Source organism: Tiliqua scincoides, chromosome 1 (assembly GCF_035046505.1).
Source record: "Tiliqua scincoides isolate rTilSci1 chromosome 1, rTilSci1.hap2, whole genome shotgun sequence".
Taxonomy (NCBI): Eukaryota; Metazoa; Chordata; class Lepidosauria; order Squamata; family Scincidae; genus Tiliqua; species Tiliqua scincoides.
This window is the reverse complement of record NC_089821.1, coordinates 101,478,178-101,766,535: the sequence shown is the minus strand read 5'-3', so window position 1 is coordinate 101,766,535 and position 288,358 is coordinate 101,478,178. Positions and strand designations below refer to the sequence as shown.

At 42.6% G+C, this 288,358-nt stretch overlaps 1 protein-coding gene and 1 pseudogene across 2 annotated transcripts; both read left to right on the top strand.

Moving 5' to 3' along the window:
• Positions 1-146,522: 146,522 nt before the first annotated feature.
• FIGN (fidgetin, microtubule severing factor) lies at positions 146,523-283,222 on the top strand. Of its 2 annotated transcripts, none has more exons than XM_066609477.1 (2): positions 146,523-146,590; positions 280,974-283,222. In XM_066609477.1, exons 1-2 carry the CDS (start codon positions 146,566-146,568, stop codon positions 283,220-283,222), a joined length of 2,274 nt encoding a protein of 757 aa, XP_066465574.1. In that variant the 5' UTR covers positions 146,523-146,565. The 2 variants fall into 2 exon arrangements, with proteins under 2 accessions (XP_066465574.1, XP_066465583.1); XM_066609486.1 differs by lacking the exon at positions 146,523-146,590 and adding an exon at positions 208,940-208,996.
• LOC136637827 (5S ribosomal RNA) lies at positions 188,409-188,525 on the top strand (annotated as a pseudogene).
• Positions 283,223-288,358: the final 5,136 nt, after the last annotated feature.

The window sequence follows — 288,358 nt, the reverse complement described above, 5'->3', positions numbered from 1 at the left end:
TTCCCCGGTGTCTAAAAGTATGTGTAAGCGCACAGGCAAGAGAAAATCCACACCTCTGCTGCCATAGACCCCTCCACAGGTATTCAGAGGCATATGACTGCTGAATTTGGAGGGTAGTGCATGACCACCACGACTAGTAGTCACATAAAGTCCTGTCCTCCATGAAAATGGGAAAGCTCAAATGTGAAAGCTAGCTGAGATCATTCTTCAGCGCATTCAAGACTTCTCTGGATAGTTCACAGAGGTAAAAAGATCTGTGAAAGGTTTCTCTCAAGAACAGTTTTGAATGGTCTTTTGTCTCTGGGAAGAATTGGGATTCGGTGGTAAGTCTGTTAGTAAACAGAACCTCAATTCAAAGGTTAAAGCTGTGCTGGTGGAGTAGGTGAGGAAAATTGATACATTGTATGGGCCCATGACTGTACTGACAGCTGGAGCGAGAAGGCAGAGAGGTTTATCAGTCATAATAATGTGCACCTGCTACTCAACCCTGACAACTGTGGAGTTTTGAGTGTGCTAGGACTACCTAGGTCAGAGGTGGGGAATGTAAGGCCTTAGGGGCCTGAGCAGGCCTGTGAGTGCCTCCAATCCAACCCACTTATTTCTTCCGGTTCTTAGCTAATCATAAGGTCCTTGAACTCTCCTCTCATGCAAAGCATACTGATGCTGCCCACCCAAATGTAGCACTCCCAGATACACCATTGGTGTGCATACATGTAAGGACCAAGGAACATGCCAACCAACCGAGTATGAGCAAGCGTGTCTCCTATCCAGGGACATGCGATGGCAAAATGGCCCCACTGGAGTCTTCCAAAAAGCACCGCCACCTTGTGAGTGTGCACCATGTGACTTGAAACACAAGTACTCCAAGTGGGTTATGAGTGGTTACACACTCACAGGGCGGCAGTTCTTTTCAGAGGACTCTGGTGGGGCAGTTTTGCCTCACCTACTGTTCCCACACTGCATACCCCTGCACCTTTCTGGGAGCAATGTTGCTGCTAAAGAACTAACCATAAATACGAAACAGAGCAAGAAAGGAAAACTTCTGTGAATGTTAGGTGTTCAAAAAAGAATGGGATACAACTTTTTTTTTTTTAACAGAGCAAAAATCAAAATTATAATGGTCATTATAACAAGTATGCATTATGGCCCACAATACAATTTCAGTATTCTCATGTGTCCCTAATCCAAACCGCTTGCCCGCACCTGATCTAGATATTCCATAATGCACTGTATATCTGTGGTTCTGAACAGTCAACAGGTGACCATTTCCAATTGAGTATTCAGAATTCCCTCCAATGATTAGCGTGTAGCTAGGGAACAGTGTTCAGTAGGTTTGGGAGAGTGTGTGACAGAAGGTGTCACAGATGCTGAGAGGGACAAAATCAAAGGAGTCGCAGAGCCAGGGACAGTAGAGAGCTTTGATATCGGGATTCAAAAGGCAGTGAGTGTCCCCAGGAAGAAAATTCAGAGGAGACAAAAGGCCAGAAAAGAAACTCATGGAGGAAAAACCACTGAAGAGAGAGCTGAACAAGGGCTTCCGCGAAGGCACTTCTGAATGAAAAACCAGGACCGAACAACTTGGTGGGACCTTTAGGTGATGATTCAACAGGAGCATGAGTGTCATGAGACCTTTGGTGAGAGGACCTGAGGGAAGACTTCAAGAAAGAACTTCCTGAATCTGCCTGAATTATGGCACCAGCCAGCTTTCCAGGTAAGTCCTTCAGTGTGTGAATGTGACTGTGGTGGAAACATGAAAGGGTAATCTAAATTACTTAGAAAATTGCTTACTTAGAGAAGACGGTCACAAGGTCTGGTCATTCCTGAGACCTGATATTAGAGTAACCTCTCTAAGTAATGGAGCATCTAATCAAATAAAGCAACCTGCTTATTATTTTTATGTATAACTTTTTTTTAGTTCAGTTTCTTATTGGATTACATGATCTATGCTTTACCAGGTTACCAGCAGAAAAGTTTTAGTATATGGTGGCAATGAGTGGTTAGTAAAGGAGGCCATAATGAAGAAGAAAGGGGGAGGGTTTCTGTAGGAGTCTCTTCCCCATTTCCATTAAAAAGGTATTTCCTTATTTGTGATTAAAGTGAGTGGGATTTTTTAATCCCTTCATAATGATAATTTAAAGAACCATGAGAGGGAGTTGACAGGCAGGGGAGGTGGGGGATTTTATGGTGAATCATTAGGAAAAGGGATTGAGAATAAGATTGCCAATACTGTAATGTCTCTATATGGTGTGGCCCCATTGGGAATACTGTGTATAGTTCTGGTCACCACAACACAAGGAGGATATTGTAGAGCTGGAAAGAAGCAAAACAGAGCTTTCAAAGAGTTCCGAGGGCTGGAGCATGTGAAAAGGTGGCTGTGCTTGGGGGTTTCTGGCTTGGAAATAAGGCTATGGGGGGACAATTGAGGTATAAAATTATGCATGCTCTGGACAGAGTTGATAGATGTTTGTCTCCCTCTTTCACAATACTAGAACCAGGAACCATCTAACAAAACTGAATGGTAGAAGAGTTAGGACAGATAAAAGGAAATGTTCCTTGTTGCCATAAGATATGGTGATAAGCTACCAGGATAGGGTGAATAGCTGTAAAAATGGATTGGACACATCCATAGAGAACAGGTCTATCCCCAAATACCAGTTTTGCTTTCTATATATACCCTCCAGCCTCTGAATAGCAGTTGGAGAGGAGCAAGGGTGGCAGAGAAGTCTGCCTTTCTCACCTGCCTGTGGGCTTCCCACAGTCAGCTGTTCAACCACTGTGTGAAACAGGATGCTGGGCGAGATGCACCATTGGCCTGATGCAGCAGGACATTTTTTCTGTGAGTTCAGTCTGACCTGGCTGTTTAGCTCAGCCTCACATACTCCACACATTACAATGACCCTCAAGCTTTTTCCACAAAACTTTTTAAGAACATAAGAAGTTCATACCCTCATTAAAACCTCCAGTACTAGCTGGTGGACAAAGGACCAATGGAGCAGGATAAAGAGGTCGACTGAAAGTGTGTGCTTATGGGAAATCAAGTTTGTTGTTTTTTAGTGAATGTTAATGAATTTCCAATATCTGATAAAGACTGTCTTTAGATGGCTGATTGATGGGGGTCACATAACAGTCAGCCTAGGCCTGGCTGGATTATTCATTTGGCTCAGTGGGTGTGGAGGGTCAATTTTGGGGGCCCTTCTGAATCAAGACTTAAAAATCCTCAGGCGTGAAGAGCCTTATTAACATGTTCACTAAGGAGAAGACTCTGACAGAAGCAGCAGGAAATGGCTCATCAATCCAGACACATTTTCTTCAGCAGAACCGAATTACTCTTCTGGGTGTGCAAAACTGGAATCTGTGACCTTCCGTAGATCTCTCCAAGTAAACAACCCTTCATCTGTAAAAAGTGTAGCATGAAAACAGCTGTTTTGCTGATTAGTTGCCATTTCTGAGCAACACACAGACACATATACCAACAAATATCACATTAGGAGTACACTGTGTTGCTCAAAATGAAGACCATCTCAGTAACGGTCAAACTCAGGCAGCATATAGCGAATGACTAACTAGCAGCAATCTGAGGAAAACTTCCATGTCAGAGGTACACATTCAACGGCAGAATTTATTTTGACGAATGTTCAAAAAAACACAATGAATTTAGTGTGCTTGCTGCTTGGGGGAAAAATCATTTCACAAGCAATTACCAGAGACCTCTCAAAGATGTTGGAATATAATAATAATGTTCTTTTTTAATTGACGGATGTAAGTCTATTTGTGCTGGAATTCTTCATGACTAAGGAAATGAAAAAGCACCAAATAATGGCTTCTAAATATATTTATAACATGGCTTCATAATGACATGCCAGCTATAGTTTTACATATACAACAATATGCTTCTTGCTGCTCCACATGTTTTGGCCATGACTGAGTAGAGTGAAATGCCCTTAGCTGTGCCTCAGGCCCTTAGTGCCTCCAGCTGCTATAAAATTAGCTGATTTACTGGGGAAAATAAAGAGGCAAAATACATAGCTGGACATCTCTGTTGCTTCCCAATCAGTAGCAAAGAGATCAGCGTCTCTCTCCAAAGCTGCGGATACTCTCTTTATAAATATGAAACACATTGTTGGCAGTGGCTGACTGACCTGCCGTGCACAGGAGCCCAAATCTTGTCAGAGTTATGTTTAAAGTAAGATCGTAATGTAATTATTATCAAAATAAATGTATGGCTCAAATGACCCCAAATTTAATTTAATGTCTTGCAGTGGAAATGATTTAACTGAATTCAGCGCAGGTGCTTCTCCTGTTAGGCTTTTAATTGCAGCAAATTGGAGCGACATCTAGGATGTGGTTTAAAAAAAGGAAAAGATTAAAGGGCCCCTCTGACGTTCCTTGGAATCGAAATGTTTTGCCAATCATTTTACTTAAATAGTAACAATTTATTTTTTCAAGCACTTAGTTTCTTGATCAGAATCCATATTCATGCAGGCCCTGCTGTAATCCACTTTACCATTTAATGTTGCAATTCAAATGTTCGGTAAGAAGCAAAGCCCTCCAGAATAAAGCATGAATATTACCGTGTGGGGCTGTAAAGAGAAGACTATTAGAATATATCACCAACACACTAGGGGACCATTTAGTGCTCTGCTCTAAATACATCATTTAATTACAATGGAGACATTACTTCATGTTTCTACTGATGTAAGTATTATTAGAATTCATGATATTCGCAGGCTACTGTGGGCCATTACATTGGCCATAAGCTATTCCATAAGATTTACTACTAAAGGCCCGCAAGGGTATTTGAGCATTCATGGATTCTGAAGCAGTAAGCTTTTATCTAAGACACATAAGTGAGGGACAACCGAGTTATTATCTCTAAGAAACATAGCTTAATATTTTGGATTCTAAAGGTTAAGGTACCATAAATCCTGAATTACTCTGAGATATCACATAAAAAGACATTTTTATTTTATTTTACTCCACTCTGCCTCTTAAAATATTTTATGGTGGCAGTTTTCTAGAGTTGTGCCACTCTGTTTACATGCAATCCCCAGATGGATCAAGAACGCTGACACAGCATTTATTTCCAGGGGTGGTAATGCACATTTCCACCCCCTGCCCCCACAATGGCTTTCCTCTGATCGGGGCTGAAGTTGAGCGTACAAGTGAACATACCTAAGGAGGGGGAGTAGGCATTTTGTTCAAAGGGACTGTCTCATGACCAGGAATCACACTTCTTCATGTGAATACAAATGATTGGACGGAACCCAGGATATTGGCGACCCTTCCTCTAATGTACAGTTAATAGTTTGCTTAGTCACATTTAGTTAGATTTGTCAGTCCCAGACAGATATCACTCCTGACATTATTCACTTTTTGGAATAAGCAATGTAAAATCAGCACTCAATCTCAGAGGTCAATAATTGATAAAGAAAGAACTGGTATGTTGTTTCAAGCATGCCAAACATCTTCCAGTTCCTTATAAGTTCATGTTGTACTGTCACTCTGATCTACCTTTCAAAAGCTCAGAGTGTCTAACAGTGGCATCACTGGAATATGTGTCAGCCAGTGTGGGAGGCCAGCTCGTCACCCCCATGATGGACCTCCTACCATGCAGTGGGTGGGACAATGCCTCTGACAGTGGGCGTAGTGATGCAACAGTGCCCTGCCCCACTGGTTTTTTTGGTTATAACATTTGATATAATCGAGATATTTCAATGCAGTTTAATTCATTGCATTTTGCATGAAATTCTGCATCAAATGATATATAACATGATGGTATTATTCAAAAATACCAAGATTTTAAACACTTTGACCAGTAGTGGTGTCACCCCCCCCCTGTGCGCATCATCCAGTGTGGCCCGCAACCCTTTAGTGACACCACTGGTGCCTAACATGTGGGGCTCTCAAAGTTCTCCCATCCAGGAACTGATCAGGTCCACGCCCATTTAAGCACCGAGAATCCAACAGCTTCTTCGGTGCTCCCCGATTTAAAAATGTAATCATCAGGCAGGTCAAGGTTTCCTCACCAGTAGATTCCGGGTATGATCCTGCAGTTTCTCATGTCATTGAATAGTTCAAGTATGCACTGCCTATGAGAGCAAAATACAACAAACTCAGGTTGAATGTAGCATAAGGAATGATGAATCCCGCATGATTGAGGTCATGTAGTTCAGGGCCAGTCTTTGAGTTTTGTTTTTTTAAATAATAAATGGGTTTGCCCAGTTTTTGAAGCCCAACTTTTTATGTGTTGTAAAGTCCATCAACAAATCAAAGTGTTTCCCACTAAAATGCATGCACAAACATAAGTGGGATAAGCAAGAAAATGTGGTTTTTCTTTGGAGGGGAGGGAGGGATTGCTTTTACTTCTGCTATGGGAAGGTCACGGTTACCCTTTCTCTATGTCCCCACCCCAGTCATCACTTCTTTCATTTAGAGGCACCTGGTCTTTTTCTGATTGTGTGATAAGAAAACAATAGCAACAGAGCATGCAGGGTGCTTTCAAAGGAGCTTATTCCCAGGGAAGTGTACATAGGATACTAAGGGCACAATCCTAACCAACTTTCCAGTACCTAAGTAAGGGCAATGTAGCTCCAAGGTCAGGAAGCAAACATTGCCTTACCTTGAGGATGCCTCTGTGACTGCCCCTCTTCAACTGCAAGATACAGCCCATGCTGCACTGGCACAGCTATGTCCCAGTTCGTTAGGATTGTACTGTAAGAGCCCAATCCTGAAGGTTGAGACATGCGTAGCGTTGTGCTATAAGTTCTTTTTCCTTTCTTTCTTAGACTGATTGGAAATCAAAAGGTTTTTTTCCCCCTGTACTTGAATACTTAATCCCTGCATGCAAGGGAACATGCTCTGGAAGGGCACCCATGTGCTTGATCAAAGCTGCAGTCCAGGTCATTGCATTACTGAATGGGGAATAGTAAATGAAGAGAACTGAACATATGGGAGGGGCTGAAATCTAGTGCTAGAGCCTATAGTATGTAGGCTGAAGATCCCGTAATGCCTGGTACACTGAGCCAGTCAGAGGCACTGTGGGAAAGAAGAGCTCTGACACTTTATACTTTAAACTGTCCTATCCTATCCTCCTTCTTCCTCCATAGCATGCTGGCACACTAAAATGCAGCACTGAGAGGGAGGCAGCACTGAGAGGGAGGGCCACTCAGGAGGCTTGGAAGAGGCAAGAGAAAATATTTTTCCTTACCCATCCATAAGCCCCTCAACTGTCTATAGGTCTTTTCAAACCTGTACCAGCTACGTAGCTGGCACAAGTCCGAGGAGAGAAAGGGGGCATGCTGGGAGATTCCAAGTGAATAGCATCCTGGCACAAGTTGCCTCCTTTCCTCCCCTGTAATGCCCGCCTTTCAATGGAATGGAAAGCCCCTCCCCCACCATCATTGTTATCTTGATGGGTCTGGGTGACCCATCAGCAAATGTTGGGAGCTGCAGGCAGCTTCCATCACCAATGGTTCGTTTTGGTTCATTTTGTAACCCACAGGCATTCATTTTGTGATAGATTAAAATTGGGCCAAATGGACCAGATTACATTGAATTTTTCATTCTTCACCAAATGTATGTACACCCATAATTTCCAGGGGAGCAGCCCTGCCTGTACCCTATACAATTCAATTCAATCTCTAGCATTTCTTTCTTGACTTCTGCTCCCCAAAGCCTGCTCCATTGCACCTCACAGCTTCTCCCTGTCACAGTAAGAAAAAAGTTAATAGCGGGCACTAGTTTATGCCAGATTCCCTGGAAGCCATATTTTCAAGCCACACCTTCACAGTGTTGTCCATTAATTGCAGATCTCAAGGCCTAACTGCATAAGCTGAATACCGTTCTTCAGTTTATTATAAACCTGCTGAAGCTTGGTGGCTGAAAGCAAGCATTGTTACGTCAGAAGGGTCAGAAGTGATAGAATCCTAAACAGATGAAGAACTACAAAGAGTGACTTGATGGAGGGGTGGGACCTTAAAACAGAATATGGGGAGGGGAAAATGGAAGGCCTGAAACTGCAAGGGATATCGAAGCTCCAAATCCAGAATTTGACCTAGACATGGAGGATTTGCAGAGAAGGATATTGCATGTGAACATTGTAATGAGAGGTACAGAAGAAGTGCTGAAAATAAAATTATTTTTTTACTTGGTTGGAAGGGGGAGAGAAATAAGCAAAATACTGTGTATAGACATTCACCAAACACAACATACCCTGTCTGTAGTAACAGAACATTGGAGGATCCAACCCAGTTGTTACCTATGTGCAATCACACTATCAGGAAGTCAGAGGGGAAAAGCAAACTCAACCCTGGCACCAACCCCTAGTCAAATATGAAATGCAAGCTAGAGACGGTGGTTGTAGGCAATCTTGCAGCAGCACCACTACTGGGTAGCAAGGCTGCTCAAGCTATGAATCTGATCAAGGTACAATATCAGAACATACTGAAGGTGGATTGCAAAGTCTCAACAGAGGATGGGACTTGGAATCAAGAGAGGATTGAAAGGGAATTTTCCGATGTTTTTAAGGGAGCTGCACAATTGGAAGGATTTTATAAGATCAAGATTGATAATAGTGTGAAGCCAGTTAAGCTACCTAAGAGGAAAATACCAGTGGCTCTGCTGCAGCTTCTGAAAGAAAAGTTTACACAGGCAGAGAATCATGCGATCAGCAGAGAAAACTACAGATTGCATAAGGAGAGTGCTAGTGATTACAAAGCCATCAGGGAAACTGAGGATATGTATAGATCCCAGCAGCGGACCTACCATTAAGCAAACTGAGCAAATGCCCTGGGCGCGTACCTCTAGGACCATGCGGGAAGCCTTCTGTACTGGAAGTGCCTCAGAAGCTTTGCCCGTTTGGTTCTGGAGCTGCGCGAGTTTCCGTTGCACTGCAGGTGAGTGTCCATCTCAGACCTTTGTCCTGGGGCACCTTGAGCACCGGTCCGCTACTGATAGATCCAAAGCTTTTAAACAAAGTATTGAAAAGAAGCCATTTTCTTCTACCCACTCTTGATGATATCCTGCCTCATTTGTTCATAGCAAGTCTTTTTGTTCAGTCTGCGATGTTAAAAATGGATACTGGTATGTTCCAGTGGATGAAGAATCCAGCCCTTTGACAACATTTGCCACACATTTTTTAGATGATTTCACCAGATGAGAGCGCCAACAGGTATCAGTCCTGCACCAGAAGTCTTTCAAAACAGATTGACGCAGGCCTGGGAAGAACTGAAAGGAACTTAAGTAATAGCAGTTGAAATGCTGATAGTGGGAGAAGGGGATAACTTACAAGCACAGGAAGATCATGGTCCAAAACTAATAGCACTTTCATTTTAAGAGTCTTCTTGAAAATGAAGAGGCAGTTTCGCAGTCTGAGGGCAGCTACAGATAAGGCCCTGTTTCAAGTTCCTACTGGCCTATTTTTAACTGGTCAATGAACCCCATAATCTATTATAGTTACAGTTCACTCCATGCCATTTGAAATGCATGATTGTTCCCCTTTGCAGCCCATCATGACTGACAAAACCCAGATGTACATTTTTCCTTCTGCTTATTTACATGCAGTGGTGTGTGGACAGGTTAAACAATAAACAAGGTCTTTGCGTGCACACCCATCTAGCCCTTCTTGCTTTGCTGAGTTAAGTTAGTCATACTATGGAGCTCTTGATCAAGCAGACAGGGAGATGGAAGGAAGGACAGCCCTCCCAGCTCCGCTGGTTTTAGAAGGAGGTTATCTCTGAATGCTAAATCCAAGGCAGTAGAAACAGGATACAGGTATCTTGTTGTCTTGTGTACTCCCTGAGGCATCTGGTGGGCCACTGTGGGATAAGGAAACTGGTTTAAATGGATCCTTGCCCTGATCCAACAAGAGTCTTCTTATGTTCTCCAATACCCCCACGACTACTATGCCACACTTCCTGCACACTTGCCTCTGTGTGTCACACATACACACCCCAAGGGAAAAACCGGGCTCTGTTGTGCTCTATCAGAATCCTTCCACAGGCAGGTTTTATTTTTGCAAGGAAAGGAATTGTGCCCATAATGTTAAAGACCTCTATCATTTTCCTCTTAGCTTTTAAAAACAGATTACAAAACCCAAATGCTTTAGCCTGAACTCATAGGGAGGCTGCTCCAGCCCTTTGACCCATTCTCATTGCTCTTTTATCTCTTTCTTCCAGATCTGCAATATCTTTTTTGAGATGGGATGACCAGAGGTGTATGTAGAATTCTAAACATGCTCCCATCATAGATTTATAGAATAGAAATTCTTGGTGGTTTATTTTCAATCCCTTTTCTAATACTTCCTATCATGATTTTGCCTTGTACAATGTCAGCACATTGAGTTTGACTACCTATCACATCAGTGAACTACCTACCATGAGCCTCAGTTCTCTTTCCTGGCTGACCCCCCCCCCCCCAACCAATTCAAAACACAGCAACTTATATGTGAAGTTAGGATATGGGGATCCAATGCCACTTTGCACTTATTTACAATAAATAACTAATAAAGGTTTTAGGTCTTGAATCCCAAAGGTTTTCAATTTACATGTCATGAGTGCATTCTTGGGATTCCCTATGGTATGACTAATCTGTGTTAAGAGATCCTTAATCCTTAACAAACCCACAGGAGCACCTGAAGGACAAAGAGACATGACAACCCACTGAATTAGCCATGAACCTTGACTCGGCAAGCAAAGAGTCAAAATGTAACTCATTTCTTAAAATCCAAAAGGAACAGAATTAAACAAAATGGGAGGGGATGGATAGGAAAATACAAACAGGCTGCTGAAAAACATATGAACTTGGCTGGGATGTACAAGCCCAATCAAATGGCTGCAGTAATCATTAATGCCCAGTGACGGAACTGGGATGCTACTCAGGAACAAAGCCCACCACCACCCCACATTACAGAGTTAACAGGTGAAGTTTGCAAGCTGGCTGGGAGTGGTAAAAGTAAACAAATGAAAAGTTTGGTTCTCTGAATGTCTCTAACTACAAAACACAGTCCCTGTCACTAGTTTCTTACATTGTCCAAAGAATCCTCAGTACTTGCACTTACTAGAGAGTATAAGTGGGTGTTTCCCAGCACTAGGGTTTTCATAGCTGACCAGGGAAACTTAGCTTCCCTGAGTTTGGTTTGATGAGGCCATTAAGTTACCCAGTTGGAGGACTGGAACTCGTCCAGTTCTGACTTCTCCATTTCACCCCTTTTACCTAGACAGACAGGTTTGCTGTCCAAGAGGCAAAGCAAACTTATCAGTAGGTGAATTAGCTATCCAAGACAGGAAAAAGGATCCCAATCGATATCCAGCACATGGCTGGTGAATAATGGAGTTTCTAAACAAGAATGTTGCAGGAGGGTTTTCCAGCAACTCTAAGACTGCTGAACCTGAACATAAACTTTTGGGGCATTAAAAGTGTCCAAAAAAATAAGGAAAGTTTGGCAAAAAAATAGGGGAGAACTGGTTCTTTAGTATCACCTGCACTACAAAATAAAGACATTCACAGAGCAATCCAATCATGCGCTGGAACAGGTAAACCAGTAGGCTTGTGCTGTATCCTATGCAAGATAGGGCTGCAAAATGACTCAGCTGAAGGCAAGGGGAAACTCTTCCCCTTACCTCCAGGTAAGCCACTGCAGCCCTAATGCGTCTCCTTGGACTTGTGCCAACTCCAGAGGTAGCACAAGTCCGAGGAGAGTGGAGCCACTCCGCACTGCTCAGGTGTGGGGGCTAGGACCTGCCATAATAGCAGGATCCCAGCTCCACCTCCCACTCCCTACCTGCCCACCCCTGGGACCACCCTCCACTCACCATGGAACGCCTCCCTCCTACCTCCTCCCCGTCCTCCACAGAGCCCTGCATCGGCTGAGCTCGGCCAACACAAAGCTCACTCCCTCCATTGGTGCGGAGGCTGAACTCAGTCTCCGCGCACTGGCCCAGCCAACTCTCGAAGAGGTGCAAACATGTCTTAGGGACTTGTGTCGGTCCAAGGGTGAGTCAGGATTGCACCCTTACCAATGCTGCAATGCTTTACACTGGTCATCACTTTTCTTTTGAATTCGCACAAACTCCCATTATCTAAGCACATCATATATGTTGTTGCCATATGAAAGCTACTGGCAACCCTATTGTACAGTGCTTGAAAGATGTTAAAATGATGGTAAATAAGACATACTGATCCCTCTCTAAAGTTATGTAAAACCCCTTATTCCTCTTGCTTAGTTGCTCTCTCCACTGCAGAGATGTCTTCTTACATCACCCCCTCTGGCACATCATGAGATGGCATACTTGGGCTGGGGGGGGCAGTTAAAAAATGTCCTCTTTGAATAACTCCTTCAGAAGCTCCTATACTGTTCACCTTTGTCATGAGAATATAGCATTTGCTCCAAAAAAAAAATTGCTGATAGGCAAAAGAAAACCTAACAAGCCCAGCTGGATCAGGCCAAAGGTCCATCTAGTCCAGCTTCCTGTATCTCACTGTAGCCCACCAGATGCCTCAGGAAGCACACAAGACAACAAGATACCTGTGTCATGTTGTCACTCCCTTGCATCTGGCATTCTGACATGGTCTACTTCTAAAACCTGGAGGTTGTACATGTCCATCACAGCCACGACAGGTCTTTCCTCCATAAATCTGTCCAATCCTATTTTAAAGGTATCAAGGGCCAGGTGCCATCACCACATTAATCTTACTGAAGTAACGAAAGAGTGATGGTACCGAAGCATAGATGGGCTCATGCCACAAAATATGCTTTGCTATGAGAACTGGTGAAGGCAATACCATTTGGCTGAGTGCATGACCGTGAATAAGTTCACAATCTCAAATGGAAAAAGCAAAAATGTGGTCATTGCAATACAGGCACATTTTTCCTCAGACACACAAAGCAAAACACAGATAGGCCCTTTGTCTGGGTCTAAACTAGATTACACAGAGACTAGGAAGAAGAAGAAGAAGAAGTTAATTTCCCAGTGCAGTATCAGGGCCTTGACAATGGCAGGCATGGTGCTACCATAAGACTATGTTCTTTTCAAGCCATAGCAGTGGCTCTCTCATCCTCAGATATTAGTCCCATTGCACACAGCCAGGAAAGAGGCCAAGGGGCAAACTCTGGCTCCTGATGTGCTAGCAGAAGGGAAATCAATGTTAATCCTCAAAGGACGGCTCCACTGGAACAGGTATCCCACAGAGTTGCTCTGAGGCACTCCGTGTGCTCCAGCGTTCATCCAAAAAGACACCTTGCGCCAGTGCTCTCTCCAGTTTGGCGCAACCCAGGTAGAAAAGTACATTTCCATTAAGTGCACGACAATCATTGTTAAAAGAATCCCATGCACTGTGCAGACAGGTTTGAAGCTGGAGGGCAAAGCGAAAGCACCCTGCGCCTTCTGAAGTCTGATTCCGAGGGCAGATCTTACTTAGTGCTCATTCCCTTTTATACATTCACAAGGGCACAGCAAAGCAAAGTGGAATTTATTCAACTTTTAACTAAATCCAAGGGGAATTCTCTAAAAGTGCAAACATTATATTTACAGAAGAAATGAAGGAGCCATGTAAGTCTGTGGGGGGGGGGGGAGCATTAAATCAATGGGTGAAAGCAGACCTTGCTTTACAAGACTGCTTGGTTTCTCTGAATTGCAAGCAAAGTCTCACTTCTCCCTGACCAAATTCTCTATATTTATGTGATAGATTCGAATCTCTCAGGACTGGCTCATTTACTACTTCGTACATGTGAATTCAGGATGAAAAGGGGAAAAAAAAATCAGACATTGAATGTAGTGCATGAGCAGTTAGATTAATAAATGTATGTTTCCGAAACGTGACAGATCTGGGGAAGGCCTTTTACCTGCAAACCAACAAAAGAGAGAAAAAACAGGACAGCAGTATTCACATTATGGGAGAATAGGTAAGGGAGTCCTTAATGAAATTCACAAGCCCCATCCTCTGGTGGGGTTTAGTCATATCATACTCCCAGTTTAGTCATATCATACTCTCCCTGAAGCCTTTTAAAAAAAACTGTAGGTAAATGGGCTGGCACAAAAGCTCCAGGAAGCCCCCTCTGCAATCTGAGCATATAGGAAGGTCAGAGAGGGGCAACAATTCAACATAAATGGCATGGCTGAAAAAAGAACCCCCAGTAAATTATAGTAATAATAATGTCCATCTTAATATTTCACAAATAGATATGTTTCTGTCTGTTTATACTGAAAGTGGTGTACACAATATATTGAGGAATAATAATCAATTAAAACAATTAAAAAGTAAAACATGGCAAAAGCACAATTAACAATCAGAGTTCAATTAATGCTATAAACAGCAGCATAAGACTTACCTTGAACCAACTTTTTAAAAGTAGACTAGTAGATACTAAAAATGTGTTTCCAACCCCTGTCTGAACGCAGGAAGAGAGAGGAATTCCAAAGATTCCACGTCATCACTGAAAAGGCCCTCTTCCTTGCCCTTCCCTGTTGTAACCCCTTTGGTGATGGGACCGAAAGCAAGGTTGCAACATGGAAGAGGCTCAGAGGAGTCCAGGTGGGGGATGTTTCAAGTAGCAGTGCTTGAGTTCAGTAATCAAGCGTCAGAAGGTTCACAACAAGCTTTATTCCAGATTTACTTAAACAGACACCTTCCATTCTGGCCTCCAGGTCTGCATTAAGCCATTTCTGCCCAACATTGCATCTACGCAACAGGGACAAAATGTGTACACATGTGGGCTGGGCAGAAATGGGTTAACTGGCAAAATGCTACAGGTATGACCTGAACATGGCTCCAGGGAATCTGGTATAAATCAGCTCTCTCTGATGACCATTTGTATATTGCTATATCCTTTCTCTTTTAAGAAAAGAAGCAGTGCTTTGCATGTAGTCTTAAAGGTAAGCAGGTCTATTAACAGTTCTCCAACTTAGGGTGTTCAGGAATATCCCCCGTCTTTTGACCCTTGAGCTCAATTCCTCCTTCTGGTACTGTCTTGAAGAAGTCTTTTTCTCCATGTCTCTATTTTCAACTGATTCACCATTGTATCTTACCTTGTATCTACAGGTTGCACGGGATCTATCCTGTTTTGTACATGCTGGACTCTCTGGGCCCAATCCTATCCAACTTTCCAGCATCGGTGCAGCCGCAATGCAGTCCCAACTGCATTGGAAACAAATGTTCCCTTACCTTGAGGAAGCTTCTGTGATTGCCTCCCCACCACAGGATGCAGCACACGCCCCATTGTCACAGCAGCACTGAAAAATTGGATAGGATTTGGCCCTCTGTTGGCTTCTCTTTTGTCCACGGTTGACATTGGCCACTCTCTGTTTCTGCAGATTTTCTTAAATCTCATCAATCACATCTCGTATTCTTCCATTCTCTGTTTTTATCTGATAAGATCATCAACTCCCTTCTTGTAGTGCAGTGCCCTTTTGCCAGACCTTATCCTGCTTTATTAAAGTTGGAACTTTCACAATATCTCTGGGGTTTCAATCAGGAAGATCCCAGGCTGAACTATTATAGTACAGGTAGTGTCCCTATTGCTGCTGTCTCTTTAAGAGCCCAATCCAGAACTCTTGAGCTCCTGTGGTAGAAGCGTACCGCCAGTGCTGGGTGCTGTAAATGTTCCATAAAGCACATTTATGGCACCCTCCATGCCAGCCCAGCACCAGTCAGTGTTGAGCTCAGAGCCAGACAGATGCCACCTGGAGCAAGTGAAGAGCTCCAAGTGGCAGTAAGGTTTGCCAGAGTGGGAGGGAAGGCTTTCTGGGGTGGGAAAGAACCTGATATGGAGCTCTTCCAGTCCACGTCAGCAAAATAGCTGGCGCAGACTGGAAGAGACCCATTGCGGGACCTGCGCCCTTACCCGGAGTAAGGGGACAAATATCACCTTCCCCCAAGGAGACTCTGGTGGCTGCCATGGCTCCAATAGGATGCAGCTGTAGCCATTTTGGTGCTGCTGATCCTTTGAGTGCTGGGCAGCTTAGGGTTGGGTTGTAATTGTCCACAGGATGTCCCAACATATCCTGGTTCTAACACTTTAATGCTAGTGGTTAAAAATTCTCTGACTCATCAGTCTTTCAGCTGTACTTGACCTTACGACTTGAGATAATTTCAATGATCTAACGATGCCAATATGGATCTGCACCTGCAGCTTTTGCTTTTTGCAAGAATTTCTTTGCTGTTTTTACAACTGTCTCTACCTTGCTTTGAGGATATCCCAGTGACAATGTAATATAATCAAAGTCTCAATCTTTACTGAATCTAATTCTCCTGCTATAAATTGGGGTCTGTTATCTGAATACACATTGTCTGGTATTCCATAATGTTTAAAATGTACTTTCATGTATAAGAGACTTGGCTGAAATATCTGACAGATAACTCATTTCCCCAAGATGAAAGAAGTAGTCTGCAATAATCACATACTTCTCATCTGCCCAATGAAACAAATTCATGCCAACTTTTGCCCATGGTCTTTCACGCATCTCATGCTGTAAAAGTGTTTCCTTAGGCTGGCAGTCTTCCCCAGATTTACAAATGTCACACTTCTCCATAAGAAACAATTTAATTGGTCATTCATTCCAGGCCAATGAACTGCCTTCCTGGTCCCTTATAAACAGAGTTTAATTCCCAGATGAGATTAGTGTGATTTTGATGTAATTGTTGTTTGAAGTGTCTGGTATCATTGCCTATTCCCTCTCCTCCCCTTCCCAAAAAAATAATTCCATTCTGTTCATACTGCTCATCTTGTACTGGAAAATATGATACTATATCTTTAAGAACTTAACCTTTTGTATCCAACTAGCCTTGCAATTTCATAAGTTTCCATCACTGGAGTGTGTCATCTTTCTCCATGTGGGCACAATCCTACCCTGCGTTGGAACAGGCAAGCCAAGAGGTTTGCACTGTATCCAGTGCAGAATAGGGGCCCAAGGTGGCTCAGCCAGAGGCAAGGGGAAGGGTAAAGTTCCCTTGCCTCTATGGGTCTCCTCGAACTTGCGCCACCTCCTGAGTGCCTCCTTGCGTCACTTCCTTGTGCCTCCTGGGTGCCAACTGCCCGCCCCTAGGGCCGCCCACTGCCTGCTCTCCACCTGCCCTCTCCCCACCCAGGAACACCTCCCTTCCGCTTCCCTTCAGCTGGGCTGATGCAGGGCTCACAGAGTAAGCCACCATGGAGACTGGATTCAGCCTCTGTGTGTCAGCGCACCTCTGTGTGCTGTCGCGGCTTCCTCCTAAGGAGGAACAAGCATGCCTCTATGACTCATTATCAGAATTGTGCCCTGTGTTGCTCAATGTTTCCTCTGAAATGGGTAATGTACCATATTGTACCATACTGATGGTTTCAACCTCCCCTTCTACTGATCCTTCCATGACTCCTTCTGGGAAGGTCCAACTCAAGGTGTCTGCCTGGACAATAGTTAATCCGTAGATCATACTTCTTTAATCATGTCATCATGCACAGTGATTGCTTTGCTGCACTGAGTAAGGGCGTATTTCCAGGGATTCATGATCAGTATGATCAGTATGAAGATCTCCTTTACACTCATAGGTATACTGATGAAACTTCTCCATTCCAAATAATATAGCAAGTAATTTTTTTTTCAATGTGAGCGTAGCCCCTTTCTGTTTCAGATAAGGCTCTATTTGTAAATGGAAACGTTTGTCCACCCTGCAACATAGACATCCCCATAGACATCTGATGCATTACATTCTAACAGTAGTGGTTCATCTGAGTTATAATCAAAGTCTTCCCGGGAGGGAGTGGGATCAGCAGTACTGGTGTGTGCTATATTACAAAACCCCCTTCCCAGTTCTGATCCATCTGCACTGATCAACGCGGACTTGCAGCAGCGATAACGCTAGCACAGGTCTGAGTTGACCTGTTGCAGCTGCTGGGGCTTACTTCAGGGCAAGGGGACAAATGTTCCCTTACCTTGAGGAGACCTCCAGTAGCCAAAAAAATCCCATGGGATCCAGTGGAAGCCACGTCAGTGCCACTGCATCACCACGTGGGAATTTAGGTAGGATTGGGCTGTTAAATGGGGAGGGTGTAATGAGTTTAGCATAATTGGAACATTTTTCTTTTCTTTTTTTCCCAAAACAGCAGCCTGATTTTTCAAGGATTATCACATGCACATTGAAGCAGACAATTTCATGGAAATGAGAATAAATTCCTACTTTTCCTGAGCACATAGCTGAAGTACAAAAATTGCAAAGCTAAAAGCCAATAGCACAGCCTGCTTTAATCAAAGTAGTCTAGCAAGAAACAATCAATTAAAGAACAGTCTGATTCTCTGTGACATCAATGTATGAAAATCTGTTAGACGCCAGATTGTGTCTCAAGACACATATGATGAACTGAACAAAATGACCTGCTAATAGCTTTTACGGGTAATAAATGCATCATGTTATTGGTAATTCTGCAGATGGTAAATCAAGCTAATATCTGAGCTGAAACAAGCTACTTGGTAAATATCCTTCAAAAGTGTTCTTGTAATACCCTAATTGTATCACACGGAAAACAATAAAATGATTATTATTTGCAACTTAGCCACATTCAAGTATCTGCTTCATGTGAACATCTATTTTAATTTTCAGAACTATTTACTAAATAATATCTTGAACCTTTAGCTTTGGAACCTGATTTGCATTCTGATCTCATTTGTGGGTGTGTGTGGGTGTGTTCTTTCTATATAATACAATCAGTTGTGGATTCCAATATGCATTTTTAAAATGCTTTACCAAGATGAGATGGTTAGTTAGGATCAAAAATTATAAATACTATGAATCAGGGGAAATGTACAGTTTATAAATCATACCGTTTTACAGCAACAGAACTGAAACTTCCCACCACATTTTAGGTTCTATGGAGTATACACCAATAAGCTGAGGATGATGTCGCCATAACATGGAAAATCTTTGTGGTACAATTTTTACATGGTAAAAAGTAAATAATATTACAGCCTCTTATTTTCTTTTCCTGGGAAAAAAAAACATGGTCAGAATTTCCAAAGTATATTGAGCTTCATGCTATTTAGCAACTTCTGAAACCCATTCCTAGATTTTTTCACAATCCTCTGTGACCTTGATTTATGCTGGGACAACGTAACAGTAAAGGACAAGTTCCTAATAAATAGTGATAGTTACAAAATGCTGCACCCACAACCCATCTTCCATACGTTTTCTTCTGTTTCTACTTTTTACAAATCTGAAAAAAAGTAAATTCATGTTCGCTCATTTCCAGGGGGAACAGTTAATTGCATCTGAAAAGAACCAACTGGTAGTAATCCAAACCATGAGTTATCCAGTAAAGGAGGGAGCGAAGGGGGGGGGGAAGAGAGAGAGAGAGAGAGAGAGAGAGAGAGAGAGAGAGAGAGAACAGATGTTCATTGCCCAATTATTAAACTATCTGCTAAAAAGTGTTTTTGACAGGCTCATTCATCAGGAAACAAGCAAATGATTGGAATACATTAATAAAACTTGAGAGCAACAACCTAATGTGTTAAAATCGTAGATACTGTAAAAAGCTGTCAGGCATCTCCAGGAGGTAGAGGTGAGGCTCAGCAAATGTGATGAGGCAATCCAAAGCACAGGGAGGGAGAGAGAAAAAGGTAGTGCTGGAGAATCTTTTGAACAAGCTGTCTTTCCCAGAGTCTTCTGAAACTCAGATGGCCTTGACCCTCCATTTCCCCACCACCTCTTCCTTTTCCATCCTGTTTCAGCTGCATTCACTTGCTGTTTTCCTTCAGCAAAGATCTCCTTTTAACTGCAAGCATTAAGAGGCCTTGTGTGGTGATGTCGTCTGTGCATTGTGGACAAGCACCAACCAAACAGCATCAGGTGGCAAGAAGAAGAGAACAAAAAGATGCTTTCTCGAAATGCATCGTTTTTATTGAAAGCAACACTCTGCCCATGCATTTTCATGTGTGCTGTATGGGATCCACAGCATTCTGTGACTGCCGTATGCACTCTAGTTTACTCTTCAGTCTAGACTAGAGCTCCACAGGTAGCACCCATGTGGAGCACCTTACTTCTCTGCCTTCGTAAAAGGAAAAGCTTCGCTTTTGAAAAAGAAAGTGTTCGTGAACCTCCTTCTTCACAAAAGTGAATTGTTGAAGAGGAGAAGCTACACACACACTTTCTTTTTCAAATGTGAAATCGCCCCTTCTATTGAAGTTAATTGGGCAATTGGCAGCACAATCCTACCCCTGCGTTGACTCAGAGTGTTGCAAAAGCATGTTTGTGACTACTCATGAATTGGCAGCGCCGGCCCAATGGCTTACACCAACTAGTCAGTGTTGCGTCCAGGAGCAGCGCCAGGCAGCACAGGTAAGATTGTGCTGACAGGTGCAGGGGAGTGGGAGGGTGGTGAGAATTGGGCATTTCTGGGCGGGGGTGGGGGTGGGACGGGGTGGATCTGGCCCAGGAGGGGATGGGATCAGCAGAGGAAGCCTCTGCCGTATCCTAACCCAACTCCTGGCCCGCCCAGCATTACTTCGAGACATCCAGATGCCTCCAAACCTGCACTAGATACAGACCATGCAGCCTGACTGGGCCAGCACAGGTTAGGATTGGGCTGTGAGTGGTAGAAAATTCCATAAGGAAGCTATGAGTGTGGGTAGCTCCATGTGTTCACCAAATTGATTGTCTGTGCAAATGGCCATGGATTAGATTGAATATTTGAAGCAAATGCTATTATCCAGTTTTAAACATCAAATAATCACTCTGTGGATTATTTGGATAATAATGTGGATAGAGACTCCTCTGTGGATAGGGATTCCTCATGCTTTGCTTCACTTCTCATCAGTGGTGTAGCTAACCCAGGTGCTGCCCAGCGCAAAGAAGATTCTGTAGCTCCCCTGCAATGACATCAAATTTATTAATTAAATTAGGTCTTTTTATTTGTTAAAGTGAGTGAGAAGTGTTAATATTTTGAAATAGCAAGTACTTGTTGAAAGTACTTGTTGCATTTGGACAGCCCAATCCTATTCATGTCCACTCAGAAATAAGTCCTGACTACTCAGAAGTAAGTCCCATTTGTGGTCAGTTAGGCTTATTTCCAGGGAAGTGTGTATAGTTTGCGAGGTGCACACAAATAGGGGATCACATTATCTCTCTGCTGCAAGTAAGGTGATGACCACTGGAAAATAAGTTATGGAAGAATCACTCTGTTTCCCTGCATAGTGCCTCTCCCTGGAGCCAAGCAGCCATTTGCTGCAGGAACAAATGGAAAGTTCAGCCACAACTTTAATTTCCAAGACACACTGAATCTCTTGATTCATAGTGAGAACTGACCTTACCTTGGGATTATGCAAGAAGCAAAGTAGTAGTCTAAAAAGGAGACAGTTTTCTCTTTGGGATGGCAGGTTGCTGCTGGCTCAGGAGGAGGGGGGAACATACATTAAGCTGCTGGACGAGGTGAGTGAAGGCATCCCCACACACCCCCCACCGTGTGTGTGTGTGTGTGTGTGTGCGCGCGCGTGCGTGCGTGCGTGCGCGCATGCGAGCGAGAGAGAGTGGGGGGAAGAAGAAAGTATGTGTTTGTGTGTGAGAAAGGGGGACAGCATGTGTGTGTAACTGTGTCTGAGTGAGGAGTGAGTGTTTGTGTCTGGCTGTGTGTGAGAGAGAGTCGGGGGGAAGAGGGCATGTATGTGTATGTGAGAGAGAAAGGGACAGAGTGTGTGTGCTGATACATGTGTGTGAGAAAGAGCATGCTGTACAGCATCCTGGAGAGCCAAAGCTTTGCTCCCATCAGCCACCCGCTACTGCAGGAGCTCTGGTACAAGGTGCGAGGGAGAGAGGGTGAGGGAGAGAGAGAGGGATGGGAACCTGCTGGGCTGCAGCATGAGGGGCCATAGATGAGCCCACCAGACTTCCCAGAGGCTGCACCCTGGCGGCGCGTCTCTGGGCAGTGAGAGATGCGGGGCGGGAGGCCCGGCTGAGCTAGCTGGGTTAGGCAGGTAAGTGAAGAGAGGCTCCCAGCTGGCTGGCTGGTGGGTCTCTGAGCTTTGTCATGATGGTGGCACCACCCTGATGAGGAGGGTGTCCCACTTTTCTGGGACAGGCTCGCTTGGCTGGGCAAGCGAGAGGCTTTGTGAGGGCGTCTGTTGCCTTAGCCTCCTGTGTGCCAGCAGGGCTGGAGCAGCCTGATGGAAGTTGTGCGGGGGCATTGTTGCCCCCCCAAGCCTGTTGCCCAGTGTTTTTGCTACCCTCCGCACCCCTTAGCTATGCCACTGCTTCTCATATCTGATCCACTTAAAATGCTTTGCTCCTTTTTTAGCAGTTCTCAGGAGCCATCCCTTGATTTCCAAAAAAGCAAGCCACCTAAATTTTCTAGACTCCTTTTTCTACAGCAGACATTTTGAATCTTTCTCTATAATTTGAGCAGAGTTGATGCCTATGAATAGTACCAGAAGTAAATAACACCTTTGTAAAACTTGATCCTGGTTCCGTATTTTCTTTGTGAAGATTAAAAAGATCAAATTAGTATGTCGGTTGAATTAGGACTCATGTTTAAGACCCCCCCCCCCCCCAAAAAAAAAGAGGGTTTCTCCCTCCAGCTTCTCAGTAAATATAAATATAAATTCTCCTTTGAAACCTTAGATCAGTGGTTCCCAAACTCCTACAGGGAAGTTGCATTGGTGGGGACAGGGAGGGGGAGGTCATCGACAGTTCTACAGAGATTGCAGTGCTGCTGCTGCCAAGGTGCTTTTTCACTTACCTGGGGGCAGTGGCGTCACTAGGATTCAAGTCACCCGGTGTGGGAGGCCTGTGCATCACCCCATGTAGTGGGTGGGGTAACGCCCCAGGTGGGCGTGGTGATGTACCCTTGCCCTGCCCCCACCGGTTTTTTGGCTGTACCTTTTGTTATAACACAGATATTTCAATGTGGTTTGTTTCACTGCATTCTGCATGAAATTACGCATTGATTGATATATAACACGATGGTCTTATTCCTCCAAACTCTGATTTTAGTGATTATGAAAACTTGTAGAGTCTCACATACACCCTCCCGTGTCAACTTACTAACACCTTATTGCAGCAGTTCTCCAACTTTTAGCACTGGGACCCACGTTTTAGAATGACAATCTGTCCGGGACCCATTGGAAGTGATTATAAATAATTAAATTAAATTAAAATAATTACATAAGGGGGAGCCAGTCCTTTTCCACCAAGTGAATCTACTCTGAAGTAAGTCCTATTGTGGTCAATGGGGCTTACTCTCAGGAAAGTGTGGGTAGGGTTGCAGCCTGTGAGCCCAATCCTATGCATGTCTACTCTGAAGTAAGTCCCATAGTGGTCAATGGAGCTTACTCTGTAGTCTACCTGCAATAACAATCCCCCAAAAAGAATCAGTGAGATTTCCAGCCCTCCCCAGTGCCCAGTTTAAAGTTCTTCTATTTTAGGTACATCAGAATAAAGACCCACCTGGCTTTGCAAGTGCAAAATAGAAAACTTCCCCTTACCAGTTCAAGCCACTTTTTTGTCCTTTTTAGTAGGGGGGGAGGCTGCCTTCTGGAGCATTTGTTGCTTTCCAGCTCCATAGATCAGGACCATTCCATTATCTTCACATTCCCCTTTGCCTGGCAAGACCACCAGCCAAGGCACGTCTGCCTACTCACGAGTAAACACGACATGAGGCTGCTTCACTTTCCATAGAGCTCCATAGACTCGCAGCTGGGAGGGGGGACCTCCTTCTCTGTGTTTTGGGGGGCTGCATTCATTGGATCAGGACCATTGTGGTGTTATTGGATTCCTCTCAGCCTGCCCTTGACGGGCTATGGCAAGTAAGCCTACTCGCGAGTAAACACGTGCTACGGCTCACTTTCACTTTCCATAGGGCTCCATGCATTTTTTCTTTCCGGTTTTTTGGCTATAACTTTTGAATGAAAGGACCTATTTCAATTCTGTTTTTTGCTTTGCACTCCACCAGCCATTTTGCATCCAATGGTGTATGGCACGACATGGTAGCTCCTAACGCCACGAAGTTAGCGCGTCCTCCCTCCAGGGTGCGTCACCCGGTGCGGCCTGCACCCCTCCGCACCCCCTAGCGACACCAGTGCCTGGGGGGCAGCGCTGTTTTCCTGCAGGATCCTGGAGGCTCATAGCCCCGTCTGATCTCCTCCACAGCTTGTTTAAAAAGTATTTATCTCCTAACTAAAGCTACTACCTGTTTTCCCTGAAAATCAGAAATAGCTTTAGATTAGAGTTAAGGGCTTTGTAAACAACTGCGGAGGAGATCAGAGGGGGCTATGAGCCTCCAGGACCCTGCAGGAGGCCAGTGCCACCCCCAAGTAAGTGAAAAAGGCAGTGGCAGCACTGCAATCTCTGCAGCACTGTCACTGCCATTAGAGTAGGGCCACTCCCCTTAAGGGGGAATGCCCTTCTTCCTGTTACCCTGGTGGGCCACGACCCACCAGTTTGGGAACCACTGCCTTAGATGGTTGAAAGGCAGCACATGTACCTTCAAATATCTGCAGGCAAGCCAGCACAGCAGAATTACATTACATGGAATATGTATTTAGAATAGTCTAGCAGAGGTGGTAGAATCTCCTTGGGACTGCTTCTGTCCACCTCCTTCCTGCTCACCATCTGTCTGATTTAAATAGGCCAGAGTGTTGCTCTACATTTCTATGGAATCTATTCAATATTTTAAAACAGTAATTAAGCTAAAAATTGTACAAATGGAGCCAAGAGCTGATGGGGTTGGCAATGTTCCTAAACCAAAAGTGCCATTTGGAAGCTTCGGCTCACTATCATTTGAGACATTCCTGGCTTGGAACTTAACTTACTTATGGCATAGGTGTGTTAGAGTGACTGTGGCACTAATGATATACATGCATGCAGGAAATGAGAATTGTACTTCCTGTATTTGCACCTGTCATGGGCATCTGAACTGAGAATTGTGCTTCCACCCAGCAAAGAAAAGTGCTTGCTTCCTGTTGTAGGAGTTTCCACACAGGATTCTATGTGCAGATGTAAGAACCATGATTTACCTAAACACCCAGAGCAGCTCTTGTTTGTCACTCAGTTCTATGCTGGAAGTGGTAATAGGATACCATGGAAGTAGATTTTGGTACTGAGTGTAGTGAACTGTTTATGTGCAATATTGTATAAATGTTATCACTCAGCAAATCTTGTATCAGCTACATCAGTGTTTCTCAAACTGTGAGTCAGGACCCACTAGGTGGTCATGAGTCAATTTCAGGTGGGTCCCCATTCATTTCAATATTTTATTTTTAATCTATTAAATGATGCTACCATGGTATCTGACTACATTTGGGAAAATGTTACAGACCGGTACTTTTAAGAAGCTACTATGTATATTCTTTTAACAATGATAGTAAATGGGACTTACTCCTGGGTAAGTGTGGGTAGGATTTCCGCCTAGGATTGTAAAAATTTTTCCTGCTTGATGATGTCACTTCCGGTCATGACATCACTTCTGGTAGGTCCTGACAGATTCTCATTCTAAAAAGTGGGTTCCGGTGCTAAATGTGTGAGAAACACTGAGCTACATAATTTCATCTGTGGTATGTTGGATGGAACATTTTTTATTTTCAAATGGGGTCAGGGAGTTGAAAATTTGAACCAGGAATCTGATGACTGGGAGCTCACTTGGGGCCCAATCCTATTCAATGTCCCAGCACTGATACAGCTGTGAAGCAGTCCCGAGGTAAGGAAACAAATATTCCCTAACCTTGAGGAGGCCTCTGTGACTGCTCCCCCCACCACAGGATGCAGCGTATGTCCCCATTGGCACAGCTGCATCAGCTCTGAACAGTTGGATGGCATTGGGCTCCCATGTGTGCTACGCCAGACTGTATGTGCCTTGGATCTCCCTTTTCTTTGCACATTCCAAAGCTAATAGGTATGTGCATTATTGACCCTATGATTTGTAAGCAGTTTGAGGCCTTCATTGTAGCCAGGTCACCTCAGGTTTCAATATAATGATCTTCTTTCCTTGCCTTGATTCACAGGAAGAAAGGTCTCTCAATGACTTGTAGCCATAATAGCCAAATAGGACCTCCAGAAGCAAGATACCTCTAAATACAAGGTGCTGGGAACAAACAGGGGAAGAGACTGTTTGATTTCAGGCCCTGCTTGTCAGCTTCCCAGCAGCATCTAACTTGCTAGGGTTGGAAATAGAATGCTGATCTAGGTGGACCTTTTTGTGTACTCTGGCTCCCCTCAATTGGAAATCATAAGATTGCAACCCTCATTTATACAGACGACATTGTTTTATTATCTTTGAATAGGAAAGGGCTTAAGAGAATCCTAAATAAGCTGCAAGATTTCAGTGATTCGGAGCAATTGAAGGTGAATTACGCCAAATCCAAAATAGTGGTTTTTGGCAAGCATTCTCCAAAATTTAGTTGGACTTTGGGTGATCGCAAGATTGAACAAGTTCCTGCCTTTAAATATTTGGGTGTATTCTTCGACGAAAGAAACAGCTGGAAATTCCAACTTCAGAATGTTAAAACATTAGCACAAAAATCAAGTTATGCCTTATTAAAATTTTTCCATTCTAGAGGAGGCAACTTGGTAATTCCAGCTTTAAAGGTTTTCTCGGGGAGAGTAATTTCCCAAATGTTATATGGTATAGAGATCTGGGGTATTAAACAGAACAACATATATATTCCCGAAGTTGCTCAAAATAAATTTTTGAGGCACATTTTAGCTGTTCCACCATCTACTCCGGCAGCTTTTCTTAGAATGGAGACAGGTATGGTATCTATTAAGGCCAGGGCTGCCGTAGCTATAATTTCTTATTACAAGAGAGTCCTGGACATGTCGGAAAATCGTCTTCCTAAACTCTGTTTGGCTGAGCAGTGGAGAAGAGGAGGCTGGGCCACTCAGGTGCAAATGCTCCTAAAATCTAAAGCCCTTTCTACTGACATTTTTGTCTTTTCTGAAATAAAACAAATGCTAAGGGAATGGATGTTTAAACTGGATAATGATCAGGATTTAGATATAGTAAGATCTTCAAATTTCTCCCAGTTGTACTGTTTCTTGAAACCAAGTCACTCAAGAGTGCAATATTTATATTCACTTACCTTTGCCTCTTTGAGAAAGGCGTTCACTGAACTGTGTTTTCAAACCATGCCAACTGCAGTTCTAGATGGCAGATATATGTCCATTCCCAGGCATTTGAGGCTTTGTATTTGCGGAGCAGGACAGATTGAAGATATTGTACATTACCTGCTTCATTGTCAGCTTTATCAAAATCCTAGGATAAGATTTTTGGAGCCTATTTTGGCTACCCTTCAAGGGGAGAACACACTTACGAAATTGTATTGGTTACTTTCCGATTATGACCCATCGGTCACCTATAGCGTGGCGCTGTTTGCCAAAGCTGCCAGAACTATTCGTGCCAACTACCTGGGGGAAATAGCGGTAGATTGTAAAGGAGATTCCTTAATATGATGGGTGTAGGTGCCTTTTGTGCTTGATTTTGACCTCATTTTATCATTTTATCATTGTTTGTATCTTTGATGTATTTTTGGATTTACATGTTTTATCTTATTGTGATGGCTATTAGCTAATACAATAAACATTCTTTGACTTTGATTAATCTTTGTGTACTCTGGCGAGGTTCCTCCTATGTCAACAGAGCAGTAGTGGCTCCTGCACTCCAGATTCTAGTGGCTTAAGAAGAAGCTGAATCACAGCACTGAATAACACTGAAGCTGAATAACACCAGAAACAACAACAAGATGCAGCCATGCTTTAACAACCATGTCCATGGACATTTCCTTATAAATGACGAAGCGCAAGCATCCTTAAATGTCTGGACTGACTTTGACAATTCAGGGCTTGGGGTAGTTGTCTAAAGGTTTAAGGCACGAGACAGTAGATTCAGTGGCGACCTGTCACATCAAGGGGGGTGTCATTCTTTTTCAGTGATCCTTGCCGATTTGAAGAAGAGTGAAAGTCTTCATAAACGCCTGCGAGCACAGAGGGTTTCCCCCGACCATCATCTCTCCCACTAGATTTGAGTACTGCCTGGCTTTTTCTTGCAGCTCAAAGGAGAACCCTTAGAAAATCTTGTGAAGGTTCATTTTAAAGCTCACCTGCCTTCCATATGAAACTAATCTTACAAGTGCTGCAGCCATTATTCTTATTTATTTAAAACAGATAAAAGGACCCTGCAGCTATCTCCCCAGGTTCCAGCTAAAGATGGTATTCTGTGGTCATCATTTTGTAAAAGTTCTTTCTCCCATAAAGGAGCAGCAACTTAGAATACTTTCAAAACTGTCCCTTTGCTTCTCTTGGTGATTCCAAGAATGAAACGGCCAGACATTCTGGGAAATTCTTTAACTTAAATATTATTTAAAACTGTGTGTGTGCATGTGCACTTAATGGTTTGAATCATTTTTAAACTTTTTTAAAAATGTTTTGAATAAGAGCCAAAAGTAAAAGAACTATATAAATTAACAAAGGGATCACATCCAGTTTTAAGACATATATAGCACATAAGAACATAAGAACAGCCCCACTGGATCAGGCCATAGGCCCATCTAGTCCAGCTTTCTGTATCTCACAGAGGCCCACCAAATGCCCCAGGGAGCACACCAGATCCCTGCATCCTGGTGCCCTCCCTTGCATTGGCATTCTGACATAGGCTGGTTCTAAAATCAGGAGATTGCGCATACACATCATGGCTTGTACCCCATAATGGATTTTTCCTCCAGAAACTTGTCCAATCCCCTTTTAAAGGCATCTAGGCTAGACGCCAGCACCACATCCTGTGGCAAGGAGTTCCACAGACCAACCACACGCTGAGTAAAGAAATATTTTCTTTTGTCTGTCCTAACCCGCCCAACACTCAATTTTAGTGGATGTCCCCTGGTTCTGGTACTATGTGAGAGTGTAAAGAGCATCTCCCTATCCACTCTGTCCATTCCCTGCATAATTTTGTATGTCTCAATCATGTCCCCCCTCAAGCGTCTCTTTTCTAGGCTGAAGAGGCCCAAACGCCGTAGCCTTTCCTCATAAGGAAGGTGCCCCAGCCCCGTTATCATCTTAGTCGCTCTCTTTTGCACCTTTTCCATTTCCACTATGTCTTTTTTGAGATGCGGCGACCAGAACTGGACACAATACTCCAGGTGTGGCCTTACTATAGATTTGTACAACGGCATTATAATACTAGCCGTTTTGTTCTCAATACCCTTCCTAATGATTCCAAGCATAGAATTGTCCTTCTTCACTGCCGCCGCACATTGGGTCGACACTTTCATCGACCTGTCCACCACCACCCCAAGATCTCTCTCCTGATCTGTCACAGACAGCTCAGAACCCATCAGCCTATATCTAAAGTTTTGATTTTTTGCCCCAATGTGCATGACTTTACACTTACTGACATTGAAGCGCATCTGCCATTTTGCTGCCCATTCTGCCAGTCTGGAGAGATCCTTCTGGAGCTCCTCACAATCACTTCTGGTCTTTACCACTCGGAAAAGTTTGGTGTCGTCTGCAAACCTAGCCACTTCACTGCTCAACCCTGTCTCCAGGTCATTTATGAAGAGGTTGAAAAGCACCGGTCCCAGGACAGATCCTTGGGGCACACCACTTTTCACCTCTCTCCATTGTGAAAATTTCCCATTGACACCCACTCTCTGCTTCCTGGCCTCCAACCAGTTCTCAATCCATTAGAGGACCTGTCCTCTAATTCCCTGATTGTGGAGCTTTTTCAGTAGCCTTTGGTGAGGGACCGTGTCAAACGCCTTCTGAAAGTCCAGATATATAATGTCCACAGGTTCTCCCGCATCCACATGCCTGTTGACCTTTTCAAAGAATTCTATAAGGTTTGTGAGGCAAGACTTACCCTTACAGAAGCCATGCTGACTCTCCCTCAGCAAGGCCTGTTCGTCTATGTGTTTTGAGATCCTATCTTTGATGAGGCATTCCACCATCTTACCCAGTATGGATGTTAGGCTGACCGGCCTATAGTTTCCCGGGTCCCCCCTCTTTCCCTTTTTAAAGATAAGCATGACATTTGCTATCTTCCAATCTTCTGGCACCGTGGCCATTTTGAGGGACAAGTTGCATACCTTAGTCAAGAGATCTGCAACTTCATTCTTCAGCACAACCATTGGAAGTGAAGGCTACCAGGTAAATTAAATTTTAACATATAAATATGCATATGAACATATGAATATTTAACATATGCATGCATTTAGGCCACAATCTTATATACCAGTGCTTCTCAACCAGTGGTATATGAGGTGGTGTCTGGTGGTACATGTGAGATCCCCAGACTCCTGCCATGTGGCATTGAGACCAGCAATACCACAAGCAGTGGCAGGAGGCTCGGTGGGCAGAGCTCCAGAGTGTGCTTTTCACACTCTCGGAAAAATCCTCCCAACCTCCCCGAGCCTCCAACTGGTGTCCCTTGCATCCAGAATGACCAGATACAATGGAGGACAGAGTGCCTATACCTTTAACCATTGTATAGAAGAGGGAATTTGGGCAGCTTTTAAAACCCTTCTGTGTTGAGCTGCACCTGACCAAATTCCCTCTTCTATACAATGGCTAAAGGTATAAGCACTCCATCCTCCTTTGTAACTGGTTACCCTGGCTGCATCTCATCTGGTCTTCCAATCCGGAAGTAACTGGTGATGACATCATTGCCAGTCACTTCTGGTGGTACTTCCAATAGGTGGACCATGCAAAGTGGTATGGTGGAGGACAAACATTGAGAAATGCTACTATACACACTTTCCTTTTGTTTTTTATTTATTTATTTTTAATTAACGCACACAGACATACAAACATACAACATACACTTAGGAGTGCTAAATACCATATACCATTATTCATTAATCATACTAGATCTCCTAATCTACTACTCATCTACTTCTGCCTCTTATTAGTTTATCCATTTATTTATATAATATATACTAAATTTTCCCTAATGCCCTGTACTATATTTTCTAAATTTTCACTTTCTATCAAACATAAACTTATTTTAATTACTCATTAATATTAAAACAAAATAATCTAATTACCAAAGTATAACAACATATAAAGCAATTCTTCCATCTACTTCTAACTCTTCTACTCATTTATATATTTCTTATATCAAATATAATAGATTTTTCCTTATAATATATTTTCTAAATATTCACTTTTTATCATGTCAACTAGTTCAATTACTCATTAATATAAAATAATAATAATCTAATTTCTAAATTGTAATAAAACCAACAATCTCTTATAATATGTTCTTTACCATTCTCCAATCTAATTCTCCAATCTGATTACATTTTTTTTCTTTAACATAATAACCACCTATAAAACAATTCATCCACACGCTAACATTTCCAGCTATTTTTTCTAATTCATTCTAATTCATATATATCAATTTTGTATATATTTATTTTTTAAGTAAATTTAAACCAGTTATTAACTACATAAAATCCTCCAATTTTCTTTAACCCTTAGGTTTCTTTTTCTTTCTTTCCATTTAATAATATCTTTAATAATTTATCTCCATAACAGAATCCAATAAGCCCACACTTACTTGTATAAGGTATGTTCATTCTTCCAATTAACTGGGATATGTTTTCTTCTTCTTTTTCCAACAAATTTTGTATTTTGTGCACCCATGTTACTCTGTCCATCTTCTCTATTTCTATCTCCACCAGCGTCCCCTCTAGATCCTGTTGATTTTCCACTATTCTAATTTCTGTATCCAGTCTTCTGATGATGATTTCATCCCTCACCATCATCTTTTCCGCTTTCTCCTTCTGTTTATCTTCTGTTTTCTTCACACTTTCCAGTTGTTCCTTGCACACATCTATCTGAGAGAGAGTCTTTAAACTGACTTGAATCTGCAAGGACCAACTCAACGGCTGTCTTCTCATTGTGAGCACTTTTTCCAAATTTTTGAGGATCATTTGAGTCCAAATATCTGGAACAGGCTCCATCTTGCAATTTCTCTCTAATCCACAAGATGTCAACAGTGTATTGTTCTCCTTACTTCCACCACATGTTTTTTCAGTCAGGCATTTTTTGAATTTTTCTTAAAACTAACAGTGTGATTAATGGAGAAAAACAAAACAAAAGAAACAGTCTCAAGGAGACAAAACTCTTTCAAGTCTAATAAAAATTATGTCCACAAGTAATTCTGGATTTTAGTCCATACACCAAATTATATTTATAATTATAATCCCCAACCAATTTATTCCACTACAAAGATAAAGAGTACTTTCAACATCCTTAAAAAGTTTTTCATTAACACCTTCAGTGTATCCAGGGCTTTTAGCCAAATCAGTCAATGAAAGCCGGGGACAATATTAACACATACTTATCTTAAATTTCCAACTTAAACTTTACGCTTCATGCTTTTTCTTCCATATTGTATCTTAGCACTGAGCCAGCAGCTTGATTGCAGACACTGCACATCCCCCAATACCGTCCCTGACGATTAGGTTTCCGAGAAGCCCCCCCCCCCGGGGTCGGGCTTTCAAAATCTCTGGTACCTGCACTGTAGAAAGACCTTATCTCTCCTGATAAAGATCTTCAGATCCTCTTCAGACCTGAAGTTTTTTGGGGGAAAACAGACTGTCTCTCAGGAGTCCCTGGAGATATGTCTGTTCATCCACTGTTGGCTCCTCTTCCCGCCCTCTATGCACACTTCCCTGAGAGTAAACCCAACTACGCTTGCACTGTTACAAAATGTTGATGTCCAAAGTGACTGATGAGCTAAGGGGGGCTCAGAAGAGACTTCAAAGCATTATGTAGACATCAGAGAGTGTTATCATTTATATTTTGAAAGGTCTGTTCAGATATTAACGCTGTGTTTGGAAGATGAAAAATGATAACAGTGTTCCAGGATCAGGGTGACCAGATACAATGGAGGATAGCATGCCTTTACCTTTAACCTTTGTATAGAAGAGGGAATTTGGGCAGATGCAGCTTTTTAAACCCTTTCATGTTGAGCTGCACCTGCCCAAATTTCTTCTATACAATGGTTAAAGGTATAGGCACTCTGTTCACCATTTTATCTGGTCATCCTGTCCAGGATGCTCCCTTTCTTCACTGGAACCAATGCTGCAATCCTATACACACTTTCCTGGAAGCAAGCCCCACTGAACACAATGGGACCTACTTCTGAGAAGACCTACAAAGGATTGTGCTGTAAGGCCTCAATCATATATACATTTTCCTGGGAGAAAACACTATGGCTTACAATGGGACTTATATCTACTGGACATGCATAAGATTGCACTGTAAGCGTCAGTCCATGAAACAGAGACAATTGCATATTCTTTCCCTGCTTACTCTTGTCTCCATTTGTCTCCCATCCTCAGTTGTCATCTCCTCAGGGCAGGGTCCTGTCCTTCTGTGTAAGGTGCCATGTATATTGAGAGCACTATAATGCATGTGGATTTTGTTAAACTGGGAGTTGTGCAGCACAATCCTATCTACAGGAGGCTTGCGCTGTGTCCAGCACAAGATAGGTATCCAAAGTGGCTCAGCCGGAGGTAAAGGAAAACTCTTCCCCTTACCCCCAGATAAGCCACCATAGCCCCAATGGGACTTGCGCCACCTCGGGAGGTGGCATAAGTCAGAGGAGAGCAGAGCGGCTTGCAGTCACTCCATGTTGCTCAAGGAACGGGGTTGGGATCTGGCATATCTGCAGGGTCCCAGCTCCACCTCCCACTCCATGCCCACCCACTTTGGGACTGCCATCCGCCCGCCCTCCCCCTGCCCTGGAACGCCTCCCTCCTGCCTCCCCCTTGCCTCCTCCCTACCCTCCACAGATACTTGCATCGGCCAAGCTCGGATGACGCAAGCCTCCCCTTTCAATTGTTGCAGAGGCTGGATTCGGCCTCCGCGGACTGGTGCGTGTCCCCGCACTGGCCCAGCTGACTCTTGAGGAGGCGCAAACGTGCTTAAGACACGTTTGCAACCCTCCTGGTCCTGTGTTAGGGACTTGCTCCAACCCAAGGCGCAGTTTGGATTGCGCCCTTAAATACTTATTTTTAAGCGCTTAAGGAATCAATTATACTCTGGCAAAACTGATTTATTAGCCAGTGTCATCTTTCCATTTATTTATTTCACACACCTGGTGGATTGGCTATTTTCAGATACGCTGCAATTGATCTAAGCTTTTTGCAGGAAAACTAACTGAGATCTTGATGAAATAGCCTTAAATTTTAAGGCAAACAGATGTCACGGAGGTAAACTATCCCAGTGAAATTCTGTGGAGCAGAAGTTTAAGTGCCTGACTCCAGTGACTGTGTCAAGGGTAGCAGCAATAGCTAAAAATAATGTACAGTTGCCTTACACTGTGGAATAAGACATGATTTTAAATGATTCTATTACGGAGGAGTGATACTATGGAGCATTTTGCTCCTGGCGAGAGTTGTATGGAATGGCTTGTGTTTAATAAAATGTGGGCAGCAAACCAGATGGATTTAAAGAGAAATATAAAATTGGTAAGCTTTTCTCGATGAACTTTTCCCAGAATTCCTTTGTGTGTAAGGAAAAAGAAAAGAGACAAGAAAGAAGGTGTTTGAACCAGTATTCTTCAAAGTTATCTTTGCCAATCTGCACTAGAAGGTTATAAGATGGGTAATTTTTGTCCGTGAGTGCTGCCCATTGCACTCCTGCTGATGAAACGTTGCCCAAAATATTGGAGAAAAGCAGCAGAACAAAATCAAGCAGCTCCCAGATCTACTTAGGTTTCCCCCCTTCAAATCACACCATTTCAGCATTTCAATTCAGTTTGAAGGCTTTCTGTGAATCATCTATTTTGAAGACAGACAAAATAGCCTGCTTCAGCCCATTGATAAACATCCAGCAATGATGTGTTCTGCAGCAACAGTTCCAATCAGTTGAAATTGGTGGCCTTGCTATGCTTGTACGTAGAGCATCTTCAAGGTCCAGATCCTGCAGGAAGTTACTCCTCTATTTGACCCTGGGTGGGAAGGCTTACTATAATGTAAGGAATGTCGAGTATTTGAAGTAAAGGATCTTTCATTCATGACCTAGGTTTTAGACCTACTGTAAATGATACACTCACCTAATTGAGCTGATAAAATGGGTGTCCTTCTATTTTCTTAGCAGGGAAAAAGCAACTGTTCCACTTCACCCCATTATGGCATCTTTTCCAATGGCTGGTGTACCTTCTGCATCTTTTTTTTTAGATTATAAGCCCTTTGGAGACAAGGAACAATGAGGCTGACTGAGGTGATTGTCACCTCCACCTGCCCTCTTCAGTAGCAGACCTCCCCAGCCCCGCTCCCCAGAGCAAAGTTTCACAATGGAGCCCTCCACAGAATGCTACCACTCCCAGGGCGCAAATCCACCCCCTCACTTATCTGGAGCACACCAGAGCCCTGTGTGACTCCAGGACATGTTGGGGAAACCTGAAGTTTCCCTGAGACTTTAAACTGTGCTTCCGGCAAATCATAAGCGCAGTTTCTAACTGGGTCGGGAGCCTCAGAAAGGCTTCTGTGAGGTCCTAAACGTGTGCGAGGCTCTGCGCCCAGGGCATTTGCCCCAACAAGTGAATGGCAGGTCCACCACAGGCCCTCTTTTCCTGACTGCTCCCCGCTGCTTCCACTTCCTAGATCAGGGAAAGAAAAGAAGGAATGACCAGAAGTGAAGTTCTGAAGGAGAGGAGAGGGGTGGGCTAATGTGTGTATGAGCCCACGACTCCTCCACACTTCTGTCCCCCTCTTTTTTTTCTAATCCAGGGAGTGTGAAGAACAATGGCACATCACCAGGTAAGTGGGGGGGCAGCATTTGGCACACTGCCTCAGGTGCCAGGACAGGGTGTCAGTTATAAGGCTTGGGGTCCAGATGTGTCCCCTGGAAACTCTTTATCTAGTTCCCATTATAACTGAACTCTCCCAGAGCCGCCCTTTCAGCAACTCTGCTTCTGCCACGGCTCTGGGAGGAAGACATGGAAGGGGGAGAAGAAAGTGCTAATTTCTGGCTATCACCTGATTAATGACATCACTTCCTGCTTGATGACATCACTTCCAACCCTCAGCAGGTGCCCTGAATGCTGTTCAGCTCACTCTATGAAATGAGTTTGACATCCCTGTGCCAGGAAGTGTTGGGCTGGCCCTGGTTGAATTAGATGGACCTTTGCTCTGATCCAGCAGGGCTCTGATTAAATATAATAATTGTCATTGCACTCAAATGCGATGATCGCTTATTTGCGATCTGCAGAGGTATTGTAACTATAGATCTTGCATCAGCTCTTAATATCTCTGACAAGAGCAGAATATGACTGAAGGAGAAATTAGTGAACGTGAGCAAAAAAAACCTCCCATCAACAAACATCTTCAGCACCTCCATATTGACTGAGGTTTTGAAACCTTTCTTTAAAAATTCTTTTATCTCTCGTCACTTTAAGGTGTAAAATAGGGCCTTGGGTAGAGCTCTGCGTGGTTCCAATATTCAGAATTAACATAAAGGATTGAAATTATTTTGAGAAGAAAGTTGCATTAGCACTGCACCCTAATTAAGCTTACCTAAGCAGCGACACTATATTTTGGTGAATTTGGAGAACGGGAGTGCTTTGTTGTGTAATTAAGTACAGTAGGTCAATGTGCAATGTTGGCAGTGTTATTTTCCAGCATAAGAAGCAATGGGTGTTGTCATCGGGCTGCCTGAGCATTAATTGCTAGATGGGAAAGGAGATGAATATTTGGAATAGTTTAGTGGCTTTGCATAAATGCTAGCAACGAGGAAATGGTTTTATGTCGCACTGGTATGCATTTTTAATAATGCCAGGACTGTAGCCTGCCCATAAAGGGAAAACAGCAACAAAACCAAGAGTAATAGCTAAACCACACTGGTTGTTTGCAAACTGACCCTGTCAGTTTCCATTTGGGAATTTTGCAATTTATGGTTGCTGGTTGAAAACAGTCTACAGTGCTTACTTTTATTAACTCAACCATTTGCCTGCTTGCGAGTTGTGCTAAAGATGGAAAACAATAGCAAAGAGTAGGGGCTGGTTTTTATATTCCATCTTTCTTCCATGATGGAATTCATAGGAAGCCTACGGCCACTGAGCCTATTCAAACATTCTTAGCAATAGCAAGGGCATTGTACCCGTGTGCCTTCAGATCACATCCTGTGGCTGTAGATAATAAAGATCACACATTTTTGTGAACAACCACCTTCGCTCTGCCAGACCTTATCCCCATCCCCCTTTTTTGTATCCTAAGCTAGTTTTTTTTTCAGCTGAATCAGAGTGGGAGGGTCCTTGTGACCAGAGATGAATGAACACTTCTTTGTAGTGTTGTGAACATGGTATGAAAGAGACAATTGCCTGTGATTCCCATGCTCATCTTACTAAATAGATTTGGGAGGTTTTTATTTACCATGGCTTCCTCACGAAGAAATTTCTTGAACCATTCACTAAGGAGGCTATCCAGTATCTCCAAAACTAGATACGACAGGGCAGAACTGATGCAATTTTTGGAATCAGCACCCCAAGTATTCCAGGAATTGTTCTAATGTTTCAGACAGCAAAATGTGTTATTTTTCTTCCCTATATAGTGCACTCTTTCAGTTCTCATGTTAAAAACGAGCTATGTTGGGTTGGCTATAACAGGTAGATATGAAAAGGAAGTGCTAGCCTCTGTGTACAGCCTTAGAGGTCAAGAAACAATTGGAATAATTTAACTAACTCTTTGTCTGCACAGAAATATTCCTTTGAAGACTGATGAGGATGTTCTTCTGATGAATGAATCCTAATCTTGATGTTAGATACATGACTGCAATAGGATTTGAGTGTATCCTAATCTGAAACCAGAATTTAGCTTAACTCCTACTAAAAATAAAGCCATGAAAGATTTTTTTTTCCTTTTTACCTGCATTTAAAAAGTTCTTTCTCTGTAGCACCAATTAGTAAGTCTTCTGAATTGAACTATAATCCTGCCAACTTAACTTTCTTGTTGCTCCATTTTTTGAAGAAATAAAGGATCCATGTCTAAGTTGATTAGCTAGGTCCATTTAGCTGAGTATGGAAGATCTGATAAAATCAACAGAATGCTTTAATAGTTTTAGTCATGGCATTCATTTCCTATTGGTTAATTAAAATCTGTCTACTTATAAGTTTTTTGAACAAGATACAAGGCTTAATATGCTGTACTGTACATTCCATATAGTACAGCATTTCATGTAGTTTCTTGTAATTGAGGCTGCAATTCTATGCACACTTTCCTGGGAGTAAGCACCATTGAATGCAATAGGACTTACTTTTGAGTAGACAAGCATAGGTTTGTGCTGTTAATGCTGGCAAAACTGACCACTATTCTGAGTTAAATTTTAAAAAGAGTCCATGTAGCTGCCAGGGTCAGAGTGACCACAGGTCACAGAGTGACCCAGGTGCCAGTCGTCCGGACACAGTGGAAGTCTCTCTGAGGCTCCTGACGGGGGCAGAAACTGAGCTTCCAGTTTACCAGAAGCACAGTTTATAGCATCAGGGAACCTCAGAGAGGTTTCCTCAAAGCGGGAGAAGGTTGCGCGGGGCAGATTTCTGCGTGGGGGCGGCAATAGCCCATAGGGGGCGCCATTGCAGAGCTTTGCCCCAGGTGCAGGGCTGCAGAGGTCCGCAGCTGCTGGACTGACCCAATTGGACTCATCTGCATGATTTTGGAATTCATACTCAACCCACATGGAACAATTCCCACATGGCTTGAAGGCGGGCACAAGTATCTGAAACATGAATCAGAAATTGTGTTTAGGTCTGCGGTCCATATTTTACTTAATAGCACATTTGCAGATTTACCAAGATCACATATTTTCAGATTCGTTTTCACATTCTTTCTCACCAACTATTACAAGCAACCGTTTATTTTGTGTTTGCTGTGATCTATTGCATAAATTCCAGTGCTCCAAACCAATGTTATGCAACTTTGGACTGTGTTAAGATGTATCTTATCAGAAAAATTCCACCCTAAGAATTGGTTCTGTGCTCTGGCTTGAGAGAAATGGAGACCTTGTTTGTATAATTAAGTACAACAGTGCAATGTGGACAGTGTTATTTTCCAATGTAAGATCCAGTGCACATTGTCATCAGCTGCACAGTATTAATTATTAGATGGAAAAAAAAGATTAATATTGTCAGTTGTTTCAAACAGTTTTGCATCGATGCTCACAGTAAGGAAGTGGGTTGATGTTTTATCATTATGCATTTTTAATAAAGCCAGAACTGGCGCCTACTCACAAAGACAAGCTTTATGAAGATGACAATAGTATAGATACATTACAGAATGTACTGTATGTATATCTCCTTCTGTTGAATTTTTTTATTTATCTTTTCCTATCTAGCCTGCCTTTCACTCAATAGTCCCAAGATGGCCAACCAAGAATAAAAGAACAATACACACTAAAAAGAAGGTTCAACCATTTAAAATTCCAGAGACAGACAAAAATATAGTTCTCCAGCAGTAGCAGATACAGGACAGTTCATCTTCCCACTCCAAAAACCTGGTGAAATTAGTGCATCTTGAGCACCTTCTTAAAAACAAAGACAGGGGGCCTTCCATGCTCCTTGACAGTAGCGTAGCTAGAGGGGTGGAGAAACAGTACGTACTGCAGGCACTGTAATGTGTGGTATAATTGGCCCCTCCCACTTGCCATTGGAGACATTCTGGGCCCCAGTGGCAATGCACAGGCAATCACTGAACCAAACATAATCTTCTACACATTGCTGTCACGGCCTGAAATGTCTCTGATGGTGAGTGGGCGGGGCTGCTTAGACAGCATGTTGAGGCAACTGCAGTACTTACTGTTTTGTCGTCGTTGTCACTGCTACACTACTGCCTCTTGAAGCAGGAAGCTTCACATCTGGAGACTGTCACAGAGAAGACTGAGAAGATGAGTACCAATCAAGTCACCATCAAGGATGACACAAGGAGCAGAGTTAGTTATTAAGAGATATTTCAATAGATATTTACCAAATGACCTCTTGTTATGTCCCCTTTTGACCCTGCAAATGAAAATGTTTTGAGATATCCTTGGAGGAGTGAGCTGAAAAAACAAGCTCAAAGTATATTTTTTTAAAGATCAACAAGCCCACCACAAGTCAAACCAGAGTCGAATCCATCCCACTGGTGCTCTTTATCTTGTAATCTGGGCTCACTATACATTACAGAGCTCTGCAGGGAACCTTTCCCTTAGCCAGCAGATACAGACAAAATATACAAAATTACTGAAGTATTTAAATGCAAATTTATCTGACTTTTAATATATTTAGATTGCAGAATTTGAAGCACTCCTGATACAAAAATTGGATTACAGCCCAATCCTATCCTCCACCCAGCTGATGCAGGCACATCAAAACAGCTTGAGCTGCATCCTGTGGGGGCAGAAATATCAGGTGTCTCCACTGGGTAAGGGAACATTCATTCCTTTACATGGGGGTAAGCCTCCATGGTGCAAAGTGGTCTACTACTTTTTAGCAGTGGGACTCACTTTTTAAAATATCAGGACCCACCTAGCTTTATGCAACTGGAAAAAAGAAGTTTCACTTCCGGAAGGTGTAACAAACATCACCCCTGGGGTAGGGAAGGACCAAGGGAGACCCCCAAACCAGCCAGGACTCAACCCTCCTCCACCACCCTCAAGAGCAATGCTTATTTATTTTTGCTTACTCCAAGCCCCAGGTCCCATTATCATACATGCCCCTGGTCAATCACTGCACCCAATGTTTTAAATAAAAGATTTTTATTAAAGCTTTAAGGGAGCTTCAATTGCTCCATAAAAACATATCTACATGCAACACAATAGCTTTAAAAACAAGAAAGATCTTACCTAAAAAGAGGCTAAAACTACCATCTTACAAATCTCAGTATTGCTTCCAATATAATAGCTGTTAACACCCTTCCCCCTGCTCTCTCTTTTCAGGCACCCAAGCCCAGTTTTTATTCTTTAAGTTATTAATACCCTACACCTGGTTAACCAACACCCAGCCTAAACCATCTTAAAGGGAAAGGGACTTGCCCCACCCCGTGACAGAAGGTGTTACAGCCTTTTTGTCATTTTCCTGCTATGGGCTAACATTTCTTCTCCTGGAAATGTAGCCTCCAGGACTGAAGTACTTAAGTAAGCACTTCAATTCCCCCCCCCCCAAAAAAAACTGCTGCAACTCCAATATATAATCCTACTAGCTACAGATGTATTGCTTAGACAACAAAACGTTTTGTGTGATATAAACAACACAGTGAACATCCACTGAGCAATGTTTTGGTTTTCTGATTCTTGGTATCAGGGCTAAACTTTTTATAACCTCAGATTGCAGTCTAAATGAAATTAATTTGGGTTGGTCTTTTAAAGTAATGTAAACGGGTACTCAGTAGACAATTTAACAAGATCCATATGGTCACCATATGACACTCAAGCTTTCCTGACTCTGGTTCCATAAGCTGCAAAAATTTTTGCAGAGGAACTTTTCCCCTTGCAAAATGTGTGGGGTGAGGTGGGGGAAGATTGACCTCTGTCACTCTGAACTCCACATTTATATAAAAACACTATGTTGTCCAAATAAACCAGGCTAACATTTATGGGAAGACTTTGTTTATGCATGCTATAGATTTAGAGAATTGTGTTAGGGACGGAAATACTTTAAAGTATTCACATCTCATGAAACAAATATTAAACAAATATTGTTGAGGTTTAAAATTATATAGCATCAGAGCCTACACTGATTGGATGTTCCACCTAATCCAGCATTTTGTTTCCTACAATAATCAGGTGAGGCCCCCCAGAAGCTTGTGTGTGTGACAAGGGCATTACAATCCTACCTAAATTCCCCTGCACTGATGAGGTGGGGCCAGCAATTTTTGCTCTACATCCCACAAGGGAATTTAGCAAGTGTAAAAGTCTCCTTGGGTTAAGGGGACATTCATCCCCTTGCCCCAGGGAAAGCCCCAGCCGCTACTGTGGGTCTACCTGAACCCACACCAGTCCAAGTTGATCAATGTCAGTGAATCAGGCCTGGGAAGGGGGTTAGGACATAGACAGCATCGCTGATCCTGTCCCCTCCTGAGTCCAATCTGCCTACCGCCCCCCCCTCACTGCTTCCCCCTGCTCCGTAACATCCCCTGCTCACCCTTCACCTGCTGGACTCACCTGCTCCTGCAGGTGTCTTCTGTGTGGGAAAGCTTTGGCTTCCTGATTGCAGGCTGGGAGACTGCGCTGTCACAACATGCTTTACAACATGTTTTCCAACAGCTAGCACCGGTGCTGAAGGGGAACAGAATTGTGCCAAAACAGTCTTCCTTGTTATTCCTACCTACCACCTGATGTTCTCTGGTATAGTGCATCAGAACACAGACATTCCATTTAGCTGTCAAGGTAATAGACATCTTTAAAATGACAGTGTAATGTGCAATGGGTGGACACAGACAAATAAAATTTATAAAAGTGGATACGGATTCATACGTTTGGAATTAGTTCATACGTTTGGAATTAGTGGATGAATAACTGCATTAGAACTGACAGGCCTCAAACACCATTGGAGTTTCGTTGTATTAGCCAGAGATGAAAATATCCCCAAAAGAACAATCCCTCTGCAGCAAAAATCTAACCTAAGCAGGTGACTAATATGTAAAGGATGGGTGAAACTAATTGGAATATAATTGCACATTTTGGCAACCATGGCAGGCAGCCCTGCATGCAATAAAAGAACATAAATCAGGTATGCACGACACCCCTTAATTGTTGGGAGAACTATAAGCACTGTGGGCTTGACAAGGAGGTGTTGTACAGAGGGCTAGCTGGGGGTGGTGGTGTAGTAACTTAGGGCCCAATCCTATGGGCTAGTAGCACCAGCACTGGAGCTTAGTACTAGTGCTAGTTGTCACAAATGTGCCATAAAGCATGTTTATGGCACCCTTGGAGTAAGGAGTGCTGGTGCTGTGTACAGAGCCAGGAGGAGGATGCTGCACAGCTGCTGGAGGTAAGGAAGACCACCAGATGGCAGTGCAGCCTTTTGGGGTGAAGGAAGGGAGTCCAGGGCAGGGAAGGCAGGAACCAACCCAGTAGGGGATGTGGGACCGGTGGAGGCCTCCTCCACTGGATCCCATCCTCCATGTCAGGCTGAAAAGCCTGACACAGAGCTTCTCCAATCTGCACTGGCAAAGTAGCCAGCGCAGATTCAAGGAAGCCATTCATACTCAGGTGAAAGGGACAAAGGAGACCTCCAGCGGCCTCCACAGGGCTGCTGGATGCAGCGGTAGCCCTTTTGGCACCACTCTATCCAGAGGCACTGTGGTGCTTAGGAGTGGGCTGTTAGCTCTAGGCCACAAATGGGGCCATAAACCCAATCTGAGATTATCCCTTTCTTTTCTATGGGCACAGGTGCAGCCTGTATCATGACAGTGAAGTGGACAAACAGCATTCTATTACTATAAGTTCTGAAATTTCTGCTGGTTGTAAAATCTGAACCCTCTGCCTAAACTTCCTGAAATTTGGCAAGCTAAAAACCTGAACCTTGAGGATGCCCGTAATATCTGTGACTTTTTTGTTCCTTGAAGAGATCTCTATTTACTTTGAGTTTGTGTCCCTAAAATTGTTTGCCAAAATTCAAACCAATTTTTTTAGGACATTATTTTGTTAGTTGAGAGAAAATCCATCAAACACTTTTTAAATCATTAGCCTTGGAAGTCTCATTATTTTCAAAGACTGATTGTACTGGCATTTATCACAACACGTATCTGGGGGAGTAAGGGCAGTGAACATTTAGATATTTTCTTTAGCTTTGTTGATATGAACACTGTGTGAATGCTGTCCACACATTGGTAGGGAGGGGCCTGTGTAAAGCCCTGCTCCTTTGCTAACATTCCTACTAAGCCCTCCCTGCCACCCACACATATGCTGTTTCTCTGCATTGAAAATTGCTGCACCCAAAGAGCCTCTCTCCCGCAATCTGAAATGCTAGGCAATTAGAGTTGCAGATCATGCACAAAAAAGTTCTCCAGGTACAGAGCTTCTCAGTGCAGATTTGCTGCGCCTTTTAAGAACTCTGTGGCAAGTGGAAAGTCAACACGCAATGTTTTCTCCATCACTGCATTTGGTGTCAGGTGAAATTTTTTGCCAGCAAGGCTTTTGTAAGTATCATGAAGCCCCCCCCCCCCCAAGAACACTTCATGAATGTGTAACATAGCTTAACAGATCTGTGGGTGGCGGGGGGTATATGGTCTTTGGCAGGCCTATCTCACAAGGCTATTGTAACAATTGTGAAGATTATGAACACCCCACAAGAGTACTTCAGAGGGGTGGAAAAAATTGTAATCTAGTTACTTGGTGCCAAATTTCAAGAAGATGATGATGATGACTGATGATGATGATTAATTTATATCCCGCCTTTTTGCCCCATGGGCCCACAAGGCGGCTTACAACAATTGAAAATACAAAAATAGCAATTAAAAACAATAATCAAAACAGTTGCACATAATATTATAAGATAGAAAGGTCTGTTCAGTTTTTATGTCTAGAAGAGTATCAGGAGTTTATAATGGTGGACTGTTGTTTATCTGATTGCATCTTAGTTGTAATACAAGCCCCTGAAACATTGGAATACAAGCTTCAAACATTATCAACGCATGTAGAAAGGGCACATGAGAAGGCAGCGATAGTGTGGCAGCAAGTCCCATCCATCTATTGACACACTTCCCCAACACACCCTTGAAGTCCTTCATTCTGCTCTCTGCATGGATCCAATTTGCCCTGAATCCCAAAACTGGAAATCATCAAATTAGTACTTGTTTTGTTTTGTGTGAAAGAGAGAGACAAAAAAAAAAAAAGATTCATAAATATTAACTCAGTTTATTCTGTTCAGTGGCTAACATATAATACCAACTCATGGGCCACGAGAAGTAGCAGATTTGTTCTGCCTTATTTATAGTTGCAGTTGCTCAGTAACACACTTGTGTGAACTATTAAACAACCGTTTTATGAATGTACGTCGTATGCACACAGTCACAGAACACTAGTTCAGTATATTCAGGTTTTGTAGGACTAGTTCATATGTATGTACACTTGATGACCAAAGTGGTATCCTGCATCTCTAAATGACATGTCTAAATGACATCTAAGCTCAAATACCACAAAATTTTTCACCTCACCCTTGCAAGTGGTTCAGGTCATGTGTTCAGCTTTAAAAGAGCAAGTGTAGAGTGATGAAGTCATGAGAAACCAGGGGATGCAATGAGGATTGGCCCATAAATTGCTTATCTAGAATCAAGACCAGTGTAAGCCTTTTTTTTTTTTCCCCCCTGCTTTGGGCACAAAAGTCATCCCTGTCTTATCATTTGCTGTGCAGTATAGCCATCTCACATTAACTGATCAAAAGTTGACTGGGACGTTATGATTATTTTTAATTTCAATATCTTCATTAGCAACTCTTATGTTCCATATTAGTATATTCAAACCAATTACTCACCAGATCCTAGCACCATAAAAAACATTAGTATCCCTGTTTCACCTACAATCACCTACAATCACCTACAGCAGCACCTAAAGCAGACAAATGCAAACATGGAGATGGTATCGCGGCAGCAGCAACCTCTCTCCCACCTCCAAACAAAAAGTTTTCAAAATCCAGGAAGGTTTCCTAGCTGTTTCCTAGTTTCTCTATGTTTGGGCTGGCCCTGTCTAGAATTCTATGATAAGTATGGGCATTTTATCTTACAGTCTTAGACTTACTCACTAGGAAGGATGTTCTAAAGAACTTACAGCTCAATCATATTGGGCTTTTACAACTGTGGACCTTGCAATCCGCCATCATAAAAAACTGCAGCAGTGTGGTAAAAGAGGTGCTACTGTCTTGCACTCAGAGGCTACTGGCCCAGATACTGAGAGGCCCTGCAAATATGGCAGCGACTTCTGGATGCCCTGTTGGAGCAGGTAAGATAAGTGGAGGGGCGGTTTGGGGGAAGATTGGGGCATGGACTGGGCCAAAATGGTGGGTAGTTTGGAAGGGTGAGAGGAGGAAGATCTCAGCAACAGTTGCACACACTGTATCTTATCCCCCTTTTCTAGCTTGGACCCCCCCCTTCCTCTATTCAAGTGGTTCCCCACCTTTAGGAGCCCACACACCACTGAGGCAAACATTGGAGTTGTTGCGGACGACATGCAATCCCCTCCATCTTCACCACACAAAAAAATACAATTCAATTTTGGTAGCCCATGGAGGAGTGCTCAGCGAGACACTGGAAATGCCAACTTTGGGGGGGGGGTAGTCCATTGTCCACCATCTCTGGTGGTCCATGGGGAAGCATCTCACTGAGTGAGTGCTTCTCCACAGACTACAAGAAAGGGTGAAGTATGTACCCTCCCACAGCTGGCACAGCAGCAAGCACTGAACCGCCAGAGAGGGAGGAGAATGGACTACCTACAGCCACAGCTGACACTTCAGTGGTCCATGGGGGAGCACTCACTTGGAGAGACACTGGAAGTAATCAAAGGTGATCCTCCTTTTTTTCCTGAGATCTCGCAGACCATTTCTCAGGGTCTCATGGACCATGTGCACCAGCAAAATAGCTGGCATTGGTCTGAGGAGGCATATTGGCAAGCAAGGGTGTACCAGGAATTAAAGATTTTTACTTCCCTCGCACTGGCTGTCTGATCTCCCCCTGCACCATAGCATGTAGGGCATGCTCCATTAGTGCGGCTAGATGGCGGAAGATGGTGGGGCATAGGATTGGGCTCAAAATTCATGTTTTGGCTCTATGCTGACGATCACACTGCCCAGCTGTTAAAACTATGCGCTTGTTCTGAGGAGGTAGTCCAGTTGAACTCAGTAGATTTTATCTCTCAGTAAACATATATAGAATTGGGCAGCATGAAGACAGCTGCAGTTTTATCAGTGAATGAAACAATCTTTGGTCACATAAAATAATTCTTCATACAGGTAATGTAAGGCATGTTTACTCAGAATTACGTTCAGACTTGACATAGGGCCAAACTAGAAGCGATATGGAAGTTCCCTAGTTTGAACTCCTGATGTCTTTAAAAAAAAAAAAGAGCAGTAGGGATGGGGGCAATTGGGATCCAGGCTGCAATGCTGGGAGAGAGATTTGCTCCATTGCTCCTGAATTGTTTCCTTGGCTTCAGTTGCCTCCACAAAGCTGCTGCTAGTTGCAGATGGGGGGACGATGACATACATGCCCATGAATGTTCCCTTTTACATATAATAGGAGCTAATAGGAGCGGGGGAGGGGTGATTTAGTTCAGGGCCACAGTGTGGGGTCAGATGAATGGTTAGATCCCACTGTGTCACTATGGCCCCGATCCACACACCCTATGACCCTATGACAGCTTTTTGAAAAGGAAAAAAATACATTGGGGGCTTCAATTATGGAATGTTGACAACCTGTCTAATATGACCTTGAGTTCAGTGAGGTTTACTCCTTAAATGTAAATCTTGGTGCAACCTAAGCCTAGGCACACTTGCCCAGGACTAAATCCCCATATAGCATAGTTGGCTGACTTCTAAGTTAGTATGCTTAAGAGTGTGCTGTGTGTTCCTTTCATTCCAGTTCTCTTGGTAGGTAGCAATAGAAATAGTCTTATACCCTGATCACAAACACTTGCACCAGCATGGTCGGTCTTGGACCCCGGCATGACACTGTCCTTGGTTAGATGCAGTGCTGTGCCTCATTAGAAGCTCTTGTAGCCAACCTAGACAAGTGTGATGATGGGGCTGCTCAGGGAACGTGAGACAAGTATTAGCTGATTGTTATCACATTTAAATAGATTTAACTTTGAAGGCTTCCAAGCGACATTTTATGCAGAATCACAGTGAAATAATGGCAGGCTACTTAAGGGAAGTGAGAACTGCACACAATAAAGGAGTTCCCATACAGAAAGCAGAAACATTAAAATAAATGTGAACCACAGAAGAATGTAGAAGTGGGGAATGTGAAATGTATAGTTTTAAGTCCAGAGAGATCTGGATAAGCTATGCTTTCTTTTATACTGTGAAGTCTTTATGGCTGATGTTTATATATCATACTTGAATGGATCTCTTAAATGTCCCAAAATAAAAACTCTGTTTAACAGCAATTCCCTTCCCTTCTCCCTACTTTAGCATTCCAACAGTTGCATTCTAGGCAATATGGTCTCCTCCCAGCACACTTTACAAGCTGGCAAACATACCAGTAAGAAAGATGAGGGGTACAGGATCGCGCAAAGGTTGGAAGTATCTTTCCAAAGCTGTGGGCATTTGTGCCTAATAAAGGGAAATGAAATGAAATGAAAGCTGTGGGCCCTTGGCTGGTGACCAAACTGGCTACCCCTGAAGACCTTCTGTGTTGTGGTACCAAACTCAACAAAGTCCTAAAACATCAAAGTTTTGGAACTGTGCTTGATAGATAGGCGTTTGCTAAGGATTTGTGTATGGCGCTCTGTGCATAACATTTTAGTCATGCAATACCCTGCACATGCCCTATCTCGTCTGATCTCAGAAGCTAAGCAGGGTCAGGCCTGGTTAGTACTTGGATGGGAGACCACCTGGGAATACTGGGTGCTGTAGGCTTATACCATAGTCTTTCGACACTGAAGGTTGCCAACCATTACATTGTATGGTGAATGCTATGTTAGTCATTTTAGCCATACAAAACTTCATGGTGAATGCTATGTTAGTCTGCTTGAGAATTTGACTGAATTTATATTTTTTTTTGTAAGGTGCCCTGTCAGCTGACGCAGGGGGAGCAGGACTGTACCCACAACAACTGTATCCCACCCCGCAAGATCCATGGTCTCCATCGCCTGAAGGGTGTCTTGGGAAGAGCAGCTTTCCCCAGTGCTCCTGCCTCAGGTTCTCAGTCTGAGCCATGGGGAGGGGAATGGGCTTCACCCTACAGTCCTCCTCTGTCAGCTTCTCGGGTTCTTGGGCTTGCCTCCTGCTCGTCCCTGAACCTTACCCTCTTGCCCTCCCTCTGGAGACCTCATCATCATCTCCTTGACTGAAGATCTATTCCTGCCTGAGGACTAAAAGCCCCACCCTTCTGTGGCTGTCAGACCTATTAAGGCCTTTCCCTCACTCTCTCCCATTTCTTTTCCCCTGTTTTCCCTGGCATCCTTTCCCTGAAGACCAGGAGAATCTGCACCCTGCCCTTCTCTGCATGGCTGGTAGTACGCCTCCACCTGTAGGGCAGGCCTGCTGGTGGCAGCATCAGGTAGCATTTGGCTCCCACCCCCACCCCAGGAGTCTTTGCCATTGTGGCCGACCACCAGTCAGTCACTTGCAGGTAAACCGCATTCCCACTGAGGCTGCTGGGATGGTCTTTCACAGCACTGAGCTACCTTGAGCAGACGCCACTTGTTCTCCGGGTCCTCATAGTGCAGCTCTATCCTTCCTTTGGGCCACACATAGTTGCAGATAAGTGGCCTCCTGGCCACGCCCCTTATGATGTCAAAATACTAATACTAATAATACCTTTTTGTTAAATGCTAATAATTGCTTCTTTGATCCCAAGTCTTCTTTCACATGCCATGAAGTAAAAAGCATGGATGCATGCATTTCCCCAATTGTGACCCCAAGCAGCTTGCAATCTTTAAAGTAATCAAAACAAACTAGCAACAGAGAAAATGGCTTTGAGTTTGAAGACAGGATTTTATAATTTACAAACGTGATGGACATAAGAATCCAATAGGGAGTCTCATAAACTGCAGCTGATGGGTACATAAACAGCCCCCCACCCACCCAACGACGATTAAGAAATGCCACTGTCAAACAGGCCTGACTGTGTGAACAGTTCACAGGTTGAAATCTGCATTTTCTCCGGTGTATTCCCAAATATGTTGTGCCTGTCTGAAAAGAAAATAATTGCCTTTGACATTATTTGACTGGTTTTATTTGAGCAGGCTGTAATTATACAGTACTGCTCAGGTTTCCATAGGGGTTCCAAATTCAGGAATGAATAGCACAAACATGAGGGTTAATCACAAACATGTACAAACCAGATTTCCCCTCCAATTCTTAGTCCATGCTTTGGTAGAATTCTTTCTAATTGTAACAGCAAATACCAATGGAATAACTCGTGCATAAATATTGTTGAGTTGAAAATGGTTGTAATGTATATGAAATAGTATGGTTTGTTCCTGATTTTAATGCGCTTCCAACATCAAAGAGTCTCCAAAGCCTGTGCATCTCAAGATATGAGCTTCCAACCAGCCTGCTAAAAGTTTCATCGAACAGGGAAAAAAACATAAGCATATCAAATCCAGGGGCCCCGATTCACCCCTGACTCATGTGTCTGGCAAACCAGGGCGAAGACATGGAGACTTTATATAGTTGCCTGTGCTGGAAGGAGAGAATACTTTACAGCTGTCTAGTTTCACTGATATCGGGAAGGCAGCAGTGACAAACCTGTTGCTGGCGTTAAATAAATATTGCCAGTTTTATTTTATTTTGAACTAGCATTTTCATTTAGAGTTACAGATTTCTCAGTGTCTTCCTTTGTAGTTCATAGACCAGTGGTTCTCACACATTTAGCACCGGGACCCACTTCTTAGAATGAGAATCTGTCAGGACCCACTGGAAGTGATGTCATGACCGGAAGTGACATCATCAAGCAGGAACATTTTTCACAATCCTAGGCTGCAATCCTACCCACACTTACCCAGGAGTAAGTCCCATTGACTATCACTGTTAAAAGAATATACATAGTAGCTTGTTAAAAGTACAGGTCTGTAACATTTCCCCAAATGCAGTCACATACCGTGGTAGCATCAAGTCTAATATATTAAAAGTAAAATATTGAAATGAATGGGAACCCACTTGAAATTGGCTTGCGACCCACCTAGTGGGTCCCAATCCAGTTTGAGAAACACTGTCGTAGACAATGTGGCTGTTCGTTGAGATACACTTTCTACCTGCTCATGAGAGGGATATTGCAGAAGCCATTGCCAATACTGGGGAAATATGTAAATACAGGGGGAATATGTGCATGGAAACAGGTTTCAGTATGCACACCTGTGAGGCAATGGTTCCCAAATTTTTTCAGGGAGCAGCTCCCTTGATCTACTGGACAATTGGCTGCGGCTCCCCATTAGGGCTACAATCCTATACATTGTATAGGGCAGTGGGTTTTTCGCAAGGAGTCCGTGGGCCCCATAGCTGGTTTCCATGGATCCCCAATGATCCACAGCTCACAGTTTGGGAACCACTGCTGTAAGGTAAGATGAAGGGCAAAATAGGTGCAGCACCGAGCATTTAGCAGCCAGCACCCACCTCCCCCTATCCACTGAGTCAAAAGGGAATGAATTGGAGAATGGTAGGAAGTAGGCTGCCCTCACCAAAACTAGATGGCCCGGACAGGAGGAGGTTGGAGCAGGAAGGGAGAGAAGCAGGAGGCAGGGTTTATGGATTGCTGTGAAAAGGCTGTCCTACCTATCTTCCCATAATTCCTGCACAGGTGCATAGATTTGGATGACAACCCACATATAAATACAGTGGTGCCTCGCAAGACGAAATTAATTCGTTCCGCGAGTCATTTCGTATTGCGAATATTTTGTCTTGCGAAGCGCGGTTTCCCATAGGAATGCATTGAAATTTAATTAATGCGTTCCTATGGGCAAAAAAAGTCAGAACAAAGTCAAATTTGGTTTACAAAGTGTTTGTTAAGTGCTCTTTAAAGGCATACATACTGTACAGAGGATTTCAAAAATTTCAAGCACAAAACTTCAACTTTTTAATTTTAAAAATTCGTCTTGCGAAGCACGGCATAGAAAAATTCGTCTTGCGAGTCACCAGATAAAATTGCAAAAACGCTTTCGTCTTGCGAGTTTTTCAGTGTGCGAGGCATTTGTCTTGCGAGGCACCACTGTAGCTGGTTCTTATTTCTTAGAGGGCTATCTGTGGATGCTGCACCTAAATTTGTCTATGGGGTTTGGTGTTGAAAAATTAAACATAAAACCCACAAGATTTAAATTTGAGAAGGCCACTACCTATCAGAACTTAAATCTTGCTGGATCAGACCAAGCCAAGGACACATCTAGTCCAGCTTCCTGTATTTCACAAGTGACACATCAGATGTTTTTGGGAACGCATAAGACAACCTGTATCCTTTTGCCCCTCCCTTGCATCTGGCATTCAGAGATAGGCTACTCTAAAACCTGGAGGCTGCATATAGTCATCATGGCTTGTAACCAGTCATGGACATTATTTCCATAAATAGATTTTGGCAAATATGATTATCCCTCTCAAAGTGACTTTATTTGGATATGTTTCTGCATTGCACTGAATGTATGGATTTTGCTCAAAGTAAGAGCCTAAGAGACTCTCAAAGAAGGTTCCAAATATTTTTCTCATGACAAAATTATGTTAAGGGTTAGAATTATTCATGGCACCTTGCCTCGGTCTTCCTGGTGATGCCTTTTGGCCAGTGATACTAGATAGTAGCTCCCCTGAAACAAGGGATTGAAACTGAAGAGTTGGAACTTACTTTGCCTGTGACGGAGGTTGGTGAGGTCTTCCCTTGCTGGCCATGGGCTTCCTCTCACAGAACACCTCAGAGACAAGGGAGTGAGGCTGAGCAGGTGAAACTCTCGGTCCATGATGGAGGCTGGTCTTTGGGGCTATGCCAGATTCTGCAATTTAAAAGATTAGATTTCTGCGAAGTCTGCATCTCAATGTGCTGCCATTCTCTAATGAGGGATAAGTCATGTGTCAGAATATAAGCCGCTAATATGGACATCGTCATGAAAAATGATGAACGGTTGCTCCTAATCTGACTTACACATAATGGGTAGACAGCCCGGTCTTGTGTATACTGGGAAGTATACGTGCAAGTAATTCTCACTTAGTTCAATGGAGATGTGCTCCCAGGCACATAAGAGTGTAGTCAAGATGCTGTATGAATTTTCCATGCAGTGGTGGACCAAGGGGGCAGGGGGTGCAATTTGCCTGGGTGCTAGGAATTTAGGCACCGGGGAGGGGGCAGCATCACGACTATGAGGAATGGCACAGACAGTAGCTATGCTCTCGCAGCCACCGTTGCTGCAGTTCCATGCCAATCTGAGGGCCACCCCTCCCCTTTCTTTAAAGGGGAGGAGGAGGCGGCCCTCCAATCAGCTGGGAACCATGCAGAGAGTGACTGTGCTCCTGCAGCCGCTCTTGGCACAATTCCTGGTCACGTCTGAGGGTATCCCCATCTCCTCCCCTTTAAAGAAAGGGGAGGAGAGGAGGGCAGCCCTCAGAGCAGTGGGAAGTGGCATGCACCTCCTCCAGTTGTGGAGGAGGCACATGCCACTTCTGGCTCCAACTGATCCTTTTGCGCCGCTTCTAAGTGGTGCGAAAAGGCTCCATTGGAGCATTTTGATGCCAATTGAAGTGGCAGCCAGTACAGAGTAAGCACTGCTTCCAGGAGGCAGGCAGCGCATGCCTCCGGGGCACCACTTCAAGTGGTGCCAAAAGCTCAAAAGTGGTGCCAAAAGCTCCTTTTGTGGCACTTAAAAGCGACGCGGAAGACTCCATCTGAGCCTGGGCTGCCTCCTTTCTTCCTGCTTTTTTCAAAGGGGGAACGGAGGAGGCAAGTGTGCAGAAGTAATTGTGATGACGATTACACCACTGCAGTTACTTCCAGGTCAGGGGTGGGTGTGGCAAAGACAGATGTGGCCCCAGGCAGAGAAAACCCCAGTTCCACCTCTGCTCCCATGTACATGTCCTCAATCCTTTCATCTGAAGGCAACAAGGACAAAACAAACCCCCAACAGTTCTGCTGAATCACAGTTGCTTGCATGACGATTTGAGGGGGCACGGAAAAATAATAGCCACAAGGAAATCCTCAAACCTAGTTTCCCTTAAAACTCGAAGTCCTTAACACAGTGATTTTCAACCTTTTTCATCTCACAGCACTCTGGCAAGGCACTAAAATGGTCAAGGCACACCATCTGTTTTTTGACAACTGACACGGCACTCTGTGTTGCCAGTGGGGGGCTCACATCCCCCAATGGCCCTACTAATAAATGGCCTTCTCCCAAATCCCCGCGGCACACCTGGGGACCATTCACAGCACACCAGTGTGCCGAGGCACACTGGTTGAAAATGGCTGCCTTAACATAGCATTCCTTTCTCGAACCACACAAAAATATATTTCCTCTTCCGTGCCTGCATTCCTATATTCCCAGTTACTGTCTGCTGCAGGATATCATCCCTTTCTCCGCTCCCAGCAATATCATTGTAAATGTTGAAGTTTCAAAGTTTATTATGAAATTGGAAAGTAAGGCAGACAAAGCTGTAAAAAGAGCTAACTCTGCTCAGATTTATTTTATGTTTGATTGACTGGGGAAGTGACTTTCAGTTGACATCTGAGCCAACAAGTTAGCTGAAAGAAAATTTTGCTTAATACCTTTGCATCAATAATCTAGGCACAGCACCATTGATTGAAAATGTCTGATCAATAGAGTATTACTGACTGCCTAACTGTAACTTTGCCAGCCTTTTTTTTCCTGCTAATTCTGCTGATGACCTTTTTACCACTATGATTCAGGATCCCTTTTTTTTCTCTTTGAAATTCAGTTTATTCCTTTTGCTATTATTTAAGGAGTTTATACATCCAATTGATTTCTTACTTACCTGTTACGGTACGGCAGCCCAATCCTACGTAAAACCCGCACAGCGATGCAGTGGTGCTGGCGTGGCTTCCTGCAGGGGAGTTTTTGGCTGTTGGAGATCTCATGTTAAGAGGACATTTGTTCCCTTGCCCTGAGGAAAGCAAGGGCCAAGCAAGGGTGCCACCCCTCCATGTTGAGCCTTTTCCTCAGTGGTCTTTGGCCACTCAGAACCACTTCTTTGTGTTCTCACGAACATGTTCTCATCACTCACGAGAACACAAAGAAGTGGCTCAACAAGGTGATCCTTCCCTGTAGAAGATCAGCAAGTTGGAAGTAAATAGTGATGATGTGAAGACATCATCACATCATCGCCAATTGCTTCCATGTTTGCGCACTGGGTGACTGACACCCCAAGTGACCGCACTTCAAAGGTAAAATCAAGGGTAGCAATGCCACTGGTCGTTAAGGTGTGCCAACCACTATATGCCAAATACAGAGATAAATTTTGCACCTGTCTGAGGGTTTTTTGTTTGTTTTTGAAATCTGAAGACTTTAAATAGCTTTAATGCACTTGCTAAGAAAAACACACATAAATGTTATCAGTATTAAAATGCTTTCTCTTGAGTTCATGACTTGACAAAATGTGCTGGCAAATTACAGGCAGCCCTCATTATCCATGGGTTATATTCCATTCCAGGTTGGCCTGCATTGCGGGTTTGGGGATGAAGAAATCTGCAGGTATTGAACCCAAGGATAATGCAGGCCACCTGTACATCCTTCATGATTACTCAGCGTGTGGTTCTTCTTTACTCAGCTTGTGGTTGGTCTGTGGAACTCCTTGCCACATGATGTGGTGATGGTGTCTAGCCTGGACACCTTTAAAAGGGGATTGGACAAGTTTCTGGAGGAAAAATCCATTACGGGGTACAAGCCATGATGTGTATGCGCAACCTTCTGATTTTAGAAATGGGCTATGTCAGAATGCCAGATGCAAGGGAGGGCACCAGGATGAGGTCTCTTGTTATCTGGTGTGCTCCCTGGGGCATTTGGTGGGCCGCTGTGAGATACAGGAATCTGGACTAGATGGGCCTATGGCCTGATCCAGTGGGGCTGTTCTTATGTTCTTATGATAGGCAGAACTTTCTCTCCCCAAGCACTGTCCCTTTGAGCCTGTGTATTCTGCCATTATTTGCCTGATTTATTATCTGCAGGACTGGAAGTATTCCACGTAGCCCGTGGTACCGTATGAGATTACATAAATAGTATTGAAAGTCATTCTGATTATCACCGCTCTTTTAGAGGGAGGTGGAGAAATGCAGACATCACTGCAGTGGACTTTAATAAATAAATTTATTACAAGATAATTGGGCATTTAATAGTTACATGAAAAAAACTCATCCATATTTCACAACCCCATGTCAAAGTATGTCTGACTAGAATATCTGAAGCTCTCCAGAGCATCCACATTAAAAGACTGAATAGAAATCATAAACTGTAAAATTAATGAAACTGTTATATATTAATCCAGGAAGTGTGAAAAGCAACACAAAATTAGGGCTCTTGGGGGAACTTGTGGATATTATATGATCTGTGAAAGATTGGCTATATGTCTGATTTTTTTAAAGGAGTCTGATTATGTAAAATGAATATGTCTGTACCACTCTTATATTAAATGATATAATTTAGATCTAAGATACTGTTCCTTTGCTAATTGAAATAACTGGACATCATCGGTGTCAATCACTGGGCCTAGGGATGCTTCATGAATGGCAAAGCTGTCAAGTGTGTTGCAAATCCCTTACATGTCTTTATCAGGATTTCATTGATTTCACTGGGCCTTACGTCTAAATCCACAGTTGCATATGTTAAGAGTGCTTTTTGATGAAACTTGGTGACTGCCGAGACTGCCAACATTCACATCCAAATCTTGAGGCATCCCATATCGTATGAATGCCTGAAAATCAGTGAATTTGACAGTCATATAAATATGCCATCTTTCACTTAGATATGTCCCAAAGGTAATTGGGGGGGAGAGAGCCAACATTCACTTATGGACATCATCAAATTTGGGATCTTCAGTATAAAATAAATGAAGAGGAAACCCTATGTAGAACTTTGAACAGACCTGCAAAACTGAGGGTCAGAAAAAAATTTTTTCAAAATTTATGGTGTTTATCAGGGATGGGAAAACCCAGTATGGCTTGACTCAAGTCGAGTCAACAGGTCATTGTCCCCCCATGACTCCATTCAAAAACAAGTCATAACAGGGGCGTTTTCCAAGTTGCCAAGTCACCCTTTAGTAGCTCTAAAGGACTCAAGTCGAGACGCTCTCCCTTTTAAAAAGTCCGCCACAGAAAAAACTGGGGCTGCTGCCAAGGGGTGTGTGTGTGTCCGAGTTCTCTTTACTCACTCCCCTGCTGTCCCCGCCCATCTGTAAACAGGGTGGGAGGGTGTGGGATCGAGTGCAAGAGACTCGGGAGAGAAGAGGCAAGAGAGAGGAGGGTCACAAGCAGCAACTTGGAGGCTTACCAGGACAACCCAATCTTTTGCAGCCCTACTCAGAAGTAGTCCCACTGCAGCTGGTCATTCAATGAGGCTTCCTGCTCCCCACCAGCCATGGTGGAAAGCGTGATTACTATGAAATTCCTCACCATCCTTGCCTCCAACCCTTCCCTGGGCTTCTGCAGCTAATTATAAGGCAAGACTCCCCCTTGGTTCCTCCTCCTGCTCTCCCTCAGCCAATGAAAATATCAGAATGCCCATCCTTTGTCCAATCATCATCTGTTCCTTCCTTCCTATCAGAGATAGGAAAAGAGAGCCCAGTTCTGCTTCCCCCCATTCATTGCAAACATTAACCCTTTCCAGTCTCCCGGCTGGAACTTTCCTGCTGCTCGCCCGGTCGGAATTATGGCCCCACAAGGTTTCACACACTGTGAAAACTGTAAGCAAGCACACCCAGACACAGGCGGATTTGAGTCAGCATGTGTGGGGATGAGTGCAGAGTCGGGGGGGGAGCCTGTCAAGTCTTTTTCAGAGTCTTCCACACACACTACTCAAGAGTCGCCGAGTCACCCAAAATCACATATTTTTGCAACTCAAGTCTGAGTCATGGACTCGAGTTCCCAACCCTGGTGTTTTTATATGAATTTGGGGTGCAGTTTCCAAAAGTGGCCTCAGTTTTGCACTATCATGTCTAGTTTCGGAGATACAGCATAGTCTTAATGAATGATTCAAGCAGCTTACTCATGAGGAAGCCATGGGTTAGGTTTCCTCATGAGGAAGCTTCTTGAACTATTCACTAATGAGGCCCACTGTTTCTCCAAAACTAGATGTGACAGAGCAAAACTGATACCATTTTTGTAATCAGCAGCCCAAATACACTCAGGAATAGGTCTAACTTTTAAGATAGCAAAATATGTATTGGCCTGTGTTATTAACTACATTTCTATATTGTTGCAAGAGCCCTCACGACAACCTACCAGGTCTACTTACCCATGCATCATCAGAAACTAGACACAGGCGTGCCCCAGTATCAGCGGGGGTCGTTCCAGAACACGCCCCCACCGCAGTTAACTGAAACTGCAGATACCCAAGGATGCCTCCCTGCCTCCCTCTGGAAGCAAGGGGACCTGGCTCTCCTCACCTCCAGAGGCTTTCTGAGGCTTTCCACTACAGGCCTCAGAATGGCCAAAAAGGCCAAAAAAAGTGACTTCCAATTTTACAGTTGGAAATGTTGTTTTAAATGTCTTATAAGACATTGGGAGGCCTGGGCCTCAGAAGAGCCTCTGGAGATGAGGGGAGCCCACCTCCCCTCACCTCTGGAGAGGGCAAGTGGGTGTGTGTGCAAGGAACCCACAGATTCACAGATAAGTGAAACCTCAGATATGGGATCTGCACATACAGGGGTCGCCTGTACAGTAATGCGGAAAACTAAACACACTCCTAACTCTTTCTCAAATCTTTTAAATATGGAAAAACATTGCAGGGAATTAGCATCATTGTATTTAGGCTCACACTAGAATGGAAAGTGCCCTGTGTGTGCCAAAACTTACTGCTGCAGCAGCTGTAGTCTCGCAGCTGTGCCCCTGAGCTCCTAAACACTTCTTCATAGTAAGCGGATCCACAAGCCAAAGAGCTACGGTAGCAGGCCAATGTCCTCCAGGATTTGACACTGTGTTAAGGAGTATCATGGATGCATTCCTTGGCCCAGTACGTATGGCTTGTGGCAGCAGCAGCTGCTTGCCTACAGTACCACTCTCAGCATCCCACATGGGCAGGGAAATCAGAAAATGTAAGATCCCAGGAAATTTCTGGACCTCCTTCTTTGGCTCCTGGGCACCCTTTTTGATCCTGGGCCACTGAATTTGGGTACCTCAATCTCAGCCTATCTAGGACTGTGTTTCTACTACAGTATTAATCCACTTTCAATGTGTTTCTATTACCCCAATACATTTAGGAAGGCAGCTGGCAATCAGGCATCTTGCCCCAGGCCCAGTGCCGGCTCTCAGCCCTGAAAGTGAATAGGGAAGCTTTTCTCAGGAAGAAGTTCCATGTACATAGAAACACACACATAGGACTAGGGATATTGAATATGCTTGGAAGACTGAATGGCAATTCGCATCTAACTTACAGTGAAGCAGACACATTGCGTTCCATGGGGCTTCTACTGAGTAGAATTTTTTGTTTTATTTTTATGTAAATCCCACCTTGCTCCCTAGAGGGCACCCAAAGTGGCTTACAGTAATATTGAAATACCTATCATCATCACCATCATCATCACCACACAATATTAAACCCAACCAGCAGCAAAGGATCAGTGAATTCCTCTTTCGATATTGCAGATATAACCAATTTTGTCTCTTTTCATAGATATAGTACTGTTGTGTATAGTACCGTTGTAAGATGGACAACATTTGGGGAGAATTTGATTCATTCTGAAAAGCTATCAGACTCTTGTACTCCAGGACTGGTCCGAATTACAGAGCTGTCCATCCACAAAATAAATCTAAATTGTGCCAAGTCTTAAAAATGCAAATAATTGTTGGCTATATCCTATACTCGTGTCAATGACATGATCCCTATTGTACTATGCAAGCATGACTGATGTCTGCAATTAACACGGGGTCACATTTGCCTATTTCACATTAAGAGAGACATCTTTGGAATATTGTTTTATTGCCCATGTGTTTGTGCCAAAAATATGTATCTCAGATATATGACCAGAGACTCATGCTGGTGAGTTAGTAATCTACAAATGCCCTTCAGAGATATCTCTTACATCAAATTCTCTGCAGCATTTTATACAAACGTTTAAATAACATCGCATATAAGCAATTAGGTTATATTATCCATACTTGACCTGTATGTATCTCCCAACACAGGGAGTTTCACAGATTTTCCACCCTTCCCTCGCATCCGAAAGCACAGGGAGGAGATCCCTCAGTGGTATCCTATTCTCAGCACTAGGAAAGGAATGGATGCAAAACTGTTGATGTGCATAAAAATATGGGGATTTCTTCCCTTTCCACATGTGCAAGCTGGCACCTTGTACCCTTTGTAGCAGCCTCTGACACATGTGAAGAGAGCAATCTGTGCATGTAAACCAATTGTTGCACACCTAGTGCTCTTTGTGGGATGGAATGGGAAAGGAAGGAAGGAAGGAAGGAAGGAAGGAAGGAAGGAAGGAAGGAAGTGTGAGCCCATCTAGTTTGATGCAAAGAGATTGTGCTGCAAATCAGGCTTTTCCCAGTTCAAACCTCACCTCCCCCATGAACTCATGGTCCAATCCCATGAACTTGTGTTCTGGCGGTATAGTGTGCTTTATGGTGGTTGCAAAAGGTGACGCACCATTCAGCACAGCTTGGCTGCTGCCTCAAGCAGCAAGTGGCTGTGGCTGAACGCCAGAGCCCTGCTAAGGACATCCAGTGTTGGTAAGTCGGTGTGGGGGATGGCAGGGGGCTGGAGGGGCCACTGAGATACTACCCCTCCTTTTCCAGCCTCAGTCCACCTTCCAAGGTCCACTTGGATTTGTGCCAGCAGAATTGCTGGCACAGTTTGAACTAGACCCATTTGGGCAGCAAAGGTTTACCTTGGGGCAAGGGAGCAAATGTTTCCTTAACTGGAGGAGACCTGTGGGACTGCCCTCCTGCAGGATGCAGTACATGCTCCAGTGGCGTTACTGCACCAGCGGGGTATATTTGGGGTGCTGATTCCAAAAATGGCATCTGTTTTGCCCTATCACGTCTAGTTTTGGAGGCACGGCATAGCCTCTTTAGAGAATGGTTCAAGCAGCTTCCTCATGGGAAAGCCTACACCATGGCTTCCTCATGAGGAAGCTGCTTGAACCATTCACCAATGAGGTTATACCAGTGGTACTCAAACTTTTCCAGCCAGTGGCTCCCTTGACCCCCATGGCTGTTGGCCATGACTTCCCATCATGTTCCTGAGGGCTGGAAGTGACATCATTAAACAGGAAGTGGCCAGAAATATTAACTATATTAAATATAATATTATAACATTATATTTATTGTAATATATTAAATATTAAATACAAATTTATTAATATTATATCATTAATCAAAAGCAGATCTTAAAAATATATTATTAATACACAGTAATATACATGCTTAGAAATGATCAGCTGCTGATCACTGTTGAAGACAGGATGCTGGAGTGGGTAGATTTTGTCTGGTCCAGGAGGACTCATTGTTTAAAACTTTGTAAGCATACCAATAGAATTGTTTTATCAAATGAACTTTGTGAACAACCAGTCTGACCAACATTACCCACACTCACACCCCTGTGGACCCCAATCCAACTAGTCATTTCTCCCATTCTCCTTGGATAGGATTGAACCCTTTATTAATTTAATGAAATTAAATTTTTCCAGCAGCTGGTGGAGAAAACAAAAATAGACTATGAAAATATATCAGAGCTGATAAGGGTTTGGTTAGGAAGCTGATTTGTCTCCTATACTATACTTTGTCTCCTATACTTGCACAGCTCAAGCCTATGCATGTCTACTCAGAAGTAAGTCCCATTAGAGTCAATGGGGCTTACTCCCAGGAAAGTGTGAATAGGATTGGGCTGACAATCACTTCATCAATGGCTGATAAATATTCCCTTAAAATAGCAATATTCATCACTTTAAAAATACAGCCTTTCCTCTTCAGTCAAACAACAAGATTAATAAATCACTTTAAAAACAGTACCCTTTTTCTGCTCCTGGCCAAGTAAAGTGTGTGCTTCTCTCCCCCCCCCCTTTGGCAACTGCCTGGAAACAACTTTAAGGGGAGGGGGAGGAAAGCGGGAAGGTTTGGAGATCGAAAGGGGGGAGTGGAAGAGGGAAGGTGTTGAAAAGAGAAATTTCACTTTGATGAGAATCGATCCCAGGCTGGGAACTAGGAACCAACCACACAAGGATCAGTGAGGGTTAAGGACTGCAAGCTGAGCATGCTCAGTACTTGCCAGATGGGGGTTAGAGTCTAAGAGCTTTGGAAACAACATGCAGCGAACACAGAAGGTGGCAGCCTCAGAGTGGAGGGAGAAGAGGGAGGGGCAGCAGCAGCCACTCTCGCAGCTGAGCAACTCCCGTTTCTTCTGCTTTTTAAAAAAAAAAAAGCAGACGACGGGCAGAAGACAGGCTCATATTCTGCCCAGGGGTGTGACTGTATCGCTGTGAGAGGACATCCCGCGTCTCCCCTTTCAGTTCCTGGCGCCTCCCTAAAGAGCCGTACTGCACAATTTGAATAACACTGGGTTATACTATATCTCCATACTATATGGAGATATATATATAAGAGAGATATACTATATCTCTTCAAATGGGTGATACCATTTTTGGAATTGGCACCCCAAATTCACATCAAACCATCATAAAGTTTGGGAAAAACTTTTCTGACCCTCAATTTTGTAGGCCTGTGTAATTATTCTATAACAAGGGTGTATTTTCTAGCATATATTCATTGCATGGAATCCCATTTCTTTCTGCTACCGAGAGACAAAAGATTAGTTGAATTTGATGGAGCTTGTAATTCATCAAACCGGATACATTGGGGGTTCTTCGTGAGAAACCGATAGCTTTGAATGGATCATACTGGTCGGTTTCTCCAAATGAGGAATGCTTCTGTAATAGCTCAGCACTCTTCAGTATGAATACTGATATAGTTTCTTTTAAATGCTGAATTGCACTTTTGATGACATTTCTTTCCCTTTAGTGGTGTCGTTTAAAAAAATATATATATATTCCCAACCCTAAATGTTTTGAAAGCTTTGTGTAGAGCATTTTTACTTATTACCCTCCTGTGCACACTTGCAAACATTACAATATGTGTTTAGGCAGACAGAGAGGAAGTACGGCATTAGATGATGTTCTGGCCTCATGACTAGCTTGTCCCATCTCCTCTGACTGCGAGCTGGACCAAAGAGAGGGCATTCAGTGGCAAATGAACTGACTGGCTTAGGAAGTAAGGTGCAATATTCAAATTATTGGGGGAAAAGGTAGAAGGGTACTTAATGAAATCTATAAAACCCACTCTGACATCCTTTAACCAAATGCCTTCACCCCGTTCTTACCTTTCTAAGAACAGTAGCAAAGGTGTGATAAAGTTTTGAAGCAAGAGTTTCCTGGTTCACAAGTCAGATTCCCATTATTTGCAATTATGACAACAGAACTGGAGGGGAAGGGAACTGAAGTTGGTTTTTGTTTCTTATGTGTGGCAAAAGTGGCGGTGGAGGTATATATCATCTTAAGGGCTAGCATGACTTGGAACACTGCCCAATGCTGTCTCAGGTCCGTTGCCTTTGCATTACAACAGAAAAAAAACCCAACCCTTGCCATGTTTCTCACACTCTGTTGTCAAATCCAGAAGTGTGGGACTTCTGGTTTGATTGACAGGAACAGTGCAAATGCTCATGCTGACCCTGTAAATAAAACTGGAAGTCTAGCACTTCCAGGGCTGGCAACAGCACATGATGAAGATGGTGAGGAGGGAAATTATCTGCTTCTTTCTCTAGAGTGCAGTTCATGTGCAGTGTGCATCAGTGGTGGGTTGGAGAGTGGTTGACATTGGCAGACTCAGAGTGAAAGGCACCCCAAGTCTGCCACTCCTTTGAACCCCTTGCAACCTGAATTGGGTGGCCTCATGGATGGGCCAGCAGTGATCATGCTGGAGGAAGAGGGAATTGAAGAAATAGTCTGGTTTGAGGATAATGTGTGAAACCTGTCTGTTGTAGATGCAGTACCTTAGCTGCAGGAGAAGCGACACAGTAAGTACTGCTGTCGCCACAATGTGCCGTATAACCACATCCTCCCGCTCGTCATCTGAGCCATTCCAGGCAGTAATGGCAATGCGCAGGCATGCCTGCATGTTACCATCTCTGTCGGGAATGCTCTGATTGTGAATGGGAGGGACTGTGTAACTGCGCATTGCTGTACCTGCAGTACTTACTAGGCTGCCCCTCCTGTAGCTACACCACTGTGTGGATGTGCAACAGCAATGTTGCAACTCATAGGATCTCATGAGTGCATAAATCACAGGACTTTACAGACTATGCGCACTGTCAACAAGTGCAGCTTCTTCTACTCGGGTAACACTACGAAGCTGGACCTGCTAAATCTTTTCCTTCAACTCAACAGGTCTTGCAGTATTCTCCCTGGATAATTTCTTTCCTGGCAAATATCACATGCATTCACAGTTCCTGGGATACCAGCTCAATAAATACTGGGTACTATATTTCTTTGGGATGCGAAGGTGCTGGAATTTCTAGAGCAAGCTCTGGAGAGAACTCATTAAGCTATCTGCAAACCAACCACTATGTTTACATATTTTGAGCTCCATCTTTACTTTGAAAGGTAGTTGACATGCGCTAATCTGGAGTTGAATGACTATATTCTTGAACTACTTTTCCCTTTGCATCTTTCACCACACAATGTCCCATTTTCACGACTGTCTTTTATTTCCTTCACCATTCAGCTGCTGTTACAATGTGATGACAATCTGATTACCTATTATTCTATTAGCTCTTAGCGTGCTTGAATATATTTTACCTTTGTGCATCTTCTTTTCTCTTTCTTGCTTCAAATGCAGAAGAATGGACCACCTTTGGTCCTTTACAATACTATGGTAGCAATTTTGTCTGTCAGTCATTTATTCATACCTCCAGGATGTTGCGTGCTGTGGATGGACAACTGATCTCATTTTTCCTCCGCTACAAGCAACCCCAAGCATTCCATACCATGATTGTTCAGGATGAACTCTGTAAAACTGGAATAATGGGGAACCTACTGAAACACCCCCAAGATGATGATTGACAAAAGAAAGATCTATGTAAAAAAAAAAAAAGTCCAGAAACACATTTATTATCATTTGGGTTGATAGTTGTGACAAATGAGGAAGTAGGCAAGGGTTTTAGTCCTTTCCTGCTGCTTTAATACAGTGCAATCATGGTGGCAGAGTTGCATGCTGCATTTCAGGATTGTGTGACTTTCTGTACTATAATGCTGCTGACACTGGAATTGCTGCTAGCCCTAGCAAACAGTGGCAATAAAGAGGGCATCCCATACAATCTTGGCATTATAAAAGACTACATGAAAAATAGCAGAGTCAAATCTTAAGTATAGAATCCCCTACAGAACAGCCAGCAAAAATACACAGTTCCTGACTTGTTTTCCTTTTCCATTTTTGTTTTATGATGAATGAAAGTGATTGGGCCTGCTCTAACACACAGTTACACTAGGCTACAATAACATTAAATGCAAGTACTAATAAATCTTCCATCTCGTGATTCCGTTTCCACTTTTGTCCTGCTGCAAATGATACGGTTGTTTTTGCCCGTATGCAACAACATGAACTAAGCTGGTAGGATTATATCAGTCCTCCCACTGCCCATGGCAATCTTTTTGCTATCCCATTCAAAATTCAATTTAGTAAATACATTTCTACCTTGAACACTGTCATCAGTTGTGGCGCTGCCACTCACTCCATGGGCTTACTAGGGGAGGTCAGAGATGCTGAGGAGGCCCTTGGAAATGGAATGTGCTGTTTTACGAGGTACGTCTAATAGGGAGAGTATTTTTGGCCTCAGAGATGCAGCGTGCAGAGGAGATGCTGCTGGTGCAGCCATTGGGACACCTGTTCCCGTCTCTCTTGCTCTTGTCAAGCACGGATTTTGGGTAGAAGGTCATGTCCATGGTGATGATCACTCTGATTCTTGCTCCTTCCCTATGTTCATTCTCATGCTTTGCTTTAAAACCCATTTCTTGCATTTTGACTGTATTCATCTTTGCAAGCCAAATACTACGGGTTTTTTTATTTTTAAATGTTTCCATGGCGTTTGCTCAATACACTGCTGACACTTCTGTCTACAGTACCCTTTCCATTTTATTTTCCACCCTCCATCCCCATTCTGTTTGGACCCCCCCCCCCAAAAAAAATGTTGATTTCTTTTTAAAAGAATCTCTTTCTCTCTTCCCTCCCCCCCAACGTACACAAAAGGAAAAGTAAGGATAGTTAATAATTCATTCTCTGTACACTTTCCTGTCTGCATAAAGCAAACATTGCAAATAGATACAGAACATACTCCCACCCAAAGAGCTCTCGGACAGTATTGGGAGAGTGATCAATTGCTGGGATACAGCCACCATAATAATGAGTAAGGAGTAGGCTGCACAGTGCCCGTTCACCCAAGATAATGATCGAGTGGTGGTATAGTAAACACACTCTGCATTCGTCCAGGGAATGTCATGTACACTGTATAATAGAAGGGAAGTGATCAAGTGTGGAGATATACAAATACTGCCAGTGCCACCCAGCCTGGATATGGTATGAAATGAGTCTGATTAAGTACTCTATGATAAACACACTGTCCTGCGAGTCTGGATAATATTAATATTAAAAGAGTCACCTAATTCTCCACTGCAGAGAGTTTCTCTATCACAGACCAATGTGGTCTTTTCAAACTATAGGCATTCACAATTTTTCTTCTTGTATCACAAGGTTTAGGATGCCCTTGAAGGTCATCTAGTCCAGTCATCTGCTTAGAAGCAGGATCCTCAGTACTGGTGGGGAAGAACAAGTGGAAAGCAGTAGCACTGGTCTGGGTTTCTGGGCCTTAGTTTATGGAATCCAAACCCACTTGCCACATGGCAGAACAGACTGGCAGAGAAGTGAAGCCAACCCAATTCTGGACACAACCAACGCAACACTGCTGTGATCCGCAGCTGCATGGTATTGAACTACCCACCACTGCTCTAGACGGAAATGCAGCTCAATGTTCCGTTAGGGTCGACTCAGATTGGATTATGCCGCAGAGAAAGAACAAGAGATGTCGCGTGTGAAGAAGAATACCTAGCAAAGGGACTTGCAGCTAACGTAACTCCATGTACGCTGATGCAGCTGCACCAACGGGATGCATGCTGCATCCTGCAGGGGAGTTTGGGGCCACAAAATCCTCCTCAAGGTAAGGGAATATTTGTTCCCTTGCCTTAATTAGCCCTCATTGTCCCTATATAGCTGGCACAAGTCCAACTGGCCCTGAGAGGGTGGACTGAGTCCAAGAAGGGGGATTGGCACCATTGCAACCACTGATGCTGCCCCTTCCCAGCCTCGATCCATTCTCCTCCTTCCCCCAATTTCCACCTTGTTCCTCCTCCTTCCCACCCCTTTTTCCCACCTCCATGCCTTCTTCCTGCCCACCCCCTGCACTGACTTACTGGCATCAGGGCACTTTCTTCGTCTGCTGGGTGGCCAGAGCAACCCAGCAGCTTACTACTTGCAGCAGCAGCCAGCCGTAAAGAACTTTACACTGACAGAACACTAGTTCTGGCTAGTTGTTGGGATTGGGCTGTTAGGCTCCACTCCAATCCCCCACCATCAGCACTGATGCAGCCATGCCTGAAAGGTGCATGCTGCATCCTATACTGAAGCAAATGGAAGGTAAGTAAAAAGGTTTTTAACTTACTGTCACATAAGTCCTTGGGCTACCTATAAGTTTCCTCAGACTGTTGTTGGCATCCTTCAGTCTCAGAAGACTATGGTATCACTCTCTGAATGGTGGTTCTGGAACAGAGTGTCCTCTCCAGTGCACGAAGCCTGGGTAAAGCAGGTATGGAGGATAGGCAAATCCCATGCAGCAAATCCCCCCTCTCCACGTCGCTGAAATGGTCCAATGGAAAGGCAGAGGTCAATACGGTTGGTTCCAGCGGCGTCGCAGGAGTTGCCAGCACATGACTATGTTCAGCCATGAACTGCCTCAGGGACTCCGGCTCCAGATTTTGCCTCGAGGTTGACTCCGGAAGCCTTTTCCATAGCTGGATGTAGCCACAAGGCAGTGGAGGTTTGGGATCAGAGTTTTCCTTCTCTCAGATGAGCTGCCTTCCCAGGCTGATGAGTCCCATCTACCCGATGGCTGTTTAGTCGCCTCTTATGACATGTACAGCCAAAAAGAATGGGCCTATTCTTTTCCCCAGCCACTATTTTGGTGGCATATGTCCGAGGAGGAAAGACTGGGAGGTTTTTGAAAGAGGATGTAAAATCCAGTGTGAACCACTGCTGCTGGATCCAGCTGCTCCTGCCCCCACCCTACTCCTGGTTTCTCCCTTGGGACGCCCAGTTCCTCCCATTCTCTGTACACAATAGTTCTGTTGTAAGTCAAGTAGATTGCTGCTGAGATTCAACACTCATTGTACCTTCATATGCAATTTAAATAAATGAATGAATCCGTAAATCTCTTCTTTCCTATCCTTCATTATCACCATTTATTTTTTAACAGGCCCCTAATTATATCAAATGCTCCATAAATGCCCAGTCTTTATCAGTCTTTCCTTACTCCATTCTTTTCTTCCCAATTCCTTTGCATGCTGTTTTTACTTGCTTTTGAATTTGTGCCTATTAGATCAATGCACTAAACTTTGAAAGAAAGTACTTGGATTTTTGTGTAGGTTAGTCTAATGCCCTCAGTTCATTCAGTGTCCTGCTATATGGCCAGATCCATGACTCCCAAATTCTTGCCAACAGATAAAAAGGCTCACAATGGCTAGAGATACAAATTATACAGTAAAGTTTAAAGAGCTCCTTTCAGCCACCCTAGGGCTTGAGAATTTGGGCGAATTGGATTTTTGACGCAATTTTTCGTTGACAAATATTGCAAACAACTTTTGAAAGTCTCTTCAGTTTCAGAGAAGGCTTGCTATATGGCATAGACTCAATTTAACACAAGCTGAAAGCCTCTTCAGTGTGCACAACTAATTTCATAGTCTTTTGGTTCTTGACCCCGTGAACAAAATAAGGTTCCTAAATGCAAGAAGTGAATGTATGGTATGGAGCATATCGGAAAAATAACTTAAAAGATTCGAGCTGCGGACTGTGGGCTAGGTGACAGACAACAGAAGCTTCCCCAAGGACATCTGCTATTTTCAAAACCTTACCATCACCATCTGGGGAAGGGAGAACCAAAAGCTGAACGTGAGAGAGGACTCGAGAATACAGGAAAGAGAAAGGATAGTGATGTTCTATTACCAGCGAAAAAGATATTAGTTCAATGTAATTGAGATGGAGATTCTGCTATTTCTTCTACATTTGTTTCAGAAGCTGATGGGGGGGGGGGAGCCATGTTCCCTAAATTATTTCCAAATGTTGTTTCAATAGAAACATAAGACAAGCAGTATGATGTGTGTGCAGAATATATAGCAATCATCATGTAATGGATGTACTCTCCAAATAACTGAGTTCTACGCAACATGCAGCAACCTACACTTCTAATCTGTTAGCAACCAGTTCCTGGCCAGGCCAGACCTACTTATGAACCTCAGCAAAACTGTGGATATACAGTAGCGCATTATGAGGATGGTCGGGTGACAGCAGAAATCTCACCTACAACTCATTATTACCTCCTCCTAATCCTTCCCTCCTCCTTCCTCTCCTCCTTCTGGCTCCTTGTCTGCCATTTTAAAAGGCAAACAATGTGGGGAAGGTAGAGAGAAAGTGAGGAGAGGAGTTGCTGTAGGTCTCTGGTTCCCAGTGGCATAGTAAGCAGGGGGCAGAGCAGACCGCCCCAGGTGCAAGCCCAAAAGGGGGTGCTGCGTGAGATGGCAGGGCAGGAGAGCCGAGACGGTGGGGCAGGAAACCAGAAGCAGCAGCAGCGTCCTTGTGTTTTGGTGTAAAGCAAAAGAATAAAAAAATTAACTAAAAAAATTAGGCAGCAATCAAATAAGAACGCAACAGTTGTAATTTTGGGGATATCTTGTAAGGAGTCCATCTATACACCTTGAATTCTGGGGATCATGCATGCCATTTCATAATTTCCAAACCCATGAACCAAACGTATGGATTAGTTCAGTTGACACCGAACCTCTTTTGATCCAAAACAAAAGAGAAGACAGCACCAAATAATGGTAAGGAGAGCAAAGACAAAGCTAAATACAAGCTGGAGCCAAGTGAAGAATTAATTTATATGAATGAAAGAAAAAAAAAGCCCAAGGCGTTTCAATATATGTATTTATCAAGAGTAAGTCTAGTCCATCCATTAGGCCAACTAAAAGGGTTGCGTCAGGTAGCAGTTTGGTGGAGGACATCCATCTCTATCCATCTCTCCCACTGCTCCTCTTTCTCCTTCCACTCCTTGGACTGGAAAAGGAAGAGGGGCACAGAGAGGAAGAGAGCATGTGAGGGGGAGGAGGAGTGGTGGGCTAGAACACTAGAGAGTGGGATGGGGGGCAGAGCCTGTCATATCATTGGGTAAGGAGGGGGCAGCATTTAGCATACTGCCTCAGGCATCAGGAGGTCCCTGGAGGCTAAGCCTCCAAAGGAGAAGGAACAAGGCAGCAGCAAGACTGGAAAGCCCCCTCCTCTTCCTGTTTCAGTGGCTTTGCAATCTTCTTCTCTGGAGGCTCAATGAGAGCCTCTGGGAGAGGAGGGGCACTGCGGCCAGATTGAAAGGCTGCAGCCTCGTCCTCTTTGTGCTCAGTGCAGCAGCCTCTTGTGGAGGACACTGTGCCCTCTCCTCCTCCAGAAGCCCTATGAGAGCCTCCAGTGAGAAGGGACGTGTGGCAGCCAGACCAAGATGCTGCCACCACAACCTCTTCCACTTTGCGCTCACCAAGCTCAAAGAGGAAGAGGCCTTCTCCTTCAGAAATGACATCGTGACATCACACTACATCACAGTGTCACCACCCTGGGTATCACGGCAGTTGGTGACATTGCTGCCAGTCCCTACTATTTTTTCCCCATTTCCATCCTCCCTTTCCTGTTTTGAAGTAGTGAGAAGACCTTGGCTGTGGTCTTTTCCAGGAAAGAACTCAAGAACAACCCTAACCAGGCAGATAAGTTCTGATATTAATCTTTTCCTAGCAATACGTAAAAATGGGCTCTTTGTATGATGGCAGAAACTTCTGGATGCTTTTGAAAACCCTTTGAAATCAGAAGGTTTATGGTGATGGATGGCTTCATAGAAACAGAGTCGAGATGAGGTTTATCTTCATGTTTCATTTTCTGTAGATGTTGGCAAAGTCTGGGTAACTACATGCACATTAGAAAGCTGTTGCAAAGCCTCATTTTGAACAGAGAATGCCAGTGACCAACCCCACTTGAGCAGCTCTACAATAACTTGCCAGCAGGCAACATAGGTGAACTAGTTCCTTTGATATGGACATGAATTTCTCTTGCAAGCTTCTAAGAGAGGATCATAAACAAAGGAGAAAGAAAGGGCTATTTAAATATTTAACTATTATACTCACATATGGGCTTTAAAGCATTCTGGAGGAAATTCTAAACTAAATGTACATTTTTATGAACATTTAAATGAATATCTCTGTCTCATCTCAAGTGCATTTGATTTTTTTAATGGACAATTTTGATGTTCTGTGTTGAATTATTAAGCAAAAATATTCAGTTATCAGATAGTTAATTAAGTGGAACTGACTGTATTCATTAAAATATTTGTTCCAAACAAATGTATTTAACATTCAGATATTATGCAGAATAGGTGACAATTGCATATCTCCATGGAGATCAATAATGGTATTCAGATCATTGTGTAAAGAGTCTGCAAGTTTAATGCAGAGAGAATGTCATTATTATTTCCCTCTTAATGATGGTCATTATGCACAAACACTGATTGAATTCCATTTGTTACCTGCATTTGAGCTGAGAGGAATAATTACAATTTAAGTGTCTCCATTAAAATTCATAAAAGAATATGAATGCAAAAATTATACTTGAATCTGACAAAATATACTTTGAGGATATAAATTGTGTTTTCTGATAGGCCTCTTAAAAGTATTAAAAATAGCTTCATTTTAATAGGATAGCATATAAAGATCATGCATTATCACCTTTATGTTAATTCTCATAATACATGACTAATACTAAAAAGTAGAGAAATTAACTTTGAAAAGTAGAAATTAACAAAACAATAGGCCAGTTGAATGGATACATTTAGTTTTAGGCAAGAGTGTCCAAGGGCCATCATACCAACTAACTAGTTAAGGTCACGCTAACTAGTCATCTGCTCAGTATTGTGAATCTTCACCCACCCATCTTTCCTGTGGTCTGTTTCATTAGGGCTTTCTTCCATCAATTAAATAGAATATCATTAGCGGAGCCATTTAAATTCTTTCCCCCACCGAGTCTGCTTTGCTCTGTGGCACCAGCTGCTTCCAACCCAGTGAGTGCCATCCAAGTACTTCTTATTAAGACTGAAGGCCCTGATTCGCAAGTCAGGGAACCAGCCTCTTGTGACTTTCAGCTCCTCTTGGCATCCCACTGAGCGGCACAACACTTCATAGGACTGGGCCCTTAAGCCCTAATTAATAACTGTAGCCGTATTCCTGAGGGTCTGCTTAATGACCTATCTCTTGCTACAACAAACGAGATCTCTAGGCTCGCACTCCTCAGCCTCCCTTGCTACAACACAGACAGTGGAGAGACTGAGTAGCGGGAGGTGGGCCTTCCCTAGGAAGAGTGAAACAATACAGGCTTGTTTGCCAGGGTACAGATGTGCTGTCATTTGGAGGATGGCTTGGGACTGTTTCATTTGCCTGCAGCCGGTGTTGATTTATTGCATCCAGGAGCACGTTTGGTTTTTCAGCTTCTACTGGATTTACTTGGCAACATACTCTGTTTGGCTACATTATGGGGTCGCTGGTCTTTTCAGAAAGGAAAGTGTGCAGCATTGGTCAGGATTGGATGCCTCCCTGAGTAAGATCTTTTGCTGAGTAGATTCTCAGTCTTTCCTCCCACAAACACTATGGTATCCTTTAGCACTTAATATATCTACAGTGTTCTTGAGAGAATTATATGGGGAGAGAAACTTGTATGTGACCCTGACCTCATTGGAGGAAAATAGGAATAAGTATGTAATCTTAACAACAACAATGTACAAGTTGGGCATCCCTTATCTGAAGCGCTTGGGGCCAGAGCATTTTGGATTTTGGATTTTTCCATATTTCGGAATATTTGCATATATATAATGACAGATCTTGGGAATGGAGCTGAGGTCTAAAATCAGAATTCATTTATGTTTCATATACCCCTTATACACATAGCCTGAAGGTAATTTTATATAATATTATTACTAATTTGGTGCATGAAACAAGATTTGTGCATGAAACACATTTTGCAATTTTTTTTCTTTAGGCAAAAAAGTTTTTTAAAAAAGGCATGATGGCACTCAAAACAGTTCTATATTTTTGGAAAATTCCATATTTTGGAATTCTGGATAAGGAGTGCTTAACCTGTAACAGAAAAAGCAGCTGTTGCAACAATTTTCAATCTTTCTCATCTCATGCCACACTGACAAGGTGGTAAAATTGACAAAGCACACCACTGGTTTTTTGACAAGGCACACCACACTGCTGGTGGGGAGGCTCACATCCCCCAATGGCCCTACTAATAAATTATCCTTCCCCAAACTCCTATGGCACAGCTGCAAACCATTCATGGCACACCATTGGGCCCTGGCACACTGGTTGAAAATCGCTGAGCTGTTGGGTGTCATGAGCTGTCATGTAGTTATGAATAAGATGGAGTAAGGCCCCAAACCTCATCAAAATTAGGGAAAACACATTGGAAAATGCCTCCTTTCGAGTCAAACTACTGTTCCATCTAGTTCAGTATTGTCAACACTGATTGGTAGTGGCTTTCCAAGGGTCTTCCCCAGCCCAACCTGGAGATGCAAGTAACGCACCTTCTGCATGCAAAATCAGTGCTTCTTCCTCTGTTGACCCCTCCCCCCACTCGAAACAGGTGAAGTGGTAACTTTGGTTTTGAGTATGGTTCAGTACTTTTTTTGTTTTCAATTTTGGTTCTCTAAGATTGCCTTCCAGAAATTAGAAGCAATAGCCCATCAGATTGCGAGACTCGATTTCTCCACTTTTTTTTTTAAAGCATGAAAAGGTCTGCAGGCTGAAGCACACAACAATTACAATTTATTATTACAGTGATTTTTTTTTATGATGACAGTAGAAGCTTGTTAATTGGGTTATCAGTGGACAGTCTGTCATGCTGATTAAGTGGCTGCTCCAATTAAGAGAAGAGACCATTAAAAAAAGAAGACCAAAAAGCCTTAAAATGCCATTAAACTACCCTACCAAACAAAGAAGCACCAAATATGCTCTGTGCCTTGACTTGATTTTTTTTTTCTCCTTTTTTTTTTCTTTTTAATTTTTACTAGACAACTTTTATATTCAAATGAAAAGAATGGTGCTTAGAGTGGGTTTTGTTTTTTTAAACCACTTTAACAGTTGGTTAAGCACCACTTACGTTCCTGTCACCAGGCAAACACTTTCATATGAAACAGAATCTACGCTAACATGGTTCTTATTTAGTAGTGGTTGTTGTCATCATTGGCTCTCAAACCAGAATCTCTCTCTCTCTCTCTCTCTCTCTCTCTCTCTCTCTGAGATGGTCTCCCTAAAGTGGTTTTTCTGCTTAATTCTGCACATAACAGCAGCTAACAAAATTTGAGAGATTGATGTAAGGATGAGCCATCTCTGGGGTTGCAAGAATAAGCCTTCCTACACCAGTCTGGGCCTGATTCTTATTCTGGCTTTACCTTATACTCACTTAAAATGGTTGGCAACCTTCAGTTTCAAAAGACTATGGTATAAGCCTACAGCACCCGGTATTCCCAGGCAGTCTCCCATCCAAGTACTAACCAGGCCTGATCCTGCTTAGCTTCTGAGATCAGGCATCTGCAGGGTAACAGTTATACTCACTTAACATTTGAAAAAAATTAAGTATTGAGAGATCCCAGCTGCCACCCAGTTTTAAAGACAGATGCCAGCATTGGTGGGTAAAGATCAGATGTTAAGAAAGACAAGCTGTCTAGCTCAACACCAACAGTCTCCACCAACAGAGAACAACCATCCTGGAGGTCTCCTCAAAGTAAGGGAAATTTCAGGCAGGGGGTTGGACTAGATGACCAACTCCCTTCCAACTCTATCATTTATGATTCATTCTCTTACCCTGAGGAAAGTCTCCACTTCCCCATGGGTCTCCTCGGTTCTGGAGCAGAACCAGGGAGAGTAAAGGACTGGGAAAGGAAGGGCTGTTATCACTTATGGCAGAGAGGAGAACATGCTGCAAATACTCAAATACTAGGCAAATACTATGCTATCCATGTCAGGGATTCCAAGATGGAACCTTAAAATTTGAAACAAATTCTGGGGCCTTGCTCTGTAAAATCAAAGCTGTAGATTTTACCATAATACGTGCTTTGTGCATGTACCAAGTACATTTTACTACCTTAAATGGTGACATATATAAATTTGACACATGCTTGTAATATTCTTGGTACCTACTAACCAAGGCTCAAATGATCTTGTATTGAGTCATGAGTATAAATGCAGGACCCCCCAAAAACACAATTGCTAGTTAAATGTATCTTGTTTTTTATTGGTCTTATTTTCTGCTTAAAATCTTTTTGTACAGGAATGCAGATCTCTTCGACATATGGTTGTGGGCACATTGTTTTCTAAATGCTTGGTGGAGAGGGATTTTTCAAAGCGACACTCTCTTTTTCATGAAGTATTGCTTTTCTACCCTGTCATGGTCAAAGTCCAAAGCAACAATGGTACAATTCAATGCATGTGGTTCATGAGAATTGGGCACTTTCAAGAATGGAGGGGGGAAAAAATCAAAGCTCATTGCTCAAAAAGAGCAAAAGGGTCTAACATTGAAAAGGACTATTTTAGAATCAAGTCATATAGCCTTACTTGACCATGTGGTTCTTGTGTGGTGCTATTACATTACTTGAGAGTTCTTTGAGGTGGCCTATTCAAAGTGAGAGAAATATATCCTATGCTGATTATCGCCCAGTGAAGTAAAAAGCCATAAATAATCTTAAAGAAAGGGCATGAACTTCCTCACAAAGTCATGGTTACTTTTCACACAAGGTGAACTTGTAAAGGGGAAAAAAATGAATTTCCAGCTACTGTTCACTTTGCATAAGCACCAAAGTCTCTCTGTCGAAGGTTTTCTAACGGGTTTTTGGAGGAGGTGCATGAAGTGCATTTTAGTTTTATAAATATATCAAGCCAGACAGTTCTTCCCCCCCTCAGGATTTTCTTAGCAGAATTTCTTGGGAATAGGGAAATGAGATTGATCAATATATTTAAAACAACAAAAAGAATCCATCTGTTCTTGTGCTTCTATTGCTAGAAAAAGGCCCATGATTTAAATTTTCTTGTTGGCATCCTTCAGTCTCGAAAGACTATGGTATCGCACTCTGAATGGTGGTTCTGGAACAGAGTCTAGTGTGATTGAAAAGGCCAATTCGGGAGTGACAATCCCTTCCACACTGGGAGCAAGTGCAGTCTGCATATACAAAGGATGCTGGATGAGGCCTTCTTGTTTCAGGCAACTTAGCATATATAGCCCTTTGATCCTAGGCATTGTAACAATATTATAGGATTTATACAATGACAAGACTGACTACTGAGGGGGGAGGGGCTGAAAGGGACTCATCAGGTCAAAAATATCTCTTATCTTCTGTCTACAGCATGATCTTTTGGATATGCCCACTGTATATTTCACAGAAGAATTTGGTTACAAGACAAAAAATTTTCATGACATAGAAGGGGAAAGAAATAGTATCCACCTGATTTGAAAAGTACAAGACTTGTCTCAACATCAGTTACAAAATATAGCAGAGCACACTAATGGCCCAGTCTTATCCAGGCTTTGCACTGATGGAACTCATGCTCTATCAGCGCAAGGCTCCGGTCACTGGCATGGCAACTGCTGTGATGACATGTAGACTGGGGTTGCCAGGGTGGCGAGAGGGCGGGGGGAGGTGTGACGGGGAGGAGGGGGGCAGCTGGGAAGCATGCCGGGGGAGGGAGGCGGGTCCGTGGAGCTCCACTTCACCGGATCCAAGGCATTTGTGCAGAGCTCGGCACCCTACACAAACAACTTTACCGCCAACCTTTTGGTTGGCAGTAAAGTGAGTAGCCCTATTGCGGGGCTGCTTACCTTACCCAGGAGAAGGGGACGAAAGTGCCCTTCTCCTGAGGTGCTGCCTGTGGTAGCCCGGCAGCTGTTCTTGGTGCCGTCGAGGCTGGGTGCCCCGAGCAGCTCAGGATTGGGCTGCCCGATGGCCCAGTATCTTCAACTGGTCCTGTCTCTGCCACTTCTTCCTACTAGTACACATGTATTTTCCCTGTATGTCAGGCCACAGTGAAATTCTTCTCCCATCCAGATTGACATCTCACAGAATTTGCACTGTTTATCAGTATTCTGTCACTGACAACCTTCTGCTTCAGCAGGTAGCTTGTTTATGAACGGTCCATGATGTATCTAAGGCTCAGCCAAACTAGAAGCTAGGCTAGAGGCAGCAATTCCCAAGCAACAACAAGTGCTATCCAGTTTTCAGACATATTTAAGATGCTAATATATTTTCTCCTTAAACTCTGACCAGACTATGGACGAGTTAAATTATAACTAGAAACCAATATGAGTATAAATAAACCAACCTTTTTTTGGTCTTTTATCCACAGAGGTGCTTCCCTCTGACTGTGTCCCTGTGCTTAATTCATGCCGTGCCCAGTTCAGACAGAGAATGTGCCTCCGTGAGTCCTGAGAATGCAGTCCTGATGCGATTCGGAGCCCTCAGTATTCTTCCCTGCTCTTGGCCTCTTTACCCATACATAAAATACCTTGCGCTGATTGGAATTTCAAACCGCAGCCCGACTGAGAGCACGTGCCCATGTGCTCCATTGTTAAAATGTGTCGCCTTGTCAACAATTTATCAGCGGTGGCCATTTAACTCATACTCACTTGAGCAGAATTAAGAGTGTTTACTTTCCTCATAAGAGGGCAATCAGATATGTACCAATTTTGTTTTTAACTGCTGAGAGCCAGGGAGCTGCAGACTGAGTGGAGAAGGGATTCAGGAGGCCTAATCAATCACTGACAGATTACAGCTAAAGCCACTTCCATACCCATTAAAGCAGGACAAATGCAGAATTGCAACTGAACAACTTCTAGTTTTAAGCCAACAGTGGGACTTCCTAGTTATTTATCAAAGTCATTGCTGGTAAGCAGCATGCCTCACTGCTCAATTGTACTTCACAGCAGACAGAGCTGACTGAAGCCTCAGCCATGAAAGAAGTGTTTATGCCCTCAGCTGTGGTGCTGTCAGCCCTCTGGAATTTACTGTAAATCACACAGCTTTTATTGCAAGATTTAGTAGCTTATCCTCTGTGGGCTCTATTCACTGCAAGCTTGTTACTATTTGGATGTTAGCCTCAGTCCATAAAGGGACTTGCTACACATCATCAAACAGCAGCGAAAAACCAAAGGTTTCATTTTTCAATTTTCTAAACCCTAAACTCCTCAACAGTCATTGAATTTCATTGCGGAAAGTGGAAGTCTACTTTATTATGGTACTCAATTTCCCCAATGGAGTTATACACTTATAACATTACTTTTATTTCCAATGACAGGATCTGGCCATCTGTCCTGGCTGTAATTTCATAACACACTCGCTAGTTTTTATTTTAAGGGAATTTCCAGATATTACATTGAGCCTGTGACAAAATTGTAATGTAGATATAAAGGCCACAATAATGATAACTATATTAAGGGCTGCCTAACATTTTAACAAAGTTTTTTTTTTCCCCTTCCACTTGCTTGGAGTATGGAAGAGCTTGATAACCTTTTAAAACACTTGAATTGACAAATGGGGAAAGGGGTAGTTGAAAAATCCAGGCAATACAAACAGCTTTCAGGAGTGAGATTCTGGTGATGAGGGTAGGGTGGGGACACACCAGTGCAATTTCACTTGGAAGGCAGTGTTGTGTTATCATGAACCTGATTCGTATGTACTAAGGGGTAGGAAATTCTAGGATGCTGTCTCATCATAAGGGAACCCTTTTGTCAAAGTCCAGAAGTCTGGAACATGCTTTATTTTTTTCTCTCCATTATGCAGAGCTAATTCCCTTTCAGTTCCTCTCAGTTCCTTTTTCTTTAACGAGGAGTACAGCCCCTTCCCTATCCATACCCCCTCTTTTAAAGAGGTCACCCAAGGCTCTCTTCCACTTTGCAATAGCTCTCCTTCAATTCAGGAAGCCCAAGGTTATTGTCTCTTCCTTGAAATATTTCTTAGTCAAGAAGCAATAAAACAAAACCATCAACATTTGGCTGGAGAAAAAAAAAAATCAGTTAGCTTGTTTTGCCACCATTACTGAAATACCTCAAGCTCTGGAACTTTAGCCCTGGACTACACAGAAGGACATTTATCATCTCCAGATGATGAAATTTAGGAGTCCAATTTCATTTCATATGCAACTATTGTAAAGGAAACAGAGGCTTCTTTTGTTCTGTTGCACGTTGGGATTTTTGCGGCATGTGAGCCCAATCCTGAGCTCGGTGCTCCGGCTTTCCGCGAGAGCGCACTGTCGCAAACATGCCATAAGGCACATCTTTGATGCTTACCATTGGGCCAGAGCCCCTGCTAGCCAAGTGCTGGCCGGCGCTGGGCTAGTTCCGGGCAGGCGCCTATCCTCTGCTGCTCTGCGGTCTCATGGACCGCCGTGCCATGGCACGGTAAGCGAGGGCAGGGAGGGGAGCTGGGAGGAGGTGTTCTGGGGAAGGGGAAGGCAGGCGGAGGGTGTAGAGAGGGCGGGGAGGAGGCATGATGGGGGCAGGAGGTGGAGAAAGGGCAGGCCTGAGGCGTGCCAGGGGTGGGAGGGAGGCGGGTCCCGTGGAGCTCCGCTCCACCAGATTCAAGGCGTTCATGTGGGGCTTGGCGCTCTACACAAACATCTTTATTTTACCGCCAACTTTTTGGTCAGGGGTAAAGTGAGTAGCCCCATTGCAGGGCTGCTTCCCTTACCCGGGAGAAGGGGACAAAAGTGCCCTTCTCTCGAGGCGCCGCCCATGGCAGGCTGAAGCACGTAGGATGCAGCGGCAGCTGTTCTCTATGCCGCTGCAGCTGTGCACCCTGGGCAGCTCAGGATTGGACTGTGTATCTCCACAATGATGATTAGGATTAGGGCACAATCCTAACCAGGTCTACTCAGTAAGTCCTATTTTGGGGCTTACTCTCAGGAAAGTGTGATCATGATTGCAGCCTTGGTCAATCTTCCTTAAAATATTTCAAGAACCAGGGGACATCCACTAAAATTGAGTGTTGGGACAGTTAGAACAGACAAAAGAAAATATTTCTTTACTCAGCGTGTGGTTGGTCTGTGGAACTCCTTGCCACAGGATGTGGCTATGGCGTCTAGCCTGGACGCCTTTAAAAGGCAATTGGACAAGTTTCTGGAGGAAAAATCTATTACGGGGTACAAGCCATGATGTGTATGTGCAACCTCCTGATTTTAGAAATGGGTTATGTCAGAATGCCAGATGCAAGGGAGGGCACCAGGATGAGGTCTCTTGTTATCTGGTGTGCTCCCTGGGGCATTTGGTGGGCCGCTGTGAGATACAGGAAGCTGGACTAGATGGGCCTATGGCCTGATCGAGTGGGGCTGTTCTTATGTTCTTATGTTCTTAATTAGTGGCATGGTAATTATCGCCCCTTTCTTTCAAGGGTGGCACCAGCTCAATTTGTACGTCTGCTGCAGCAAGTTGTTTGAATATTTGGTGCCCTGTGTACCTCCTTTTGAGGTCCTCACACCAGTGGCACATGCTAGAGAGGGGTGCAACTGAGATCTCCCTCCAACAGCCCAGGACGCTGTGCGAACCCAAGAAGGGAGCAATTTCTTCCACTTGCTGTAGCCTCAGATATGGAAGGGGGGAATTAAGTCACTTGCCCTCCTCTTCATCCTTCTCCTTCTTGGCCACTGACTGAGAGGGAAGGAGCAGGCTCCTCACTGACTGATTCCCTTCTGATACCAGTGTGGCAGGATGCAAATACAGCCATGTGACTTCTAAATGTCACAGCAATGGAGACAGAGCCAGACATACAGCCCAATCCTAATGGAACTGCCTGTGCCGCGATAACGGGTGCCAAAATGGCCACCACTGTATCCTATGTGGGCAGGGACGCAACTGGAAGCTGCCTTAACAGAACACTTGTTTCCATGTCAAGCTCCATGTCAAGCTCCAGCAACCACTATGGGTCTACGCAGATCCACAAAATTAATTGCTGGTGCAGGACCGAGTCATCTTGTGTAGGACTTTCGGACCTGGGATGGGGAATGGGATCCGGTGCAGCCTGTGCCACCATCCCTGCCTCTCCTGGGCCTGAAATGCCCTCCTCCCCACCCTCTCCCTGCCCAGTTTCACCCCCTCTTCACCTTCCCCTGCCCTCCCTCAACCCTGGAACACCTCTGCACCGCTTGGCGCCAGACTTTCCACCAATGGCTCCAGGGCCCTCTCTGACCAGCTGGAGGCCCAGCACCTGCCCACACTGGCCTCTGCACCTCTGGTGTTATAGTAGCCATTGTCTTGATCCTCTTTCATTATCAGAATGCTTTTCTAATCTTAGCCATTTAGTGAGGATTAAATTCACCAATTCACTGCACTCATCCCAAAATAATTTCCAGTTAATTTCTTAGAGAGAGGGAGGACTAGGAAAAATTGTCTTCTGACTAAGCACAAAACTTGCAATGTTCCTATCCCACAATAACATCTCAAGTTACTGTACCTCACATTCATCGTCACATGTGATTGTGCACAACACACCAGATGTGTGTTTTAAAAAACACAGGCCAAGATCTTGCAGAGAAAGTTTGTATATATAGGAAACACTGACAATTATCACTGAGAAAACAAGTGACATGCTGAAGAAACTGAAAAAGTAGTAAGAAAGCTGACTTTGGGTGCAGTCCTAACCCCTTATGTCAGTGCTTTCCCGCACTGACAAGGGCAATGCAGCTCTGTGTTAAGGGAACAAACATTCCCTTACTTTGAGGAGGCCTCCATGAGTGACACCCAACTGCAGGATGTAGCACATGTCCCATTGGCACCGCTATGCTAGTGCTGGAAAGCACTGACATAAGGGGTTAGGATTGCACCCTTTGATATCTTTAAATGTGATACTGTCTCTCTTGATCATATGGCTGAAATTCAGACTGCTAGCATTTTAATTACCACTGATAATTTTTTTTCTCTTGTTTTATCCCAAAAGCATAAAACAAAACACAAATAGTTATAATAGACAATCGCTTTTTTCTGACAGGGTATTCTTACAGCACAATCTTATGTGCTTACTCACCACTCAGTTCAAAGGGACTTACTCCCAGGTAAGTGTGTGTTGGATTTCAGCCTCACCCACTTAAGCTATCAACCAGATATTATACAAAATAAGGCAGTTAAAGCCCCACGTGTTTCACTCCTGAGCAATTTCAGTCATATTGGCAAGGGAAAACTTTGCTAATTGCTAATTCTTAATAGCAAATTTGACAGAAATGTGTGCACATGTCCATCCACCAGCCTCCACTCACAGTATACCACTGAATTTTCTCTCTGAAGTGGCGTTGGGGAAATAAATATGGAGCTCAGTCCTGAATGCCGTATAGGACAATAGCAGGCGAAGTGAGGCCAACACGCCCTCTACAGTTGCATTCATAATGCTTCGTGCTGACCTCCCTTGCCTAAGTCTAACCCCGTTGTGAAATTAGAATCAAGCAAAGGACATTTGCCTACCAATAATACTTATTATAGATTCAATTTTGTCTTCCACGTCCTGTTAATTTTACTTCAGACCTACTTTTTGTATGACCTCCGTCTCCTGATCATCGATTCTCTTGTTTTAAAGCTGGACGGACCAGCTTTCTGTGCAATAACAATTACCTAATAGGTTTCTAAAAGTAATGACACAGTAGTTATTCCGAAATTGTCAGAGACACTAAGTAAATGAAAATTACTGTATTTGAATGATCAAGCCAGCATCCACAATAGAAGAATAATTTACCAATGTTGAAAGAATAGCCAATTTACTTTGACAATTTATTCTAAGTAATCGTAGGTGCGTAGGATACTAGTAAGTAAATTACTATGTATGAAATTTAGGGAAAGATAATCTCATCAACTTTTTTTTTTCCCCCTTCCACTTGACGGGGAAAAAAAATGTCTGGTCTTTTAAAGTGAGTTTATTCTTTAAAATTCCAGTTTGACAGTGCCTGAAACTTGCATTTCCATAGATTAGACAGACAGCTTTACCTCTCCTCAGTGTTTAGGAATTTTATGTGGGAGATCCCCCGAGACTCACCTCATGCTGTAAAGTATGTTGTGATCACATTTAGTGAGTTCTCTGTTCACAAAAGCCCCTCCAGGCAGTTCAGCGCTGTCGTCCTGAGGGATGTAAACTCAAAGGAGAGTCTTCAAATATAAAGGTATTTTTAGCTCTGAGGAGAAATATGAATCTACTGTGGAGGCTGCTGCAATAGCACTCTCATAAGTGGGGCCCACATTCATTTACTTCAGTCAGTTTAAGCTCCGTTCTGCCAGTGGTGGGTCTGTCTCTAGATGTGTAAATCAAACACATTACTGAAATTGCCTTTTAGAAAGGCAAAGCGATGTGAAATGTGAACTTCTCTTCGGGCTCTAACTCATTCACCAGCTATTTGCATGGAGCTGTGAAAAAAAATAATAATAATACCCAAAATTGTTTGTTTTAAGGGCAGCAAATCCTTTGCACCTAAACAGACATGGGGGTAACTTTTATGTTGCTCCAGATCTGCCACAGGCTAGCCCAGCACAGAGACTCTGTAGCTGATTTAGTGATGTATAAAACCATCTCTCTGGAGATGCCCCAATTCTCACAGCATTTAATAATCTTTGCTCTCCTCACCCAGCCCGAGACTCCTTCAAACTTTCCCATGCCACTTATCTCTCCCGACAATGCGGCTGTCAATTAGGGGATAGCTGAATGCTGTAGCTACTCTCCCAAATTGATTCCTCATCAGGGTGTTGGCTGCCACACATCCAACAGGGCCAGGCCCCTGAAAGGAGGATGCAGGGGGTAAACTGTATCCAGGCCCGGGGTCAAAAAGGGAGCCCAGAGCCAAAGGAGGGGGCTCAAAAATTTCCCGGAGATCTTATATTTTCTGATCTCACCAGGGCCCATGAGTGCAAGAGGTACACAGGGTCTAAAAGGCGGCCTCGGAGTCAAAGGAGGGGAGCCGGAAATTTCCTGGGATCTCAGAAAACATTTGCATATATTGTATGCAGACTAGCATTCACGTTTTGTGTAAGCTGACATAGTTATATATATATTATAATTTGTAGAAATTATGATCCCACAATCCTATAAAATGATGATTCAATGGAGACGGGAAGATGCCCAAAAGAAACTTTGTACCCCTTGATAAAATTCCTCTCGGAGGCCCTGAACAGGAGATGTGTGGTCCTCTGCGATTTGGAAGCAACTTTTCTTCCCCAATCCAGATCTCTTGCATGCATTGGGGCTGCTGTTCATTCCAACTAGGCATATCAATTAGCAAATGCACAAAGATATGCTTGGGAATCATCGCCTTCCATTGAATGGAAAAGTTCTAGTGGATGGGAGGGAAAGCTTTTTGTTTGCATAGAACTCAAGTTCAAAATACATTGCTGGATGAGAGCGGTACTAGAGATGTATCTGGAGATGTCCTTATCTTCTTGAAACTTGGACAAAGCTGAACCTGCAGGTGCTCCCTTCTGTGAACTGTCATGGTTTCCCGCCAAAGAATCCTTTTAACGGTGGTTTACGTTACAGACCCTTAGCTCATCCACACAGAAATACAACTCCCAAGACACCTGGGAAATAAAAAAAAAATAGTCTTTATTAAATCTGCAATACCTATGTACCCCCTCCCCTCTCTCTGAGGGATAAGAGAGGCTGGGGATAAGAATAGGCCCTCAGTTTGGCTGTACTTGTCGTAAGAGGTGACTAAACAGCCACCGGGTAGATGGGACTCGTCAGCCTGGGAAGGCAGCTCATCTGAGAGAAGGAAAATTCTGATCCCAAACCTCCACTGCCTTGTGGCTACATCCAGTTATGGAAAAGGCTTCAGGAGTCAACCTCGAGGCAAAATCCGGAGCCGGAGTCCCTGAGGCAGTTCGTGGCTGAACACAGTCACGTTCTGGCAACTCCTGCGACGCTGCTGGAACCAACCATATTGGCCTCTGCCTTTCCATTAGACCATTTCAGCAATGTGGAGAGGGGGGATTTGCTGCATGGGAAACAGTCTATCCTCCATATCTACTTTACCCAGGCTTCGCGCACTGGAGAGGGCACTCTGTTCCAGAACCACCATTCAGAGCGTGACACCATAGTCTTCCAAGACTGAAGGATGCCAACAACAATATGTACCCCCAGCAGGGATGGGCTCAGAAGGCATCAGCGGTCATTGTCATTCTTGCAAGACATCAACATTGGCCCTACCCCTGCATAGAGATGAGATAAGCCCAGAGAAGGGCAACAGTGGTGGCCTATTAAATTTATGGGTTTAGATGTCTTGCTATCACCAAAATACACTGTGCTAATGTAACTCCAAGACAACATAACTGATACTTTGATTTATCCAAACTACTAATTATTTGAACATTATGGGTATCCTCTTAGATATTCAGATAAATATCTGTGTGGTACATCGTTTAAAAGTGAGGTACATTGCAAGGGCCAACCCTCACAACACTGCACAAGGGGATGTTTTGCTGCTGACTGAGGGTCCAAGCCTATACAATGTGCACCGGCTTACCACCGACGTGCACTGTTGCAAAAGTGCTCTAAGGCACGTCTGTGGCCCTCAGCGTCGGTCCAGCACTGATGGTAGCTCAGTGCTGGCTGGCACTGGGCTAGTGCCTGTGGACCACCACTGCTCCACCACAGTGGAGGCACAGGTGGGGGCGTGGGAGGAGATGGGGAGGAGATGTTTTGAGATGGGAGGAGGCAGGGAGAGGACTGGGAGAGGCCGGGGATGAGGCATGCCAGGGGGAGGAAGTGGGGCAAGAGGGAGGCGGGACTGGTGGAGCTTTGCTGCACCTGATCCTGAGCCTCCATGTCAGGTCGCCAACCAGTCCCAAGGAGCCACCATCACTGCCCAGGTTGCGCTCTGGATGCAGCTGCAGCCATTTTTGGCACCACTGCACCAGGCAGCTCGGGACTGGTCTGTGAGTTCTTATCATGTCCTGCACACAGTAAGCAGGTTGTCAGAATCATCCACTATGCATATGTTCATGTGATTCCCACGAGTGAGGATTGTGATGCAATTTGAAGTGTATGATTTTTGCTTGAGTTTTGAATTGTACAAGACTCTAGATCTGGAGGGGGAGAAAAATAAAACCTACCTAACCATGTGCAGAGTGATGGTGTGAATCGATTCATATTTGCACGCAAAATAGGTACCTCTAAACTACTCATTATTACTATTTTACCATTTTACATTTTGAGAGTCTCTCACTTTTTAAGAAGAATGGATAATAGAAACCATGCTTTGTGATTCAGAGAACACAACACTTTAGAAAATTGTGCAAGAGAAGCCCTTAAACAACCCATAACCTACAAAATCATTTTCAGACTATTTGACGGATCTTATGAATAACAATTACATTCCCAGAAATCAAAGATCGTTTCCTGAATGGCTTGTGAATAGGAAAGGGGCTAATTTCTTCACAATGAATAACGTAACCAGTTCCACACTTCAGACACAGCAGACTTTCTGCTCTACTTTGGAGATTTAAAGCATGAAATAGGATCTCCATGTTAAATGCTGATTAGCGGTCCATGTGCTGCTACATAGCTAAACATGGTGTTCCCCTCCTGAATGAAGACATGTGGAGTGTAATTTTCCATTTGGGTAATTTGTCAGATTAGAGTATCCGGATTTAGCTGTGAAACTTTTAAAAGTCAAAGGGAGTCCAGCGGTCAAGCAGGTACCCCTCTGTGTTATAGTGATGAGGGCTGCTTTCCAAGGGCTTAATTTGCATTATTTCGTGAAGTTCGCATTATTGACTAGTACAGAAAGAAAAAGATCAAGTGGTTTGATGTGAGTTAAAATCTCGAGACTTGATTTTATGGATGTAGGATTACTTCGTGCACTAATATTTTTGTGGGTTCAATACACAACTGTGGCCCAAATCCTAACCAACTTTCCAGCACTGACATAGCTGTGCCAGTGGAGCATATGCTGCATCCTGTAGTTGGATGGCACTCACGGAGACCTCCTCAAAGTAATGGAATGTTTGTTCCTTTATCTCGGAGCTGCACTGCCCTTATGTCAGTGCTGGAAAGTGCTGGGTTAGGATTGCGCCCTGTAGTGAATAAGAGCCTAATGGTGGAAGGGTGCCTGCCCAGGAGAGGAGGTAAAGGTAAGCTGAGAATACTAAAAGCAGATGAATAATGATTAGGTTTTTGGAAGGATAGTAGGAAAGACATTTGGAAGGATGGTAGGAAGGACATATTATGGTGGTGGTTGCATTAATTATTGAGTCTAGTTCCTAACTGTAAGTAAGGTTGAAATCCAAAGCAATGCTGAGTGCCTTTGGGTCCAATCCTGTCCAATTTTCCAGCACCGGTGCAGCTGCAATGCAGCCCTGAAGTAAGGGTACAAATGTTCCCATACTGTGAGGAGGCTTCTGTGACTGCCTCCCTACCACAGGATGCAGTGCATGCCCCATTGGCATGGCTGCACCGGCACTGGAAAATTGGATAGGATTGGGCCCCTAGTAAAGCATCAGATCCACTTCAGGTCCATGTTCAGCACTCAGTGGGCCTTAAGTGGTGCACAGTTTGATATGAGTTCTTGGAAAAGCAGCAACTTTGATGAAGTGTAGCACAAGGAAAAAATGGCGGATCGCAGGGAATTATTGCAGCAGTGTATCTCTTGTAATGCAAAGAAAGATTTTGGGAACATTCAAAATGTGTACTCAGGATTTATTCTGAGAGCCTATATGCATTTTAAAATTGTTGGCATTGATTATGTTTTTAGATGCTGGAATCAAATATAGAGATAAACAGCTTCGGGTGCCTCCATCAGCCTGGTATACCATAGATCCCCCATGATATGACTTCAGGGAATTCCAACAATTCATTTTCCCATGATTAGCATTAGCTTTCATTGTTTCCAAGGACTGAAAGTCGGTAGTGCAGTAACAGAAGGGTCCCCCCTTTATTAAATGGTTAAAGCTCCTTTAGGTTGCTGCCGCTGGGCAGCTGCCATATTTTCTCCACATGCCCTAATGTAGCATGGTTTCAAAGCAACATGGGCAAAAGTGGTGTCCAATCAGAGGCCAAAAGCTTTCAATAGGCTCTGCTTGCATATTTGTAAATAAAACAGATGTTACAAAGATGGCATAGCTCTTCAGAAGGCTCTTTTTCTAAATGAAATGAGACCCATGGCCCAATCCTACCCCTGTTCCCCACCAGCACAACTAGCATTGCACTGGTAGAGGCTGTTATACTGCTGTAGCATAGTAGATTCGCCGATGCGCTCTGTAGGTCCATTGGCAGAGAGGCTGCAGCAGCTACCTGCATGTCTGCATGCCCACAGACACTTGCCAGAGCAGGTAAGCCTGCACAGGGGGTTGAAGGAAGGCAGAGATGGGGTTGAACAGGGTGGAGGGAGGGTAGAGCAGAGGAGGGAGTGGGCTGAACAGGGCAGTGACGAGAGTGGGGAGGAGGGCGAATAAGGTCCAGGAAGGGGGCACCCTCCAAATCCTAAGCCCCTCCCCATGTCTGATCCGCCTTCACAGAGCTAGTGCAGGTTCAGGTTGCAGCATAGCATCTGCTAAGGCTTACCCTGGGGCAAGGGGACAAATGTTCCCTTACCCTGAGGAGACCTCCAGCAGTGAAAAATCTCCCACAGAATGCAGTGGAAGCCACACTGGCATTGCTGCATGGAGGGAGAGGGTTGTTAGGATTGTGCTGCCCCATTTCCTTACCTGGTGCCTGGTGCCTTTTTTACAGGAAGAAAATACTTTTCTAATTAATTTGTCAAGGCCTCCCTGCATGTCATCTCACTGGTTTTAATCTACTGTCTTAATTTGCTGTTTTCTTAATTGGTTTCTATTTTTATGGGGTTTTTTTGTAGTAATATACACTTTTATTTGTTATTGTTTCACAATTATTGTGAATCATCATAGAAATATTGAAAATCGATACGGTTGTGGCACATACTTCTGCAGTCATCACTTTTGGTTCTTCTTTGGTGAGTTAATCAAGGATGGCTGCAGCTGCAAAACTTACACCTAGTTAGATGCCTCATTTCTGTGGATGGTAATAGTGCCACTAGATGTGGGGGCAATCTATATAAAACCCAACTCCCAGAGTAATATTTATTGTCCTGAATTCTATTGCAGGAATTAAATAATTGGGAAATCATCTATTGGCTTTAATAAGCCAGGATTGTAACCTAAATAAAAAGGCAGTTGGCTTCTTTATTCCAGATTGAAATGCAACATACAGAGTCATTAAAATGACAGGCAAACTAATTAAACTAATCCCCTTTTGTTATTGTACATAAGCAACGCCATTCCATGTTTATGGGTAGAGTACAAGACTTTGCCTCAGTCTAGCGAGGGCTTTCACATGCACAGCCAGTATTGATACAGGTTGACTGTAGCAAGGATGAAATAAATGGAGTATCACACGGGATGTATATATCCAGCAATAGCATGATGGTGAGTCTTTTTGGGGTTGGCATGTCAAACATTTGGAAAACACCTCACTTGACTCTGCTGGTGTGTCACCCCACCCCTCCTGAATAAAAGAAAAATTATCCTTTGCTGTACATATTCATTCATTTTATTTTTTAAAATACAGTCCAATGATGTGTAGTCGCCCATGCCTAGGGAGAGCATCCCCAAGGTCCAGGGGCACCTTCCAAATCCTAAGCCCCTCCCCAAGGCTTCCCCAAGCCCATTTTCCCTTTACTTACCCAAGCTCAGTACACAGCCTCTCTTCCTCTGTTGCACCATTTGTCTTCGAAATTAGCAGTGATCAGTGAACAGGAGCAGCACATGCTTCTCAGGGCAGAGAGAAGCATGTGCTGCTCCTGTTCACTTCAAACAGAAGCCTTAGGGAAGCTTCCATAAGTAGGTATAAGAACATAAGAACAGCCCCACTGGATCAGGCCATAGGCCCATCTAGTCCAGCTTCCTGTATCTCACAGCAGCCCACCAAATGCCCCAGGGAGCACACCAGATAACAAGAGACCTGCATCCTGGTGTCCTCCCCTGCATCTGGCATTCTGACATAATAGGTGGGCACCCTCCCCCTGTGACTCAGGAGGGGGAATAGCTTCCCCACTTCCCTTTCCCTTTACTTACCAGAGCATTGTGTACAGTTTGTCTCCCTTCTCTGCTCTACGTTTCTTTACTCAGCAGGACTGAACGGGGGTGGGAGAAGGTGGGAAACCTCTGGTGGTTTGGCACCAGTGGCATTTGCTGGCCAAATCTGCAGGCACATGCAGAGGAGAGGGTAGGAGGGCACAAAAGTAAAGGGGGGGGGAGACAATCACACATGTGCCTTGGACTTTAATACTCCCCTGGCAGACTTTCGAGTCTGCAATCTGCCATCACGGTGCTAATCTAAGCCCCACTGAAGTAGGTGGTTACTTATTTATCACATCTATGCCCCATATTTCTTCCAGGGATAAAATGCAAGGCACTAAACCTGATGTTCCCAGGTGCTGTCCTACCCCTCATGTCCTGACCAGGCCCAGATCTACTTACCTTCAGCAAGGTGACTGTATCACAAACCTACATATTATTTTGATGTAAACAGAAATACCCAACTCCATCTGAGGTCAGCCAGTTGTTACATGAAACTACCTGCTCACTTTTTCCCAAATTGCCAATGGGGGGGGGGGGGAGAAATCTTTTAAAACTGCTGAAAGAGCATCACCAATTCTAATGCCACAATAGTTACCATTTTCCTTCTATGGTACCACCTATTTTTATTTTGTTTTACCACAAACCATATGCATGCATGACACTTGAGAGGGGGGGGGAACAAGGGCTGTCCTGTATCAATCCCTTGAGGAATTCATTTACTGCCTAGGGGCATGCAAAGATAGGAGCCAAAGGAAATAGACCTAAGTGCATGATTTAGCTTTCCTTATTACAATTCATGCACTGAACTGTAAAACCATAGTCCATAATGAAATGAATGAAAAATTAATGAATGGCAGTAGAATGTGGAAGAATTCTGTGCTCACTCTCTTTCCAACCAGGCTTCCATGCTGGCTCTCACCAGCTTCTTGGCATAATATGCTGTGCTGCCTGGGAACAGGGTCAGAATATGTTATACACTTATGCTGGCCCTGCCTCCTGCCCCCAAGGAACGCCTACTGCCTACCCTCCTCCTGCCCCAAAACACCTCCTCCCCGCCCTCCCCATGCCCCCCTGACCCCTGCGTCAGCCAAACTCAGCCAATGCAAGCTTACCCTGCTAGGCCTGGAACAGGTGCGGGGAGGCCAATGCAGCTCCTTGCAGTGGACTCCCCAACTCCTAAGTCAGCACAAACGTGCCTAATGGCACATCTGCAACACCCCCAGGATGGCGCAAGTGACTTGCGCTGGCCTAACCTGGGGGTTAGGATTGTGCCCTTACAGCCCAGTCCTGAGCGACCAAGGCACACGGCTGTGCAAGCACCAAAAATGGCTGCTGCTGCATCCTATGCACCCAAGGCAGCTACCGGCGGCACCTCGGGAGAAGGGAACTTTTGTCCCCTTCCCCTGGGTAAGCGCAGTAGCCCTGCAAAGGTTGGCAGTGAATCAAGTGCCTCCATGTCGGGCGACGAGCCCAACACAGAGCCTCCCTCCCCACTATCTCCCCCCAGCACGCCTCCCCCCAGCCCTCTCCCTGCCTCCCACCTCTCCAAAAGCCTCCTCCCACGCCCCGCTTACCTCTCCACTGCTCGGCAGTCCGCGTGACCACTGAGCAGCGGAGGTCAGGTGCCTGCCTGGCAGTAGCCTGGCGCCAGCCAGCTCGCCAGTGGTAGTCAGTGCTCGCCTGGTGGTAGCGTCCGCGCCGAGCCCAGGATTGGGCTCTTAGTCATTTAATGTAAGGATGCAAACGTACACAAGGTGTCCGTTCACTGTGTACTTCAGTGCTTGGAAGTCAACCACTTTGCTTCCTCTAGTTTAGCCCATTATCTTTTCAGACGGAAAAAGCCTCCTATGTATAACCATGGAAAAGGACAAGAGGCAGCCCACTTCATTACAAACCTATCTAGGGCTTCTGATGACTTCATTCTTCAGTAGCAGAACACTATATGTAACCTGGAATGTCTTTAGACTGTCAGTTTTGAAACCTTTAAAATATATACACATCTGAACACCCACATTGTGAAATATTATCTGTGTTTTAGGGGCAATATATTTCAAAATATGTCCTTACCGCCAATAAACTGGATGTTTATTGTGCCTGTTTTACAGATGGAGATCTGAGCCTATAATAAAGTGACCTTTGAAAAAGTACAGCTTGAAATGGCAGGAGCAAAATTCTACCCAGTTTCTTCCAATCTCCTCTAAAGCAGAATGGGATCAGGGTTCAAACTGTAGCATGGACTAGCAGGTGAGAGATCTGAGCCTTCTCCCCTAACTTTCCCACTTGAAATGTCTTTTGGTTTGCTTTGCTGTTTTTCTCTTTCCAAGCAGTGGTGCACTTTCTTGTCATGGAGCATCACTAGGAGAAAAACGGCATTAACAAGTTTTGTAGGAGAAATGTGTGAACAGGGTTCCGCAGCTTCCCTTTCTGCCTTCGCATGCTGTGATTCAGATTGTCCCAACCCTGCCCCTCAATATCTAAAGCTATTTAGAAACACAGTTCTGCGCATAAGCCTGACACTGTCACATCTCCTTTGGTTCCAAGTCCACCCAGTGACCACATGGATGAATTTTCAGGTCCAAGTATAACAGTTTATCCACTCTGTGTCATTCAGTGAAGGTCATATTTTCTTTACCTAGTGCTACCCAGACAGAGGGCAGGGTCACGAGAGTAAAACTGTATAATGGACAACCAGTTAAGATTTCAGTGCTGGATAAGGGAAGCGATTCAGTAAAGGGGGATTCAGCAAGGTCCAAAGTGCCATTCATAGATATATTTGAAGACAAAGTACCCCCCTCCCCAAAGGCAATCCTGTCCTTCATTCTAACAAGGACCCTAAACTTAATCCTGCCCTTCTGAGCTCAGGATAATATAAATGGTTCTCTCTGCCCTGTTTCTCATCACAACCATCCTATGTAGTAAGTTGGGCTGAGAACATACAACTGGCCTGAGCTAATTTTGGGAGCTTTATCTGGATTGAGGACTTAAAACCAGGTCTCCCTGATTCTACTCCAACCATCATGATACTGGCTCCATATTAAGAGAATTTATTATTTTCTGCAGCACTTGTGACAACGCACAACAGAGAAGCATCATTTTGGCAAAGGGTTTTGGGTCTTTGGCCTGCATACTGAGTACAAAGGTACATTTCATGGTTTATAATAGAGAGCTGACAAGATACATAGTTGGCCCTAAGGAATAATCCATGGTTGGCACACACAGTACACAGGTATTTCCCTAACAAGTGTGTGTGTGTGTGTGCACTCTCTCTCTCACACACACACACCCACCAACTTCATTCCTAAATGGGGCAGGCACATACATAAATAAACATGACTGTCCTGTCATGTCTAGTTTGCCAACGAGTCTGAATGCAGAAGGATGGGCATGTAGTGGCTGTTTAATTCTTTCCCCTTCTGTTATTTTTCAGCTCAAAACTACCCACCCCAAACTACTTTTCTTTCACTGATGTGTGAGAGAAACATATGGAGAAGCTATGAGGATGCTGCATCTCTCCCTCACACACACACACACACACAGATGAAAAAGCAGTTTGGAAAGTTACTCTGAGGTAAAAAAAGACTGCAAGGAAAAGGACTGAGGAGCCTCTTACTGAATTTCCTTCTTCAGTTCAAACTTGATGCAGCCCAGATGACTTTGGGTTAAAAAGAAAACAGGAAAGAAAGATTAACAGAACTTCACAGAACATGTAGTTTGAGCCTTAGGTTCAACAGCAGGAATGAGAGAGAGAGAGAGAGAGAGAGAGAGAGAGAGAGAGTTCATGAGCTTTGAACAGGTGATATGGGAGACTCTATACTTGGACCTCCTTTCTTTCTGGAGCAGTCTGATAGCCACATCATTGCTTGCTCATTTTAATGTCCTTTTTTGACACCTTTTTTGTGCTAACCTCAGGTTTTTGTCATTTTAGTGGAGCTTTTCGTTTTGGCAAAATTGACAAAACTGACCAGTCGAGGAAGAGGGGATAGGATCCTGGCACAAGTTGCTGCCATCAGGATCAACTCCCTCCATCCCCTGATCCACCCCTGCCTTCCCCCTGATCTCTCCCGGGCATTCGCTTCTCCATCCACAACAGGCAGCCCCCCTCCCACAGCCTATTACTGAGAGCAGTGCAGCCCAAGTCTACCGCAGGGTGGGGGTCTGAACCCAGGTGTGCTGAGCTTCACTCTGATGCTTCATTTCTGTCTCTAAAGCTATAATGTGCCCTAAAGTGGTATCTGTGCACAAACCCTGCCTTGCAAATGGGGAGAAAGAGTAGCTCCTTTGAATCACTGGACTGCTTGTAAAATACAGCCCAGACCCTCATTTCTATAAAACATCAGGTTTGATGTAAAAATTATAATCAATTATTACACCACAGGAATAAAAAAGTCAAGCAATACTTAAATATGGCTTTGCCTCATTTTACTCAAGGGTAACATCTTGCCTGCTCTTATATGCACATCATTCACGACTGTTATGTAAATCTGCAAGTGAACTGGGAAATGTCTTGGCAGGGATATTATTAAGATATCAACAAAGGACCAGAATAAGGCCAGAGTCCGCACCAGCTCCCTTCAGCATAGGCTCAAATCCCTTAGCATTGGCAAGTCTGATTACAGGAATTACACCGCCACAAAGGCTGCAATACTCTCGCCTCTTTCTCTGGTGCAGCCCCTCTAAAGTCAGCCAGATTGTTTCAAAGTAAATGAGTCAAGGCTTTCAGCCAAAGTCTCAGGTGAGAGGACTATTAAATGTGACAGGAAAAGCAAAAGGTGTAGTGGCCATGAAACTATTTTAGGTAAAGTAACTAATAGTTACTTCTACTCCTCACTTAACTATTATATCAGGGGGTGCAGTTAGATCCAAGCCATACCTGATGAGTCCAAGGAGGGAAAAAGGGAGAGACCGATCAAGGAAGTGGGAAGTGGGATTCTGGCACAAGTTGCTGCCATCAGGATCTTCTCTCTCCATCCCCTGATACACCCCTGGCTTCCACCCCTGCCTTCCCCCAATCTCTCCCTGCCCTACACACTCTTAACTATGTTCAGGAGGCCATTCCAAGGATCTTGATGTAAGACTGTATTTTTACTCTTGGTCCTCCTACACATAAACATAGGAAAATTCAGTTATTGTATATCTGTGTATACTGATGCCTTATGGTTTTTGCTTTGCATGCTAGAATCCACATCAGGCACAAGCTTCCCAGTTATCTATATTCACAATATGGGCACAATCCAGCAAAAGTTAGATGCCCTTTAATTTCCATCTCATTTATTTCAGAACACTTTGAAAGAGACTGGTTGCATGTTGGCTTGAGAACTGCCTTAGTAAAGCTCCCCTCTCAATACACACACATTTCTTTGAACTTCTGAAAATTTTGGAATTCTCTTAGCCTATGCAGATTTAAAATAGGTTGTTTTGTAATTCAGAAAATAATGAGCAAATATCCTTAAAAAGTAATCAATTTGGGGGAACAATAAGGTTGAATGAATGTGTCAGTTATTCTGGAAGATAGAACAATGTACTTCGTGATTCATTCATGTCAAATGGTGAAAACAGTAAGATAATACCCCACATTGGCCACAAGGAGCAGACCTCCTTTTCAGGGAGGGCCTAGCTCAGTCATTTTCAACCCTTTTTATCTCAGAGCACACTGACAAGGTGCTAAAATTGTCAAGGCACACCATCAGCTTCTTGATAATTGACAAAGTATACCATGCTGCTGCTGGGGGGCTAATATCCCCCAATGGCTCTAATAAGAAATGACCCTCCCCCCAATTCTTGCAGCACACCTGCAGACCATTCATGGCATGCCAGTGTGCCATGGCACACTGGTTGAAAATTGCTGGCCTAGCTACAAGTCAGTCCTCTATTCCAATTGGCTCTCCTGTGCAAAGCTGCCTGCTCCATAGCTAATAGAATGGAGACAAAACCATTCCAGGACATAGAAGGCCTGCATATACTGTATACTGCAGCATATATCGGAATGCCACTGTCTCCTTTGGGCTTAACTAGGGGCACCCCTGCCAAAAAGGTTGACCACACTGTGTAAGGCAATCAGCGATCGTGTTGTCACCGCTCCCTGTGGCTCCTGGGAAATTTTTTTTTCTTTACATTTCTGTTCTGTAAAACTGTAACTATGTGACTTGCTCTGCTTCCAAATCTCAGCTGATTAATTTAAGAAGTTCTCAGTAGCCTGGAACACTTCATGCGTATGCCCATGGGTAAGTAAAGGCAGTGGGCATGCTGTGACTGAAAGAATGAACAAATTAATGGACAGCCTGGAGCAACAAGCAAATCAATCTGTTCTGACAATAAAAGAGAGGGAGAGAAGCAGGGGAAGAGGGGCAAAGAGGACTTTAAACTCAAATACTTATCTGTTTCCATGAGGTTGGAGTAGGATAATAAATTCATCAATTCTAGGTGGAAATCTTCGGAAAACAGATAAGGTGAACACACAGTTTACAAATCATTGAAAATCCCAGGAGGTGAGGAAGGTAAGGAGCAACCACAGATCCAACACTTTGCTACAGAGAATGGCTCACCATACACTAAGAGCTTATCATACAGTATTAGTGTGCGAGGGGCTCCATAGGAGACCAACAACTGCTCTCCTAAAGTTAATGGAGGGTCAAGGGGAGAGTATTCTTGTGTGCACAAAGCATGAAGGACATTAACGAGCAATTCCCCCCTCCTCAAAGCTCTATCTCCCCTTTTCAGGCATAACTACGCTCTTCAAAACTCAGAAAACAGGCTTTTCAAGAAAATGAATGTTCTCACTTTGTGTCACCTGGCCAAGTCACGTAACAGGCACTTATAGCTGAAACAAGGGTATGAGCGGGAGAGTGAGAATATAATGCATAGAACTTGGGCCATTTTTGTTCTGCCAGCCAAACTTTGTGGGATGTGACCTTGAATTCTCTAAGTCAAAAATGGCAGGGCAGACTTGGACTTTGAACAGTCTGCTCTTAATTGCTATTCTTCTCTCTTCTCCCATTTCATTTTAGACTTAAAAATCTAATTGCCCTTTTTAAACAAGAAGGATGAACACTGGAGTGATGGAAACGAATTTATTGAGTTTCATTTGCAATGGCAGATCTCACGATAGCATTCAGATGTTCAACTTTTCTGGAGTAAGGAATAATCCCTGCTGAAAGGAAGAGAGTGTATTGGCCTGTATTCTACACTTTTGTCAGGGTTTAGCTGAGAAAGTGACATCCCCAGCCCAGTCTTGAAAAGAAAACCAAGACTTCCCTTTGAACTGCAATGTGCATCGAGAGGGAACATACTGGATCCCCCCAAAGAAAGCCATTTCAGAGATGCTCCAGTCCACCATGTTTCTTAAAGTATATGGACCAATAAACTTTATCTCTTTATTTTTGCAGCCATAGATTACTGATGCTGGTGGGGAAAAAAAAGTAGCACACACACACACAAAACGGGAAGGGGCTCTGGTTAAATGCATACTGATAATGCAGTCAAAACAATCCATCATTGTTGTATACTAGCAAAATGCCCATCATAATGACAGGCAGGTTGTGTGAGGAGAACTGTATAATGAAAGGACCTCTGGTGTAGTGTATCTCTGTGCATTCTGCATGCCGGATGTTTCAATACTATAGCTCTCAGATCAATAGAAAATCTGGGTGAGCAATCTAAGGTACAGTCTATTGTCCAGCTCCTGCAGGGCAGGTCTTCAGGGCATCGTGCCCTTGTTCAGCACTAAAAGTGACACTGGTAATGCATCTTATGGTGAAATATTGTATATTTCCTCTGCGTATATAAGTTTAGCCCTTCAGTTTTCAAACTCTCCAGGAGTTTGGAAGCCACAGTAAGTCCTTGCAGAGGAGGGGAGCGAGGCAGTGGGGGTGGGGGGGAAGGCAGCGTCGTGATCCCCAGGATCGTGTCACTCAGGGGGGCTGCAGGGACTGGGATGCACTCACCAGTCCCTGCAGCAGCCTTCCCGGGGTACTGGGAGCCCTGCATGAGTGTCTGCTGGGCTCCCCAGGCTTCTAAAAGTGAAAGCAGATCAATCGCGCTCCAGTTCCGGTTTTGCAGAGGTGGAACGCGATCACTCCACTTTCACTTTTGGAAAGCTGGGGAGCCCTGCAGACACTCGCTCAGGGCTCCCCATACCCCAGGAAGGCTGCTGCAGGGACTGGTGAGTGCAGTCCCTGCAGCCCCCTGAGCTACGCAGTCCTGGGGATCACGTCTCTGTCTTCCCCCCTGCCTCCGCCCCTTACGGGGGTAGAGGCCAGGGCCTTCAGGCTAAGGAGTCCCGATGCCCCAGTTTGAATACCACTGAAAAATACTTGGGCTCATGATGAACTGGATCAGCTGCATGAGGAAGAGAATTATAAATAACGTTCAAGAAAGTTCTTTTTTCTCCTTCCTGGCTATCAGGAGTAACTTGCAATGAGAGAGATGAGGAAAAGAAGGATGGTTGTTTCACTGTACAAGAATTGAACATTTAAAATAATGATCTACACATGATCAGAAGTACACATGTTCAGAGTTTGGTCAGGAGGGGGAAGGATGGAAGAGGGTTCATCTGAGCCATGTAGCAATCCCCTCCCATAGGAGGTGCTGTGCCTGTGGGAGAATGGATTGTACTATTAATGCTTTTTTTAAATCATACATTTAGGTATGGAAGTGTGTGTGGTTTGCTTTTTAAAAAAATATAATCTGTGGCATTAAATATTTGAAGTGCATTCCCTGTATGCCATTAATTTAAGAAGGGTGGTGTTTCAAGTCATTGTAAATTAGGGGACGCAATCAAAATTAGAGGAAGATAGAAAGGATTGAACTGTTTGTTGATTTATGCCAGGTGGGATAATTTAGCCTGAAGGAAATATTTTATGAGGCTGCAGTGGATTACTTGATACCTGCCACAAGCAACCTCAGTTTCAGCTGTCTGGTAGCTGAAATTCAACAGGCAGCATCACACACCCATGCATGTGTGCAGAGAGAGAGAGAGAGAGAGAGAGAGAGAGAGAGAGAGAGAGAGAGAGAGACCAGGACACACACAGACACACACTTTCCCTTTTCACTCTAACCAGAGCAAAACATAGAATTTTGAATTGCCAACTGGGTCAAGGGCAAGTTGTCTTCTGTGTCCATTCAGGGACTGTATGCTCTCAGGCTCAGAGATCAGTGGGGGCACAACTGTCTCAGACACTGAGCAGAGAGCTCAATATGGTACGTGCATCGTAGTGTCAATTTAAATATTTTTACATTTATATTCAGCAGTAGCTATACCAAGAAAGATTCAAGTCTCTCCATCCCTTAGCAAGGGAGATGGAAAAGAAGAAAAAGCACATTCACCTAGAGGGCAATATTTAATTGTAATGGAACTGGGAATAATATCATTGAGTTAAATGGGTATGCACTTTCACTGGGGCTGGATATTTGTCCTACAAGTTTAGCAATGCTCTGCATGATCTGCATACAATGAATGAAAAGCATAGTTTGCAAGTTAGGTCATGACAAAATTAATAATATACTCATGGAATAAACAACCATTTATCAGAGGTGATTGATGTTAAGTAAGATGGACATGTACACGTTTTTGGATTGTGAACATTTTCTGCTGCTGGCATGCAGTCCCCACAGAATTGTGTATGGGATTATATATATACACACCTGGAAAATATGATAACTTGATATAACACTGACTAAAGCTAACCTCTTTGATCACACATGCCAATTGTCTTCATCACCAAATGCTAATTTATATATTAATGAGATCTAAGTAAACTGTGCAAGCAAGCAAGCATGAAAGCAACTGAAGAACTATAATTTCACAAACTGTATCACACATGAAGTACAACATGATCAGTCGTTTGTACCTAGCATGCTCCAGTGCAATGCAGAGCGATGGGGGCGGTTGACGCTTTAAAAGTAAGTTAATACAGTGATTTTCAAACTTTCTAGAGCCATGACCCACCTCGTCCTCTGCAGTGGGTTGCAATGCAATGCTTATTGCCGCACTACAAAGCCTAATTGGGAGCCTTTGGAGGCTCCTTCTGGGTTGTACCAGCCACATGACCTACTCCAGTGGCCTCCACAGGGCTCCGAATGCACTGACTCTTGGGTTCTCAGTTTAAAGGACCTTCCAGAGTGGCCTCCATTATCACGGAAGGAAGTGAAAGAACTTATTTGTGCATTAAAAATCGGGAAGGCCCCCCAGACCAGATATGATACCAGCAGAACTTCTAAAAGCTGACCCAAATGGGTGGGCACCTTTGTTGGCTGCTCTGTTCACTATGGTTAATAGAACAGGTATTATGCCAGAGTCATGGTCAAATGCAATCATGCAACTAACTAATAGAAGACAGCAATTTGAGTTAAGAAAAGGGGAGTGAGTGCTATGTACAGTTACTTGGAATTATGCTTTACTGGACTCACCTTGGCTTCTCTCTGGGCAAACATATATGGGATTGGATTGCAACATTACTATATACCAGTGATTTTCAACCTTTTTCATCTCGTGGCACACTGGCACGGCACTAAAATGACCAAGGCACACCATCAGCTTTTTGACAATTGACAAGGCACACTGTGCTATCAATGGGGGCTTACATCCCCTAATGGTCCTATTGATAAATGACTCTCTCCCAAATTCCCGCAGCACACTTGGGGACCATTCATGGCACACCAGTGTGCCACAGCACAGTGGTTGAAAATGGCTGCTAAATACTGTATGTCACATTCACTTTTTTTTTGCACCTTGCAAGGAGAAAAATATATTGGATTCCCAGTAAAGTCATTGGACCATCTTCACCCCCAGTAAGGACATTTGATCTGGTCTCTTTGTCCCCTCAGTGGCTTCTGACCCTCAATTCCACTCTGGGTTTTACGTTCCTGTGCCTTTAAATGATTACATTTCTCATATTAGTGCAAATCCTGTCCCCTACACGGGGTGATGTCATTAATCTTGTTTTACACCATGATATATTGCTAAGTGACACCATGCATTGTGCATGTATTGTTACCCAGCTCGCATGCTTGGTGAAGACATTGCCAGCATGAGGAATGCATACCTCAAGCCAGCTGTGAAAGATTTCTTTTTAAACTGCAGAGAAAGTGGAATCAACATGAGGACAAACTGCTCCCCCCCCCCACTAAAGAATGGAATAACAAAGTGACTATTAAGATTCTTACGGACTTTCACCAGGAGTTTAAAAGAAAGAGTCCATTCACATGTTTACCAGAGTCTTGGTTTCTGAGAGATTTTGATGCCATTGAGGATGCTTCAGATTGCAACACTGGACATTTTATAAGGGACACAAACCTTTCTAATTTGTTTGCTACACTTATATCCCACATTTCTGCCATCATGAAACTCAAGGCAGTGCACATGTGTTCTCAGGCAGTCACCCACTGACAAGCCCTAGACCTTCATATCTTCAGCATAGTGACTCAGCCATGGTCTAGGATCAATCAACTATATCTGTAATTAGAATGCAAACTCTAGAAGAATGAACAAGGTCTATAAAAATAGGTCTCTTCTACTTTCCTTCTTCCAGTGACAACTTTCAGAAGTGGACTAACAGGCATGTTAAAAATCACTTGTGGAAACTGCCTAGCAGGGCAACTCTATACATGTTCTACGCATAAGTGAGCTCCATTCAGTGCATTCGGGCTTTCTCCCAGGAAAGTGTATACAGGTCGTGCCTCGTTATCCACTGGGGGTTCCATTTCAGAAGTCCCAGTGGATAAAAAAATCAGTGGATACCAAATCAGTGGAAAAATAGCTTTAAGGACTCACTTCCAGGTTTCTTGCTCCTCCATGATTGCCCCAGAATGTATTGGTAAATACCCTATACTGCATTTAGCCACTAGATGGGGTGAATAATGGAATCTAATGGAATGAAATTATAATTATTTAACAGCACAAAGGTAGGAAATGGGATTTTGGTGCTTTTTTCCCTTGCTACAAGGTATTTAAAGGTGGACCTCTGAAACAGTGGTGAGTCAAACCAGTGGGTACCAAATCAGTGGATACTGAAGTTCCAGCTGTATAGGATTACCATCTAAGAATTCAGCCTCAGTTTGTGCAGTAGTAGGATTACCAGATACAAAGTGGGACAGAGTGCCTATACCTTTAAACTTTGCATAGAAGACCAAAAACCAAAACCATTGTATTTGGCAGGTGCTGCTTTTTAAACGCTTCCATGCTGGACTGCACCTGCCAAAATTGCCTCTTCTATACAACGGTTAAGTATAGGCACTCTGTTCCATTTTGTATCTGGTAACCCTATGCAGTAGTACTCAAGTATCCATAACTGGTTTATCCTTTTTTGCCTAAACCAGAAATTTTAATGAGTCATTAAAAGCAGAAATGGGAAACTTGTGAAGGCTTCTTAAAGGGACCTAATGGTGTCAAGTCAAATATTTGGAACTCAGACCAGGGACATAGCAGGGAAATTTGATGGCTTTGGCAGACTGAAAAAAATTAGTCCCCCTGCATCACAGCCACAATCTAATACAGGTGCATGTAGAGATCTTAACACAGGGCCCAATTCAATTCTATCTGATGCAGCCTTGCCAATAGGGTGTTCACTGCATCTTGCAATGGACATGCAGTCAAAGAGGCTTTTTCAAGGTAAGGGAACATTGGACATGCAATGGACATGCAGTCAAAGAGGCCTTCTCAAGGTAAGGGAACATTTGTTTGCTTACCTGAGTGCTGCATTGTGGTTGTATCAGCTCTGGAAAGTTGGATCAGGTTGGGCCCTCAGTGTTTGATCATGGCCCATGAGCAACAGGTAACTTTTTCTAAGTACTCCTCTCCAAAATAAAACACAGCCATAGTAAATATTACTATGTAATTACTCCTCAAGATCTCAGTCTTGTCCCTGATCTTTCATTAAGGCTGCAATCCTATCCACACTTTCCTGGGAGTAAGCTCCATTGACTGTAATGGGACTTACTTCTGAGTAGACAGGCATAGGATTGGACCCCAAGTCTGAGATTCGCTTTTGTCATGAAAACTGGACGTGCCCATTTTTTTCCTCTTTTTTTAGACTTACAAAGGCTTGGGGAGCCCTGCAGAAAGACTTTCCAGACCCTCCCCCCCCCAGGACAGCAGCACTGGCTGCAAATAAGTTGAACCCCCCATCCCTTCCCTGGCAGCAGCGTGATCCTGATGCTCATGGTGGGGATCAGGGAAGTGCTTCCCTGGCTAGTGGGTCGCAACCCACCAGTTTGGGAACCAGTGATGTAGAGGATTGGGCTGCTGGTTCAGCTTATGTCTGGTCTTGAATAAAGAAGCAATTGGTGCATTAAGGCATTGGATGATGAATAAGGATGAAAACTCCCTTGCTGTGAGGGCATTTGCTACCGTCAGTCAAGACAGGAAAGGAATTTCCTGCAGTTTTGCATTGTCTGTGCCACGGAGAATCACAGAACTGGCCTAAGTGACATGAATGTGATATGCTACAGTGGGTAATTTGAAATATTGGAATCCCCATGCCCATTATGCAAGACTTAACCACCTCTTAGGTCTTCCTGCTTAGTGCACAGACATTGGTAATGATGAATTCAGAACCTTGCCGTGCATAGTAGATGTGAACTCTTATATCGTTTGCCACCGCTATAGTTGCTGTATTTATCAGAGATGTTGCAAATTCCTGACACCTTTAGAAGAAATGCTGGCGGAAAGGCATTCCTTTCTTAGTGACTGTACTCCTAGCAGCAATCTCCTGCAGTCAGTCAAACTAAATAAACCATCAAGAATTCCAAGCTAGAAATGAGCTGTTGGTGGATCTCATTATCATGTTTTTTTTTCTGAGGTCAGATTATTGATAAATGCAATATTTTTACCACTGGTGGATTTGCAGCCAGTGCTGGAATTAGATTTCAGGGGGAGACAAGCACCTCACTATTGCTGATAGTGACAAAAAAAAATTACATTAGAATTTTTTTTTTTAATGATCACTACAAAACTTTGCCATTTTGTTTTCTTACCACAGTTCCACAGTTAGAGGAGACGGTATTTTCCCTTCTGGTTTGCTTCCTTGCCTCTCAGTAGCCACCACAATTTAGGAAATCTCTTGTTCTTATATCAGATCATGATTCCCAGTCTGTCTAGGAATCAAATGGAAGTATTTAATGTGTTGAGTGTCACTATGCCGCAGCTGAACAAACCATTGTGCAAGGGAAAGACCGTGTTGTGGACTGCAAACTATCGGTCACAGAGGAACAAACAATACTTTCATCCCATAATTTCATTCCAAAACAGCAGTGGAGTTTCACAAAAGATTTATATGATCTGAAGAGAAACCAGAGTTTCAAAGGTGACATATACACCTGATCCTGCATATAAGCAAAAGATGTTTCTCCCCATCTCTTTCATATGTTCTGGAAGAAAGGAAAACAAACACAAAATCTTGATAGAATGAATTGATCGCGTCATGGTTCAGCAACCCTGATCTTTCCTTTGCCAGTGCCCAAACCTGAGCATTGACTGAAAAGTTTGCAAGGCATTCCTATGGGCTTCTTAAGCAGGTAGAGGCTAGTGTGAGTTTTTATTTATTTATTTATTCATTTATTTATTTATTTTATTTAAGGCATGGGTACAGGGAAAATCACAAATACATATATTCAGGGTAATACAAAGGGAAAAACACTAGGGAATCTCAGAACTGCAGCTAATACTATTTTGTTTCTATCATTATCATCACTTCAATAGTTCATAATCGTTCATCCAACCATTCATATAACGGGTTCCACCATTTCTGTATTCTCTCCATCTCGCCATCCCTCAATCTCTCCGTCAACACATCCATTTCGACAATCTCGTACAGTTTCTCAATTCACATCTCTACACTGGGAGTTTCTGGATTCTTCCATATCCTGGCATAGACCAATCTTGCCGCAATGATTACATATAACAAAGTGTGTTTAAAATCATCGCTATAATTTTCAGGGAAAATGATCAGTAGAAACAGTTCAGGTTGGAAGGGTATTACACAACCAAAAATAGCTTGGATGTTTCCATGTATTTTTTTCCAAAATTCTTTTGCCTTAGGGCAAAGCCACCACATGTGATAAAAAGATCCTTTCACCTCTTTACATTTCCAACATTTGTTACATATACTGGGATACATTTTTGCCAACCTATCTGGAGATAGGTACCATCTATAAAAAAATTTGTATATGTTTTCTAGCAAGAAGAAAAGCTAGTGTGAGTTTATGTGTAGAACATCTATCTGCCCTGTGGGTTTCAGCAACTTCTGGTCTCAACGGTCACCTGTTCTGAAATCTTGGGATGGGATAAATGAGGAATGGAATTAAAGAAATACAGCCCCTTGCCTGCATCTGAAGACAAAAGCAGCAGTCACATCCAATTAACTCTTGAATTAGGTGCTTCTTGTCTCAAGTTGCTGCTGGATCTGTGTCATAATCCAGTTGTGCCAATTTCAGGGCATTGGGTATAATGGGAAAAATTCACCACTTTTGACCACACCATTATCCCTTCGTTCTATAGCAGACAGGTAAGAGAGCTGCAAAATGTATGAGGAATAAAAATTCCCTTAGAGACGGCTAAGCATTTCCTCTAATTGGGTGAGAGCAGAGCCACTAAGAGGATTTTTATCAGGGAGTACAAAGTCTCTTTTGGGCTCCTTCCCTTTTCCTTTAGAATATGAATTTGACTCCCAGATCTCCTTGGTTTTTGCTTCCTTGGCTGTTGGGGCCCCTTTTTAACCCTGGGCCCAGGTACAATGTACGCCTGCCTTGTCCTCTCAGACCCTGGTTGGGCATGGCTCTTCTTCACTAACCACACTCTGAAACATTGTAGAGGCAGGAGATGAAAACAGAACATCGGAAGGATAACAAAAATAAGTACTTTGGGTATCAGGTAAACTAGCTTTCCAAATTTCCTTTCTTGGCATACCCGGTAGAGGGGGAAAAGAGAGAGGCAAAAAAATGGGAAGGAAGAGTGCAAATGTGTTAACTTCTGAGTAAACATGAAGCCAGGGATTCAGTCTGGCACAAGTTCAGATAATTGACAGACTTTTTCTCTCTAGCTGATGGCACCAATCTTTGAAATTTCATCTTTGATGGCATCTTGGAATTCACCTTCTCTCAGTCATCCAAATACTTTGAGCTGGCTCTGCAGATACGAGATCTAACAGTTTTATAGTTTAATAGGACAGAATGCAAAAAACAAAATCATAAGCAATATACAGTACATTGATATGGCTGAATACATGGCTGATTTTAATGGGGGTCTTCTAGAGCAGTGGTTCTCACACATTTAGCACCGGGACCCACTTTTTAGAATAAGAATCTGTCAGGACCCACCAGAAATAATGTCATGACCAGAAGTGACATCATCAAGCAGGAAAATTTTTAACAGTCCTAGGCTGCAATTCTACCCACACTTACCCAGAATTAAGTTCCATTTACTATCATTGTTAAAAGAATATACATAGTAGCTTGTTAAAGGTACAGGTCTGTAACATTTCCCCAGATGCAGTCATATAACATGGTAGCATCAAGTCTAATAAATTAAAAATAAAATATTGAAATAAATGGGGATCCACCTGAAATTGGCTTGCGACCCACCTAGTGGGTCCCAACCCACAGTTTGAGAAACACTGTTCTAGAGTAAATGAGTTGTAGATTAAAGTTGCTATCAGAGCAATCTTATTCATGTCTACTGAGGAGTAAGATTCACTGTGCTCAATGGGGCTTACTCCCAGCAAAGTGTGCTTAGGATTGCAATTCTGTCCTGTGACTGCAATTCTGTATACAGAATTTTGTCTGTCTGTCTGTCTGTCTGTCTGTCTGTCTGTCTGTCTGTCTGCGCAATCCTAAGCTGTACATGGGCTGGCGCAAGTCCCTTGCACTGGCCCCAGACTCTTTAGGAGTCAGCAAGGCTGGCACGCAGAGGTGCGCCAGCCTGCAGAGGCTGGAACAAGCCTCTGTGCCGATGGAGGGAGGGAATCTTGCATCGGCCGAGCTTGGCTGACACAAGACTCTGGGGTGGGTGGGAAGGAACAGGAGGGAGATATTCCAGGGCGGGTGGGGTGGGTGGGTGGCCCTGGGGGCGGGTAGGCGGAGAGCAGGAGGCAGGGCTGCGACGCGGCAGTTATGCCAGATCCCAACCCCCATTCCTGGGGAGCTCAGAGCGGCTTGAAGCTGCTCTGCTGTCCTCTGACTTGTGTCACCTCAGAAGGTGGCGCAGGTCCAAGGAGACCCATAGGGGCCAGGGCACCTTACCCAGGGATATGGGAAAAAGTTTCCTCTTGCTTCTGGCTGAGTCAGTTCTGGTCCCTGTCCTGTGCAGGATGCAGCGCAAGCCAGGATTGTTTCCTGTGAGTGAGTGTGTGTGTGTGTGTGTGTGTGTGTGTGTGTATAAATTTTTTTCCCCACTACCATGGGCACCCAAGGCAGCTTACATAAAAGCATATATTAAAAACATTATAAAATTATATAAAAACAATGCAGCAAAAAAAAAAAAAACAGAAAGCAAGAGGCAACAGCACAAAAACCGTAAAAGCACCCACAGTAGATAAATTTAAAAATATGGAACAAAAATGGAGCAGCACAGAATAAAAACAGTAATAAATAAAATAAAGACTGTCATCAAAGGTGGCAGTAAAAGCAGACACAAAACATTAAGAAATATTTATTAAAAAATGAAGCACAGTATAAAACATCCCCACCCTAGCCCTACATAAATGCTACTCTCAACAGAAATGTCTTTAGCCCCTGCTGGAATGCTTTAAGGGAGGGAGCAGTTCATAAGGGAGGGAGTTCCACAACTGTTGTGCCAAAGATGAAAAGGCCCTACTCTTACCTGCCACCCTTTTCATTTCTGTTGGGAGTTGCACCTAAAAGAGGGTCCTCTCTGATGATCTCAGGGAGTGGGCCAGAATGTATGGGAGAACTACTAATATAGTATTGACATCTTTTTTTACCCATTTCTGCCCAGCCCACAGGTTTACACATTTTATCCCCGTCGCGTATATGCAACGTTGGGCAGAAATGGCTTAAAATATATGTGCGTCCTCATTTAGAATACTGTGTACGGCCCTAGTCGCCAGATGCCAAGAAAATAATGTAGGGCTGGAAAAGGTGCAACCAAAACTGTCACAAGACAGAGCACTTTCCTTATAAGGAAAGGCTGTGATGCTTGAGGCTTTTTTTAGCTTGAGGAAAAAAGACCATTAAGGGGGGGACATGATTGAGATATAAAATCATGCATGTTCTTGATATAGAGATGTTTTCCTCTTCTCTCACAATGCCAGAAGCTAGGGAACATCTAGTGAAACTGCATGGTAGGAGGATGAAGACAGACCAAAGGAGGTACTTCTTCACATAGTGCATAATGAGTATGTGGAATTCATTCCTTGTCACAGGATGTGGTGATGGCCACTAAGTTGGATGGCTTTTACAGGGACTTGGATAAATTCATGAAGAATAGTTCTATCAATTGCTGCTAGTTATGATGGCTATACACTGACTTCAGGTTCAACTGCTGTATGCCTTTGACTACCAGTTGCCAGGGAAGTAACGGTAATGCATGGATATGCCTTTGTCTCCTGCTTATGGGACTTCCCAACAGCTGGGGGGGGGGTAACTATATGAAACATGTCACTGGACTAGATGAACCTTTTGCCTAATTCAGCAGAGTTTTTCTTATTTTCCTATGCTTTATTTCCCCTACACGTTCTCATTCAGCTTCCCAGATAGAATCCACTGCATTCTCAAAGCTGCAGCCACTTGTGACATCACCGTAAGTCATTGTGCCTCTATCAGTTATGTGTGTCTTTGTCTGAAAGTGTGCCAGCCTGATCCAAACTTGTGCTTGAGCTGGCGCAGCGATCTCCTAACAGCTCAGAAAGTTGCAAATGTGCCATAAGGGCCGGTGCGAACAAGCTGAGTCAGTGCAAAAGCCCATGCTGGCTTGGCACTGCCACGTCTGACCCCAGTGCCAGCTGGCACAGGTAATGTCATGCTGGTGGGGTGGGAGCTGGGAGAGGGTGGTGGAAGGGCATGTTGGAGGCAGAGAGGGGATGTTCTTGGGCAAAGAATGGCAGGAGGATCAGGCCCAGGAGGGATTGGCGGCATACTGCATCCAAACCCCCTTCCTAGGTCAGGCAGCCTAGGTCAGGCAGTCTATATGGGGCTTCCCGAATTTGTGCCAGCGATATAGGATAGGGTGGAACGAGGCAGTAATGGAGGAGGATGGAAGAGGGTGGTGACAGGGACAGATTGGTTCCATGATGGGTGGGTTCAGTGGCAGCAACGGCTGCCAAATCCTAGCCTCCTTCCCAGTCCCAATGCCTCAGTGCTGCTCCTTGTGGATGTGCACCAAAGAATTCACATGCGCAGGTCCGAGCAGACCCTCCCCATACTGCAGAGGCTTACCTGAAGGAGACTTCTGCAACTACCCCCTCCCTTGCTGGATGCAGTGGTAGCCGTTTTGGCATCGCTGCATCAGCAGACAGTGGTAAAGCATAGGATTGGGCTGTTTTTTGTATTCCTCTTGTTCTGGCATGCACATATTTAAGGCACATGTCTCCAGTCATTTCCCAGATCCTTCAACCCCCCAAGTTTGTGCTCTTTAACAAATAGAAGGAGGTGAACTCATCTAACTACATGAGGGGAGGTAAGGAAGGGCACCAGGACACAGGTTGTGTCTTGTTATCTTCTGTGCTCCCTGAAGTATTTGGTGGGCCAGAGTGAGAAATAGGAAGCTGGACTAGATGGGCCTTTGGCCTTATCCAGTGGGGCTCTTCTTATGCTCTTGTTAAAGATAACACACCACTGAAAAACAGCCTAGGAACAGCATGCTTTTGGAAATGGTCCGAAATGAATGCTTTGTGTGCACATTTGTACACATAGGACAGAGGAACGCCACACTTACAAAAGCCTGCAGACTGTGGAATGGTGAATACATGTCCCAGGGTGTTCTAAGAACTTGCATACAATGAATAACCAGGAAATAACCATGTTGAAACGCTGGATGTGTCATTCTTGTCTCATTTCAGATATCCGGAGTCAACGACAGAAGGCAGCATCCCTTTGGGAAGAAGTGCTGCCATGTTACCTTTGTGTTTGAAAGTGATTGACTGCGAGAGTTCAAATAATTTATAATACAGACATTATTGTGCAAGCATGGCAAGGATTTGTGACTTTCAATAAATTAGAAACATGAAATCTTATGAATGATCTTTCAGTTTTAAAAAAAAAGAACAGAAAACTCTGCCTTGAGAATACAGGCAGAGCTAGTCAAAAGTACTGTAAGGAATTAAACCAAACCAGAAAGAAAGACCAACCAGATAAAAGACCACACTGTCTCACATCAATCTTCACAGCCTTCTCATAAATCAAACAAAGCATGCCCAGGACCTCACCAGCTCTACCCAATAGTTTGGCCTGGGATAGACAGCTGTTGCTTTAATGTAGTGCAAGATAGCTACATTAACAGTTTCATTGGACCGTCCGTGGGAGGATGAATATGCAAGCTTTTGATTTGTGCTGAACTCTAACATAAGAACAGCCCCACTGGATCAGGCCATTGGCCCATCTAGTCCAGATTCCTGTATCTCACAGCGGCCCCACCAAATGCCCCAGGGAGCACACCAGATAACAAGAGACCTGCATCCTGGTGCCCTCCCTTGCATCTGACATAGGCCATTTCTAAAATCAGGAGGTTGCACATACACATCATGGTTTGTAATCCGTAATGGATTTTTCCTCCAGAAACTTGTCCAATCCCCTTTTAAAGGTATCCAGGCCAGATGCTGTCACCACATCCTGCAGCAAGGAGTTCCGCAGACCGACCACACGCTGAGTAAAGAAATATTTTCTTTTGTCTGTCCTAACTCTCCCAACACTCAGTTTTAGTGGATGTCCCCTGGTTTTGGTGTTGTATGAGAGTGTAAAGAGCATCTCTCTATCCACTTTGTCCTTCCCATGCATAATTTTGTATGTCTCAATCATGTCCCCCCTCAGGCATCTCTTTTCTAGGCTGAAGAGGCCCAAACACCATAGCCTTTCCTCATAAGGAAGGTGCCCCAGCCCAGCAATCATCTTAGTTGCCCTCTTTTGCACCTTTTCCATTTCCACTATATCTTTTTTGAGATGTGGCGACCAGAACTGGACACAATACTCCAGGTGTGGCCTTACCATTGATTTGTACAACAGCATTATAATATTAGCCGTTTTGTTCTCAATACCTTTTCTAATGATCCCAAGCATAGAATTGGCCTTCTTTACTGCCGCCGCACACTGGGTCGACACTTTCATTGACCTGTCCACCACAACCCCAAGATCTCTCTCCTGATCTGTCAAAGGCAGCTCAGAACCCATTAGCCTATATGTGAAGTTTTGATTTTTTGCCCTAATGTGCATGACTTTACACATACTTACATTGAAGCGCATCTGCCATTTTGCTGCCCATTCTGCCAGTCTGGAGACATCCTTCTGGAGCTCCTCACAGTCACTTCTGGTCTTAACCACTCGGAAAAGTTTGGTGTCAGCTGCAAACTCAGCCACCTCACTGCTCAACCCTGTCTCCAGGTCATTTATGAAGAGGTTGAAGAGCACCGGTCCCAGGACAGATCCTTGGGACACACTGCTTTTCACTTCTCTCAATTTTGAAAATTGCCCATTGACACCCACTCTCTGTTTCCTGGTCTTCAACCAGGTCTCAATCCAGGAGAGGACCTGCCCTCTAATTCCCTGACTGGAGTTTTTTCAGTAGCCTTTGGTGAGGGACTGTGTCAAACGCCTTCTGAAAGTCCAGATATATAATGTCCAAGGGTTATCCTGCATCCACATGCCTGTTGACCTTTTCAAAGAATTCTAAAAGGTTCGTGAGGCAAGACTTCTCCTTACAGAAGCCATGCTGATTCTCCCTCAGCAAGGCTTGTTTGTCTATGTGTTTTGAGATTCTATCTTTGATGAGGCATTCCACCATCTTACCCAGTATAGATGTTAGGCTGACTGGTCTATCGTTTCCCCTCTTTCCCTTTTTAAAGATCAGTGTGACATTTGCTATCCTCCAATCCTCTGGCACCGTGGCCGTTTTGAGGGACAAGTTGTATATTTTAGTCAAGAGATCAACAACTTCATTCTTCAATTCCTTAATAACTCTAGGGTGGATGCCATCAGGGCCCGGTGACTTATTGATCTTTAATTTATCAATGAGGTCTGAAACATCTTCTCCTTTAACCTCTATCTGACTTAATTCCTTAGTCAGGAGGGGCCATTCGGGCAGCGGTATCTGCCCGAGGTCTTCTGTCATCTACAACTCTACAACTGTCTAATAAAGAACCCAATATTCAAAAGCTTACATATTCTTAGATCAAAGGCTTATTTCTCCTATAACGCATATCACTGTAACTGTTTTGGATTCATCATTTTTATGCTGACAGATCTGTTGTTCCTTGTGCCATGTGTATTCTTTGTCAATATGCACAAGGAACTCCTAATTTTAGGAATTTTACAAGCTCATTTCAGTATGGATTTGAATTCAAAAAAGTTTTCAGTGAAAGAAGATTAGCAACAAATATATGTGTATCCAAACAGCAATCTTCGTGTTATGAAGCCTCAGAACCAAAAGAGAAAAAAGCATCGGACAACTGAAATAATCCGTTCATACTATAAATGCAATGCTCTGATCTATAGCAAAACATTCTCAACAGAATGCGTGAACTCGCTTGACTGAAAAACATTTTGTGTTTAAAGTGACATGAGGTAGTATGAAGGTTCTGGCTATACTATGTGGTCTTTGTTGGCTCATTCACAAGTTAAGTGTGAGTCAGTACCAAGGTGTCAATGTCAGAGAAAAAAAAGTGCTACTTTTCAAGTGAGCTCTTCAAAGTGGGGAACTTCCCATGAAGAAGGTTTTTTCACACAAAAGCCCCATCATACAAAAATAACGTGGCGTAGTTGGTTGGTGTACGAGGACTTTACCATGTGAAAAATAATGTGTGCTGCTCAAACACTCTATGCAGGACTGAATCTAAGGTTCCCTCTACTGACATAACAGAGACTCCCAGGCCTTTAAATGACTCTCTAGCATGAACAGGTTTGGCACTTGCCTTGCCGCTCTAGAAAACTGCTCCAGAAAGTTCCATCTAGATTTTGAAGTGTAGCAATCTTCAGCATCTTTCAACATGGATCAAGGGATCCAGTCAGGATGGAACACAGACTCCATGTATCTTCAAAGTACCTTCAACATGCATTGTGGGAACATTTGTTGTTAGTGTTTCTCCAGAGTGCTAAGGTTTCTTTGTTGAAGATAGCTTTAAAAATGGCTTCAGTGCCTTGAGAGATGTAAGAAATACAGAAAACACCTACTTTGTGAGCATGAAAGGCCTTTTAAGCTGACGTAAAGAGCATTCAACTAACAACATGTAACCCCTCTGGTCAACCTGAAGCAATGAAGTCCTGTGTTTTACCATCTTAACTGGAAGATCCAGTTTTGAAATACTAGTTGTTCAGGAATGAACTTCCGAAGAAATATTGCTTTTTGGGGGCTCTAGGCTTCTTCACGGAATCCTATTACATGACCAAATTGTTTTGCTGTTCTGGATAATGCTCACCCTCCAGGGCATCATGCAGTTGGGCGGGGAGGTTGCTTATAAGAAGAAAGGAGGACCAGGCATTTCTGTGGCCAGTATTGACTGTTATGGGATGTCCTGATTGGCTGTGCAGAATGCCTTTTACCTGTTCAACTGTAGTAAATCAGAGCATAAAGAGCAGGGATGTGCATTCATTTCATGGGAAAAACAGAACGGGGTCAATTTGTTTCAGTTTTCTTGTTCTGAAAAATGCCTAAAGTTAAAAGTGGCTGCCCAAAAGATATCAATGGGACATTGCATTCAAAATACCATTTGTTTTCACTAAAGGGGGAGGGGGGAGTTAATCTCATAACATGACAAGTGTAAACTTTTTTCTTTGGTAAGAACCTTTTTTTCCGGTTAAACAAGCTGTAAAACTATGGTAGAACTCTTTTCCACAAGTCCACTATTCCCACCCACAAAAAAAGGAACTGTAGGGGGAGAATGGCAGTGAGCTGCCATGTTCTTGAGGTAACTACCATTCCCCCCCCCATCCAGGGTGTCCTAGAAGGGCACTATGCCTCAGCTATTGGGTGGGGGCCATGACAGCCACCAAAATAGGTGCTGTGCCCCAGTGTCAACTTTTAAGCAAAACAGATTTTGTTTTGAAAGATAAATGTCGGCTGCTGCTCTTGCACAAGAAGCAAGGATCCTCTTAATGAAAACAAATGCAAGTAAGAAAACAAACAAAAGAATGATGTGTTTTATTTTAAAAAAATCATGGAGTAACAAAACAGAACTAAAATTCTTGCGTGCTCTTAAGGTCCATTCCCACCTTTGGGTTCATATTACTACATTGCCTCATGTCATCCTTTGTCTTGCTCAGCTAATCTTTTGACTATTCACCTTTTCCTTCCTTAAACCAGACCAAATAGCTCTTGGCTCACTGTCATAATCTTCCAGGGCTGCAAAACTATTTTCTCAGTTCCCTGATGGCTTTATTGCTTCTTAGGTATTCCACCTTCTGAGGTATTCCCCCTTCCTCAATAGGCTTTCTCTAGACATCTCTGATCATGGTTGTGTGTGAGATGCTTTATCTGTGGGTTGGGCCTTGGCTCATACTATTATAATGTTGTGATCTGCTCATTCATATTTGGTGATTATATATATATATAATCGATAACCTATCACAGACTGGTATGATAACAATTCTTTTTAATTTATTGCGCCCCACTCAGGCAAAGGGGTTGTATTGTAAACTCTTCTGCAAATGCAAGACACTTCTGTTCTTGGGGGAAGGAATAATGACTGATCTCCCCATAACCTCAGAACCCTCTATGCCCCATAGAATCCTGCTATGGAGGGGCCTCCATTTCTCCAGAGAGACTTTTAGGGGGCACAGGGGGCTATTAGGCTAAGGAGGGGGCAAGGAAATTTCCTTCCTCATGCACCCTTAAAAAAATACCCAATGTCTTTGCAATTCCTCTGTTTCAATGGCATAATGACAACATGGAACATAAGAACATAAGAACAGCCCCACTGGATCAGGCCATAGGCCCATCTAGTCCAGCTTCCTGTATCTCACAGCAGCCCCACCAAATGCCCCAGGGAGCACACCAGATAACAAGAGACCTCATCCTGGTGCCCTCCCCTACATCTGGGATTCTGACTTAACCCATTTCCAAAATCAGGAGGTTGCGCATACACATCATGGCTTGTAACCCATAATGGATTTTTCCTCCAGAAACTTGTCCAATCCCCTTTTAAAGGCGTCTAGGCTAGACGCCAGCACCACATCCTGTGGCAAGGAGTTCCACAGACCGACCACACGCTGAGTAAAGAAATATTTTCTTTTGTCTGTCCTAACCCGCCCAACACTCAATTTTAGTGGATGTCCCCTGGTTCTGGTATTATGTGAGAGTGTAAAGAGCATCTCCCTATCCACTCTGTCCATTCCCTGCATAATTTTGTATGTCTCAATCATGTCCCCCCTCAAGCGTCTCTTTTCTAGGCTGAAGAGGCCCAAACGCCGTAGCCTTTCCTCATAAGGAAGGTGCCCCAGCCCCGTAATCATCTTAGTCGCTCTCTTTTGCACCTTTTCCATTTCCACTATGTCTTTTTTTAATTTAACAATTAATAGCATGAACCCAAACCAATTCAATTAATGTATTACACCCATAAAAGTGTGGCCTGTTTCAGTCCACTTTATTTTACATTGGTCTTTCTTTTGCTTACTCTCCCAAGCGGATGTGATTTGGTTATGTGCTTTTTAGCACATAAACTCTATGTCAGAGTTTTTGGCCTCCTGGGTAGATCAATAACAGCTTATTATACATATATCTATAATGTAATGTGTCACAATTAACACAGGCTGCAAGGAGGAGAGCCCCATCCAACATTATTGTTAGCTGCATGGCAAGTCACCAAACTGGCTTCTTCCCAGACTGGTCTAGGAACACACGAAGTCCACAATCACACAAAAGGAGTCCTTGTCATGACTTCTACCCACACCAGTGTCTAGTGATTTTTCTGGATGGGGCAACATTGGCTTCAAAAGGATCCACACTGTGGACTCTCCTTCCACGTGGCTGAGATTCTCTCATATTATGAGAATGGAGCAAGAGAAGCATGTGTTGCAGTAGCTTTATCCTGCTAAAGTCAGACGGAAGTAAATGGACTGACACATCATCTCCTATGTCCAGATGAACTGGACACATTTCAACACATTTTTTTAAATGTACCTTCATGTCATGATCCTCAGAGGGCTCTCTTAATGCTAAAAGAGCAACTGGTTACATCAAAGTGGAGAGTTAAAGGATATGGAATGTCATGTTCATTTAAAAACTATCATGCTACTATAGTGTTTATGTCTCTTTTTTGGCATAATTTTGCATGGTGAAAGAGACATTTTTAGTAGAAGCACAGCAAAAAATTGGAAGTTGCCAGATTTCAGTCTCCTCAAAAGCAGTGAAATTGTCCTTGGCTGCTACGTGAAGAGTGTTCATCCCCTGCAAAATGTTTCTGATGCCATTCCTAAATCCAGAAAGACGGAGCCACCTTTCAACAATCAGAACAGCGAACCCATTCCAAAATACAACATGGCACTAGCATTTAAGAAACTTATTCAAGGAAATTGCTCAGGGAAATTTGAAATCCACATTTATCTTTTGTTTGATCATACCTCCTTGGCCCCCGCCCCGCCATACACACACACTTGAAAAGTATGCACAGTATGTCTTAAAGCAGGCAGGTGTATTTATTATGCAAATTCCTCTATAGCCATGGCTGTTTCTGTGTAATACAAATAACTGCTCTGATTTCATCCCCCACCCCAAGGCAAATGCATTTATGAGTAGATGCAATGTAGTCGCTGAAAGCTCCATTATATTTTTGCTGAGATTTTTAAGAATCCACAGAGTGTTTGGCTTGTGGTTCCAATCATTGTTTGGATGCCTGGGAGCAGCATTCCAGCTTCTCTCTAGAGCAAGCTTAAATGACTTATCAATGAATTTTAAACTCTTACAAAAGTAGAAAGCAGGGGAAGATGTCAATAAAACTGCACCGGAGTGAGAAAGGCCTAAAACAAAAAGGGTACTGTGCAGAAGACCGTGTGCTGCACTCATATTTATGCATCTATCAATGTTCCACACCTCTGCAAGTCTCTCTGTCCATTTGCTTTTTCCTTCAGAACTATTTCACTAGCTCGGGAGAGGGATATACTACCTAAAAATGCATTCTCTTTTTAAGCACTGTTGAGGAATAGCACTGCTTTCCTTTGCTTGAGGGGGAAAAAATCAGTGCCTTGTGACATTGGCATCTACCTCCCACTTCTCTTCTCAGATCTACTGGCATGCCCGGCAACCAACACCTCACAATACAGAAAGGGATATTGACTACCATGCTAACAGCCATGGAAGAAAAGAATCAGCAATGAATGTGGGGTGTACAAAGGTGATCAACAGCAAATGCAACTATTTCATATACATTCTCCTCCCCCCCCCCAAAAAAAAAATTGGTAAATATTGCACAAATCACTCATTGAAGGTAATGGATTTACTAAAGCATCTTTCAAAATGGAAGACACCAGTCCAGTCTGGGAAAAGAAGGTAATTCCAATGACATTTGGTGAGTATGCTGAATTGGGCAAGCAAAAGCAAATCAGGTTTTACAAACACAGTAAAGCCAAACATGAGGGTTTCCTTAGAATGCATGTTGGCATCCTTCAGTCTCGGAAGACTATGGTGTCACGCTCTGAATAGTGGTTCTGGAACAAAGTGTCCTCTCCAGTGCGTGAAGCCTGGGTAAAGTAGGTATGGAGGATAGGCTGTTACCCATGCAGCAAATCCCCCCTCTCCACGTCGCTGAAATGTATACAGTACTATGGTAATGGATCAGACTTCACTTCTGTGTTGATCTGTACTGCCTTATAGGTATGTAAAGATATGCGGAGACAAATCTTCAAGTTAATGCTGAACTTAGTCTGGGCATTTGTAACAGATTTGATTGTCCTTTCTATTCTGGCTTAGAATATTCAGCTTCATATCCTATTGTATTTGAAAACCATGATTAGAATGAACCAGTATTGACCTGTTTAGATAGGAAATAGATAGGAAATAGAAGTTTCCTTTCCCTAGTGCACAAAGGGCAGGGGAGCATGCGTGCCTGAGGCTAGGAAACATCATGCAAGACCAGGATTCAATCCTGGTCCCATATGATGTCCAAACTAGGTCTTGGTATAATTCTAACTTTGAATAAATAGGAAAGTTGCACATATAGGTTTACACTGACAGTGGTTTTTTATAGCAGATACAGAACCAAAACCTTGACGTAATCAATTTCTCAGATATTGACGGATGCTAAGAAATCAAGTTAGGTCTTGCAGAGCAATCCCAGCCATGTTTATTTGAAAGTTAGTCTCACTGGGTTTTGTGGAGTTCATGGTTTACAGTCTGAAGCCATACGAATGTTTGCCGCCATCATCTTTAATTAGACCTTGTGATGTACATCCCCTGAGGTGACGGGAGAGGCAGGGCCCTCTTGGTGTAGGCTCCTGAGCGGAAGGATGTGCTGAGTCTGGAAAAATGGTTTATAGGGTCAGTTTAATCATGCCAGGTGCTTTACATGCATTGGGACCCAGTCTTTGACAGTCTGTCATAGTACTTACAATCAGTTACACCGGTGGCGCAGGGCTGATAGGACAGGAGCAGCGGCCATTGTGGGATCCGTCTCCTGTTGGCTCAGGTGGGTAGCTTGTAGGCGCCCTCCACTGGTGGGTCCCAGTGGTGTCACCTGATGTGGGCTACTGGTGTGGTGGGCCAGAGTTCCCCTGGGTAGTCTGGCCAGGGGCTGCTGGAGGGCCAAGGAAACTGGTCGGCACTTGGGATCCCCGGGTCCCATCCAGGCAGGGGGATCAGTGGCCCACTGGGGAGTTCTGGATGGAAATGGCCAGGCAGGTCCCAGTGGCCTCCCAAGGTCTGCAATCCCCTGTCTTCCTTAGGGAGTGCTTTCCCCTAGGTGAAGGGGCAGGTTGCCCCAGATGATGGCCCTCTTGGCCCCCTCAGGGCTGGAGTCAGGCAGAGGTAAGGCTATGGGGTCACTATTGCTTCCCCAGGCCATCTCTCCCCAGCAGGAGTCAAAGAAGAAACATCTTCTCCCTTAGGCTGCCAGGCCCCTTACAAGCCCAACAGCAGGTCTGGCCAGCTGCACCCCTTCCTGCCATGTGACCATGTGAGAGCCTCCCGGGGAGACTCTCAGCCTGGGGGCCAGGTCTGGGCAGTATTCACTGCTCTCGAGGAGACCCCTGCTCTTGAGGAGACCTGCTTCCCTGGGGCTGGGCCCAGGCAACAGAGCTATACCTACAGGTAGAAACAGGTGATGCTTTTCTTCATTGTGATGTTTTGGAGTTTCACTGGGCTCTTGCATCCTAGGACTGACCACTGCATGCAAAATAGTATGTTCTAGATCGGGGTGGGCAAACCCCAGCTCAAGGACCATTTGCAGCCCTCAGGGACCCTCAATCTGGCCTGCAGGGAGCCTCCAGTCTCCAATGAACCTCTGGCCCATCAGAGACTGTTGGAGCCCTTGCTGGCCCATGACTGCCAGTCGTGACCACAAGGTGCAAGCTGCGGGATGAGTTAGAGCAGGGGTGCCCAAACCCCGGCCCGGGGGCCACGTGCGGCCCTTGAGGCCTCTCAATGCGGCCCTCAGAGAGCCCCCAGTCTCCAATGAACCTCTGGCCCTCTGGAGATTTGTTGAAGCCCACACTGGCCCAACGCAACTTCTCTCAGCGTGAGGGCGACTGTTTGACCTCTCATGTGAGCTGTGGGATGAGAGCTCCCTCCACTGCTTGCTTTTTCACATCTGTGATGCAGCAGCGGCAGGAAAGGAAAGGCCAGCCTTGCTTTGTGCAAGGCCTTTTATAGGCATTGAGCTATTGCAAGACCTTCATTCATTCATATAAGTTCATCTTTAATATATTCATTTATGTAAACTTATGTAAATTTATTCAAATTTTAAATGTAAATTAATTCTTTTTTTCCCCTTGCCCCCGACACAGTGTCAGAGAGCTGATGTGGCCCTCCTGCCAAAAACTTTGGACACCCCTGAGTTAGAGCATGGCCTTTTATATTCTCTATGTCAGTGGTTCTCACACATTTAGCACTGGGACCCACTTTTTAGACTGAGAATCTATCAGGACCCACTGGAAGTTATGCCATGACTGGAAGTGAAATCATCAAGCAGGAAAATTTTTAACAGTCCTGGGCTGCAATCCTACCAGATGTAAGTCCCATTTACCCCTATCATTGTCAAAAGGACATACATAGTAGCTTGTTAAAAGTACAGGTCTGTAACATTTCCCCAAGTACAGACACATACCATGGTAGCATCAAGTCTAATAGATTAAAAATAAAATATTGAAATGAATGGGGACCCACCTGAAATTGGATCATGACCCAACTGGTGGGTCCCAACCCACAGTTTGAGAAACACTGCTCCATGTTTTTTCTACTATTTCTGGCTTGGTCTAGCTAGGTCTGTATATTTTCACTGTGCCAGAGGTGTGTGTGGCAAACAGTTCATAGTTCTCATGTGGTTCTACATGCCTATATTATAGTTCTCATGTGTATTGTAAATAAGCTCAGTAAAATTCATTCATTCATTCATATAAGTTCCATCTCTAATATATTCTTTTATGTAAATTTGTTCAAATTTTAAATATGAATTAATTCCTTTTTTCCCTGACCCGCAACACAGTGTTAGAGAGATGATGTGGCCCTCCTGCCAAAATGTTGCCCACCCCTGTTCTAGATGAGAACAGCCTATCTATATAGCCTTAGCAGCTGTATTGTTTGCAGGTATAACGGGTGCCTGGACCCCAAAAAGTATGTTCCAGTCCTCTGGCGTACATATACTTATACCCATCTGCTACAGTGGCATTATGCCCACCTAGGCAAAGGCAGTATTGCAGCTTAACTAGAAGACAGTTGCCAAGCACATATAAGTTTATAAGGACGGCTTGCAAAATGCAGCATGTGTTCCAAGCTGGATAGATTTCTCCCATCCCAAGATCCTCCTGAGATAAGAGCAACCAAATTAAGCCTCATACACACATATTTCATTACCGGAGATCACATCTGCTGGATACCTAGTATAAAATTTGCATGAGGGAATTCGGCTGTTAGCCTCAAATTTGACAGCTTTCTTGTGGATTACTTCTGAGGATGAAGTCAAATCACAGCTTCTCCAAGAGGATGAAAAATAATAATCATGTCAATACCCCTGAGTTCGTCTTATTTTGATGAATGTTTATTGGCATCACAAAGTACAAAGTAATTATCTGGCCTTGAGAAACATCTTGTCACTATTGCTTTGGACTAAACTTAATTCTTACACACACACCTGCAACAAAGCCATATGACTGGGGCTGGAAATGGAAAGGTATTAGAAATGATCCTCAACATTTCATGGGTAACCACCTAAATGGTGCCAAGCAATGATATCATCACTAAGGGACCATTATTCAGCAGTGGCTCGCATCTTAAGCACAATTAACTTGCACAAATTCAAGTACAAGTGGAGCCTGTTTATCCCCGGGGTTCCGTTCCTGAACCCCCTACAGATATTGAAAACCACGGATAATGAAATCTTCCATTTTCTAAGCCCACCTGAGCTCTGAGTGCTACCAGAGCCTTGCTCTGGTGATGTCCGGAGCCATTCAGAGCCTTGGAGAGGCTAAGAATGCCGCCTGGAGCCTTTTTCAGTGACTTCCGGTTTTCGCTCACTGGAGACTGGAAGTCACAAAAAAAGGCTCTGGGCAGCATTCTAAACCTCGGAGTGGCTGCACACAGTGGCCTGAGCTGCTCTTCAAGGCTCCAGTTTGCAGTTTGCATGTTTGCAGTTGCATCTGAGAGGTCTTCAGTGAGACTGTCTGGGGGAGGAGGTTCGGCATCTGCAGTGAGGGAAATCTGCAGGTACTGAATCTTCAGATAAAGAGTCCCCACATGTATATGTGCTCCAATCTCCTGATATAACTCTCATGTAAGATTCAGGCTGAGAAGGGAAAGACAGGTTATCTGTATTATAGTCCAGTCCTACCCTAGGCCAGCCTGCTCTGTACAGGGTCACTGATGGAGCAGTCGCTGCATCCTGTGGGCTGGCTGGGGATCAGGCAGGCTGGGAGAGAGAAGTAAACGAAAATTTAACTTGCCTTTCTGTCGCACCCAAGGGCCTACTCCGATCTACACCAGCTCTTTTGCTGTCATAGATCTCTTAGGCTGAATACAGCATGTCAGGCCTGCGATGGGGGATAGGACTTGGTTGCTGCCAGGGCTGCCCAGATCAGCCCCAGCCTGCCCTGATCACACCCCAGCCTTGCCCTGTCCCTGCCTTGATCTGCTGCTAGTGCTGCCACAATCATGCCAACAGCTGGTCGGTGTGGCACCACTGCCAGCACATGGCCTCCTGGCCTTTGCACCGGTTGCAGCAGTGGCGTAGCTAAGGGGGTGCAGGGGGTAGCAGTCGCACCAGACAACAAGCTTTAGGGGGCAACAAGCTGAGCTTGACCCTAGTGGCCAAAATTGTGAAGATCTTGGTATGCATGAATAATAAAATCATGTTATATATCATTGGAAAGGTAATTTAATGCAGAATGCAATGAAACAAACCACATTAGGATATTTGTTTTCTATCAAACGCTATGGCCAATTAACCAGCAAATGAAAACACAACTTCCTTAAGTAACAAAAAGTTGATTTTCGTAACTCAAAATCAACCTATAAGACTGATTGCTCTGAGAGCCTATGAGATGTTACTATGATACAGCATGGAACCAATAAGGTGTTAATATGAGTTAGCTCTCATTTCCATGTATTGTAATACAGCTACTCCTGCTAACTTGTAAAGAGGCACTTTTTCAAGTGGTGCTCCTCTTATATGGAGCAGGGAGAGAATAACAGTCCCTCTTCACCCAGCACAGTGTCTCTAACCAATAAGGGGCACACTTTTTATTTATTTTTTTACTTATTTAAATTTGATTTTTTTTCATGGAGGGGCTACAAAATCTTCTTTGATCCCAGGTATCAGATAGATGCCTTAGCTATACCACTGGCTGGGGAGAGGTGACAGATCAAGTGGGTGGTAAACTGCTGGGGTGAGGAAGCAGGTTCCCCCCAATCTGCACATTTTGTAAAGCCTGGGCATGATGTCACTTCCGGTTGTGACATCACTTCCGGGGCATCATTTTTAGCTCTGCACCAGGCTACACATTCATTAGCTACGCCACTGGGTGGCAGCACTCCATAGACCACCAGAGAGGCTCTTGCACCAGTGGATCGCACAGTACGCTAGCAGATCTTGCAGTCTGCCACCATACTGCAAGGATAGGATTGGGCAACAGTTACTGGTACTCTCCTGAAGCCCTTCTCAGGGTGGCCTTAGAGGTGAATCAACTCTGAATCCTCAGTACTGGTGGCAGAAATAGCATCCAGTTCACCATCGGGGGTTGGGCAAGGAGTGCCACTTGCAGCCTAGTGCAGGACTTTGAGCCAAGGTGCTAACACTGGGTGCACCCTGGTGCTTGCACTAGCCCTTCTGTTAGTAACATAGAGTTAATAATGTATAGAGACAGTAATCTTTGGTCAAACACATTCACAGTTTGGCCTCATTGAATCTCCTCACATTTTGTTAGATTGTAATTTGCTTTCTAATGGTCACACCTTTGCAGTTTAATTCATTTGGCAAAGAGTAAGATAATGGATTTCTAGCTGTATGTTATTTGTTAATGACCTTAGGTAGCATGGTTTATAGAAATATATCAGACAAGCCTTGGAATTTACTGTCATGATATAATGCATGTAGCTGTTAAAAGTATGTGTGACTGGTCACAGAAAGTAGCCCTTGCCTCTACAAAGCTCCTGCATTCATATTTTTACCAAAACATTGGAGGAGACAATCCACCCACTCTTGTCCCTTTGAAAGCTGGATTGATGCTTTGTGTGGCTGATGGTTGCAAGATACAACACATTCTTTCAAGCAAAGAGAATAGGTGAAGTTGCAGATGAGAAGATGTGATTGAGTCCTCACAAAACCTGGAAGTGAAGTGGGGGAGGATACCTAATTTTAGCCTATGTAAATTGGAAATGTTCTTAGATGTGCTATTCCAGACATCCTCTTCACCAGTTTCCTAATAAAAAGTCAACAAGTTCAACTGTCTTGTTGCCTTCTATATTTTTCCTAATATAATGAGAGCCAGGATGATGCAGTGGTTTAGGAGTTGGACTTACCCCAAGAAGATCAAAGATAAATCCCTGCTTAGTCATGAAGCTTCTTGGGTGATCTTGGGCCAGTTACTCACAGTCTTGCCTACCTCATAGGGTTGTTGTGAGTACTAAAGGAAGGGAGAAACTAGGTACATCACCCTGAGTTCCTTGGAGGAAGGGTGGTATAAAAATGTGAAAAGGAAATAAATAAAATAATACATCCTCAAAAGATAGTAAGAAAATTGGTTTTCCATTGAAATAAAGTATTGCAAACTGTTCATTCTGGAAATGAATGGAGGTGGGCCCTCTTTATCCATGGATTTGGAACTCATGGATTTGACTCACCGTGGGTCTCAAACCTGTGACTGAGGACCCACTCTCAAATGCAACTAGAACCTTGTTCTGGTTGAGTCCAGGAGCCTTTTGGAAGCCCACAAAGGCCGTTCACAGCCATTAAATACCCCTGGGGAGCTTCCTGAGGCTCATAGAGACCATGTGCAGCCTCCACAGGCTTCAAAAAAACAACAACCCAGTGGTGTTTAAAGGGCACGTCTGGTTTTCAGCAAAACCAGGACTGCCCTTTAAAACACCTCTGGGGATCTCAGACCATGCTCTGGACATGATCAGAGCACTGCTCTGGTCACATTTGGAGATCTGGGTGCCTTGACTCACAGATTTCATTATTTGCAGGTTTTGGCATCTGTGGGAGTTCTGGGAATGGGACCCCCCATGGATGCTGAGGTGCCACCTGTACTTACCTCTCCTGGGCTGTCTGGTCCCTGGCCAGTCCATAGTATGCAGGGCAGGCTGCAGCAGAAATACTACATACTCCAGGGCAATGGGGATAGGATTGGGCTATTAATTTTTCAGCTGCCTAATGGCAACAGCTTGTGGTCACTATTTTATATCTATTTTTAAGCTGCTGTAGTTCACAATGGACTGTTGTCCAGAAACTTTTTGAAAAAGCTTAACTCACACCCAACGTGGCCTACACGTGCAAGTCATTTTTTGTAAACGAGGGTGCCAAAACAAATATCAGTTGCAGGAGATGTAAACTGAGAATCTGATCTTGTTTCCTCACCCCTCCTCCCTGCAGACCTGGTCTCACCAGGAATAATGACTGCGGTTGTAGCACATTTCTTTATACCTAACCAGGGTAAAGTGCCATTCTTCACAGAAGCTGCCTCTCAAGAGAAGACAGAACCCAAAAAAGTGGCCCAATATGAATGATGCTGCACCATTCAACAAGACCACTAGGTCACTAGATAATGGCCGACTTGGCAGGGATCCAGAATCATGAAATTCTGCATTGAAGCTCTTCTCCACTAGCTACCACTGTGAAGTATGGTGGAACAGAAGCTTTATCAGAGAGCAAAAATGAGTTGGGGATGAAAGAGAGAAAAAAGATATCGGAAATTATTCTGTTTTAAAAGATGGCAATTGGTGTTTTTCAAAGTATTAAAATCTTTTTTTTTTTTTTTGCCTTGTGACAAATGAATGTAAAAAATGCTCATGCCTTGTGGCCTAAAGGACAACGCAGTAGGATCAATGTTCTCTTTGTACTCTATGAAGCTTGAGATTAAAGTCTCTGCTGATAAACTGAACATTCTTTAAAACTGACCAGAAGCAAACACTGTCTGTTTGCTGCTATTTTATTACAAAGATACCACTGAGAATAGTGGAGAAGACTGTTTGATCTTAAACAGGTTGACCGGATGATTGCAGCAGTCGGCTGCAGTACATGAGATGCTTTCTGCAAATTATTGTTTCTGGTTATAAACCTTTATCATAATATCTCAGAATGAATTATGTATGTATTTCATGTTTTCCCTTCTCCTATCAGCCTTGATGTTCTCATTTCAAGTTTCACCCTAGCCTCCTAATAATGCAATATTGAGGCCATTCAGACACTAATTATGCCTCTATGGCTTTCTTGAAATGACTAAATCAGCATCACTTCTATAATTATCATTAGCAACTTTGTATCAGTGGCTCGCATTACACCAAAAGCTCAGTGTTAAATGAGTTATGAATATATATGCATATATAGCAATGACTCTTTGTTCTCTGCCAGTCTGTGTAAATACAGTTTAGGGTTTCTATATATCTGTATTCATATGTATGTACTGTATGTGAATTGGCCTTGGCTTGATGTCATATGATAACTGTGTGCAATTCAAAACAACATATGAAATACATGCAGTTGGCCACTGACACGTTTCAACAAAACAACTATAGGACAATATGCCAGCAGTCTGGTTGGAGACAGTGTGCAGCACACAATATCTTGACAAATCAAGGCCAGTTTTGATATCTGATGACTTCTTAATGTCTCATGCTTTGTGTTTAACTAGAAATAAGACAAGTGTGATGGACAAGACAGGAAAGGACAAAGTACCCAATGCAAATATTCACATTGTTTCTCTGTTTGAATTATTGATGTGGCTGGCCATCATTTCTCCTGGAAACAAATCCAGATGCACATACAACAGCAATGTACTTTCCATGTGCTCTGAAACTGTCTGACAACACGGTTTCTGGGTTGGAGTTGAAGAATAAAACTCAGGCAGATTTTTCTGAATGCTTTGAACGCAGACCTCAGAATTCAGAAACCATTTGCCCTGAACTATTTTAACTACAGTGATAATGGCTGCGTGAAAATATCTAAGCCCCCTGATGTGTATTAGGTGCTACATTGTCAACAGCCTTGCAGTAGTGTAGCTGGGGGGGGAAACAGTAAGTACTACAGGTGCCACAATGCAGTGGCCCCACCACTCACCATCAGAGGATTCTGGGCAGCACGTGCAGGTGCTCACCAAACCAATATTTGCATTGGGTACTTTGTCTTGTCCTGTCAATCACACTTGTCTCTGCCCAGAATGATTTCAATGTGGATCGGGAAGGGCTGCTTACATGATGTGCTGCAGTGCCTGTAGTACTACTTACCATTTTGTTACACACACACCCCAGTCATTCTACTGCATCCTGGAGGCTTCAGGAATCTGTCTGGCATGGTGGGCTTTCCTAGCTTGGGTTCAAACCGCCTACCACTGAAGTCAACCCTAAAGTAGTAGAATGTACAGTAGATAACACACTATATTTTTCCTTGAAGGAAGGAGCTGCGGGGAGACATTATACTTACAGTTCACATGACTGAAAACCCAAAAGGGTGTTGTTTATCTCAAGGAGTGTGGTCAAATCTTGGAATAAGGAAGAGTTACTGGTTGTGTAGGATTATACAACTGCAAGACTGGGGACCCTTCCTTAAAGAAATCTGCTCATGTGCTCTGACTGTGCAGTTACAAAAATTGTTCCCTCCAAGCAGTTATATTTTTTATTCCTTGCACTTAAAAGTTTTACCCCTAGGGCTGGGTGCACAGAGATTGGGCTGTCTATGTGACCCCCACCTTCGTATCAGGTTGCCCATTTACACTCCAAGCTGCCTTACTATAATTCATTTTCAAATGTCTGTACCTATACCTCTTTGTTGTGTGTGTGTATATGTGTGTCTGTGTTTGTGCCTGCATGTAGTAATGGGTTCCTCTACTTTATGACCTATATTATTACTCTCTGGGCAGCAATGTGATGGTGCCAAACTAATTATTGCTTTGTCTAATTTTAAATCCAGGTCTAGAGAGATTAACAACTTGCCCATTAATTCCAAGCATCAACAGACTACATAACATAATGCAGATTTGAAAGAATTATGGAGCCTGCTCTGAAGAACGGTTATACGCTTCGAGCCTGAACCTCTGTGGATGTACAGTATTTTCCCTTTGATATTTTCTGTGGAGGTAAAGATTTCTATTTGAAGAGAAGATGATGGGCCCTTCTCTTTTGTTTAAAAATGCCCTCTTTGGCCACAGTCCAAAAAAGATTCTCCCCAGATGTTGCTCTCAGCTGACTATAGACTGGGTTCCTGCAGATAAGGAAGTTTGTATAACAGAGACAAGGCCAATGGCCAAACTTTTTAGAGTCACTTGTGTGTTCTATGTAACATCTAGAAAAGAATCAAGTAGCCAATGTTTCTCAAACAGTGGGTCAGGACCCACTAGGTGGGTTGCGAGCCAATTTCAGGTGGGTCCCCGTTCATTTCAATATTTTATTTTTTTATATATTAGACTTGATACTACCATGGTATGTGATTGCATTTGGGGAAATGTTACAGACCTGTACTTTTAACAAGCTACTATGTATATTCCTTTAACAATGACAGTAAACGGGAATTAATCCTGGGTAGGATTGCAGCCTAGGATTTTTAAAAATTTCCTGCTTGATGATGTCACTTCCGGTCATGACATCACTTCCGGTGGGTCCTGACAGATTCTCATTCTATAGAGTGGGTCCAGGTGCTAAATGTGTGAGAACCACTGAAGTAGACAATGATTCCATTTCACCATCACTATACAACCAATCAACACAGTTATTTTGGCTGAGCGGAAAAGTGACCACAGATAGGACAACAGTGACCTGTAATGCTGAAGCACTGAATTCAAAGACATGTAGTGTTGTGCAGCCTCAGTCGATTGATTCACAAGGCACTGAGATTCATTGCTTCTCACAAAGTACAGTGAGTACGTTAAATGATAGCAAAAGTCTCCCCCTCGTATACATGGATGAATCGCTGCAATCTGTGGCAAGTGGTGGGATATATCAACTGCAGATGAGGAGACAGATCTTCCACAGTATTTGGGTTGATTAACTCAATCATGTTATCTCTACGGTCCAAGAGGGAAAGACTTTGCTTGCGGAAGTCCCCAGTTCAATCCCTGCCATCACAGGATAAAGCAACTTATACTGGGAAAGTCCTGACACTCTGAGACCCTGGCCAAGCAGGCAAGAATGAACTAATAGTCTGACTCCATATAACCACCACCACCCCTGCCCCCCCGACACACAAATTGAACTGTAAAGAGAAATTAAAAATAGAATTGAGATGAAAGGGGAAGTAGTTTTTCAAACAGTTGGTTTCCATCAGCTGAGGGAGGAAGACAATTTGAGGACCATTTGAGGGAGGAATTTGGCTAAGAGATGGCCAAGAACCAATGATGACTGAACACTGGATGGTATATATATTTTGCTTGAGAAGGATACCTTTGTGTGTGTGCATGATGTGTAATGGCAGTCCCAATCCTATTACCCTCCCCCACTGGTGTAACTAGCTAGTAGGATTACCCCAATCCTAATTGCAATGGCAGAGACTGCTTTACAGCAGTCGCAAAGCAGCCTCAGGTGATGTGTGCAGCAGGCCCTCTGGCAGAGTCATTGGAGCTGGGAAGCCAGTGAGGTTGGAGGGAGGAGAGGAGAGTGTTGAAAGGGGCAGGATGGGCAGAATGGGGCAGGGTGGGTGGAATAGGGTGGTAACGAGGCAGGGTGGAGGAGAGATCAGGCCCAGTAAGGGGTGGGGTCAGGAGCAGCACATGCCAAATCCCAAACCCCTTCCTATGCCTGATCTGCCTTCCCAGGTCAATGCAGACTTGTGCCAGCGATCAAGCTGATGCAGGACTGAGTTGACTCACATTTGCTGCTGGGGCTTACCCTAGGATAAAGGGTCAAATGTCCCCCTACCCTGAGGAAACCTCCAGCGTCCAAAAATCCCCTGCGAGATACAGCAGTAGCCATGCCAGCACTGCTACATTGCTGTGCAGGGATTTACTTAGGATTGGGCTGTTACCTCTGAGTAAGTCCCATTGAATTCTCAATAGACCTGCATAAAATTGTGCCGTGTGTATTATGCAAGAACCAAAAACTGGAGATGATACTAACACCCTCTCCCAGCTCTGACTCCTGGTGAAAACATGATTGAAACATGAAATCAAGCTGTTTCCCTCTACTGAGGGGAGCCTGAAAATGCCAGAAAGCCAAAACCGTCTTTCTGTTCAGCTTCTTTTTACCCTACTTGTCACTAGTGAGAAGAGTGTGTGAGGTGCATGTGTAAAGGAAGGATTGAAGCTTTCCCATTGCTCTTGCTTGCTGTCAGGTCCCAATGGGCTCTGACAGTGTCAGGCAGTAGCAATGGGGTTTCAAGTTTTCTAGAGCCAATTCACACAAGTGCTCTAGGAGTTGGGTTGTTGTTTTTTTTTACCCCAATCCTAAAGCTACTTAATTTTTTCCTAAATGTATTCAACACACCTGAGGCAAATTCATTCCATGAATCTACTGCCCCCAGCAAAACGGCAACTTGCTCACACCATGAGTAATTCAAAAATAATTTGTGTTTCTGGTTGATCATTTATGCAGTCGGTTCATTCCATACAGAGGCGTACAGGCAGCTCTCAATTTATGCACACATAAATCTGCATGTATATGAAAACGCATTAATTGAAAGTATTTTCCCCCATGGGAACTAATGTAACTGGTGTGGGAAAAGTCACCAAACACACTGACAACTGGCCACTTCTTGCCCAAGATGGCACAGAGGGAGGGTTGAGGAGCGAGGCTACTGGGAGTGGCTACTGATGTCAATGGCTGAGAAAGCAATGAGGGAAAACTGACAAAGCAGTACACACCAGCTCTGTTAGCACATTTTATTTCTTATCTTCTTCCTTTAAGGTCCCTCTCTGCACTTGCTCCTACAACTAATTGATAATATTGTTTCAAAAATTGCCAGCATCTATTAGACTGATGATATTAATTTGCAAATTGCGCTGTTTCAAAAACGTATACATCATGGCCACATTAATTGAGAGGTCCCTGTACATCAAATTGGTCATCATGGATTCTTCTATGCCGTGGCTTTATTTTTGGTTGTTCCAACAACATAACGATTGAATTTCACATTCCTGCAGAATTCTTACAAGATAAAAATGTCTATTTTTAAAAAGGTCCCCGAGTCCTTCCTATAATCCCACACTGTAGATTTAAACATTCCTGATTTTCTACTATTGTTCTTTCGAAAAAAGAAAAATGCATCTAACAACCTACAGGCTGTAGGAATAGCACACTAAATATTTTATTGACAAACTGTTTCGGAAAGGGTCTCCAAAGACTCTAGATACCACCAGGACTTGTTGCAATGATTTTGAAATCACCTTTGCATTTGTGGTACAGGTTGCTGAAGGACCACTTTGACCCCCTTGATACCGCTGAATATTACTTTGACTCATCTCTTAATTCTGATTATGTAGTGCAATTGTATCAATTTAAGGTCAAGGGCTTGAATAAATTCTTTTGTGAGAACTATTAGCAGGTCTTTTAAAACCGAAAAGGCCCATGTGTCTAATGGTCTTATGAGAATAGAATTACAAATGATGAGCTTTAAAATAAATTGTAATTTTATGGAAACTTATTAAGAGAACTTATTGTATTGGTAATTTGCAATATTGTTAAGTGATGCTATCCATTTGGGAAGGGATGATAGAAAAGGAGTGAGTAACTTTTTATTGACGGGTTTTTTAAAAAATTCACTGTCATTAATTACATTTTACTGTTCATTTTTTTTTTTTTTTTGAAAGGGTGCAGACCTGCATATATGAATATAAACTTTCCTGACTCCAAAACTGACCAAGTGAATAGCCAAGTTCTCTAGACCCCAGTTCCGGAAGAGAAAAAAAATCAGACTGCATAAATTATTTTGTATAATTTTGTCTAATTCTAAGTAGCTGATCTGAGGCTCTATCCTATCTAACTTCCTAGTGCTGATGCAGCCACAATGCAACCTCAAGGTAAGGGAACAAATGATCCATTATCTTGTGATAATTATCCATGACTTCTCACTACACTGCGGAATACAGTGCATGCCCCATTAGCATAGCTGCATCAGTGCTGGAAAGTTGCGTAGGATTGGACCCTTAGGTCCAATAGTAGGGGGGCAATCAAAGTGGTCTCTTCAAGGTAAGGGAATGTTTGTTTCCTTCCCTTGAAGCTGCACTGAGGCTGTAAATTTGGATAGGATTGGGTCCTAAGTCAGCCATGTAGAATTAGACAAAATAATTTATCCAGTCAGATTTTTTCTCTCTTCCGGAATTGAGGTATAGAGAACTTGGCTGTTCACTTGGTCAGTCCAGTTCTGTTCACTTACAGCCCAGTCCTATGGGCTGCCCATACTGCTAGAGCTCCTGTTCCAACAGCACAACCTGTTCTACGATAGCGCAAAATGCTGGCCACTGTTGCATGCTTCCTGGCCGCTGCCACAAATGGTGAGAGGAGAGGTGTATGCTCCAGCAGCTCTGGGACCCACACCGGCCCCAGTAAAATGGTGGGAGTGTGTGCCATGGGCAGAGAAGGGAGGGCAGAGGGAGTAACTAGGTAATCTGAAGGAGGACAGGAGATGGGGAGCCAGCTAAAGGGGCAGAGCTTGAGGGCAGACACTAGATCTGCCCTCTGGTCAGGAGGTCTGCCCTCAGGCAGGAGGTCTGGTCTAGAGGGTTGAGCCTCCGTTTGCCTGAAGATAACATCCGAAGGTCGCCAGTTCCAGGCCACTGGCACCGTGTGACCTTGAAGCAGCTGACAAGCTGAGCCGAGTTATTCCATCTGCTCTAAGCGTGGGAGGATGGAGGCCAGGATGGAGGCCAGATCAGAACGAAACATCTGAATTGTTGTAGCTCTTGAAAGATAGAGCCTTCTTTCAATTGTAAAAATCCCTACAGGGATTTAAAATTAGCCTGCCTATGTAAACCGCCTTGAATAAAGTCTGAGGAGAAATCTGAGGACCTAGAAAGGCGGTATATAAATACCTGTATTATTATTATTATTATTATTATTATTATTATTATTATTATTATTAGATCCTATTCCCCGAAATACAGCACATGCTGCCTCCCTTTATAGAGCTGGTGTAGGTCCAAAGAGAACCATAGGCCATCAGTGGGTCCACATGGAGGTAATAGACCAAAAGTTTATTTAAAAGGTGGGTGCATGTCTTTTTGTTGCTGGATGAATTTTGCTTCTCACAGTCCTCAAGCAGCACATATACAGAAACTGAATCAAATGCCCATGTCCTCTTCCTCTTTGCCCCTCTCCCAAGATTCAGACAGGCCTTTTTGTTTTAGCTTTAAGTGCCTTATGTTTTATCTCATCAAATATTTGTTTCGCACTCACCCCCACTCCCCATATTCTATACTTGTAAACTTGAAAAATTACTTGGAGGAAGAGGTGAGGTGTCTCTGAGATTGACACAAGGACCATCCACTCAGCACTGTCTAGAACATCTTCAGTGCCGGACATGAAGAACAAATTTCCCTTGAGCTTCCTCTGAGGAAGCAGATTCTTTGACAGAAACACACTTTATCAGGCTCACTGCAAAAATGATGTGGGTGGCATCTAGGAAAAAAGCAGGCAACAGAGCAGGATTGGTAGATCAAGTAAGTACACTTCCCCACAGATAAGTAGTTGTACCCCCTGCCCCTCCCATTGTCTACTATAAATTTAAAGTAAGATTGCATCCTTAAGCACACACATGAAAAGTTAACTACAGTAAAATTAATAGAACTTTCTTGAGAGAAAATACGTTTAGGTTGCAAGAATTAAAGTGAAATCTACTGTTATTTCTCATTCAGAAATCTAACGTGTTGGACAAAACTCATCCTTCCCAAGTTGCACTGTGCCCCTCCCCTTTTTCTGGTGATACCACTGACAGTTCAGTCCTAAGCTGCGCTGGTCCAGCCAGGTCGCATGGCCTGCGCTGCATCCAGTGCAGATCAGGAGGTGGCTGGCGGTCTCATCAGGATATTTCCCTTACCCCAGGTAAAGCCCTAGCCGCCCCATGGGGCTTCTCAGATCTATGTCAACTATATTACTGGTGCAAATCCGGGAAGTGTCATGTGAATAATAATAAGCTGTGAGCATCACAACAACCCTTTCAGGTAGACCAGCTTTATTCCCCTCACATTGCAGGTGGTCATAGTGGACAGGGCTGATGTTGAGAGTCATAACTTCTCTAAGGCTTCCCCCTGAGTTCTGGCTCAGGTGAGACTGGAACTGGGCAATACCTTAAGAATTCCCTTAAGAATTGTACTACATTAGCTCTTATGGAGCTGTCAGAATGTTTGTAGGTTTGTTGTTGCCATGTCCCTTCATTTAGTAAAATATATCATGTGGGGAGGGGGAGAAGCAGGGATTGTTTACATTAATAAAAATTCATTTTCGACAAATGACATGATTGCCAAGAGTTAGTAGCGCAGGAGGTGAGAAAATATGGAGCTTCATCACATAATTAATTTTATCTGAGAATACAGAGCTTATGCAGCACTTGCCATATTAGAATTATCTAAATTGTCCTTGGAGATTTTTTAAATCTCTAGACTCTTTACTCAGTTTAGTGAAACGGTTCTGCAAGTGGAGAAACTTTTCTGTTTGAGGATCCATCCTGGGTAAAAATTGTGCTTACTTTATGTCTGGGTGTGGGAGAATCCACCTCTAGCAGAGCAGGTAGAGGGAGTATTCACCTTACTTGCATTAACAGATCACAGGTCTGACAGCATGGATCCCTCAGTGGATGCAGACACAAACACACCTGTGACAAGATCAAGGGAGTGCATAACAACAGTCTAAGAAAAAATTCACAAAACGACACTCATATATAAAATTACAGTGCTGAAATTTTTTTTAAAATTGCATACAACATTTGTTTCCTGTCCAAGGCTACAATCTTATACATGCTTTCCCAGGAGTCAGCCACTTTGAACTCAATGGGACTTACTTCTGAGCAGACCCGCATAGGATTGAGCTGCAAGGCCCCAATACTATCAGGGCCTTGCACTGCAACAACTAGCATTTCAGCTGCGCAAGGCTTTTTACGGCAATGCAAAAACCAGGCTGCCATCATGCACTTCTCAGCCACTGCTGGAAACAGGTAGCAGCATGGCATGCACAGCCGTGGCACCCAAAGCCTCCATCAGCACCAGCAAATTGATAGCAGAGATGTGTCATGGGTGAGAAGGACGGGGGCAGGGGTGTTCTGGGGCAAATCAGGGAAAAGCAAGGGGTGGGGGGGAGGGGATGATCTCAGTAGCATCAGTGTGTGCCAGATCTGATGCCCTCTTTCCCAGATCACCCCACCCCCTTTCTCTCCTTGGACATGCTAACAAAATGGCTCGGACATTTGCCCCATCAGACCTAATGGTAGGTCTGCAACTGCCACCACTGTATTGCAGTGCGTGCTCCATCAGGGAGGCTTAATTGGTATCAATGGTGGGGGATACCACCTCAAGTACCACTCGTAGTACCCGTATCACTGGTTGAGAAACACTGGGTACAATCCTAACCCCTTATGTCAGTGCTTTCCAGCACTGGCATAGCAGTGCCAATGGGACATGGACTGCATCCTGCAGTTGGGTGTCACTCATGGAGGTCTCCTCAAAGTAAGGGAATGTTTGTTCCCTTACCATAGAGCTGCATTGCCCTTATGTCAGTGCTGGAAAGCACTAACATAAGGGGTTAGGATTGTGCCCACTGCTGTAGAGAGTATCTAAAATAAAATGCTCTATCAATTCATCTTGTAAAACCATTTTTGTTTGTTTGTTTGGATGCTTGATTACTAGCACAACCCTATGCATGAATACTCAAACATAAGTCCCACTGAGTTCAGTGGGACTCACTTCTAGGTGCACAGAATTGCAGCCTGAAACTGATAAAAGCCATTTTCCAAGGGATTCCTGTTTTCAGCAGATAAAAAAGTTTTATGTGGCACAAAACATTAGCGATGACTACACTGAGTAACAGTACTGTCACAACTTCAATGCACAACTTCAATGCTCCTGCAACACCATTGCAGAGCCACTCTACACAACCATCAAAATCACCACTGTCTTCTTTTTGGCTGCAAATGCCATTTAGCTTTTTGAATCCAAACACTCCAATATAGGAGTTTAGCTTAGGGCGCAATCCTATGCATGTCAGCTCAGAATGAAGTCCTACTGTGTTCAGTGGGGCTTATTCCTAGGGAAGTTTGGATAGGATTGCAGCCTCAGAATGGTTATACATCTGTGCTTACATTTCAGTTTGTTCCTGGAATAACAGATATCCTGGTGTGTATCTTATGCAAAGTATATTCTCTTTGGCAACTGTTTTATTTCTAGCAATATATGTGATGTTTAACAGGTTTGAAACAACATGTTAATCTATGCAGTGTTCTCATAAACAGCTTTTCTTTCGTTTGATTGGGATCCAGTTGCTTGGCTCTTGAGCAGAAAGTGCTTTCGCGTGCACACAGGAGATATTGCCTCTTGGCGGCAGCCAGTCAGGCTTCTTGGACTGCCATTTCAAACAGTCCCCTGACCCAGTACGGGGGATGCTGCTGGAAGGGGGAGTGAAATCCTCCCCCCGCCCCCACCATGCATGAACAGAAAATTGCACACAGCACTCTGGATCTCAGTCTTTGATTGCCAAGTTAATTATGTTAATTTGTACGTAACACAAAAGATTTTATAGTATGTATTTAAAGATCAGATCTGAATATTTTCTCTCAGATGGATACAATAATCATCACCACTGGATTGGTATACCATTCTGGAGGCTGGAAGTGATGCCGTTCACTGTAAAATTTTGAACAAAAATGGTGACACAGGCATTTTGTATCAAATATACATTTTTCAAACATTCTTGTATAATAAGAGGAGGATCTTGGTCCACTGTAACTACATCAAACTGACGTTAAGAATAGATTTGCTCTCACTTTAGGGTGAAACTGATTGCCTTTGAAATCAATGGAACTTCACCGTAATGATTATACAAACCCAAAATGGACCTCTCATGTAATTCTTAGCAAGCCAATCACAATGTCGCTGATAAACGTCAAGTCTCATGGGATTTAGCCTGAGGACAAACTCCATGCTCATCCCACAGTGCTGAGCATTTTGAAAAGGTTGACACAAGCTTCAGCCTGTGCTGCAGAGAATCAAACATCAGGGTTGATCATGGATAAGGTTTTCAACTCCTAAAATAAATTTTTTAAAAAGTTGGCACCTGGGTAGGATCTACTTGTGGAGCCCTCTCAGTTAGGGGGCAAAGTCCACTTCTTATCTATTAAGAATATTTTTATTCCACCTTTCTCATTCAAACATTGAACTATTCATTGAAGACCTTTTTGTTTAAACAAGCCTTCTGAGTTCATGGCCTTTTTAACATCTTTTTTATATCTTTTAGTATTTTTACAGGCCTGATTCCTCTATGATTTGCTGCGTTTTGCTCTTTTTATCTGACTTTTTATCTGACTACTGTTTTTATGGTATCTGTTAATGTGTTGTATGTCAGAATGCCAGATGTAGGGGAGGGCACCAGGATGAGGTCTCTTGTTATCTGGTGTGCTCCCTGGGGCATTTGGTGGGCCGCTGTGAGATACAGGAAGCTGGACTAGATGGGCCTATGGCCTGATCCAGTGGGGCTGTTCTTATGTTCTTATGTGTTTTAATACGTTTTTATTCGCTGTTAAATTATGTTTTTAATCTGTTTTTAACATGTTGTAAGCTACCCTGGGTCCCTTTCGGGGAGAAGGGTGGGATATAAATAAAGTTGTTTACTATTATTATTATTATTATTATTATTATTATTATTATTATTATTATTATTCAGTGATGACTGTATGCAAACTTTTGGTTTGAGGGGTAGCCTATCTTTGAATGCCAGATACAAGAGAGTAGCAACAACATACAGATATCTTGTTGTCTTGACTGTGAGCTACCGGATGTTAGCCTACGTGGACACTTAGCCTGATCTGGCAGGGCTCTTCTTATGTTGACAGCAGCTTGCATACAGTAAGAACATTTACAACCATGATCAAGAAATGGTGATGATAGAGTTAGGGTTTTGTGCCTGGAGCTACAGCGTCGATTTTCAATCTTTTTCATCTCACAGCACACTGACATGGCACTAAAATTGTCAAGGCACATCATTAGTTTTTTGACAACTGACAAAGCTGTTACACCACTAACACCATGTTGTTAGTGGGGGGCTCATATCCCCCAGTGGCGCTACTGATCCTTCCCCAATCTCCCGTGGCACACCTGCAGACCTTCTGTGGCACACCAGTGTGCCATGGCACATTGGTTGAAAATGGGTGAGCTAGAGGAACAGCTGTCCATTTAAAAAAGAAAGTTGAGGGAGATAAAAAAAAAGATCTCTGAAAATGCTATATAAAGAGTTGTATGTGTATGTAGGAGGGAGCTGAGGAGCTAAGTTTGGCGAGATCAGTTGGCTTCCTGGAGGCTTCTTTAGCAACTGCTTCTGTGCTGAGCGAATCCTGCTAATTGGGTTGACTTCAGATGGGAAGAAGAGCATTCCCTGACTTGTTTTCCTTTCCTTTCCTGGTGGCAACAGCTACTTCTTCAGGGACTGTCTGTGTCAGGGTGACATGTCTGCCATAGCCACTCCAAAAGAGACCAAAAGGGAAGGTTAGGTGCATGGCTTATTACCTCCAGTGGCCCCACTGGATCACAATCGCATGTGAAAGAGCATGATGGTGGCCTGTGGAATGCCCTCCTCCCTGAAATTCAATTTGTCCCTACCTACATAGGTTTAAAACCTGGCTTTTTTCTTCAGCTTTTTGGTGGAGGTGAGAATTGAAATAGTGGTGAGGTTACTTGGGTGGCCTTGAATACTACCTTCATACTCCCAGCTCCCCTTAATGTTATTGCCATTTTATTCCCTGTTCTGTAAGACTTGCTGGGCTTTCTCTATGGCAAGAAAGGCAGGATACAAATGCTTTAAAATAAGTAAATACAGATCAAGCACCTCAAGCGGCAGGAAGCAGCTATAAAGTCAAGCAACAAGCTTGGCAACGTTTACACCAGAAGCTTCCACAGCAGCTATGCAGTCTCTTTTGATACCAGTCGGACTCCTTTGCAGGAGCTGGGAACATTGCCATTTTGGCTGGCAAAATGTCCCATCAAGACTCTTGGCACCAGAGCACACACTAGAGAGAATCTGGAGTTTGCTCTAACCTTCTCCCACAGCTGATGTAGCTCTCAGCAGCACTGGGAATATACTGGCACGAATCTCGAGAAAACACCTCAGGCTGCAATCTGATGAACGCTTATTTGGGAGAAAGCTCCACTGCAACTGGTGCAACTTGCTTCTCTGTAAGCATAGAGTGGGCTGCAGTGTCTGATACTGATTCAGCGACCGTCATTTCTGAATTTAGTGGAGTTTGGGGACAGGTGTGAAGCTCAAGGTTTTAGTGAAGAACACAGAAATGATGAAAAGGGGGAAAAAGGAGTAAGATGCATCTTCCAATGAATGAAGCCAAGTCTGGGCTTTGACTTGGAAGCGTAAATAAATAGCATGGGATTTAGAAGCCACTCTTTCAGTTGCATCTTAGCTAATCAACTATACAGTTAAGGTGAGTAACAAGTAAGTACTGTATTACTAATACAGGATACAGTGGGCCCTCCTTACCTGTGGGTTCAGCACCCACAAATTTGACTCCATGCAGGTGCTGACCTGTGCTGGAAGGCCTCACTTGGCATTCCAGATGTGACCGGAAGCACCTTCTGGTCACCTCTAGGAGGGCTTTAAGGCACAGGGAGGCCATGCGTGGCCTCCCTGCACCTCTGAACACCTCCCAGACATGACCAGAAGATGCTTCTGGGAGATCCTTTAAGAGCTTTCCGCATACCCCAGTATGCAGAAATTGGTATCCACAGTGGGTCCTTTACCCATCATGGACCTGGACCCATGAATACCGGGGGCCCTATATTAGAAGCCAAGACCTCCTGAGGTGGCATGCCATATCCAAGCCCCCCCCCCCCGTTACCCAATGATGTGCCAACCTCTGCTCCTCCCACTCTTCCATGCTTTAGATCAGTACTTCCCTCCATGTTTCCTCTTTCTTCTCTGGCCTCCTCTTCCAATCCAGAGAGTGGAAGGAGGAGCAGTGGAGAAAAGTAGGCAGAGAAGGCACCCCCCCCCCCAACTAATCTGCTGCCTGAGGTGATCAAGCCTTGTGGATGGGCAGCCCTGTTATGAGCTATAGGATTCACTTCTTAAAAATTGGTTCCAGGGCTCATTTCTATTCAGTCTGGGCTTAACATAACTCATTTAGATGGCACTAAAATTAAATATTGATCGACCCCATTTCATCGATGCAGACACTTGCCAATGACCAGTTCTGGCATTAGGTTGCTGGGATCCTGGGGCAAAGCCTTGCACCAGATCCCCCATGGCTCCCTCCTCATGCCCCTGATGGTGTATTGAATACTTCTACCACCACTGCTATACAATGGTAGGTCCTCTGATAAGTGTGGATCCTCAACCAGTGCTTCCCCTGATGATGTCCCCCCTGCCAATTACAACCCAGTGGGTCCCAAGAAGCAGCTCAGTGCTATTCATGTTTACTTAGACGTTGGTCTTACTGTGTGTAATCCAGTGTACTCTGAAGTACGTCTGTTCTGGAATGCACTCTTATGCCACAATCCAAAGCATATTACTCAGAAGAAAGTCTCAGTGAGTTCCATGGCACAAACCTGTATGTTTAGAACTGTGACTTCAGTGTTTGTCTGGGTTTTCTGGTAACTTTCTTTTCTCTCAGGATACTTAGTGGGGAGGAAAGCTGGCGCCGTCTGTGTCATGAATCTACCTGTGGCAGGGAAGTCAGGCTTTCAATAAGGAAGCACACAACTCTCAATGACTGAGAGGATTTCAGCAGAACTTCCCAGGAAGTACGTTTGGGACTGCAGCTGCACATTCCATTCAGAATTACTCAGAGGAAAGTCCCTTCAAGTTTCATAAGATTGACTCCCAAGTACAACTCAGTGCGCTGCTATCCTATGTACACATGCTGTCCAGGGCTGTGCATGTTTACTGAGAAGAAATGTCCCACTAATATAGACCTACTTTGAAGGGGCAGTTTTATGAGGGAACCCCTGTTAAACTCAGTGGGCCTAATTTCTGAAGAAACCTGTTCAGGAACTGTGGCATGCTGTAGTTAAACTGATTTTGTGGAAGACCTCTGATAGAGGCCACTTTCCGCAGTGGCTGCGGCCCTGATAGGATGGCAACTCTGCTCTGACCACCAACTCCACCATTTACTCTGGCAAACCAACTCTGACCACCATTTACTTTGGCAAATACTGCTCCCTCAACAAGCCTTCCATTCTCTACAGATGGTGGCTGTCACTGCAGCTACTCTGGAGGCCACAGTTTTATGTGTAAGAACATAAGAACAGCCCCACTGCATCAGGCCATAGGCCCATCTAGTCCAGCTTCCTGTATCTCACAGGGGCCCCACCAAATGCCCCAGGGAGAACACCAGGTAACAAGAGACCTCATCCTGGTGCCCTCCCTTGCATCTGATATAGCCCATTTCTAAAATCAGGAGGTTGCACATTCACATCATGGCTTGTAACCCGTAATGGGTTTTTCCTCCAGAAACTTGTCCAATCCCCTTTTAAAGGCATCCAGGCCAGATGCCATCACCACATCATGTGGCAAGGAGTTCCACAGACCAACCACACGCTGAGTAAAGAAATATTTTTGTTTGTCTGTCCTAACCCTCCCAACACTCAATTTTAGTGGATGTCCCCTGGTTCTGGTGTCATGTGAGAGTGTAAAGAGCATCTCTCTATCCACTTTATCCTTCCCATGCATAATTTTATATGTCTCAATCATGTCCCCCCTCAGGCGCCTCTTTTCTAGGCTGCCTGAGGGGGGAACAGTGTGTGTGTGAACAGTGTGGACAGTGAACACATGTGAACATGTGTGAACAGCGGTGGCTCTGATAATGGCTGGCTGCTGTCATGGCAACACCCGCAGCTGTTCTGGTGGCTGTGGCTGCTCCAAGTTCTGCTGCGGCTGCTCTGACTTCTCCCCACAAGCCCGCTTCTGGCTGAAGGCATCAGCAATAAAAATGCTGCCATTCCTCCATGTCACATATACTCCTTGTCTTACCAGGTTTTACTGCAGGGCTGACCTACACAGGAGTTGTGATGAGACCATGGGGGCACCCTAGAGAGGCACGTTCAGTCCCAAGGGTGAGCCTGCCTACCCCCCCCCCCCCGTGTGCTTTTCCAAAGTGCTGTTTGTGGACTCACGCTTTCACTCTAGCTCACGAGTCCTGATGAGACAATGGGTCCAGAGAGGAGGCATCGTGGCCATGGTGGGGCTGACGTTTTCGGTCACCACTGTCTCAGGCCAGGAGTCCCTGCTTCCTTTTCCCAGATCTGGCCCGTGAACTGACCTTGGAAAAAGCCAATGCTGACAAGTCAATCAGGAAGGAGCCAGAGCAGCTCTAGGGGCCACCACCTCCAGATCTGGGAATGCGGAGTAGCTGCCATAGAACTTGGAACAGCAGCAGCCAAAGCAACCCTCACTGTTAGAGCAAGCAACTGATGCTGGAGCTGCTACTGGTGCCCCAAAGAAACTGACCCCACGATGGCTGCTGGGGCAACTGCATCAGCAGCTACTGTTAAGAGGAAGAGGTGGAAGGAAAAGAAGTGGTTGGAAGCCTTGAAGGCTCCATGACTAGGGTTACCAAAGTGGAACAGAGTGCCTATACCTTTAATCATGGTATCATGTATTGGCAACCTTCAGTCTCGAAAGACTATGGTATCACGCTCTGAAAGGTGGTTCTGGCACAGCGTCTAGTGTGGCTGAAAAGGCCAATCCGGGAGTGACAATCCCTTCCACACCGGGAGCAAGTGCAGTCTGTCCCTGGCCTGTCTCCCTGGCTATGGGCCTTCCTTCTTTGCCTCTTTGCCTCAGACTGTTGGCCAAGTGTCTCTTCAAACTGGGAAAGGCCATGCTGCACAGCCTGCCTCCAAGCGGGCCGCTCAGAGGCCAGGGTTTCCCACTTGTTGAGGTCCATCCCTAAGGCCTTCAGATCCCTCTTGCAGATGTCCTTGTATCGCAAATGTGGTCTACCTGTAGGGCGCTTTCCTTGCACGAGTTCTCCATAGAGGAGATCCTTTGGGATCCGGCCATCATCCATTCTCATGACATGACCGAGCCAATGCAGGCGTCTCTGTTTCAGCAGTGAATACATGCTAGGGATTCCAGCACGTTCCAGGACTGTGTTGTTTGGAACTTTGTCCTGCCAGGTGATGCCGAGGATGCATCCGAAGGAATTTTGGTAGGTGCTGAACTCTTCCACTCACTCCAGGTTGAGTGTAAAGTCATGCACATTGGGGCAAAAAATCAAAGCTTCACATATAGGCTGATGGGTTCTGAGCTGTCTGTGACAGATCAGGAGAGAGATCTTGGGGTGGTGGTGGACAAGTTGATGAAAGTGTCAACCCAATGTGCAGCGGCAGTGAAGAAGGCCAATTCTATGCTTGGGATCATTAGAAAAGGTATTGAGAATAAGACAGGTAATATTATAATGCCGTTGTACAAATTGATGGTAAGGCCACACCTGGAGTATTGTGTCCAGTTCTGGTCGCCACATCTCAAAAAGGATATAGTGGAAATGGAAAAGGTGCAAAAGAGAGTGACTAAGATGATTACTGGGCTGGGGCACCTTCCTTATGAGGAAAGGCTACGGTGGAGTTTGGGCCTCTTCAGCCTAGAAAAGAGGCGCCTGAGGGGGGACGTGATTGAGACATACAAAATTATGCAGGGGATGGACAGAGTGGATAGAGAGATGCTCTTTACACTCTCACATAACACCAGAACCAGGGGACTTCCACTAAAATTGAGTGTTGAGAGAGTTAGAACAGACAAAAGAAAATATTTCTTTATTCAGTGTGTGGTCAGTCTGCGGAACTCCTTGCCACCCGATGTGGTGACGGCATCTGGCCTGGATGCCTTTAAAAGGGGATTGGACAAGTTTCTGGAGGAAAATTCCATTACGGGTTACAAGCCATGATGTGTATGCGCAACCTCCTGATTTTAGAAATGGGCTATGTCAGAATGCCAGATGCAAGGGAGGGCACCAGGATGAGGTCTCTTGTTATCTGGTGTGCTCCCTGGGGCATTTGGTGGGGCCGCTGTGAGATACAGGAAGCTGGACTAGATGGGCCTATGGCCTGATCCAGTGGGGCTGTTCTTATGTCTACTCAGAAGGAAGTCCCATTAGAGTCAGTGGAACTTCTTCCCAAGAAAGTGTGTTTCGGATTGCAGCCGTGGAGCCCAAGCCTCTGCGAGTCTACTCAGAAGGAAGTCCCATTAGAGTCAACGGCTCTTACTCCCAGGTAAGCATGGCCAGGACTGCAGCCACAGGCTGCCCTGGGAGTAAGCGCTATAGCACACAAAGGGACTTCCTTCCGAGTAGCCCTGCCCAGGCTCGTGCCCTTGGGCTGCCCCGAAGTGGACTGGAGTCAGCCCGGCTGCCGAGCTGGAGCGGGAGGCGCCGCCGCTTCGTGCGAGGGGGGAGGGGAGCCGGAGACGCGCTGCTGCCGCCGCCGCCCTGGGGGGCGGGCAGGCAGGCAGGCAGGCGGGATGGGACCGGGGAGATGGCGCTGCTCAGCCGGCTGATGCCCGCGCGCCTGGGCGAAGCCTGCAGGAGGTGGAATCGCGCAAGTTCCCCGGGCTTTCCCCGCTGCAGCCCCCGCAGGGGAGGGAGGGAGGCGGGCAGCGCTTCCCGGCTGCTCTGCCCTGACCTCGCGGCCACCTCCAGGCAGTGTTCGCAGGCTTCCTCTGCGAGCCGCAGCCCTGGCCGTGTAACCCGACCTGTGCGGCCGGGGGCCTGGTGCGGCGGCAGCCATTGAGCCCTCTGCCGCTCGCCTCCGACTCTGGGGTGCGCCGATCTCCAGCATCCCCTCTTTTCCCCCCCACGCTGATCTTTGACTCTGAGCGTGCAAATGATTTGAATTTGGCTCGGCGGCTCTCTGCGCAGGCGTTTCAGCTGCTGGCATGCTGGCTCCTCGCAAAGCAGCTGTTTTGGGTTTGAAATTCCAACATGGCAGAGGCTGCAGTCAGTCTTCCCTTCAAAAACTTGGAATGATTTCAGATCAGAGGCACCTTCACTTAACCCCAGCCCCCATCCATCAGCGGGCACACCGGATCGATTTTACTCTAACCTGCCGGGCTTCTCCAGCAAACCTCCAGGTAAGATCTGCTTGGACTATTTCCCTCCTTCCTCCCCACTCCTCTTTAAATTTTTGATACACTGTAATTTTAAATGTATCCCAGGCGGCTGCATGCTCTTCACATTCCCAGCGTGTGCCTTTAAACATTAAATCTAAGTCATAACGTTTCAATGTATATATAAATGCATAGGAAAGACTCCAGCCTGGTTTATTATTTTCTTCCCTAAGCGCAGTGTGGAAAGTAAAGCTAAAGGCTGCAATCCTAACCACACTTACCTGAGAGTAAGCCCCATTGATTGTAATGGAACTTACTTCTGAGTAGACACGCATGGATTGGGCTGAGAGAATGGTAGGGATATAGATTCCCCCCCCCCCACTCCACACTCCTGATCATTGCTAACAATAGTAAGGAAGACTGAGAATTTCAGATTGATTCCTCCCCTCCCCCACCCCACCTCATTTTTAACTTAAGTGGATCTCCTCTTTTCTTAAACATTAAAATGATTCCCCCCCCCCAAGTTCTACTCAGAGCAAGAACGTGTGTGGATTAAAAAAAAAAATAATGTGATCGCTAATATTCAGAGGAACTAACTTTTTAAGCAAATTAGATCAAATCAGGCTTACAGAGAGGGAAAAGTTGGGATTAAATGGCAGTATCTTAGTTAAGGGTGGGGGGCGTGAATGTGTCAGAGGAGCTGATGCAGTAAAATGTAAGCACATCATCATGGGGGGGGGGAACCAGCACGGTGGGCGTATTGTTGGCTTGGAGCAGAGAGAAAGATGTGTAATTTAATGGTATATACAATTCACTGATCCTATTACTATCCTCCCTGAGCTCTTGTTAGTTTCAATGGGAGTGAGTGAAATTGACATGGACTTGTATTCTTGGTCATGTGCTCTCTCTCTCTCTCTTTCTCTCTCTCTGTTCCCCCCCCTTTCTTTCTTCTCTTGTGATCTGAGATCCCCTTTTTGTTGATGTTGCTTTCTCACTTAATTATATGCATGTAGGTTAAATGAATACCTGACGAAAGGGCCCACGTTTCAAGGCAGTGACATTTGATAGCTGAGAGGAAAAGTGGCTTTAATGAAAAGCAACCTTTGGAATTCCTGCTTCTGAGAGAGAGAGAGAAAAAAAATCCAGTTCAGCTTTCTGTGCAGCCAGCAAGAAATGATCAGTAGCACCAGTGTTTATGGTATGTCCGTTTTGGGATCTACTTCCTCCTTCTTATTGTTTTGCCTTGAAATAATGTTTTAAAAGAGCATGATGAAAAAAATCTATGAGGGGCTTGCATGTGAATATGGCTAGAGATAAATTTCTGATGTAAATGATAAAGCTTCAACTGCATAAAAAGCTATGTGTGTGTGTGGATCTGGGGGCTGTTATCATTGTGTTCCTAATTTGCTGCTTTGATTGCAATGTTACTTTTGTTCTCAGCTGCAAACCTAAAGTTGCATGTTACTAGCAGTACACTGTATAAACTCAAATAGTATGTAAATTAGTAAACTCCCTGACTGTAAAAGGGGGAGGGGGAAAATCCATGCACAAATCTATGCTGACATGCATGGCTAATGTTTCTTTTTTTAAATCTTAAAGTGATAGTTATTGACTGTTTCTCCAAACTGCGACTGACATGTATATATTTTCCACTGAAGAGTTTTTGTGGGGTTTAGCTCAAAGTAGGAAGATCGAATGGGGACAATAACCAATTCCTCCCCCTCTTAAGCGATTCCTTTAACGGCCTGTATATATCCAGTCCTCTTTCCATGTGGCTGCTTGTCATTGCTGTGTTGCAATCAGGTGCCAAAACAGACTTTTAAATTATGGTGAGAGGACCCTCTGTCTACCTCTTTTTGGTCTGGTGCTATATTTTAATTTATTTGTTTTAAAGGGGGGAAAGAGTCCGATGACATGGAGGATTTCAACATAGCTTTGTGATGCAATGTACACAAGTTCAGGTACAGAAGCCCAGGCTACTATAACAGCTGATTGTGTTTAGTACACAAATGCACATGCAGAAATCAGGAATTGAGGGTAGTGGGAGAAGGCAGGGAATAGACTCACTTTTAATAGCCTGTGGCACAAACAAATAAGGGAAGATCAAAAGCTTGTGGGTGAGGGGACTTGAGTGTGTGACTGCTGATCCTTCATAACAACATAAACCTGCATCCAAAGCAAACCTTGAGAATAGATGCCCACTGTATACACTCCTAGGCTGATGCTATACGTGCCTATATATCTCTGAAGTAACCCTCAGCTGTTACAATGGGAATGATTATCTGATTGAATTTTTTTTTTTTCTGCATTTGGAACTTGTTGACTTTGAAGCGATCAATATGGCAACTGTTTATTTTAGATGCACATAATTTGCCCTAAGACATGTTTTAAGGGGGAGGAGGCCGAGGGGGGGCAAGCAGGAAGACAGCTTTTGCTCCCCCCCGTTCTTTTCTTTCCTAGAGCTGTTGGAGCGAATGTGATTGCCAGATGGGAGATTTCCCTCTGTGATGTTAAAGCTGTAATATATATTCACAGCAGATTGGACCTGCTGCTTGTGATGAGGATATTACATTTATAAATTTTAAATCGAGAATTGGATAGTGTGCTGAGAGCTGAAATTGGATGGGGTGGATGGTGGCCACTGTTTAAATGCAATTCCTGGATGGTGCTGGTGGTGATAATTCGAATAGTAGTAATATACAGTAAACATAGTTAGACTACACTTCTTTGTATATTGTATGACACTTGTGTGTACTTTATCCTCCAGTGTGTGCCTTCCTCCCCGCCTCCACCCCAACTTCTCAATTTTCTAGTAGAATATCTCTGCCGGCAGAGTGGTTTTGAAAACAGTGTAGTCTTTGGGGGGAGGGAGGAGGAAGAACACAAACGCAATCAGTTCTGCATATGAATTTTTGTTTTAAAATGCTGTGATTTGTTGTCAGCAGCAGCACCTACGTGTTGTTTTTGTTTTGCCCAGTGATGTGGCCTGTCAGAAGAGAAATCCTGGAAAGCTGGAGAGTAGGACCCAGTCACACACCAGCAGTTCTGCTGTTGCAAATTAAAAGTGTGTTGTGGTCAGGAAATGAAAGCTACTGTGTCTCTTTTGAGCAAGTCATTTATCACGGGGACCATCTATCAAGCAGCACTTGTCACAAGGATGCTCTGAAAAAAAAAGTTAGGGCTGAGTTGGGGAAGCTGTTCTGAAGTGACCCCCCCTCCTCTAACAATAATAAAAAAGTATGAACCTGGAAAAAGCCATAATGAATGTGACTGAGAGAAAAAGAGAGAGCCTCTGTGTTCATTCTTTTAAAATCTCTTTCTGGGAACAACAGTGCCAGCAGATCACCACCTCCTAGTGATTCTGAGTTGCTGAAATAAGGATACATCTGCTTAGAGTGTGTGTGTTTCTCCCCCAGACCTTAAAACTTCTGACGCTGAGCGTGTTACTTCTAGTTTATGTTCATAGTTCAAGGCTGCCTTTTCTGTGCTTTTGTATGTTGAATCTACAGGCATGTGTTTCCACTGGGAAAACTTGATGGAATAAAAGACTTGTCCAAGGAGTTTTCCAGGTGATGAGTGCAGGGTTTAGGCAGCAGAAGAGCAGATTTCTGACCTGCATTAAATCTTCTGCATTGTGTTGCATTTGTGGTTACCTTTCCTATGTTGGGCATCTTTTTTCCCCAGTGCTAATATTTATGGCAAGAAATTTGCCTTGCCTTGCACCAATATGAAGAGCTCTGTTAAAAGAGCGTATTCCTTTTTTTTTTGGTAGCTTTCTTTGGCAACAGAACTACATGTGAATTCTTGCTGTTAACAGTTGTATACCAGACAGAATATACAGCCACAGATATTTCAGATCAGAAATACCTTTTCATATCTATGCATTGTATGGAGCGTCCTTTAGAAAACAGCACTTCCGTGAAGTTTTCCTGACTTCTTCAGAGAAGTTCTCAGCATTCTTTCCTAGTCAGCCTGTGGTTAATGTGGGAATGAATTGCTTCATGAAGCTGACTTATTTTGCGCTTGACTCTTTTATTTTTTTTTCTTGGTTGTACCTGTGAAATAAGTACTGTTCGTGATCACTTAGGAGCTGGTATAAACAAAATTGAGGTAGGAGTTTGGGTGAGTGTTAACTCTTGTGATATTTGTATCCTGCTACTGCATTGGAATCACAGCAGAGGGTTGGTTTTATTGTTGTGTGATGTTTGTAACAAGATGTGATCGCTATGCAAACCTTGTGTATCCTGTCCACCCCCACCTCGTAACAAACAAGATTTATAGTTCTATAACTAGCTGTATTGTACAAGACGCTGAACCATTTGGGGAAAGAGTAGGATGTGTGTCAACTACGTAGCCTGGGGATGGTGTTTACTGTTAGAGAGGCAATAAGCTATGGCTTCAGATACTATGCATGCAAACATAGGATGGCATGGAATGAATGGCAGCTTTAGTCCCCTCCAAAATCAATACAACTGAGACATCAAGGAACTTTTCTTCAACTTCTTGCTGATGGCAGACATTCAGCAGGAGAACTCGATTACCAATATATTCCAGCGCGTGTTGTCCCAGAATATATTCTGTAAGCAATCTCATGATTACTTCCAGATGTCTGTGTTCTGACGTTGGTTTTTATTATCATGCTTGCAGGTTTTTTTTAAAAGTAGTAATAATGGTAGATTGATAGAATTGCATTATTGAATTGTTTGCTCTGTTCTACTGGGGGGTAGGCGGCAAAGCTTGAACTTGAAAATGCATTTGTTTGCTGTACATGGAAATGTTGGAAGAGGGTGTGTTTGGGGGCTTTTTGTGTTCTTTAAAAAAATTGCTTTTAGAAAACTCATTCTGATGTGCATGTGGTTGTCAATTAGTTAGCTCTGTGTGTGCATGCAAGAAGTATTTGGATGTAATGACTGATCTTCCCGCAGTCTTAATCATCAATTAATCAGCTAATCTGCTTGTTTAGGAGCCATTTTAATGATACAAAATCAGCATGATAGCTGTACTGAGGAAACTCTCTTGCATGTTTTTAATCCTCTGGTCTAATCTAGTGTTAGAGCCAATTTTTTTTGTGTGCTCTCAGTTATTATCTACCTTTATGAAAACTAAACTGTATGCTATAACTTTATAAAGATGCTAGATTTATTGGCATAATGTTTGTTTAATTAAGTGGCATTTCATTGTGATTTATTGATGGACAAAAACTTGTTGTTTGGGCATTTTGTGAAGTAATGGAGCATTTTTTTTTGCTGTCAATAAATGTTAAAAATAGTTTATCAGCATATTTACCCTACTTCCCCCTCCCATTTTGCTGATGAGCAAAGATATAAAGTGAATAGAAAAAAATAGAGATGAACAACTTGTATGAGTAAAAAAAAAAAGTCCCAACACTTGCCAAACAAAATTAATGCAAGTTGGTAATATTACAAATAGTATAAGGTTCAAAGTTATTGAATTGTATCCATAACTGCTATTAAATCTTGTGACTTGGGAGGAAAATTGGTAGCTGTTTTTAACATTTTTCTTTAGAAGAGCACAGTAGGCTTATGGGGAGGTATGTTTTCATAGCCAAAATACATAGATTTTTATTATTCATTCTATAGCAACAGATGATTTCTCCCCCCTCCCCCACTGCTGTAAACTCGTGATTGTGCATATGACTAATAAATTTAGAGAGTATTAAATTAGAAGTGCTACCTTTAAGTAATGACTTATCGAGGGCATAGGAAAAAAATCATATCTGGGAACTTTGGAGGGGAGTCTGGTGAATTCTTTCTTTTTTAATTGAGGGTTAGAAAACAATCTAAGTACTAGGAAATATTTCAGATGTAAAATTCATCCTACAATGTTATATGGTTTTTGAAAAATTCACTTTGTATTGTATGCAAATAATTTAAACGGCAACCTTGTGAGAATATAAAAATGGAAAATATCAGGCCAAAATGTATTTTTGCATCTGATTAATAGTGAATGTTAATTATATGCCTGGAAATGGGGAAAAAAACACAACTACATTTATGTTCCATTCTTTTTTTAAAAATTTCTGTCCTTCAAATGGTGATGAGATGCAGGAGAAAGGTAAAAATGGAATTAAATATAGCCAGCCCTCTGGCATAGCAAGTGTTTGTTCTTGTGAGCTCAGTATCCTGATCTTCCACCACTGTGAAACCTAAACTTCCAGGAAGGTCAAATTTAAAATTAAGTGTGTCAGCCTCTTTGTGGGAGGCAGCAGTTGGAACATCTCATTTGAAAGGGAAGCGTTGGCACTCTTTTCCTAGATCCGTAATTGCTAATATGTTAATGCCTGTTGATGAGCCTAGGAAAGGAAAAGTCGTATAGCAGAATGAAGTTGGCTTTGTCAGTAAAATAACCAGAAGAGAGCTGGACAAATAAAGCTATGCATCTTAAGGAAGAATTATAGTAAAGGTCTACCCAGGTTCAGTGCAAACTGGATTTTTATACATCAGCAGACCTTTATGCAGATACCTAACATCAAGGCGTAACAAATACAGTGCTAGCTGCCTTTTTTTTGTTCTGACAGTGTCAGTCATGATTTCTGTCAAATGCTGCATGGCCACACATTTATTTCAATGCTTACTTTAATTTAAAGCAAACTGATTTTATTGTATTAATCACACAGGTACAATCTGGTGGTTTTCTTTAAATGGACCTTGTTTTTCAACTGTGCTTTAAAATAATCTGATAATCTGCAGTCACCAAATTATATTTAAACAATAAGCAGTCCTCTGAACACCATGGTTGAAGCATCTTGCATGAATGCACCCTGTTAATTTGTTTTAACTTAATGTTAATTTGCATTAACTGCATGCTTTTAGAGGCAATGCCAAGAGCTGCTGGTACAATGTCAGTACTGTAAAATGTGATTGCAAAAAGACATCAATACTTTTTCAGCATCGCAAGGAATGGCTGGGCATATAGGGTCTTCTGCCTGACTTGGGTTTCTTCAGTGTGGTTGGTGTGTGAGCTTGCACACCCAAACTGACTTCAGGAAGAATTAAGTCAACTAGTTTTGTGCAGAGCTGCAACTTTCACCTTCTCCCACTGTCTCCTTTCACTTTCAAACACGTCTTTTAAAAACAGTTAAGGTTGAACTAGATGATAACTAGAAAATAGGTTTAATTAAACAATCCTAACCATGATTTTTCTTCGACGTATCCTAATAACGGCTTGGGATACAGCTTATTTGTACAACTCAATTTAAGCTGTAATCCTATGTACCAGTGGTTCCCAACCTGGGGTGCAAGTACCTCCCCAGGGGTACTTTTCAGGACCTTTAGGAGTACTAGAAAAAGAATTCAATAATGGTGGAAAAAGGCAGGTCTGTATTAGAATGCCTTACGGGGCTGGCAAAGCAGGAAAGAAGGCAGTTAGTTGGCTGCGAAAGCCCCAGAAACTATTCATTTCTGGTCACCAGTTTGCGTATTATCAGATATGGATCAGTAGCTGAAAACATATAAATTTGAAATAATAATTATATTAATTACAAACATGTGGCTAATATGAGGGCTACAATTTATAGAAATGGGCTGCCAAGGGGCATGCAAGTGAAAAGCATTGGGAACCACTGCTATATACCAATGCATGGGAGAAAGTCTCCCTGAACTGTTCAGGGCTTGCTTCTGAGTAGAGGCTCATAGGATTAGGTTCCTCCACATTTTGAGTCTGTATGCATGCAAGCTGGCTGTAGTGACATGTATATTACAGGGTCTTTTGAAACTTCTTGGTTATCCCTTTAATATGCCTACATGTCCCTGTCATGTTTCCTTGGAGGATGATCTGTATTTCAGACGCACAGTTGGTGATGCCTCCTAATAGAAGCTTGACATTAATATTGGTGCTGGGAGAAGTTGAATACTGCAAGTCTGTGCAGAGTTAGTCTCCTGAATTCTCACCAAAGTCGGTGAAATTCAACCAAGTGCAGGATTGCAACTGGCATCTCGGGGCAAATGTGCCAGCATTGGGACTGGTATCTTTGTGTTTCTTTTCTTTTGAGGAGAATCCAATAAGTAGTTCCATTGTGGCTCAAAACAAGCACTTCCATGTGCTACAAGCGTCTTGCTTTGGTTTGCCTTGTCGTGTCTAATTCCAAATGTGTGTCCTAATAAATTGCATTTGTCTTTTTTATAAGCCGGGAGACCTGGTTGGCACAATTCTTAAGTATCCTTGCAGGCAGGAAGAACAAAGGCAGCTGCAGTTGCTTTCACGCTTACTTCCATGTAAGCCCTGTTGAACACAGTAAACCAAGCCTGGGAGTGGGCTGCATTGATGGACAGAGAGATTCTTGTGCAAGCGGATTTATACTGGTACTCTGGCTCTTGTGAAGTGATGAGTGCGACTGTGTAAGCATGTGGTGACAGCTCTGCTTACAGAAGTGAAGAAAACAGTTAAGTGCAATAACATTAACCTTTTCAGTATGTCGTATTCAGAGTGTGAACTTAGTTTGCTGGTTGCCTATGCTGTCCTCTCTTCCTACCCCATCATCTCTTCTTGCCAGTCTGATTACTTTCTTCCTCCTGTGTTGACATGCAGAAAGAAACTCTGTGTCTGTGCTGTGAGAATACAGTTTGAAGACTGATTGATACAAGGCATCACGTTTTTCTGCCTAAAACAAATTTAAAAATCAAGCATCCTTTTCAAGTCCTAACCACAGCACACAGGAAGGTCCAGCCAGGATGTATCTGAACACACTTGAAGGGGCAGCATTTATTTTCAAAAGAGATTTCCCCCCATCACTCCTGAATGGCTCCACCATGGAAAGAGAGAGATATCAAAAGAGCTCAGAAAAGCAACAATATTCTTTCATGTTGCTGAGTACTCGGTCACTTACAAGACTGTTTCCAAGAAGGGAAAAGAATTGATCCTGTTTTGAATTCCGTGTTGTTGGCATTTGTGAGCCCTGTTCTGTAAAGAGACCTATAAAAATTAAATTTCTGATCGGTTGGGCTCATAATGTGAATACAAATTTACTTCTGGCATATGCACCTGCGGTAGCCTAAGTGAACAATATAGGGCTGGGAATAGCAAAGCAATCCTAGAATAGCCAGGGTGGGGTGGGGTGGGGTGGGGTGGGGTTGGCATTTGATCACTGAGATATTGCATCTTCTATATATCAATAAACACAGTTTATGTGTGCTTTGTGTTTTTTAACTGCCTATAGTAGCATAGGTTTTGGATAGGTATTTTAATGTACATACAGTAAATAACAGATTAGGGCGCAGGCATGGGCAGTTTGATCCTATGCAAGTGGGAGCAAGATTGCATTAGGGGTTTAGGTAGTGGAACAGTATCCTCTGCGATACCTGCAGACTTGATTCCCAAGTAAGTCCCAGTGAACTTGGTGGGTTTGCTTCGAGTGAAGAAGCATTGACCAGGGCTGTTAGGTTCTCCCATCTTACCACCTGCCCCATCCCTGTGCCTCCACCCTGACATGCAGAAACCTACGAAGTAAAGCTTTTCTGAGAACTTTGCTTCCGTGCTTGCGTCGAAAAGCTAGATTACTGTGTTAAAGGCACAGGAACAGGGCCAGAAAAAAGGTGTAAACCCTACAGATGTTTTAAAAGCATTCTTTTGGTGGTTTTTCATTTTGTAAAAGGCAATGCTGAGTGATATTGTTCTTGAAGTACAAGGCTGTATAGGAAATATTTATATACTGCTTCTCAACGAAAAGTTTACAAAGCGGTTTACAGAGAAAATCAATTAATACCTAATCGGGTTAATGGGTAGCAAAAGGAGGGGGAAAAACCACAAGGTTGGTTTAGGAATTTTGGTGCAGTTCTACAAAACATGTCTTAATGGCAAGCAGCAGTTTTTACCAATTCACATATATGTGCACAATTGCCTTCAAAAATGCTAGGAGCAAAATTTTTAGGTTCAAAGCTGCATTTTCTGACATGGCTGTCAATCCATCATTGGGATTACTCCAGAGTAAGGGAATCTGAGCATAAAGGCTTATTGAAGCAAATCTATATTTAAAACGGCTAGTGAAGAAACATAAGAACAAGAAACATCTTGTGATTTTTGTTTCATTAACCCCATTACTTTGAACTGTTGCTAATTATATGCCATGCAGTGGTTTGAGCAAACTGTATACTATGTAAGCTTTCTCCTGATTTTCCTTTGTTGTTCTTTCATCAGCCCTGCTAAATTATTCTGTTGCCATAATGCTTGGATTTAACTTGTTCATTATCTCCATGTATGAAGCTGTAGAGTGCAGATCACTTACTGCTTTTGGCCAGAGGTTTTCGGATGTGTGACAGCTCTGGTGTTTGCTATTTGTGTTGACGCTGATTGGGAGGAAACTTTTCTTTTTAAAATTCCCCTGCTTTTATTTCTGTGTAGCACACAGGGTGCTACCAGCAGAAGAAGCCAAAAGATTCAGTGTGTGAGATAAAGTAATTATTGATGATCTACACTGGAATGTGTCAGTACTAATAATTGTGATTGTAGTGAATGCTTGCTGAGATTTCCCAACTGGACTTCAGTTACTGTTGCTTCATGTCGTTTCAGCCGTCTCTTTTGGATGGGGCAATAGGATGATCACTGTCATCAGTGGAATACTTTGTATGGGATGCAACAATAGCATCTCCATGTGATGCACATCCAAAAGGAATTCTCAAAAGGCATTCCCTTTTTGTTCTAAGCACGATATATTCCTTAGGAGGAGAATACAAATTATTAAAAAGTAAATGTGCCTTGCAAAAGAACTTGGCACAGCTTAAGTTCTCCAAAGCTGCCTCCTCTTCTCCCCATCCTTTGTATGCTGTGTCACTTGTAGAGGTCCAGACTCTAATGCCAACTGCCTAAGCAGACCTCCTGAGCATGGAGGAGGGAAGCTGCCCTGGATCCATGAAGATGTTGTTGCTTTTTGTTTTAACACTTTCTCTGTGCCTTTGTTGTGACAGAAATAAGCATATTTTTATAGCCTCCTGGAATTGGTGGCGATAACTTTTATCTCCAGAATTTCTGTGCAGACTGATGTCTGCTCAGCAGATGTGTCTGAGGACATGATTGATTTGTTTGTGCGATACACAAGCCTTGGTTTATATATCTGTTTCCTTGACTACTCCCCACCCTTGCCCCCCCTTGCCATGCAACCAAACTCAAACATCATGAGCTGCGATTGCCTGTTCTCTGGGGTTGCCTATAGCAAGCCTGCATGGGATTCATTAGCATAAGCAAGAATATGGCTCCCTAATTTGTGGGATATAATACGGCAGGGAGCTAAATTTGAACCAAGAGAAATGTTGAATAGCAGAAAAGTACACACCATGTGATTATCTGTGTTTGTCGAGGAATTCAAGGGCCCAGCCAGGCTTTCATCTCTGCACTTCAAGCATCTTGGCAAAACCATTTCATTCAAATAGGAGTACTTCTCAAATTGGAGCAACTTGATTTCTATCTTTTCTCCCTTTTTTCTCCTTGAATAATTACAGGCATGATGCTTGTTTGTTGGCTTCCAATTATTTTAAAGTTAGGAAACATAGGATTGCAAGCTACTAATAATAAATGGTGAATACGTCAAAATACACCACACTGGTTTCTATATAGAAATGGGGGTGGGGGGTGGGGGGGAATAAATGTTTAAGATTTGTGTTTGGAAACTTCCAAACACTTCCTTTCACTTCCCAGCTTCATTTAGTGCCTAATTGTGTGCCTGTTTACTTGGAAGTAAGTTCTGATGGAGTTCAACAGTCAAGGAAATGAACATAGGGCGAGTCTTTCTAATGAGGGAAAGCTGATGGACCCTTTCAATAGTCTTGGTTTTCTGCTTAAAAAGTGTGCGTGCTGTTGTTCAACTGGAAACTGCATGAGAGCCCAACACAGCATATAGCAAGGGTTGCCAAGTTCTGTACAAGGTGGGGTTACTCTGCCTTTAAGCAGCTTTCAGCAGGTGCAGTTTTGCTGTAGGCTTATACCATAGTCTTTCGAGACTGAAGGTTGCCAACCAACCAACCAGTTTTTATTCACTGATCTGGCCGTGTGATGCAAAAAGCTGTGTTTGCTGGAACACTCAGTATAACAAAAGGGAGAGGTGCCACTTTCTATGTTAAATCTCAAAAAGTCGTGTAAACTGGCTGCTGCCCCCCTGCAATGTGCGTCTGCTCTCTGAAAGTGTCTTTCTTTTCAAATGGACTTGACAGAGGGCCCGTTAAGTGTGTACTCCAGAAGACAAATCCATGCAGAGGAAATTTGCTGGTCATAACTAGGGACGCTCAAATAACTTGGTTGCTTTTAGCTGAAACAAAATCTGCAATGCATCGAATAAGCTCTCGCTCTTGTTCTTGGGGACTAAGTCAAAACGAAGAGAGTAGCATATCAATCTTTTGAATTGCCCGCTGACTGTGACAAAAATGAACCCTTATCTTCATCTGGGATAATGTTCTAAACAAGCCTAACAGATGCCATGTGAAGTAATGTTAAGTGGTCAGATTTGTCGAGAGCAAGCGATACAAAGGGTAGGCACCTGGAAACTGAGCCTAATTACAGTTGTCCAATTAATTATCCCTGCAAATGTTTAAACAGAGGAGTCCACTGCAGTTGTACAAATATTTACTGATAGTTGCTAATAAAACAGTAATTTTGTTTGGGGGGGGGGGAGGTTAAAGGGGTTTTGGAGGGTGATTGAGCTGCCAAAACATTAAATGAAAGAAATGGCTGAACTTGGGGGGGGGGTAGGGAATTAAGAGGCCTGAAATATCCTCCTTGTCTTGGATGCTTTTACCCCAACTAGACAGAGATGTTCATTGTGTGTTTCTTGTTATGCTGTAGTCCCCCACTACAAGCCCAAGGAAGTGTTATCCGGGTCAGATTCAGTCTGCACATCTGCAGACTGTTCATTGGAAAAAAAGCTGTACGCTTTCTATTTTATAATGGGCATTTGCCCAGAGATAGTTGGCATTAAACAGCATGAGTGTGACCATTATGCAACATTCCATCATTTTTTAGTTTACGTAGCTGTACAGTTAAAGGTGTCTGTTCCATCCCCATTTCCCTCTTTCTTGGCATGTATCATAAGAGATTTAATGGAGGGTATCCTCATGTGGGTGACTCTTCCGTGAGTTTTACATGGATCAGAAAAAGCTACCTACCCCAAAGGCCCACTTAGGAGCATGGCCTTAATGTGAGAGAGCTGTTGCACCATACAGTTTAGCAGTTTATGTATGATTATCATAATTTGCATGTCATTTTCATTAATGCTGTAAATAAGGGGTCTCCAAACCCCTGCCCTGGGCACAAATGTGGCCCGCAGCAAGCCTCTGGCCAGCTCAACCAAATTTGACCAAAGCTGTGTTCCAGTTGCGTTTGGAAGGTATTCTCAGGACCAGGGAGGACATGTGCCTCACCTCAGAATGCCTTCTAAAGGCCTAAAATAACCAATTCCTGGTTTTCTTGAAAAACCAGAAGTGATGTTTTTGGGCAGTCTGAAGGCCTTAGAACTTCTGCGAGTTTCTAATGTATTTATTTAAATTTTATGTTTAAAATTTATTTATTTTTCTGGCCCTCGACAGCATACCAGATATTTGATGTGGCCCTCTGGCCTAAAGTTTAGAGACACCTGCTGTATATCAGTGTTTTTCAATCTGGGGGTCAGGGCCCACTAGGTGAGTCGTGAGCCAATTTTAGGTGGGTCCCCATTCATTTCAATATTTTATTTTTGATATATTAGACTTGATGCTACTGTGGTATGTGACTGCATTTGGGGAAATGTGACAGATCTGTACTCTTAACAGGCTACTATGTATATTCTTTTAACAATGATAGTCATTGGGACTTACTCCTTGGTAAGTGTGGGTAGGATTGCAGCCTAGGATTGATAAAAATTTTCTGGTCATGACATTACTTCCGGTGGGTCCTGTCAGATTTTCATTCTAAAAAGTGGGTCCCAGTGCTAAAAGTTTGAAAACCACTGCTAGATGTTGGACTACCAGGTAGCTGTTGGTCTTAAGGCTGATTCACACAACCATGGAGTGTGCAGGTACTTACGAATCCTGTGTCTGTGATCCCTGCATCATTTGTGGCAATCATATGCAGCTACAAACACAATTGAGCTTTTGACAGTGGGAATTAATTTTGCAATGGTGTACTAAAAGCTGTGTGCTGTATGTGATGGCTGCGCATTGAGGAGGGGCACTGTTCCAGTATGTTAGTTGTGGTGTTTACAGTAGTTTGCAGTGGTATGAAAAGGTTTCCAGCAACTTTTCCATTGGAATGCTATTTAAAAACCCAAGTCATTGTTGTCCTTGGATAACAAGGATTAATTCAAGTCTTGCTAGTTACCCAATTCTATATTAGTGGGTGAGTTCCTCCACATACTGATGAGACTAAGGTACATTATGTATAGTGCTTTAAAACTGTTTCACTTTAAAATATGTACATATGAACTTAGCCATGTGAACTATTCTTGGAAGATGAATATGTTCCTATTTGTCATTCTCTCAAGGTGCATTTTAGATTTGCTTTCCTGGGAATAAGCCTCACTGGACACAGGGAGCTTACTCCTGAGTAAGGGAGGATCGCACTGCCATATTTTTTTTTTTGAATGATGTTCAAGTAGAGATACAGTGTGTTGTGAGTGATGAGGAGGGGTGGCTCATGAAACTTTACAGCACATATCCACCTATAGTAGTCTTATTTTTTCCTGTTCTTTGTGCTTTGGGTAGTTTGTGCTACCAGAACAGCATCTGAAAAGAACTAATACAGGAAGAGATGAATATTAGGCCTGCCTGTTAAAAGCCAGCTTAAAAAGAAACCTGTATTGTGCCTCCAAAAAATAGCTGCGTTTGGACTAGAGCAGCCTGCCAGGTTTAGCTGTTGGTGGGGAGCCACTGTGAGTGCCTCTGTTGTTAACATGTTCTTTAATCATAAGCATTCTAACCAGGGGAGACTTCTGGTCAATTAGAAGTTGTCATTTTGTTTTAATTTATCAGGCTGCAGGGTGGTTTTTTTTTTTTTTTTTTTTTTTTTGAAATACACTGTATTTTAAATAAAAGCAGTTATTTGCTGCAGGTCGATTGTCCTAAGAGGCATTTTCCCTTTTCTCTTGCATACAAGAGGAATACTTATCTAGGATGATGCCTATTATGAAACGTGTGCATCACTTAAACACAGGGTTGTTTCCAAATAAAGATAGTCATGGTGAACTTAAGCCCCTTAATTTAAATGTAATTTGGTTATGACTACTTTCAGGGCCTAAGAGAGGGGGGTAAAGGGGGTAATTTTTACCCAGGCCCTAGAGCCAAAGGAAGGGGCCCAGAAATTTCCTAGGATCTCACGTTTTCCTATCTACTCAGACTTGTTGCCCACATGGAATGCTAGGGACACTACCATGACTGGGGATGCTGGGGACACTACCAATGCCACATGGGTTGGTAGACCTGGGCTTCAAAGACTTTTCCAGCTGTCTCTACCCTCCCCCTACCCTGTTTCGCTCCTCTCTGCTCCTATTCTGCTTGCCTGTCACCCCCCTTCCCAGCTCTGTTTCACCCCTCCCTCTTTGCAAATGGGGCCCCAAAGAAACTTTGTACCCCCTGATAAATTTCCTCTCAGAGGCCCTGACTGCTTTTCTTTGAATAAGGCTCAGTCCTATGTATACTTACCTGGGAGTAAGCTCATTGGCTGTAATAGAATTTTCTCCTGAGTAGATATGCATAGGATTGAGCTATAACATCCAAAGGGAATATAGCTACCTGTTTCAGTATTATAGTGGTTACCCATGTGCAAATTTAAGCAACAGATGTCTTGACTAAGAGTTCCTGAATTGGATGACAGCCCGGGTTTGAGCCCTGAAAGTGACCACAATAGGTTTCAACATGGATAGGCAATGCATTAGCAAGAAGCAGGGCGTGAGTGTCCATGCAGTCTCTGGAGCCAAAGGAGGGAAATGGAGTGGTGGGTGTTTCAGTGTTCCACATGAACTACATGTCTGCAAAGCAAGCAGATATCTGCAAACGTGCTTGCAATCCAGTTCTAGGTAGGTCTAATCAAAGGAAGTCCCACTGAGTTCATGAGACCTTCTCCCAAGTAAATGTGTATCGGGCTGCAGCTTTAGTCAATATGCTATGTCAAAAATGACCCAGTTTTGTGCCAACAAGGGCTGATTTTTTTTTTTTTTTTTGCAACTTGCATATAAGGAGTTATGGAAGTTGTAGAATTCAACTTTTCTTAGTGCAAAAGCTATTTTGGCATAGAATTTTGACATTCATATGACATATACACATTCCTATTCAGGCTTTTTTAAAATGAAAAACTACATTTAATGTACAATGCTAATGTTAAACAGAGAACATGTACTGTATCTTAAAAGAAGAGTACAGAGTGGCACATATATAGAATGGATCTATTGATATAGTGTGAAGGGCCGGAAAGTTAATTAGGCAGGCCTCCTGTCCCCTAGAGGATATTTGTATGGTCCAGTGGGCTCTGGAGTGAATACAGCTCTGTGGTGAGCTATTGAAATTAAAAATATTTGTCTGAAATATAAGGTTCTCTGGTTTTATTTCTGCTAAACCATAACTTCTTCCTCAAGGGAAAAACTGAATGTATGCACTCTTCATCCTCACAAGAGGACATTCTTGTGACAGATGCTAAAGTCAATCTGCAACAGCAATACTTTTCTTTAAATCTCAAGAACCACCTTTTATTTATTGCATCTATATCCCGACCTTTCTCACAGGGTTTTTCCATTTTAGCCTCACAACAACCCTGTAAGATAGGTCTGTCTGACTCTTGATTCACTATGCTTCATACACCAGCTCAAGAATTTAACTTGAGAAATGATCAGGTGGGTGTGATCCTCATTGTAACTTGATAGCCCTATTTTACTAGAAAGCATAATTATGAAAGCATAATTGAGGGATGTGTGTGTAGGCATGTAGCATAGTGGGGCATTTGGAAGCCTAGTGTTATAACTAGACTACAACTAGTTATTGCCTTCTGGTCCTTGGCATCCTATTGGGCTTATTTAAAGCAGTGGTTCCCAACTTTTTGGAGACCATGGACCACTGGGCCAATAATTAGAATAATCATGGACCACATCTATCCCCTCTGCCCCTCACGGACCCCACATATGTGGACCCCAGGTGGGGCTGCATGGCATGGAAACTGTTTTCCATGGTTGTTTTCCATGGTTGGAACAACCCAGAAGAACCTGCAGGCAGCTGTAGGAGTATGTGCCTCTCTTCTCTTTTTCAGACCTTGTACTTCTGCCAGCAGGCAGCCCTGGGTTATGATTGGTGTACAGGTGTGGCCAGGAAGGGGTGGGGCTGGCCCATGGGGTGACAACTTGCCATGGGGGTGACAGCTGCATTGGATGTCACCCCTTCTTGGCATAACTCTGATCAGAAGCACTTTTTAAAATTACTAAAGATCAATCAATTTGGGGAGGGGGGATAAGACTTTGCAAACCACATTTCAGGCTCTCATGGACCACTGGTTGGGAACCACTGATTTAAAGGTGCCTTCCACATGCAGTAAGATTCATGCTGGATATTATGGTGCATTGCCCCAAGGCTAGAAGGTTTAACTTGGAGTTTAACTGAATCATAACCCATCAGAATAAATAATTCTTGGTGACGGAATTTGCATTTATGATGGGGAAAGCAGACCTTCAGCTTGTCTAGTAGTAGTAGTACTAGTACCACCCTCTGTATAGTGCTTTTTGAATGTACAAAGCACTTACATAATCTTGACACTTGTCCTTACAACAACCCTGTAAGGTCAGTACTTCATATGGTGGCTCAGGAAGGACATCATTCAGAAAGAATTTGTGGCAAATATGAGATTTGAACTGAGGAAGTTCTGTTTTGCAATACAATCTCTTAGCCACCATGCTACACCAGCTATGTAGTCATTGGATAGGGCTGGATGAAAATTGAAATACTGCCTCTGTTCTATGCAAATTGGAAGTAAGGCCTATTGATCTCAGGAAACACACATAGGATCAGGCTATTTTGAGATTTGAAATAAATGTCTCAAATGTTTTTAGTGCTGGGATGTCAGGGTACCTTGTTTTAAGCAACAACACGCTTTTTTGGCAATGGAGTGTGGTCATTGTGGAAACACAATTCTACTTGTCTCATCACAGAATAATAGAATCGGGGATGCATGTTGAAGCTTTTGTCAATTTTCAGACCACATAGAATGTAGTTTGGAGAGATGCACTTAATTCCTTTGGTCACGTAGCTTTTTATCGTTCTGCAAGGCAGTGAACAAATTTGAGTCTTTCATAGGGGGATGCCTAACCAAGATTTTTGGACACCCACAGCTGTGTCTGTCAATAACTAACGGAATTTGCCATATCTTCCAACTGTACAACTTTTCTTGGTGTGGTATCAAACTCCAGATGTGGCTCTTCCACCTGTTTGATGATATATCTAATTGCTGCTCTAGGCAAGCAGTCACCTCATGCCACCGATCCCATCCTCTTTTCTGCCTCCCCATTGATGGGCACTAGCACAGCTCAAATCGCTGCAGCCTGCTCCAGGCAAAGCAACCACTCCCAAAGAAAGACCCGGCAGACCAATTTGTACAGTTCCCCACAGTTGACTGGTGCAGTTAGGACCCTCTGCCTCCTGGGCCTGTTCTGCCTCCTGGGCCTCTTCCACTTTTTCCTCCTTCCTGCAACATTTGTACAACTTAAGAAAACGAGCAACTTTCTGTATCTCATGGGTAGTGCAAAGCTCGGCACCATGAGTGTGGTAAAGACCCTAGCGGAGGACAATACTGATGATGTAATTTTGCTTCAGGGACAGGTGCCCAGAAGGTAGAAGTTTACTCAAAATTACGTGAGTGCTGTACATGTAGAAGTGGGGTGGAGGGAAACTAAAGGAGTAACTGGCAGCGTCTATAGTACAACTGAATAGGATCCATCAGCCAGCTCTCTGTTGGGTTAGCCACTTCATTTAGGTGGCTACTTTAGTGGTTTTCTGAGGTTCTATCAGATAGAGGAGTTTTTGCATATGTTAGACTAGTAAGAAGCAGTGGACTGAAGATGCAGGTTCAGGTTGATCATGAGGTTTATGGCCTTCCTATATATCTATAGACAGGGGGATGCTGCTGGAAATTGTTTCCATGTGTCTACAGTAGTTTCTTTCCATGTGGTTTGATCTAATAGCTTGAAGTTGCCAGAACCATATAACCCTAGATAGACCCCTGTAGGTCAAAATGGCCACGGTGCCAGAAGATTGGAGGATAGCAAATGTCACGCCTATCTTTAAAAAGGGAAAGAGGGGGGACCCGGGAAACTATAGGTCGGTCAGCCTAACATCTGTACCGGGTAAGATGGTGGAACTAACATCTATACCGGGTAAGATGGTGGAATGCCTCATCAAAGATAGAATCTCAAAACAGATGAACAAGCCTTGCTGAGGGAGAATCAGCATGGCTTCTGTAAGGGTAAGTCTTGCCTCACGAACCTGAGTCTTGCCTCACGAACCTTATAGAACTCTTTGAAAAGGTCAGTAGGCATGTGGATGTGGGAGAACCCGTGGACATTATATATCTGGACTTTCAGAAGGTGTTCAACATGGTCCCTCACCAAAGGCTACTAAAAAAACTCCACAGTCAGGGAATTAGAGGGCAGGTCCTCTCATGGATTGAGACCTGGTTGAAGACCAGGAAACAAAGAGTGGGTGTCAATGGGCAATTTTCACAATGGAGAGAAGTGAAAAGCGGTGTGCCCCAAGGATCTGTCCTGGGACCGGTGCTTTTTAACCTTCAATAATGACCTGGAGACAGGGGTGAGCAGTGAGGTGGCTAAGTTTGCAGATGACAGCATTCAGAAAAGTTTGGTGAAGACCAGAAGTGACTGTGAGGAGCTCCAGAAGGATCTCTCCAGACTGGCAGAATGGGCAGCAAAATAGCAGATGCGCTTCAATGTCAGTAAGTGTAAGGTCATGCACATTGGGGCAAAAAATCAAAACTTCACATATAGGCTGATGGGTTCTGAGCTGTCTGTGACAGGAGAGAGATCTTGGGGTGGTGGTGGACACGTCGATGAAAGTGTCAACCCAATGTGCAGCGGCAGTAAAGAAGGCCAATTCTATGCTTGGGATCATTAGAAAAGGTATTGAGAACAAAATGGCTAATATTATACTGCCATTGTTCAAATCGATGGTAAGGCCACACCTGGAGTATTGTGTTCAGTTCTGGTTGCCGCATCTCAAAAAAGACATAGTGGAAATGGAAAAGGTGCAAAAGAGAGCGACTAAGATGATTACTGGGCTGGGCCACCTTCCTTATGAGGAAAGGCTACGGTGGCGTTTGGGCCTCTTCAGCCTAGAAAAAAGCCTCCTGAGGGGGGATATAATTGAGACATACCAAATTATGCAGGGGGTGGATAGGGAGATGCTCTTTACACTCTCACATAACACCAGAACCAGGGGACATCCACTCAAATTGTTGGGAGAGTTAGGACAGACAAAAGAAAATATTTCTTTATTCAGTGTGTGGTTGGTCTGTGGAACTCCTTGCCACATGATGTGGTGATGGCATCTGGACTGGAAGCCTTCAAAAGGGGATTGGACAAGTTTCTGGAGGAAAAATCCATTACGGGTTACAAGCCATGATATGCATGTGCAACCTCCTGATTTTAGAAATGGGCTATGTCAGAATGCCAGATGCAAGGGAGGGCACCAGGATGAGGTCTCTTGTTATCAGGCATGCTCCCTGGGGCATTTGGTGGGGCCGCTGTGAGATACAGGAAGCTGGACTAGATGGGCCTATGGCCTGAACCAGTGGGGCTGTTCTTATGTTCTTATGTCACAAAAAAGCCTGCTTGGGAGGCTGTGGGAATCTTTCTACTTCATGGGAATATTTTCATGAAGTTGAGAAACTGTCCACAGCAAGGACTATTGCCACTATGCAATGTTATGGACCTGCAGTAGATATTCCAGGCCTCTTTTCCCAATGTAGGGCTTCTGTTGCTGGGATATGGATGTTTTCTGAACTGTTCAAGGCACAATATTTTATTTGTTGGGGAAAATGTCATTCTTCCAACCATATAGGCCTGTTATTACACAAATGTCTTTGGCATGTACTGTACTGAATAAGGGCCTTATTGTGTGCAATAATGGGACAACTTTGCTTCTGGCCATTTCATGAAGGTTTTTTCTCCTGAGCTTCCACCCCCCCTTACTTTGTATTGAATGAGTTCTTTCAAATACCCGTCTGGCAAACTGAAGTAGCAACTGCACACTATGTGTGTGTCTGTTTTAAATCAACAAGCCACATTGGTTCCACTATCGGCATGTGGCACCCTCAAGCAAATTTTGGGGCCCCAGGTATGCCTACCACTAGTGTCCCTTTTAAAAGTGATTTCTGTACACTTTTGCCCTTTTCCAGTGCTCCTCTAAGCACTGGGAGGCTGTAGCTGCCATCTTGATTTTCTTACATTCTAGAACAGGAGTGTTCAAACCCCAGCCCTGGGGCACTTGTGGCTTTCAAGGACTCCCAGTCTGGCCCACGGGGAGCGCCCAGTCTCCACTAAGTCTCTGGCACTTCAGAGGCTTGCTGGAGGCCATGCTGGCCTGACACAACTGCTCTCAGCGTGATGGCCAACAATTCGACCTCTCACGTGAGCTGTGGGACGAGGGCTCCCTCCACTGCTTGCTGTTTCATGTCTGCGAAGCAGCAGTGAAGGAAAGGCTGGTCTTGCTTTGTGCAAGGCCTTTTATAGGCCTTGAGCTATTGCAAGACCTTCATTCTTCATATAAATTCCATCTCCAATGTATTCATTTATGTAAATTTATTCATATTTGAAATGTAAATTTTTTTCCTTGCCCCCGACTTAGTGTCAGAGAGATGATGTGGCCCTCCTGCCAGAAAGTTTGGACACCCCTGTTCTAGAGCAACACTATGTCATGGACATTGTGAGGGAATTCAACTCATAGCTCCAGCCTCCCAGCACTGAGTGAGCACCATTGCTTTTCCCAGTGCTACCCAGTATAATTTAGCACCACCTATTAAGCCTACTTGGCTTCTACTATTTGAGGCTTACCCAATAATGCTGAGGAGAGCTTATTTTGCTGAAGACTTTTCAAACCTGGAGCTGGCCCTGAGCACCCATGCTTCTTTCCATAGAGAATAAGCATCTGTGCAGTGACAGCATCCTCCCACGTGAATACTTTGCAGCTGGCTTGCCAGCATTCATACACTTTCCAGAGGTGCTTGTTCAGGGCCACTGGGACAGGTGAATCAACCCTCTGTGCCCAGGCTATGTGTAGATAACTGTCACTGCCTAGAAGCAGTGTTACACTATGGGAAAAATGTGGATGGCACATGGATTGACTGATTGTCGAGACAAAGTCCAAAGTGATCTCTTGGAACTCTTCCAACACTATTCTGTTCATGTTGCTGTGCTCCATAGCATGCAGAGATGCATTATTAAATTCTCTTTATGTCATTGGATTAAACCCAGAGGTACAATATGTGTTTGCCACTGCACTAGAGGATAAGTAATTCTGCTACTCTGGTTCCTTGAAAGCAACTGCTCAGTCTTCTAGGTAGTTAATCATTCTCTGTGTGTGAAGTATGTATTTGACTTGGGCTCCTAAATATTCAGCGTGGAGCCTAAAGCCCATTATCCCAGTGTGATTTGGGAAGAAAGGAGTAAAGAAAAAAGGCTGCCACTTTGTTCTTGGGTTTCCCTCGTGCATGACTTTAAGAGGAACCAGGTACCTTGTGCTAGTCCTCTAATGCTGGGGTGGCTTTACTCCCACGATCCACAGATCCTTGCACAAAGGAGCAGACTATATGCCCGCAACTTGTAATGATTTCTGTACAGCCACTTGTGCAAAGAGAGTTGAGGGGAGGGAAGCAAAAAGTCAGATAGGTTTACAGGGGAGAACTGGAAGTCTTTGAGAACCGCTGTCATAAAGGGTGAATATTTTCCCCACCAGGACTAAATGGATGGGTGTGTAATTTAGATACTTGCTTAGCACATACTTTCCACCCCAGCCTTTCTTTTGTAGTCCTCTGAGACTCTCCTAGCAGAATTGTATGTTAAGCTCGGTATCCAGCTTGGAAGCTGTGGAACTGCCATCTGTAACTCGGAATAGAAGTGATGGATGTTGTTGTCTTGTGAAGGGAAAAATGGCACTTGCCCATTTTTTTAACACGAAATGATGACCTGCACACCAATTGGCTTGGTGTTATGGGGAAATATATTTCTCCTCAGCATACAGTAGATATTCTCTTGAGTAGGAACGTTTCATTCCTTCTCAAGACTTGAAGAGCTATGTGTGTTTTGTTTCATTTCCTGAGGAGGCGAGTTTCCACTTTGGACCAGTTTTGGAGCCTTTTGTTGGACTGTATAATACAGGTGTGTGCCACTTGACGATGGGGGACACGTTTGCTGAACCCTGTTATGCAATTAGGTCATTAAGTGAACACTCAGTCCAATCTATTGCCTTTGTTGTATAAACAGACTCTCCCTGCCAGACACTAGCTGGCTGGGCAGGCTACTGCAGATAGATTGCCTCTTCTATGCATTAAGAGCCTCTCTATTGTGTAAACAAACACTCTGCTGCAGGCTATGGGAGACATGATTGCCTCATTAAGAGCATCTTTATTGTGCTTTGACCACTGTCATATATGCAGTCCGTCATTAAGCGAACCGTTATGTGCCCGACGCCTGTAATGGCATTTCAGTTTGCACTGGATTGTTTTTGAGAAGTTTGTTTGTTTGTGTAGCTTGAAGGATGCTACTGGAAGAACCTGTAAACAAGACTGCTTGAAATGAGGGTCCACTTTATTTGAAATATCATTGTTTATGTCTGATAGTCTTAAGATTTCTCTTGCAGAACACTAATGGAAATCATCCAATTAAACTATTGACTGGGTTTTCAGGAGAAACAAAAGACATCTTCACATAATGCTTGACTTATGAAATTCATTGCTAGAAAAGTGCCACTAGTTGAGGTAGCATAAGGAAAATGATGCAAATGAATGGAAGATAGATAGGTCTTTATATGGCCACAATAGCAAACCAGCATACTTAAGAGGCATTGTGAGATGGAGGGGAAGACATCATATTGTAGGGAGAAGAACAATCCTGGAAGAGCTACCTCCACCATGCGTTCATAGTTGGAGGCAAGTATGCTAGACTAGATGAACTCTTCTGATCTAGCAAGTAGTTCTTGTGAAGTTGAACTGCCTTGGCACTATTTTAATTGCTAAATAAATCCAGAAATATAATCCGGTGAGAAAATTAAGCTTCTACTGAGTGGATGATTGACAGTACATACTACTCTTGCCTAAAAGCCCAAACCCTTAATCTTTCTAAGCCACCCTATTGAATAGATGGCTTTTTGCCGCCTCCGTTTTAGGCTCTGTTGCAATGAAGAAGGGGCAGGGGCTTTGAGAACCAACAGGGTCTTCGTGGTCTCCTTAATACTACTTAGGAGGCAAGCATGTCTGAATGCCTCTGATGGCAGCTGTGATAATGTGGCACCAGAATCTTATGAATCCACTCTCCAGAATGAAATATGAATAAGTATGCTAAGTGCATTAATTCTGTTGATGCCTTTTGAACAACATCATTAAATGTGGATTTTTTTTTTTTTAAGGGAAGCGGCTTAATTATCAAACTGCTCAAAGTAGGTGTTAAGGATGCTCTCAAACATTGTGGCTTGATGGCCACACCTTTTGTAGCATAGTGCTTTTGGTTTGAATTCAGAAAAGCTTTTGAGTGTTTGTCCTTGAAGTAGAAATGCTTCATTTGTTTTCTAAAGAAATGTTAGAGAGGGTGTTTTTTTTTCCTCCTTCACCTATTCTGCAGTGAGATTGAAACACAATTGTCCTTCCTGAGCCATTCACTTTCTGAATCTTTTCAAGAATTTTTAATATTCCATTTAATTGAAATAGCAAGTGTATAAATAAACTGTGCAATTAAATTGGCCACTGTAGGAGTCAAGCCATCCCTTGCATTTCAGCCCCAGATATTTCTTTGCTCCAATATTTGCCCTGCCCATATATTTATAGCTCAATTTCTGTCCATATGCACTTGTCCACAAATGCTTGCTTTTCTATTTCCGCTCGGACAAGTGAGCCACTTACGGAAGAGAATGGTTTCAGCTTGAATGATAGCAAGCATGAAGAGGGATGGCTTTGCTTTCGGAAACCTTTACGATCCCCTTTCCAAAACATTACTAACAAGAATTAGCATGTGCTTCAGATTTTAGGATTGAGGATTCTGATCAATGAACAAAATGTTGTGAATCTGAAGTCCAAGAGGAGAAGGAGGGAGAGGGGGAAGAATGCATCTGTAATTAGCTTATAGCATTGTTTTTAAAGAGATATGCCTTTACGCTAGATTATTTAATGATACTTCATTGCAAACCAGTATGCTAACCTTTTCCCCACCTCCTCATATGTTTTTTGCGCCATCTCTCCCTCCCCACCTGCCCTTTCTTACATGAAACTAAATAAATTGAAAATAATGATTGGTAACCATCTCCAGGGCTGAAATTCCACGTACAGCAGTTAACTCCATTTTACAAAACGGCTCCAATCTAGTGAATTATGGTGCAGTTCTTGTGTGCCAGCAAATATCAACAAGCTGTTTAGAGTTCCTCTGGACAAAGGCAGCCAGCATTTCATTATGCCTAGTCACTTTGTGTGATGGGGCGGGGAGAGAAAGCGAGACAACGAGCGGGGAGACCCTATAAACAATTCAAAGTAATGCATTTGGAAATGGAGTGAGACCATTGCCTAATTGTTTAATTTGATCAGAAATGGGTGCAGATGATCTATAAAGCCATCCATGGAAGAGAGTTGCAGAGCCTATCAGGGTCAGTTGGATCACTGTTTCCACAGCTATAGTATGTGTTTAATGCCTAGTGGCCTGGTCTTTTTAGATTTAAATCTATGTATCTGTGTTAGATGTGGGCCAAGGAATTGGCATTTTGTTTTAAAATCTATTCTGCCCCAAATATACAAAAGTATAATGATTATCCACCATCACCACTGAAGTGTTTATGAACCAGTCAGGCAGATTCCATAATACTGGGGTATGTATGCATTTAAGTGTATTGAACAAGAGATTGCAGGATACCGAGTAAGAATTATTATTTTGAATGGTCTGCATTGAATGTTCAGATGAGCTCTTATTTAGTGTTGGTTTCTAAAAAGTGCTGCTATTTGTTCGCTCTCTTTGATTTTTACCGTGTCTAAAGAAAGTTGCTTAAAGCCGGCAGTATATTGAGTTTGGAGGAACCATACAGTCCATAAATTCTCGGGTGCCTACTGGATTTTTCATCAGGGGGACTTCCAATAAAAATGATCTATTTTAGAAATAATATTGTTTAGTAGGTTGAAATGTGATGTAATAAAATTAGACCTTCCGTCTTCCAAAGTTACTACTTAGATGGAACCCTTGGGATGGCAAAATGGCAGTATAAGCAGATGAATCAGACAGTTCCACTGATGGATACATTTGTCAGTCTCCGTTACGGATATAATATATTCTCATATCTGTAATCCTGACACTGTTACATCCAAATGAAATCAACATGAGGTTGTCATCTTTAAGCAAATATGTTAAGTGTTGTCTTTTGTGCTGCGGATTTGAAAGAAAGGGGCCCAAGGGAGCCAGCATCATGCAAATGGAGCAAATCCCATTTCTTCTGAGCTGTGCTGTTTTTTTTCCCCCTCCTTCATGGCAGCTGGCTGTGTTATCTTTGTGTGTTTCTCTGAGTGCTGACAATTCTTTCAGTGATCTAAGTTAGGGCACATTAGAAAGTGGAAGCAGCTGTCTGTCGCTATACTGAGAGACGTGTTTGCTCTACTGCAAAGATGAAGGACCATGAATCCTTGACACTCTCTCTCTCTCTCTCCTTCCCCCCCCCCCCCACTTTCCAACATGATCAACATTCAGACACACAGATTGTCTGCTTGGACAGTTTTTTGTTCTGACTGACAGCATCTGGCATAGACAAATTTAAAAATACATAGCATGCCATGCTTGGAAATGGAACATCCCTTTCTTTATTAATCTTCTCGTTTAAACCATTCATTCACATTTTGAGAAAGGTTAAAGCTTGCTTGATATGGCGGGAATGTTTATTTTAAATGCTCCTAATGAAATACCTTGAATGAACTCCAACAGTTAATGCATATCTTAAAAAACAACAACACCTGATTAATGTGGGCCTTGGTGGTGGATGGAAAGTGTAGGGTTTTCTCATTGTCTTGTTGAATGAAATGTCAGGAATGTTTTGATTTTTTTTTTCTCATCCAGCTAATTAAAAATGATTTTGTTTTAAAACACTCAATATCTCAAACTTCCTTTCTGATATGAAATGTTTCCCATCAGAATGCTGTTGTCTAATTAAATCTTCTATTGCTGGGGAGAAAAAATAATTTTAAGCAACCCCCCCAATCCCCCTCCCAAATATGGTTTGATCTCCTATGCAGTTCTAAATTTTAAGGATGAAATATTTTTGTGGTTTGACAAAACCTAAATGCAGATTCTAGTGATGGGGATTGTGCACTTGTTAGTATATTTTCCTGTAATAAGGAATGCTGCTGCAAAAGTCCCCATCCCACCCCCATCCATTTCATATGCAGGTTTCTCTCCACAACCCAGTTTAGCAATGCAGACATGCTTGTGTAGCATTTATGTAACAGAACTGTGAAAATTGGCAGTACCAATTGGGTTTTTAACTGTGTTTTTAAAAGACCAAAAAATAAAATAAAATTTTGTAAGGCATGTGTTCATTTGACATTGCAGCTTTTAACTTGATAACAGTCCAGTAAGAGAATGAGCATTGCTTTGTGAACAGAGTAGTGTTCTAATAGAATGGACAAGACAACTATCGAAGTGCTTAGCAGCAAATTGTGTATGCTTATTCAGCGAGTGGGGGTTGGGGAGGGGGAGAGAGAGAGAGAGAGAGAGAGAGAGAGATGCTGCAGTAGACAGGTTCCGTTAATTGTAAGCAGATAACACTTTTGTGTTCCCTTTAATATACACAAGAGAGGGCATTTGCTTTAGGATAGATTCTGACAAATTTCAGATCCAGATATACTGGACAAAATTAAAAGGGGGGAGGAGGAAGAGTTAAAAGATCTTCTAGGCCTGAGAGCCTATCGGGTTCACATTTGCCCTTTTGGAAACAGATCATTTTTTAAAATATCTCTTTCAATAGCAAGGTGAGTACTCTGCACCCAACTAGGAGTACAGGAGACCTATTGATTTTAATGTGTGTCTACCTGGGCACAGGATCACAGTACAAACATCTATATCTGAAGCATTGCAGGAAGAGCCCTTTGCAAAATATTAGGTTTCCATCTTCAAACGTTATCATGGAGGGGGATGGGTGTGTTTTAGTATGCTGTAATCTTATTGGAATTGGTCTCCTGATAGGAGCATTTGTGAGTGTGTTCCATAAAAGTACTTGTTTTTTTACGGCCATGTGAATGCAAACATATACATCTGGTTTAACTTTGAAATTCACTCTTGATTTAAACCATGCGCACGACTGAAGCTGCTCTTTTTTGTGTTAAACTTCCACCTCGACTCTGCTAGTTAAAAGTAAAGACTGCATATTTGCATCGGTAAGCAAACTGGGAATAGGTTGGAGTACACAATTCCCCGGTGGGAAAGGCAAGGTTTAGCAGTAATGCTTTTAATCTGGACTTGTAGAGGATTCAGGAGAATCCATAGATCTGCTCCAGTAATTACCATACCCCAAGTGGCACAGGCAGAGACATTTGCCTAAAAACTTGATGTCTTCATTACACTGTTTACATTTTAATTAGAAACATGAAAATTTACTGATTCATGCCGACCATGGTAGTTTAAGTGGGTTCGTTCTCTATCCAATAAATCATTTAATAATAAAAAAGCGCCCTGCAGTCAGCATATGTAGTTTATGAAGAATCATTCATGGGAATAATGTGTTGGCATTATAAGCTGCTTTTAAAATATGTTTTTATTTTACCAGAGGTGGAATTTGCATATAAATTAGAGAATGGCATTTTAAATTGGCTGTCATTTATGCATGATACTACACGTATGCAAATTCCATGTGGGCATAATATATGCATGTGTGTCGAACGTAAATGTCTAACATGAAACAAATGCACACACTCTGCTATACAAATGAGTGCTTAATGAAAACTGTGTGTGCGTGTGTGTGCGTGCGTGCGTGCGTGCGCATGTGCTGGAAAAAACAGGTACTCTGTTTCCACATATATTGCACAGTCCTGTGTGCACCTTCTCTGTTGGTATATATAGAGATGTAAAACACAGACCATGTATATGTATATTATTTCTCCTTGACTTTTACATGTACCTGTCAGCACCAGTGCCCTAAAACAACTCCCACTAGGAGCAAGCTGGCCTGAAGCATTGGCGCCTGTCAGTGTCCATTCCTGAGTCAGCAGCATGTCCATTGCTTGAATTGTGCGACAGTCACTCATCCAGTTTTCTCCTCCCCAGGGGGGCAACCGTCCTCCTCATCACTGAGAATGACCCTTCTGTCTGGCATGCTCGAGATCCTGAATCTCCCCACATCGGTGTGCGAGTTCAAATCCCAACTCCTAAAGGCAGAGCTGGGATTCCAGCTAATGACTCAGAGCTACAGAGGGTCAATGCACTGGTGATCTGGAGTGCTGAGCCATTGCACCAGCTTAGTTGTACATTTCCTGATTTTTCACAAACCCCCACCAAGTTACTGTTTCCCTCCCATAGTCAATTTTCTGTTTTAGGCTGCATGCTCATACAGCACCCCTCCCCCCCCCCCAATTTTCACTTGGCTGAGCTTTAGCTGATTTATGGTAGGAAATGTTGAAGATGTGTATTTTTTTTTAACTTTGGAAATACAGCTCCTTCTATACACACACTTCATTTTTGTAGACTATTGCCTGAGCCTCTGCATGTAGAGGATGGAAGATCAATGCCAATGAATGGTAGAGAGTGGGTCACAGTTGCCACAATTGGTTGTGTAGTTTATGGTTTATTTCAACTTTAATGGTGTGTGTTTTTTCTTTGTAAAAAGAAAAAGTCTATTTAGCCAATATTGTCTTCCCTCTAAATTTAAGGGGGGGGGGGAAACTGTCTTTTTTTTCTTCCCCAAAGCCCATGGAGATTTAAAACATCTGTAGATATAAATCAGAATAAAAAGAGAAAGGAAAATCAAATTGGATATTGACACCCCCTTTGATCAACTAGATGTTCATTTTTTATTTACACAACATGCCATTTAAGTAACAAATATGTTTTTAATCGCATTTTCAGAATGTACTCATTCCAAGTTCATCATTCACCCTGCTTAATATCTGAATTCAGTGAAGTCATGATGACCTATTTAATATTGTCTGCACTGCAACAAGTACCAACACTTGAGGCATTGCCTCACTGTTGCTTAAAACCAAGACATTTTTTTATGGCATGTATGTTTACCCACAAGTGAAACTCACAGATTTCAGTGGGACTTGCTGTCCGGTAAATGTGCATCCTAAGGTCTATCCCTTTGCATTTTGAAGGCTGAATTGTTTGCTATAGGCTTGATATAATGTAGATATGGCATACAAGAATTGAGGTATCTTTAAAACTACACATATTTTAAAAGTAATGTTCTCACCTAGCCATTGTCAGCCACTGGTGTACTGCAAGTGGTTCACAGGTATGCCACAGGAATTTGCAGGAAGGTCATTTATTAGTAGGGCCTATGGGGGATGTGAGCCCCCCACTGGCAGCATGGTGTGCCTTGTGAATTGTCAAAAACCTGATGTGTGTCTTGAAAATTTTAGTGCCTTGTCATCGTGCAATGAAATGAAAAAGACTGAAAATCGCTGTTCTATGTCAACATCATATAATTCTGTTGCGCTGTCCTCTCTCTCTCTCTCTCTCTCTCTCTCTCTCTCTCTCTCTCTCCCCCCCCCCCCAGTTCTTCTACCATTCCCTTCCTGGCTCAATTTGGAAAATCTCAGGCTTCAATGTTAAACATATCTGGGAGGGACTGACTTCTAAGTAAACACGTTTAGGATTGGGGACTATAACACAAATCCCCCCTGCTCCAGTCTGTTGCAACGTGGTGTTGAAAGAGTTGTGAGGCAAATGAAGCCCTGGCTGGCTGGTTGCCTGCCATCGACTATGAAATCCTGAGTACCTGAGAGCTTATCGGTTCTTGTGCTGTGTAAAGAAAAAGAAAAAGTGATGAAAACGTTGGTAAACTGCCATGAAGGTTTAAGGCTGCTGGAATAAGGAGCCGTGTAATCAGATTGGAAAATGGTGCTTGAGATTCTCTCTGCCTGGGAAAGCAGCCGGCAGTGGACCCTACTGAGAGGCTGAGCGAGTGCCGAGCTGACCACTTTGTTAGCAAATCAGCTTGTGTTGAGGCAGCAGCAGGGTGGAAAAGCCCAGAGACCTTGTGATGGTATGTAATGCCAGAAACACCTCTTGCTTTGCTGAGTGTAATCATCTTGCAATTAGCTCCCTTTTTTGTTTTAATCTGCTTTTATTTTATCCCGTTCCTTCTCCCCCCCCCCCCAATTCGAGTTGCGCATTTTCGCTTTCCACCATTGGGTATAGAAAGTATTTTATGAATCAAAACAATCCATTAATTTTATCACCCTGCTGAAACAAAATAAGCAGGTGGTCAACTGGTCTTCCTCAGCGGTTGGAAATTTGGTGGCTCAGTGTAGCGTAGAGAGGGTCTGTTAACCCCTTCCTGCTTTGAATGATGACAAGCTGCCCATGGCCGAGGAATGCATTTATGGAAAGGCATTTCCCATCGTAACATCACAACTGCATAGCTCAAACGGAAAGGAATGTCTTCTTCCTGTATAGAGTACACAGATGCTCCTGTTTGTTTCGGCATTTCTATATAGTGCCACTCCAGAAAGCTCCAATGACACAGCCACTTGTCCTCCTAATTCCACTACTTCACCTTTATTGAACTCCATTCAGCAAGGTTTGAAAGTACAAGGCAGGCACTGTGTGTTAATCTTCTAAAATATAATTCTGATCATGGGGAAGTCTGTCTGGTTGTTTGCTCCAATTTCTTTTTTTCTTTTCCCCTCTTCAGAAAGAAAAGCTCATGTGTTGCGGTTGAAAGGTGTTGGGGTTTTGAGAAATCAAAAACCAGCCACCTTCAGATCTAGAGTGAAGTGGAGTAAAAGCAAAAACACTTTGCTTTTGTTTTGAATTGGTCGGCAAAGTCACTTTAAAAACAAACAAACAAAAAAGTCCAAATCTTTTGTGTTTTATATAGTGTCAGGAACATATTAACATTTATATCCAACTGTTTTTCTCCTTAATCACCCAGAGTGCCCGAAAGAGTCAACAAGGGTACATGCAAACCACCATGTTGGTTTCCAAAGAGTCTGTCCCCCAAGTGCACAAGCCCAATTGGAAGTGAATGGCAATTGCACAACAATAGAGTCCAATCAACTTTGTTAAAAGTGAGTTAATTGAACATTGTGTGCTGGTATGAGTAAGAGTAGTAGTGAAACACACAGTCCTAGACTGCAAAATTATGCACACTTTCCTGAGAGCAAGCTCCATTGTACATAGCGCAATTTCTTTCTGAGTAAATATTCATAGGATTGCTCTGAATGTGAATGCCAGCACATGTTACTGACGCTTCTTGAAATACAAATGTTCTTGTAATAAAAAAACACACCTCCGCAATGTTTTGCCAAAAACAAACAGTACAGCAAGTTACAATTTTAGGTTGTTTTTTTTAATTAAGTAGGAAAGGAAGTTAGTCTTTGCACTACAATTGAAATATAATATGTGAAATAGCAAATTGTTTACACCTCATTAACGATTCCTGTGAAGACAGATTTTAACTTGTGATCAAGTGGCCTTTTTACCCTTTATGGAGAATGAATCTGTTTTGGATTGTGAAATGGGAAAACACAAGCCACATCACATAGGGTACACTTGCAGCTTTAGGTGCAATTCACTGCATAAGTTGCATTTGATTTCAGTGCGGCACAAGCACATTTAACAGTGTTCTGGGTTGTAAACTTTGTTTTGGGTGTGTGTGCGGTAACTATATAATACAATCGTAGCTTTGCTGCAGAATTCTTAGCTCCTCAATTTTAAAATAAAATGTCTAAAGAACTGTTCGCCTGTATACATCTGTAGGCTTGAAGATCTACTTTATATTCCTTTAGAGGACAAACTCCATTAGATATGCACTTACTGTACATTGGATTATAAATCTTACCATTTAATGGTAATTCAGTGAGCAGTTATTGCTTCTGTGGCCTTTTTTTCCTGCCTTTTTTTTTTTGTCCCATCGCACTTGTGAAATAGGGTTACCCTTTACAAGTGTCACATCCCCAGATTCATCCTTTGTACTTGATAGTTGTTCCTAGTGCATCATTTGAAAGTGAAAAGAAAAATAGGGATGTAAAGGCAGCCATCAGGATGAATGTAGGGGGAGGGGTGTTTGCATGTGCTAGAGAGAGAGAGAGAGAGAGAGAGAGAGAGAGAGTGCGTGCAGAATACAGGCATGTAGCAATGAAGAGATCTAGGCACTTTAACATCAATCTGACAGATTAAAATTTTGCTGCAAAGGTACATTTTCTTTAACCTCCATTCACATCCCATTTTCCCTTAGAACACTGTGCCATTTCTCAGTGGCATTACTAGGGTTTGCATCATCCGGTGCAGGAGGCCAGCGCATCACCCCCCTGCAGTGGGTGGGGCAACACTCTAGGTGGTTGGCGTGGTGATCTACCATCGCCCCGCCTCCACTGGTTTTTTGGCTGTACCTTTTGATAGAATAAAGATATTTCAACGTAGTTTTTCATCGCATTCTGCATGAAATTACACATTGATTGATATATAACATGATGGTATTATTCCTCTAAACTCTGATTTTAGTGATTTTGGTCACTAGTGGTGTCACCTCCCCCCAGGGTGTCAACTTACTAACACCTTATTGGAGCAGTTCTCCAACTTTTAGCACTGGGACCCACTTCTTAGAATGACAATCTGTCCAGGACCCATCATAAAGCAAATTAAAATAATTATAAATAAAGTAAAATCATTAAATAAGGGAAAGCCAGCCCTGTTCCACCAAGTGAATTTTCTCTGTAGTCTGCCTGCAATAACCCCCTCCCCCAAAGAATCAGTAAGATTTGCATCCCTGCCCAGTACCCAGTTCAATTTAAGTTCTTATATTTCAAGCATATCACTATCGGGACCCACCTGGCTTTGCAAGTCTGAGAGCCCAATCCTATGCCTGTCTACTCAAAAGTAAGTCCCATTATAGTCAGTGGGGCTTACTCCCAGGAAAGTGTGGATAAGACTGCAGCCTAAAACAGAAAAAAATTTCACCATACCCTGTCAAGCCTGTTTCATTCTTTTTATGGGGGAGGGGGGCTGCCTTCTGGAGCATTTGCTGAGCTCCAGTTGCATCAAATCAGGACCATTCTGGTGGCCTCACATTTCCCTTTGCCTGACCTGCCCAGGAGCCAAGGCACGGTTGCTTACTCACGAGTAAACATGACCATGTGGCTTAGTTTTGCTTTCCTTAGGGCTCAATACATTCGCCAGCTTGGAGGGAGAGACCTCTTTCTCGGGTGTTTTTTTGGGGCTGCACTCATTGAATCAGGACCATTCTGGTGTTGTTGGATTCCTCTCAGCCTGCCCTTTCAGATGGACTAAGGCATGTTCACCTACTAGCAAGTAAATGCGCGATACGCCTTGGTTTCTCTTTCCATTGGGCTCCATGCATTTTCTGTTTTCCGGTTTTTTGCCAATAACCTTTGATAGAAAGGAGATATTTCACTCCCGTTTTTGCATTCTGCTCAGAATTCTGCATCCAACGGTATATAACATGATGGTATTACTCCTAACCACCATGATTTTAGCGCGTCACCCTCCCAGTGCGTGTCACCCCCCTCTTGCGCGTCACCCGGAGCAGCCCACACCCCACTAGCGACGCCACTGCCATTTCTATTTAAGTGTCCAGGAAGCAAAAAAGGTATCTTAAAGATACAAGTCTCTCTCTCTCTCTCTTTCCCCTCCCGATTGCTTATGCTGTTAATACCCTTATCCTTCTAATGTGAAATACTTTTTTACAGAAACAATATGCACATTTGTAAAGAAATCATAAAAGGATTCTTCTTTTGAAGATAATGAGTTTTTTCTTCAGGAACTGCAGGTTACATGGAACACAAATGAGCTCTAAGTGGAGGGATTTAACGTCCTGCTATAGCATTTAATTTCTTGAGGAAAGGAGTTCAGTTCAAGGTTAGCCTGTTATTGTGGTACTGGCAACTACTTTTCTCATTCCTGTTCTTCTGCCAACACTCCTGCACAAAAGGCAGTCATTTTTATTTAATACGCGGGGAGGTATTAATCACTGCAGTGTTTTCTTGCGAAAATTTATCTTACTAAATTCATTTTTTCACTACTCATGACAATAATAGGTGTTTAATTACTCAATAAGAGCAGTTTATAGATTCCATTTTTCCTGTATGCTGGACAAATGGTATTGATTTTGTACTTTGATGCAACATGAAACAGTATTAAACTCCATTAGAATTCTGAGACTGGTAATGTACATTAGTTATGGTAACTGAACTCTTTTCTTGAAGGAAACACAAAGCCTTCCACCTGAGAAAAAGGAGGATAAGAAATATAACTTAAGTTCCCAGGCCAGGAAGTTGAATTTGAATTAATAAGTGGAGAGTATTCTAGCTTTTAATTAAAAAAGAAGAGATGTATTATATATGGATGAGAACTTTTCCATAATAGGCAACTAGGTTATGGAAGCTAAAACTCAGTTAGTATTGGGGCACTCAGAGTCATAAGATGTCACCATGCTTACTCTCCATGCTTCTGGAGATGTGGCTTTTGTGTCAAATACAACATTTCATCGGAGAAAAATAAAATTGACATTGCACATCAACCTTGACATCCGCCTGTTAAAAACATATAGGAGCTGTCTCACTCTTTCCTTGTCTTACAGCTTTCAGATTTGATCAAAGGGATGAGGGCTGACCATGTGAATATTGCCCCTCCATCACATATAGTCTCTTATGACCCAACCTATAATTCAGATCAGCGTGTTTCTGCCTTTTTGAGTTTAATTGGAGCCGGAATTCCATCTATATACTGTGATTTACTTGTTGTTTTGCCATAAGAGGAACTGAACAAAGATATGCCCGTATTACATATGCCCTTGAAAAAAAAAATTAAACCACATGCGCACATCAGCATAGCACCTGGGATTTGGTTATTTGTATGGGTGCATAACTTGCATAACTAATGGCCCAATCCTATCCAACTTTCCAGTGCCGATGCAGCCTCAACGCAGCCCCGAGATAAGTGAACAAATGTTCCCGCACCTTGAGGAGGTCTCCATGACTACAGAATGCAGCACCCCTCCCATTAGCACAGCTACATCAGTGCTGGAAAGTTGGTTAGGATATGGCCCTAAGCCATCCAGAAGTGGCTTCATCTTGCTAACTGCATCATCAGAGATGAGCATGCCAGCATATGTAGTTGAGGCCAGTACACTGCACTAGAGATCATTCACTGGGATAGGGTTTCTATAACCCTGTATGGTGCAGGAAGAGTTCTTTGATTCAATACTGGTCAGGGTTTCTGTACTTCCAATTGCAGTAGGGATCATTTGGGCAGATGCAACATATATAGGTGTGCTGGATTTATGAAAGGAGGAGCACTTGCTTTAGATTTTCATTCTGTAGCATTGAACCTTGCAGTCATAGGAGGCATGGGGTTGTTGATAGCATCTAAAAGTGTACTTAGGTGCTTGATATTAGTATTATAACAGCATGTCATAGAGATTCTAAGCTTCCCCTTCCATCCTTTGCTTGTGCAGCAAACATATTCCACCATATCTTCCATCCTGTGTTGGTGAATCCAGGCTTATTTCCTCATATTGCTCCTTCATTCATGACTGAAGTTCGGCTGTAGGCTGTCAGTTGTTTCAGGGCTCATACTTGGTCCCTAAACTGAAACAAGTTCTCTAAAATTCCCCCTTTTAAAACTTACATCCTTAAAAAAGTCCCTAAATTTTTTTTTTAAATGATTTTCAGTATAATTTTTTAGGCAAGTTGTGGTGATTCAGGCCTGATGTCTTTAAAACTTGGTAATTTTCAACCTTTCATCCTGGGTGTGAAGGGAAAGTGAAAATCCAGGCTTGCCCAAACCCCATTTTAGGTACCAATTCCAGTTAAGTGATTCTGGGAACAGGATTTGCAACAATAAGAGTTCTTGCAAGAGACTAGGTAAGAAGTCTCACAGGACCGCTTAAAGATAACAGCCTAGGATAGCTTGTTTGGAAACTCAAAACATAGTTCTGGTTGGGAGGGGGAAGGCCAGATTGCCTTAGAGCAGTGCTTTTACTTACTTTGGCACCATGGTAAGTATTGGCTGGGTGAGGGCAAAGCCCTGACAGCACAGCATCGGTTACAACATTGCCAGAAGCAAGGGGTTTTTACACTTACCTTGGGAGTTGTTCTGGCTTGCAGTCCCCTCTGTGTGCCTCCCCGCTGCTGCAAATAGCTCAGATCAGTGATTGGAGCCCACTTTCACCTCTCCCCACTGTGAAAACTGCCCATTGACACCCACTTTCTGTTTCCTGATCTTCAACCAAGTCCTAATCCATTAGCAGACCTGGTCTATAAAGGACAGTCTCTCCAGCAGCATTGGGAGGGGAGAGAGCAGGAGCATTGAGAGTGGTCTCTACAGAAAGGGCAATGTATGACCTTGACTTTTTCAGAAAGGAGCACCCCCCTCTGACTCCCGATATCTTCATCAGGAGAGCCATTGAAAGGAGGCTTCCTGATGTGCCAGGGCATTCCTGACTTCATTGAAGACTTCATTGCATGGGGTCATACTTAAGTCTAAGGAAAGGCCCATAGACTGGTAAAGTGGGAAGTGCACAAGCTCCCCTCACCCACTGCATATGTCACCAATGACCCACCTCTAGCCTTCTAGCGGGCTTAACCTTATTAATTGGAAGGCATCATCATGCTGTTCAGAAAGGAGAGGTCAGATCTTCACTTCTAGACTCCATTGTGGATATAGGAAAACAGAAAGTAGGAGCTGTTCTATACCGTGCCCAGTGTTGGAGGAGATGGAGTGCAGGTGGGTGAAAACTTAGTGTTTGTTGTTTTATTCTGTTTGTGTTTATAATTGTATTTCTGTTTAAAGTGCCTATTGGGGAAAGGTTCATCAACATCTGGCGTAGCTGCTTGCCAGTTACCAGAGTGGGGCTTGGCCTTACAGAGTTTTGAGAGTAGGCCCCTAATCTAGAGGAGACTCAAGGGCAGCAGAATGGGGAAAGCCCAGATCCAGCAACCTGAAAACATGAGCCCTGCTGGTTCCGGCCAGAGGTCCATCTACTCCAGCTTCTTATCTCACAGTGGCCCACCAGAAGCCTCAGGGAGCATGACAAGACCACAAGATCCCTGCATCCTGTTGCCACTCCCTTGCAGTGGCATTCTGAGGTTGCCTACTTCTAAAGCCAGGAGGCTGCACATGCCCATCAGGGCTTGTAAGTTGTAACCTGTGATGGACGATGTTTCTTTTCGAAATCAGTCCAACCCCCTTTTAAAGGCATCCAGGCCAGATACCATCACCACATCCTGTGGCAAGGAGATCCATGCTGGGTAAAGAAATATTTTCTTTTGTCGTTCTAACTCTCCCGACACTCAATTTGAGTGGATGTCTGCTGGTTCTTTGAGTGCTGTTTTTGCTGTTCTGGTAGATTTTTATGAGGTCCCTATTTTGGTTCCCCCTTTTTGACTTGAAAATACTCTGAAGTCTTTTAAATAGACCTGAATATGGAGTATGAGCCCTGAAAGTTGTTGTTGGGCCGTTTTTATTGGAACAAGTATCTAATGCATTCCGTGAAAAATCATTCTTTAAAGTGAGCAAATCTACACACCCATGCTCTTTAGTACTTCCTAGTATTTAGCTGCTGAAATAATGTATTGGCTAGAACAGCCTCCGTCTTCATCGTAGGATTTCTTATCAATTCTCATACATTTTGTCAGTATTTCCAAAGAGAAAGGTGTATACATGTTTTATGAAATCCTGTATGTGTGTAATTCATTTCTAAGTCATTCATTGAGACTTCTGCAGTTGTATTTCTGCACAGGATTGAAGCCTTAGTGTAAGCAATTACTGTTTACCAAGGGCAAATATAATTTACAATATCTTATATCAGTGTCTGCTTTTCTGGAGTTTTAATTTAGATTATGTGAAAATACTAGTGCAGATATTTAGCCTAGAAGCAAAATGGAATTTAAACCAATTTGATCCTCTTTCAATGGATACCTTTTTGTATGTCTTCACTGTGTTTGGGTGTGTGTTTTGGGGTTTGCCAAAGATAAGTGATTTCTAAGATATGAGCTTGTGCTGGAAAACCCTCTTTATGTTTAATGCAAATTATTAATGAGAGCTTATATTCACTTAGAATATATTTGTGGAAGACAATGTCTTCAAAGGCCTCATTGTCTTGTGTGGAGAACATAACCTTTAAAAACTATCTTATTTAATGTTTCATCACTTTCAGCAGATAAAATAGTTGCCTATCTAAACCACATCTTTTAGTGCATTGGAGATGCAATGTATTCAGCAAGGAGGGTCACCTTGGGAAGTGTAGAAGGCTACAGATAATTTGCATATTTTAGTTAACACAATTAACATAATTTGTGCTGTGTGTGTGTGGTGGGGCCTGGGTAATGCTGGCTGACATGTTTGGCTAATTTCCACTGCCTGGAATAGTTCTGTGCACTTCACTGGGGCTATTGCCATGCTTAGGTTACTATGCATCTCATTTGAAATTGTTAGCCTGACTAGGTCAAACCCCTAAACAAAGTGGGAGTTCTTGATTTTTTTCTTCTCAGTCAAGAGAGGCTGTTTAACAGATGTTATGGTGTTTACAATTGTCTCTGTACTTAGCCATTTTTTTTAAAAAAGTTCTGATTAAGGGTGTGTAAAATGAAATAAAAAGACGATGGCTGGTTTCATGTTCTGTTTCTTCAAGAATACTGTATGCCAGTGTTTCTCAAACTATGGGTCAGGAGCCAATTTCAGGTGGGTCACCATTCATTTCAATATTTTATTTTTAATATATTAGACTTGATGCTACCATGGTCTGTGTCTGCATTTGGTAGGATCCAGTTACAGATCTGTACTTTGAACAGGCTTATATGTATATGCCATTCGTTTCCGGGCCCAATTCAAGGTGCTGGTATTGACCTTTAAAGCCCTATACTGCTCTGGACCAGGGTATCTTAGAGATCGCCTGCTCCCGTACAATCCGGCTCGCCCTCTCAGGTCATCAGAGAAGGCCTTTTTACAAGTGCCGCCGCCTAGGGAGGTACGTGGGGCGGCTGCAAGAAATAGGGCCTTCTCAGTAGTGGCACCAACGCTATGGAATTCCCTTCCCCTTGACTTAAGAATGGCTCCCTCTCTTGAGACCTTTCGGCAAGGCCTGAAGACCCTTTTGTTTAAACAGGCCTTCTGAGTTCTCAGCCTTTTAACATCTTTTTAACATCTTTTAATATTTTTTACAGGCCTGATTCTTTTATGACTTGCTGCTGCTCTATGCTCTTTTTACCTATTCTTTTTACTCTGACTGCTGTTTTTTATGATGTGTTAATATGTTTTTATTTGTTTTTTAAATTGTTTTTAATATGTTGTAAGCCGCCTTGAATCCCTTCAGGGAGAAAGGCGGGGTAAAAATAAAGTTATTATTATTATTATTATTATTATTATTTTAACAATGATAGTAAATAGGACTTACTCCTGGGTAAGTGTGGGTAGGATTGTTAAAAATTTTTCCTGCTTGTTGATGTTACTTCTGGTTGTGACATCACTTCTGGTTGGTCCTGATATATTGTCATTCTAAAAGGGGTGCCCAAACCCCAGCCCTGGGGCCACTTGCGGTCCTCGAGGCCTCTCAATGCGGCCCTCAGGGAGCCCCCAGTCTCTAATGAGCCTCTGGCCCTCTGGAGATTTGTTGGAGCCCATACTGACCTGACATAACTGCTCTCAGCCTGAAGGCGACTGTTTGACCTCTCGCGCGAGCTGTGGGATGAGGGCTCCCTCCACTGCTTGTTGTTTCACATCTGTGATGCAGTAGCGGCAGCAAAGGAAAGGCCAACCTTGCTTTGTGCAAGGTCTTTTATAGGCCTTGAGTTATTGCAAGTCCTTCATTCATTCACATAAGTTCATCTTTAATATATTCATTTATGTAAACTTATTCAAATTTTAAATGTAAATTAATTCTTTTTTCCCCCCCGGCCCCTGACACAGTGTCAGAGAGACGATGTGGCCCTCCTGCCAAAAACTTTGGACACCTCTGTTCTAAAAAGTGGGTCCTGGTGCTAAAAGTTGAGAACCACTGCTGCATACTGTAAGGATATGATTACAACAAGCCTGGAAACCAGGAAACTCTTCCATTAAAGCTCTGGTTGTCTGTGAAGTGTGGGGCCAGAAGCAGTACTTTCATCACCATTGAACTGTAGTGGGGGACCCCACATCCTTATTTTGTGGAAGAGCTAAAGCGCCAGTCATAGCAATGCGTGTCCTGAACCTCTGCTGCTATTTCATGTCTTCCTCCAGTAAATATGTGGACCTTCCTTCTTCGTGGTCACCACTCAATGACGGCAGTAGAATACCTTTTCCAGTACCTGTGCTTCACTACTCATGGTGGCACTTTCAAAGGGAGAGTTTCCAGTTTGATAGTGTTGTGTGCAATGTGTTTTCTAAGACTTGCAATTTCTATACTCTGTTTATGTGCAGACTTAGAAATGATACTATCTTCTATCCTATTACTTAGAATTTAAGGGATTGATGCGCTGATCAGGGTAAGAATGTTAAGTGGATATTTTTATATGCCTGTATGTGTGTGTGTGTGTATACCCGGAGGGAGGGAGGTGGCTTCTCTTTTGCTTACTCTAGCCTTCATTTTTGTTAGATTTTAGAGCTCTTTCTGGCTATAGTTACCTGTAGTGTAAGCGAATGGTCCCACTCTATAGTGCACTTAGCCTAATGGTTGGTTTGGCCCTGATTCTAATTACTTTGAAATCCATTTCCTACTTATGACAGATCACTTGAAAAGCTGCCTTGCTTCATTTCAGTAACTTTATTACTGTTTGGCTCAGAGATTGCTATTTCGCCTGGCCACAGATTTTCATCAGTTGCCCAGTTCACCTTTGTCCGCACCATACTTGTGAAATGACCTGCTCCTTTAGAGCTTGTCAATAGCAAATTGCTGCATCCTTTTGCATCCGTGCTGTGGCACAACAAAAGAATGCAATTCCTTTTTTCCCCAATTTTATACTTAATTTTTTTGTTTTTTTAGAAATTAAACTTTAATGCAGAGAATCCTAATTAGCATTTAATACCTGGTAATTAAGGCACTGGTTGGGGTCAACTATATAAAGCACATCAGTTGAACTGGCACCTGATTAATAGTCTTGGTGATATAAAAAAGTTCAGCACAAAAGAGTGCTCGGCTAAGGTCAGTGCTTTAATAGCTGTGGAAAGTGCAGGTTTTGCTGTAATTCTCCCTTAACAACTGGATCAAAATAATAATTTGTGAGATGTACATGGCTGGCTCTTCCACCATGATGTCAGGTGAATTATTTTGGTGACGTCAGGCAGCTTCTTTTGGTGGCAGGAATAGGAAGACCAGACTAAGAGATGCTTGGATTCATTCTCCCATTTCTTTTAAAAACCAATTTGTCTGAGATACAGCTGATTTTTTTTCTTGCTTTTCACTTAGAAGATCGTTTCTACAGAACTCTAATGTAATGATCCCCTCCTCAAAAGTCTCCATGCCAGGAGGATCCCTTCTATTTGAACATAAATTATTCTGAATATGAATAATTGCAACCTCTATGCCTGCCCAATATATCAATACAACGCTTCATAATTTTTTAAAAGCCTACTTTTATCAAAAATTCCGCTTATCCAAATGCTTTCGGTATCCACATCAAGGAATAAGGGCACATTGTGAGAGTGAATTTTTACTTTATTTATAATCATGGACAGCAACTGTTACCCTGCACATGCCTGATCTTGTCTGATCTTGGAAGCTAAGCAGGGTCAGGCCTGGTTAGTACCTGGATGGGAGACCGCCTGGGAATACCGGGTGCTGTAGGCTTATACCATAGTCATTCAAGACTGAAGGTTGCCAACCAATCATGTCTGACTTTTTTTTTTCGATTCCATAACTCTTAAATGTGGAAAATGTTAATTGGAGCCCATCACAAACACTTTAATAACGATTATATAGGCCATGAAATCGTAAAACCAGTAACAGTGCTGCCAGATAGCTGCATCTGTACACACTTCCATTGGTTTCAGATTGGGCCCATGGGGAACAAGACAATTTTGGCTAGATCTAATGTTAACAGTGGAATAGAACCCACAGTGTATTTCTTCCTTTCAGAATGTGTTTGAACTTAAATACTCTGTATTGCACTGGTGTAGGGTTTATGTGGGGTGAATCCTAGCTTTCATTTTTCAGGGCAACCCCAAGATGCAAGAATCGGGTATTGTTGTGTATACTGTATGTCTAAACAAGTGCTTAATTCTCACATGCCCGTATCCAACCACTGTGCTGCTACAGGGTTCTGTGCATGGGTCCGCTGTGTAGTTGATGTACCAATGGTGCTGGCATTCAGAACAAATGTTCTCATCCATCATCTGGATAGCATTGGCATTAACCCTCTTCTGATCCTGCTCAGCAGTGCATATAGACTTTGTTCTTACCATTCCTGCATACAAACATAAGTCTATAAACCTATGGAAACAAATTCTCAGAACTTTTGTACAAAGGCAATACAAATATTTGTAGCCCAAATATTAATTTGAAAAATTAAGTTAGGTATACAGGTGGGGCCTAGGTTTCCGTGTGGGATCAATTGTCTGATCCCCTGCAGATACAGAAAATTGCGAATAATCAAATTGGCGATCTTTGGACCCTTAAGCCCTCTGAAGTTGACCCAGGGAAGCCCTCAGATCTTTGGGATCTTTGCAAAGCCCTCTGGGGACTTCCCCAGGCCTCAGAATGCCTTAAAAGGCATAAAAAGTCACTAAGTTTCCTGAAGGAAACCGGAAGTGATGCTTATTTACATCTACGGGCCATTCTGAAGCCCACAGAGTTCACGGGAGAACACATGCAGCCTCTGTGGGTTTCAGATAGCCCTCCAGAGGTGACCGGAGCACAGCTCCAGTTGCCTTCAGTGGGTTCATGTAGGGCTGAGTCTGGCCCGACACAAGTCTGGCGGACCCGCATTTGATCCAGATCTGTGGATGTAAAATTCCCAAATAAACAGGCTCCACCTGTACTCTCCAAATATAGTGTGTTGTTAAAAGGGGGGGGGGAATAAATGTTCGGCTTGATTTGTTAGAAGTGCGGTTTAACATTTTTACAAATAAATGTAAGGAGTTTATTAGTTACAATATCATTAATGTGCATATGCTGCTTTATACTCTTTACAGAGTGAAAAGACCCAGTCCCTGTCATGAGAGATTTACAATCTAGCCTACACTAATATGCTGTAACTTCCAGTTTTTATTAGCACTTGCACGCATGCCTGCTACAATATTTTGACCAAATATTGGCATAATTTATGGTATCATTAACCTGTGCAAGTTTGCCTATTTTGTGTATGTTTAGTCATCTTGCGAGCATTTCATACGAGGAGGCCCTACTGGTAGCCATTAAACAAATCTATTCAAATGAAAATAAACTCGGCACTCTCTATGCAATGCATATTTAATAAATAGCAATGTGTGGCACATGCAAATATTGCTTATCAGGGCACTGTGTGCGGAGGTGTCTTAGATCATTGTAAGGTGCCCTGGTGATCCTTTTGGTAGGGCAGAAAGACAACCTAAAAACCCTTTTAATAAAAGCGTACTTATCTCATTTTATCCTCACAACAACCCTATGGGATAAGTTGGCAGAGAGATGGCAATGTTCCAGCCCACTTAATGAGATTGATGGATGAGCAGGGATTGGAACTGGAGTTTCCCAGATTCAGACCCAGCACCCTAGTCATTACACCATGCTGTTTATTCTGCTGAATTTAGAAGATGCCAGTGTTTCCAGGGGTAACCGTAAAATGAATGTTTTGCCTTTCAGACACCTGTTTGATTTGCTGTGCATGACTTGCATTTTTTTAATGCTCGGCAGTAAAGTGGTTTTCATTTAACGCACAAATATGATTGTTTGTGTCTACTGCAATGTCATAGTTTTATTTCAGTAAAACTATTAAATCATAACCTTTTTATAACTTCCCTTTTACCCTGGTGTATGGTTAGGGCAAAGGTTCAAACCAATCCCTTTCATGTACATAATCATGCACTGCAATTAATCACAGTCTAGTTCTTTAAAAAGGAATCCATTAAGACGCAATACCATCTGAACAATCACCAAGTAGGACATGTGATGCATTAAGTGTTGCAGGCTTTAGCTGTGTGAAAGTTTTGTAGTGTTTAACCTTCATCATAAGAGCATTCCATTTAGAGCAGCTTCTGTGCATGAAGTATTAACATAAAACAGAGATAGAGCGGTGTATCATGTAACGCCATAATTGCTGAGGTCCTTAACAATGATATGATTTTGTTATCCTTAAGTAGGACTATTAGATTCAAGAAAAATATCTTGATAAACTGTAATGAAAATTTGAAAGGTGGGTAATGAAAGAAAATCAAATGAAGTACCTGTGCTCTTATTCTCTCTCTTACATATACAGTTGTGTGCCAGTTAACGATGGGGATCGGGACTGCAATTCCTGTCAAGCGGTGTTTGACGCAATCTGAACCCTCCGCAGGGAAGGGGATGCTTCGTTCCCCCTGCCTCTGGAGGGTTGTCTGAGCATCCCAAAGGCAGCACGTGTTCAAGCACAGCCTCTGTGAGGATCAGAGGGAAATCGCAGCTTTCACAGAGGAAGCCAGAAATTGCACAAGAGGCACAATGTCTCTCAGTCTGAGTCTTGCAGAGGCAGTACTTGGATGTGCACTGCCTCTGGGAGGCTCAGAAAACCCTTCGGACGCAAGGGGAGCTGAGCTTCCTTTGCATTTGGAGGGTTGGGGTGTGCGCACCCAACGACCATGTGACCACACGTGGTCGTTGCATATGCGATCCCAGCGTAAGTCAATAGGTCGCTAAAGGACACACATCTGTGTTTGGAAAGAAACTAAGTTTGGAGGGGGAAAGTGATAGTGTCTCTAGTTGCATAGGACCAATGACTACCTTCCCCTGAAGGCTGAGTCCCATTTGGTTTCAGATGGTGATGATGCATCTAGTTCATTTAATTCTATGGTGGGACCAGAATTCATATGTCTGGGAAAGATGGGCAGTCTGAATTGGTAGCTCATCAGTGTCTTCTACCAGCTGTTACTCCCTTGTCTTGTGGATCTGCTTATTGGCCGCAGAGACTGGTGCGTTGTTCTTCACACGGCCTGCACAGCTTTTGATCCTACCAATTTTGTACAGTACTGTGAGCTGCCTTGTTCTTAACATCTTTTGTCTGTCTATTATTTGAAAAGACACGTCTTTTGTCTGTGTACTATTATTTGAAAAGCAAGCCGCAAAACCAAGGTTATTGAATCTCCAGATAGCTGGTGCAGAATTCTAGATCCTTGTATGTTAAGAATTCCGCAATAGGAGATCTCATGATCACAGATGGGTCATGTGATCCAGCAAATTTGGTGCTCGTCAGGTTTCCATTGTGCTTAAGCTGGTGTAGAACAGCGACTAAGACTAAGCTGAGAATTGAGGGTTCCTTGCCACCAACCTGAATTTTCAGTCTGGAGGTCTCCTTGGAAAACTCCTGCTGGCGAAGTGAGTCAGCTCAGACGTGCGCCAGCGATATCGCTGATGCAAGTCCGCGTGAACCCATGGATTGAGCCCTGGAAGGAGTCATGGATTCAGTGGATGCTGCTGCCACTGAACCTGCTCCTGTTCCTCTCACCTTTGCTCTGATCCCCCCCCCCCCGCGCGCAAGCCTACCTGGAGTGGCAGGCATCTGGAGTCTGCTGATGTGCAGAACCAGCTGCTTGCCACTTCTGGCAGGGGCCAGCCCGTGTGCTCTGGTATGCTTTGCTTTGTGACTGTCAAAAAGCACTTAGGGCCACCAGAACACTTGTTCCAGAGGCGCTAGCTGCCGTTAGAATTGGGCTATGTCATTATTATTTAGATGCATAAGTTGCTTTTCCATTAAAAAAATAATGCTCAAGTGATCAAAGAGCACGTATGATAAAAGTAAGAAGTTAGGAGAATCAAAGAATTGCAGGCAAAAGCCATTTCGTAATCGGCCATGGCAAAAGTCCCAATATACAGCCTGCATGGGTTTCCTGTATGGTGAGATTGCAGCTTTAGAACGTGCTCTCTGAGAAGGCTAGCCAGACCTTTTAACTGCTGCTGTTTTTGTTGTGAACGTACTTGTATTTATCTTTTCTCTACGTTGTTTTTCTTATATTTTAATAGCTGTTGCTCCTGCCTTGTAAGATTTTTAACCTGAAAGCGGGATTTAAATAAATAGATTCCATACTTGTCATGCAGATTATTGATCGGAAATTGTATTATGGGGGGTAAGACTGGAAAATGAAATTATGCACCGGAAACTGAAATATGGAACAAACTTACCTTTGTGCAATTTGTAGAACGATTGATCCTTCTTTCTAGCTTTGTGGCTAAATGCACCAACTACAGAGAGAGCGAGAGAGACAACAAACTAGCCTCTATCGTTGAGTATCAAAGAAAATATACTTGATTGCTTGGAGATGGAAAGAAAGTAGACATCTGGTAGTGCCAGCTGACATCTGTCGCAAGCACTTTAGAAGGCAGCTGTAGCTTAGCGAATGGAATTGAGGACATAAGTTCTAGATTTACAATTATAATAGATTTTCCTTGTGGTTTTCTGTGTAAGGCATTATGTAACTTTGTGTCTATGGTGGTAGGTTGATTTTAATTCTGTGGAAATTGCAACTGATAGACTAACAGTGCAATCCTATACATATTTACTCAAAAATAAATTCCACTGTGTTTAATGGTGCTGACCCCCAGGTAAGTGTATGTAGGACCACAGCCTTAGTTACCTGTAATTACTGGATAATTGATACCTGATGGATAAGAAAGGAACTGCCCTGGCTAATGCTGATGGCACTATCATCGCTGGCATATTTATATTGGTAGGTATTAGAGGAAAGTTTTGTGGTACCAGAACTTGGGCTGAGGATTCATAAAATGGTATATGCAGAGTGGCCACAAAGTCCCTATGCATGAGATTGTGTGACATTGGCATTGAAGCCATTTAAGCCTGCATAGGAACTGTGAATTATTAGGGTGGGTGCGAGTTCTTACTTGAAGCCTGGATTCATTGGATTGCTTGCGGTCATTTACAGGTCTGGAAACATGGCAGGAGAAAAGAAAAATTCAAAATATTGTCTCCACTTGGACAAAGTTTCTGTATGTGGAAATAAAATGTAGATTGCAAAGCAATTCGTATAAAGATTTGCAAAGCTCTCTGCCTAGCAAAATAGTACTGATATATACTATTTTATTTCGGATTTTCAGAAGTTGTTTATTTGAGTGACTTCAGTAGTTGGAGGGATAGTTTAGAATAGGCTTGGAGTTGAAAAGTCAGAATTTCACAAGTGTTTTTTTAAAATAAAAATACAGATGAAAGAAGTTGTGAAAGGAAAATAACTGAAACATCTTTATTAATCAACTGTTTATATATAACATTATGATAGTGCTCTGGCGGTGGTGGGATAAATGATCAGCTTTGTGAATGTGCTTAAACAACACAAAATGAGAAACTTTTTACATTGCATGCGTGTGCAAGTTAGAAATTAAAGTATTTAACCTCCTCTTCCATCTATTAGCAAACTCGTTTTTTTTAAACAATTACAAAAAAATTGTTAAAGCCAATCATGCATTTATTTTGATAAAGAAGCCTGAAACAATATGAGCTCACTTCTACAAATAAAAAGCGAGTCAAATAATCACTCTGAGTAGATTTTTTTCAGGGACCTTATTCAACCTTGTAGGGCATAATTATATTGGTGCTTTAGCATGGGGCAAAGGAAAACATAAAATTAAGGCATGAAAGAGTGTACCTATTTTATGCAAAATAATGGGATAATTGGTATGGGATTTTTATTACCATTCTATTATATAAAGATGCAGTTTTTCCATTCAAATATAGCTTCTTGGTCTATTAAGTTGTGTTCTTGGTGCCATGAATTTGGCTGGAGAGGTTAAGAAGTACTTGAAGGCTTTACGTCTTTGGGATTGTGGTGTGCATTTGTTTTGCCAGAAATGCGCACACAAATGGAGGACTACATGGTTCATTTCCCATTTGTTTCTAGGAAAAAAAAAACACGCATGGGAACCCTCAAGCATGGGCATGAATAGGCTATCCCCAGTTGATTGGTGTTGGTTATATACATGTGAATGATGTTGCTATAATGGCTTGCAAAGCTATCCGCTGGCCTCCCGCCATCTCTCAGAACTCTATGTTAAACCAGTAGCTTGAGCGGAGGGCAGGTTATTGAAGTCCAACTGGTATTCAGGGGATTTGGACGTATTCTTGGAGGCAGAATGTGGTAAATGGACACCAGTTCACCTTTTCTCAGTTTTGTCTAGAATAATGAAATCATGGTGCTTTTATCCTGTAGAGGGGAAAGTGAATTAGTTTTGCATTTCATTTATTTAGGGCGTAATCCTAACCCACTTTCCAGCACTGACATAAAGGCAATGCAACTCCGAGGTAAGGGAACAAACATTGCCCTACCTTGAGGAGGCCCACCAACTGCAGGATGCCCCACTGGCACAGCTATGCCAGTGCTCGTAAGTTTGTTAGGATTTCATTCTTAGGGTGTCCCCTTGACAAGCAAAGGGTATGGAAAAAACCTTTCTTCACAGTGATACAGGGGATGGGAGCTGTAAATAGGTAACCGCTTAAGAAGAAAACCTGAATGATTCAATTGTTTTGATAGCACCACAGTGAGATTTGGGGGGGGGGGGAGGAGAAAAAAGTTTCACACTCACTGAGCTGCAAGTCAAAATTTGTGTTCTGTTTTCAGGACACAAATCTTCAATGAAAGTTAAATGGAATAATTAAAAATGACCTACTAGTAGTTTTGCCCCACAGAATCCTGAGCATAGTTACAAGCACTCTTACTGGTTTTAATTTTTTTATAGTTCACTGTATAGGTCTTGTGTTTTCCATGGATACTGATTGCTGAGACTATGACGTTTTTGCGCAATTGTAGCAATTGCCCATGGTTTGTTAATGATCCTGAAGCATCAACGTGTGGTCTGAGGCTCCTACCAGACATGTAGTTATTCCACAAGAAAATACATCTGTGAGGAACATCTTCATGTTTCAACCCACATGGTATTTGTGTCCACATGTTCATTGCAATTCAGGGCCTTTTTTGTAGCTAAAGCCATAGTAGTCCTTTCTACCACGCTCCCACAGGATCATCCTTGAGCCAAACATCTTGTGTCTGCAATTATGGGTTTGCCCTTCTGAGGGCAATAGTCATCCTGCTCCTGTCACTGATAGTAGGATTCGTGTGCCAGTTTGTGCAAAGGGCTGACTTGCTCATGCAGGAGCAAGCTGTCAGCTGCTCCTTGGGGCTTTTGAACAACCAGCCACAGGATTGTGCCACAAAGCAGGCATGTGGGGGTGGTCATCCAAGTCGCCCTTCACACCTTCACTCAGAAAAGCACGTGTGTGTGTGTGTGTGTGTGTGTGTGTGTGTGTGTGTGTGTGTGTGTGTGTATACACTTTTGCCCACCATTGAGCAAGGTGGGACTTGGGCATTAATAGGATTGTGTGACTGAATGTATGGAGAGTAACCTCTGCCTGCCCAGGGGTGGGAGAAAGGTGCCCACTGTGGCGTCTCTGTGACTAGGCTGTCACCCTATACACACTTCCTTGGGATTAAGTCCCACTGAACTCTGACAGCACCCAAGGCAGAAAGAGGCAATTTCTCTCTAGGCTGGCCTTATTTGCCTCTCGCTTCTCTCCCCTGTACCCTGGTCCGTCCTGAAGGGGTCCTTGAGGCAAGAACCAATGGGGCAGTCCCGGCTTTCCCAATTTCTGCTTTCATCTTTGTCTCTCACTTTCTGCCCACTTCTTTTTATGTTAACGAAGGAGCTGGAAGGTGACCAGGGGTCAGGCAGAGCCATTTTGTTCTATGAAGCTTTAACACTTTGGGTACACACAGCTGGCTTTCCATCCCTTCATCCTCCAACAGGAAGAGGTTAGAAGTGTGACTGAGGGGGGGTCTCCACTTGTTGGCTGCCCCTAAGGGAAGGGGTGGATGCTTCGTTCTTCTGCCTCCCCTCCCCTGATTCCAACCATATTCACAGAGCAAAAAATGAGATAGAAACTACTTCCACTGCTGTCTTTTCTATGCCACAAGCAAGGGGGAGGAGACAAAATGACCAGCTTTGGTGAAGGAGGGGTGCTCCATTGGGAGCTAGTCTAGGGCTTCATCACACCTTTTTCAGGGACTTAAAATTCATGGATATAGAAAACCACGTGATTTTCCTATTAGACATATATGAAAGATTTGGAATTTAATGGAATAAAAAGTGAAAAAAGGTGTTCTGTGTGAAAATATTCATAGATGTCTCATAGATAAGGAAACCCACATGAGTTTAGCATCAAAATGTGCAGTTATTTTGTTAAAACGCCTAATTTCCATGTGGAGTTCTGTACATCTGGTCAAAGAGATTAGAGGGAAGGCCCTTGCACTGCCTCAATGAAAAGTAGTAGGTTTGGTGGTGGTGAGTTTACCTGTCCACCTCTAAGACTTTTTCCTAAAGAGAAGCTGGAGTTAAAAATCATCGTTTTGGGAAGAAAAGCACCCACTCTCGATTTCAGCAGCTTTGATGATGATAATTCACTTGGGCTAGGTAGGCTAATTCACTAGGGCTAGGTAGGCAATCCAATTATTACTGGAAAACATCTGAGTACAGTTTCACTTTGTATGCAATAGGTTGTTTGCATTGATGCTTCTATGTGTTTATATACTCTGAAGGGAGTGAGTAGCAGAAGGATGAAGTTCCAAGGAAAACTGAGCTCACTGTGACTCGGGCTCACCCTTTCAATATTGATGCCCTTGCAAGGATCAAGTAGTTGTAGCGGACTCAGCTGCATGTTACAATTTATGCATGATTTATTTCAGTTGGTCTTTGCAGATTTAAAAATTGTGTTTGCCTTCCTGGCGCACCATTTTTTCAGTCTAAAGATCATAGGTTTTATTTGATTATATTTTGGTACTCTGTTAAAGTCGACTGGGTCACCTTGCACTGCACATCTATTTAGTATTTGCTCATTTCTTTTAACATGTTCATTTCACTCCACTGTGAAAAGTTAATGCCATCTTTTATCTTTCACTGACTGGATGTCAAAGGACGTAACATTAATAGATGCCAGGCACCTCTAATATAGTTTCATGAATGGCCTTTTGAAAAACACACCTACAATCCTCGGAAGAATGTAAAATCTGCAGTATATTGGTAGATCTGCTTGCAGATAACTGTGTAAACAGTGTGCGTTTTATGCAATGCAAATTTGATCAGAACCCACTGTTCTCCTTTCTGGGAGTGGAATTTTTTTTTGTTTTCCTATCACATGGGATAACCAAGATTCAAGGAAACATGTTCACAAGTCATTTTAGCAAGATCTGTTTTTATGGCAAAATCAAAAGATGATCACACCAGACTGAAACACAGAGATGTCCAGAACCAGCAATTGGTTTTATGGAGATAGAAATTCTGATTTCATGTTTGGGAGCCCACTAGAGCTCCCCTTTCAACTTTGTGAGGAGTGACTTCCTCAAAGAGTGCAAAGAAATTTATTTGTGAGTCAAGTGTCCCTCAATTGTTGTGATTTCTGCTGAAATCCAGCACAATTACTACCGTTTAGATTTTATCCTGGCATAAGTACTTGAGTCCAAACATAAGTACTTGAATTACAGGGGCCCTTGCCTCCTTACTTTTTTTTTACCAGTCATCCCAGTTACTGTTTTTAGAAACCTACAGAGGAGGCCATGATACAGCATGTGGAGAGACAGGGAATCATCTTTGTGGATTTTGTTAAAACCCCCCCCCCCCATTAAAGCACTGATTATAACCCCACTTTTACTGTGTAGATACCTGCTACTTTACACAGGTTTCCACACTATAGTTTCCACTCTTTGCATGTATGAAGTGAACATTTGTATAACAAATACTGCATATATTAGACAAAAGCGTCTCTCTAGCATCTATTGCATATAGAGAGTGAACTAATCATCTGCTTTGCAAATATAGAAGTCTGAGTTGGTTAACAAGTGTTATTAGTCTGAGTATAATGTTTTTCTCTTTTGTTAGATGATCCTGCTGTTACAAAGCACACAATTTTGTATGGCAAGTTGTTGTTTTTTTTTCCTCCTCAGGTCACTATTTCCAGCTGCCTGATAAGTCTTGTGACATGGCAGCATAGCTTTGTTTTCACATTACCTGATTAATGTGGGTAAGATCCCGTCTATGCTTCTGTATAATGCAGTTGAGAAGCTGGGAGAAAATTAATTGCTTGAGGGACCATTGACAGTCTCTGTGTCTGACTATTGAGCTACTGGAATTCTGTCAGCCTTATGATGGCAAGCTCCTCTAAAGTGAATTAGTTTAACTGACTCCTTAATTTCTTTATAAGCTATTGTCTGAAACAGAAGGACATTTAGCCAATTTTTTGACAATTGGCCTTGCTGGCACAATTCACGTTTTTCTGCTTCCTTGCTTGCGTTGACAAAATGATATGCCTTCTACCCTTTTCTAAGCACTTGATTCTGTGACTTATTCTGAGACTGAGAATCAGGAGAGTTAGAACAGACAAAAGAAATTATTTGTTTAACCATCATGTAATTAATCTGTGGAACTCCTTGCCACAGAATTTGATGAGGGCGCCTGGCACAGATGCCTTTAAAAGGGGATTGAGCAGATTTCTGGAAGAAAGGTCCATCACAGGTTACAAGCCATAGTGGTATGTGCAACCTCCTGGTTTAGACGTAGTCTTCCTCAGAATGCCAGATTCAAGGAAGTGGCACTAGGATGCAGGTCCCTTGTTGTCTTGTGTGTTCCCTGAGGCATTCGGTGGGCTACTGTGAGATACAGAAAGCTGGTCGAGATGGGCCTTCCGCCTGATCCAGCAGAGCTATTATGTTCTTCATAATCAGCTTTTTCTTTCAATTTATTCAAATAGCTAAATGCAAAACTGACTACTTGGGTGGGGCCATATATGGCTTTGGTTGCAGTTACTATTTCGTAATATCAGATGCAATAATCCATTACGTAAATGTTGGGATTATGACAGGAATAATCTTTATCCTGATTTTTTAGAGCCAACTTGCAAATACAGTTGGGACCTTGGAATCCACTGACTTGACTCGCCACTGATACCGAGGTCCACCTTTTAAATGGCTTGTAACAAAGGAAAAAAAGCATCCAAATATCATTTCCTACCTTTGTGCTGTTAAATACAGGTGGAGCCTTGTTATTCATGAGGGTTCCGTTCCTGGAACCCACGCGAATACCAGATTTTGCGTGAAACCAAGTCACCTGAAATTCGGGGTCCACCAAACTCCGAACATGACCGGGGCTTGCCTCCTGTCATGTCCGGGGCTGTTCGGAGACCTGTGGAGGCCGTGTGCAGCCTCCAAGGGCCTCAAAATGGCCTCCTGAGGTCCTAAAAGGGCACTTCTGGTTTTTGGGCAAAAACCAGAAGTCTACTTCTAGGACCTCCGGAGGCCTTTCTGAGGCCAGTGGAGGCTGCACTTGGTCTCCATGGGCCTCAGAAGAGCCTCTGAAGGCAACTGGAGCACAGCTGCACTTCGGACTCCGAAGGGCTCAAGTGGAGCCAAGTCTGGAGACCTGCATTGAACCAGATTCACAAATAGAAATTCCGTGAATAAAGAGGCTTCACCTGTAATTACAATTTCATTCCATTAGATTCCAGTATTCCCCCCCCTTTTATGGCTGAATACGTTATAGCATCTATACTAGGGGTACCCAAACCACTTGGGGCCCTTCTTGAGACCTTTCAATGCGGCCCTCAGGGAGCCCCCAGTCTCCAATGAGCCTCTGGTCCTCCAGAGATTTGTTGGAGCCCACACTGGCCCAACACAACTGCTGTCAGTGTGAGGGTGACTCTTTGACCTCTCATGTGAGCTGAGGGATGAGGGCTCCCTCCACTGCTTGTCATTTCACATCTGTGATGCAGTAGCGGCAGAAAAGGAAAGGCCAGCCTTGCTTTGTTTAAGGCCTTTTATAGGCCTTGAGCTATTGCAAGACCATTCGGTCATTCATATAAGTTAATCTTTAATATATTCATTTATGTAAACTTATGTAAATTTATTCAAATTTTAAATGTAAATTAATTCCCTTTTTCCCCTTGGCCCTCGACACAGTACCAGAGAGACGATGTGGCCCTCCTGCCAAAAACTTTGGACACCCCTGATCTATACCAATGCATTCTGAGGTGACAATGGAGGAGCAAGAAACCTGGGAGGAGCAAGAAACCTGGAAGGATCTTTAAAGCTATTTTTCCACTGATTTCCTATCCACTGATTTTTTTTTTTTTCCATTCACTGGAGATTCCATTTTGGAACCCCGATGGATAATGAGGCATGACCTTTGTCCTTGTGAAACATAAGCACCCTTTTAAAACCAGTTTTGCAGAAGAAAAGGCAGCATATCCCCACGGTTGAACTGCTGCCTCATCTCCCTATTAACTTGTGCAGTTGTGGCAAAGCACAGATGAGGATGAACAGCCGTAACTGTGCCAGGAGAGCAGAACAGAATTTTGAATGCAACTTCACTTTGGTAATTTAAACAACCATGTGTAGCACACTTGTCATGAGTGGTCCAAACAGAAATGTTGAAAAATCAATTAAGGTACACTAGTCCATAAACAAAGTAGACCTGGTTCATCCAAACAGATGTTTCTAAAAGCTTAGGTGGATAACCCTCAGGTGCGGAACATTTGAGATGGTAAAGAATAATAAACAGATGCTGTGCAGATCTGACAGACAAGGACTCTGACAGTGTGGCCTGAGCAGCACTCCTGTGTTGCCTCTTCTCTTGTCATTCAAAGTGAGGAAAATGCTTTCCCTCAATAACATTGTATAGTCCCAACTGATTGGCTGTATTGCCCTTTGATGTTGTCATGTTCGATGCATGATTGGCTGGTTCTGCATGATTGGAAGGAAGTTCTGAAAATTATTTTGTAGCAGCTGCTTATATGATCAAGGCATGGGGAAAATGTAAAAAAAATACACAATACAGTAAAGGTATGGGTTAGAAGCTTCCTTTATACTGAGTTAGACCACTGGTCCATCTAGCTTAGTACTGTTAATACTGAATGGCAGTGGTTCTCAGGCAGCGATCCTATGCATGCCTTCTCAGAAGTGTCATTTGATTCAATGAGACTTACTCCCACTTAAGTGTGAATAGGATTGTAGTCCTAGCCTACCTGGAGATGTTGGGGATTGAACCTGACACCATCTGTGTGTGCTACAACCTTGTCCACAAAGGGCATCCATACTTGGAGTATTTCTGCACCCTTGCGAGATGTACTTTTCACTTTCAGACATGAAAATTTGGTGGAGTTCTAGTCATAGCTCTGTGTGTGTGTGTGTGTGTGTGTGTGTGTGTGTGTGTGTGTGTGTGTGTGTGTGTGTGTGTGCGCGCGCGCGCGTGTGCTGAACACCATGAAAGTAGCTGTAACAGTGCAGTAAATAGAGTATTAGTGTACTGTTGGCTGCGTGTGCTTAGAGATCCATTATTGATAAGCTTGGGAAATGGAATGCTGTGTAACTTGGCTGTATACTTCTTGGATTAATAATTTTTTTTTTAATGTTTCAATCACAGGTTACACATTGCAAAACACACTGATCATGTATGCTATACTTGCAAGTCATATTTGTGGAAAATATCATATGGGGTGGGGCCAGTTCTTTTGTACTTGCACTTCTAAAGGAAGGCACAACACATTTTTTTAGAAGTACCCATGTTAAAAACAGTGCACAATGAATTGACATAAACTTCTTATTTTTTTCGTCATTAGAGACCTATCTAAAACCTCAGGGTAGCCAACCCCTCCAGTGGGCCTCTACAAGAGAAACGGGGCAGCGTGTCATATAAATTAATGTGCCCTGCTACTCCCCAGAGTTCTGCCAACATTTTCCACTGAAGTGTCCTCTTTCTATTTTTATGAACAGTGAATTCACCATGGCAAAGTAAAATCTTCCTCTCCAGGTTGTAAATCTTCTAGTTAGTCTCTATTGCATTGTGTTACACACTAGATGGCATCAGATACGATAGCCAGGCACTGGTGTCACTAGGGGGGTGCGGGCCGCACCAGGTGACGCGTTGGGGGGGGTGATGTGCCCTGGGGGGAGGACGTGCTAACATCACGGGGTTAGGAGCTACCGTGTCATTCCATACACCATTGGATGTGGAATGGCCAGCAGAGTGCAGTGCAAAAAACTGAATTGAAATAGCTCCTTTCATTCAAAAGTTATGGCCAAAAAACCAGAAGGAAAAAATAAATGGAGCCCTATTTAAAGTGAAAGTGAGCCGTATCGTGCGTCTACTTGTGAATAGGCATACTTGCCATAGTCCGTCGGAAAGGGCAGGCTGAGAGGACTCCAACGACACCAGAATGGTCCTGATCCAATGAATGCAGCCCAAAAAACACACTCAAGAATTGCCCCCTCCCAGCTGCGAGTCTGAGCCCGAAACAAAGCCATGTGGTAGTGTTTACTCATGAGTAGGCAGACTTGCCTTAGTCAAGACGGGCTGAGAGGCTCCAAGGACATCAGAATGGTCCTCATCCAATGAGTGCAGCCCCAAAAAACACTGGAGAAGGAGGTTCCTCCCTCCCAGCTGCCTTCCTCCCACTCTGTGGAGCCCTATGGATAGCAAAGCAGCCTCACAGTTGCGTTTACTTGCAAGTAGGCAGACGTGCCTTGGCTGGTGGTCAGGCCAGGCAAAGGGGAATGTGAGGACACCAGAAGGGTCCTGATCCAATGGAACTGCTCTAGAAGGCAGACTCCCCCCCTCCCCAAAAGAACAAAAAAGTGACTTGAATGGTAAGGAGGAAAATTTTCTGTTTTGCACTTGTGAAGCCAGGAGGGTCTTTATTCTGATGTGCCTGAAATAGAAGAACTTTAAACTGGGCACTGGGAGGGCTGAAGAGCTCACTAATTCTTTTTGGGGGGTTGTTATTGCAGGCAGACTTCAGAGTAAGCTCCATTGACCACTATGGAACTTCAGAGTAGACATGCATAGGCTTGGGCTCACAGGCTGCAATCCTATCCACACTTTCCTGAGAGTAAGCCCCATTGACCACAATAGGACTTACTTCAGAGTAGATTCACTTGGTGGAACAGGATTGGCTCCCCCTTATGTAATTATTTTATTTTAATTTAATTATAATTATTTTAATTTTGATGATGTCACTTCTGGCCATGACATCACTTGCAATGGGTCCTGGACAGATTGTCATTCTAAAAAGTGGGTCCCAGTGCTAAAAGTTTGAGAACTGCTGCAATAAGGTGTTAGTAAGTTGACATGCGTGTGTGTGAGACTCTACAAGTTTTCAAAATCACTAAAATCAGTATTTGGAGGAATAAGACCATCATGTTATATATCAATCAATGCGTACTTTCATGCAGAATGCAATGAAACAATCCACATTGAAATATCTGTGTTATAACAAAAGGTACAGCCAAAAAACCAGTGGGGGCGGGGCAATGGTACATCACCAAGCCCACCTGGGACGCTGCCCCGCCCACTACATGGGGTGACACACATGCCTCCCACACCATGTGACACGAATCCTAGTGACGCCACTGTAGTCAAGTACATGGGTGCGAAGTTTTTTTTTAATTCTTCAGTGTCTTGCCAAGTACCTTTTTGTATCTGGTATTTGAATTATTGTCATGCCTCCATGTTCTAGGGGGTTTAGACATTATTTTCATTTGTTTCCCCTATGGATCAACATGAACGCACAACAGAACAATGTGTCTTGCCAAAAGCTGTTTGCCTATCAGTTTCTGATAAAAGAATAGGCATATCTGATCTCCCCCTTTCTTTACCTTGAGGCAAGGGCAGGGTGTGTTTTCTTCTTTGCAGTTGCACATCTTAACAGACGATTGCTAAGTGTTGGCAATGGAGCTATGAGTGTGCAGTAAACATCAAAGACCATTTGATAGTGAGTTTCTTAGAATATAGTGAAAACATCTTCCAGGTGTCATGACACTGCTTCATTGAACTGATTTTCTACATTGTGGTACATTAATAACATCCTTGCAGGTTTCTTGCAACATGAGGGGAAGGATAGACCTTCTGCAGAAAGTTGGATTTGGGCTTTAAATGAATGACAGTGAAGAGTTTATTAGCTTAAAAGTTAATATGGGGTACAAGTTGCAAGTAGGTCAGCACATTTTGCTTCCTTTTAATCCTGAGTTTTCACAAGACTACTTTTTGCCAACATTTTACTCCTCTTAATACACAGCAATGATTTTTCTTTTCAGCATGCTTCCAAAAGCACCCAACTCATTTTTTTGCAGTGTTGTCTCTTGGATGCAGTTTGGTTTTTCCATCTCAGCTTCTTTTATTCAAAACATTATAAAGTTCTTTGGTAAATCTATCAGGGTGGTGCGATAAACAGTTAAAAAAAAATCCAATAAAATAGTTGTTCCCAAACGATGTGCCACAGTGCTTGAGGGCACCACAGCAAACACACAGGGGCACTGTGGGATGTTCCCAGCAGCCTCTTCTTCCTGGCTGTCCTGGGCACCACCATCTTGGATCATGCAGAAGCTCTCAGAATTCTTGTGAGATCTTGTTTAATCCAAGATGACGGCACCCGGGAGAGCTGGAAAGATGAGGCTGCCATGTAAGAAGTGCATTGTGACTGACATCAGTAAGTCTGGGAACAACTCAATAGGATAATACATAAACTATAATCAAACAAAATACAGAACATAAAACAAGGCAGTAATGCATGCAATTCAGCAGAACAATGAAAACTAATATTAAAATGACCTTCCATTGCATGCTGGATTGCCTGGGCATGCAGAAATGGATTTGAAAACGTTTAACTGAGGCTACTTAAAGAGGGCATCTCCCATTTGGGGTGCTACAAAATAAAAAGGCCCTTTTCCTGACCTCTGCTCACCCAATTACGAGTAGCAGGACCTGTAGCATGGTGTCTGATGAACATGGTGTCTGGGCAGGCTTATAAATGTAGGAAGCATTTATTTAGAAACCAAGGCATCAAGCCACTTGGGTGTTTATGGGCATGTACCAGCACTTTGAATTGTGCCCAGAAAGGGACAGTCATTGTAACTTCTAAGAACTGGATGATATGTTCTAATTAGTAAACTAACATCTGCATTTTCTAACTGAAGTTTCTGAGACATTTGTCAAAGGTAGCCCCACAGATAGCACATTGCAATAGTCTTTCCTAGTTGGTGTTTGTGCATGGGTAACTGTGATTAGACTACCTTTTGTAGGACGTAGCTCTAACTAAGCCTAAGCCATATATGTGAAATGATTGCATATTTTTCTCCAGTTTGTGCCTGCTTCTTCTTCCCTCTCCTTTTCCATTTTTAAATAGTGAACCCTTTGGGGTGAGGTCTTTCACACTTGGAAAAGCACCATGCCCACTTATGATACTGTGTGAATACAGGCATACCTCATATTTGCAGATCCAGTATCTGCTGTTTCACTGATCTATGGTTCTTGGGGGGGGGCATGTCCCCCCATTACCTTCGTTGGTCTGTACTTTACTTTCTTTTAGTTTCTTATTTAACACCGGAAGTGGACATGCAGGCGGGCAGCCTGCATGCTAGAGGGACATAGCCAGATTGTTAACAGTAAGCTGGAACTGTCCTGCTCCTTGTTAACGTTCAGTTATTCTCCTCCCTCTAGTGTGCAGGCTGCCTGCCTGCATGTCATATTCCTGTGTTAAGCAAGAAACTCTTCCTGTGTTAAACAAGAAAATAAGACAGTGCAGAGAAACAATGGTAATGGGCATGGCTAGGGGCCCATTGGGCAACGCTTTATATTTGATTCCTCCGTATCTGCTGTTTTCATATCCGGGTGGGAGGGGAAACAGAGCGCCATTGAGATGGGGGCACCTGTCATAATCGTAAAGCTGGCATACCAACTGAAGCTGGCATACCAACTGAAGCTAATGAAATGCACTGCATGCCGTGGCAGCCAGTTGGGCCTCAATAGTATCCAACACCATCCCAAGGTACAAACCTAGTCCTTTAGAGGGTGCATGACTCATCTAAAAGTAGAACTCTACTTTTGACTCAGATGAACCACCTACCAACAGAATCACCATCGTACTGGATTAACCCTTCAGTTTGTTGACCTTCCTCCAGTTCTTTATGGGGACCAGGCACCAGTTCAGAAATCTCATTGCTTTACTTGAACCTGATGAGGAACCGGAGAAAGAAATATAGTTGGGTGTCAGCAGTCTAAGGACACTGCATCCCAAATCCCTGGGTGACGTTGCTCAGTGGTTTCATGTAAAGTCAAAAAAGCCTGGGAGACTCTGTAGAAGCCTACAGCAAAAACATCCCAAGGCCAAGCTGTTGTCTCCCAGCATCACCTTCTGGAATTGGCTGTGGAATAGGAGTGAAATCACTGAAGTGCAGGGCTCCACATTCCCAATGCAGGCAACCTATCTAGAATGTTGCAGTAGTAGATGGGATTGAAAACCATGAAGACATCTAGGAGAGCAATCAGGGCCTCATTTCCCCACTCTTTTTCCTGGCAGTAGGAAAAAGCGAGAGGTTGACATTCCGTAACAAAATAAAAAAGAAGGGAGGCAAACTCCAAAAGTTGTGAAAAATACTGATGATTTATGGCAGAGCATATATTAACTTGGCATGAGTAGCATGAGGGGCCCAAGGAAAAATGTTTCAAGGGGCATGCATTCCTACTAGCTGTTATGACCTCCATGAGAACACCAAATCAGTTCTCAAGCCTGAAGCCAGATTGAAATGGATCCATGTAATCAGCTTAATCCAAGAGTGACTGGAGTTGCACTGCACCCACCTGCTTTTAGTGCTTTGATGTCCCATTGATCACAATGAGATGTTAAAGAACAAATAACACTTGATTGGTTTTAGCCATGTGCCATTACAAAAGTCAGGCATGCATGCATAGTGTCCAATTTTTGCTTTTTTAAACATCCAAGTAATTTGGGACCCACGTAAAATCTTATTCTTGGGATTAAATGCAAGGAATATAATGAGACAGAATATAGTGCTGAGATAGACATATAAGACTGAGACTGCAATCCTATACCAGTGTTTCTCAAACTGTGGGTCAGGACCCAGTGGGTCACAAGCCAATTTCAGGTGGGTCCCAATTCATTTCAGTACTTTATTTTTAATATATCAGACTTGATGCTACCATGGTACGTGACTGCATCTGGGGTTAAATGTTACAGACCTGTGCTTTGAACAGGCTATGTATATGCTTTTAACAATGATAGTAAATGGGACTTTCTCCTGGGTAAGTGTGGGTAGGATTGCAGCCTAGCATTGCAAAAATTTTTCCTGCTTGATGATGTCATTTTCAATCATGACATCACTTCCGTTGGGTCCTGACAGATTCTCATTCTAAAAAGTGGGTCCTAGTACTAAACATCTGAGAACCACTGCTATGCATTCTTATCTGGGAGCAGGTTCTATAGTACTCAATGGGACTTACTTCTGAGTGGACATGCCTAGGATTGTGCTGTGAATGTGAATGACACAAATATGAAACTAAAAGCTTCCTGGGTGACCTTGGGCCAGTCACTCAACCTCACCTACCTCACAGGGTTGTGAGGACAAAAGGAGGGGAAGAACAATGTACACCACTCTGAACTTGTTGGAAGAAGGGTGGTATAAAAATGTGGAAAATAATCAGAAAAACATTGTCTGTAATACAGCAGGGGCGTATCCATGGATTCACTTATCCTGCATTCTTCCTCCGGAGTGAGGGGAGCGTCCTCTGAGCCCAGCAGAGACTGCAGATGCCCTTGGGCTTCCTCTCTGGAGCTTCCCTGGGCCTCCTAATATTTTATAAGGCATTAAAAATGTCACTTCTGGTTTCTCAGAAAAACCAGAAGTTGCTTTTTTTGCCTTCTCAGTCTGAACCTGCGGACAGATGTCTGTGGCCTCTGCTGGGCTCAGAGGACCTTCCAGAGGTGAGGGGAGTGAAGCTCCCCTCAGCTTTGAAGGGTGGGGGGAGGTGCTTTCCTGTATTCACAGTTTCATTTAACCGCAGAATGGAATGGAACCCTTGCAGATATGGGGGCATGGCTGTACAGCCAAAAAAAGGCATGGGAATCCATATATATACGTATTTGTTTAGCTTTGGCCAAATTTGGTGTGAACAGCACAATTTGTTTGAATGATCTTGTCATCACTGTTTGCAAGCAGGAAGTCAATTTTCTGTCATTTTGACCAGTACTCTTGTCCTTTCAGCAAGAAATCTGGAAGAAATCTATCTCTTACAGAGCGGGTTATGGGGCAGCGAAAGAGGTACATCCTTCTATCTCTACCATTGCAATCAATGTGATGACTTCGCAGTAGTTTAATTTTAATTTTAGTTATTCTTCTCCATCTGTATAATTGTTGTAGATAATGGAAAATATTAATAAATTACCGATTACTTGATGATAGACAAAAACATTTTGACTTGATTGTGCTCATTATAGGCTTGGGCAGAAGGAAGGAGGAAATAAGAGCACTCTTGTAGAAGTGTTAGGATTATGTGGAAGAAAGCAAGAGGAAGTGATGCAAGGGGATTCTAGCCCAAGAATATATGACATGAAAATATTTGATATATTATAAATGCAGCGGACCAATTATTTTGGCTTGCCAAAACTTGTTGCCACCAGAACTCTGCCCTTCATGCTGCTTCAGTGAAAGGTCTGGGATATTCTCTGATTTCTTCCCCATTCCAACTTTTAATGGAACAATTTGTGAACTGTATTGAATAGCCTTTATTGATGTATTGCAGGAGTGATGTTCCACCCCCAGATTTGGGTATACAATGTCTTTGAACTCACCCCTGTCATTGCCCCAATGTTGTGTAAGTTCCTCTCCTGTTTGTTCTCATGTGTGAAAAAGGGCTGTGAAGTCAGGTTTGTCTAAAATTGACTAGACCTAAAGTTAGTTGTGATCAGGTCTAGTCAATTTAACTATTCCTTTGACTTAACTAGGAGTCGGGGAAATGGCTGCAGCCGGAATTAGGTCTTAGAAAAACAGAGCAAGCATGCTTTTGCTTCTGTAATAAGGTGTGCCAACCTACCAAGGCTGGATTAGAGTATTGACACCATGGTAATAAGAGGTAAGTCAGTACCGTTGCTGCATAGAAATAATGGTCTATGTGCAAATTGCTGGCAGAGAAAGTTCAGTCATTGAGCCATGTTGAATCTCCAAACTGGAGGAAAAGCAGCTTAGTTGTGTAGGTGGTGGGTGGGCCTGGTTGCTTGGTGAAGAGGTTGTTGCTCTTCTCTTGAACAGTAAGCGAATGACCAGTAGCAAAGCTGGCATAGAAACAAAAGGATGAACACGCCACTTAATTTGGAAGGTGATTCTGGTGGTGTTCCTGTAAACATAGTTTTGTTGTAGGGACACAATAGTAGATGTGAATGTAACCAAAATCAGTTGATTATTTACAGTGTAACAATCAGCCATGTGTGGTTAAAAAGCAATGAACCTGATTATTTTTCCCTGCTCTTTGAATCCTTGTTTTATGGATAGAGCGCTGTTTCTGTTTGATTATACTGGTTGTGAAGACATACCAAAGTATGGTGATATGTTTTTAGAATGTGATTTTTTTTTTTTGTGATGTGTGTGAGTGTGTTGTTGATGTGATTTTTTTTTGTGATGTGATGTGAGTGTGATGTTGTGAATGTTAAAAGTCTACCCTGACTAGCATTATGTTAAATACTAAATACTCTGTCTACACTACAATTTTAACATGTTCTTTCTTATTAACACTTTAGATCTGAGTGCTCCAGTTGAGGTCAGAGTGCTCGATATCCTGTTAAGTAAATGTTAAAAGGATTCAGTACATTATGCATCTGAATTCCAGCATTGTGGCAATTAAAACAATACAGATGTTTTAGTCTTACGGAATATAAAACCTGTTGCTTCCAAACATCAAAAATGATTTTACTATCATTTTCATTTTGGTGTGTGTGGTTTTTTAATTTTAATTTTTTTTATGTTCTAACCATTCAGTGAAAAATATTTTCAGGGAGAAATAAAAAAAATCCCATGTAAAATCCTGCTGGAACTGTTACTGAATGGTTGGTGGCATTTGTCAAAAACTGATCTATGAAGAAAAAATTGTCCAACTATCAAAATGTGGGATGGTGTGAAGAGCTTAATATATTGGAGTGCTGCCATAGAAAAGGAATGAAATAGCCTGAAATATGGTATTTTTAAGACTAGATAAATTTACTTGTCTAAGCAGTAAGCTTCAGACACAATTGTTTATGAATCTGATCAGAGCTGCTACTTAACACAATACCCTTCTTCCTTATTTAACTAGAAAAGCATCATTGTGAAGTCTCTCTCATGAAGAGTTTTATATTTGTTTATGTCAGGGAGGTAAGATCCTAGAGTTGTTTTCATGTGGTTTGGCATTACACAGATGAACCCTACGCTTTTGTGCTCCTTCCTTTCTCTTACTCATGCTGCTCTGCTTTAAACACGACTTTTGCTTTGCTGATGTATCCAAATGAGCAAACTATGGCTTGCGTGATTCCTCCAGACCAGGATTGCAAACCACAGTTTGATCCTACTTTCTAATCCTTCTTTGGAAGGAATGCACAAAATGTCCAAAATTTGTTTCCACAGAAGTAACTAATGAAAATAGAGCACATTAAGCAATGTGCAATGGGGCACTGGGAAGGCTTGGCATTTATACCAGAACTACCTCCAGATCTTGATTGAGTATGGGAGACTGCATTTTTGACTGGTGAAATGAGACTCTCACAATCCATTTGAACCAATGTAGGTAACCAATCTAAATATAAAGCTTTATAGAAAATTAGAATCCTGCACCCTGTATGTGTGTATATCATGTTTGCTGAATTCTGTATCCAATGCTGAACTGAACCAAACTGCTGAACATGCAGAACTGAAGCTAGATATGTTTGTTTTGACAATAAAATATTGTCTAACAGCCCAATCCTATCCACACTTTCCTGGGAGTAAACCCCCTTGATTCTAATAGAACTTACTTCTGAGTAGGCATACATGGGATTGGGCTGGCAGGCAGTTGTGGGGTTAAAAAAAAGTCTGTTCATTCTGATGATGCATGCATAGTCATTTTTGAAAGCAGCTCTGAAATTGTTGAAATCCCCACCCCCATGTTTTTAATGGGGGATTAAAATGGGAGGGGCCTTTTGGATCAACACTTATATACTAAGAACATAAGAACAGCCCCACTGGATCAGGCCATAGGCCCATCTAGTCCAGCTTCCTGTATCTCACAGCGGCCCACCAAATGCCCCAGGGAGCACACCAGATAACAAGAGACCTCATCCTGGTGCCCTCCCTTGCATCTGGCCTTCTGACATACTGCTGTTGTATGAACTGTGCAGCCTATAGCTATACAGAGTAATGTACAGTATAGCTGATTTACAAGACCAGCTATTGGTAGGAAGCACACTTCCATATCCCAAGATACATGCATACCAAGAGGTGGGCATTTCTGTGCCCTGACTATCATTGCTAAATGTGGTGAACTGTTCAAGGTTGGTTCTGATATAAAGTTTATGCATTCGGGATTTTTTCACATTCATAGTTTTGCACATCCAAATCAAATTCGTACAACTTCATAAGCTTTATAGATGCACAGTCCCTACTAATTTAGTATTGACTGCATAGCTGGATAACGATCATTTGTATACCCAAATGCCTCCTAAAGAGTAAATAGAGAGATCTGGGTCTTTTTTCATGTGAATGTTTTGGTCTCAAGTAGGAAGAGGGCATCCATTTTATCATTGAACACAAATATTAAATACAATTGTGTGTTAATAATTTGTGGGTTTTTAATAATCCTGTCATAGAATAAAAACATTTTGATACATTAGCCATCCAGATTCAAATCACAAAACCACATGCTGCCCTCCTACTTATGGTGGTGGGTAGAGAGGAAAATTGGAGGAAGTTGGCATAGCTATTAACCGAAAGGAAGGAGTAAGTGGGACCCACCCCCAGTTTTGTTGTTGAAAAGTGGTATATAAATACTCTTATTAATATTAATGTTGCAGCTATTGTTTTCAGTGTATTTGTAACTCTACTGAATTTAACTGAAGCCACAATATGTTTCTCGGGAGTAGTCTTGGGTGAGTTCAGACAGTGAGCAAAATTACCTCTGACGCTGCTCAGTGCCGCTGATATCAGGTTGCATTTCTTAGGTATTGCAGTGAATGGGGGAATCAAGTTAATTATGAATTGCTCTGTTTCAGAAAGATACAGTGATACTTTCACATTTTGTGTCACCTTTCCCTTTTACGTGCTGAATATTTAACAAGCACTTGGGTTACTCTTGTTGTCGGGGTTGGCTAACGTAGCATGCATCAAGACACAAAAGCATAAAAAAAAAGAGTGTAACTAACAAGGTTGGAAATTTTTCACAATCAGAGGCAAAATCCTTGCACAGCCTGTTTTTAAAAGGACACTGTCAGTATGAGAACGTTTGCACTTACTATGGCTATGAGAAATTACTCTACCTTAACATTTTATGTATAGGCAGTTTTGCTATTTTGCTGATCATCAGCAACATTTCCTGCACCTTACGTGTGTAGGAACCTGACAAGCTGAAATTCCACAGATGAGTTCTATGAGGCCAAATGGACAAGGCAAACCATCAACGCCTGTTCTTTTGGTAAAAATCTTTCTGCTAGATTGAAGTTCCCTGTGAACTGAAGCAGAGTATCTTCACTGCAGCGTTCAATTAATCAGAGGCCATTTGCTCAAAATTAGGTGGAAGTGTGTTTTATAATTCTTCAATGGATGGAAAATCCAGCTGAGAACAGTAGTAGTGTTAGACTTTACCACCTTTGCAGAAAAAATGAAAAACATTCTGCACCAGGGCCTGCCCCTGGTTGCACACTTGCTGGAGAGGCGTTAGTTCTCCTGGGTTCACCACAGGCCGTTAAGGGTGACAGCAGCATCAGGAGAACCGGGGAAATGCTTTAACTTCACTTTCCCCCAGTGTCACACCAACATGTCTTTGTACTGAATTGTATAAATTGTAAGGCACCAAGAGGATCTGAGATTGAAAGGCAGAGCGCTATCTTCTATGCCCAGAGACCATTTCAATATATAGGGAGCTATGCCAACTAAAATGCGTGAACTGATTTTTGCCCTGCACAGCCCAAATGAACTAAAAATACATTGAAGCTGTACCCCTGCCCCTGAGTATCATCATTATGCCCTCAAATCCTGTTTTCATTTTTATTGATTTTTATTACTGATCTTGGAGCACAGGTTTAAAAAAAATAATGGAGCTCCCTCCATGAACCAAGATGACAGAGTGGGTGATAGAGATGTTAGTGAAGACGTTGGACTGCGTGTGGTGATTTTATCGACTGAAGCCTGACAGGCCAGAATGCCTGATTTGGCTCCATTTGGGAGCACATACAAGCCCAGAGCATTTTGGAATGTCTTTTGTCTAGTCCAGTGGTTCGCAAACTTTTTAGAGGCTTTAGAGCAGGAGTGGCCAACGCATAGCACACTATGTGCTATTTTTTATGTAGAGAATCTTGAATGTGCCACACCACCTTAACATCACTTTTCATGTTTACCACAATAGCAAAATAGAGCTTCCAAGTTCAAAGGCAGTAAATATTCAATTGTCAGAAAGTTTAGAGCAAGAATAAATGGTAGTGTTGCGTAATTGGGGCTTTCCAAATTCACCTGGCTGACTGCTGATGAGGCCAGAAAGTACCTTTAGTATGGCCCAGCAGGTCTTGGTCCAAGGTCCATATAATGTGCGTTCATTGTCCTTCTGCACAGTTCAGCTCCCCTCCGCCTACCCATCATCTCATCCTCAAAGATGATCTTAGCTGGGATCTCTTAGCGGATGATTTTCCTGAATTTGGTGCTCTTGTTACTCGTCTCCACCTGGCTGGGCCACCTGAGCTTTGCTGATCTCACTGGCCATCTCTTTAGTGCCCTGCTTGGTCCCTACCGTCTTCTACAGCCCATCCCTCACCTCTTCAGTGCTCCACCAATACTGGCCTTCTCGAGTAAGCGAGTGACCCTATTGGCAGGTCACTAGCATCTGCCCTATCGGCTTTCTCTCCTGTCCATCGTTCTTTTCCCACCTTTCTCCCCATTTTCCAACTAGAGCAAATCAAACAGAGTAGCTGTGGCTGCCCTGAATGTGTCCATTGCAGTATTAGAAACTTGGGAGCATGCTGTGTAAGGAGTAGCAAAGCAAACTAAACTGCTTGCAGTGCTTTCTTTGTTATACTTTAATGTCCCCCCCCCCCCAAATATATGGTGTTTCTGTGTGCCACTTGCAAAGTGCCCACATGCCACTGTGTCCGCATGCCACTAGTGGCACGTGTGCCGTAGGTTGGCAACCCCTGTTCTAGAGGCTGCTGCCTGATTTATAAATACCACAGGGTGTGGCTATAATGTTGATTGGGCAGCAGTGATCTCACCCAAGCAGTAGCTTGTTTAACACTTGATGCACATAGCCTAATCTGCACTGACAGTTTCGTGAACCACCAAAAATTGGGTCATGATCCATTGTTGGGTCCTAGACCCACAGTTTGACAATCACTAGTCTAGTAGATTTTTACAGTGGGTTCTACAAGGTGTTCATATGAAAGCTGCATCATTCCTACACTGCTCCTTCTGTAGAATTTACTTTCTGCTATGTTGTTGTTTCCTATAAGGAGAGTAGTTTTTTTTTCAGCACATGCTTCTGCATGTTTACTCAGAACTAAGTCCAATTATGTTCAGTGACATTTTACTCCCAGGAAAGTGTGCATCAATTCACGGGGTTAGTCATGTACATAGTCTGGCTCATGTGTGGTGTTGTCTCTTTTATGAATGCATGGCCTTGGGGGTATATTTGCATGGCTGAGGCTGCAGTCTTATCCACACTTACCTGAGAGTGAGTCCCATTGACTTTAGTGGGACTTACTTCTGAGTAGACATACATAGGGCTGGACTGTAAATCTTGATGCAATAAACAGTAATATATAAAGTGGCCTATATAGTTACAGAAAAGGGAAGTTAGACTTTCCCCTCCTGACCACAAGACATCCAAATGAATAAACATTCAATAACTTCCATTGGCATTTACATGTGCGCCAGAACTGCCATGTGTGTGAACTTCTGGAAATGGTATGAACTCTAAACTTTTATAAGAATGGAATTTCTGTCTTCGTACTTCTGTAAAGCCGCTACTGTATTTTGTGCACATAAATGGCTGGAAATCCTAGCAAAATGCATGTGAATGTGAACTGATGTGCATCCACAGGTCACTTATAATGATGGCATGCAATAGTTCTTGGATTTTTAGAAAGCAGTGATCACTATCTCTCTTAGTTACCGCATGCTGGTGCAACATGGTGTGTAAAATTACATGCCATACCATGCCAGCTGGGAAAAAACGCCCCTCACTATGCTACAAATATATATCACTGTCGACCTTTTCTATTATTGCTTTTCCAAGATCTCTGATAAAGAAATTACTGCATTTTTTAGGAAAAGACTGTAAACTCTACTATTGTATTATGCCAAGCTAATACATTCAGCACTTGGGAAGATGTCTGTCCTCAAAATCCCCTAATAGGTACCCCAGTAAAGCTAGCATGACGCATCCTCTTGATTTAAAGATTGGCAACTACTGCTCAGCCTTCTAGAGAAGCAGTTCCCAAATTGCAAGGCTAGATAGGGTAATTATAAATATTGCAAGGGGAGACCCACCCAAATTGTAGACATGATTTTTTTCCCCACTTGTAATATTCTATCTTTGCCCAAACATGCACACTTTTTTTTCTATTACAGATGCTTTCTGTTTGTCCCTGTTTTTGCATGCACCCTCTAACAGAGGGTAACTGCCATAATAGTCTTGTCTCTCCACATCTCTGCGCATCTCCCAGCCACGTTGGTCCTAATATTGCCAGTTAGTTTACACATGGACTGATACTGAGCTAGATGGACTAAAAAGTTGTTTCCTGTGTTCCTGTTGCATCACAGACGCTCAGTCAATAGCCAGGGAGCTCTCAAAGGCTCCAGTCTGTTCCTGCTTCAAGTAGTGATGGTGTATTTTTTTGTGACACTTGGCCAAACTGGTAAAAAAAGTGGGGGAAAATCTTTGTATTTTAATTTGACCTTTCATTCATTTCTGTATTCTGTGGTAATTACCTAAACTGGAATACACATTTTCTTTTTCTTTTTTTTTGGGGGGGGGAGGGGTGTAGAGGACAGAATATATCTCCACTGTTTCACATGAAGTCAAGGCTGTTTACAATGAGATCAGAGCATACAATTCAGATCCTTTAAGGAATGGCACTAGCTTCCCATTTGTGTTTGTATTCAAGGTGTTGGCTGTTGCATTAAAAAAGCCAGAGCTCAGAAGAGTTTGGTATCTCAAGGACAGCTGCTTATGTGTGATTCTTTCTGGTCATTGAAATTTTGGGAAGGGACTCTGCTCCCCATTCAAGCTTGGCTTACAAGGCCTTTTCTGCACTGGCCCCCAGGTTCTGCAATCCCTTTCTATAGGAAGTCTTGCATTGCTCCCTTTCGGCTTTTAAGATGTCTCAGGGGCTTGCTTATTTTGCCTGGCTCTATAGAAGGCTGATGAAAATTTGCCAGTCCTTTTAATTCTGACTTCACTGCATTTTATTCTTTTGTTTTAATTGATATTGTGTGAAAGGTGGTATAAAAATGAAAATACATTATGTCCATTAGAGAATCGTGACACAATTGCACCACTTGTACAGTGTAGGCAATTTTGTTTAGACTCGAATTGTGTTATGCCTCCTTCCTGCCCCCTGCCCCCAAAGTGTACTCCTCCTCTTCCTCCACATAGAACAAACTGATGGGCCGAATTATAGGAAATGATATATGAGCTAGCTGGCCCTTTAACTAGGAGTGGTGTGTTTTTCAGTAAAAAAAATTGCAATAGTGAGATGGTTATAGAATTGGTAAGTTGACCAGCCTCACCTGACCCTGGCTGAACCCTTCCCCAAAAATGCCGGACAAGTCAGAGAGGCAGGTTTCAACCTCTCTGGCCCTTGGAAGGCCTTTCTATTTTATTTTATTTTATTTATTGGAATTGTAATCCACTTTTCGCCCCGAAGGGCACCCAAGGCAGCTAACAGAACTTAAAAACCATAAAATACATAAAATTATTAAAATACAATAATAAAACAAAGAGTAAAAGTGCAAGGCCAGCAGCGTTTAAACAAGCAGTATAAAAGCAATTATTTGAAAAGCAGCAATCATGCCCCCTATCGCGCATCAAATGCTTTCTGAAATATGAAAGTCTTCAGGCCTCACCGGAAGGTTTACAAAGGAGCTGTTTTGAACCTCAAAGGGGAGGGAATTCCACAGTATAGGAGCCACCACCGAGAAAGCCCTGTTTCTGGCCGCCATCCCCCTCACCTTTTTCAGTGGCAGCACAGCCAACAGGGCCCCTCCTGATGACCGAAGAGGCCTTATAAAGATACTTCCAGTTTTATGAAAAACTAGAAGTACATTTAAAAGGCCTTCTGGAGGCCTTAGAAGGCTTCCTAAGGTCGGAGAGGCCACACATGGCTTCTCCAGCCCTCAGAAAGCCTTAGAAAGACCTTCTAGAGGGCTGGCCCTCAGAACACCTCCAGACATATCCAGAGGGGTCACAACAAGAAATGAACCAGACGTGACGTCACTTCGGGTCATGGGGCGCTGTGACGTTCTGTGCCTTAGCAACACAGGTCACGGCACGTTCCTGCCTCACAGGCATGAACCAAAAGTGGCTTCCGGCTGCATCCTGGAGGCCCTTTGAGCTGCAGAGAGGCATTCATGGATGGTGGAATCTGCGGGTGCCAAGCCTGCGGATACTGAGGGCCCACTGTACTTACATAGGTTTAAGATTTTGGATATAAGAAACCAATATAAATTGGTTGGAAATAAGAGGCAGTAAGACAAGGTGATATTACGCAGAGCGTTTGTTATGCAAAGGTTCCATGCTGTAAATGTCCAGTAGCACAGGTTTCAATCATTTGAATACAATACTAAACCCCGGGCACCAAAGAGAGAATTTGGAGTTTCCAAGAACTGAGGCAAGTAAAGAGTGGGGAAAAACCTTAAAAACAAAAATATGACTATCTTTGAATCTGAATCTAAGGAAGCTAATAATTTATTGAGACTACTAAAGCTCCATTCCTTTTTTCTCTTAACTGGAACTAAGTGGAACACAGTGGGACTTAATTCTGAGCAGTCAGCAGAGGATTGTACTGTTTATATAGTATGCGAAAATACCGCATATACAACACAAAAATATAGTTTTTGCAAGGCAAAGTTGGAACTGAAATGCAGGACGTAAGAACATAGGCTCCGCAGGCACCACAACATTGTGGGGCACAATGTGTATAGGTCTAAGTGTTTTCTATTGTTTACATTTTTTAAAACAGCCATGTAGTTTTGCTTCACTTTAGTATTGACGTAATGCAAGGTGACAGCTAAAATGTAAAGGGGATCGCATTTATATTTAGATCATTATAAAATTATTGCAGTGCACCCAAGCAGATCCAGCGGGCTTTGCTGATGGCAAGGTTTGCTGTCCATCAAAATTACCATGTTGTGTACATCTCCACTGTATCCTAGAAGGTCCGTTTTTACAGCATGCCCCAGTGTGGGTGCTCCCTCTTATAGAAGAGGACAAAGCACAAGGGGCCATTGTTAGAATCTCTAGAAGGGAAACTGAAGACCATATACAAGTTCAGAAGAGAGCAGCTGATGTAGCCTCTCCATGGATGGCTTGGCAGACAGGCTCCCCAGAGTTTCGAGAGGCTAAGCGTCCTTGAGCATGTACCCAAAAAGCACTACAGAATTTTTTGTTTACCTAGTAAGCATTACAGCTTTACAACCAATCTTGCAATTGAAGCACTTCTTATGAAATGTGGCTGATCCCTCACAACAGGACTTACTGACTCTATGCTATAACAGCACCCATTCAAAACTTTTAATTGCCCGGAGACCATGAAAGTAATTTTAATGGCAAACCATATGTCTTGGGCTATCCAAAGAGAACAGCAATGCAAAGTCACTTTAAAAGCACATGCCTTCATAAACCTGTATTTTTAAGTGCAATTTGTACCACCTGTATCTTTAATGCAGTGGTTCCCAACTTTCCTTTGGGAAATGACCCCTTTAAGGAGGGACTCATAGTGCGGTTAGAATGGCACTTCCGGGTGCCAGTGCTGCTGCCACCCACATGTAAAACAACCCCTATTTTACTTACACGGATTTGGCGGCGATGAAACCTGGAAGTGCCATTCTAATGGCACTATGGGTCCCCAATTGAGTCGCTACCCTTCTTCTTCTCCCTTTCATAAGGAATACATTTGAAATATGCTGCGCAGAACAGCATCATGCTTGTTGAGCAGTTTGCCGGCTGTATTCCATATAAAAGACTGCAATATTATTGATAACCTTTGAGTAGATTTGCTTATTGTATTCTGGTTGTTGACGAAACCCCACAGCTTTACTCAAAACTTTTAAAAAAATAAACTAATGGAACTGATATTTAATTAATTGTATAGGAAAACAGAAGAAACTAGAGATATGATCTTCTGTGTAAGTACTTTGTAATGTCTGTTTTTTTCAGTTATTGGAGACTTCAGTTTTTTTTTAAACAGCTTTTTCTCATTTGAACCACTTAAAAAAAGATTTAATTCTTCTTTCTGTCGTAAATTTTTCCCGACCTCCACATTCAGACCTGTACCCTAATGATCGTTAAAACTGTAATGGTAAACTTTGAAAAGTACATAGGACAGCAACAATGCTGTGAAATAAATTCATTAAAATCAATGTTATTTCAATGAATACTAATTGAATTATTAATGCTTGGATCAGGTTTTTCCCCCCTCCCCGTTTGTGATTATTCAGCTTGTTGTCTCTTGAATCTATAACCTCGTTAATGAAAGCCCCATATTGTGGGTATAGATTGTTCACAGACTTATTTTGCTCTTGCTTGTCCTTGCTTTTTTCAGTGACTGTGTGTGAGGGTTTCCCAAACTACCAAATGGGCATTTCCTCTCTTCCCCCTTTCAGCTTTTTGCGTAAGTGATAAATGCTGCCACCCATTGCATTGTGAGACATCTGTAGCAGGAGGTAGAGTTTCTCCAGTTTAGAATAAAGATTTCCATCTTACTGCTTGAGGGCACTTTATAGAGATGCAAAACTCCTTTTTAGGAGGGTACCAAATTAAGTCTTGCTTCAGATACAGTTGTATTGTGAGGCTGAAATTCTGCGTAGCTGTGGATTACTTCTTGTCTGTGGAAACGGGAGCAGAAATACACCTGTCATCTTTGAATTTCAAACTACCACACTATTCTTAATCTGGATTTCTCAATGTTCCAGAGCTCTCTGCTTTTCTTTCTCTTCCGTCCTTGTGAAGCTGCTTTCGAGTCCCATGATGTATCCGAATGGATGAAAGGGGAGTGGGGAGGGGGCTATATTGTTTCATACTTGTAGAAACAGATGTAATGTAGAATTGTCGTTTTCTATCCTAGTACAACACTAAACCCAATTGTTGTGTGGTTTTTTGTTCTTGCATTTTACATGACACAGACAAATGCCGTCTATGCCATGTACATAAAACTGCGATTTGTAACAACAGCTCAAGTATAGAGTCATCTTTTCTCCTAGAAATTAACCCAGTGTCCAGAAAGTCAAAATAGTGTGAAATTGAAAGTGGGTCCCAGGAGTGGGAACTCGCCAACAGGACACTGGCAAATGATCAATTATTTCCTGGACTGCTGTACAAGAGCTACAGTTCATATTTCTAGGACCTCTGGGGAAAGAGAGAGCTGCAGCATGCCTAGAGGAAAAGGCTAATACTATAGCTGCTGTTTCTTTATGGCCAGGCACAGCCTCCTGTTAGTGCAGCATGTCTGTTGGGAACAAGTGGGTGCTATTTTCGCCAAAATGAAATTAATGTGTCTGGGCTGTATATTTACAAGCGAGTATTTTTAGCTTCATGTTTAAATTGAGCCATTACATTTAATTCATGCACTGTAAAAATAAGTCATTACGTGCCGCTTTGTTTGCCCATCCACTATAATTTCATGCTCGCGAGAGAGAAATCCCAGCTGCGTGGCTTCAAGTGTATTGCCTTGGAGATCACAGCAATTCTTAGACTGGGTTTGCACATGCTAAATGTGGTGGCATGGTGGCTGCCTGAAATGGAACCATGTGTGAAGTACCTTGCTATGATGTTGATCCAACTTTTGTCTCAAAACTGATAGAGCAGATTAGGCCTTGTGCGTCAAGGGTAAAACAAGTTGCAATTTGGTGGGGAGGATTGTTGCTCAATCACCATTATAGCCACACCCTTTGGCGTTTATAGATCAGGCAGTGGCCTCTAAAGAGATTGGGAAAGTTCACAGTAGGAGAAGTTCTACAGAAAGGGAGTCAGGCAACAGAAAGGCAGCTAGCGTGCCCGCATGGGCACGCTAGCGCTGATTGCCAGGCTAAACCCCCCTATCAGCCAGCAGCAGGGCTTTGCTGCCAGCTGATTGGCTGGCTGGCCTTGGGGGGCGGGACAATTGAGCTACGCCTGGAGTTGGGTGGACACCCCATGAGACTGGGGGACGTAGACGGCTAGGCCGTTTCCCCCATTTAGAACCCCGCACTTAGTTTGGGTATTGTTGCCTATTTTGCCTTGTTGCGCTTGTTGTAAGTTAATAAAGTGGCCCATTTAATCCCATACCTGTTGTCGGCTGTATTTATTGGGGAATGCATGGTAATAGCAGTTGGCTAGGACTACAGCTCTAGGCACAACTACACAATTGAGAGTAACAGCCCAGAGCGACTTTGCTGCATGCTGTGGGCCAACCAGGGACCAGGCAGCAGCAGAGAGGTAAATAAAACACTTTTTTTTCTTACCTACTCTGCTGCACCATGTCCCCCAACTTCTTGCACCAGGTTACTTGCCTGCCTACTTGCACCAGCTCTTTGGCTGGTGTCAGTCCAAGGGGCTTGTTGAGGCAAAGCCCATGGCATGGGATCTTGGTGGAGCTGATACCACCCTCAACCCACATATGACATGCCCCTGGCCAACCAGTTCTCTTCCTCATCCTCTCCCAGAATGCCCTGCAACCTCCCCTCCACTGACTTATCTTCTCCAGTGGGGCGCTGGATGCTTTCACAAGATCAAAGCTGTGAGCCATTTGCACCGCTGGTTAGCACATCCAGTTGCCAGCAATTGTACTGGCAGTCTTGCGTTCTGCCATCAGCAGGGAAACGTGCATTCCACCAGCGGCAAGGAAGGATAAGATTGGGCTGTTAAAGATGGAGACCTCTGCACGCTGTTCCCCCACCCATCGCCCTGGATACAGCATACACTCCTTTGACTGTAAGTTTAGGTCGGATTAGGCTGTAAGAAGCACTGAGTATTTTTAGTGCACTCATTTTAAAAAATCATAGGGTTTGATGACTCCTTTACGCTTGATATTACTGAATTGTTCTGAGTTTTTATGTATTTTAGTAACTAGTTTTGAATCTGAAATTAGGATTTAAAGTAAAAGTAAACTTCAAACGCGAGGGTGATTAGAAATCAAGGAATTAGCAGCCCTATTTTATTTGGGGTTTCTTGCGTTTTTATACCACCCTTCCTCTAAGAAGCTCAGGGCGGTGTACATGGTTCCTTCCCTCCTTTTGTCCTCACAACAACCCTGTAAGGTAGGTGAGGCTGAGAGTGAGTGACTAGCCCATGGTTACCCAGGAAGCTCCATGGCTGTGTGGGAAGTTGATCTTCCAGGTCTAAGTCCCACATCAGAACCACCACACCATCCTGACTCTTTTACACACTGATTTGCTTGGGCAAAGAATATTAAACAACATGCGAAAGCTCACACAGAAAGCTGTTTGCCACAGAGTGCCTAAATTCAATTTTAGTAGCTTTTTACAGCAAAAGTCTTTTCTCTTTCAAAGCAGAGAATACAAGGTGCTTCTTCTGGGAGTCCATCTTCCACGTTCTTGATCTGAATGCCATCTTCACATGGTGGATTTTTCCTTAAGTGCTTGTGCAGTGAAAATTCTGCTATGACATTTATAAAGTTGCTTATTCTTTTTTCAGATTCCCTTTTTTCTACAGGATAAGTTTGAACAGTGTTTTCACTTCAGGGGACCACTGTCAAAGAGAGGTTCTCACCGTTTCTATTCAGAATTTCTCATAGCAAAGAATACATTTTTTTTTTCTTTTTTTAAAAAATAACCTGTTGCTGTACCTTCCCAACTTGAAATTAGGAGTTCAGATCACAAGGACCTTTACACCTGAAGCCTTTGGTCTTGCAATTTAAAATAATAACTCCACAGGATTGCTTTTGCTCTTGCAACTTTCAAACCTACCTTCATTTTTCTGCTAGATCTATCTTGTAAAAGCTTAACAATGCTTTGCTGTGGGCGAATGACCACGACCAATTATGGGCAATGCCCTTCATTATCTCTTCCATATATTGTGTTTTCACAAAGTTGATGGAGACTCTCCTTGCTAAAGTATCCAAAGTTTTTACTACCCTCAATAACATGACTAGAAATGTTCAAATATGGTGAGGCAACTATTTGTCAAATTGGCAGGTCTGTATAGCTTTGATCCAGAAGAAATATTCTCCTCTGTAAAAAGAGTTTCCCCCAACTGGGCTAGTTGAGCAGCAAATTAATTTGGCTGGCCCTCATCATGATCCATTTTCCCCACGCTTCCTTTTTATTTGTTACCATCAGGACCAACTTTTTATAGGGGGTTACCAGGTTTAATCACAGCAATTGTAGCCTTTTTACCTAAAAAGGTAAATGCATCTCTTTCAGTTCTAATAGCCTTTCCTGTTTCCTCTTAAGCCAACTACAAAAGACAGTTGGAGGTGCATGGTAGAATCTCCCAAAGTTTTTCTTTTCTTTTTTTTCTTTAAAGCAGCCATATAGGAGATAGGGTCAGAACTGTGGTGGTGCAGGAAGAAGGGTTCATATCATTTATCTGATCAAAATCTCACTCCTCATAGTTGCTCTTTGCACCACTGTGGAACATGTATGTAGACCTTTATCAGTTGGGAAAAGAGCTGTTTGGGGAGACGATCTAGATAAGGGGAATGGTGATGGGGAAGAAGACACACACACACACACACACACACACACACACACACACAAGCTGTGTGAGCAAGCTGTGGATTGCAATGTGGTACTTGGGGTGGTGTTTGTGTGTACACCCCCAAGTATCACATAGCAATCCACAGCTTGCTTACACGGCTTCTCTGAAAAAATAAAAGTTGAGTGAACCAATCACAGGACTCCTCCAATCTCTTCCAGTTTGACCCTTCATCATAGCACTGATGTCTTGACCTTCAGTTTGCCTTGAGCAGGGGTACCCAAACCCCAGCCTGGGGGCCACTTGCAGACCTTGAGGATTCCCAGTATGGCCCACGGGTAGCTCCCTGTCTCCAATGAGTCTCTGGCCCTCCATAGACTTGCTGCAGCCTGTGCTGTCCCATTGCAACTGCTATCAGTGTGAGGGCGCCTGTTTGACCTATCGCATGAGCTGTGGGACGAGGGCTCCCTTCACTGCTTGCTGTTTCACATCTGTGATGCAGCAGTGGCAGCGAAGGAAAGGCCAGTCTTGCTTTGTGTAAGGCCTTGTATAGGCATTGAGCTACTGCAAGACCTTCATTCGTTCATATAAGTTCCATCTCTAATGTATTCACTTATGTAAACTTATTCAAATTTGAAATGTAAATTAAGTCTTTTTTATTCCTGCAAACCCCCCCCCCCCCACAGTGTCAGATTGATGATGTGGTCCTCCTGCCAAAAAGTCAGCCTCCAAGAGGTTCAGTTTAGCCATTGTGGTTAATAGCTATTCACTATCCAATTAGGGACACATCTGTCACCCCCAAATCTTGTATCTTTCGGGTGGACGCATTTCTTCATGATGGGAACGGTAATGCAGAGTGATACCTGTTCATCAATGCAATCTTTTTTCTTCCTTATTTCTGTGAAAAAAAGAATCTTGGGCCATCTTCAAGCAACTACCTGTTGCTGTTATATAATACATCCTGTGCTTATATGGCAGTTCTCAAAAGCTTATTGGCTTGAAAGGGCAATGAATTCACCATTTTTGTTAGGAAGGGTGAAGAAGAGAGATTGATCTAGCAGAACATTGATTTAGCTTTGTTTACATGGCAAGAATCTGAGAATATTATTCTGCCTTTGGTATGCTTTCTTTCTAGTAATATTTTGTAAATAGAATTCTTGGGTATTTGTGTCTGTTGCATGCTACTTGGAAAACTGGGCATCTGCTTTAAGAATTTGGATTTATTATTATATTAAGAATATTTCTATATTGCTTTTCAACAGGAGACGTTCACAAAGCATTCAAAGTAAAATAAATCAATAAATGGTCCCCTGTCCCCGAAGGGCTCACAATCTTTAAAAAAAAAAATACAGAAGAGATACCAGAAACAGCCACTGGAATAGATGTCCTGCTGGTGTGGAGAGGGACAGTCGCTCTCTCCCTGCTAAATATAAGAAGATGCAAGTTTGAAAAGTGCCTTTTTCCCAGTTAGCAAGGGATGTAGGTAGGTGGGCAATGTAAGTAATGCCTGCCAATGGATGGCCAGCCTATTGCTGTTTTAGGACTGGCATGTAGCCACAGGGCACAGACTTCTAGAAAACATTTGGAGCTGACAAGGAGAATTGGATATTTGGGCAATAATATTGGTACCCAGGGTCACAATTGAACTGGGAAGTAGGTTTTGCAAAGGTAGATGATGATGTCATAATAAGACACAAGGAAATCTCAAAAACCTCCAGTCACACTTTCTCTTAGGCACTGTTCACTTATATGAATTTGTCTATACACATGTTTCAAAAAACAAAGTTTAAATCGTGAAGGTGATTCCCCTCACTAAGTGCATACCTGAAAGTAAGCCTGAGATGGGAGAATGAAGCTGCTCTTCCCTCAGTTCCTAGCACTTCTCAAAAGTTTTAAAGGGACAGTAGCTGTTTTTCCAATGTTGGGGATTTTCAATGTATTTCAGTGTGAAGTTGAATATATGCCATTTTAGCTTTATGTGCTGGCTGTGGAACATCACTCTCATGTAAGATGTGGGGTACATCTAAGGATGTTTCAGAGCTCTCATCTAAAGTAATCCAATAATTAAGTTGTTTTAATTCTAACACAAAATATGTAGGAAGGCTTCTTCGACCCCGGGTGCCACTTCTATTTTGGATATAGGACAGGACTGTGAAAAAACAGACCAAAGCTTCAGCCAAGCGTGAGTCAGCACTACAGTATCTACTCCCCTGTATAAAGCTTCCGAAGTGGCTTTGTACTACTTAGTGTAGAGGTTCTCAAACATTTTAGCACTGGGACCCACTTTTTAGAATGACTGTCTTTCAGGACCCACTGGAAGTGATGTCATTAACCTGAAAGTGATGTCATGGCTGGAAGTGACATCATCAAGCAGGAAAATTTTAACACCAGACACCTTTGTAGGTATAGATTACTGATATACTTCTTTCCCCAAGTACTTTTTCTAGTATATTTTGGAATTTTTCAGTGCCCCTTACCAAGAGGTTTAACCTACCTGAAGTCTGTCTTGGAAGTTTCTTGCCTTAAAAAATATTCTGGAAGAATATACAGGTCTAACATAGCCTTGGGAGATACTGGCTTTTAAGCAGTGTCTGGGTGATCCCTTTCTCCCACTCAGGACACATCTGAAGAACCATGTAACTTGACATGCAGGAACAGAGTATGTGTGTATGTATTGGCAACCTTCAGTCTCGAAAGACTACAGCAGGGTAATCAGCAACTACAGTCCTCCTTCAGGCATATAGCTATTGGAGACAGGATTACACTGAATAATCTATATGGAGTGAGGCATGGCCCACCAGTAAGGGGCAAACTAGACGTTACATGCAACCATGAGTAATCTTTTCCAACTTCTTTAAAAATGAAAAGCACCCTTTGAAGACTGCAAGTTTATCATAGGAACAGCCAGGAAAGAGGGTATTTATCCCCCTTGTTGTAGATACATTTTCTGACCTAGTTTATCCCTCCCAAGTTATTTTCCTTTTGTTTTTAAAGTCTCTGATTCATATTTATTTAAAAGTGTTTATGTCTTGCCTTTCCAAACCAGAAGAAGGCTCAAGGCAGCTTACATCAATAAAATAATCAATAAAACAACACAAATCCAAATAAAGAAAGAAGTAAAAGCAAAGCAGCAACTCAATAATTAAGAACCAGCTGGAGCCAACACAATGAATAAACAATCTAACAAAGATCAAGAAGACAAAAGAGTTTTAACTCAAAGTACTAACAGAGGGTATCTCACTTGGGGATAAATTTCACAGATAAGGCACCACAACAGAAAAGACCCTGTCGCAAATTGAAATGAATTCATGGGATTGGCAGACTTATGTGTGAAGAGAAGGTCCTTCAGATAGCTAGGTTGTAACCATTAAGTGTTTTATAGTTCATTCCCAGCACTTTTGAACTGAGCTTGGAAACGCATCAGCAGCCAGCAAAAATGACTCATGATCATACAGCTGGGTCTGGTCAACAACCTGGCAACAGTATTGGCACCAATTGTAATTCCTTTAGACAGCCCCGAATCAAGTATGTAACAACAGTCCAACACAGTCATTGCTAGTACACAGGGAACCTTACCCAGATCTGTCTAATCTAGGAAAGGACGCAGATGGCGTTCCAGTCGTAGCTGCCTAAAGACACTCCAGGCCACAGCTGACACCTGGAAATCCAGGTTCAAGGCTGGGTCCAAGAACACCCTAAGAGTGCAAGTCTTGTGCTTCTGAATAGGGCTCATTCTGCTAGAAAACAAAAGAGCTGGTATAGGTCCAAGGAGTCCTGCTGATGGCCAGGTGAACTATGGAGAAATAAGTATAAAGTATTTTAATTGCCTCTCCCAGGTGGTCTGCCCCCCCCCCCCCACCAAAGCAAGCAGCGTGCACTCTGTCAGCAGTGCTGACTGGTGGGGGGGTAGTATCCATGCTTCACCATGGTTAGCACACTGCATCAATGGGTTGCCTTTCCCTGATAGAGATCTCAGATGTATATTGAGATCATGGTTATATACTGGCCGGCAAGGCAGGGAGGCTGATTTTGAGGATGGCTTGCTCAGTGCAGATGAAATGCTTAAAGGTGATCAATGCAAGCCACTTCAAACTGATGCAGTCTAGCTTTAGCAATTGCTTAGATAAATATGTAACAATGGTTTAAAACAAAACCATGGTTAAGTGTTGTATCTGCGTTGGACCAGAATGTGTTCACACCCACTCTCTCAAACAGCAGTTTGTTCAAGTTGTAAAGTATTTGTCTCAGCTGCAAATGCACTAAGGTAAGCAGGAGTAGTTTAAGCCCTCTGAGCACAGAGAGCACAGAAGGAAAGTGGTCTACTTCTGGAATAAACTGTTCTTTGAGAGACGCCACCTCCGTTTTAATGGTATGCCAATCTTAACAGATTTCTTTCTCCCACCCCTGACACAAACCTTTCTTGGCAAGCTGGAGCCTTATTAACCAAGGACAAAAAGTAACAGGAGATGCATCACCCTGTCTTCCACCAGCCTATTACTGCTTAGCCAATTTTTCACACAAGGATAATATCTCCCATCTTTAGATTACTGGTAGCCTGTGTTGGCTTGGTCTTTTCTTGGCTGTTTGCCAGCTGCAAACCCACTTCCCTGTGACAGTGGAACTAATTAATTCAAAGTTAATGGTGACTAAATCTTGACAGGGGAGCAGGCCAGACATTTGACATATTACTGAAACACTCTGAACCAGTTAATGCCGGGGTGGTCGTCCCCCTTCCTGGAAATACCACTTTTTGCCTCTCATGTTCTGATGACTTCACAGTGCTTCTCCCCCCATCCTCTCACGAGAGGGGCTTGGCTCTTGTCAACTTTTTCCCTCCAAAATTCTTTGCTTTTGTTTTTGAAATGCGAAGGAGAAGTCTACACGCTGCGTGCTGCTCTTCGTCGCTGCTGATGGAATCTGGAAAGCGTTGCTTATTTTTAAACGTTTGAGCAGATCTGTCGTTCCAGAGGTGGGTTTTTCCTTTTCTGCAGTGTTGGCCTGTGGTTTTATAATGGTATGTTGAAACTTACGTAGGTTCTGAATCAAGCAATGAAGCAAAGCAGGAGGACTGAATTTTGGGAGGGGAAAAGGGGACAGGGCGTGTCCTAAAGGAAAAGTCCTAAAGTAGGGCAGCCCTCAGGAGGTGACTGTTTATGAAGGATAGATCTGGCAGTACCTATCGCCGACGATGGCCAAATGCAACCTCCATATTCTGAGACGGTAGATGTCAGCCTACCAGTTTGTGGGCAAAGAACCAGGGGGTGGCTATTGTCATGTTGCTCTTGTCAGTTTTCCAAGGGCATCTAACTGGCTGTTGTTGGAGACAGACCTCTGTGTGATTGAGCATAGGCAGTTCTTGTGGTGCTAGGCATAGTTTTACCAGTCATCTCCACAGTGTGATGGAAGACACTGTCCTTATGCAACTTCAGTCTTCCTCTGAGCTCTTTAAGGGACAGCAGGCTTTTGTTTTCCTAACTGAAGGATGCTTTCAAATGTGTTTTCCGTAGCATTGGTCCGGGATGTGATACAGTAAAAAGCATGTGGGGTGGGGGGGGGGGATAGTGTAAATATGGCATTTCCCGGCATCTCATCCCTATTCAAATGAATATGATCCTGCTGACCCCAGGTTACTTCTAGGCCAGATTGTGATATCATGGCTTAGAACAGTGAAGCCTTTGGCTGACCCAGACGTAGCCCAAGTCAGCCAGAGTTAATTTATTTGAATCAGGGGATGATCTGCTGGGGTGTGCTCTGTTTTAAACATGAAACACAACACTCCATGTTGTGCTGCAACCTGAGAAAGGATAGATGTATATGAAAGCACTTCCGAGTACAGTTAAACCAAGAGATGCAAGCATACGACCAAGAAAGGCAGTATATAAATACCATTATTATTATTATTATTATTATTATTATTATTATTATTCTTGCTGTATTTAATGCTGGAATTGGGATATACACAGAGGTGATTGAACATCCACATACACCAAGCCTATAGTTTGACATTAACTGTGTATTCCAAAGTAAATCCATTTGGGTTTCAGTGGGGATTACCTTCTAGATTGTATACTATTAATCACCTTCCTTGTTTCAAATCTACTTTTGAAAATGTGTACTTAATGAACGAAACAAAGTAGCATTTAATATCAATTAAAAATATTTAAAATCTAGAAGTAGAACAGCAGCAAGTAGCCTTAGTGGTTTTAATTCTGCCCTTCTTTGCAGAGTTAATTCTTTTTATTATTCATTCAACTATAAATATTAAACAATTAATTTATTAAACAACTTTGACCATTAGTGAAGTATGGAGCTATGTATACTCCCACCAATTATGTAGTTTCCCACCAAATTCATATATACAGCATTTACTACATTTTTGAATAGAATATTTCAAGTGAGAAAATTTTGTTTCAGAAATTGACTCCTTTGATCACTTTTGTTGCAGCCCTGTGCAAATGCATGTTACTTTTCAGTTTAAAAAAACAACTCAATAAAATAGGAATTACCGTACGATAGAGCAAGTACACATCAAATTTCACTTTTTTTGAGTTCTGTTGAATCTTTATTTCTTATCCAAGTAGGGGATGAAAAATGCTTTGGTTTAAATCGTGTCTTGTGAGAACCTTCATGCACGTGCTTTAGTTTGGGATCATGCATGAAGGCTTTATTTTCTGTAGCTGTTTTTAAACATTCTTCTCTGCAATCAGTGCTCTATCTTGAAGCTGCTTCTGACATGTCCCTGAGTTCTGAAAGCAACTTCAGATGCAGCCTGACAAAGCTGTGCTTGACGAAAGAATCTAGCAGACCCTGTGGCAAGCTTTTCTGTATTAGAAATGCATTTTATTTCTGATTCTTTCTAAGCTAATGACTCTCTGTCAAGGCCTCAGAAAATAAAATTTCTTATATGCGCTCTTCTAATGTGTGGAATCCAGTCACTGCTTTTCTTTTTAATAATATTGTTTCAACAGCAGAAAACTACTGAGTGTGCATCGATTTCCAGTATGGAAACTGTCTCCTGATGGTTTGAATTCAGGCGACAATCCAATATTTTGAACATCGTCCTGTAGCTTGCTTGTTTTTACATTCTACTCTGCAGGGTGTTTTAATTCTGTTTTGGATATAGATGAAGTACTTCAGGGCCCCAGGTTTCTTTTGCAATCTTGGCAACAAGTGTATGTAACCAGAAAACCCCAATTTGAGCTGCACTACATGTATTTTTTGTTTGTTTGCTTGGAGGTGCTACAGTTTGTGGTTTTTCCCCCCTTGTATAGATTTTGATGACTGTATGCATTAGAAGGTGCATCTAATAAATTGGTTGGTTGTCTGAATGGTTCAGAAATGTTCTTTATGGCTTGTTGATGTTGAAATTCGACTAATAGCTAAAGAGCAAAACTAGAGGTGGCTTTCCCAGTGAGCGTCTTTATAAATCTGGCAGTATGATTATTCTATAACTATTCTTCACTCACTCTGCGTGTATGTGTGCACTCTTTCTCTCCCCCTCCCCCAGATTCCAGCCTGACTCTAGGATAACCATATCTTAACAGAAAAAAAAGCCAGAAGGGCTTATAATGAATTATACTTCCTTTTTTGCCAACTAAGTGTTTTGGTGCTTGATTTTGCTTGATATCTGCAGAAAGCGGCCTCTCTATCAGGTGCTCGGATAGCCTTGAGCACCTCCTTTGTTCTTTCAGGTTTTGTGCTTAACTGATTTATTGCTTATTTTCCCCGGTGATTTTATTGTGTTGCCATTAATAGTTTCTCAAACTTCTCGGTCTTCCCTTCTACAGTGCAGCATGTGAAACACCTTGCAAGTGATCCTCTAAGTGTTGTATCTAATGTTTGTTTTAGAATGGAGGTTTCAGAGTATATGTACAACTTTGCAAATGTGGTAACTGTGTCTGCCAATCCTCTGATGCCAGGTGCAAACACCACTCCTCTCTTCCATATCCCCAGTCCTTTTGACTCCAATGGTTACAATCTTCAGTCTAATAATTGAATGCCTGGGGACTTGGGAAGGGGCTGCTGCCGGAAGCCCTGTGGTGTCACTGTCAATGATACTGAGCTAGGTAGACAATAACCCTGTCTTCTTATAAGGAAGCATTCAGCCACTAGATTTTGGTTGAATGTAATTCAGGGGTTCGAATGGCAGATTGACTCTGGGAGGGGTGAAGTTTGGTGCCACCAATAGCTTATCCTCCTTTTCGAATTTGATCCCATGGTGTAGGTCCGTGTAGACGAAGATGCAAAACTTTGTATTCAATATATGCATGCACAGCAATTGCTTGTTCAAAGTTACATGGCATCTCTGTGTGTGTTTCTGTGTATGATTGAATGTAAGCTTGACTCATCAGAAGCAAATCATTCAGATCAACAGTTTTTATAGGCGATAACCCCAGAATCAGATCTGAATTACTTCTAGCACATAGAACTAAAATATCTCACTAGAATTAATTCTTGAGTAACTGATGATTTGAAATAGCCCTAGTCTAGTGACGAGGTTATGCCAATAACTTAACAGTTCACCTGAGGGAGCCTGGAAGAATTTACAAATGATGGATAGTTTCACAAATAACTGCCAATTTAAAACACTAACCTTAGGCTGTTGCATTATGTCAGAAAGATAAGTCTGTCTTAATAAACTGGATATAATCACCAGTGGCTGAAGCCTTAACAATTTAAACTTAAATGTTTTAAATTCAGGAGTAAGGGATCAGTTAAAACAATCATTGGATTTTTCATTTGTTTGGTTGATTGCTAATTTGTGTAGTTACTTCTGTATCTATCTGTTTACATTGGACCATCTGGAACAGTTTGTGCTTGACAACTAAATTATATTAATCCCTGTGTTTGGCAGTTTCGTATTTGTGTGTGTGTGTCCCCCAAAGTCTTTTCCCAATAATGGTCGAGGAAGGCCAGAGGTGGCAACTTGGTGCGTGAAACAGTGTCAGGGATGGGAGTTGTAAGCCTTTGCTCTTCTTGCAGACCCAATCTGAACAGGCTCTCCTGGAGCAAATATCAGCTTTGGGACCCAACCAGTACCATGGTCAAAGTACGAGGGTCGCCCAGAAAGTAATGCACCACATTTTTTTTTCTCAGCCTACAGTAATGGTACGAATGCAAAACTTTAGATATACATTATTTGAATTTTCAGGAGTGCGCACACAAATTTTTGGTTTCTTCAGACAGATAGCGTAGCTGCAGCAGTGTTTTGAAATGGCGTCTGTAAGTGATGTAAGTTACAAGCAGCGTGTCGTCATTGAATTTCTCACTGCGGAGAAAGAAACTGTTGGGAACATTCCCAAACGTTTGTGTACAGTTTATGGAGAATCTGCAGTCGACAGAAGTACGGTTAGTCGCTGGGCACAGAGGGTGAGGCCATTAGAAGGCGGTTCAGCAGAGCTCCAAGATTTGCAGCGTTCGGGGCGGCCATCCACAGCTGTCACACCTGACAAGATGCAGCTTGCTGATGTGCTCATTCGCGAGGACCGACGCATAATGACTAGGCAGTTGGCGCTGAAGCTGTCAATCAGCAAAGGAAGTGTGGATGCAATCATCCGTGCTCTTGATTACTCAAAAGTGTGTGCACGATGGGTTCCGCGCTGTCTTACGGTGGACCACAAATCTCTCAGAAAAACATTTCTTCTGAGTTGCTGAAATGTTTTGAAGATGAGGGGGAAGCGTTCTTGTCCAGGATTGTGACAGGTGATGAAACCTGGGTTCACCATTTTGAGCCCGAAACAAAACTACAGTCGATGGAATGGCGTCATCCTCAATCTCCAGAGAAGAAAAAATTCAAAGCAACTGCTTCCGCCGGTAAGGTCATGATCACTGTGTTTTGGGACTGTGAGGGCGTCATACTCATTGATGTGATGCCAAGAGGCAGCACCATTAATTCTGAAGCTTATGTGAAGACATTAACCAAACTCAAGAAGCGCTTCCAGCGACTTCGGCGCCATAACAACCCAGGTGAATGTTTGATTCAACATGATAACGCTCGGCCTCACACAAGTTTGAGGACTTCGGAACACATCACTAAACAGGGTTGGACTGTGTTACCCCATCCACCCTACAGCCCTGACCTAGCTCCCTCAGACTTCCACTTGTTTGGGCCATTAACGGATGCCATTTGCAGAAGACATTTTGAGGATGACGAAGAATTGATTCGCATAGTGCAGAAATGGCTTCGTGACCAGAACAAGGAGTGATACCGACAGGGCATACATGCCCTTGTGTCTCGCTGGAGGAAGGCCATAGAACTGGACGGAGATTACGTGGAAAAATAGGGAGTGTAGAAGAAACATCATTCTTTCTTGTGTGTAAGTTTTATTGTGTTCAATAAATAATTGTTGAAGAAAAAAAATGTGGTGCATTACTTTCTGGACGACCCTCGTATAAGAACAACACTGAAGGTACAATGAAATGTTTCAGATTAAGACAAGTTTGATCTTCAGCCCACTATGTTTTATATTAATACCTGCTTTTACATGTTAATTCCATTGATTAGTTAACTCCATATACAAGGAATTGTATTTCCTATTAGTGGTAAAGTGCTTTGCTACAGTGCAAGGCTCAGGTGGCCCAGTGAAAAAACCAGAGCCTTCCCTTGCATAACCATGGAGTGCTGGAGACCTGCTGAAGTAGGTATGTCCAGAGCGGGGGTGGGGGAAAGGTGGAGAGGGGGAAACAGGGCAGGGAGGGAGCAGAACAGGGCTGTGATGGGGGGTGGATCAGGTCCAAGAGGGGGGCAGGATCGGTGCCGCTGACATGTGCCTATCCAACCTCCCTACTGTACCTGATCTGTCTGCATGGATCAACGCAGAGTTGCCCCAGCAATATCTCTGGTGCAGGTTTGAATTGACCTGTTGTGGCTGCTTGTGTTTACCCTGGGGCGAGGGGATAAAAGTCCAGCAGCCAAAAATCCCCTGCAGTGTAGCTTAACAGCCCTGAGCCTGGGGCGCCCAGCTTCGGCAGCGCCGAAAACAGCTCCCACCGGATCCTGTGTGCCTTGGGCTACTGCAGGCAGCGCCTCGGGAGAAGGGGACTTTTGTCCCCTTCTCCCGGGTAAGGGAAGCGGCTCTGCAATGGGGCTACTCACTTTACCACCGACCAAAAAGTCGGCGGTAAGGTAAGGAAGTTTGTGTAGGGCGCTGAGCCCTACACGAACGGACAGGATCCAGTGGAGCAGAGCTCCACCAGACCCACCTCTGCCTCCCCACTCTCTTCCCCCCACCTCCTACCTGCTCCCTTTCCACCCCCTGCTGGCCTTCCCCCGCCCTGGAACGCCTCCTCCCCCCACCCTGCCCCTGCTTACTGTGCTGCAGCTTGGTGGTCCATGAGACCACCAAGCGGCTGAGGCTGGGCGCCCGCCCCGCACTAGCCCGGTGCTAGCGCAGCGCTGGGCTAGCATGGGCAGGAGCCCGGCAGTAACTAAGGCCTCCCTTTTCCCTGTTGCCATCCCAATCCAGTTTTCCCCTATAGCTGCTAGTTAGGGAGGAAAGACAATCACACAGTTGTCAAGCATGTGCTTTATATAATGTGTACTTTGACCCAAAATCTCTTAAGAGCTGTTGTCTACCATAGTAGATTATATTAGGCTGTATCTGTGGTCTTTGATCCAAGGCAGTGTTTCTCAAACTGTGGATTGAGATCCACTAGGTGGATCATGAGCCAGTTTCAGGTTGGTCCCATTCATTTCAATATTTTATTTTTAATATAGTAGGCTATGAAAATTGTTAACATGTTGCTCCAGCTGGAACCAGGTCAGTAGGGAGAGCAAGTACGTTTCATGGAGGAGGCTAAATTAAATTCTGGGCATCTCAAATTATGGCAGAGAGAGACTAAAATTTGGGAAAGTCTGCTGCTAGACAGTGTGGAGAGTGCTAACAATTGTTCAGAGGCCTGACTCAGTATGGCCGCAGCATGTGTTTTGTAGCTTGATTTCGGTTAACAGTTATTATCCAGTGGTCCTCCTATCTATTTAAAATTTATTTTCTAAGCTTCATTTGATGACTTTTTTGGCATTATGACCTAGTTAAGCACGTTGGTATAAACACCAGCATTTCTGTAGCACAGGTGTGCCATCAAGAAGACATTAGAAACTTTAAAAGCACTTTAAAAGTCTTTTGCTTCTAGGTACATCGTGTTTTGTAAACTGCATTAAGAAAAATATATTAGGAATACCAAAGGAGATTTAGGTGCGTTATAGTGAGCTGGAAAAAAATGCTCCACAGCAGAAGAGAGAATTTCTAGATCATAACATCAAAGATATTGGGCTTTGCTTGTTTTGCTGTCTCCTAGGCAGTCGGTTAGGCACCTTCTTGTTGATAAGGGTGCTTAGGACTAAGCATTGCTTGCAAGGGCCACATCCTTACCCTTTGGGGGAGTCTGCTTTGGTACTGAGGTCTACTGTAACTTTGCAGCATATTGATGTTGCATTGTAGGCTGAGTGCGCTACTTTAAGCAGAACTGTGCCTACCCCCCCCCCCCGAAAAAACACTAATTTCACAGAGGAGATCATATAGATATACCCTCCCGATCCCGTTTCTGTTCTAGTAAGATGTAGGGGGAAAAATACTGTAAGCTGACTGTTGTCTGTTACTTTATTCGTCCTGTGACTAGAGGTGTTTGCTTCTGGCGAGTAAGATAGGATTACGGACTGAGGCTGCAATCCTAACCACACTTTCCTGAGAGTAAGCCCCATTGAACAAAATAGGACTTACTTCTGAGTAGGCCTGTTTAGGATTATACCCTGAGTCTTACTGAACACAGTGGGCTTAGTTTTGCCACCAAAATGAACTTTCCCTGTGCACTTGTCCAACAGTTTTTTTACATAACAGTATTCAGCTGCCTGCCATCTTGAAAAATGAAAGCTACAGAATTAATTCCATAGATTGAGTATGTCTATCTACATGGTCCAGAAATATATACAAACATCTAGATCAGTGGGTGCCAACCCGTGGCCCATGGGCCAGATCCACGCCTGTGGAAATCCCTCTCCCCTGTGAACGTAGTTTACCGTTCCACGAGGCAGTCTGATATGTTTGCTGCCGATCTCTCCCAAATGTGACGCTGGACAGTAGCTTCCAAACACTGGGAGCCAACAGTGCTCAGTTTTCAGGGCAGACGTGACTGCCCAGCATGACATTTGGGGAAGATTGGCAGCAAAGATATCAGGCTGCCCCGCGGATCGGTAAGCTCCATTCACATAGGGGATGGCTTTTCTTTAGAGCAGTGGTCCGTGGTTTGGAGACCGCTGGTCTAGATTCTCTGCATGTGCACATGCACACACGCACACTCTTTTTTCACAGAGATCTAGGACATATTCTCAGCCATTAAGATGGAAGAAAGGTGGTGCTGCCACCAGATTAATGAATTTGTAATCAAAACACTGTGAGAATGTGCCCTTGGCACAGCTGTGAGAATCTGATTTGTAGAGGAAAGCTGATTTCAAACCTATTTATCATGCACTATCTATGTTCTTCTAAAACCACCAGGAGATAGCACCTGATTGCCTCTCTCTCTTTTCATAAGAGCAGAGACATTTATTTCATTTGCAGCCAATAGCATGGCAACTGGTAAGTGGCCAGCGAACCCTCACACAATAGGAGTGACATTATCAGGCATCTTTTGTGAAGTCTTCACAGCCTGGTAGTGGAAGTAAATTCATTTGTCTGAGCTAGTCTGGGATGGTTGTATGTGTGTACTGATAAGAATTACCCTTATTCAAGGTAAGAAATGCTTCTTACCTTTTGGACTGGCGAACTGAATGAAGTGGTTTCACAGTATTCCGGAAGTGATATATGCCGTTAATGCCAAAATCAGGACTTATGATAGCCGCAGATAACAGTTTTGTTTTCAACTTCCCAGTTGGCTGGTCAGCTTGATGGTAGAAATGATTTCCAATCATGATTTTTTTGGCATTGCCTGGTCATCAAATACTGTGCTTTTTCTAATATCTCCAGGTTTCTTTTATTGAGCAAATGAATGTTCTGATCTGCTAAAAAATTTTCCCCTGGTATGTCCAGTGAAATCACTTCATATTTCCTGCATCCCTCAATTCCTGACATATCTGATGCTAAGTGGAGATATATTAAGGATATAGAGGAAAGCTTTTTTTTTAAATTTGGCTTTTACTGTGTAATGGCATTTGTGACAAGGTTATTTGCTTCAATATAATTTTGTGTACTGATTAGCATGCTTTGAAAAGGTCCTTGGGGTGCTTTGCTTGGAAAAGCACTATATAAGTAAGGAATGGAAGGATAAGTGACCTTCATTTAAATGCAGTCAAGAAATCATTATCAAAGTTTTAAGCAACTTGAACTGCTAAACAGGAGGTATGATGATGACAATTGCCAGTGTTCTTAAAGGACAGAATCAACCATTTTCATCATAATCACGGCCTCAAAGTTCGCACAGAGGGAAACCTTCCTCTGTATAGAAAGGAGATTATAAGTAGCAATTCTTCAAATATTGAAAATCAAAATTTTTAGAATGAGCCTCATTGAATTTTTTTGTCAACACAGTACAGTTTCAAAACAAAAATATAGTTACCATTAGGGGAAAATAAATCCATTGTTTAAGCCAGGGCTTGCCAGATCCTGGTCCATGGGCCTCCTCTGACGTTCCCCCCCCCAATCCATCCCATCTGCGAGCAGCTGTTACTGTTTCGCTTGCTCTGCCGCTTCTTTCTTCACCCATGTGAGCATAGGAACACTGGGCAGTCGTATCTATGGCCCACATCCCAGCAGTCTTTGCACCAGGATGTCTGGGCCATAGACACAATGACCTAGCGTGTCCCTGTGCCACATAGGTGAAGAAACAAAGGGGCAGAGCAGCAGAACAGTAAGTGCTGCTTGGGACAGGGAAGGATATCTTGTTGGGCAGCTGTCTCCACTTTGGAGACTGCTGGTTTAAGCAACTTGGGGGAAAAGTACATTCGGCTGAATTTTTGAATACTTTAGTAATTATTGGGAGAGGTTTCAGATATTGATTCTTGCTCTGTTACATCAACAAGAGAATCTCCACTGTTAATGCAGTGTGTGTCTGTTTCTGGTGGGTGACATACTAGTGTGCACATACATTTTTAAACACCTGTATGCTTACACATAGGAAAACCGATTAGGCCCAAGTCCCCAGCCAACTCCATTTCACTGTCCTAAAGCGCTCTGGCTGGAAGCTCAATCCTATCTACATAGGATTGGGCTGTTGGAGCCCAATCTTGTACATGTCTACTTAGTAATAAATCCCATTATAGTCAATGGGGCTTGCTCCAGGTTAAATGTGGGCAGGATTTCAGCATAAGGCTTGCATGCATGCTTGGCACTGGCCCTTCCTGAAGGACAGATTCCAGAAGGTAGTGTTGGGGAAGTCCTCTGTTGATTTTCAGTGGATTGGTTTTATCCTCTACCCTCCTCTTCCACAATTCGTTTAATGTCCACATGAAACCGATGGCAAAAGTTATCAGAAGGATCTGGGTTGACTGTCTCCAATATGTGGATGATACCTTCAGCTCTGCCTGCATCAGGCACACAAATGACCACACATAGTTTAAAAAACTTCTTTATTTATTCCTTTTCTCTGCACCTGTTTGGAAGTTCTTCCTTCATGTGTATGTTCGTTTATTTTCAGTTCAATGGATGCTACCCTTGCTCCTTTTTTTTTTCTCTTACAAAGAACATGTGTAGGTAGGACAGCAGAAATTGAATCCTGTTACTTTACTGTGACAAGCCACATCTGTTCACTTGAACATATGACAAAAGTCCAGAAACAGATCGAGTCAGACTTGCAGAAGTGACTTAAGCAGCCCTATCTAACTATCCCATTAGCTTACTGGGAACCTCCCTCCCTCCCGCCATTTCTAGATCTAGGACACAGATTTAAAAAACCTGATGTAAGAGAAAATACTAATAATTTTAAAGACTTTCTTTCCCCTCAGTTATGGATCCTTTTACTTTTGACAAGTCTTGACTATTCCTCCATTATATACCAATTCACCTCTGTCATGTTAAACCATTATGGGAATCAGTTTAGCCACATGTAACCTGGTCTCCTACTTCAAGGGATGTCTCAGGAAAGGAGTAACTTGCTTTTCCTACAAAGTGCTAAACTACAGTGGTTCCAGACTCTCCAGGAATTTGGAAACCGGGGTAAGTGTGTGCAGGGGAGGGGCAAAGGCAGCGACATGATCGTGGTGCCAGGGCCAAAATGGTTTTTTTGCTACTTACCTAAGTCGGCGCTGGACATGTGGGGAGCCCTGTGGATGCTAAAAAAAGTTACTGTAACGCACTTCTGGTTTGCATCCGTGAAAACAGAAGTGGGTTGCAATTGCTTTTTTAAGCGTTTTGGAAGCTCGGGAGCTCTGCAGAGTCATCCATGGGGCTCCTCACATCTGCCGGAGGCCAGCACTGGCTTGCGTAAGTTACGAAAATCTCCTTTAGGCCCTGGCAGTGATGATTCTGGTGATCACATTGCTGCCTTTGCCATCGCCCCACCTCTTAAGGGGGCAGAAGCAAGGTTTCCCTGGGAACCTCTTTGCTAAACTGTGAGACAATGGAAGCAATTTTACAGAACAATTTTGCTGCAATTTATATAGTGCAGTTACATTGCTTTCAAGATTAAATTATTTGAGGTAGCGGCATAAAACTTGCTCTCTTTTTGAAGTATACAGAGATATTTATTCTCTTTAGAAACATGTGATCATTTTTAAATGGCTTGGCTAGTAAATTGTGTATACGTGTGTAAATTGGATGTTATTTAGAATAAGCAGGATTACTGTGAATATTGTTTTGCCGGAAGTTTCAATGATAATACAACTGTTGGTTTATGAGGTTTTCTCTTAGTAATATCTCAGTACTAGTTCTGTGAATATGTCTGGATTTCACTAGTTGTGTTTCAGTGAGGGCCAGTTTGGTGAGGATGAAAGGAAACACGGTGACTAACAATGTTATACATTATAATTTCTGTATATCCATGAAAGATTGCTGGGTGTTTTCAAACAAGTAGTCACTAAATTCACTAATTTAACTCACGAGTGCTGCTCTGAAAATACATGACAGTGGTATGTTTTGTGTGTGTGTGTTTTTAAAGAGACGGGAAAGTACCATAGATGATATTTGTAATAAAATAATGCATCCAGTATTGATCTCCTTTCGTATAGTCTCTTGTTTTCAGTGATGTATAAAAAGCACCTTTCTTCCTACCTATAAAAGGTACTGTAAGAGTTGAAAGGTAATGCCAAACTCTGCCTTCCCATTAAAGCTTTTATTGATGTACTTGGAGAACATATTTATTAAAATGATTTACTCTTGTCCACCCAGAGGCATTCTGAAATGCAACATATGTGTAATAGAGCCATTGGATATTGTACATAATGTGATAGCATAAAACTTTCAAGACAGAAATCCTTTCAAAGCACAAGAGTCTTAAGTCTTTCTTGCATACTTACTATGCCAATCTGTGCATACTTACTATGCCAATCTGATAATTTGAGAGCAGAACTATATAACACACAAGTGCTGTGCTGTGCAGAAGGTGAGATCTCAATTTGAAGTTTACTTGAATTGATCTATGAAGTTATTTTTAGAAGTTACGTTCTCATAGCATCTACATAACCTGGTTACCTCTAATCTAATTTTTTTTCAAGCTTTTTAAGAAGTGCTGAAAATTGCTTTAGGGAGTGGAGTCTTTTTCAAACTGAGTTTTCTGAATAAAGTTGGGGTCATTGTGTTCCTAGGGAGACTGGCTGAATGCCACCAAAAGTGTGTTGTGAGTGTTCTTAAGTCTGTCACTCAGCAATCTGAGTGGCTTTCTGCTTTATGCTGAAGTATAGCATGATTTCAGGAGAATAATGAATTTTTTGTACATTAGCAGCATGATAGAATTCAGGTGAAACTAAGTTACACTTTATAATTTATAGCATATTCAATTCTGTATGTTTTTACTATCAGGAGCAGTAAAAACAGCAGTACAGTCAGTTCTCTTTGTATGCAAATCTGCTTATCTGTGAGGGGAAGCATTGCCACCTATCTTTCATTATCTATGACTCTGTTCTTGTTATCAGCTAATACTGTGCTAGTGTCACATCAAACAGGCATTGGTATTGGTGGAGAATTGGTGGACACATTTGTGTCCACTTCCAGACTTGCCTCACTAACTCGGGCACCATCTTGGGGACTCCAACTGAACCTTTACAACCCTAGCAGTGATCAGAGGTCAGTGATGAAAGGTCAATGGAACACTGCCTGAAGGCTGCTCTGGGAACAGGCAAGCCAAGGGAAGGAGCCAAGAGGCAGGTGGAGGAGGAGGAGGAAGACAGGTGAAGCAACCCCATCCCCACTGCTGAACTTTGAGGCCTTATTGTTGGACCAGCAACCTTCAACGAGTCAAGGGATACGGTAGTTAACACAGAGAAATCGACATCATCGCCACAACCTTCAACACATTAAGGCAGTGGTTCTCAAACTCTCTAGGAGAGGCAGGGTGCGATTGCTTTGCTTTCACTTTCTGAAGCTCGGGGGAGTCCTGCAGACTGACTTAATATTTGTCTGCAATATAGCATTACCTATCTTGAAACATACATTAAATAGTGACATTACAGTACAGATAATATTCCACTAATCTCCAGATTCATTATTCAGCAATTATGATGTTTCATCCTTACAGCATTCCTATAAAATATATAATGATGGTGATGAATACTGGAGGTTAGTGTACACTTACCAGCAGCTGCCATATGCCCGTTGATGCCCATGAAGCCATAGATGAGCACATTGTAATATTGGGGCACTATTTGTGGATATCAGTGCCTTCGCGTAGGAGCTGAATTTGCAGGTACTGTGCTAACCAGAAAAGGACTTGGCCCTGGCTCTGAATGTTTTAATGTGGAAAGTGGTGGTGTACTGATACAATACAATACAGTATTGGTCTAGTACTGGTCCAAAGAACATGATAGCTGCTTCTCTGATTGCAAGGCTTACCACATGAGAACAACATTCCCCAACCATAACCTGCCCATAGACATCTTGATGGCAAGGTAATAAGTAATGTTGTTACTACTATACTACTACTACTAAAGCTTGGGAAGTCAGATACATATATTGAAGAGCTGTAGTTTGGCTGTGTCTTAATTTCTTTTAAGGGCTATGATTACATTTCTAATACTTGATCTCTTTGTGGTCCATTAGGCAAGTTTCATGAGTCTATTAGTTTTCATCTAGGAAGCCTCAGATTGTAAATCATCTAAATATTGTTATGAATAAATTATGATATTTTTTTCTATAAGGGCCCCTGTCTTGACTACACACACCCATGTTGTGGTCCTCCATGAACAATACAAGTTTGTCAGCAATACTTGTGACAAAATAAAATGGAATTGCAGGCCAGTTGGTTGGTGTACAGTTATGTGTTTCTAAATTCAGGGGGCCTGTCAGGCTGGGGGAAGTGGGATAAGATCTTAGTGTGAACTGGTGGAACTAAGATCCTTCCCCTCCTGCCACTGAACAGCCCCTGATTCCTGGCCTGCCTTGGTCCCAGCCTCTGAACTCCAAGAGTCCTCCCTGAACTGTCCCCCACTGCCACCTTACCTTCTCTGATGGGTGATCTTCTGCTAGCAGTGTGGAGCTTTGCAGCTGCAGCACTGCCACTAGAAGTGTACAGAATAGCAGTGAGACTGGGACAATGGCAGATTGCAAGGTCCATTAGTGTATTGTGCCCATGGAACTGGGCCATGTGTGTGCAATACTGACTCACTATCCAGATTTACTTGTAGTCAATAATATGATACATTAAATTAGAAATAGCCATTGATTTTCTTTGGATTGCTGCTTGTGATATGTGCACCAATCCTACCGTGATTTTTGGTAGATGCTCTTAAAGATTCTTGAATTTTTTGTTCCATTTTTTGGATAGTGCTGACAGTTTGGAGAGGAGACTATTTCTAAGTTTAGGTATTTTAAAACTTCCCATGTTTATTCAATGTTTATAATTTCTAGCTTCAATTCATTTTCTGCTAGTCCAGAAAATGAAAATTAAGAGATGCATGGGTTAATTATTAATAACTGTATTTATATACCACTTTTCAATAAAAAGTTCACAAAGCGGTTTACAGACAAAATCAAGTAATTGAATAAGAATGGGTTGAGTGTATCAGATTGCTGTTTCACCTCTATGTGTTTGTATAAAAGTACACATTTTAACATTTAAATTTCATAAAATTTAGATTATCTTTCCTAAGACTTCATTTAATTCTGAAAATGGACAGAAAACATGTTCTGACTTAAAAATTTCCAGAAAATGTATGTTTCTAGCAGAGAATGGATTGTATCCTGTTGAAACATTTGATAGCACAATCTTGTGTAGAAAGTAAATTCTACTGCAGTGTTTCTCAACACTAGGTGGGTTGCGAGCCAATTTCAGGTGGGTCCCATTCATTTCAATATTTTATTTTTAATACAGTAGACTTGATGCTACCATGGCATGTGACTGCATTTGGGCAAATGTTACACATCTATATTTTACACAAGTTATTGTGTATATGCTTTTAACAATGATAGTAAATGCAACTTATTCCTGTGTAAGTGTGGGTGAGATTGCAGCCTAGGATTGTTAAAAATTTCCTGCTTGATGATGTCACTTTCGGTGGGTCCTGACAGATTCTCATTTTAAAAAGTGGGTCCCAGTGCTAAATGTGTGAGAGCCTACTGTATTCACTGTGGCTCACTCCCAAGGAAGCATCCTTAGGGTTGTCATTTTACCATTGCAGGATCATGAATTGACTCGTGTTCATTGCAGTCAATGAGAGGCAATCATTTCTTTTCACACATGAATTCGCAACTCACAAATTCACATATCCACAAGGTACTGTCACCTAACTCATGTTTTCTGTGATTTTGTACTGGTGTATCCTTGATCCAATCATCTCTGTTGCTTTCTGAAGGTTTCTGAATGCAGCAGAAACTTTCAAAATGGCACCTCGACTAGCACGAACCCTTTTGAAAGGCCTGTAGTTTCAGAAGCTTTCTACAGGCATTTCAAAAGGCTTTGTGCTGGTTGTGGGCACCATTCTGAACATCTCTGCAGCCTTCAGGAAGATGTTCACAAAGCCCTTTGAAATGCCTGTGAAGCCTTTGTTGCCAAACTGGAACAGCAGAGGCAGGCAGAGAAGGACCATGGGGAGACTTCCGGGGACGATCAGGCTTTGTTCCAACTTCAGGCGTGCAGCTCCTCAGCTGCCCGGGTAGGAAGTCTTGGGGCTGGAGGACATCATCCTGGAGAGGAGGGAAACAATTCCCTAGGGGGGACCCCTTCTTCATGGGATGGGCTTGTATCCAAACGCTCTCAGGATACTCCTCGACTGGAGGGGGTTTGGGGACTTCTTGTAGTGGGGGATTCATTTATTAGAAACATAGAGAGGCGGGTTTGCGATGGATATGAGGACCGCATGGCGACTTGCCTGCCGGGTGCAAAGGTTGCGCTTTCACTTCTTGTCTAGACATCACTTCTTGTCTAGACAGGCTGGCAGATAGTGCTGGGGAGGAGGTAGAGGTTGTGGTGCATGTCGGCACCAATGGCATGGCCAAGTGCAGCTGGGAGGTCCTGGATTCCAAATTTAGGCTATTGTTAGGAAGCTGAAAGCCACAACCCCAAAGGTAGCATTCTCAGAAGTGCTACCTGTTCCACACAGGTCAGCTAGGCAGGCGGAGATCAGGGGTCTCAATGTGTAGATGAGACGGTGGTGTAGGGAGGAGGGGTTTAGATTCATTAGGCACTGGGGAACTTTTTGGGACAAGTGGGGCCTTTACAAAAGGGATGGGCTTCACTTGAACCAGAATGGAACCAGACTGCTGGCACGTAACATTTAAAAGGTGGCAGAGCAGCTTTTAAACTGACCCCTGGGGGAAAGGCATCAGGAGCTGAGGGGTATCCGGTTTGGGACTCCTCATCCCTATGAGACGAGGACAGGGAGGTTAGAGAACAACAAGGTAAAGACAGAGTAGGAGAAGAAATTGAGAATGGTAGCTTGATGGGATGTGATAGACGGTTTGGCACAATGAGAGGTTGCAGGGATAAAAGAGCTAATAAGCAGCCCATCCTGGGGCATTCCATGTTCAAATGCTTTTATGCAAATACCTAAAGTCTCCAAGCGAAGATGGGAGAACTAGAATATTTGGTGACTAGAGAAAACTTTGATATAGTGGGCATAATGGAAACCTGGTGGAATGTGGAGAATCAGTGGGATACCGCAGTCCTGGGCTATAAACTCTACAGGGGACAGGGAGGGGCGTGTTGGAGGTGGGGTGGCCATTTATGTTAAGGAAGGGTTAGAATCCAGCAAAGTAGAAATTGATGATGGGTCCGACTCCACCATAGAATCTCTGTGGCTTAAATTACCAGGCCTGAGGAACAATGTAATACTGGGGTGTACTATCGTCCTCCAGACCAGAAACTGGAAGGGGACCTTGAAATGAGGAAACGGATCAGGGAGTTGTCAAGGAGGGACAGGGTTGTAATCATGGGGAACTTCAATTATCCTCATATCGACTGGGTTGATTTGTGTTCTGGTCACGAAAGAAAGACCGGATTCCTTGAAATGTTAAATGACTGTGCCTTAGAGCAGCTAGTCATGGAGCCCACCAGAGGGCAGGTGACTCTGGATTTAATATTGTGCAGTACTCAGGACCTGGTTAGCGATGTAAATGTTACTGAGCCACTGTGGAACAGTGACCATACTGCGATCTGTTTTGACATGCCTGTTGGGGAAAGAGTACTAGGCAAATCTGTCACAAAAACTCTCGACTTCCGACGAGCAGACTTCCCTCAAATGAGGAAGTTGAAAGAGAAGGTAAAAAGAGTCCAATCTCTCCAGAGTGCATGGCGGCTGCTTAAAGCAACAGTAATAGAGGCCCAGCAGAAGTGTATACCGCAGAGGAAAAAGGGCTCCACTAAGTCCAGGAGGGTGCCTGCATGGCTAACCAACCATTAGAGTGGCCGTAAAGGGCAAGGAAGCTTCCTTCCGTAAATGGAAATCTTGACCTAATGAGGAGAATGAAAAGTAACATAAACTGTGGCAAAATAAGAGAGACTATGAAGAACACATGGCCAGCAACATGTGTTCCTCCGCAAGGAGGAAAAAGTACAGAAAGCGGTGTTATGTGTGTTTATTCCAAGGGTGCATTTTTATAAATTATAATTTTAAATTATAATAGCTTTATAAGTGTACAAAGTAGATTATATAGGTGGTATAGTGTCAGAAGATGAAGCCACAGTCATTACCATGCACCCTCCAGTCCAGCCTATTTATTTTTTCACAGATTTCCCAGTTTATTTTTTTGTTCCAGATTTTGGGGTTGTTTTTTTGTTTTGTTTTTTTTTAAAAAAGAAAAAAAAAGAAAAGAGAAGTGGAGAAAAGTGGTGATATGTGTTTTTATTTCATTATCACCGAAAAAAATCACACCTCTATGCATTAGTATTAGGGACTACTTACAACCTCTATCCTTCCAGGAACTGGAGATGATAATGTCGTCAAAATGCTCCCTCATTCTTCCTTTGTCATCACAACTGGAAAGTAATGTAAAGCAAGCTTAAGCAAAGTAACAAAGGGTGCAATCCTAACCCCTTATGTCATTGCTTTCCAGCACTGACATAAGGGCAGTGCAGCTCTGAGGTAAGGGAACAAGCGTTCCCATACTTTGAGGAGGCCTCTGTGAGTGACACCCAACTGCAGGATGCAGCACATGTCCCATTGGCACCACTGTGCCAGTGCTGGAAAGCACTGACATAAGGGGTTAGGATTGCGCCCAAAGTTGCTCAGTAGTTTGGCAGCGGAAGTGTATAATTTCTTTGGAAAAAGAAGCTTCCAAGCCTTATTTGGAAGCACCCTCTCTAATTTAGAACCGCTTCTCCCTAACACAAGAACATAAGAACAGCCCCACTGGATCAGGCCATAGGCCCATCTAGTCCAGCTTCCTGTATCTCACAGCGGCCCCACCAAATGCCCCAGGGAGCACACCTGATAACAAGAGACCTGCATCCTGGTGCCCTCCCTTGCATCTGGCATTCTGATACATAGCCCATTTCTAAAATCAGGAGGTTGCACATACATATCATGGCTGGTAACCCGTAATGGATTTTCTCTCCAGCAACTTGTCCAATCCCCTTTTAAAGGCATCCAGGCCAGATGCCGTCACCACATCCTGTGACAAGGAGTTCTACAGACCGACCACACGCTGAGTAAAGAAATATTTTCTTTTGTCTGTCCTAACCCTCCCAACACTCAATTTTAGTGGGTGTCCCCTGGTTCTGGTGTTATGTGAGAGTGCAAAGAGCATCTCTCTATCCACTTTATCCTTCCCGTTCATAATTTTGTATGTCTCAATCATGTCCCCCCTCAGGCACCTCTTTTCTAGGCTGAAGAGGCCCGAACGCCGTAGCCTTTCCTCATAAGGAAGGTGCCCCAGCCCAGTACTCATCTTAGTCGCTCTCTTTTGCACCTTTTCCATTTCCATTATATCCTTTTTGAGATGTGGCGACCAGAACTGGACACAATACTCCAGGTGTGGCCTTACCATCGATTTGTACAATGGCATTATAATATTAGCCATTTTGTTCTTAATACCTTTTCTAATGATCCCGAGCATAGAATTGGCCTTCTTTACTGCCGCCACACATTGGGTCGACACTTTCATCGACCTGTCCACCACCACCCCAAGATCTCTCTCCTGATCTGTCCCAGGACATATCCTTGGGGCACACTGTTTTTCACCTCTCCATTGTGAAAATTGCCCATTCACACCCACTCTTTGTTTCCTGGTCTTCAACCAGGTCTCAATCCAGGAGAGGACCTGCTCTCTAATTCCCTGACTGTGGAGTTTTTTCAATAGCCTTTGGTGAGGGACTGTGTCGAACGCCTTCTGAAGGTCCAGATATATAATGTCTATGAGTTCTCCTGCATCCACATGCCTGCTGACCTTTTCAAAGAATTCTAAAAGGTTCATGAGGCAAGACTTCCCCTTACAGAAACCATGCTGATTCTCCCTCAGCAAGGCTTGTTCGTCTATGTGTTTTGAGATTCTATCTTTGATGAGGCATTCCACCATCTTACCCGATATAGATGTAAGGCTGACCGGCCTATAGTTTCCCGGGTCCCCCCTCCTTCCCTTTTTAAAGATTGGTGTGACATTTGCTATCCTCCAATCCTCTGGCACTGTGGCCGTTTTGAGGGACAAGTTGCATATTTTCGTCAAGAGATCAGCAACTTCATTCTTCAGTTCCTTATTAACTCTTGGGTGGATGCCATCTGGGCCCGGTGACTTATTGATCTTTAATTTATCAATGAGGTCTGAAACATCTTCTCTTTTAACCTCTATCTGACATAATTCCTTGGTCAGGAGGGGCCGTTTGGGCAGCGGTATCCACACAATTCCTTGTGAGTGGGACTTATCTATGATCACTTGGTGGTAAGAGAAATACAGTCATTGTTTGCTCAGGAGTATATTCTTACTTGATTCAGAATGGAGCCTTTGCACTGAAATCAGATGTCAGGACATCAAGCCCTTGTGAGCTAGTGTTGGCTACCTGATACTGGGTTCCTTCAGCTCAGTAACTACAAAAATTATGTGAACTGTGAAAGCCTGTTGTTTCACATAAGAATGTCCTTTTAATTTTCTGATTGTATTTGAAATTATCTTATTTTGTATTTACCCCATAATCGTCAAATAATTGAGCATGCAGAATAGGTTTCGATACGACTGCATTTGCCAAAATAGTACAGCTGTGACAAATCTATGTAATGAGGCTAACCTTCATTCAACAGTCAAAATTTTTAGACCCTTTACAAGTATGGTGGGATCCCCTTATCCACAGTTTTGGGACTCATGGATTTGACTCAACGTGGGTCCTGACCCATGTCGGGAGGACCTCACCATACCTCCCAGATGAGTCACATCTGGGGGGCCTCCAAAACGCACTTCCAGTTTTTGATGAAAACTGGAAGTGCCTTTTGAAAATCTTCTGAGATATGGGGAGGCCACGTGCCTAAGTCTTGCTGAACACAATGGGCTTATTTCTGAGCAAAATAACACTGTTTTTCAAACACTTCTAACCACAGGCGTCTTCTGCTTAACAATGGCTCGCTTAATGACAAACTGCATATATGACGGTGGTCAAAGTGCAATACAGATGCTCTTAATAAAGCAATCACATCTTCCATATCCTGCGGCAGAGTATGTGTTTACACAAAGAGAGGCTCTAAATGCAAAGAAGAGGCAATCTATCTCCAGTAGCCTATGCAGCCAGCTAGTGTCTGGCAGGGAGTGTCTGTTTACATAACAAAGGCAATAGATTGGACTGAATGTTCACTTAATGACCTAATTTCATAACAACAGCAATCGGAGAACTTATCCCTGTCATTAAGTGGTGCACACCCATATTGGTATGCACATCAGCTGATTTAGAATTAGGTGTTAGCTTCCTAACAGTAAAGCAAAGGCAGCAAATTCTAGGCAGGCACCTAGAATTAGGTGTTAGCTTCCCAACAGTAAAGCAAAGGCAGGCAATGATGAGGTTCTCATCATTTTTTTTGCCCTGTACATGATATTGCTATAAAACAGAAAGGATTCACATCCAATCCAACATAAGCAAGTCTGCCTTTCCACCAAAACTGTCAGAGCAAGGGTTGCCAACCCTCCAGGTCTGGCCTGGAATTCCTGGGAATCAGCATCAATCTTCAGTTGATAACTGAAAGCAACCATGGAGATGTTAACGGGACCTTCAGGAATTTTCAGCATTATATTATGTTGGAAAAAAGTAATCTCCAGGAATCACGTCAATCTGATTTGGCAGTCATAGTTGTGGCACCAGTGGAGTTCCTGCACTTTATTACTGGGCATAAGTGACATAGAAGTAGAGAAAGAAGTATGCGATGGGATCTGAAATGTGTATACTTCACCATTAATTGAATGCAGTTTCCACTACGTGCATTGCAATGAGCAAGTAGAAAGAAGGGAATGCACATCGTTCTCTTTCTAAGTGACAAATTAACTTGCTCCTAGTTGTACATCACATGAGGGTCTTGGTAAGCATAAGATTCTACTTTAGCAGCAGCTAAAATGGCTCTTTAGGTTCTGCCTGTCTGTATAATGGTACAATTCGGTCTGGAAATGGGGAGAACTCTAATTTGGTATGAAAACAGAGGCAAAATGCTATCATTACTGAAAATGGAAAAAGCAAGCGCTATTTACTTGGAGGGTTACGATAATGTTTGTGGTTTTTTTTTAACTTTGTAGAATAAATTTCAAAAAGGGAGAAAACTCATAAAATAAATGGCCCCAGAGAAGTGCTGTAGTACACCATATTTAAATAATTAGACTTCTGTCTTATTGAATTGTGTGTGCTCTGGGTTTAATAGTGATAAAAGCATGAATATTAGTATGATTAGTAAATTATATCATGCCACCGAGTGATTGATTGATAACTGGAGGAAAGCTAACCATGAAGCATGATGAAAAGGAAGCATATTTTTGTGTGTTTAACCCAATTGCAAACCGATGTAGTCTGGCATAAATGAAAATCACCATTGCTTGCTTTTATTTTCTGTATTTCTTATTACGCTGTTAAGAAGAGAACTGAATAAGAGACTGGGAGGGAAGGAACTGCATAACAAGGATTGCAGCAAGGCCTCCCCCAAAAAGGAGAATGCATTAAATTGCTTCATTAGCAATTAGTGTAGGCTAGGTAAGAGCCATTGAGCTTCATATAAATTTATAAGAACACCTAGCCTACTCTTAGGATGAACACTTCTTATCAAATTACCCAGGGAAATGTTCAAAAGTATGGAGTCAGAAAAATGTCATTATTACGACTTTCTTTCTTTTTATTTAATGAAACCATTTTATTGATGTTTTTCATTTATGGCCTGTCCCCTAAAGGCTCCTACAACATTTGAAGTCCACAGTGGCAGTCACTAGTGGGGGATGAAGCCGAGAGACCACTGCAGGATTCCCTATTTCAAAGCTTAACCAATATTCACCATTGACACATCCATTCATCTGTGCTGGGTCACTGGAAATCCTTTCTCTGGTTTTGCCTTCCCTTCAGGGAGCGATACTTAAAAGAGCAAACCCCTGTTGGGAAGAGAAGGAAGAATTCTCAGCGTGGCCAACGGTGCCAGGAATCGAATTAAAGTTGTCCATTTACAGAGGATAGCGTATTGGAGCTTCTAACGTATTGAGCAAATGCCCTCTCTGCTGGTGCTTTGTTTACTTGCATTGCAATATGTGGCACTTCAGTTCTGTTATTGCCTGTCTATGCGTCTTCCCCCCCCCCTTCCCAGGCCAAAAGTCAAATCTCAATAAATGACAAGTCGCTATTAACATATGCCTAAATATATAGGGAGTGATGAGATTTTATTTTTGTGTCTGGCATGCGTTTTAACTATGGGTGTGCACAACAGATTAGCACACACTGATATAGCTACAGAAAGGTAAATAATTACAGAATTTACTTCTGTTGGGTAGTTTAACACTTGTCACTTATTTTGCTATTACTGACACCTCGGATCTCTATTTTGGCATATATCAAGTTTTGACATGACTAAACCTACAATTTTGCCTCTCTTCACATGCATTATCTCTTCTCTGCAAAAGGCACCAAGAAGACGTGGGCTGCCATTAAGTCTTAAATGCCTGCAGTCAACACTGAGAATGATTCTTTATTTCAGTTTTGATTTTCTTTGTTACAAGAGTCTATGTAAGCAAATCTATCTTGGAAAACTTGAAAATTGTCATTAGAGCCTTTTGTAATGGGGACTTCAAGAACATGATCATGGAAGCATAACTTTGAAGGCAGAAAGGTGGTACTCTTACCCAAAGCTTAGCCTAACTTGGGCTATCAGCCATACCTTTATGATCACATTGACCTATGCCTAGAAATACAGGAATACCTTGATTTTCATCCACTTGACTTTCGTCGCTTTGCTCTATGAGCTACTTTCAATTACAAGCACATTTCAAATTTTGTCCACATGCTTTCCTTTCTCATCCAATCTTCTTTGACATTTGTTGATGTTCTTTTGCTTATTTTTCTTATGTCTGTTTAGGTTTTGCACGTGTTTGCGTGTGTCGTATAGTTAGCTCTGTTCAGTTTTCGGCTATTTTCGCCAACCAAAATAAATTTGCGGGCTAAATCAGGCTATGCTTTGAAATTCATCCATTTTTGACTTTTATCCATGCTCTGGTCCCTAACCAGACAGAAGTGTAAGATACTGCTTTTCAGATACTTCCCCACAACAAGCATCCTTGAAAGTTGATCCCATTGATTCAAATGGAAGTTACTGTCGAATACTGCAGACTTAGGAATACAACTTGATATCCCAATGGAACTTTCTCCCAAATAAATGTTGAGGTGCAAGGAAACCAGAACAACCAGGACCCCCTTTCCTATTGATTTCAGTGCAACTTTGATCTGATATTTACCAGTAGCAGGTATGTGTTGTGTGTATGCCTTTTCCAGTTTCTAGGGCTCTGATCTGCTTATATTAATATTTACAATGCTACATTTTAAAAAGAGAAAAGAAAACAAAAAAACATTCCACAATGGTCAGTGCCCTTTGACAGCTATTTTTTTTGGAATCTGTCCAGGTGGCAGCTGACAGTTGTGATGGTAGAGTGGCTGGAAAGGCTGACAGAGTTCTTGTAGCTGTCAGTCCTCTGGCTGATGTTTGGCCCAAACTGTTGTTATCCATGCTCCTGCTGATACAGGGCATCTAGCAGTTGTGACCCAAACTTTTGTCCAATACCTCGAGTATTGTGTGGTGCTCTTAGCCCGAATCTGGACACAGAGAAGTTTGCTTATTTTAAACTTGCCTATATTTAAAAGGATTAGCATCTAAACATGTCTGATAGTTCTGGGGTCTTAATTGGAAAACTCAGTTAAAATATGAGCCCAAATGTATTTTGTTTTGTAAAATTAAAATTGTCAGGAAATGACTGCAGAATAGGCTATGCATTAATCTCCCACCCACCCCACCCACTATACCCTGAAGGAAGAGGATGCCCAAGTGAGCCAGGATTGCAGAAAAGTTGGTTTGACACAACCCAGAGCTGATTCTGTTCTATCATCTGAAGCTTAAAATTCTTAGTTTGTAGGGCACTAGAGCTTTTGCTGGGTAGTATATCACTGAAAGCATGGCAAGAGACAGTTTAATCATTTTAAGAGTATGCTTTGTAACTGATCTTGGAAGTGCTCAGTACATGCTAGAGATTTATTGAAAAAACATTTCTACCATGACGGTCTTTCTCCGGGAAAAAAATCAAAATATATATATATATTTTTTTTTAAAAAAAGCAGCCATGCTCAGCAGCATTTCTCATCCATGCATTTAGGTCATTCCCTCTCTTTAGCAATCCAGACCTTTTTAAAGAAATGTCATAGCTGGTTATCCTCAACATAAAATAGCCCATCAAAGCTACCTTAGTGCAACCTTACCTCTTTAAATATCAGCCCATGCCCTCCAAGCATTTGTTGTATCACGTACCACCTTTTAGTTCAGCTGTGGCAAGTTTTCAGGTTTAAATGTTCCACAAATAGCTGCTTCTATGTAAATAGTAACTTTTATAACTATAAGTAAATTTACAATTATTTATATCAGAATAGGAAAGACTGTTGGAAGGAACTTTCTTGATCTCTTGAATTCCTAGAATTTGCTTGATGCAATCTAAAAAAATAAATTGAAGAACTTATCCCAGTAAATGTGATGTGATGCATTCATTCAGAGAAGCAGAGATTGTCGTCATGTTTCTTAAAAGTCACTGCTCAGCTATGGTATTGAGATAAGTTGCCCACAACAGCTTTTCTCATAATGAAAGCTATTTCCAAGTTAGACTATAGGGAGATTATCCAGATATCTGGAATATTCCAAAATCCAAACATCTTTGTCCAAGACTTTAAAAAAAAAAAAAAATTTTCTGTAGAGTGAACACTAGAAGGTCTTGTGCTCATTCCCACATCCAGTGGAGCTACAGGCTGTAGGTTATGTTCTCTGTGGTGTGTACCTGTACAGACATTGCTGAAAAATGTCAAAGAGGCCAGCAGACACCCATATGGGTAACAGTGAAAAGAGTAAGAGAAAATATTTCTCATTATAATTATGCAATTATTCCAAAATCCAGACAGATCCGAAATCCAGACACCTTCCTGCCCCAAGCAGTCCGTATAAGGGATACTCCACCTGTATTTATTTATCTGAAAGATTTATGTACTAATTTTCCTGACGCTGAAAGCAGTGTACAACAGAATAATTTAAAATATAAAATACACTAGAAGAAGAAGAATTAAATGAGCCTACCTCGATCAGATAGGCAGTTTCCCTAAGACATAACAATGGCAGATGGTCAAATTTTTTGAAATAAAATAGTCTGGCAAAAATTCATGTAGACTTAGCACAATTACTAGGGCTGAGTGATTCTGTAACTTTTTAAATACACATAAAAAATTACATTTTCTGTTCCAAAGCTAGGTATGATTTATCAAAGTCTGGATTTGAGGCGGCTAGTTCAGGCCTGTCACTCTTTGCCTTCTATGAAATTTTGTAGACAAGCGACTGTTAACTGTTTTGCCTAGTAACAGTATTTGACAGGTGAAAAATAAGTGTTCTTGGGTTGTGCTGTATCAGTGCATCTTCCCATAATATAATAAATTACAAGTAACATAGAACAAATTCTCTTCATGCTAAAAGTTTAGAATCTCTCATATAGTAGTAGTGCAGTCATAAAGTCTGGTGGCCAAATCAAGATACCTACTATTTTGCCAACTGATTACATAACTTTTTATGCAGGGGTGGCTCATCCATGAGGCAATGTGGGTTGCATCAGCAGTGGATTGCAGTGGAGGGAGGGTGCCATTCATTCTGAGTCTGCCACCACCATCTCCTCCCACCAACCCATTGTAGATGTGATCTGCAGTGATTAGCTTTCTGCCTACTTAAAAACAAGTGGAAAGTGGACCATCTCCCCCCTTACTTTTCTCCTGATGTGGTTTCAGAATTGCAAAAGCATGGGACTTCCAGTTTGATTCAAAGGGATGCAGATCCTTCATTTGTGCAGTCCCTTTAAATCAAATAGTAAGTCCTGCACTTCCACGTTTGAAGAAAAAACATCAGGAGAAAGGTAAGGGGCTTTTCTTTGTATTTTTATGTGTAGAGGTGGCAGTGGCAGACCTGATGCAGCAATGGTTCAACAACAGATCTTGGTCACGCTGCCTTGTTGGTATGTTCTAATAATGGTGCAAGTTTAGTGCACACCTAGAACTGGGACACATTTTTAAGAAAATGCACACATAAATTATGCCAAGGTTTACAGCCATTATAAGACTATCTTGAGAGAAATTTGCAAAATACAAATGAATGAGATGTCTTATATAAGACCTGCTTGGTTTTTGACTTCCCAACTCCTACAGCCATCACTCAAAAAAAGTCATTTCCAAATCCATTTGTACAAATTTGCTTGTAGTGTGGAACTCCAAAGTACACCATAGTCTGACTGTGTGTATATATGAGTACGTGTGTATGAATGAGTATTACAAGTCAGATACTGTAATTCTGTGTGTTTGATATATAATATATAAAAGTAGAAATGTATTCTTGCTTGTGTGCTCTTTCTTCTTTTTCAGCTTCTTTTCCATTCAATTTTGCAGTGGTTCCTTTTTTTTTTCTTTTCTTTTCTCTCCAATCTCGCTTTCCCTGGTTTGGTGCAACTTTGAGATAGAGGGCAATCAAGGTGATACAAATAGAAAGAAAGGAAAAAAGATCCTATAATACAGATATAGAGGACAGCTGCATCTGGTAGATTATGTGATGCTGTTTGAGGGAATCCTATAGCTCACTCCAATTCCTTAAGTGAATTGGATGGTAGGGTTCATAGCATGGAGAGCCCAGGCCTCTACCTTTTCTGTGTTTTCATCTTTTCTTAGCGAAGAAACGTATTCTAAACAAAATTCTCCCAAGCTACATCTACTATGGTGGTATAGACATTAACAGCTTTTCTGAATTTTTTGTATTCATATTGAATTCTAATTAGATAAAGTTTATTCAAGAATTTATTTATGAATATTTTCTATTAGTGTCTTTATACAGCACCTAAAGTATACTAAACAGTTACTGTTTCAATTGGAAAATCTCTCTTTTTTCCTGTCCTCCTTAAAAGTCCCCCTGCCCCCTGAGGCTATAAGACTCCGGTCCCCTACTGACCGGAGCACTCCTGTTAGGAGGTAGGGTCTACATCACAACATTTTTGCTAATCCCCACTTGTTCATTTTTAATACTAAACTTCCTATTCCTATACCTATCAGTTTGGCAATGAAATTGGGCTGTGTATGAAAGGGCCTGATAGGTCAGTGGTGGAGCACATGCTTTGTATGCAGACAGCGCCAGCTTCAATGCCTGGCATTTCCAGATAGGGCTGTCAAAGATCCCTGTCAGAAATATTCTGAAGGGCTACCACCACTCAATATTGAGCTACATGGTCTCTGTATAAGGCAGTTCAAATGATCCTAAGGTACTGGTTTATGCATGCATTTGGGACATTCCAGAAGAACTCAAAACATGGCCTCATGGGAATCAAACATGCCCAATGTCTTTCAGGAGACAATGGAATGTTGGGCCTTTGAGTGCCTCTTTTCCTCAACCTTCCAGCCTCTGCACACAGGGTGTATTGACTTACTGGCATGATATATCATGTATAAAGAGTTACTATAGGCATACAGCAAGTCCTAACATAAAGTAGTTAACATGTTCTTGGAAACTGCATCTTCAAGCAAAATGACCTGTCAGTGAAATGACTTATAATGCAACCAATTTTACCATAGGCTAACTGATATATGTTAAAAAGAGTTTAGTTCCTACAGTATATTTCTAGTCACAAAAACATCACCAAACTTCTAAATAAAGACACCAAACACTTATTCCATTTCACCTAAAGTTGCAGTTTCAAACTTATTTTACAGGAAGACAGAATTATCCTTGTCCTAAGTGTTTTTCAGACGGGGGGTCAGGACCCACCAGGTGGGTTGCGAACCAATTTCAGGTGGGTTCCCATTCATTTTAATATTTTATTTTTAATATCTTAGACTTGATGCTACCATGGTATGTGACTGCATTTGGGGAAATGTGACAGATCTGTACTTTTAACGGGCTACTCTGTATATGCTTTTAACAGTGACAGTCAATGGGGCTTACTCCTGGTATGTGTGGGTTAAATTACAGCCTAGGATTGTTAAAAAAAATTCTGCTTGATATCACTTCTGCTCATGACATCACTTCCAGTGAGTCCCAAGAGATTCTCATTCTAAAAAGTGAGTCTCAGTTCTAAAAGTTTGAACCACTCGGTTCTAAAAGTTTGAGAACCACTGTCCTAGAGGCTTCTGCTCTAAAAAGCTGTATGGCGGGGCAATATCCGTGGATTCTATATCTGCAGTTTATTTTATCCATGGATGTAGCCCCCACGCCCGCTGCCCATTAGCTTGTTTAAAGTTTCCCCAGGCAATTATTCTTCCTTAAACCAGGTTGCTATAAGCCTAGAGGCTCATAGTGACCTTCAGGCTCCCTCTAGGCAGCCTGGTTGCTTGAAAATAACTAAATCGATCTCAATAGGAAGTGGTTAACATCCACTTCCTGTTGAGATTGATCAAGTTATTTAGCTTTAAACAAACTAATAGGTACTTGGGGAGGGGTAGCCTCCCCACACACCCATTTACAAGTTGAAACGCTTACGGGGTGAAATTCTTCTTAAATTGAACACTATAAGCTTACAGGCTTATAGCGCTTTGAAGTCTGCTTCCTGGCAGCTGGAATGCTTAAACTCAAATGAGGTCAACATGAAGCAGTAATGTCACTTTCCACTGACCTCCTTTGAATTTCGCCCTGGTGTTTAAACTTTTAAATGGGCACGCAGGGTGAGGGTTTCCCTCTATCTGTGGTTTCTGGTATCCACAGGGAGGCCAGGAACACATCCCCTGCAGATACTGGGGCACACCTGTATTTTTTAATTGACCCAGTGCAGAAATAAAATTTCCAGATTCTTAGGCATGGTTAAGAGATTAGAAGTGCCCCTCAGGGCATTACAAAGAATTCCCTTTGTAATGCTCCTTGATTTCTGAATTATGTTCCAAGTGGGTTCATGTACTTTCCCCACGTTTTTTTCTTTTACCCATCTTTACTGTGAATACCCCATCTTAAGCTTCATTTACTGTTCTTTGCTGACCACTGTTGGTGCTAACCAGGGTTCTCATCATAACAGAATCCGGAACCAGGGTTTGTCAAACAGCTTCAAATTCTGATGGAGGGAAACACTAAATTATGTCCCCTTTTTGCCACTGTTGTGGCTGTTTGTTTTTGGTCCCTGGCTGCTGATGCTTTCTTCTTCCTCGTCACATGAATGATTCCACCCAGTCAGGGATCATGGAGTGAATTGGATGAAGTCATGCAAGTTATGTAGCCAATTAGAACTATCTGTGATGATGTCACTGAGGTCACCTGAGAGTGAGAAGAGAGTGATGTAAACGAGTAGGTGAACATTTTAGCCAGGAGTGCTGAAAAATCACAGGAAAGAAAAGGCATTTTTCAGCCCAGCCAAAATGTATTCACACAAAATTGCAATTTTGATCCAAATCTTGTATAAATGCAGAAGGATACATGTGTGTGTCTACTGTTTATTTTTTGGGTATCAATGGATCATAATATTTTTAAGGGATTTTTTGGGTAACCCTAATTACTTTGCACAACTTCTAATATACTTTACACGTACTGTGTTTTTGTTATGGTTGTTTTTTGTTCCTTGACACTCCTCAGTGTGTTTTGGAAACATTTTATTTCTGTATCGGCCAAAGGCTGATATCAGCCATGGGGAAACATTTTATTTTTTATAGAAATTTTATTTTATTTATAGAAATACAGGATACAATACATAAAAACAACAAAGTATATAAGGTGCATTTCAAATATTTCACTGGGCAATAGACAAATCAGCTAATTAGTTTTCATCCTAGCAGTCAGAACAGTTCATAACATGAGACTTGATAAAAGCAACACAAGATGTTTGGAATCTTAAGCCAGCCCACAATTTCTATCCCTTTCTTTTTTCCACTATGCTTCTTGGCTTCCTGTCAGAAACAAGGGTGAGTTCTTACAAGCAAATTGCTTCTAGTAATGCTCTGTTGCTTGACTTGGGGAAACTCAATTTTGAGCAGAGTCAGATTCTAGAAAATGAGGCCCTCCTTTTAAATAACATAAAAAGTTATTTTATGACTTAAAATAAGTCATAATTTAAGTCCCTCTTCTTATCATTCCAATTATGGCAACAGTTGTTTACCATCTGCTAAAATGTCTCTTCTTTGCGTATTAAAGACCCAGAAGCATGTCTTATATTAAACCTGATAATCCTAATTACATTGCATGGTAGCCACTATTTTCTCAGTCTATAGTTTTTAGGTGTGGTGAAGTGGAAAGGCTGTCCAATTTGAATCCCTCTACAAATCCATTGTATTTATTACAGGTTTTTTTCTTGGCAAAATAAGCTGGACTGGAGCTTTTAGTACAAGGACTATATGAATGGCATGTAAATGAACATGAGAAATGGTTGGCAACCTTCAGTCTCGAAAGATTATGGTATAAGCCTACAGCACCCAGTATTCCCAGGCAGTCTCCCATCCAAGTACTAACCAGGCCTGACCCTGCTTAGCTTCCAAGATCAGATAAGATTGGGCATGTGCAGGGTAACAGTTGCTGAGAAATAGATCACTACATAATCTCTAGATGTGTATATGAGTGGCTCTTTATGTCTGGTTGAAGAAGGGGGAAAACAAAGTACCTGAGGTGACTTATGGACCAAATCCAGTATACAATGACATAGTTATTGATAAGCAACTGATATTTGAAAGTATCTGTGGGTTTAAAAAAAAATCTGCAGTATAAAACATATGCGCTACGATTTAGGGCCTAATGACAGCGCATTTCTAACTAATTAGAGCCATTAGTTATTTGATTTTTCTCTGTAAACTGCTTTGTGAACTTTTAGTTGAAAAGCAGTATATAAATACTGTTAATAATGATAATAATAATCCTATGGTGCTCAGCACTGGCGCTAGGTGTCACAAAAGTGCAGTGAAGCATTTTGCCACCAGTGGGGGCGCCAGCACTGTCGGAGAGGGGGACCCACACCAGTTGGCATTGGGCCTCTGTGCCAGGAAGACACCAATAAGGAATGCCGGTCGGGTAGTGGGAAGGCTTCTCAAGGCAGGGGAAGGGAGGGAGGGAGCAAAACCGAGCACAGGGAGGGCGGGGTGAAGGGCAGATTGGGCCCAGGAGGGAGGCAGGGATGGCAGCAGAGGCTGCTGCCAAATCCTATCCCCCCCTTCTGAGCTACAGAGCCTGACACAGGTCTCCTCAGTTCTGCGCCAGCTTATCAGGGCCAGTGGCGTGCTACACAGGGTACGGAAAACAATGTTCCCCTACCCAAGAAGACTCCGGCAACTGCTCTGGCCCTGGGAGATATGGTGGTTGCCATTTTGGCGTTGCTGTACCACATAGCACCAGGGCAGCATAGGATTGGGCTGTCCAAGGTTTAGATATCATTCATACATAATACAAAGTTTGATTTATCATTTAAAAGCACATAGGGGGGCACTCCAGAATCTGTGAACTGCCACTGTCTGTAAACAATCTTTAGCGAATGAGAGCCACGCAGTATTTGGGTTGTGCAGCAGTTTGATGCCAAAGCCTTTTTGGATCTGCGTATAAACGTGGTTCAAATTTAAGAAGCTGGTAGTTTGATCTGATAGTTATAAGTAGCCACATGGGAGTGAGTTCTGTTTTTGCTGCTCTTTAGGTGCAAAAAAAAAGTGCATACTACAAAAATCAGATGGAACTAGCATTAATTTGGCAGCCTCAGTTCTCATAGCCTTATTGATTTTGAAGGCTGCAAGCAGATATGGAGGCTTATTGGCTCCAATTAGGATTACTGAAGTTTGGGGGCTAGGATAAATAAAAAAGGTGTTCTGAGGGGAATCACTCAGTAATGGAATTCTCCTTAACATCTTATCATGAAGTTCTGTTTCAAGGGAATTTAAAGTCTCCTGTATTATTATTTTTTTTGTTGGCGGTGTTCATAAATTGTGCTCATTTCACAACTGAATCCTGCTTCAAAGTGCCCCCCTCCCCTGGCTTGTTGTATCTCTCTCTCTCTCTCTCTCTCTCTCAAGCAATCCGCATCCTAAAATGGGGTGCTTCTTTCCGAAGTGAGAAGTTCAAGAGATTATCATACATCCGTTATGTGTTTCCAGTTTATAATCTAGGGGCGCCTATTATGCCAAGCGCAAATCAGTCTAATGAGAGAATGAAAGCAGTGGCTATTCTGTGAGATCCACTCTCTGTATTTTTAATTAGGCAGATGCATTCTCTCACCTTCTTTTTTTAAGTTGTGTTTTGCTGCATGCCTGGGTGTTGTGTCTTCATGGTGTTTCTGGTGATTAAAAAACCCTCTGTCTCACTAATAGCTATGTTTTTATGAATAATATATGCTGGCATGTTACTTTTGAAGTATTACAAGTATGGCTATTAGGTGCTTAATAACTACTAGGGGTTGATGGCAATTGAGAAATTGCTCAGGAAAAATAGAGTTAATTAAAATGTGAAAGTAAATTTTGTTCATTCAACCAATCGCATGTCTGGTTATCAATTATCTGCATAACTGGGCTTTCTTTGGGCACATGGCATACAAGTAAACAGGTAAAGGAGAGCTGGGTAAATGTGAATTTTGTGTGGGTTTAATGTGTGCCTGATGTGTGTGCTCTTTCTTCGATATGTCCATTCCTTTCTCTTTCTTCTCTCTTCCCCCTCCCCCTCATAATCTTTGGGTGAATGTCATGTATCAAGCTCTGGGAAAGCTGGACATATTTGCTTTGGAAATATTAACTGTAATTTTGCTTAAATATGAGGACTGTGTTCACAGACTATGGGGGTGGGGACCATAGAAGGACTGTAGATTGTATTGCAGTAAATCTAACATTGCAGCCACCGATTCCTCGAGCTTAATTATGACACTACTAAATGTGAAAATCTATTCAGTGCTAGGAACACTTTTCACATTACATTCCTGCTAAAGATTGGCTGTTAAGAGCTCATTACTGGTAGTTTTCTAAAGAGCGGTTTATTAAACACTGTTACCTAATAAGCATCTTTGGTGGTGCAAATTGCTGAAAACAGTAATGAGTCTGATTAGACTTCATTTCAATTACGACAGCTTGTCTAGCAGGCAAAAAAAGAAAGGGGTAAAAAAAAAAAAACCACCACTCTCTTTTCCTTGAGGCTTTGGAATCTGGCTATAAGACATTACTTGGTTTAAAAGGAAAATGCTACCTCTGTGTTTCCTTTCCACAGTTCAGTAATGAATAGAAAATTGTCTAAGAAGCTGGCCAACTGACACTAGGAACAAGAGGAACAGAAGCATGTACACAATACTGTGTGCTTTTAAACCTGCAAAGGCTCCTTTATATATATATGCGCCTGTGTCCTCTCCTCTCTCTGTATATACACCAATGAAAGATGAGTTTTTCACTCTTAAAATGAGTTGTAGGATTTATGCATTCCTGCAATTAGCATACTTCACTTCTCGGCTGCGTGGTCTGTAAATCTTTTATCTGGCTGTTGAAGTTTACCGATTATCAAGGCAATTGGAACCATTTGAGTTAAAAACAAAAACAAAACAGCATTCTTGCAAATTTATTTTAAAATGCCCAAACTGATTACAGTGTTAGGATGTTTAAGTGAGTATTCATTCACGTTGAAGCTCAACTTGGGTGTAAAATGTGTTCACCATATTTAATGACTGTCTTGCTATTAAATCATGCCTTGAACATTATTACTGACAATAGGGTGGGGAGGCAGGGTGGACAAGAGAGATGTGGTTAATGTACAAGTCCTTAAGTGATTAGCTGTCAGTGCTGCTGTTCAGTTGCTCTAGTGCAGTGGTTCTCAAACTGGTGGGTCATGACCCACTGGGAGGCAGGAAGCAGGGCATTCCCCCTAATGGGAGTGTCCCTGTTCCAATGGCAGCAACAGTGCTGCACCAATCACATTGCTGTCGCTGCCAAGGGGCTTATTTCTTACCCTGGGGGCAGAGCTGGTCTCCTGCAGGGTTCTGGAGGTTTGCAGCCCACTCCAATGTCCTCCGAAGCTTCTGTAAACAATTCTTATCTCTGATCAGCAGCTACTTACGGTTTTCGTACAAAAACTTACCTGGTTCCCAACTCCCCTTTAGCAGTTTGGGAATCACTGCTCTAGCAAGATTTTAATGTATCTATGTTAAGTGAATAGAAATCTTGTTTTAATGCAGCTCAAGCTCTGTGGATGATTGTTGCTCTGTTGTCTTGTGTAAAACTGTTTCTATTTTTTTAAGTTGCCAGCTATGGAAATCATGAGTATAGAGAAAAGTGTGATAAAGGTTTAGAGGACTCTCCCAAGTAGTCCATTAAATATTTCAGATCTAAATGACCTGAACTCTATGAACGCAGTTAAGAAAACATATTCATTAAATAAGAGAGCTTTGATTCATAGTTACTATAAGAGATCAAATTTCTTTTAAGGGTTGCCTATTATCTGGGAAGGTAAAAGCTTGGAGAACCATGTAGCACAGCACAACAAACATTATTCAGTGTCTAAAAATAAGAATATTAAAGTAACTTTAGTTGGCCAGCCATCTATAAATAACAGTGTTTACCTCCTGCTAGTTTTTCCTTGCACAACCATAGGTAACAAGATCAGCAAAGCAATCCTTGGTGCTTTTGTTACGTTGAAAGTAAATTTTCAGGCCATTTTCCTTTTCAAATAATTAATATAAAATTAATTTAACTACTCTAGTGCTACATTATCTTATTGGCTAACATGGAGAAGTAATATGTATATGTCTTGATTGAATAAGGACTTCTGCAAATTGTTCACCTTGCTTAAGGATTATTAGTATATATGATTTATAAAGATCTATCCTTGTGCATGTTGCTTTACACTGAGTGAAAACAAACCAAGTCTCTGCCCTGAAGACTTGCAGTAGCAACTGTTGTATCAGCTGTAACAGGTTGTTTTCTGTTATTTCTTAGTGGTCTTTTTGGCTGAACCTAAATGCTGTAACTTGCTCATATTTTTAAACTGCTTTATCGTTTGTTAATACTTGTACAGGCAAAAACACAATGCAACTACTACGTGCAGTGTATATGCAGTTCTGAATATGATGAGTGTCTTGGTTGGCTGGCTGGAGGATATAGGCAGATTTTGGAGTTATGGAATGGGAAGAAGGAAAACCTGAATTCAAAGGGTTTTTCCTTGGGTATGTGTGTAGAAGTATAATTTTTTTTAAAGCAGAAAAAAAGATTTTGAGAAGCCAGTGCCTTAGCTCTCCACCCCTTCAAAATCACATGCATGCTTTTAGTCAGCCACCCACTCTGCCTTCCTGCAGACAAAGCTCTGGTTTTCCTGTGGTAAAATGAACTTTGTTCCTGTGAGCTGGGACGGAGGGAACACAAATGAGAAGATAGTTTGTCATGGCATTTTTGTGTTCCCTTTTTAGAATGCGGTGAGGGTGGCGAGAGAGGCTGACTGGAGTTAAATCTCTGAGTGGAGTGCCATTTTCACATGGCTTCAGTATACCAATATATGTAGCTTTAAAAAAAACTCGTTTCTCAAAACAATACAATTTGAGTAAGATGGGGACGAAAAATGCTGCAACACTTGCCCCCATGAATAAGCATTCAGATAATGACCTCTTCCCCATTTTGAAATATTTCGTTTCAAACACTTTAATTGGATGAACAAGCAAGGAAGCATGTTGATGGACTACATAATTGAGAGGTGTAAGCAGAGGGAATGTTAATCTTACCCTGGTGTTCCAGTGTGTCAATTTGTTTAGTCATCCTTTTGCCACTAATCTTGTTTCCCTGCAGTAGAGAGAGGATGCATTGCAAGAACAAAATGAGGTTGCTGTATACACAGCCAAATCCAGGGGCTTGGTCAATTTTTTCAGACTGTTTTACCCTAACTAAAAGGAGACTTGTGATGTGCCATCAGATTAGTTGATGCATTGCTACTTTGTGAAGGGAGATACTAGTTTTTCTGCAATTGTTCTACTTATTTCTTATTTGGACAAACCTGTTTCATAATCTAGCCCATTGTGTTAATTTTTGTTCAGAACAAAAACACAGAAAAAGGAAAATAAAGTATGATATGATATACTGTACATCTGTCCGAGGGAGAGTCAGCCTATATCAAAAGCAGCCTCTCTCTCCTGGCTGAACATTTAAAAAAAGACTTGCATACAACTTGCGTGTGGTAATGGAAAAGAGACAGTGGCAAGGGAATAAGCCAGGGGTGGGTGGGTTGGGGTGTGTGTGTGTGTGTGTGTGTGTGTGTGTGTGAGAAAGAGAGAGAGAGAGAGAGACTGCTGTTGCTGCTAAAAGCATTCTGCTCTTAATCCTGGACCACATCAGTAGCATGCTAAAGCAGTTTATCTTCATATGTCGTCTTGTATATAAGAAACAACACTAAACCTAGCAAAACTCATTTCATATGTAGCTTTTTTTTCCCCCCACAGCGTTCAGATCAAAGTTATTTTCTTCAGGCTGAACTAAATTATACGCAGGTCCTGGGAGTGAAGGACACTGAATTAATGCGCCATGTCACCCAGTCATGGCTATAGAATATTTTTCTTCAACGCTGAAATGCAACAGCTTTGTACAATTGCATTAAAAATTAATGTGTGGATTACCAAAATAAGTAAAATGCATAAATAACCTGACCAAATTTTTTTGCAAAGGCTTTCTGTGTTTTGGTGTTGGCTTAAAGAGGATTTTTTTTCAAGGATAGTAGTAGATTACTTCTAAATATACATTTAATCGGTATTTGCTCTCCTTTAGCTTATTAGAAGAGAGGTACTTTAATCTCAATCAAGTAATTCTGCATAACTTGATCCTGGTAGGCTGGTGCAAACCTGGCATATTCAGTGGCATCAGGAACTGGAAATTCAGGAGTATAACAGTTACTTTAGATGAGGATGGCATATTTTCCTCACTAAATGTGTATCATGACTCCTGTTAATTTAGTATATTTGTTCAAGATTGACCACCATTTATTTCAGATTTCCCAAAATTCATATTTGCTTTCATATCCTTAAGCGAGGAGGTCCATGTAGAGGTCTCCAGAATTAATCTTGCTATATATATAAAACTACATATTTTTCATGTTCATAAAGAATGAATCTTAAGGATTAAAACCAAGCAATTGGCACCCATAATTTTATTTTTGGCCTCGGTTCTTCAAAATATCTCTTCAACAAAATGTGATAGACAAAAATGTGTACTGATTAACCTTGGCACTAGTATTTATATTTCTTAAATGATATTACTAAGGGGGAAAAAAAACCTTACTAAATATTTGAAGCAAAGATGTATAGACCTTTTCAGAGATTCTTCATGTGCAATATTTTGCATATCTCCTTGGTCTTGCAACACAGTTAATCTATGTTCTGTTCCCCCCTCCCAATTAAAACACCTTGGGGTACACAAGCCAAATATCATCCAACTACACATGTAAATTGCTGGACCAAGCACAGAATCAGTTATGCAGCTGAATGAAATCATCTGACCTGTTCGTCGCAACTTCTTACATTTGTGAAGGGATCATCCCACATGTGTATTATGACCCACACCCATGTTGAATCAGTCTGACTATAGCAAGCATTAGGATTTAGTCAGTTAAACCTAAGAACATTGTTGATTTCAATCAAAAATGGGCATTCACCTTTGTATTTAACCCGGTTCTTCAACATTTCCTGTTATTTACATACATATGAGAATGTTGATGGCAGCCAACACATTTGTACTACGTGATCTGTGACCTTCATGGGTCAAGAATTCTTGCTCAGACCCAGTGTTGCGTCTGAATGTGAAAATTTCACAGCCAGCATGTTTTGTTTTTAGTTTTAGAAAAAATATATTAGTAAGATGGAATTGGAATCTTATTTAGCTGTAAAGTCAAAATAAAAATGTTCTATGTTTCTTTCTACAAAATGTGTAAATTGGGGGTTATTTAATTTTGCAAAAGCAGTAACTCCAGTTGAGACAGATGACAAAGAGTACATCCCTATATATGTACTTCTTACACATAGCTAAAATTATATATTTGTTCATTGCTACCCAAACTAAGACTTGGATTGTAATCATTAGTATACTTTTTCTACATAGGGCCCAATCCTATCCAAGTTTCCAGCGCTGGTGCAACTGTGCCAATGGGGCGTGCGCTGCATACTGTGATGGGCAGGCAGTCCCAGAGGCCTCCTCAAGGTATGGGAACATTTGTTCCCTTACCTCAGGGCTGCATTGAGGCTGCACTGGTGCTGGAAAGTTGAATAGGATTGGGCCCACACATCCCACTTAATTGGGTGGACTTACCATAATTTCAAGGTAACTTATTGAATAAGTAGTTATTCATATGAATAATTTAGTTGCTTGTAGACACAAACTTTCACAAAATGTGCCAGATTATGGGTGCAGTAGGTGGCTTTTTTGGACATTCCATGTTCATGGCCTTATACAGTCTTCCCTACAAGCTTACAAATACTAGTAAGTTGTTGAAAGAAATGTAAAAAGGAGTTCTAAAACAACACTGTGAATGGTGTGTGCTGACTCTGTCCTGCAGTTTTCTACCTATTGCTAAATCGAATGTGCTCTAAGCTGAGTCTATGCTGAGTCTTGCTCTGGAAGTCACTTCCTTATCTGTCTGCCTGTCTGTCAGATGTACGGTTTAAGTTCATACAACATGTTGTTATGCAGGATCGAAAGAGACCACTGACACCAAGCTAAGTTTTAAGGCTTTTTATTAGGGGGAATGGATCCTGAACCAAACAAATCAAAATGACCTCGTTCTAAATTCCCTGAGGACCTGAGGCAGGCAGGTAGGTTCGAGGCAGCAGGACTTGAGATAAAGGCTGGATGGTTGTTCCCTGGTTCTCAGAGGCTCCTTCCTAGAGCTCTCTATTCAGCTCCTTTCTGTAGCTTGGTCTCTCCCAGCTTGCTCCTCGCAGCGCCTCTTCCCTGAAGGTCTCTCTTCCTCTGTAGAGCTCACTCTCCAAGGCTCCTCACAGCAGCTCTTCCCTGGTGGTCTCTCTTCCTCTGTAGAGCTCACTCTCCAAGGCTCCTCACAGCAGCTCTTCGCTGGTGGTCTCTGAGCTGGTGCAGCCCTTTTTATAGCCTCAGTTGCTCTGCACACAGCAGCCTCTACCTTTCCTCCAGTGGTACTGCAGCCTTCTCTCCTGCAGCAGTTTTCCATTTGGTCCTCCAACTCTCAAGGGCTTGTTACAAGGTACTCAGCAAGTGAGCCGATTGGCTCAGACAAAATTTCATAACTATTGGCTCAGACAAATTCAGACTGACTGTCTATTGGCTCATGAAAGGCACAGGCTATGATCCTCTCAGGCCAACTTACAGCAGTCAACTGAGCCCAAGTTCTGCACATATCTGTGTACACATGTGATATTAAGTTATGTCAGAAACTTTTTGAATCTTTCCGTTTTATCTTCATACCCATAATTTACTAGTAAATAATGGTTGGATCCTGAACTTCCCATGAATGAAATGCCATTTTCACCAATTACTTTCTTCCCTTTGATTTAGACAAAACAAAGTGCATTGATATCCCATTGATTGATTTTAGTGGGAGACAGCTAAGAAGAACTCAAGGTAGACTTAAAAGTGGCTTAAAAAGAAACTAGTGACTTGTTTCTAACTAACTAGCTGATAATGTGAATGAAATTGGAAAGAGACAGGGCAGAGCAGGAAGCCCCAGAGAAGGGGCATATTGAGGAGAATAAAACATTATGATAAAGATGTAAAAAGACCTATTTCATATAAAAATTTGCATCTAGCAAACACTGGTAATAAATCACAGCAAATATAATATGTTGGAATCAGTTGGATGGGAACCAAGTAATGAATACTTGAAATATATCCCACTGGGAACATTATACTGTACTTCTGAATTTCTGCTGCAGGTAGCCAATTTTGGTATGTAACTGCCCATGTCCATATATTTTCACTGCTAGGTCGCTTTGACCCATACATAGTAGCAAGATTTTCTTTTTTTTTTTATTAGTTGGTTTGTTTCACCAACTAAACTATTCATATGTCAATCTCTCCATTTTTGTTTGATGGAGGGTTTGTTGCTGTTTCCCCTTCCCCCTTTTTGTCTTTTGGTGTATGAGTCTTCCACAATACTTGCTAAACACATTTGAGGAAGAAATGCCTTCATTGATTGTTAGAGAAGTTCAGCTTCATGGAAATGAGGAGAAAAGGACTGGGGGATGGGGTGAGAGTAATTTGCTGCAATTGTATTGTAATTGGCAGTAGTGAGGTTTGAAAGTGTGATTTAAAAGGAATAATCATTTGACAGTGCTTAAATTAGATAATTGGGATGTAGTTGAGTCTCCAGGTTTGAGAATTGTTCTGTAACCAGTTACAAGCTGCCAGTTGGCGCACTGTGTTTTTATACTATGTATATTTCCTACAGTGCCTACTGGGTTAAAATATTTGATTCCGAGGGGTGGGGCGTGGTGGGGTAAGATTCAAATATTTGAATGTTAAACTACGATGCAAAGTTATGTTCTATTTAGAACTTTAAAAAAAATGGAAATTTTCATTTTATCATAAACAAGCGAATGTACAATTGAAGAAGGAGAAGGGAAGCTGTTTTACCATAATGTGCTCCTGTATAGCTCAGTAAAATCACACCATTGTATGCTGCTTTGAACATAGTCTCTAGGATTACATGTCACACTGGAAGTCAACATACAAGCTGCAAATCCTAAACACACATTTTCATGGGAGTAAGTGCCACTGATATCAGAGACTTGCTTCTAGCTGATACATGTATTTAGAACTGAGGTGCATTACAGCTTCTCTACAGAATTAAGATTGTACTTATGGAAGCACTTCTGGTAGAAGCTCCCTCCTTCAGGTTTCAGAATAATTAATTGGGTGAAGGTGGAGCGCTCTCTCTCTTCCTCTCTTTCTCCCTCTCTCTTTCTCTGTGTCCACACACACACTCAGTCACACTCATATGCACGCACAGGTGGAACCTCAGTATGATTTGACTTTGCCAAGGTCCACCTTTAAATGCCTTTTAAGAAGGGGAAAAAAGCATCAATTCCTTACCTTTGTGCTGTTAATAATTATTATAATAATTTCATTCCATTAGATTCCATTATTCACACCATCTAATGGCTGAATGTGGTATAGTGTCTATACCAATGCATTCTGGGGTGACAAGAGAGGAGCAAGAAACCTGGAAGAGGGTCTTTAAACCTATTTTTCCACTGATTTGATATCCACTGATTTTTTTTTATCCGCTGGAAGTTTCAAAACAGAACCTCAGTGGATAACGAGGCACAGCCTACACACACACAGGTCATGCCTTGTTAACCACTAGGGTTCCGCTTTGGAACCCCCAGCGGATACCAAAACAAAGGACAAATAGCTTTAAAACGCTCTTCCAAGTTTCTTGCTCCTCCATTGTTACCGCAGAATAGGAGGTACCACAGCTCAGAAATCATTGTGATTGCTCTCTTCTGCACTTTTTCCATTTCCACTATATCTTTTTTGAATGTGGCGACCAGAACTGGATGCAAGACTTCAGGTGTGGCCTTACCATCAATTTATACAATGAAATTATTGTAATAGTCATATTATTCTCAATACCTTTTTTAATAATCCTAAGCACGGAATAGCCTTCTTCACCACCACCACACATTGGGTTGACACTTTCATCGAGATGTCCACCACTACCCCAAGATCTCTCTCCTGATCTGTCACAGACAGCTCAGAACCCATTAGCCTATATGTGAAGTTTTGATTTTTTGCCCCAACGTGCATGACTTTACAAAATACATATTGAAAATATTGAAAATACACACCTGAAAATACAGGGTACATAGCTGCTGGACCGGGGGGGGGGGGTGTCTCCTGGTTGTAGAGAGGCATGGTGCTTTGCCCTGAATAGGTGGGAAGATGGGACTCTGGAAAAGGGGGGAGGGCTGTATGGTTGGAGAATGATCCAAGTCTGCATTTTGCTTTGACATCCGAGCTAGAATGTTTGAATTCCAAGCTATGCAAAATAACAGCTTGAGCGCTTTGTGTAACGGAACCTTTGGCTGGATGCAGCTTAGGTTTGAAGCCTAAACTTATGATGTCACTTCTGGCCATGACATCACTTCCAGGTTAAAAACATCACTTCTAGTGGGTACCAACAGATTGTCATTCTAAAAAATTAGTTCCAGTGCTATAAAAGTTTGAGAACCACTATCTTAACCAGTATGCTCTGCTAGAAGTTAGTATAACTGTTTTACAGGGTGAGCTTGAATGCTCCCCTCTCTATTCATATTCATTAAGCTCCCCATGTATGGGAAATGTGTCCTTTAATCTTCTCTTTGGTGTGTGTATTTCGTATGCAGAAATGTGCACGCATAAAAGATTTGGTCCAAGCTTTCTAAAAGTGCAGAGCTATGAATCAGAATTGTCAGTATTAAGGAACTGATTCTTCAAGGTATTGAGCATCTTCAACTCAATGAAGCCAAACACTTGAAAGCACTTGACATCTTTGAGCACTGGGACCTCATCTGAGTTGATGGATGTTTCGCCTTTGATATAGAATCAGGTGTCTGCTTTCAATCACTTCAGAGTAATTATTATAGTCCACATTCTAAACGTTCAGTCTTTTGAATAGTTCCTAATACTTGAAGAACTGGAGGCAGTACAGCAGACGGGTAGAACAAAACGTATGCTACTGGAATCCTCAATGCAGTGTGCTACTTTGGCAAATATAGATCTGAGGCTGAGCAACCTCTTTTCTAAACTCTGGAGTTCTGGTTGCAAGCTGATCAGATGCAGATGCAGGGACTACACATGTTTGTACAGCACTGAAATCTACATATGTTTTGTTATCTGCCCCATATGTAAGAATGTTCTTATAAAGAACCTATTTCCAGTAACTGCCTTACTTGGAAAATTACTCTTGAGCACACTATCAAATAGAAGCCCTAAATATATGATGGTGGAACAAGAATCTAGTGGCCATAGGCTTTGGTGAGAGTATGTGCATAGGCAAACCTCTTATCAGTCTGCTTCTACTGGATAAGAGGATCCATATCTTAGCAATCTTAATTTATTAGATCAACCCTATTCAAAGCAAGCACTTAGTACGTGATTAAAATGTTCAGAATTATATGTACTGCAAAACAGAGTAATGGTGAGGACATATGAAAAACACCTTCGCTGAAGGTATGTTCATAAAAATCAGCCATGATAATCAGCACTACTCAAAGCAAGTTTGAGCATCCTGCATAAGAAATAAAATTCAAGATATTCCACCTTTTTCTGGGGCTGATTTTCCCACCCTTATTTCAATTTAGAATAAGAAAGAGAATAAGAAAACAGAAAACAGATAAGCAGCATTTTTCTTTTGCTAGCAAATAATTTGGCAAGACATATTATATTTTAAATATTAACAGTTAATATTAAGTCTAAGCAAATAATTTTAATCATGCGACCTAGAGAGATACTAACAAAATACTGCATATAAATAGCTTAAATTAAAAGTTAGTTTGTGAAGTAAGCAGTTCTGTTTCATTGAGAAGTGGTGTAGTACATATAGTATTATATTTTTAAAATAAATTTTAAACAAGAAGTACTGTATTGTTTTGTGATTACCTCTTGCTAAATGTGTATTCGGCAAGGTGTTTTCCCCTCTAGATTCACATTAAATTCTGGACAGGTTGGATAATTTTGAAGCTGAAACATATCTGTTTGCGCTTGCAGGATTAGGCCCCCTTATGTGCTGTGATACTGGGGGGAAAAAAGTCTTGAATGCATGTATTCAGCTTTGACAGCCATTGACAGTATTTTTGTCTTTCAGTTAAATAAATTTTGAGAAAAGGGGGGGAAAGCCAATTTTTAAATTTGCTTGCATACTTTTGCACATGGTAGTTACTGTGCAAACCCCCATACAGCAAAGGTTCCTAAACTTTCAGGAAGAGTTTGGAACCTGGTAATATTTGCTGGGGGGGGGAATAGGGTGACAACACAGTCACCACAATTGCGCCACAGTTGGGAATGAAAGTTTTTTTTTTTTTAACTTACCTGGGGCTTGCTATGGCTCTCCTGATGGTCCAGGAAGCCCTTAACCCTCCTCAGGACTCCCTGCACCTCCACACTGCAGTAAAAAGTGGGGGGGGGGGGAGAAAGAAAACCCCACCTCTGGTTTTGAGACAAACCAGAAGTGATTTTTTCTTTGTTTGCTTTTTACTGCAGTGTGGAAGTGTGGGGAGGCCTGTAGAGGGAGTCACAGGCTTCCTGGAGTCTCTGGAGAGCTATAGTGACCCCCAGGTAAGTTTTAAAAAAAACAACACTTTCACCCCCGACAGTGGTGCGATCATGGAAATAGCATTGCCGCTGTCGCCCCGCCCCTTTAAGGAGGCAGTGACAGATGTTCCCTGGCTGGGATGTTGCAATGTTCCTGTTTGAAACTTATGCCATAAAGTATGATGCAAATAGTCCTTTTTCCATGTAAATAAAAGAGAAGATAATCTGATAGACTTTTCTTATGTTTTTATTAATATAAAACTAGTTTATATGCAATCCATACAACAGCAGTAGATGCTATAAATTCTGCCAAAACTGTAGAACTAAATAAGGTTTGCGCATTCCCTAGAACTTTGACATATGTTACTGAAACAATCTGAAAAGGACTCTAATGAACGCGCTTTGGATTATTTTGACATTTGATTCTTAAAAGGGTACTATATTAAGGAAGACATTTATTTCATTTTTGTTTGTTCTCAACAATATATTCTGCCTTTCTTGCTTTCAAGGCAATTTACAACCAAAAGAACATACAAAATTCCTTTGTCCTAAATATAAAAAATAGGTCTGCATAAGATATAGGTTGTGCTACATAAAACCATCAGGAGGATTGACATTAAGGATTTAAGTGATTTTGATCACAATTTCAGTACATGTTATTTGAGTGTGTAATACTGTTTCCAAATGTGTCTTATTTTAAAGGAGTCATATGGCTTGCCAAAATTTTTTTAACTATTACAACTTCATAGAGTCCCATAAAACAACCTTAGCATTTTTTTAATCTTTTGATTTGCAAACCATGATGTATATAGCTTTACAGTTAACTATTAGCTTTAAAGGTAACTATGAACTTTCAAGTAACTTGAATCATTTCAGTGCAACAAAACAAATTCCCTTAAGTTTATATTATAATTCTAAAATGCTGCTTTTTTACAGCCTTTGTTAAATGTGCTGGTACTTAATATGCATCAATAAATAAACTTTCAATTATTGTGCAGTGAGCAGATCCACAGCCAGGATGGCAATCTGAAACCAATGGGCTAACTAGTAATTATGTCAAATAAATAGTTTTGATGTATTTGCTCATTTATACTGGACGGATGAAAAGACTGGAAAACCTTAATTGCTTTTCAGTTTGTTTTTTTTTTAAATACATACTTGATACTAAAATGTTCTGGTATAATAAAGAATGTGTGTGTTTGCTGTATTAGAATATTTTCACATTAAACGTAACTTTGGTCTTTATGTAAGTATTTGCTTGCTAGAGTGTGTATCTTCACTCATTTACAGTGAAGCCTCGCAAGACGAATGCCTCGCGCAACGAAAAGCTCGCAAGACGAAAGCATTTTGCGATTTTTTGGTGACTCACAAGACGAATTTTTCTATGGCCGTGCTTCGCAAGACGAATTTTTTTCCTTTTTTTTTGGTTTGTTTTAAATCGCACTTCGCAAGACGAAAATTTCACAAAACGAAATGACTCAGGGAATGAATTAATTTCGTCTTGCGAGGCACCACTGTATATCCTTCTTCCTTTTTGTTGTTTAATGAAGAATTCAGGTCCATTAAAATCAATGGGAGTTTTAGCATTGACGACAATGGGATATGAATGATGCCCATTTAATTCTGTGCACTGTTAACTCTTCAGTCCTACTACAAATTGCCCCAATTCAAGGAATAGTGACTGTAGAAGTAAATATGCAGAAATAAGTACGTGTGGCAGTGCACTTACAGTCTTAGCAGGTGATCAGAATTGTCAGAAGCTTCAAGATAAAGCCACTGATATAATTTATCAGTTGTTAGGAGAGGCATGGACACAATGTCTGTTGCATAGTGCAAGTGCAGTGTGCGCACAAACCAGATGAGGTTGTAGATTCCTTCCATCCCCAACACAGAGGTGGCTTTTTTCCTTCTTGATGCCTTCTTTTTGCCTTCTAGTATGGTGGCTAGAATACTAACCAAATCACATAGTGCTTGGTTTGAATCTTGCCTCCATCATAAACACACTAAGAGCCCAATCCTATCCAACTTTCCAGGGCCAATGCAGTGCAGCCCAGGGGTAAAAGAAGAAACATTCAGTTACCTTGAGGAAACCTCCATGACCCCTCTCCACACACATACTGCAGAATACAACGCATGTCCCATTGGCACAACTGCATCAGTGCTGGAAAGTTGAATAGGAGTGGGGGGCCTTAAGTGGCTTACACAGCTGTTCTCTCTGTCTCCTCCTGCAATATGAGGATATTGCTGACCTACTTTACAGGGTGGTTGCAAGGATTGCGTAAGATAATGCATATGAAGCACCTAAAACATTCTAAAAAGCCTATATAAGCTTATATTTTTCTTTTTATTTGGTCACTTACAGAAATTATTTTCTACATTCAGATTGTCTTTGCTGGATCATTGCAAATGCTTGCAGGACTGCAGCTGTTAGGTTCAAAGTATGTTCATTAACTTTTATAATGTTCTCTCAATTAAGTTTTGAAAGGTAAATTATACCTACGAATTACATACCACTTTCATTATGTGTGCAGCGGGTTGCAACTGAATATATTCTAAGATTCCATTTTTATTATGCATATTCATATATATCAAGGGCATCATTAATATGTTCAAGTTGTTGGACTGGGATTGTGAGCCTTCTGTGCCTCTTAATCTCATAAAACGTAAACTCAGACTTTTTTTAAAAAAGGGGAATGATATATATCAGTTGAACAGGTTTGTGTGACTGATACATTTTGCTTTGTTTCCATCCTTTTTTTTTTTTTTAAAACAAAGCATTTATTATAGACTGCTTGCTCCTTCCATTTTAATTGAAGAAATGTCAAAGAGGCTGCGGACAGTTCTCTAGTAAAACTAAATCCTTCCATATTGGCTATAACTTCACCCACTTATATTAAAATGAAAATACTACAGCTGTCATGAAGCAAACTGCCTTTGTCGAAAGGCTGGCTGAGTTATGTAGTGCAGGCTGGAGGTTTAGCAGCTATCCACATTTGTGTCACTATTTTGCATCAAGTCAAGGTGCATTCCACACGTTCTCATGTCAATTATGAATGTTAGTATTGTTACTAACTGCAGTTAAACTCCAAATGGATGTTTTGAAATGCTTAGGCTAAGTGTAACTGACATGATTGCAGAAGAATACATTTTCATCCACATTTTAACAACAAATCCTACCCTAAATAATCCTGATCAAATGAGCACAACTGCAATAAAATATATTTGCAAATGGATCCTGTTGCTCTATTAATTTATTGTGTAATTACTGCAATTCTTCCCACCTTGTTTTCAGTATTTCTTAATCATTAAGCTGGAAGCCTGACAGCAGTGCCAGCCCTGGCATGATTCTCTTTGACTAAAACCTTGTAAATTAACACAATTAGCACAGCATCATGCTGCTAATTAACTTCCTGTGTCTGGTGCAGCGGATGTGCAAACAAGGAAGAGGGAATCAGAAGGGAATAAACAAGCCATTCTGTTACCAAACTGTATGCTATGTTAGGTCTAGCTCAGTGGGGTTAAGCTGGTCGTGTCAAGATGCTGGAGTCAAGCAAGGGAGAGCGAAAGGGGTTTGGGAAGAGAAGCGATATGAGGCTACAAAGCTGTCAAAAATAGTCTGCAGGAATTCAGAAGAGAACATGTGCCACAGATGCTTCATTGAGGGTGAGCCTCCTCATTGGCAAATCTGTGCCAGAGGGCACAAGATAGTTTGCTGCAACAACAACAACAATAATAAAATCACCTTTTTTTCTTTTTTGTAAAATGAGCAAGAGATTACTGGGGCCTTCTTTTTTTTTGTTGCCTGCCAGGCACAGGTAAGAGTTGAAGGAGCTTCTCATTTAATTCTGGTGAACTCTGCATGCCATGTGTAGTGGCTTACCAAAATACAACTAAATAAAGATCACCTCCTCTCTCTTCAGCATGATTAATTGTACTAAAGCAGTGGTCACACTGGGTTACTTAGTCTGCTCTGACAGGGTTTACAGCTCGCAGTTTTTTCCAGTGAACTTTTAGCGACTAGGCTGCATTTAATTCTTTCTTTTCTTGTTGTTTTTTTCCCTCTCTGTACCCTAGAGGCGGAGGGGAAGGGGGGTTGAAACAGGGAGGGAGGGGAAAGGAGAGCAAGGGAAAAGGACAGAGGAGTGATGCTTGGGCTTTCTTTTCTCTCTCTCTCTCTCTCTCCCAGAGCCTCAACAACAGAACTGTGAGGCAGAGAGCAGCCAGTTGTAATTCATACCGAGTTGTAGGCTTTGTGTGATGAAAGCAACGGAGCGCTGCCTGGGAGATTGCTTTGCTGCACTCCACGAAGCAGATTTGAAACTGTCGTGGACCACTTTAGATGAGAGTTGGATTATGGAATGACCTGCTATGCCTCTTGTCATATTGTTCTGTGCAGGGTGCATTATACTGTGCTAACTAGGTATTCAGTACCAAATAAGAAAGGTATCCTAGATGTGATCTGTCAGCTGTGTCTCCTGTATATGTGTGTGGTTTTTAAAAAAAAAAAATTGTTAAAATTTAAAAGTGAAACTGCAATGAGGAAAGCCAGAATGTTTGGGATATCAAGCAGCGTATTCCTTTAACAATGAATCAGTGCTCAGGATATTTTAAAATGGACATGGTCATTCTTATAAAAAGAAAACGAAACACAGCTGTGTTAAATCATTTCTTCCACTTCCCACTCTAAATTAGCAAAATATAATGGAGTGTGCGTGTGTGTTCGTTCAGAAGGTGCATGCACTTATTTCAGTTAAAAACAATGCATTGATAATCCTGTTAGATGCTTTCTGAGTACAAGTGGAGCCTATTTATCCATGTTAGTTCTGTTCCGTGACTCAGCGTGATTATCAAAAAATGCGTTGTGCTAAATTCCATAGAGTTACGCAAATACACTGCAGCCTGACACTTCCGGATAGAAGGAAACTAAGGCAGCTGTTATCAATCCCCTCCGCTCCATACTCGGCCTTCCCCGTTGCCAGCTGCCCGGCTTCTTTCAAATGGGATGCTGATCTTTTAAGGGTCCAGCCCTATGCATTTCTACCCAGAAGTAAGCCCCATTGTAGTCAATGGGGCTTACTCCCAGGAAAGTGTGGAGGGGATTGTAGGCTAAATCTCATACTTTGCTTGGTGGAAAGGCTTGTTTGTGATTGCCTGCACCATGGGGGGTTGCTTGTGTTGGTGATTGCCTGTACCATCTCAATGGAGGGGGGGATTTGGCAAACACTCCCTGGGTTTCTTAAAGCAATCCCCCCTATTGCTACCACACCTGCCCCTGTGTGAGTGAGTGAGAGAAAGAGAGAGCTCCACCTTGCTGCACCTGTTCTGGCTACAGAGATTTTTGCCCCCCCCCCTTCCCCTCTTCAGCCTCTTTGCTGGCTCAGGGGCTCCAGGAGTGTTACTGTCCCTTTGTAAGGGGAACCACTTCCAGGGCTATTTCCCTGCCTCAGCAAGGCAGAGCCTTTTTGCAGTGTTTTGGGCTGCCTGGAAATGGAGTGAGATGCCAGTGCGGGGCAAAGGTGTGTGTGACTTTCAGTTCCCCCACCCCATTCTTGTTGAGACAAATTTGCAGATAAAAAATCCGTGGATAAATAGGCTGCACCTGTATATGGTTTTAAATAACTGATTATAAGCATAGAGATTGTTATAGATACAAATGAGGAAATCAAATAGATCTCCGTGGAAGTATTTACCTTCACCTTTGTATTATCCAATATAATTGCTTGCTTTATTTTTCTCCACAATCCTCAGGCTTGAAGATGCAGTGGACGCCAGAGCATGCCCAGTGGCCAGAGCAGCACTTTGATATCACTTCCACCACCCGATCTCCTGCCCACAAGGTAGAAGCTTACCGCGGACACCTGCAGCGCACCTACCAGTATGCTTGGGCTAACGATGACATCTCTGCTCTCACTGCCTCCAATCTGCTCAAAAAATATGCAGAAAAGTATTCTGGCATCTTAGAAGGGCCAGCTGAACGGCCCATCCTAAGTAACTATTCAGAGCCTCCATCAGGGCTAGTGAACGGTCGCAAGAGTGAGAGTGAACCCTGGCAGCCCTCCTTGAATTCTGAGAGTGTTTACCCTATGAACTGTGTCCCAGATGTGATTACTGCCAGCAAAGCTGGAGTAAGTACCGCACTCCCACCAGCAGATGTGTCTGCCAGCATAGGGAGCTCACCTGGGGTGGCCAGTAACCTGACAGAACCTAGTTATTCTAGCAGTACATGTGGAAGTCATACAGTACCTAGTCTGCATTCAGGGCTCTCATCTCAGGAATATGCCACAGGATACAATGGATCTTACTTGCATACGAGCTACAGTGGCCAGCCAGCACCTGCACTTCCTTCACCTCATCCATCCCCTTTGCATAGCTCTGGGCTATTGCAGCCACCCCCACCTCCACCACCCCCACCAGCGCTAGTACCAGGCTACAATGGGACATCTAACCTTTCTGGTTACAGTTATCCACCTGCAAGTTATCCCCCTCAAACTGCTGTTGGGCCTGGGTACAGCCCTGGTGGTGCACCTCCTCCTTCAGCCTACCTGCCTTCAGGAATCCCTGCTCCAACTCCTCTGCCCCCTACCACGGTACCTGGTTACAGCTACCAGAGCCATGGTTTAACCCCCATTGCACCCTCAGCCCTGACAAACAGTTCGGCAAGTTCTCTCAAGAGGAAAGCTTTCTATATGGCAGGGCAAGGAGAAATGGACTCCAGTTATGGAAATTACAGCTATGGCCAACAGAGATCTACACAGAGCCCCATGTATAGGATGCCCGACAACAGCATTTCAAATGCCAACCGGGGAAATGGCTTTGACAGAAGTGCTGAACCATCATCCTTAGCATTTAAGCCAACAAAGCAGATAATGTCTTCTGAACAGCAAAGGAAATTCAGCCAGTCCAGTAGGGCTCTAACACCCCCTTCCTACAATACTGCTAAAAATTCACTTGGGTCAAGAGCAGGTGAACCGTTTGGGAAGTACAGCTCTCCAGTCATGAATGAACATAGTGATGAGCATAGGCAGCTCCTTCCTCACCCAATGCAAGGCCCGGGACTTCGTGCAGCTACCTCATCCAACCACTCTGTGGACGAGCAACTGAAGAATACTGACGCGCACCTCATTGAACTTGTAACCAATGAGATTATCAACCAAGGACCTCCTGTGGACTGGAATGACATTGCTGGCCTAGATTTGGTAAAGGCTGTCATCAAAGAGGAGGTTTTATGGCCAGTATTGAGGTCAGATGCATTCAATGGGCTGACTGCTCTACCTCGGAGCATCCTTTTGTTTGGACCTCGGGGAACGGGCAAAACATTAATGGGCAGATGTATTGCTAGCCAGCTGGGAGCCACATTTTTCAAACTCACTGGCTCTGGTCTTGTCACAAAATGGTTAGGGGAAGGGGAAAAAATTGTTCATGCCTCCTTCCTTGTGGCAAGGTGTCGCCAGCCTTCAGTGATTTTTGTTAGTGACATTGACGTGCTACTTTCATCCCAAGTGAACGAAGAACACAGTCCAGTATGTCGGATGAGAACCGAGTTTCTGATGCAGCTGGACACTGTGCTAACTTCTGCTGAGGACCAAATAGTAGTAATTTGTGCCACCAGTAAACCGGAAGAAATAGATGAATCTCTTCGAAGGTACTTCATGAAACGACTTTTAATCCCACTTCCTGACAGCACAGCAAGGCACCAGATAATAGTACAACTGCTTTCACAGCACAATTACTGTCTCAATGACAAGGAGGTTGCACTGCTTGTACAGCGCACGGAAGGCTTTTCTGGACTAGATGTTGCCCACTTGTGTCAGGAAGCAGTCGTAGGCCCTCTTCATGCCATGCCAGCCACAGACCTTTCAGCCATTATGCCCAGCCAGTTGAGGCCCGTCACATATCAAGACTTTGAAAATGCTTTCTGCAAGATACAGCCTAGCATATCTCAAAAAGAGCTTGATACGTATGTTGAATGGAACAAAATGTTTGGTTGCAGTCAGTGACAAGTCTTTTTTTTTTCTTTTCCTTTTTTTGAAAAAAAAATTGTAATGAATGTTGGTGTGCACATACACACGAACCTGTTACATAGGGCACGGGATCCCTTTTCAGTAGTGTTGAAATTGTTAAAGGGTACTGGAGGGGGGGGGAAACCCAGTGACCACCTTGCATCTAAAGAGCCAGGTATAAGCTTGAGGGAATTGTGCATCTAACAAGAGCTGTTGATCTGAAAAGCCACAGATGACAGAAAGTGTCTGTTGATGCTCCATTCCATTCAAGCTCGACAACACACTCTTGCCGTGGAGCAAGGAGCCAAGTGGGTTGATTTTTAGAAGGACATGAACCCTGTGTGTTGATTCCATTCTGCTGTTCTTGAGATTCAGTTGCTGTCAAGTGCCTGGAGTGGTGCTTTATTTTTTTTTATTATTATGTTGGGTTTTTTTTTTTTTTTTGCCTCACAATTACATTGGTGGCATGTGCTAATATAAAGAGCTTTAACTTCAAAACATTATGGGACTAAAGAAATGAACGGTTGTATTGCGACAGAGAACCAGATTTTTGTTTTGTTTTGTTTTGTGCTAGTCTAAACGCAACAGTATTCCTCAATCCTGTCTGTTCTGCAGTATTACACTAAGAACAGGTAAAACAGGGTAACGGTAATCTGGACCTTAATTTCTGCAGTTCATTTCTTTTAATGTTCTGTCTGCAAAAAAAGAAAAAAGAAAAAAAAACCTCAGGAAAGTGATTGTGATTTGTACAGTACCTCAAAGGAATGTGTTGAAAGCACTATGTACTGCTGAGAGTTAATAGGCTAGGCTTCAATGTTACTTTATATTAAATATGTATGTTTACCTCAACAGTTGGAAAAATGGCAAGGAGGAATGCTTTGAATGTATCCAGGAACATGCTGAAGTGTGCTATAGAATGAATCTTTAAACCTTTAAAGTAGAAACTGAGGGGTATCCCAACCTTTTGAGAAATGGTTCTTTTTTTAACCAATATTTGGGATCAGATTGGAGCAAGAGAATTTCCATGACAGTAGTGTGTGAAACTCCTTAGTCCTTGACAATTTTGTGACAAGATGGTAGACAGTGCACAGACAACAAGAAAGCCACCCTGTCGAATTATGTAATCATCTGGGACAGTCAAAGGCAGCATCTAGTTAGGACTCTGAGAGGCAAATTATCTTCGACTTCAACTGCGTTTATATCTTGGTTAGAGTTGTTGTGTCTTGATTATTTTATTGAGGCAGTAGAACAAAATCATTCTAGGTCACTGAAAGAGCTTATGGGTTGCAAAGCTGTTTGGAGCCATGTAGCAGGTAGTGACCAAACAAAAACAGCAAGGCAAAATTGAATCCTTAAATTGCATTTCTATCCCTCACCTCACTTTATCCCCACACAAACAAAAAGTGTGTGGTGTTTTATTTCTGTTTTAAATATGTGCATTGCCGGGCAAATGTTGCTGAGTTCTGGCTGCGTATGTGGCATTTTGTTCAATTTTGTGCCCCCACCTCACATTGTGCGTGCATGTGTTGTTGTTTTTTTGATGCTTTTCTGAGCAATTCTTTTTATGACATCTGACCGATACTGGCAATGTCTCTGAACACTAGCAATTCTAGCTTCGGCAGCCACAGGAGCAGAACAGCCCTTCTCCCATGTAATTTTTGTGTTTACTTTAAAGAGACAGGAGCAGAACACTTGCAAGGCACTGGCATGTAATGTGTAATGTACCCTCATTTACATGAAATGAATGCACTGAAAAGCCCTTAATAGGAAAAACAAAGACCCTTCATATTGCCTGGTTATTTTATATCTTTAAAGCTACTGTCCAGTTTTCACATTCAATGTTTAGTCAACTAGGCACTGAAGAAATTAACAGGGGTAGCAACTGGTGTTTTCTCTGATTCTTCCTTTGCTTTGTGTTTCTTAAAACTTAAAAAAAAAAAAAATTTGTTTAAGAACCAAGCAAACAAACCAAAATGTTCATTCTAGCAATTCTTTTTCCAATCTAAATTTAGTTCTTGCATTTGATTTTTTTTTTAAAGGGAGAAGGTTCTTTTTAATTTTTTTTACAACTGTGCCTTTCACTTTGGATATAGTAAAGTCAATTTTAATAGATGTTTTGCTTTTTCAGTTAGTGAATGCTTTCTTTTCTCCCTTCTCTCTCACCTCTTCCATTGTCTCTTCTTTTCTTCTTGGGAAGTCCTTTACCATAGATACTCATATTGATCTTCTAGAAGGGTTTACAGGTGCAAATTGCTGACCTATCTTCTAGACATTGCATTTTGTGTTTCCCATCAAGCCATGCTCATCTGAAAGATTCAAGAAAACTAAGGCCACTATCTTATCCACACGTACCTGGGAATAAGCCTTGTTGACTATAATGGGACTTACTTCTGTGTAGACATGCATAGGTTGGACTGTAAATCACACTAAATTTCAATGTCTAAATCTTTCTATATCACTATTAGCTAATTTTGAGTAAGCATAACACCAAATTCTATCACTGTATACAATGTAGTTTTTTTCACTTCATGTTGCCTTTTCAGTCAATGTTTCTGAAATTAAATTTGCAGGTGCTTATTCTGGTTTCCATGTTATGTGCTTTGGAAAAGGAACTAATTATACCAATGAACTTTAAATGTGGATGGCAAGATGATGAAGCTGAAAGAGTGGATTTTTTTTAATTGATTTTGTATTTTTAAAAAAATTGATTATTTCAGAAATCGCCAGGGGATTAGGTTTTCATCCCAAAAGTAGTTGGCTGCAACTTGTGAGGTACAGTGTTTCACCTAACATGAGGAGAATAATTTGTTTACCTCATTGCCCATCCATTCTAGGCAGGAAGCAGGCAATAACTTTCTGTCAGCTCTCTGCTAGTAGAAGTTCCCTGGTAAATGGAATCACTCAGCCTTTATCCAATGTGCTCAGACCCTATTTGCTCATTTTTAACAAATCATCCCTATACTAGGTGGGAGGCAACTGCTTTCGTACTTTGGAAAAGAATAAGACCATTCTTTTCTTACACTGCTACATTCCTCTCCATGTGGAATTGCTGCACAGGGTGTCTCAATACAAAAGAAACAGATCCTGGGACTAAGCTTCCTGGGTGTTTTGGGTCTGCCATGAATGAGAAGATTGCCTTTTGTGAGGGAGTTGATATGGTCAACATGTTGTCATGTTTCTGAACACTGAAAATGGCTCCTGTGGGAAGTTGCCTGCTCTCTATTTCAGTGGGCCAGAATTGTGAATTTGCAGCTACAGTGCATAAATAAAACTAGTGCCACATTCCATATGGGACAGAGTTCCTATGCCTTTAGCCGGGGTGGGCAAACTTTCAACATTAGTGTAGGAGAGAGAATTGTGTAGGAGAGAGAATTTCAGCAGGTGCAGCTTGTCATCTCTCAGAAGGGAGAATATCAATAGGTGCAGCTTCTCCCATCTTTATAGGTCTATGCTAGTAGAAATAGCACTGTCCAAGTCTCACTTTTGGGCAAATAGTAAATTAAAGGTTAAAAAGCCCTGCTCCATATTATTAGCTTATTGATCGTTTGAGGTACAGTGCTATCTTAATACCTGCTGCAAAGGCCTATCAAAAGGGCATTTATGCTTGTGTGGCATGACAATAATGGAAACCACTCTTTTACATTAGGCTTCATTTTGCAAAGGCAATAACAATTCCAACAACAGTAAAAGCAGGGAGCCAAATTATCAATGCCAATTCAAAATGCAGCATAATGCCTTTTACTATGAGTTTATACAGAAATACTCTAAATTTCTGTCATGCTTCTCTCCCAAAATATTTAGACCATTAGAGGTACAGTAGTAGTGAAAAGTTTGCTGACTGGGCTGATCAATGGCATGTGAAGACAGTTTAAGGCCATTTATTTTTTGCACAAAATATTTCTCTGTTAGTCAATTCGTATTCTATTCAAATGCAGATAGATGGGTAAAATGGTTATTCTTATGCATTTCAAACCCATCAAGGAGAAAATAAAACCTCCCAGTAAAACACATAGGCAAAGCACCATCTGGGAAAGCTAGCTCATCTGTCCAGGGGCTATGCTCTGTAAAATAGTACAAGGTCATTTTATATGGGCTGGTGTAATACTTTGCTAGGCAATTTTCAAAAGGAGATAATCTAGTGTAAAAACCCCAATTAATTCCAACAGATGTTGGTAGATGGTAATGTGTTTATATGTCAAAAGCTGCAAACAAAGGTTTCTATTGCCTGAAAATGTGTGCAACTTTGAATAAACAGTTATAGGTACTATCATATGGGGTTTTTTCTTCTTGATGCATCATTTTCTAAAATTGAGAGTTCACTTTTTAAAGAGTGAGATCTCAAATACTGAGATTGCATTTAAATTTATACCTGTTTTGTTTTTAATAATGCAGGCCTGTCACATCCAGTAGAATAATTTCTGATTTATGTTGCACATTTTAGTATACTTTACTACCTACCCACAACCTATCAGGGCACTAACTTCACATACTACTGAAATGAATGGGAGTTGCCCCAGACTTCTGTTGTACGACTTCTATTCATTTCAGTGGGACTTGCACAAACAAAACTCCTGGCTAGCAGAACATACACCAGACTGAAGATCAACATGCATTCCTCTTACAGCATTATCACTCTTTCATCTTGTGTGTGCCTGTGTGTATATAATATTGATCTGTACATACATAAGACCATTGAATCTGAAGTTCATTGGTGTTTTGTTTGTTTGGCATTCTCTTTCCTTGGAAAGATAAAAACTTTCTTTTTCTTAATCATCAGCAGATTCTTATGTGAAGCACATTAGTAAACGTGGAGCTAGTGATATTCCTAGATTCAGAGAAGCAGCTATACTGGGGACTAGTCAATACATGAACTGAATCTCCCACACTGCAAAGACCTTTGGTTGACATTCGATTTTGAACCTGCCAGATACATTTTTGTGAACCAGGGATACTGCATCTTTAATGAACCAGTCGCTACTCTTTCCCCTGTTTTTAAATACAACACAAGAAGTGTAGCACTAGGCACTGCAATTGTCAAAGACAATTAGACTGAAAGCAGGAAAATTTCACCTCCCTGTCTCGGTGATATGTAGAATGTCGGCAGTGTGGGTCAGCCTTGCTACAGTGTTGTGT

What these genes read in the sequence shown, in the direction of transcription:
- FIGN (XM_066609477.1), top strand. Translation starts at nt 146,566, where the DNA reads ATGATCAGTAGCACCAGTGTTTATG. An exon ending in CAGTAGCACCAGTGTTTATG is followed by an intron (nt 146,591 to 280,973) that starts GTATGTCCGTTT and finishes CACAATCCTCAG; the next exon opens with GCTTGAAGATGCAGTGGACG.